Source organism: Rosa chinensis, chromosome 5, assembly GCF_002994745.2.
Source record: "Rosa chinensis cultivar Old Blush chromosome 5, RchiOBHm-V2, whole genome shotgun sequence".
Classification (NCBI taxonomy): Eukaryota; Viridiplantae; Streptophyta; class Magnoliopsida; order Rosales; family Rosaceae; genus Rosa; species Rosa chinensis.
The window spans coordinates 14,321,029-14,599,585 of record NC_037092.1 but is presented as its reverse complement, the minus strand read 5'-3'; the positions used below and the strand labels follow the sequence as shown (position 1 = coordinate 14,599,585).

Genomic DNA, 278,557 nt, shown 5'->3' with positions numbered 1-278,557 from the left:
CTGGTCATGAAGCTTAGCAGTTGGAAATTAAATTACTACGTGTAACTGTAATTCATTTGTATATTGGTTAGAGAATAAACATCAAATATATGAATTTTTGTCTTCGCTGTCATAAATGATTAAATTCCCCCCGTGTTGGTTAATATCTTGCTGCTTTACCAGAAATCTTAAACGCTTTAGTTGATATACACTTGATATAATAGGAATCAGGAATGCAACTGAATCCAATTTCACATAAGCCTCTTTCCTTGGACAGTCATATACGAACAAATAATGGTTTTGCCTAGAATGAATTGGCATGAATGGAAACTATTAGGAATTAATCATCAAATCGCATCTCATATATCATCAAAAATAAGAGAAAAATCCAAGACTGGCAGGAGGAAAGTTGATTGATTAATTAGAAGGGGAGAAGTTGGAATCCGAATTGTCGGAATTGCACCGGGTAGTTTTTAAACTAGTTCTGATATGGCCGTGGCCTTGGCATATTGATAATGTAGTAATCAGAGGAACCTTGTTTTAGTACTGCAACAATAGTACAGACTGTAATTAACCAGACTGTTATTGAATCCAACTTCAGATAAAGCAATAAATCCCATACAAGCAATCCATAAGTCATTGCAACAATTTGATAGGAATTAAAGTAACTAATACACAAAAATTCTATGATGCTCCGGAGCATCATATGACAACTAAACATAAAAATTTCAATTTATACCCGGCAGAAACATACCACCTAAACCTAATCAGACCAACGTACCGATCTAAAATCGATAAACTCATATTGATCAAAATCCAGTTAAAGCACCCTAAAAGCTAGTGATAAAGAGAGAAATTTGATTTGCACTTTGTAGCCGTAAAACTTCTCGGACTTACTACCAGTGGTATTGGCCATGGTGGATTGGGAACCATTAACATAAGCACCAGTGATCAGAGGAACCTTCAAGTTACATACGAACTCGGTCTCCACTTCCCAACAGCTCCCTTTTACATTCGGCCCCATCAGATAGTAGATATTCGTAAGATAGAGCTTGATAACTACGCCATCGTAATCGCCATTGTCACCTTCCTCACATGCCTTCAAGTCATCCTCCCCTTCTTCCCCTTTGAATGACAATGCTGTAAAAATAGTTGTCTTCCTTGTGCGTTGCCCAAAGGGGTACAACTCCGCCGTGCCAATTCGCTTCTGGTTGTTCTTGCAGTAAGCAACGAGTTTGGTCTTCTTGTTATAGGTTTTGAAGACCCAGTTAGGGTTCCGGAGGGTGATGTTTAGGGCAAGATTGTAGTGGTGGTGGGTGGTGGTGTTGTTGTTAGGAGGGGTGAGCGAGGCATCGGTTACATGAATGGAAGGTTTAGAGGGTATAATCAAGAAGTAACACACGAGTACGATCCCTACGATGACAATGATGAAGCCAGTAAGTGAAACACAGGTAATACAATTTTCTTTACAATCCCGAATCCGCCATGGTTGAGATCGAACAAACTTGTATGCTAAACAGTAACGGGTAATAGAGAGGTATCCCTCTTATTTTCAGAGACGACCTGGTGTGGGTAAATTTTTTGTAACCAACTGGTAACTGGTACTCTGGTAGGTGTCAAATTGGGGTGCTTGTTTTAGAGAAAGAGAATTCGAGAGAAGATAAAGATACTTTCAATAATAAAAGGGGACTATATTTATAGAGGACTACAATACAATATCTTCGAGCACAAGTAGGAATATGCTAATCCTATTACAAGTAGGAATATGCTAACCCTATTACAAGTGACACTAGGTAATCCTAAACTTATTTGGACATTGTGTACCTAATCTTGATATTGTATTTCTGATTTTGTGACCAAAAGATTAACAAAAATACTGATTGCATGACTATTAAAGAGAGATCATGAGATTGTTAACTCTCTCCTTTTGGTGTTGGAGGTGGTTTTTTAAAATTTGGACATGAGCAAAGTGAACACCAAAAGATTTACAAAGATATTGTAATTCCAATTTTGTTGATAAGAAGACTTGGGCGCGGTTTGAGAAAGACTAAAACAATAAGCAGCTTAAATTATGAAAAGTTGAAAACCGTCTAAAGTTGGAGTGGCTGGAGGCGCAGGAGTACTGGAAGAGGAACAATGGACGCGACCATGTGATCATGGCCTCTGATCCCAATGCTCTGTACAAAGTGCTTGATAGTGTGAAAAATGCAGTCTTGCTTGTTTGTGATTTTGGGCGACTCAAGGCGGACCAGGGGTCGCTGGTGAAGGATGTCATTGTGCCTTATTCTCACCGGATTAATACTTATAATGGTGATATCAGTGTCGAAAATCGCAACACCTTGCTGTTCTTCATGGGCAATCGATTTCGCAAGGAGGTACATTCTCTGTTCCTAACTATTTGTGTGTAAATGTTGCATTTGTGATAGGGAATGTTATGATCGTTGATCATTTTGAGGACCATGTGAATTGATATATGTATAAAAGACTGAGAATTCGCGAAGAGTTAATGAGAGTGTAAAATGTGTCATATGCCAAAGGAGTCTAGAAGTTTGATTATGAGGATCAATTATCTAGCCGAAATAATATCAGGGTTTTGGGGTCTGATTTTGTGTTTGTAGGGGGGAAAGATCCGAGATTTGCTTTTTCAGTTGCTTGAAAATGAAGAGGATGTCATAGTGAAACATGGAACCCAATCCAGGGAGAATCGACGGGCTGCTACACATGGGATGCATACGTCTAAGTTCTGTTTGAATCCTGCTGGTGATACTCCATCAGCTTGCCGGCTTTTTGACTCTATAGTTAGTTTGTGTGTCCCTGTGGTAATCAGTGATAGTATTGAGCTTCCATTTGAAGATGTTATAGACTACAGGTAGATAGCCATATTTGTTGAATCGAATACAGCTTTGAAGCCGGGATTCCTGGTCTCGATGCTAAGAGAAATTACCAGTGAGAGAATCCTTGAATATCAGAAAGAGATGAATGAGGTCAGTACAAATTGCTCTGTATTTTGGCTGTTTCATTTTTCGTTTCTTGATGTTGATTGTCAAATTTCTTTCCATATCTCTCTCTGCTGTTGCTTCTTTTATTGGTTTCCACATTTTGGCATGAAATGTTAGTTTCTCGTCAACCAGTGTGGATCTTAATGCCGAAATGAAGATTAAGAAAACAAAGTATTGTAAATTTTTTTGTTCTTTTGTTTGTATGGGGGTTGGAAGGAATAAGAAAAGATAAAATTAAGATCATATATAAGTGACTGAGATGCGGGTCCTGAACTTGGCCCTCATTCATCGTCTTTCTTAGTGTATGTATGTTAGATTAAATATGGACTTGACGCATATCATCATAAAGTAATTGAAGATTAGCTAAATGCACTACTAGAAAAACCCCCCATCACACACAGATTTGGTTCACACAGATATTCACACGGAGAAGATTTTATGTGTAAAACACTGCAAACACACAAATATTTGTGTGTAAAACTATCTTCACACAGTTTTCCGTGTGAAATGAAAAGTAAAAGTGGGACCGCAAAAATTCACACGGAAATCCGTATGAAATTCACACGGATATCCGTATGAATTATGGTCACACACAGACTTCCGTGTGAAGTCTTATTTATTTTTAAAAAATTATTTTATTTGTGTCAGACATTCACACAGACTTCCGTATGAATTAGAGTTGATACAGAAAAAATCCATGTGAATCTTATTTCAAAATAAAATAAAAACAACTTAACTAAAAATTTAATGTTGTAGAACTATAGTAAACGAATTTGAGAGAGAGAGAGTATAGACGTAGAGAATAGAATGTGTGTATTATTCATCTCACCATGAGGAGCCTTATATAGGACTACGTGGTGTACACAAAAAGGTAATGCTTAATTACAATCCAATCACTCATACAATTACAACCTATCAATCACCAATCTATAGGGATAGACACCTATTACTCAACATCTATTTACATGATTATCCACAAATATTTACAACACTCCCCCTTGGATATTCCATGTCAATAGTGTTGCATAGGTTGAGCGCTTCTAAGTTGCCTCGTCAAAAACTTTGCCAAGTAATAAAAACCATGTGGGAAAAAAACAACCTTGGTCGAAGGAGAAAAAGAGCACAACGCGCTTGAGTGTGGAGTAGCAGTATCACAGCTTCAGAGATAGGTGAAGTCTTCTTATCAACACCATAGGTAGGTAGTATGTCTACGAGAGGGATGTATTAGAGTTGCTAGACCAAACCTTGCCCGGTAAACCTAGTAGGAGAAACCCGTGGTCGAAGGGAAAAGATGAGCAAATGCATATATGTCAAATCAAAGCATCTTCAGGATGCAGTAAGTGGGGGTGGCCATGCTAAAGATGTGCCTCGTCAAAACCTTGCCAGGTAACAAAACCCAGTGGGACAAAATAACCCTGGACGAAGGACAAAAAGAGTACACGATGGTCAAGTGTGTATGCTTCGGGATACTCCCCCTGAAAATTACATGTTAGGTAATTCAGATAATTTACGTAGACCAATACCTTGTACATGCTTCTGGAATGTAGACTTTGGTAGTGACTTGGTAAAGAGGTCTGCACAATTGTCTTCAGATCGAATCTGTTTGACTTCAATCTTCTGATGCTCCTGTTGTTGCTGATTGAAGAAGAACTTTGGTGCAATATGTTTGGTGTTATCTCCTTTGATGAAACCCATCTTCATTTGCTTAATGCAAGCAGCATTATCCTCGTGGATAGTGGTTGGTTCATCAGTGGTAGAATACAGTCCACATGTGCTTCGAACATGCTTTGTGATGGCTCTTAGCCATGTACATTCTATACTGCTTCTTGAAGAGCTAGTATCTCAGCATGATTCGAAGAGGTAGCAACAAGTGTCTATTTCGTAGACCTCCAAGAAATTGCAGTATTCCCAATGTTAAAGACATAACCAGTTTGGGAACGTGCCTTGTGCGGGTCTGATAGATAACCTGCATCAGCATATCCAACAAGGCAAGCATCATTCTGAGGATCAAGGGGGTTTGATCCATTCCTTGATGCATAGGGATAGAATAAGATCATATCCGCCGTACCTCTAAGGTAGAGAAAAATGTCTTTTATGCCATTCCAGTGGCGGCGTGTTGGTGCAGAGCTATATCTAGCTAACAAGTTCACATCAAATGAGATGTTTTATCTAGGGCATTAAACCAAGTACAATAATGCGCCTATTGCACTTAGATATGGGACTTCTGGCACTAATATCTCTTCATTATCATCTACAGGAAGATACGGTTCTCTCTAGACTTCAGACGACCAGGGGTGTGCTTGCTTTTATCCTCATTAAAGCATCTTAACATCTTCTGGATGTAATTTGGTTGATGAAGCAGAATGCCATCAGCACGGTGCTCGAGCTCCAGGCCAAGGCAGTAATTCATTCTCCCAAGATCTTTCATCTCGAATTTAGACTTCAGGTGCTTTGCGGTTTCTTTGATCTCTTCAGGAGTACCAATCAGATTCATGTCATCGACAGAGACAGCCACAATTGCAAATCCAGAACTTGTTTTCTTAATAAACACGCATGGGCATAGTTCATTGTTTACATATCCCATCCCGATCAAATATTCACTTAAATGGTTATACCACCTCCATCTGGATTGTTTCAATCCATCAAGTGAACGCCTCAAACTAATGAAGAGCGTGTTCTGTGGTCTAGAACTATTTGCATCGGGTATATTAAGTCATTCAGGAACTTTCATGTATATCTCTGTATCGTGATCCCCATAGAGATAAGTTATGACCACATTCATAAGCTGCATATTCAATTTTTCGGAAACTACCAAACTGGAAAGGTAGTGGAACGTTATGACGTCCATTACGGGAGAATACGCCTCCTCGTAATCAATCACAGGGCGTTAAGAAAATTCTTGCGCCACTAGACGAGCCTTGTGTATCACAATCTCGTTTTTCTCATTATGCTTCCTTACAAATACCCATTTAAATTCTACGGGTTTAACATGGGGAGGTGTAGGAACAACAGGTCCAAACACCTAGCTTTCTCTTTGTCAAGGAATCTAATTTGACCTGGATTGCTTATTTCCTTTTTGGTCAGTCGTCTCTTTGTTGATATTGATCAAAAAAGCAAGGTTCAATTTCATTACTTGTTATAGTTTCGGTGGCCACCGCAAATACAAACACATCATCGATGATAATCTCATTCCAATTCCAAATCTCACTAAATTTACCGAGATTTCTCTATTCTCGAGAGTGGGTTCAAATGTTGGAGCGTCCCCTAACATGGTCTCTTCTAGGACATACCCATAATCCGGATTTATCTCGTGAGATGAATCGGTTTGAGATTGCGATGTCAAGAGGATTCGTTTGTGCCAAGTTTACCCTCTTCTGGGGATAAGAATCTTTCGAACCTAATGGTCTACCTCACTTCTAGGCAGGGACATATGACTGGTTAGCCGCCATGGTCGTACCTCGTCCATCTGGGACGACACATCCTACAGGGACGTCTATCCTTGCAGGCACATTTGCAGCAGATATATATGATCTCGTCACTTTTGCTAGATCAGAGAAAGTGTCTGATATATTGTATTTTATACTCTATAGATCTAGAATTGTCCGCACTTCACTATTTTATGCGGTTTGGGGATCAAGATGAGACATTGTGGGAACATTCCATGTTAATTCACGCCGTTCATCAGGAACGGTGATGTTCTTATCTCCCCCTAACGGCGGGAAGACTGTCTCATCAAAGTGACAATTAATCCGCAAATCTAGCGGTAAAGAGATCGCCTGTCAAGGGCTCTAAAGAGCACATAATGGATGAGATTCATAATCGACATACATGCCCATCCTTTGTTGAGGACCCAATTTTGTACGTTGTGACGGCACAATTGGCACGTGGACTGCATACTCAAATGCGTGTAAGTGCGAAACATCAGGTTCGTACCCAGTCACCAGCTGTAACGCGGAGTAAGGTTGGTAGCAGTGGGCCTCAACGGGACCAACATAGCTGCATGCAAGATTGCATAGCCCCACGCAAAAACTAGAAGCTTGGTGCGCATTACCAAGATTCTATTTGCGAGACCATCTTGGATGTGAACATAGGGAACTATATGTTCGGCATCCATCCCAATGGATATGCAATAATCATAAAAAGACTTCGATGTAAACTCTCCGGTATTATCAAGTCTTATAGACTTTATGAGATAATCCGAGTGGTGGTGAACCCTCAATTTCATGATCTAGGTGAGAGTTCAGCAAAAGCAGCGTTTTCTTGGGGACAATAGTGTAACATGTGATCACTTTGTCAATACATCAACCAAAACCATTAATATTTAAATGGTCCACATGGTGGTTGGATATGTCCACAAATTTCCCTTGCATTCTGTGCAGAAAAATGGTGGTGTATGTACTAGTCTTTGCATATGATGGTCTAGTATTAAATATTCTTAACAAGTATGGCATAGTGTGTCATTATATACAAGACCCTTATTCAGAAGGGGATGCACCTGCGATGAGTTGAGGATATGGTGCATTATACTTTGACCTGTGTGTCCCAAACGGTCATGGCATAGCAAGTAGTTGCTTGAATTAGTTAGCTTCTAGCTAATAGATTTCAATTTCTCCAATGTACGCTTCTGGCCGCACACTTGGAGGTTATGCAAAGATATTCCACTCATTTTCTCAGTGGTTTCAACGTGGTAACCATTGGTTCGAATATCCTTAATACTCAATAACGCTCTTCTGGAACGTGGAGAATATAAGGCCTCATTAATGGTAGGTTCAGTACCATTGGACAACATACAGTGGGTTTTACCATAACCCTCTATCAGGTTGGATTGGCATGATACGGTTGTCACAGAGGTATGAATAGACAATAAGTTTGAAAAATATCTCCGATCTGGGAGTATGGTGTGCGTAATAGCACTTTTAACCAGACAACAAACTTCCCCACAAGACATGCCTATTCATAAATTTAATTCAATGGATCACATGTATGAATAAGTTTATTGAATTAAATATATTCGAACATAACCACATTTCTATAATCCAAAATAATTGAAACATAAATCACCAAAATCCAAAAATATTTCATTCATTAAGATGAAATAGATATGGCATAAAGGGCCAATTATACCCATGTCTTCGAGTTCTAATCCTCGGTATATTCAGTAACTGCCAGAAAATCCATGATCTCTAGTGTGGAATAGATAAAAAATGACCCTTCAATAAAGTTGGTATTTCGAGTTCCGCGACCGGCATAATACTCATCTACTGCTTCGGCTATCGCACAACAGGTGTGGGACCAGCAGTTAATTCCTCCACATCGATAACAGAGATCATGCTGATTCTGGTGGCGACGGGCCTGACCAGTGTTCCTTTCAACTCGGGCTTGCTGAGTTATGGCATCATGGTTCCTATCACGTGGGCCTTGGCCACGTGGAGCCTAATTACGTGGCCTCTTGGGCTTTGGCCAAGTGGCAAACAGTCATTTTGTTCTGCCAATCATGTCTTACTTCAAGCAAGAAAATGGTCATCTGATGGTGAAAGTGCACTTCCAGAGCGACCCAAAGAGTCTGTGTATCCTTTTCATCGGATACTCAACTTGGAGTGTTTTCTCCATATGTTTCCTTTTTGAAAATTATGGCACTCATATTAAAAGCCTTAATGACGACATTGTTAGCATTGATTGTTGATCTCATCTTCTTTGCAGTCAGATGAATTTTCACATCTTGAGTTCACTTTAGATAGTTTCTTCTGGAGACCTCCAAAGCAACAAAGTCAAATATGTTGAGATTTGACATTTCTTACAGGAAATGAACAAATAATATTAGTGCTTTGGGTAATATCATGCATAAGCAAGTAATGAGAACTTCAGGTTCTATAACATGGTATGAAATATCGGATTAGAGATGTAAAATCTACTGGTTTTATCATGTGTGGTGAATTTATGAAGGAAACTTCAAGTTTCTTAAACGTCATTATCGAAACTACAAGTTCGATATATGTATGAACTACTGGTTCATTTAGAACTTCTAGTTCATTAGGTACCTGCATTTTCTACACATATATTCTAGTGAAAAAATTTAGACAAGTAACTCAATAATATTGAATAAAGCAAATTGAAATAATCTCACAAATTTGGATAAATAACAGTCACAAATCAATTGAGATATTAATTACATGCTACTAATTTAACATATTAACTATCACACAATTATGTGAATAAATGCTTCTGGCAATTAATTACACATATTAGATATGGTGAATGTATTTACAATATGCAATCATTTTTCCTTTTATTTTGATTCTGCTGGACCAAAGAAGAAGTGGGCTTGATAGTGAAGCCTATCGGACTTAGTCTGCGGGCTTGTGACCCGGGCTTTCATGTGTAAGTCAAATGGTGTGCGAGACCTGTTGGGCTGCTAGGTCCTGCTGGGCTCAGACTGGTCTGCCAAGGAATGAAAAGTTATTACTCAACCCTTTCGGTAACTCCAATTGAATACGACCAGGTAAGGAAAGATGAGGTTTAGGTGGAGCGAGGCTCACTTAAGTACACAGCCTCATCTGAACCTTGCCTAGACATCGCATCCAACTGGATGAGCCTAGTTTGAGAAGATTTATAACTTTTGTCATGGCAACATGTGGTGAGCTTCTGTTCTGGCCTTACAACTTGGGCCTGAGCTTCTGGCTCGAATTTGTTATTGTGACTTTGGGCTTGATTTGAGCTTCTGACTCAGCCTCTATTAATATTCACAATTATAACATAACAAAATTCAATATATGTTATTAAATCGTAACGTAAATAAATTAATGCAGCGATTATGTACCTAAGGAATTGGGTTCAAATCCCATTAATACTTCTGGCATTTCGTATAGGTAATAAATTTGGGCAAACACTTCTGGCATAATGTTAATGTAATAATCACGTAAAAATTTAGCCCATAATGCTTCTAGCATAAGGAATTATAATGGCATAATTTATATTGCGTAACATACAATATTAAAATGATTACATTGTGAAACTATTATGGTAATTATTTTTGGATGAATATCAATCAAAACCAAAACATGAATTGAATCAATTGATCAATCACCAATTAAATGGAGTTGAATCTGCTTCTGGCAGTATTAATATTAAATGGTGGTGATAATTATCAATTGGCCATAATGGCATAGTGGACAACATGTTGGGCTGGTACACACTGTGGCTGGGTTCGAATCCCAGAAATAGCAGACTTTATTTTTGCATGATTGATTGATGCTTTCTAGTTGTGAATTGGTGGTACTAGACCAAGTGCTAGAAATAGCTACAGCCAAAGTATCCTAATTTTTTCTTTTCCAATCAAACAATCCAAAACATGAACATGTATATATATTCCAAATAAAACAATCAGAATTTGGGGTTCATGCATCATGGAGGATTTTTCATGTTCAATCAATAGGCTCAATAAGCATGAATATAAAATTAGATTTTGGAAAACATTACTTGATGAAGAGCGGATGAATCTTCAGTTTATATGTGCAGAGCTGAGAAGGTTGTCTTCTAAGCCAATCCAAGAGCTATTCGCCTCTTCTGGTAGGAAATCCCGAATCTCAAAGCTATTTGATCCAAATCTTAGAGCTAGTCGTGAACACGGAGCATATTCTCTTCTGTACAGCTCCCACTTCGAATGGTGTACAGGTCTCAAAACGACTCCAATAGGGCTGAAATTTGGAGGTCAGATAGAAGAGGCAGAGATGAACAACTTTGATGAAGGAAAGATTTTGATCAGAGGTTTCGAGGCTTGCAAACAGGCTGATCTGCACAGGAACTAGCGTGCTGCTGTGCTGCAGGGGCAGCAGGCGTGCGACGATGCTGCAGGGGCAGTGGGGGCTGCAGGGAGGCTTCAGCAGGGGGGTTTTTTTTTTCTGGCTAGAGCTTGAGTTAGAGTATCGTGCTGATAACGTGTTGTAAAACTATAGTAAACGAATTTGAGAGAGAGAGAAAGTATAGACGTAGAGAATAGAATGTGTGTATTATTCATCTCACCATGAGGAGCCTTATATAGGATTACATGGTGTACACAAAAGGGTAATGCTTAATTACAATCCAATCACTCCTAAATTACAACCTATCAATCACCAATCTATAGGGATAGGCACCTATTACTCAACATCTATTTACATGATTATCCACAAATATTTACAACAATAAACATATTTATACACAGCACAATAATTCCGAAAATATTTTGTTTCACACTGATATCCGTGTGAAGTTTTTTCGATAACTCTCTTGGACATTCCAATATCCCAATTCATTACTTTCTTTCCGTAAGTTAGGTTATTCTTCTCCTCTACTCGATTCCAAGAGGTTTCCTCCCTCTTGACAGCCCTAAATCTCTCTCTCTCTCTCTCTCTCTCTCTCTCTCTCTCTCTCTCTCTCTCTCTCTCTCTCTCTCTCTCTCTCTCTCTCTCATCTCCTCCACCCACACCTGCTCACTGCTCTCGCCCAACACCTCCAAGCTTTGCACGTCTCTCTCTTCTCCGCCTCCCTCTCGCTCATCTCCTCCCTTTTGTTTTGGTTTAAAAGAGGAGTGGAGGACAGAGAAACTAGATCTGTGTTTCTCTCTCCTCCGACACCCACTTCCGGTCACCACCGTGACTCACCTCTACCACCACGAACCTTACTGACCTCCGACGAGTTCAATGTAGCCTCCTTGACATCCGGCAGAAACCCACGCGCCGACGCCTGGTAGGACAAGATCTGATTTGGGCACCCATAGAGCCTCATCGGCCCAAAGTGCTCGCCTCCAGCTTCAAGCACCGCCTCCTCCCAACCCACACCGCCTTCCCTCTTCTCTGTGCCGCCGAGCTCTTCTTCCGCCTCTGCTGCCGCCCTAGAAATTGGCCAGCGACAACATACTTTGCTTCTTTTCTTTTACTTTTTGTTTATCACATACTGTTTTGTTTTTTTTTTATTTTGCTTGTCAAGTTTGTGGTACTGACTCTGTTTTGCAGGATCTCTTTCCTTGTGCTTTGTGTTTTACTTGTCTTCATTTATATAACTGTTGTGGGTTTTCATTTTGATGACTGCAGGAGCTTTCAATCTGGCTAGCTCTTGCTTTGAAATCGGATTCCCCAGATGTCTCTCAAGTTTGCTGCTTTTTAGGTAAAATTTAAGGTAATTCAGTCTTGTTCTTATCTCAGCTTATGGAATGTAGTACTGCTCTTGTGAAACGTTGTACTGCTCTTGTATGATTTAGTTTGGCTGCGGGTGCAGTTGGTGTCCGTTTTGGTTTGCTTACTTATGTTTTGGTGGTGCAGTTGTTCATTTCATATTCAATTCAAGGCCTCATATCGCAACAGTTGGTGGCTTTGCTCATATATTTAGATGGTGAAGTCGAAGTCGAATTCAAATTTGAATCAAGGACAGAATCCCAAACCAGAGAACTGAGAAATGGAATAGAAAAAAAATAAATTAAAAGGACAATAATTTGAGGGACCAAAAAATAAATATGTGAATAATTTAATAAAATTTAATAGATATATTTGGTACACAGATTTTTTTGGTGATGGGACATAATTGCTGGAGTTGTAATTAAGGTGGGACCCATCAAATGCATTCACACGGACTGACTAATCCGTGTGAAAGTAATATTAGCACCGCCAGCAATACGTACAGATTATTAATCCGTCCTTGTACCGTGTGTATTCGTGTTTTCACACGGATTTCCGTATGGAATACTGTGATTTCACACGGATGAGAATCCGTGTGTGATGGGGGGTTTTTCAACAGAAGACTATATTCTAGTGATCGTTGTTGTGCAGTTGCAGAGATGGAATCCATGCCAGTAATTGCTGAAGGTAAGTCTTGATTCTTATGTGATTATTGTCAAGCTTGTATGCATATGATTGTGAGCATGTAATTATGGTTTTACAATTGGTATCAGAGCATAGGCTCAAAAATATGAATTTAGTTTTTGCTTGGCATGAAAATCATTTTAGGGTTTTGCAAAACAAACATAAAAAAAAAAAAAAGGTTTTTGCTTTACGGGTCAAGTAACTGATCAGGTAACTAACCAAGTAACTGGTCAGGTACCTGATCAAGGTAAGTTACTAAATAAAGGTTTTTTGCTGCATCTGGATATCGAATTCATGCTTCCGCTGTGATTTTTAGCAGCAAATTGGGGAAAAAGCAAAAACAGGTTTTTTCTGTGAGATTGATTTCGATTCATAGCATGATAATTGAGTTTTGATTGTGCTCAAGAACCCTAGTTGCATTACCGGTGTGCGTTAGGCTAGAGTAGATGGTGACCGGATGAAATTTACAATTTCTTGACTGTTCTGTGGTTTCTTGGAATCGAATCAATTTTGGTTATGCTTGAATATGCATGTTGAATTGATTGATGATATGGTATTGTATCTATGATTGTGTAAAATTGTATGAAGAACAAAAAATTCCCAGAAATTGTTTACACGTTGTTAAAGTTGACAGATACAAGAGCTTAATTTTCTTACAAGGATGAATCTGGATAGAATGTAAAGTAAAAGAGCTCATATGTTTTGTGGTTTTCTGTTGGCATAAGTGATTATGATGCACAAAGCATCCTTCATTGATGTTGGCAGAAAACACTGATCATGTACTGTAACTGACCAAGTAACTGTACGTGATCGAGTAACAAAACTAAAATTGTGTTTTGTGTTTTAAAACTATGCTTCAGTTTTATCTTCCAAAGAAGTGGTTAAGTGTGGTTTTAGAATGCAAGACAGCAGTATGCATGCTTAATGGAAATATATTTGGATATTTGGAAAATTTTCTTCTGTCTAAAGATGTGGATGAATTTCCTTGGATAACATGTTTTGATTAAGCATGGCATATTGATAAAGAACTACATGATATTAAGTTTCTACTCAAAAGTGATGCTTAATATTTTTTTTGTTATGGACTGACATGAATGCAAGTATGAATGTTTAGGTTTTCTGTATGTTCTTGTTTTGATTGCTTAAAGCTAAATAAAACACAGAAAACTTAAAGTTATTTTCTTTACAAATTGAGAACTCACATGAATTTTGTTTTGCTCATTCGGTAACTCTTACATGAACTTGAACAGTGTCTTGATGTTAATTGGAACCAACTATAGAGCTTGGCTAGATTCTGTAGAGAACTATATGGGAATGTATGAGAACATAGACTATTGCTTCACTGAGGACAAACCTGAAGAGTTAACTGAAAAGAGCACTAAGAAGGAAACTGATCTTTACAAGAAGTGGCATAGATCCAATAGAATGGCTAAGAACCTCATTCGAACCTCTATGTCTAAAACTGTCAGGGGAAGTATAGAGGAGCCTGAGCTAGCATCAGATTTTCTGGAACTCATAGGTGCTAAGGTTAAAGAAAGTGAAAAAGCAGAAGCAGCTAGGCTGACTAAGGAGTTTCATGATTTGAAGTACATGGGTTCAGGGGGTGTTTGAGCCCAAAAGTAATTTTGGCAAGATCCTTTAGTGGATGTAGCACAGCGGGCCGATACCTGCGGCCCAAAAATAAGCCTGCTTGGGTTTGGGTTACAGCTTCGCCCATTCCTTAATCCATAAGGAAAACGAAACCTTATTGGAGTCAAGTAGCAGAGATTCAATAGGAAACTTCAATCAATAATCCTTCTATAGAAAGGAATAGTCAAAGCCCTAGGTATAAATACTAGGGTTCAAGGACAGAAAAGCTCTCTCTCAAATCAATCAATCCCAGCGATTACAAAGCCTCCCCGGAGCAAACTTTCAACCTCGTTGAAAACCGGTGACCGCGCGCCAGTCCTAGTCTTTCCAAGAGCCTACTATCAGCATCACCAGATCAACCCGGCGACCGTGCTTCCAGTCCTAGTCTTCCCGCGAGCCGACTGCCAGTGCTATTGCCATTGATACAACCAGCGAAGCAAGGGTAACGCCCTCGCAACCCAGCAAAGCTAAAGTCACGCTTTAGCAAAACCTGTGCTTTCTCCAAACTTCCCAGTGATTGCTCTGCTCAGCCTTCAACGTTGAGTATCGATTCGGTGACGCGAAGAGATCACAACCAAAGTCCTTATCCGTAAGGCAAGAAGTCCTTTCTCGGAAGGCTAGAGAAGAACCTTGTGGCGAGGTTGGTGCTCTCCTCGTCCACAACGCTTGAAGAAGAAGTCAAGTCAAGGGACTCCCCCGACGATTGCACCCCATGGTGCTGGCACGCCCGCGCACACGCTCAAAAGAGACAGTTTGCACGCCAACTGGTTTTGGAGCCAAACATTTTGGCACGCCCAGTGGGACCTACTATAGTGTCTCTTCGTGAACGTAGCCAAAAGGTTTACGCTAACTGCTCAAGACATAAGACCTCCAGCTACAGGCCGCATCCTCGCACGGACTGTCGTGGTCTTTTTGAAGAACAAGTGACTCAGAGATTTTCTCACCATTCCCCACCATCTGGTATGTCAACTGAACGAGAAGAGAATCACCCTGCTGCTACTGAGGGCCAGAGTGTCACTACTAATCCGGCTAGCGAGCTAGTTATCACTACCGCTGTCCCCAGTACAGTGGAAAGTGGAGGAAGAGAGGCTTTCGTCGCGAAGCCTATTCCAGAAGGAGCAACCTCCGAGGTGAGGTTCGCAATCATCATGGAGAACATTGAAAATCATCACAAGAAGATAGCTGCTGATTTTGAAAAGGAAACCGCGAAGACAGACCGGCTCATACGCGAACTTGACCAGCGCATTACCCGGCATACTGAAGATACTAAGCAACAAATCGCACAATCAGAAAGTGCGGTAAGGGCTCATGCCACCGGTATCGCTAGTGAGCAAAATTAGTGCCAAAAAGAGATCATGGAGGCCATCACGAACCAAACCAAGCAGACTGCGTCAGATATGGCGAGTCTTCGCAAGGATGGCGCTAACCTCGCAATCGAGGTGGCCATGCAGAGAGCCGAGTTGAACCAAGCAAGAGAAGTGTTGAACAAGGCTTTAGGGGATCCTAATGCTATCGTCGGTTCAATTGGCCAGCCATCTGGCTCTGGCAAGTACGTGCCGCCTAATCAGCGAGAGAATGATAGCAGCAATACCGCTACACCGGCTGCAACTGTTGTCGCTACGCCACAGAAAGGCAAAGAGCAAGCTCTGGTTATCGGTGGCAGCAAAGAGAAGGCCACTTTGGCAAAGGGACAGACCACCAGGCAGAAGCATCAGGCATAGAAAGTTGGTGGAACCACGTCCGGCTCTGCCATATTCGTTCAATATGATAGCGACGGGGCAGAAAACATATACCAAGAACTGCCAGGAAGCTATTATGGTATTGACCAGGCTGGTAACCCAATTAAGATAACAGCCTTGACGAAGGAGATGCCCATACCAGCAGTAACCCTTCAGCAACCAGCTACAACCCACGTTGTGCATGCAGGAGAATGGACAGTGGCTCTGAACCAGGCGATACCCTTGCAGACTGCTCGCCATACTGTGGCAACACCCCCTCCTCCTCCTCCGGGCCCAGAGTATGTAAGATGTGAAGAGGTAGAGGAGATGATCAGGCTGACTAATCCTAGGACCCAGGTGGATGGGGTATATGAGGGACCTTTCCCGCCGCACGTGATGCTCGCACCCTTTCCCAGGGGTTATAAAAATATCATATTTTCTACTTTTTCAGGGGAAGACACCGAGAATACGGCTACCCATCTGGCCAGGTTCAGGGTACAATGCGGCTAATATCAGAATGATGATATCCTCAAATGCAGGATCTTTGACACTTCTCTCTCGGGAGTTGCCTTTAGGTGGTTTTCCAAACTTCGGCCAGGGACCGTGGCGGATTGGCCCGCAATGGAGAAGCTTTTCCGAGAAACCTTTGGAGCCATCGAGCCTGAAGTCGACTTGGCTTCTCTCACTCAGATGGCCCAGTAGCCTACAGAGTCCGCTGTGGCCTATCTTCAGCGCTTCCAAATTCAGAAAGCCAAGCTGAATGTCATCCTGCCCGAGAAAGAGTTAGTCAAACTGGCGGTCAAGGGTTTGGAACCTCGTCAGCGGAAGAAGCAACATGGCAGCATGATCCAGTCAATGGGAGAGCTCATCACAGAGGTAGGCAGCTTTGAACATCTCCTCAGAGAAACAGACGCAAGGAAGAATGCGTCCAAAGGGACATATGTGCCAGGAATGCATCGCACAGTAGCGGCCCTGAGCTACCATCCGGCTACCTATGACCCCTACTACCATCATCACATTGAAGAAGTGGTTCAAGATGACGATGAGGAAGAGGAGAATGATATCGCTACTTATGAACTAACCGGGAGGAAGAATCCAGCCCTAAAACAGCTGAAAATTTCCAAAGAGCCTGTCAAACTCAAATCGATGGCCTTCACCAAGCCTGAGTTCGCGACATATACTTACAATGCCAATAAGGCACATGAGATTTTGGATGAGATGATCGCCGCGAAGATGGTGAAGACCGACTTTGGACCTTTTCCTAGACCAGACCAGCTGAAAGGGAAGAAGTACTGCAAATTCCGCAACCTGTGGAACCACAATACCGCAGACTGTGTGAAGCTCAAAGACCAGATTCAGGTATGGCTTAATAATGGCAGTTTGCAAGTGGAAGCCCCAGTAACGGCGGCAGCTCTTGTAGACTTGAATCCTTTCCCCGATACCGGGATCAATATGGTCGATGTGACCTAGACCAAGCAGAACCAGAGGAAACCAACCTTGGATTTGAGTACAAAGGGTCAAGAAGGAAAGTTTGCCGAGAATGAAACCCCTGCAAAGCAGACAGCTAACCCAGTTGGAAAAGGCTCACCCGTGGTCCTATGCTCGTGATGCAAAGAAGAGTGTGGCATCCAAGCGTCACATGACGAGGTCGAGCAGACATTTCGTTTTGGCTCTCTCCCGCCCATTAAGTGGGCCTCGCCATCACGGATCTATCAGCCTTCTAGCCCAAGAGAAAAAGAGAAAATGGAGTCGCCACCATCCCCAAAGGACTCCAACTTATTCAGGAAATTGAAAGCAGCCGCGGGCGATAGGAAACAAGAAGAGAAGGCCACGAACGAGCGCAAGAATATTCTGACCAAGCCCTACATCCCACCTGCTCCAGCTACCACCATCAAGGAAGGAAAATGGTACACCAGGGAAAAGGGGAAGGTGATACGTCTAAAAGACGCACAACTTAAACCTTGCACTCAAATATCATCGTTGGCAATATAGTGATCAAGCAAGGGTCATTACCCGCTGAAGATTGTTCCTAAACTGCTAAACAAATGTCACAGACTACTCTAAAACATACTACTGAACAGTTAACGAAAATAAATTAATTAACTACCCTAGACTCGATGGAATTTTCTATAAATTTTACAGGACACTAAAAAAATATTTATTAACACGAATACAAAATTTCAGAACAATCAGAGTTGATTTGATATATGAAATCATTCACGTAAAACTGAACACAGTAAGATAACAAAGCAGAAACAGATTTTATAACTTTAAAACTATTGACAGATACAAAGCTAAGGAGTCATTCTCCACCACCAAACACACTCAATCATATCAAATCTCAGTTATGGAATCTTAATTCTCAATTGAATTTACCCGAAGTTAACTCACAAGCTCGAATTAACCCATTACCCTTTCTTAGTTCCTCGTTAAGTGAATACAAGCTCACCACTTAATCTATTTCCGATTATGCAACCTAAACACAAGCTCGCTAAGTTTAACATTTCAAAATCATTAAGCAATAAAAGGGTTTGGATAAATCTAGGGTCACAAGTACATTAGTAGTCTTGCTAAACCTAGGGTTTGAGTCACATGTAATTCAAGAAAACATTTTGCTACTCAATTGGAACCAACACACGACATATACGAATCTAGTGTTACTCCTAGCATTAGAACCCTAACCTATTCATTTAGTTGCGCACCTAAACAAACAAGCAAAGATTCATCTTGTAGACACAGTGAAACAAACACTCAATTGATAATATAGAAAACCAAAAACTGAATTGTTATCAATATGAATTGAACATGTTTGGGGCTTTGAAATCGCCCCTAGCTACAAAAGTATTTAGATAGACATAGTCATGAACAAAACAAAAACTAGAAGAACTATGGCGGCTGGATGATGGCAGAAAGGATGCCGTTCTTCTTTTCTCTTGTGCGGCCAAACGTCCCTACTCCCCTGAATGTCTCCCTTCTTTATTCCTTAAGAGACTTTCACTTCTTTTCCTTTTAGGATTCAAGTAGCTTCTCCTCTAAGATTCCTAATAATTTTCACCCATAAAAATATGTCATATATCTCTAATAAACAGAGATATTCAGTTAATACTCGTCGATGGGCTTCTAAAAGGAATTCGGGCCTCAAATCATGGATTTCCGTCAAAGTGTCAGATTCTCGGACTGCCCGACCTTGCTGTACTAAATCGGCCATAACTTCTTGTAGAAAAATGATATAAATGAACCGTTAAAATTTTTGGAAACTAGACATCCAAGGCTTTCCAAGCATATAAAGCTCACTATCTAGTTTATTCTGAACTGCTCTCAGTTTCATGTCGAAGTTGACTGATCTGCACAGGCAGATTTACTGATTTAGCTTCCTTTCCTCTACTTTGCTCCATAACACCTACAAAACATAAAAATAAAGTAAATGACTCAAATAGATGGAAAACTAGCTAAGAAAACATGAAGAAACCAACACAAAATCATATACATTTATGAGCTTATCAAATTCCCCCACACTTATCTTTTGCTAGTCCTCGAGCAAAACAGAAGAAACTAACTACCATAACAAAGGACACCGACCTAATGTCTTCCAAACATCTCAGAGAACTTATAATGCGCACAAGTATGGTCAACAAAATTCAAGCAGTCACATATCAGAATTCACAATTTCACTTAAGAGCTAATTTATTTTGATAACCATAGTGCTAAAGTTATAATACATGAACAATCAAACTAGTGCAACAAAGGAGAACCAACTTATTCATGGGTCAAACAAGCGTCAACTCAATTTCTCACAAAGATGCTCTCAATTTCTTTTCACTCGTGATTTTCTGACTTGATGTATAAGCATATATTTCGCTCAAGTTATATGTGAGAGGAATGATGTAATAAGACAAACAAATAGCTCACATATAATAATAAGAAAGAAAGGCTTTTTCTGAATTTTTTTTACATATGATCCCATGATTGGAACGCCAAGACTCGGACAAAAGGCCAGTGACACCATATGCTCACCCCTCCACACAAGTCTCCACAAATCGAATGCACAACTTCAAAGATCAACAAGGTCTTTATTCAGGGTTGTAATGGGGCCAAGGGTTAAGGTTAAAAGAAAGAAAAGGAAGGAAAATTCAAAGATCCTAAAGAACGTAGTGGAGTACTAGAAGAACATAAGAGATAACAAAATCTTGAAACTCCTCAAGATAATCAATCTTCAAACACATGTGTGAGCCCCGGAAATATGTATCGAGCTTAATGGAGAAATTTTCATAAAGTGAAAACCTCAATTTGAGGGTTGGAGGATAAAGTACACGACACGACGAGTTCGTGGAAATTTTCGGGGAATTTTTCGGATACCCGAAGTATTTATAATGAATTTCCGAAGTTTGGAAATTTTGGAAATCCATTTAAATAAAAAGAATTTCTGTGGTGCAATCCTAGCCCTTCATCTCACCACCGTTTCATCCCAGCCATCCACCGCCTCCACCTCTTGATCCTAGCCCTCCATTGTTGTTGAACAAATCTATATGGGTGTTTGATCAGATGAAGGATGAAGATCACCCCAGAAAACTCGAGAGAGAGAGAGAGAGGGAGCTCTCTGACCCGACACCTCAACCCGGTCGGCGCTACACCGTCAGGCGACCTCCTGCCGGTAAATGGACACCATCTTCTTCGTCTCTGTGTCGCCTACCTCCCTGAATCCTTAGATCATCCATGCAATGAACGGAGAAGGAGACTCGACGCCTGGAATCTCCGAGACTTCTCCGGCGAGTTCTGCAGTTCTCGGCGACTCCGGCCACCGTTTGGGCCGTCTGTGGTATGAAAATTCCTCTCCTCGTCATGCTCTACACCCCAGCATACTTAGTTTTTCAATTCGATCAAGTTTTGACAATTTCGTTTCTGGGTTCATCTTGGTTCCGGCGCTGTTCTTCGACGCCGGCGACTTCTCTGGCTTTTCTTGGTTCGTTCTGGCTTCTCTGCTCCTGTTGACAAAGGCTGACCACGATTTGGAACTAGGTTCGGGAACTCGCTAGGTTGTGGGCATCGAATCAGCCGTTTATCATCGACTTTGTCCCGGAGAACCGAGTTTGAACACCGAGGCAACAGTTTTTGAATCAAAGCTTTCAAAGGTATAATGCAGAACCTCGAATCAAAGTTCTGTTCTCTAAAAATTGTTGGAATTTGAGTGTATGTGAAATTGAAAGCTTCTCGATTTTGTGTTGATGAATCCGCTAGCTACTGGTATCGAAACTTTGGATTGGGATTGATTGCTATGTTGTTTGCTTGTGCAGAGTGGGTTAGTAATGACTTGATTTGAATTGATGTGTGGTTTGGTGATTTGAGATTATCTCTGGTTTTGCAAGTTTGTGTTGCCAAGGCAGGTTATTCGAATTGATTGTGGAAAATTTGAAAAAAAAAATGGTCAAGTTATGGTCTTGGGTGTCCTTAGTATTTTGGGCACATCTTAATTGGGAATGGAATAAGGTTGGTTGGGTGTCCATAGTAATTTCGATTACTATGTGACGAAATTGTTAAAGGATACTCGAATTTAATTGTTCATGAAGTTGGGAATTTATGATAACATTGGTTTGCATAAGCATTTTGTAAAAATGTTAGTGAGTAAAGAAAAGAAATGTGTATGTATTGGGTGGCCTTAGTAATCGGGTGCACTCAATATATGTTTGGTCGATAACGTAACTTCAAGTCAATGTTCGATAATTTAGGTAATTATCGAATCTATCTCGATTGGTCAAACATGGTCAAATGGTCAAATGTGGTCAACCCTTGGTCAACTCCTGGTCAAACCAGGAAAAGTTGGTTGGACGATTTATTAATCGTCGAGATTTCATATAATTGTTCAATGTGATATTAACGGTCGAAATGTCGAAATCTAGGACTCCAGTTACCCGAGGAACGGAAGGTTCGCGACTCTCGGAATAAGTGAGAGAAAGCATCGGAATCCAGGTAGGGGATTCAGGACTCTCCTCGGTTGGTGATTTTCTTTTATATTTTATTAATGTGATGCATGATAAGTGGTATGGATTGGTTATGTAAAATGCAATGCATACTAACCAATCTGTGAGAAAATGTGTGATGGCTTGAGAGCGAAGGGTGGCTCTGACTTCCTTGGGTTCGATCCCCTTAACCTCCGGAGGGTTAGTTACGCCGGTCGTCCGGGTATTCCGATCGTAATAACGGGCCCGGTACGTGTGTGTAGCTAGGTAGTGGACGCTCTCGCTACGCTTACCTGGTGATAAATTAATTTGAGGTAAGGTCGTGTAGTGGGTCTATGGGACCGGCCATCAGGTAATACTTGGATTTGGCGCCGTATTTATTTAAGCATCATGCATCGGTTTTCAAGTTGAAAATCATTAAAGTTTGTCGTTCTTTTAAATATTTGGTTTAAACATGTTTTCATACTGGGCAGCCCAAATATTTGTTTATTGGTTTTGAGTCTATTTGAGGTAGAGTTCTTGTTGAGCAGCGAGGACGAAAGCTCACCCCCTACAACAGTATGGATGCAGGTACTGTGCACTGATGACGGGACAATAGCGGATGGAGCTGGGTGTGCAGAACAAGTTCGGTAAATTACCGTGTGAGCCTTATTCTAAATTCTGTTTCTCGAACTTTGGCTCTGGAGCTTCTTGTTACCTAGTCTCGTGTCATCATTCAGTTGAATTCTCTTTCATTGAAATCTGTACCTCGTGTGAGCCTTTATCCAAGTTCTGGACGAAATGGAATAGATTTTAGCAATTCAAGTTTTCACCTCAAAAATATTTGTAGCTTCCGCTGTGTTTTAACAAAAAGTTTTTCAAACAAAATGCCTAGCGGTTCTCTAGGATGTAAATCGAGCGTTCGGTTTATGTTTTAGAGACTCGCGGCACTGTGACGTGCTTAAGCTAGTGAGGTGTAGCTTGGGGCGTTACAACATGAAGCAAGCAATTTTTCAAGGCTAGATGTCATCTTCTTGGGCCTTTGCTTCATTCTAAACCTTTCTTCTAACACTTGTGAAATAGGACAAAGGCCAAATTTTCTTGAAAAGGCCTTCAACTCAAAATAAACTCCTTATTCACAAAGGGGGGACTAAAATCCATACACACTTTTTTTCTTTCTCTTTTGCCGTATACTTATTTTTTCTTCATATTTTTTTTTCTGTTTCGGCATACATATACTGTTTTTTTTTTTTTATGGACAAGTCTTACCCCCACACTTGCTTACAAAAGTACCTCGAACATAAATATATCTCTAAAAATATTTGCTCCACTAATTCCTTAGAATAGGGTATGGATAAATCTATACTAAGCTTAGGGTTAAGGAATTTGTGGGTGATGAAAGAAAAAGGCTTAATGTAGGCTCAAGGGGGTTAACTAGGGGATTGCACATCTTGTGTACATAAAAGGGACACAGGTTAATTTGGCTATGATGGTAATCCTAATACCTTTATCCCTTCCCATCCATCATGCAATTCAACCATACGCTTCAAGAGGCTTTGGGGCAAGTTCTAGCATTTGTCCTTATAAAATATGCAAGTCGAATCCGAGTCTCAACCAAGATGAATAAAAGATGAGATCATGCAAAATCCTCGTCAAGAAAATAAGATGATTCTATACTAAGCACTCAGAAAAGAAATAGCACATATACAGGACCAAAAGCTCACAAGGGTTTAAATCAAGTTTAACCTGTCATAGCATGCATCCATCAATTCTCAAGTGTTACATTAATCCAACCATCAATGTATATAAATCAAGCACAATAATCATCAAAATCTATTAACAATTATTTGAAATCAAGAATCTAACACATGCCTGCAATCCTTTTGTGACCAAAATATAAATCCGTAAAAAGTTCATGCTCATCATAGAGTTTGGAAGAACCCTAAAGACTCAACAGAAAAAAAAAAAAAAAAAAAAAAAAAAAACCTAAGAACTAGACTCTTTTTTCTTCTTCTTTTTTTTCATTTTTTTTTATTGAAAAATAACAAAAAGTTCAAATTCCTTCCCCCACACTTAAACTAAACATTGTCCTCAATGTTTGATCTAGATATAATCATGCAATGATAAAGTTAAGTATAGAAGGAAAGAAAAAACACAACAAAAACAAAATAGTTAAGAAGAGTAGAGAATGCTCCCTCTTGTAGACCTCCCAATGCTAATGATCTTTGGATATCAACCTCAAGGCTATAAGTCTAGGGCAAGCTCTATGCCAAATGCGCCAAAGATACTCCAATAATGCTCAAAGTCATTAGGAAACATCACTTTTCACAAACTGATTTCAGCTAAAACCTTGCAGCATCCCTGTTTCCGAGGTTCATAGCTCATCCAGTAAGAACCGGAATCCAAAGGTTCCACTTGGAGATGAAAGTTCATATTCAGGGATTTCCATACATATATGGCACGCATTCCAACTCCAAGGGATGTAGAAAATAGAGACCTGCAAAGTTAGCAAAAAAATTACAGAAAACTGGCAAAATGCTGACAGAATGACCTTCGTCCATTCAAACCTGAATACAAGAAGCTACAGTGGTCACATTCAGAAACCCTTTGGTAGAAATGAAGTAGAAATCCGGGGTTTCAAACCCATATAATTTTGTTTCATTTGGACCCCCGGAAGTATCCCCTGTTTTGCACTTTATGTGGCTCTGATGCCCAGTTTTCTGCTTTTCTGTTCCGACCCACCTGTACTCAACTGGAAACTGCAGACGGTGTGTAACTTGAAATTTGGATCTGCCAAAGCCATTAGAAAATAGACATCTGGGGCTTTTGATCCATATATAGTACGTCTGTTGGTTCCAAAGGAGCTGTGAACGACAGCTGTTCAAAGTAGACTGAAATCTGGGCGTCAGAAAAACTGGTTTGATAAAAAGTGACTCCTCTAAATCTTTCTCAACTATGACACCTGCACACACACACAAAAACATAAAACCGAACAAAACAAGAAGCAAAGAAAGAGAAGAAAAGAATAAAGAAAACATCCCTTAGAAAAATACCGCAATTTTCCTCCTTCATTCATTGGGTTGCCTCCCAAGAAGCGCTTGGTTTAACGTCCTCAGCCTGACGGCCGGGCCAATTCTTCAAGAGTAATCAGGAGGTTTTGGTCTTGGTTCCATGAGATGCTTGACCTTTTGTACAGATGCTAGGTGATCCCTTGTAAGCAACTTGTGCTCCTTGGTAACAATGGAAAGATAGGATTTCAACTTTCTCGTTTTCTTTCTCTTCTTCCATTGTCTCGTTCTCTTCTTATGTCCCACAAGCACGGCCAAAAGAATCTTCTTATCAGAATTGGGATATTCACCTATCACCATCTCCACATGATCAACAAACTCAAGAGTTTCTTGTATGGAGGGACCAAATGTAAAGCTCGAATGTGGCAAGTAATGGTCAGGTGGTCGGCCATGTGATAGAATTAGAGGCCCGTCTATAGGAGATTTGCTGGACTCCTCTTCTAAGCAATCCTCCATGTCATCCTTGTATTCTTGATCTTTATGAGCTATGATGATTGCTTCCGGCACTTGGTACTCATTCGCATGAAGTTGAACCTTACTTTCTTTAATGTAAAATTCCTCGTTTGTCAAGGACTCTTCAATATCACTATCTTCATATGCTTCAAGCTCGGTTGTATGGTGTGACACATAATCCTCACACGTCCCAACCTCAAGTTTCTTTTCATAGGGCTCATCCAAATATGTATCCTCATCCTCATCCAAAATTGACTCATGGAATACATTATGAGGTTGAGGTAAGGCTGTGACTTTAAGGGACTGCCCTAAAGTTGTAGTAAGTGTAGGAGGGCACTCCATAAGTACCTTGGCCTCCAAAGACTCATTAGCTTCTGCCCAATCTTCTTCCTCACTCGTCAACACCTCATGATATGACTCTTGAACCCAACATTGTATTTCCCGCTCCTCTGTTTCTTGGTTCAAAGAATTAGTAATTTGCTGGATATGTCGCTCAATATTCTCCACGGCTTTGTCCATATTCCTTGATGATTCTTCCACACTTTTCGCAACTGCTTGTACAATTACCTCAAGGGAGGGCTTCATTGGATCAACCAAGAGGACTGGTACTTGATCTTCATATGACGGCCACATGAATGAATCAATATTGTGATGATAAGGATCATACATAGGGACTTGATAAGGTTGCCATGAGTTGAACGCTTCCAGATTCCAAGAAGAGTTAGCATTAGTCCAACCATTGTTGTAAATGCTTGAGTTGGGATCCTCCCACATTACAGTAGCTTGCTCGAAATAACCTTGGTATTGCAGTCCGCAAACAAAACAAAACAAAAACTAAGTTAGTATATTACAAAATTGAAAAACACAAAAAACAAAACAGATTAGCAATTAAGGAAAACAATCCCCGGCGACACGGCGCCAAAAATTGATACGTCTAAAAGATGCACAACTTAAACCTTGCACTCAAATATCATCGTTGGCAATATAGTGATCAAGCAAGGGTCATTACCCGCTGAAGATTGTTCCTAAACTGCTAAACAAATGTCACAGACTACTCTAAAACATGCTACTGAACAGTTAACGAAAATAAATTAATTAACTAACCTAGACTCGATGGAATTTTCTATAAATTTTACAGGACACTAAAAAAATATTTATTAACACGAATACAAAATTTCAGAACAATCAGAGTTGATTTGATATATGAAATCATTCACGTAAAACTGAACACAGTAAGATAACAAAGCAGAAACAGATTTTATAACTTTAAAACTATTGACAGATACAAAGCTAAGGAGTCATTCTCCACTACCAAACACACTCAATCATATCAAATCTCAGTTATGGAATCTTAATTCTCAATTGAATTTACCCGAAGTTAACTCACAAGCTCGAATTAACCCATTACCCTTTCTTAGTTCCTCGTTAAGTGAATACAAACTCACCACTTAATCTATTTCCGATTATGCAACCTAGACACAAGCTCGCTAAGTTTAACATATCAAAATCATTAAGCAATAAAAGGGTTTGGATAAATCTAGGGTCACAAGTACATTGGTAGTCTTGCTAAACCTAGGGTTTGAGTCACATGTAATTCAAGAAAACATTTTGCTACTCAATTGGAACCAACACACGACATATACGAATCTAGTGTTACTCCTAGCATTAGAACCCTACCCTATTCATTTAGTTGCGCACCTAAACAAACAAGCAAAGATTCATCTTGTAGACACAGTGAAACAAACACCCAATTGATAATATAGAAAACCAAAAACTGAATTGTTATCAATATGAATTGAACATGTTTGGGGCTTTGAAATCGCCCCTAGCTACAAAAGTATTTAGATAGACATAGTCATGAACAAAACAAAAACTAGAAGAAAGAAATAGGAGGAGATGGTGGCTGGATGATGGCAGAAAGGATGCCGTTCTTCTTTTCTCTTGTGCGGCCAAACGTCCCTACTCCCCTGAATGTCTCCCTTCTTTACTCCTTGAGAGACTTTCACTTCTTTTCCTTTTAGGATTCAAGTAGCTTCTCCTCTAAGATTCCTAATAATTTTCATCCATAAAAATATGTCATATATCTCTAATAAACAGAGATATTCAGTTAATACTCGTCGGTGGGCTTCTAAAAGGAATTCGGGCCTCAAATCATGGATTTCCGTCAAAGTGTCAGATTCTCGGACTGCCCGACCTTGCTGTACTAAATCGGCCATAACTTCTTGTAGAAAAATGATATAAATGAACCGTTAAAAGTTTTGGAAACTAGACATCCAAGGCTTTCCAAGCATATAAAGTTCACTATCTAGTTCATTCTGAACTGCTCTCAGTTTCATGTCGAAGTTGACTGATCTGCACAGGCAGATTTACTGATTTAGGTTCCTTTCCTCTACTTTGCTCCATAACACCTACAAAACATAAAAATAAAGTAAATGACTCAAATAGATGGAAAACTAGCTAAGAAAACATGAAGAAACCAACACAAAATCATATACATTTATGAGCTTATAAGAAGGCAGTGGAAATATGCTCTTCCAGGAAAAAGAAACTGCAGCGCAGGTTTGGGGAAGCCAAGCGCGCGCTAGAGGCTCTTGACCAGCGCCTGATCAAGCCTTCACAATTGGTCAAATCACCTGAGCAGTACCAGAAGGAGATGGAGGCGCTGGCCGCTAAGCCATTAGTGGCTCCCCGCGGCCTTCAGAAACAAGTAATCACTGAAGAGAGAACACCTCCGCCAGCTCGAAAGGAGCAATCGCCTACTCGGCGACCACATGTCAGGCGCAGGCTATTCCGCGAAGAACCAGAAGCTAAATCTTCAGTTTTTGAGAGACTGGGGGGCAAGGACAAGACTGCAGATACTTTACAATGGAGACCAAAAGGAGTCCAGAGCGTAATGGTCGCTCCCCTAAAGGTAAACGTGGCAACAGAGCCGAAGTCAGACTCACCCAAGCAGACACTTATGATACAAGAGCACGAGCAGTGTGGGGTAAAAGGCCTTACAGAAGAGTCGTTAGTAGATCATTTGGCTAAGCAATTCCACATTGACGTTCCTGTCAACGAACCCAAGCTTAATCTGGAAGACGACATAGAGGAGACGGATATGATTGACATGTCTTGCAACATGGTTTACGTACTCCCTGCGCGGTATGCACTGCCGGTCGCCACTCAAGACTGTGTTGAAGCTGAAGAAAGTAGTTTGCAGCCCTTGCAGATCACGTCGGCAGTCACGACACCTGTAGAAGAAGCTGTGTTTCTTGAAACGGAGGATGCTCACAGCAAAGAATTCTTCATGAGCTTCACCAAGCCAATTCCTGCTATGGTCCAACACATGAGACCTCTGTATATCACAGCAGAAGTGAGCGGCACCAAAGTTAGCAAGATCATGGTTGATACGGGAGCTGCCGTTAATGTCATCACTACCAGGACCATGCACTTGCTCGGAATCAAGAAGGAGAAGATCCAGTCTACATCCTTCACGCTCAAAAACTTCGCAGGGACTGTAACAAAAACCCTGGGATTACTTTTCTTGCGCATCAAGGTTGGCCCTGCTGAGGGAGTTTATGCTTTCTTTGTGACCGATTGCTATGCGGCCTACAGTGCCATTCTGGGCCGGGACTGGATCCATCGGAGTATATTGTGTTCCGTCAACTCTCCATTAGGAACTAGTTATGTGGAACAGGAAGACAGATAAAGCGGAGGTGATTAAAGCAGATCCTCGTACATTCCCCATTTCCGAGAATTATGTAGATGCCAGGTACTATTTGGAGCCTATCACTCCATTACAGGTCAGTGGCATTGATGACAAAGGCCGCCCCACGGGGGTGACGGCCTCTGAATTGGCACAGTGGGGGCTGACGCTCGCAAAAGAAGGCTTGGAAAGGCCTGGCCACGCTGTGCCCAAACCCTTAAACAATTAATGGATTACAACCTTCCAGAGGAAGGGATAGAGGCCTTCCACTCACTGTACGAAAGACTATCATCGTACTTAGTGGAAAAAGAGGCCTACGATCGGGTCGCGACCTTAGAGGTCGTCCATAAAGAGCTCTCTGATCAAGAACAGGAGGACGAAGTCGATATTCAGCTTGCCCCAGCAGCGCTGGATGATACACCTCCTAAGGTCAAAGACCCTACTGAGAAGATCAATCTTGGAACAGCTAATGGGCCTATGGAAGTGGCGGTCAGCGCTTATTTGGAGCCTAGCGAGAAACAGAGGCTCGTTGACTTATTGTTAGAGTTCAAAGACTGCTTCACGGAGAAGTATGAGGATATGCCTGGCCTGTCACCGGACTTGGTTTGCCATCAACTGCCAACACTCCCTGACAAGAGGCCTGTGAAACAAGAGCCGCGAAGAATGAACTCAGAAATCCAGGTCCTTGTCAAGGAGGAAGTCGAAAAAATGCATAAATCGGGTATTATCAGGGTGGCCAAGTACAATCAGTGGCTATCTAATATAGTGCCTGTTCGCAAAAAGAATGGCAAGATGAGGGTCTGCGTAGACTACAAAGACCTTAATGTCGCTACACCTAAAGACGTTTACCCCATGCTGGTCGCGGATATGTTAGTAGACGCCGTAGCAGGACATGAATTATTATCCTTCATGGACGGCACCGCAGGGTATCACCAGATTCCAGTCACAGAAGAAGACAGACAGTAAAACGGCGTTCTGTTGTCCTGGCTTCGCGGGTGTTTTTGAATATGTGGTTATGCCTTTTGGACTGAAAAATGCCGGAGCAACGTATCAGAGAGCCATGAACCTAATCTTCCACAACATACTAGGGAAGATTTTAGAGGTCTACATTGATGACGTCATTGTGAAGTCTCAGAGGAAAGGTGACCACATTACAGATCTCAGAAAGGTATTCGAGCGCATGCGGCAGCACAAGCTCAGGATGAATCCTGTTAAATGAGTTTTTGGAGTTCAAGCAGGAGATTTTCTGGGTTTCATTGTCCATCAGAGAGGGATTGAAGTCCTTGAAGACAAGCCGAGCGCAGTTATCAACGCAACCGCTCCACGAACGAAAAAGGAATTGCAGCTCTTGCTAGGTAAGATCAACTTTCTGAGACGTTTCATCTCCAATTCTGCAGGTAAAATCCAACCCTTCTCTCCATTGCTGAAACTGCAAGGTCAGGCTGAGTTTGTATGGGAGCCTAAACATCAAGAGGCTTTCGACAGAATTAAGGCCTTCCTTGCGAGTCCGCCAGTGCTTGTTCCCCCGAGAATTGGGTTTCCGTTGAAGTTATATATTTCAGCAGCTAAGGGTTCCATTGGCAGCCTGCTCGCCCAGGATGATGAGGAAGGCGTCGAGCACTCTATTTTCTACCTCAGTAGGACACTTACAGATTGCAAAACCAGGTACACTCCAATGGAAAAGCTGTGTCTTACATTGTACTTCTCGACATGCAAGTTGCGGCACTACATGTTATCTTTCACTACTTGCATCATCGCTCAGACCGACCTGGTCAAGTACATGCTGTCGCGACCTATTCTGAGAGGCCGCATTGGCAAATGGGTATTGGCCCTGTCCGAGTTCTCGCTAAAATACGTTCCCCAGAAAGCAGTGAAAGGACAGGCCATCGCAGACTTTCTGGCGCATCACCCTATCTTGGATGTCCCCACGGTGAGGGAGTTAGAGATAGCGGCCGTAACCACTACTCGACCAGATTTGGCACGCATTCCAGAGTATGCCATCTAGTATCAAGCCACAGTTTCCTTGCAGCCCTGGATATTGTTTTTTGATGGCTCAAGAACTGAAACATTAGCAGGGGCAGGCACTGTTCTGGAGAACCCAGCGGGCGACCGTTTCTCTTATTCTTCCAGTTCGAGTTTAAGTGTACAAACAACCAAGCAGAGTATGAGGCCCTTATTATCGGCCTAGAAGTCTTACTAGAAATGGGGGTGAGAGATGTTCAGGTACATGGCGACTCTTTGCTCGTGATCAATCAGCTTCAAGAGAAATACAGATGTGCAAGCTGCTTGCTTGTCCCCTATTTGAATTGCGCCATTGAGTTGCTAGATCAGTTTGATGACTTGGGCTTGGAGTACATCCCTCGCGAGAGCAACTTCGCGGCCAATGAACTCGCTCAGTTGGCTATAGGCATTACATTGAAGTATGGGGTTCGCGAACATATTCTGAAAGTCGAGCGCCGCACACTGCCTTCATGGCTCGCACGGCCTGACCATCCTGATGATCCTGTCGTCGCTGTCCTAGAGCCGATTGACGTCGATTGGCGCATTCCGTTGATCGATTACCTCAAACAACAAGACCGAACAGCTGACAGGAAGACTCGTTTTCTTGCCTTAAATTACTTCCTCAGGGGTGACAAGCTGCGACGGCGTGGGGAGGATGGCATAGACTTCCGATGTGTGTATGGCCACAAAGCAAAACGACTAATGCCCGAAGCACACACAGGAATATGCGGCGCCCATCAAGTGGGACCCAAGATGCGATGGCTCATCAGAAGACATGGGTATTATTGGCCTAGCATCTTGAAGGACTGTATCGTTTTCGCTAAAGGATGCCAAGACTGTCAGGCACACGGTCCGGTCCAGCACATTCCCAATATTCCCATGCAACCTATCATTAAACCTTGGCCTGCAAGAGGTTGGGCACTGGATTTGATTGGGATGATTCACCCCCATTGTTCTCTCCAACATAAGTTCATCATTGAGGCTACTGACTTCTTTACCAAGTGGGTTGAAGCTGAACCTTTGAAGGGGGCCTCTGGTGCCACCATCCGCCAGTTCATCTTTCGTAACATTATCTGCAGGTTTGGTATCCCCGAGGTGCTCGTTTCAGACCGGGCGGCAGCATTCATGGGAGGTCCTGTCGAGCAACTTGTCAACGATTTCGGCATCCAGTTCATCCACAGCACTCCATATTATGCTTAGTCCAACGGTCAAGCGGAAGCCAGCAACAAGATTATTATTACCCTGTTAAAGAAGATGCTGGTAGAAAACCCTCGACAGTGGCACGACACTTTGTATGAGACACTCTGGGCTTACCGCACCTGCAAGAGGAATCCCACTGCTACCACACCCTATGCACTAATGTTTGGTCATGATGCAGTTTTACCTTTGGAAATCAACGTTCATTCCTTACGTGTGCAAGATCAGCACCATTTGATAGGCAATGTGGCAAGAACACGAAGACTTAAGCGAGCAGCGCTTAGCGGCTTTGGATAATTTAGTGATGGAAAAACAGCGTATCGCCCGCGCCTACGATAAGCGGACGCGTTGTCGGAGTTACAAAGAGGGAGATCTGCTTTGGAAAGCTGTTTTGCCTTTTGGCGAGAAGTTGACCGGTCGCGACAAGTGGACTCCACGATGGGAAGGACCCTTTGTTGTTCACCACATTTTGGATCGCGGGGCTTTTCACCTCAAGGATTTGGATGGCGAAATCCATCGCAATCCCATCAACGGGAGATTCCTGAAGAAATATTACCCTAGTGTTTGGGAGTTCGAAGATCCACCGGATCAACCTTCTTCACAGACTGGGGGGCAATCATAGTTTTCCTCGGCTCGCATCATCTCTACATTCAGGCCTTATTTTGTGGCCTTAGTCTCATATGTTTGCTTCGCCTACGAACACTAGGGGGGCAACACTCTATACACTCTATACATGAGGCCTTCTTTTGAGGCCTTATTTTTGATTCTATACATGAGGCCTTCTTTTTGATTAATTTTGATTAATTCCTTTTTGATTAATTTCCAACTTTTGTTGTAATTTTTCCTTGACAATGCGTGTTAAGAAAATACATGGTGGCCTGTGCATGAGGCCTTATTTTATAACAATATCTCTTAAGCATTCATTCATAGAGTGGCTTTGCGGCCAAAAGCAGTACAAATTGAAACGTTGACATTTGCAATTACAAGGCCAAAAGTGGCTTGAAAATCATAAGATTTGCAGATCTTCTAAGAGTTTCTGGATCTTGTGGCGACAAAGGGGGCTGTGGGCAGTACCGCTGGTATTCTTCCTCTCTTCACCCACATCTTCCTTCGATCTGAGTAGCAGCTGCTCTCATTTGTACCGAAGGAAGAGGGAAGGAAATAATCCATCGCAACCTTTCAGGTGGATTGTCCTCCGGGACGGAGATGGTCTTTAGAGGGAGCGCTACCCACAACCACATCTACCTCCGGGGGAAAAACGGAAGCCTCGTAGTCGGACCCCGGAGGTAGGCCGAGGAAGAAGAACAGTTTCCCTCAAAGTGGCCTTCCGCCCTTCTCCCTCCTGCTCCACGCAAGCAGTCTGAGAAGAGAGACCCCTCAGAATCTGGTTCTGCCGCATTAGGAGCGCTACACGTTCTTCGGTCTAACTGAAACCGGTAGATTCCATCCGGATTTCCAGAGACCAAAGACATGCCACTGGACCTGAGATTAGGCCATAAGACCTACCCAGGTTGTGAGATTAAGCCATAAGGCCTAGGAACTTGGGGCTAAGGTTAAGATCGCGAGAAGAAGATTTCAGAAACTGGAGGAAGAGAAGTAAGGCTTGTGAAACTATCTCTAGGAAGGCCATATTTGCTTGAGTTTATCACCTCTCCAGAGTATAGGTATTTATAGGGCCAATCTCAGTGGCCTCAGCCGTGCGATGGGCAGTTGAAATATTTTCGACGCCATCAATAAGAGTATCAATGGAATTGAATGCAAGGATCTCGGAAATGAAGGCACTTGAAAACGCGTGGGAAGCGGGGCAGTCTTCAAGTAGATAACCGCTCCATTTTGAGATTATCTTTCAAACCAACTTCAATAGCAATAAAGGTCAACATTGAACTGCTTCAAAAGTTGAGCATATATTTGGGCCAAGCAAAGTGGGCTAAATATTTAAATTAGATGAGTAATAATAGTATTGTTCATACAAAATGGGCCTAATAATAGAGGCCTAAAGTTTTCGGCCCGCATGGGTCAGACGCAGTAGATGTTCATCCAAGCGAAAACTGGCATCTGCAGCAGCTCGCTCCGCTTATCGGACCACCTCGCGAGCTTGAGCCAAGTTTTGAGATAGGTTTTCAGAGGCCGCTAGGGGTTGCTCCAGCAAGGGTTCCTCATGTTCAAGGCGAGCCGTCACAGCGGTCAATTGAGCTTGAAGATCTTGGATTTGGGACCGAAGGTGATTTTGCGTGATTCGCAAGTCTCTAACAAGGGTCGCCCTATCCCCCAGGAAGTCGCGCGAGGAGTCCATCTGTTGAGCAAGACCCCGATGATGGGCCTGGGCTTGTCTGGCTTGCGCAGTCGCGGCCGCTCTGTCATTAATCCACCGGGGGAGATTCTGTAGCAGTTCGTCTATCTCAGTGAACTCATTCTCAGTAAGGGCTCGCTTGGGATAGTGAACCCTCAAGTATTCCAGAGCTTTGGCGGATGCGCCAGGCAGTAGGATGTCGGGGCTTAGAAGGCGTTGGAGCCCATCCCTGGCCTCATCTATAACTCCGGGAAGAGCCACTTCAAGCACTCGAGCTAGCCTTTCCAGTCTGGAGGGAGGCACAGGTAGTGGATTTGGAGCAGCAGCAGGAACCTCTTGGGGCTCCATAACGGGAATCGCTTCTAGCACCGGTTCGACGTTCACCTCTCCTTCTTCTTCAGGAGCAACAGGAGCAGGCTCTTGGTTGACCACATCCTCACCAACTGGGTCAGCGGGGATAACACCAAGTCCTTCCACAGCGACAGCTACTTCCCCAACAGGATCAAGATTCTGGTTTTAAGGAGAAATCATTGGAATGTCCAAAGAATAAGACAGGAATCAGGACATCATGCTTGGTAAGTAGAAACGTACCTCGGCGGCCGAAGGCTAGCGAAGGATCGCTAGTGGAGCGGGTTCTTGGGATGCCTCGCCAAAAATCGGGTCAGGCGCTGTCTGTGTCAGGGCAGGTGTGGCATCTGGTTCCTCACGCGGTGTATTTGAAGGAGGCATTCTCTCTTCCACTTCAGGTGAGCTGTCATCTATGACTTGTACCGGGATCAGGGCCGGCTGTGTATTGCTCACGGTGCTGACAGGAGGTGGTGGATTATTCGAACCAGTGGGCGCTTGGGCTTGTGAAGCAGATGTGTCTTCACCAATGGCTGAAGAGCCTTCCCCAGTTTGTCTTGAGGATCTACGACGAACCTATAAGCGAGGATTGTTATGTGGTCGCATGGCATAAAAACAAAATCCAACGTGCATTCTTAGTTTCTTACCAGTCGGTCAGCGATTGGTTCATCTTCTGCCCACGGATCGGTTCGAGGGTCAGAGCGATTGCGCTTGCGGGCCAAGATAGCAGCGATCTGCCAGATTCACAGGAAAGGATTAGGCTCGACTTGATAAAAAACACTGTTGTTTAATATAAAAAAAAAAAAGTTCTCACCGTTTGCGGGTCATCCTCGTCGGAAGAGGAACCTTCTACTTCAGGCTCCGTTATCACTGTCTTTTGCTTCCCAGACTGTCCAGTGGCTGGAGAAGCATTAAGCGCGTGACTGCTAGAAGGTGGCACATTTCCCTGGTACAGCAAGGTTTGAGTTAAAAGGAAGAGCGAAAAAAGGAATAAAATATGAACCAAGATACTTACGTCTTAAGGGGGCTCGCGAATTACGATACCAGCTCGGGCTTAGCGCGGGGCTAGTGCCGGTTGCTGAGCCGGCTCAGGAGGAGGTGGAGGTTGTGCAGCGTTTTCAGGGAAATGTCAGCAGCATAGGGACATCTCAGTTCCCCAAAGATGGTCGCAAAGAGTTCATCATCTCGCTAGCTCCAGCAGTTGACAGACACTTCTGCCCACCATTCCTCATACTCTTCCTCAGTCCCATCCACAGCGTCGATGTCTTTAGCCCAATCGGGAAGATCAACCAATGCGAGCATGCTTTGTGCCGGCGCCGGCCCAGAAGGGGGCCCAAGTCTATGGCAGGAGATGTTGTAGTTCCAGGAGTCATACAGCGGGAATGGCACTAATTGGGCGAGGCCGAATTGGCGAGCGAAATGGTTAGAGGTGTAAAGTTTGTAACTAAGTTCCTCGGCAGTGATTCTGATGTTTGAACAGGAAATCGGGCGGTGAAAAGCCAAGAGCGCGCGATCGCTGTAGTGAGGAGCGCCAGGGAGGAATCCGTTTTCAAGCGGGGCGGGGAATCTCCTGCCCAGTACTAAGTCGCAGTAGGGCATCTCATGTAGAAGGTACAGGTATGTAAAGCACTCGGAGTAAGGAGGAGATGAGTACTTTTCTTTGCGGCTGAGCCATTGACCCAAGAGTTGGTCAGCCGGTGGAAGTAGCGGGATGTCGTCGCGATGAAAATATGGGAAATAGGTTTGGATCTAGAAGTCAAGAATCCAAAAGGGCCAGAAATGCTAGTCTCGAAAGGATGCATAGTGGCCTGATAGAGAGTACGATAAAGGGCGCCCAACACAGGTTGCCTGAGCCCGATACTGCGGCCGTTATAGAGGGCCGTTGCCAATAGGGTCCAAGCACCAGTGGGTTTACAGGAGGAAGTACAAAAAATGAATTTACACAGCCAATATTCTAAGAAATCAATTTCGCCGATCGCATTGTGCTCCCGACTGTAATAAGACAGCCACCGCGGATAGGAGCCTCTGTGGGCGCTGCGACCATGTTGGACCATGGTCGAGGTAAAGGTGGTATAGTTGAATTGGCCATGCAGATAAGGTTCGCCATCAATGGGCAGGCCGGTGATGGTGAGAATATCTAGTAAAGTAATACCCATTTGGCCAAATCGAAAATCATAAGTGTTTGTGGCGGTGTTCCAAAAGCACAAAAAGGTGGCGAGCGGTGAACGATTGCCACCGCGCAGAAGGCGAAAACAGAGATCAATAGTATAAGTGATACCTGCTGCATTCCAGCGAGCTAGATCTCGTGTGCGTGTTTCGCGATACCAGGAAAGCTACGCCGCGCTGATAGAGGATGGCCAGTGCCCTATCTTTGCTCGATGGTTCTGGGCACCCCAACTGGTGAAATCTCCAAGAGTCCTTTGGAGGACCGGGATGGGTCGACGAACAGGCAGGCCATAGAAGGCGATTGCGTCTGACGGAATAGAGTCTCGTGGTGCGGGGCCCAGTCCGGCGTGATGATTTGGGAGCCGGAGGAGTAGGGGTCTTTGAATATTGGTGTGAAGGTGAATGCGGGCACCGATGTTGGTTCCCAGGCGCGGGCCGCCTGTTCATTCAGTTCCTCTTCTTGGTCGATGACTATCTTCTTTAGAGGAGCCATTTCTGGGTTTCGGGGAAGAAGGTTTTGGCAGTAAGAGGGTTTCTGGGTTTTAGGAAACTAAAAGAGTTTCTGATGTGACAGGTTTGAAGTGGATGCGGGTTTAAATAAGAAATTTTGTGAGGGAAACGATACGACAGAAAGGCGTTTTCGCAAGCGAAAGGACGCATCCTCATTAATGATATCGCTTTAATCAATTGGCGTGTCGTTTTAGTCTCCTTCAGGCAGTTACATCTTCGCGGGCCTGCTTTCGGGGCCTGGGAGGCAATGTTTGAGCCCAAAAGTAATTTTGGCAAGATCCTTTAGTGGATGTAGCACAGCAGGCCGATACCTGCAGCCCAAAAATAAGCCTGCTTGGGTTTGGGTTACAGCTTCGCCCATTCCGTAATCCATAAGGAAAACGAAACCTTATTGGAGTCAAGTAGCAGAGATTCAATAGGAAACTTCAATCAATAATCCTTCTATAGAAAGGAATAGTCAAAGCCCTAGGTATAAATACTAGGGTTCAAGGACAGAAAATCTCTCTCTCGAATCAATCAATCCCAGCGATTACAAAGCCTCCCTGGAGCAAACTTTCAACCTCGTTGAAACCCGGTGACCGCGCGCCAGTCCTAGTCTCTCCAAGAGCCGATTGTCAGCATCACCAGATCAACCCGGGGACCGTGCTTCCAGTCCTAGTCTCCCCGCGAGCCGACTGCCAGTACTACTGCCACCGATACAACCAGCGAAGCAAGGGTAACGCCCTCGCAACCCAGCGAAGCTAAAGTCACGCTTTAGCAAAACCCGTGCTTTCTCCAAACTTCCCAGTGATTGCTCTGCTCAGCCTTCAACTTTGAGCATCGATTTGGTGACGCGAAGAGATCACAACCAAAGTCCTTATCAGTAAGGCAAGAAGTCCTTTCTCAGAAGGCTAGAGAAGAATCTTGTGGCGAGGTTGGTGCTCTCCTCATCCACAACCCTTGAAGAAGAAGTCAGGTCAAGGGACTCCCCCGATGACTGCACCCCACGCTGTTGGCACGCCCGCGCACACACTCAAAAGAGACAGTTTGCACGCCAACTGGTTTTAGAGCCAAACAGGGGGAGTTAGAGAGCATATTATGAAGATGATCAATATAAATGGCAGACTCAGGGAACTCTTGATGGGGGTTAGGGATGAGCAGGTAGTGCATTATGCACTACATTCCTTGCCTAACAGTTTTAGTCATCTTAGGACCAGTTACAACTCTCAAAAGGGAAACTGGACTCTAGATGAACTTATATCCATCTGTGTGGATGAGGAATCTAGGATCAAGGAAGAAAAAGAACCTGCTACAGCCATTAACCTCATTGAGAAGCCTAAAAGGAAAAAGCCCCAGAATAAGCTCAAGCCTATCAAAGCCATAACTAAGAGTTCAACAGCTGCAGTGGCCAAGGAAAACAGGTCATTTAGGTTCAAGTGCTACTTTTGCAAAAGCGTAGGGCACATGAAAAAGGACTGCACTAGCTATAAAAATTGGTTAGCCAAAAAGGGTAAGATTTTTTCTAATACAGTTTTTTCTTTAGAAATTAATCTTATAAATGTTGAACCACAGTCTTGGTGGATAGATTCAGGCTCACCTATTCATATTACTAATTCTTTGCAGGGATTCATAAGGAGGAGAATCCCAAAAAGTGATGAAGTGAACCTGTGTGTAGGAAATGGCATGAGAGTGACAGTCAAGGCTATTGGAACCTTAAAGCTCGATTTAGGATTAGGAAAATTGTTAGTTCTGGACAATGTTTTTTATGTACCTTCCATGAGAAGGAATTCGGTTTCAGTTTCTCTTTTTGTAAAATCTGGTTGTAGACTTGTTATGGATAGTAATGGAATTCTTATTTCTAAAAATTCTGTTCAAATTGGTTATGGTGTTATCTTGAATGATTATTTACAGTTAAATTGTTTAATGGCTCAACAAGAAATTTTACTTGTTGAAAATAACACCAACAGAACTAGAACTTTAACAAGTGTTAAAAGAACCAAACTAAATGAAAGGTCTGCATTTTTATGGCATAGAAGACTCGGGCATGTTTCAAAAGAGAGACTGAAAATATTGGTGAAAAACAACATCCTAAATGAACTTGATTTTTTTGATCTAACAGACTGTGTGGAATGCTTTAAGGGAAAAATAACTAATACTAGAAAGAAGACTGCATATAAAAGCCAAAATTTATTAGAACTCATACACACTGATATATGTGGACCATTTAGGCATCAAACTATCTATGGGAATGTGTATTTTATCACATTCATTGATGACTTTTCTAGATACAGTTATATTTATCTACTTTCAGAAAAGGCACAAGTATTGAAAGCCTTTCAAATCTTTAAGTCTAAGGTAGAAAATCAACTAGAAAAGAAAATCAAAACAGTAAGATCAGATAGAGGTGGTGAGTTCTATGGAAAGTACACTGAATCCGGCCAACAAAAGGGTCCATTTACCTTGTTTTTACAAGACAATGGAATTAAAGCTCAATACACAACACCTTATAATCCACAACATAATGGTGTTGCAGAGAGAAAGAATAGGACTCTTTTGAACATGGTTAAATGTATGATGTGTACAACTGGTTTGCCTAAATTTCTGTGGGGTGAGGCTTTAAAAACTGCAAATTATATTTGCAACAGGACACCTAGCAAAGCTATAGAAAGACTGCTTTTGAGCTTTGGTGTGGCAGGAAACCTAGTCTTCATCACTGTCATGTTTGGGGATGTCATGCAGAAGGTAGGATTTATAATCCAAGCTTGAATAAACTTGACCCCAAAACTGTTAGTTGCTATTTTATAGGTTATCCAGACAAATCTAAAGGCTATAAATTATATTCTGCTCATCATTCACCTAGAATTTTTGAAACACATTAAGTAAAGTTTCTAAGTGAAAAAGTTCACAATACAAACCTTGAGGATTTAACCTCAGATTTTGAGGAAATTGTGTCAGATGAGAATATAAGTGTAGTATTGCCTTTAGAACAAGATGTAACTGATCAAGTCACTGGTCGAGTAACTGATCAAGTAGCTGTATCTGGTCAAGTAACCGATCAAGTAGCTGGTCAAGTAACTGATCAAGTACCTGTATCTGGTCAAGTAACTGACCAAGTAACTTTAACTGGTCAAGTAACTGATCAAGTACCTGTATCTGGTCAAGTAACTGACCAAGTAACTTTAACTGGTCAAGTAACTGATCAAGTACCTGTAGCTCAACCTAATCCTGAACATCCTCTGCCTAGAAGATCACAGAGAGCAAGAAAACCAACTTATGGGGGGAAGAGAGTGACTACATTGTTTATCTGCAAGAAGCAGAAATTGAAATGGACTGTGCAGAGGACAATGATCCAACTACATTTAATCAGGCCATTGAAAGTAGTGAATCTCATCAATGGCAGCTAGCAATGGAAGCAGAAATTGATTCCATGAGCCAAAATGCAGTTTGGGAATTAGTTGAACCTGACCCAAATCAGAAACCTATAGGTTGTAAATGGGTTTTCAAAACCAAAAGAGATGCAAATGGCAATGTAGAGAGACACAAGGCAAGGTTAGTTGCCAAAGGTTTTACACAGAAGGAGGGCATTGACTTTACTGAGACTTTTTCTCCAGTTTCTACAAAAGACTAGTTTAGAATAATCATGGCTTTAGTGGCCCATTTTGATATGGAGCTGCACCAAATGGATGTTAAAACAGCTTTCTTGAATGGTGAACTAGATGAAGTGATTTATATGAGGCAGCCAGAAGGGTTTGTACAAGCTGGAAGTGAAAACTTAGTGTGCAAGTTAAGAAAATCAATTTATGGCCTTAAACAAGCTTTTAGACAGTGGTACAAGAAATTTGATTCTGTGATTTCTACTTTTGGATTTACAGAAAATCTTGTTGATGAGTGTGTTTATTTGAAGACAGTTGGGAACAATTTTATTTTCCTAGTACTCTATGTCGATGATATACTTTTGGCTAGCAGTAACATTAAACTGCTTAAAGACACTAAGAATTTTCTGTCAAAGAATTTTGACATGAAAGACTTAGGAGAAGCATCTTATGTACTAGGTATTGAGATTAAAAGAGATAGGGCACAGAGACTACTTGGTTTGTCTCAACAGAATTATATTACCAAAGTTTTGAAGAGGTTTGGTATGGAGAAATGTGCAGCTGGAGAAGTTCCTATGTCCAAAGGAGATAAATTGACCAAGAAGCAAAATCCCAAAAATGATGTTGAGAAGGAGAATATGGAGTCAAAGCCTTATGCCAGACTTGTAGGAAGTCTCATGTATGCACAAGTCTGCACTAGGCCAGACTTGTCTTTTGCAGTAGGGATTTTGTCAAGATTCCAGTCTAATCCAGGCCATGAGCATTGGGTAGCTGGGAAGAAAGTGTTGAGATACCTGCAGAGAACTAAGAGTCACATGCTAGTGTATAGGCAAGTGGAGGATCTGAAACTCATTGGATTCTTAGACTCGAATTTTGCAGGGAATTATCCAGACTCCAAGAAGTCGACTTGTGGATATGTATTCATGCTTGCAGGAGGTGTTATTGCTTGGAAAACCATGAAGCAAACTCTTGTTTCAACTTCCACCATGCAAGCTGAATTTATTGCAGTATATGAAACTGTGTGTGAAGGAATTTGGATCAGGAATTTCTTGATGCAGACCAAAGTGTTAAGTCACTTTGTGGCAGACACACTTGTAATTTATTGTGATAATGAAGCAGCAGTTTTCTTTAGCAAGAACAGTAAAAGATCAAACAATTCTAAGCATATTGATTTAAAGTATTACAGTGTTAGAGAAAGGGTAAAACATGGTGAAATCAGTGTTCTAAAAATAGGTCTAGGCGGCACCTAGGCACTAGGCGTACCTTCGCCGCCCCTATTATGGGCTAGGCGATTGAGATAATCACTTGCAGCTTCAGCGGGCGCCTAGTCGGGCTCGGCGGACGCTAGGCGGTCTAGGCCGTTGGGATTGGGCGCTGGGCGCTGTTTTTTTTCCACGTCAAAATTGAACACCCACATCTAGAAAGCATGTTCTATCTGTTCCTCTCAAAACCCAGAATTCCAGAAGACTCCGATCTATCTTTTCTTTCTCTAAACCAAGAACCAAACTCGCTGACTCGTCATCTCTCTCTCAGTTTCTCCTCAATGAACTACAGCAGAGACACAGAACATTCTCTCTCTCCTTAAACCGATCTGACCCTTGCTCTCCTCGACTCTGATTCACACATGTTGATGGATATTGACGCTAATTCTTTGAATTTTCTGTTTTTTTTAGAGAGAGAGTAGAGCGATAAGAGAAGCAAAAGATGAGGGTGAATAGAGACGAGTGAGATGAGCAAGAAGAGAGATGCAAAACGTGAAGCCTTCTCTTGATTAATCCACGTGGATTATTAAGTGGTGCGGTAGTGTTTTTTGAGATAGTAGTGTGGTGGTTGACCGCTGACCATTGTGGGTCAATATCAATTCTTCTGGATAAGCTATGCATATTATTAGGTGATTGATAATTATCTAATACTATTTAATAGTTGTTTTAATGTTTTGAATGTAATTAAGCAATCATATTATCATGAGCATGTGAAATATTTCATCAATTTGTATTTTTTTTATAAAGAAATTAAAATTAAAATTAAAAAAAATAAAACCGCCTAGGCCCCGCCTAGACCTCTAGGCGCTAGGCCCTTGGTCACTGCCGACTAGCGCCTAGCGATTTTTAGAACCTTGGGTGAAATAGCTGTTTTGAGCATTGACACGAATTCACAGCTAGCAGACCCCTTCACCAAGGCCTTGTCAATAGCAACATTCCAGAAGCATACAGCAAGCATTGGAGTTTTAGCTAATTTAGATGCTTAGATTCAGTAGAGAGTTAGTCCAGTTAGAGCATTTAAATTCTAAGGCTTTTTTTGAGTTTTTGTATTTTCAGTTGTCATCTTTTGACTTTATTTATCACAACTTATTTGTAATGGCAGTTTATTATTATCAATAAAATTTTGAGGTATTTCCAAATATGTTTTTGCTGCAGCTTTATTGTTTTATTTTGGAAATTATCATCTTGTTTTTGAATATCATACGTGTTATCAGATGGCTTAAATCATGTAAAGCATGATGTTAAGGTTCAAGCAATAATTTTAAGCCATCAGTGTTCAGTAAATTTGCTTGAGTTTCTGGTTTTAGAAACATAAAGTAGGACCTAATATATGTTTACTTGTTGATACACATTAACATATATTGTATCACTTCTGGTTAGACATATGTGGATTGCAGAAGCTTGTGTTTGTGGTTTTGAAACTCTGCATTTTTGATAAAATGTATTCTGTTTCTTGCTCTGCATAAGTAACTGTGATCTGACCATGTTGGAATGGATTTTCGATTTGAGTTTGTCATCTGCCGCTCACTTCAGTAAGTTAAATAGGTTTTTGATGTTCTCTGGTGCAAATCATCGAGCATGATATGTGTGAGTCCAAGGGGGAGATTGTTACATCAAATATGGACTTAACACATATCATCATAAAGTAATTGATGATTAGCTAAATATCAAACCTAGTTTAACATGGATACAAACTGTATATCAATTCTAGTAACTTAATGAAGCAGTGTATCAATTCATTAAGGATAGTAATCCATTGCTTAGTCTGCAAGAAAGGCTACAAGATGTGATACATTAAGAATCTAACTAGGAAACCTAATCCGATAAGGAATGCTTTAATGGGAAGCTTTTTGTGAGGGTTAAGTCACCTATATAAATAAGATGAATTGGTCCCTGATTACTACCGAAGATTATTGCATATTGTTCTGTCCATTGAGAAGCAAGTTGGTAAGCAACAGAAGACTATATTCTAGTGATCGTTGTTGTGCAGTTGCAGAGATGGAATCCATGCCAGTAATTGCTGAAGGTAAGTCTTGATTCTTATGTGATTATTGTCAAGCTTGTATGCATATGATTGTGAACATGTAATTATGGTTTTACAATGTAAGCACCTTGATTTGTAATATGTCTGTTGAGATGACAATTTTCAATTTAAGTGCATAAAGAAACTTTTGATGAATGATCGTAGGGATCAAACGGTTAGGAATGAATAATAAACCTCTTGTTTGCAAAACAATTTCAAACAAGACAGTGAAAGACCCCATTGCCCCGTAGATAGAATTAAAAGTGGATCTTATTTCATTTTGCCCAAGTACACTATGTTTTGTATGATTACATGCTTGGACTTGTCCTTGTAATATAAGCTGGGCTAGTTGCATCAATTTGATAGCGGACTGGTAAGTTCTGTTCCATACATTAATCTGTATAAATCCTTGATTCAGGTGAAGCATTATTTTCAATATGGAGTACCAAATGGAACTGTGAATGAGATATGGCGCCATATTGCACAGAAGCTTCCCTTTATCAAGTTGTCGATCAACCGTGACAAACGCCTTGTAAAGAGGGATATGAATGTGCCAGACTGCTCTTGTGTCTGCTCAAACCAGACTGGGATTATAACCAGCCTATGATGCCATTTTTGCCATTGACATTCTTTCAAGAGATTAAGAGTGCTCCGTCAATTCTTAGGAGCGTCATATTTAGATCTGAAAGCCTTGGATCGAGTCTTAGCAATGGAGGACTCTGTTCTGCATCTGGGAAGCTACTCTGCTGTTTGTTGCAGAAACAGATCGATGCTGCTGAGAGATTATCAGTATTTCCACAGAAGGGGTTTTTAATCAAGGCCAGGGGTAATAGAATTTACAGACAGGGCTATATCGTAGATACTGTTGTTTTTTACTTACCTGGTCATGAAGCTTAGCAGTTGGAAATTAAATTACTACGTGTAACTGTAATTCATTTGTATATTGGTTAGAGAATAAACATCAAATATATGAATTTTTGTCTTCGCTGTCATAAATGATTAAATTCCCCCCGTGTTGGTTAATATCTTGCTGCTTTACCAGAAATCTTAAACGCTTTAGTTGATATACACTTGATATAATAGGAATCAGGAATGCAACTGAATCCAATTTCACATAATCCTCTTTCCTTGGACAGTCATATACGAACAAATAATGGTTTTGCCTAGAATGAATTGTGATACGCTAAAAATAAGCGCACAATTTAACCCTGAAAATGTCATCGTTAGTAAGCAGTAAATAGGGATCGTTCTATTCCGGGGATTAAGGGTACACATGTAATTGCAAAAACAAATTAATAAAAGTAAAAAGTATTATTTACAAAAATAAAACAAAGAAAGAAATATATACAAGTAAACGCAAAAGGGGGTCTTAGGATTATTAAATCAAAAATTAAATAAATAAAATAAAGAAAATGTAAAAACATATATACACGGGTGGAACGCAAGGAACAAAAATCAAAACCACAATCATATGAATGAAATCCAATCACAATTCCTATAGTTGATTATCTATGTCATGAGAAAGAAGTTGACTATGTGAAACGTTAGAAAGCAAATGATTTCCCATTTTTTACTTTCCTTGAATAATTAATCTAAGTGAAAGCACCTAAATCAATCCTATTGAACATGCAATCATAGTCTAGAAAGCTAGCTAATCAAAAACACATTCAACGCATGAAGAACAAAGAAAGGATGTCAACCAAAGTGCACAACCTAGTTATGAATAAGTTCACCTATTTGCAATCCTCCTTAATTGATTTCGACTTTTGTCCAAAGCCTTTACTACTTAAATTTAGCTCCAATTACATGCATATATCCTAAGTTGGCCACCAAAGAACACAAACATGCAAAAGTTTTCTGTAATCCAAAATCAATCAAGCAATCTCACATAAGCAACATATAAATCAACATAAAGAAATCACAACTTTATTTCAAAACATATAAACCGGCTTTAAACTTTGCCCTTAACGTTATGTCAACTAGAAATCAAGTTCATACGAAATCAAAACAAAGAAAACCAAAAAGGTTACAAGGAATAAGATAGAATTACACCATGAAAGATGAATGGTGGATAGCTTGAGACGTTGGTCTTGGATCTTGAAAGCAAGGCTCCAAAGCTTCACGACACAAGGTGGATGATGGCGGCTAGGAGGCTTCATGGCTTCTTATTCTCTTCTTCTCTTTGCTTGAAGATGCAGAGACTTGAAACTAGAGGATGGAGAGAAAGCTTGACGTTATGGAGAGAATTTTCTGAATGAAGAGGTGTGTTGTGTTGTGGTTGGTGTGGTGATGGTTTATATAGGGGAAGGCAAGGCTTCATGAATTTAATTTCTAAGGAATTTTCTGGTTCCACCACAAAGCTCCAACCAATGAATTAATGCCACGTCAGCTCTGCTATGTCACTCAACCAATCAAAAAGCTCCAAAATAAATCCATAATCTTTCAAATATATTATTGCTGATTTTCCCAATATTTAATCTAATTTTATTCACCATTTTCGGCCAAATATCTAGGCATGAACCTAGACAATGTATCCGGACTCATTTTGGACCTTTTCTCCCTTAAATCTCTCCATGGCTTTATCCTTAATGTCCTCCCCTTGATTTTCTCTTGATTTTCACATTAGAATTACAGATTTTATTCTCTAATTTCAGCCAACATATCTTGAGGGAATTGAGGAACGAATCTGGACTTGTTTTGAATAGTTTCTTCCTTAAAATTCTCCATTGTTATTCTCCACGTAATCTCCTTGATTTTCCATGCAAAAAAAAAATTTAATCTCCCAAAATATCTCCCATGTCATCATGTGGTCTCCTAATGCCTTCAGGTTTCCCAACCTCATCAGGATTCCTGCGTTGACTGGGATTCCTAGTCGGACCAGGAATACTCCATTTCTTCATTTCAGCTCCATTTATTCCAAGGTACCTAGAAAATAGAAACTTTTATTAAAATTACTAAAAATAGAAACTTTCTAAGGATGGAAACTTTCCTAAACAAGAAGGATTTATTTAAGGAAATAACTAAGTAAATATGAGGAAATAATTATTAAAACGTCGCATAAAAATGCTCCTATCAAATTGGCATGAATGGAAACTACTAGGAATTAATCATCAAATCGCATCTCATATATCATCAAAAATAAGAGAAAAATCCAAGACTGGCAGGAGGAAAACTGATTGATTAATTAGAAGGGGAGAAGTTGGAATCCGAATTGTCGGAATTGCACCGGGTAGTTTTTAAACTAGTTCTGATATGGCCGTGGCCTTGGCATATTGATAATGTAGTAATCAGAGGAACCTTGTTTTAGTACTGCAACAATAGTACAGACAGTAATTAACCAGACTGTTATTGAATCCAACTTCAGATAAAGCAATAAATCCCATACAAGCAATCCATAAGTCATTGCAACAATTTGATAAGAATTAAACACCACTGATAACATAACTAATACACAAAAATTCTATGATGCTCCGGAGCATCATATGACAACTAAACATAAAAATTTCAATTTATACCCGGCAGAAACATACCACCTAAACCCTAATCAGACCAACGTACCGATCTAAAATCGATAAACTCATATTGATCAAAATCCATAGTTAAAACACCCTAAAAGCTAGTGATAAAGAGAGAAATTTGATTTGCACTTTGTAGCCGTAAAACTTTTCGGACTACCACCAGTGGTATTGGCCATGGTGGATTGGGAACCATTAACATAAGCACCAGTGATCAGAGGAACCTTCAAGTTACATACGAACTCGGTCTCCACTTCCCAACAGCTCCCTTTTACATTCGGCCCTATCAGATAGTAGATATTCGTAAGATAGAGCTTGATAACTACGTCATCGTAATCGCCATTGTCACCTTCCTCACATGCCTTCAAGTCATCCTCCCCTTCTTCCCCTTTGAATGACAATGCTGTAAAAGTAGTTGTCTTCCTTGTGCGTTGCCCAAAGGGGTACAACTCCGCCGTGCCAATTCGCTTCTGGTTGTTCTTGCAGTAAGCAACGAGTTTGGTCTTCTTGTTATAGGTTTTGAAGGACATGTTAGGGTTCCGGAGGGTGATGTTTAGGGCAAGATTGTAGTGGTGGTGGGTGGTGGTGTTGTTGTTAGGAGGGGTGAGCGAGGCATCGGTTACATGAATGGAAGGTTTAGAGGGTGTAATCAATAAGTAACACAAGAGTACGATGACACTGATGATGAAGCCAGTAAGTGAAACACAATCCGCCATGGTTGAGATCGAACAAACTTGTATGCTAAACAGTAACGGGTAATAGAGAGGTATCCCTCTTATTTTCAGAGACGACCTGGTGTGGGTAAATTTTTTGTAACTAACTGGTAACTGGTAGGTGTCAAATTGGGGTGCTTGTATTAGAGAAAGAGAATTCGAGAGAAGATTAAGATACTTTCAATAATAAAAGGAGACTATATTTATAGAGGACTACAATACAATATCTTCGAGTACAAGTAGGAATATGCTAACCCTATTACAAGTAGGAATATGCTAACCCTATTACAAGTGACACTAGGTAATCCTAAACTTATTTGGACATTCTGTACCTAATCTTGATATTGTATTTCCAATTTTGTGACCAAAAGATTAACAAAATTATTATATTCCTGATTATGTGACTATTACGGGAGATCATGAGATTGTTAACTTTCTCTTTTTAGTGTTGGAGGTGGTTTTCTACTCGTTTAAAATTTGGAGATGAGCAAAGTGAACACCAAAAGATATTGTAATTCCAATTTTGTTGATAAAGGAAGACTTGGGCGCGGTTTGAGAAAGACTTAAACAATAAGCAGCTTTTGTCTAAAGTTGCTGTTAAATTGGCGCTGGTTTTCGAATAAATTGCTTTTGAAAAAAATTTTTTCGCCAAACACATTTTGCTGCTTAAATATATGTCAAGTAACTTTTTAAATAATTTAAGCTCTCTCAAATTGAATCTTAGAACCCTAACACCAGGGAAAGCACCAACAAATTTATAGACTTTTAACATCAGTACATGTGCAAATAATAAGGTGTGACACATCAGACCAAAAAAACAACAAAAGGTGTGACATTTATTTACTATATACTAATCCTCAACGCACTGTTCATCGGCTTATGAACAGTGCCGGCTCGAGCCGAGCCGGTTGTGGACGAAAAGATGATTTTGCCCCTGCGTGCTGTTTCTTGCTTCGACACCTGGGGTGCTGCTCAATCCTATCGTGTCTTTGCTACCTCACTCTACAAAGGAAGTGGTACTGTTTGTTGACATCTACGATTCGATCTGGATTTGGGCGAGGAGAGGGAAGGCGATTCTGGAGGAAACGGGAGAGGAATTCACAACGAAAACGAGTGATCGAATTTCCAAAGACTGAGGGCCGGGTACGAAAGAATCAGAGGAATTCAAGACGGTTTTAGTACCGCCCTTAACCAAAGACTCTTGAGTGTGAAGGTTGGTTTTTTGATATGATTTTATGTACAACAATTCAGAAAGTGAATTTCTTTCTTGATATGATTTTATGGGTTTCTCAACGCAAATGGTTTTGGGGTTTGGAATCAACGACATCATTAGTGCAATATAATCGTAGTATTGGGCATGTGCTTCAATTGAAATCTGATTTTCAGTACCCATTTTTTGTTACATATATAGGTAAATCAAGAATGCTCGACAAGACATTTTGGACGGGCTGCAACAGTTCCATAGAGAAACTTCCGCAGTTGAGTGAGTAGCATATTTTTTTGTTTGTCTTCTAGATATGGATTGGATTAGTTTTCTTTCTGTTGGGCATTATTAGTTGTTTCCTAATAGCATGAAATTTAATTGAAGTAGAGTTGAGTACATATGCTTATTTTGTTTGCTTTGGTTTTTGTGAATATTCTGGGTCTCTTAGTGTCTCTGTTTTGCATCATTTAGTTTTACTGTGATTCTGGGTGTCTTAGTGTTTCTGTTTTGCATCCTTTATTTTTACTATAAATCATGAGCAGTACTGATACCATGAATTGTTCTTACATTGAAGATAAAAGGGCATTTTAGTTTCTTATAGGATAATTCTCAACTCTGTATGAAAGCATACCTGCATGTTTGTATTTTTGTTTTCAAAGATGATGGGCAGTTATTGTTTTGGTTGCCTTTATTTTTCGGAACTTTAGAGTAATGTTAGTTACCTCTTTCTAAAGTTCAGAAATCTATTTGAATAAAACAGTAACCAGACTCATTTTTTGGTTGCCTTCATTTTCCGGAACTTTAGAGCAATTTGCACTGATGTTTAGCTCAATTTGCACACTATTTATGTCAAGAATTGTTTGGCAACTGCGTTCGTTTAATAATGTTGGTATATAGAGTTCGGTAGTCTCTGTGTATAGAAATTTCTCCTAAAAAATATGGATTTTCTTTTCTTTTTCTTAATTTCTTACCAATCTGAAAGAGATTATGGACTAGAGTATATAGATTAGTTGTAAAAGACGGTTGGCAGTATGTAATTTGTGTACAAATACCATGGCTGTCTACTGTTATTCTTGACGAAAAATGGTTGAACTCAAGAGAGAAAACCTTAAGATGCAGTAAATACCATTATTTTTTATGACTTATATCAAGAATAACAAATATGGTTAGTGACCATGAAGTATGAGGATCACGGATTTGTGTAGTGATTTGTTAGATGAATTTTATTAGTCCAATATGGTTACGCATATTTCGTTACTTGAAAGCAGATGTGTGAATTGGTATTGTACGTATCAATTCTTCAAGGCAGCTGCACTTTTTCATTGATATTGTTGTCAAGATTTGTAATTTCTTGCATAAAGTTACATACTCATGTATAGTTTTTGACTTTGGAATCAATTTGTATAGCATTTCCACTCTTTGAATATTATTATGACAGTGATTATTAACTGATAGCAAATAGTAATCATGGACTAATTACTTCTGTGCTAAAAACTCTTTTTTTGGCAACTGATTTATGTAGAAGAATTGACTTAGAGAAGAACCTGCAATACATAAGTTTGGTGATTATTCAATATTAGGAAGCCTAACATATTCATGTGTTATTACTGATTTAGAGATCAATGTCTATCTAATTTAGATATCAATTTTGCAGTCTTTGTATTTGGATGAAGTGAAGCTTGCAACTACTCAGCCTTAATGATGCTTTTGGTTTTTGCAGATCAATACTATAAGGATAAATTCTCTTTGGAAGTTGGAGGTTATTCAGTGATTAGAGTGAAGGTTCAGTTTAATAACAGTTAAGTTAGGATGAAAGAGGTTTGAATCATAAACTTTTTTTTCTTCTCTGTTTTGTTGATTTATAGGAAATGGACAGGGCTGGATTTGTGTGGCTGTAGGATTTCTTTTTTCATGATAGATATTTTTTGTGAATGCTGTATGATGTTTTCGATGATGCAGGGGTTTGCGATTATCATATTGTGTTTGTCATCAACAAGGAGAAGGAGGGTGAGTTTTGGAGTTTTATTGAGGAGAGCAGGACAGCTGCAGGTCAAATTCTATCTTCGATTAGCTTTCATCTATTTTGGTTTCTGAAATTGGTTGAATTTGCGTATGAGTTTGAAGTTACTTGAAGAAAATTGAAAAGCCATATATGTTTGCATGTTGCTGTTTGCTGTTTGTTTTCATTGACTAGCCTTCTATGTTGATGCAAGTATAATTAGCAGCTTTTGTTTAGTCACTGTTTTTAGCTTCGATTGAACATGCTTTGTTGCTATGCTTTCCCAGCTGAAATCAGTGGAGAAAATGAGATACTCTTGGATGTATCAGTTTTTGGCTATAACTCAGTTTTTGGCTGTAACTTTATCTGCATAGTATAAGTTAATCAATGGCTTCATATTGCAGTTGATTCGCTTATCCTACACAGACAAAGTGCAATCAAAACTCAATCAATTGTATATGCCAAACTTCATCTGTAAAGTGGCTTATTGTTGTAGTATGGATTTCTGTGGTTTGGTAATGGGGAACTATTTGAATGACGAAAGAGTAGCATTTCTACTGATATTGAGACAAACAAAATTAAAGAAATCGCAGGTTATTTGTGGTGACTAAACTTTTTTTGCCTTATAAATGGGGATAGTAAGATCAGGGGGAGCATAGGAGATTCTCAATCAATTATCACAGATTTCTAAAATTTTATTTCCGTAATCAAAACTCAATCAATTATATATGTCAGACTTCATCTTAAATTTGCTTATTGTTGGAGTATGGATTTATGTGGTTTGGTAATGGGAACGTATTTGAATGACGAAAGAGTAGCATTTCTACTGATATTGAGACACTTGAACAAAATTAAAGAAATCATAGGTTATTTGTGGTGACTAAACTTTTTTTGCCTTATAAATGGGGATAGTAAGATCAGGAGAGCATAGGAGATTAGCAATTACGGTCTGGACTATTACATATTCCATTTTGTTGTTTCTGTGCTATGTAGGAATATATAGTAATCAGTGAGGGACACTAGCTCTTTTTATCGAGGAGGTATTGTTTTCAAAACATTTAGAAGATTTTTCAAATCCTCTTATTAAACAGTTAGCTGTATTGAGTTGTGGATACACTGGTTCTTCATCGGGTTAATAGTTCTCTTCCATTAGAGCTGATAAATTTTTTTTTCTTCCACCTTTTCTGTCATGATTTTATTTCAATTGGACAAAACTTGATGTAGCCATTCTGCATTATGTATGATTTGAGTTGTTTTTCACCTAGGGATCATTTATACACAGATAGAGGGCATGTTCTTTTACTTCATGTTTCACCTGTTTTGTTACTAGCTAGACTAAGGTACCAATATTTAGTCTAACATTAAAAGATATCAAATTTGCATGAGTTTAGACTTTTTCTAACAAACAAAATGAGAAGACTTTAATTTGCTCCCTAATTTCAACACTGAATATTGTCCAGTACCATTAATTTGCTTCCTAATTTTGACAGGGTCCGCCCCGGATTCCACCCTGTAACCCGAAGTGGCCCAGCGGGACCCACCTTTAAAGAAGGTTTACCAAAAATTTCGGCATAACCTCCCTTAAAAATGGGTACCCAAAACCTGTAGCATTTCAATTTCACTTCAAAACAACCCTCCCAAAACTCCTGGAGCCACCCTGCTCCCAAAACCGCACGATTTCCACAATTTAGAGTAACAAATTATCCAATTAACTCAAATTACAACCAAGTCAAAGGTTACAATATTAATACAAAAATCTCAAGGTCATCAGAGCAGTCTAACACCAAAAGAACAATGATAAACAAAGTAGGTTAGCAAGTAACCTACGAGGGATAGATGACAGCGGTGGTGCTAAGCCTCAACTCCTAAAGCCGAACAGCTACACTGCGAACTGGGCATTTGAAACCGAAGGACCCAGGGGAAAGTACATAAAAACGTTAGCGTGAGTGGACAAAAATAAATAAATTTAAACCAAATGGATTTTATACTTTCCCACATTTATTTCTTTTAAAAAGGTTCCCGATGCATGCAAGGATTTACGAAAATAAAACGAGAGGAGTTCCACTCATAAAAACCGACTAGCCCCGCTAGTCACATATGATTTAAAAGAAAAAGTTGTAACTCTGATACTCAAGGAAAATAAGACCAGCCCTGCTGGTTAAACAAAAATCGAGCTAGCCCCGCTAGCTTAAGTAGTAAAGTGAGTAGGGGAAAGCGATAGCCATACGAGTGAGCCTCCCAGGCTAAAGTACTCTCATTACTCCCGTAATATACCCTTACGCCACTAAGTGTAGCGATAGGATACTGGGCTTCAGAATTACTGTCACAGAGACAGTAACCAGCGCCACAAAGGCGGAGGGTTTCGGTGATCCCATCACCTCGCCACAAAGGCGGAAGATCAATGCTAGCAATGATAAGTCACCCAAAGTATGGCAAAAGAAAATCCGAAAACCTCATAAATCCATAAAACTTCCCCAACTCGTAAAAGAATTTCCCATGACGTGTCCCACACGCCAAGATAATCTCATCAACAAAATTAAATAGGATATAAATAAGTATAAGGATTAACTTCCTCAAAATATCATTAAAATCACAATTCACCGATTATAAATAAAGTATAAATAGTATAAATCCGGAAATCCCATCGGAGATAAATAAATAAAGGAAAAATAGGCATAAACCAATGGCGTGACCCCGCATGCCATAAAACCTTCAAATAATCAAATAACCAAAACCCTTCCTGAAATTAACCATATACTCGGGAAATTTATACCATAAACAATTTATATGCTCGGAATCAATTAAATAAATGCATGCATCACTCTTTGAAAAATAAAAGTCCACTCACAGTGTACGGCTAATCCTGCCGTCGATCCGAACCCTCCTCAAGGGAATCCTCCTCACGTCCTGTACAATATAACGTTCGTAAATCAATAATTACAGGATGGAAATTAATTTTACGTATATTATAAATTGAAATTTAAAGCGTCCCCCGTCAACATCCACCTCCTTAATTCACATCGAATTCATCCGAACATTCACCATTAATAATCATTCGTCGGTATACATATTCTAGAGTGAATTCGAAGGGAATTCGGCGATCGAATTCACGTAAATCAATAATCAACAATTCATGCTCAATCGTAACTTCCTCCAATTTCCATCAAACTTCATGTATAAGCTTCTAATATCATTAAAGAATTTATGGAACTAAAACGGTAATTAAAACGTAGTTCTACGCGCCACCACGCGCTACCTACAGTGGCGGCGCGTGGTCCCCACGCGCCGGCAGCCACTTCCTCCGATGACAACCAAACTCCGGCACTAGCATCTACACAATAAGCCCAACCAACTTCCCAACTACAACATCATCCAATTTTACCTCGAAGTGGTTGAATCAAGCCGGTGAAGAAAAGCCGGAAACTTCAAGAACCCTAAAAATGGAAAATTGTCAATTCGATATCTACACTGCAAATTGGATTGAACTACCTTAGGGGAAATGATCACCATCAAAAACCGAACCTTCGATGCTAACCTGGTGGCCGGAATGGTCGGAAATCGGCGAAACCCCAAAACTGCAACCGGAGCAAACCTTGATTCGATCCGAGCTTTTCCGGCCAAATCGTCGAAAACTAAGGGCACCAGCGTGACCAGGGGGAGGAGGCGACCCTGTGGTGGCCGGCTTTCTGCCGGGTGATGGCCGGACGGCGGCCAATCGAAGGGAAGAAGGATTTCCCGAAGAAGAAAGAGGGGAAAATCGGGGGAGAGGAGAGAGAAAGGTGGGTTTCCGATTTTGGAAACCTACCACAGTAATTTTCCTTATATATATAATTTTCTTACCATGAACAGTAACTTTAATCTTTCGCTTATAACTTTCACATACGAACTCCGATTTTTACGCACCACATATGCACGCGCTCGGTTTAACGTCCCCTACAACTTTCATGAAGGAAATTTTCTCAAATTTTGACCCGAACAAAAAGTCGACTCTTAGGGCCACTAAACGTACTGAAACTATAGTAAAAGTGAAAATAAAAGTCGTTTACCGTCCAAATGACTAGTAAACGGGTAATTGAGATACGGGACGTTACAAATTTCATCTTGGGTTGAAATTTCAAATGATTTACTTATTCTCACTTCTAAAAGTGAATGAGTTTAGTTCCTTTCCAATTGCTTCCTCTCATCTCCAGCACCATTAATTTGCTCCCTAATTTCATCACTTCCTTTCTTCAATGCCCTAATCTCTTCTTCCACCGCAAGCTTTTCGCCTTCCAAAGCCCGAAACTTACCCCCAAGACCTTCATACTCACTCTTTCTTTGCACAATCTCCAACTATCAGTTGCAACACAATCCAACCTGGCACAAAAAACGAAAGGTACTGCACTATCAAATCCCTTGATGTTTTTTTATTTTTTATTTTTTTATTCTTTTTCATTTTTTATTTCTGCATTGATCTTAAGAAACCTTTGTTGTGATAGTCAGTCAACCAGATACATTACTCTTTGTCAGGGGTCAAGACTGCATTATACTTGGACATCATCTATGTAGTAGATATTTACAATTTATGATTAGCCAACTTGGATCCTTATTTTCTATGAAAGATCTAAGTGATCTCCATTGTTTATAAGCTTGGGAAGCTGTAGACACTCTGATGGTCACCATTTGTCATAAATCAATTACATTTCTGATTTAATAAATCAACATAATGTGCTTTTACTGGTGGATATAGGACTGGTTGGATATCTCTGAGAGGTAGACTTGGGTTCGTTTCGGAAGAGCTGTGTGCCAAGATTGTGATCAAGTTTATGAGACAGGCTTCGGGAGCAAAAGCAGTATGTATTTTGTTGCCTTTTCCAGTTCTGTTGAGTCAACGTTGGAAATTTATTTGACAAGGTAGTAATCAGATTAAATATATAGTTAAAGGGTGTGTGTGTTTGGTGGGGTGGTAAGGCTTTGGTCTCATATATAAGAGGTCAAGAGTTTGAGCCTCATCAAGGGTGGGAATGGGGTGGGGTTAAAAAAAATATATATATATAGTTAAAAGGTGAGATCAACAATCATTAATCCTTCAGTATGTGATTTAAGCAATCATAAAGTCCTTCAGTTTCTGATTCAAGCTATATACTTAACTACATAGATATAGATTATAACAACAACAAATCCCACGATCTTCTATGATTTAGATTGTCATTCACTTCTGATGCAGGTTTTTCTTGCATCTTTGGCATTGGTTGGGTTATATTTTGAAAAAAAGTGAGCATATTTGTCAGTTTTTGATTATATGTGGAGGAATTTTGGTTTGTGGTTTTGAATTGATTTGATTTGCAGAGGACCCAAACAATGAAGCTACACTGAAACTGCTAGCAAAACAAGCCAAGCAACTCTTTGGAGCAAGCTGCCAAGACCTGATAAGCCAAGCAACTCTTTGTAGTTTTTGTACAGATAGAACTGCAGCAAGCAATTTTTTGTATTGGACGAACACGTTTTCTGTATGTACACCTGGGGCAACTAAACCAACTATTTTTCAAAAAATGTTCCAACAGCAACTGTAACAAAGTAAACTTCAAACTCAGATAGCCTCTTTTTGAATACTACACCGATAACATCATCTCATTTTTAAACCTACGAAATAGGAAAAGAATAATTGTTACAATTAACATCATCTCCTTTTTAAACCTACGAAATAGGAAAAGAATAATCGTTACAGTTTGCATCCCGCAGCAAAGCGCGGGCACTCTTGCTAGTATCATCTACTACCTATCAACATGGGAAGAATGAAGAGCACTTGATCAGTTCAACTTCATCCTGTGGGGTTATACTGGGGCCATGTAACACTTTAAATTGAATCGTGCATCGTTATGCAAATCGTTTCAAAATGGGTGTGTTATTGGACAGGTAATAATACCAAAACGATACCATCCTTCTAATTAAGTTACATTACGTATTAAGAAACTGAGAAACAATACCCAAACTAAGAAAAGCTACCACAGCTATCTCTTCTTGTCTTCTGATTCCTCATGCAGTGAAGATTAAGATCACCCTTTACTGTCCGTCAGTTTTTGCATATTCAACCAGGTGGCCATTTCATCTGTCTCCCACCAAGGAGATGCAAGTGAAGATGATAAACAGATTGACCTGGATGAAGAGAGCACATTGGTGATTGATGTCAACAAAGCTAAGCATTGCACAAATGTGAAAGGAAGGCACAGACAAACATTATAAAACGATGACTTACATCCCTCTGGACCATTGTTGATAACCACACGAAACCCGTGAAGAATACCTTCTTTCTCAGCAACTTTTTTTGCAGCATACAGAAGTTGACCCAATATTTCCACATGCCTAGATTCAGCCTGCAATGACAGAATGCATAGATCAAAAGAAAGCCTTTTTTCTTCTGCAGACTGATATACATAACGTATATGGCAAGATAATTTCCTCAGCAAATCCTAATACAGAAATGGGATGTTTCGTTGAATTAAGGATTAATGTAAGAATAAGCAGGTTTGGTAGAAAAATGGCCAGAAGTTACCTTTCCCAGCTCTGTTAACCCATCCCTATTCTTTGGGATGATAACAACATGCACAGGAGCCTGTGGGTTGATATCCCGAAATGCGAGGACCTTATCATCCTCGTATACAATGGTTGATGGGATTTCCTTTGCTATGATCTTGTCAAATCTGAATATAAGGGAAGAAGGAATTCATAAGATGATGGTCAATTTGAATGATATTATCACTGTCATAAGATGTACTTCAGTTCCATTTAGCCCTTACCAATTTCAGGGTAATGTAAATGACATAAAGGTTTAAACAGAAAAAGAAAAAAGAAGAAGCAATGATCTTGACAAGGTACTTTATCTTTTCTATATGCATGACCCCATAAGTTATATACTGAAATCCATTGAATTAGATTTAATGAACCTCTTACTCATATCTCCTTTATCATCTTTGATCATTTGCAACAGGATTCTAATCTATCAAAAACTATTAGAACAAGCATTTGTATATTTATCATTTGCTTCTCTACGAAATTTGCTGCAAAATAGTTGTTTACTGTAATTATTAAGCTCATATTAACTCAATCTGTTGTACATGACAATGCGGTTTCGAACATGTGGTAGAAGATTATTTGTATTGCTATTCTAATCTTCTGCAAGTGGTCCTTCAAAAGTTAACTATAGAAAAGTTATTCTAATTTTTCTCTCTGGATACTTTCCTTAAATCGGAACCGGCACCGAGTTTCAATGTTTTAATTGATCAAAACTTAACAGTAAAATAGAATACTCTGAACGGAAAACTATGCCCTGAAATTGAAAGTGAGATCAAACCAGTTTTAATATGTGAAGGACGATACATTGTTGGAGCTCCACTGTCGGCATTTGCTGCAGCTACCTTGGCAGCAGCCTCTTCATTGTTTGTAGCGCTAACACGACACAGGGACCTAAGAACCATATGTAACTCATAATCACATGCCAGGAAGCTTAAAAACCATTAGAATTAGACCTCTACAGTAACTAAAGCAACTACCAGGCCATCCAACTAACATCATATGAAAAAGAAATATTTCTTCAATAAACAGATCACCTAATTGACGACTTGAATATCATACTTTCTACTCTGCACTAGAGCAGTGAAATAAACACCCTCTCATCTCTACAAACTAACTGTGACTTGGATCTTAAGCAGCCAACAATTCTTACTGAAAGGAAGCTGTATTTGCTACAGGAGACAATTCAAACATGCCAAACTCAATAAGAAGAACAAAGTCCATAACTCTTGTAAAGCCAAACAATTCCCCTAATGTCCAAGACTACTTCAACACTAACTACATTGACAGAAGGCTTCTGGCAAGGTCATTTTCCCTCATCCTAAATTTCAAGATGATTTAGCAGATACCCAGATGAAGATTATGGATCTATTAAAAAGCACAGTGGCAGACACAAATAAATTTCAGATATTTCAATTGTCTGTTTACCTGCGAGAGTGAAGAGGAAGAAGGAAAGTTCTGAAATTGGGGTTGGAGGCTTTCACAGTCACAAAAGCTCTTACAGTTGTTGCTGCACAGTTCCTGTTCCAAATTTCAAACCAAAACCAAAACATTCATATAAAACAAGACTAACAGAAACAGAGTCGATAAAATCAATGAGATAAACAGTGAGATAGAGAGGTACCTCAAGAGAGAAGAGGAGGTGACTGCAGCCATTGGGAACAAAAAAGGAACAGTCTTTCAGTATTGAAATCAGGTATTAATACCCACATGGAAAATGAGGGTCCAGAGGTTTTATAGTGTGGAGTAGCACACACTAGCTAATATGTAGGACTGTCAAAATAAATGGGTCATAGTGCAAAAAAGTCTTCACCTTTTATTTGCAGCCAATAATTTAGTTCCATCATAATTCCATTTATCTCATATAGACAGAGGGAGGCCTAGAATAATCAAAATGGCCAATTTTGTTCTGCAAGTTCCAAATAGCCTGAGGAGCTTCACCATTTCAGCTTCTGCTTCATCTAATGGTGAAACAAATTTGATGGGTCAGCATTATTTGTTAGTTTTTTGAGATAAAGATGTGATCTTTGATCAGAATTTTCTGTTTCAGGGTCTCCTCCCTTGAGTTCTAGTGGTAGTAGTGGTGGGGGTGGTGGTCCTGTGATATTGGAGCTTCCTGTTGATAAGATAAGGAGGCCTTTGATGAGAACCAGAGCTAATGATCCGGTCAAGGTTCAAGAACTTATGGATAGCATAAGTGAAATTGGCCTCCAAGTACCTGTAAGTATTGGTAACAAACCCAATTCGTAATTTGCTTTATTGGGTTATGTATTTTCAGTTTGAGCATCCTTCTCATATAGGACTGAACTGATTGAGCACTTTTGGGTTTTGTTGATTTCAGATAATCAATGCTTTACTTGAATTTTCATGAATAAGTTGGGTTATTACTCCTCTCAAGCTGGTTTTGAATCATAGTTCCATAGAGGGTGAACGTTGTTGTCTGAAACTGAAAGAATTTGGTCCATGCTAGTAAAATCTGGTGTGCACACTAGGATGCCAGACCAAAAACAAAATATAGGATCTCTCGCTAGTGGAGCTTTTAACTTTAATAGCATGCCAGGATCTGTTAAATGCATGCTTATTCCAAAATGCATGCTTATTCCAAAATCACTTTCCGAGCAGATGGTTTCCGAGCAGATGGTTTGAGCTAAATGCATGCTTATTCCAAAATCACTTTTTGTATGACTACTTATCTTATCAATGCAGATTGATGTGCTTGAGGTCGATGGAGTTTATTATGGTATGTGCTTATCTTTATTCGTTATATTGCTCCATTACAAACCATTGGAGTGCTCTATTTTTAAATTTTGAAGTGAGACACAAAGATTACAGAAAAGAAACTTTATTCAAGACCGAATTTGTCAGTATGAGAATATCGTAGCTGCCTGCAAGTATTTAGGATAGTGGCTCAGCATTCTATCATGTTTTGGTAGGTTTCTCTGGATGTCATCGCTATGAAGCTCACCAGCGTCTTGGGCTCCCAACAATACGTTGCAAAATTCGACGGGGGACAAAAGAAACTCTCCGGTACTTTTGCCTAGTCTTAATGATTCTTGTTTAGCTTTACCTGGTTTATCCTGGAAGACTTTATAACTTTCTTATTGATCTTGCAGGCATCACCTCCGCTGAGTTTGGATTATGTTTCAGAGTTAATTTGCAGCTTGAACAAGTTAATCAGCTACTTACCTCGATCTTTAATTGCATTGCAAGTAATTGTAGGGCATTTATTATCACATGCCCCTACAAGCCTGTACAGACTTGTCATAATTTAACGTCGACAAGGATCTATGTCACCGTGTGGAATATGTGGAATCTGCTGTTATTCTGTTATCAAAGGAAGTTTCTATATATAAATATAAGTTGTGTTGATTTGATAACATATATAAGTTATTTTGATTTAGACAATGGTTTCTTGGAATTAGAGGTAATGACAAACCAAAAACTAGATCAAATGATCCTAAATTTGTTTTTTCCAGTCATTGTTGGCCTAGTGACCCAATCCAATTAGGCTGTGATATTTCTGTGATTTCAACTGTATACATGGTGCATTAGTCCTCTCATAAGTCATAACATGACAAAAAAGCCTTAAAAACTACAATTACTGCTAATAATAAACAGCAAATCATTAAGGGAACTTTCACCGGGAAACCACAATAACAAGAGAGAACCAATTTGGCCTCCTGGGAAAAAAAACTGCTCTGTCAACAAAAGCTAGATGACATAAAAGCATAAACTCATGCGAAGAATACTTATGCAATAAGAAAATAAAATTGTATGAATTGGTCAAGATTATATATCTCGCCCAACTCTACCCAAAATTAATAAGGAATAAAAATCTCTTATCAAAACGAATCACTATTACTAAGGTTGAAATCTTGAAGATGCAGGCAAGCTTCATCTGGCGTTGTGCCTTGTCTGTGCTTGAAGCTCAACTGTTCTAGTTTGAGTGTGTGCTTCCAAATCAACTCTTCTAGTTTGAGAAAGTCGTTCTTCCAGCCTTTGACAGCAAGAGCCCACCAAACAGCACAGCAACATTAATACACAAACAGCTGAGATTATTCCCCCAACGCTAATACAAAAGCCATCGGAGTAGTCCGACATGTCTGTCATCGTAGGAGAGAGTGCCAGAGAAGAAAGTATAGCAATTGATTGTCTGTATATCTTACGAACTCGTCACCTTATTTCTAGAGGGTAGGGATTTTTTTTCTTGCTTTTATTTGGGAACCCATTCCTGTTTTTGCTTGGCAACTCTTTTCCTTGTGAACTTTGATTCTGGTCTGATTTTCTTCTGAAACTCTTGGGGATCAAGGAAGAGACATTCCTACTTCGAGAAGGTTATCTGCAAAAAGCAACATCAGAATACTGATGTTGATGTTAATGTCGATGATTGTATGTTATGGTCCTTTTTTATGCACACCAACTTTTCTTGTTAAAATGTCTCTCTGTGCTTCCTTTGTTTTAGCAGCAAGTACTTGATTGGAGTCAACATCAACGTGAACTTGAGGATCAAGCAATCGTCTCTTTCCCTACCATTCTTCTTTCAAGGTTATCTGGGGTGCTTCTGATTTCATGTTTCCATGGCTCAAAATGCTACTACGGACCCATCTGAAGCTTACCCTCTTTTGATTCTGGCTTAGTCCATGAAGTCATGAACTTACCACAAGCCTAAATGGCTTCCTAACAAATGTAATATTGCATGGTGTTCAGTGACGACTTGAGTGGGGAATAATGGGGTGGGCACAATCAGTGCCGCTGTGGAATATTAGTGGATCAGCCATCAATGGAACAGAACTTGAGAGTGGTCCGAATAACCCAGCCATCCAATTGCATGCACAGTTCCACAAACAGAATGACTGTACACAAAATCATACCAATGGCAAAGAATTTACATCATCAAGGCCACACTATAAGTGGGATAGCGTGTTGAGCGATTCTAGATATACATTTTGTCAAAATTTGTATGAACTAGCTCATCTGCCCTATAAAGCTTATGAATAACTGCGCTTTGAATAATCTCACAATAGTAGATAATTTACCATCCTCGTTAGACATGATTTGCATGGCGTTCTACTTGTACGATATTGGACCCGACCTTGAGACGGCAAATCTTGGTAGTGGACTGGGACCACTGTTCCCTGAAGTTGAGCCCTCCACAAACTTAACTTTACGGCTTGAGCCATAATCCAAAGGCCCAGAACGGCGAAAGTTCTGTTGCCTGTTTTCAGTGCTTCGTGAACTTCCACCATCATAAATGTGCTCTTGGCCATGGGATGATGATCCTTTGAAATAACCTGAATCATACTGAGGAGTGGAGTCACCACGGGGTTGTCGTGCCGCAGGAGATGCATGTGAGAGTGATACAGCAGGCGAATGGCGGGGTGAAATGCTTAGTAATGCAAGTGGTGTATTTGGTGAGTTTGTATAATACTGGCTGTATATTGAACGAAGAATGGCATATGGAACATGGGGTTCCAGAGAGCTTCTTGGAAGATAAGGTGAGATCTCGCAGAGTTGGTCCAGGAAAATTAGCTGTGCTACAAGATGAGATCTGTGAAGAGCAATTATTAAAATTGTTAGCAGATTGAAAATGGCTAAGTAGGTGAAGTTTAACATGAAAAGCTGTAGAAAAATCTTATGCATGGCCATTTCAATCTATTTATGCTGTGACACAGATATATATTAACTCACCTGTTAGTTTCACTCCAAGAATCCAGTATAATGCTTGCAGAGAATTTGACGAAAAGCTGCATTGTGGATTTTATGCTAGCTTCAGCTGACAAACGATTTTGTATTTCTGAGTCCACTGATTCACCAACGTGGCCATTTGAGAGAGATTGTCTTTGCTGATATTCACGTTCCACTCTAACAAACTCACTTCCTGCAATTACAGCACTGACGCACCTGCCAGCAAAGTTTATTGATAACGGATGTTAACAAATTTGGCAAAAAGACCATAGAAGGCATTTTATATGCAACATAATCAGATATATATTAAGTAAAGGTAGTTGACTGGGGATCAAGGAACTCCTTGTTGTATTCAGAAGTATCTGCGGTGAAAATAATTTGACTTCATGATAAAAGCATAAATCTACCTTGCTAAGCAATGGATATTGTTATTGAATCCCCCAGTGTCCACGTTGAAGGCTGTGGTAGTCCATATATTAGATGTCATGAAGGTGGCAAAGAAATAGGGTAACAGGCTCCAGGACCCATCATTTGCACCCCCAACCTCTTCTAAGATCAATCTCACCCACTGGGAATCATGATTATCGACTACACCAACGTTGTTTGCCACCCCTCTCAATCTCCTGACTTCTTTCTTTTCAGGTATTTCTTCAGGTATATGCTTAGATATTCCAGCTAATAATGAATGTATCAAGGGTGCACCTTCAAAGAGTACAGTGCCAGCAGCTTCAGCTAGAAGTCTGTCAAAAGCCAGGGCCAAGCCAGCTTGAACACAAAACCCAATCACCGTGTCTATATCGACTATCTGCTTTATTAAAGCCTCTCTTTCTATACGGTCTCCAGAATGCAGGCTACCAGCAACTGCCTCTAGCACATCACGATTTGATCTCAGTGATGTGTCAATACAATTTAAAAGTGCAGCAGTGTGTTCTTTCAGCATTCTGTCTAGCCTGTCAACTCCATAGCCACCAAAGATGCGAGCAAATGCCTTCAATTCTCTTGGATCAGTGACTGAATCAGCAAAATATCCGCCAACAGGCCTTGTGCTCTTGAAGCAATTGTGAATTGGAGCAAAAAGGATTCCAGCACCTGATATATCCTTGATTATATTCTCAATGTACCAGTTGCAGACAGCTTCAGTGGCCGATCCTGTATGTTGCTCTTCTGGTTTTTCAAACAAATGCAAAGAAGAAACTGGTCCTGAGAAGGCCTCTGAGAGCAAAACTTCTCGAATACCCTGAGTTAAGTCCATGCTAATATGCTGCTCTGCCAGATGGATAATGCTGATGTGTCTACGAATAAGCGACTCAAGAACTGTGGGCCGTTGGAGGTCATTGTCAGTTTTCAGTACCGCAAGCACTCTCCTCCTAAGGTTCCCAAGAATGCACTCTCTCATGTACTGTGAATAACAATTGGCAAATTTTAGTGAAATTGTAAGAAACTTATATACTCTGCTTTAGATCAGAAGCAAGTTTTGTGAGGGCTTGTGATAGAGTCATATTGCATGTTCCACGGTGGAGGATTGCACAAACTGATATCCAATTTTCTCCAACCTCATGATCATGTGAATTAAGGCAAGTTTAACAATTAGGTCGAAGAAAGCAATAATGAAGATAAAATTTTAATAAGCTTTAAGCCACAGCCATAGGAACTAAACCCATTGATTCCATTATATCAGTATGCCAAGAAAAAAAACCTCTAGCTCATCTTCTGTTTCCAAAATTAGAGAACAGTTTGATTGAAGTCTAGAGATGCAAGTTTGCACCTTGTCAAAACTCTAAGTTCGAGAAATGACGAGGGATACAAAAGAGCAAAAGCTATATAAATTTTTAAATACACTATTTGATACAATTAAGTGGCCATTTTTTTTTCTTTTTTGATGAATTAAGTAGTTTATTTATGTATTTAGTTGTGTGTACAATCGTTTGAGACTTTTGTTATTAGCTTCAATCGTAATTTAAGTTCAAGAAATTATGTAACAGCTTGCCTCACCTCCCTTAAGACAAAAACGTGGTTTAGAACACATATAGGCTCCATATCATTCAAAACTGAGCATAAGTTGGTCAATCTCTGCACCGCAGCTTCTAACCTGCGAGGCAATCATGTCAATTCTGGACTGATATACAGAATTCAAAAGATATTATGCATGAAGTTAAGATGAGTAATAACTTACATCTTGATAGAAGCATTATTTTCAGGACGACTCTCATGGCCAGGCAAAGGGAAACCAGGTGCTCCCTTTGGAGATTTAGTTGAAGTAATTGACATTCTTGATGCATAGTTCATATAAGAAGCTGCCTGCTCTGGAAGAAGCTGAGATTTCCCACAAAATCAGTTTTATAAAGCATAACCAAATTCAACTATTTTATTAACATCAGACAATAAGTTATTACCTGGGTCTCTAGTGCACCAAATCCTCCATCAGAATCTAGGATGTTAATTAATCCCTCCAGCCCTCCCATAATAGATTCAATGAGAGATTCAACATAAAGGACTGCATCTCTGCCTATCTTGGTTACCTGATTGCATTAACGAATAAGGATTCAAGCAAGTCATTAAATTCTGAATTCATGTACTCCAAGTTGAGGAATCTAATGATGGATATATGTCGTAGGCTACAAAAGTTTTCTATAAGGTATTAATAAGAGACAATACCATAATTTTGGTAATGACCAGTTAGTGACGATCAATCAATACTAGGTTTCAGTGAAAATGAATTTCCAATTGTCCTTGTTTTATCTAACATGAAAGGAATTCAGGGGAAATAGTTATTCCCATCTTCATCTTATCAGTAAATGATAAAAGCTCATCTTACCACCTTTCACCTTGAAGAGATAAAAGCTCATAAAAGAAAGGATCATCATCCCATTTCATAAGTATTTAATTAAATAAAATTTAAAACCTAACATCATAAGAGACTTGTTTTTGTCCCAACATGGATGTCTGCCACACTAATAGCATGTTGTGACAGATAAATAGAAAAATTCTAAATCTTAAACATGCAAGTATATGAAAATTTGGAAGGAAAAAGGAATTCAGATTATGGATCACCTCTTCCGGAACAATTGGCGAAGCACACTCTGGAAAACTACTTGCAACACCAAGCCATGCACAGCAATGTTGTGGGCGCCCTTCTGGGCCAAACATAGTGTTCCTGAATACCTAATTAAGAGAAGGAACAAAAACACATATTTAGTTTAGTCAAGTTACTGCCGACACTACAAGAAGCTTAGCAAACCAGTTAAAGCCAAAGAAAGCAAGAACTTACCGCTGTAAGGTGCTGATGGTAGAAATACAACTTCTTAAGACTCGCATGCTTTGATAATTGAGATTCCAGTTCATCGACACATCTAATTTGAAATAAATACGTATATGCAATTATTGTCCATTTGACACATTAATTTGTACACACAGCAATGCATTTAAATAACCATGAGTTGCTGAAGATGAAAGGCCTTTATTACTTCAGCAAATGTTAAAAAAAATATAAAAAATAATAATTCAAAGTATTGGCTGAGAAACTACATGATCTATAATGCCAACATATAACAATATTAGACTTTGCAAGGACACTAAAAATTAGGGCTGTTTAGAATTCTGTCTCATGAATTGGGACAATTCGCAAGGACCTCCAAGGCCAATTTATTTGTATTGGATTTTTACCAAAATCAAAGTACAGCATAACCAATTATAGGCAGAACCATTTTCCTAACAACGGTTAGTCACAAATCAAACCCTTCTGGACACCTGTGCATGCATTATGGATGCTGGTTCAAGCCTTAAAATAATCAAGTTAGCTTTTACCGGGTAGTTAACTATATTGCCTTTACTCAATATGTTAGGGAAGTTTGCACAAGTGTTGTTGAGTAGATAATCTTACATGCAATAACAATAAAGTTTAACTTCTGTTTTTTTTTTTTTTTAACAAATATCCTAAAGAGAAGACACATACCATAAGCCCTAATACTAGAAACAAGATAATAGGGAGTTACTTAGAAATAACTTCTAGTATTCACCAATAAACTTTCACTTTAAACTTTTCATTCTTGCTTCATAGAGTTTATAAGAATATTTATCCTGAGAATTATATTGAAAAGCTTCAATAAAGGACTGCAAAACCCATGAAAGCCAAAAAACGAGTCAGAAAGAGGGAGTTACTTAGAAATAACTTCTAGTATTCACCAATAAACTTTCACTTTAAACTTTTCATTCTTGCTTCATAGAGTTTATAAGAATATTTATCCTGAGAATTATATTGAAAAGCTTCAATAAAGGACTGCAAAACCCATGAAAGCCAAAAAAAGAGTCAGAAAGAGCACCTGGACCAATTGTAGGCAGCATTTCCCTCTGATAGTAAGCCTTCTTTCCCTGTAGAGACTGTAGCTTTCTCCAAATGTCTTATGTTTATAGATGATCGGGATGATGTGACTATCATCAATATTGATAACCAATCCTTTCGAAATTCCTGATTAGAAGTCACATATTGAGACCTTAATGATGACGAATTACAAAGAAATCTATTCATAACTGAAAACTAGGACAGTAAAGAGACAAGGGCAACAGTAAGAACATTTATTTAGAGCAGTACAACAGAGGATGAGCTATTAAGTATGCTATGTAACGAAAACAACTACAAGCACTTCATTGCAAACACTTTTGGTATTTTATTGCACAAACTAGATTATAAAGTAGATTAATAAAAAGAAAATCTGATGCATAGCACTGTGTGATAGATCGTAGGACATGTGAAACTAGACTAAGCCTTCTATTCTAGAGAGAGAGAAAGAGCATAGTCGGCTGATTCCTTACAGATAGATCACATGTAATGGCAGATACATTTTCACCCTGTGGTTTTGGTATGTTCTCAAGGTGCTGAACAATCTTCTGAAAAAGACTTTTCAAGCTTGCATCTAAGTCAAGAGCCACCATCCCAGGAGTATTCAACAAAAACCGGATTCTACCAGCAGAAGAGGAAAGGTACGATAACGCATAACCTCGAATTGCTGCATATAAAATTACAAAGTAAAAAAAACAAATTTTTAAAGAGAACTTTACTTATAAGAAATAGTTTACTCTAGTAATAAATAGTGCTGGACACATCCATGTGCTGGATACTAAAATAGTTTAAATAGTTTACTCTTAATATTGTGTAATGCACATATGAATGTCAGAGAAGTTATTTATTAAAGCAGAGCAAATACTGCTGTAGAATTGCCGATAAGCACATGGATGACATGCAACACAATAAATTTAATTTGATTTGATTTGTCCAACAAAAAATAAACAAATTTAATTTGAAGTTCAGGCCTTTGTACAAGCTGCAGTTTAAGTGTTAAGGTGGGAGTATAAACTTTGAACTCAAACAAGGCAAGGGAATATTTATATATATGTCTATTATCTATGTATGTATGTATGTATGTATGGATACACATATAGCCATATAGGAATTTCTTCACATGGAAATTAGCTACCATATTTTTTGAACTAAATGACATATATCAGGTTCAATCTAACCTGCAATATACTTGCGTACCAAACAGCAAAGATGGTCCATTCCATCTAACAAAAACCCAATAGTTGGATCACTTGGATCCTGCAAACAAAATCACAATAGTGGCAGTCAAGCACTTTATTCTCAGTTGGAACTAGGAAAAGAAAACTAATGATGACAGATTTAGACAGATACATGAAACTTGGCTTACTATTTCAACTGACACCATTCGAACAGCTTTAGATTTTGATGATGCAATTCCAACATGTTGGAAATACCAGAGGACTTCACATTGAGCAAAAGCCAGGGCAGAGAATACCATCTGAGGACGCATCAAATCATCATATTATTATCAACAAGCAATATAAGGTATTTGTTGTTGCAAAACGTCCAGTGGAGAATCAACCTTGTAGTCATTGATAGAATGGTAAAAAAACAATTGAGAAAATCATCACTACAACTAATTGGCTGAAGAGTGACAAATAACTCAAACTAGAACACTAGTTAAAGTAATTAAATAATCACAAAACTACTTGTAAATAACAATTTTATCATCTTTTGTAAGACTTCATATGCTTAGTAAATTAGCAACTGTAATGATATCTTAAACATGCATTTATAGAGTAAATGCCAACCCTAGTTGCACATATAACTTGACATATTTGTAGGAGATTACTAGGGTTCTCCAAATGCTACATAATGTCTCCTTGAAAATTCCAAGAATTCCCACCCTCTTCCAGAACCCATTACAAATGTCATTGCTATGAACTAGCTTCTATACAAAAGAGATCACCACCAGTAGCATCTAATCTAGTGAGTTGGACACAGTATTTGAAGCAAAAAACATGTAACTGAGCTATATCTTTTGCAATTAGCACATTTGAAGAAGCTTACAATGTACCTGTATGTTTGGAGCCAACAAACTAGGCTGATCAGTGAAAAAAAGTACCATTCTTCCAATCTCTTGCTTCAGTAATATCCTCCGCTCACGGTGGATGGCATCACATGATAGTAATGCTTGCTCATGCACTTCACTGCATCCAATTACCAATTTAGTTTATTTAATGCACATGGTGCCACATATATCACCAAACAGAAGGAAAGTTCATTTGTGAAGAATAACGCTTACTCATGATAATGGAAACACTTACACATGCAAAAGACTCTTTTTTATAGAAAAATGATATTATAAAAAACGAGATCTTGACAAGTACTAGGGTGTTATTCGTTGTGCTTGGTTGTTATACCCTTCCCTGCCATCCTAATTAAATCCTCTATCACCTCACACACACAATCTAAACAGTGTCAACATGACAACACCTTGCATATGTAAAACAACATCAAAGATTCAATGCTTTTCTTGCATCATATTCAAATTGGGAGACTGCCTACTTCTATAATTTTCATTTTTTTTTTTGAAGAAGAAACAGCTTTTTATTGAAAAAGCAAAAATTGAGTTACAAGGAGTCCGCTTTAAAGATCTAAAGAGGGTAGATAGGGCTATAGGCTTAGCATCTCGTCTAATAATACTAATCAAAGCTTAAGGGCTTATACTACAGCTGCTTGCCAATTAAGAATAATGGAAGAAAGATTATAATCCTTGAATTCCTTAGAAGTAGAAACCCATAAGGATGCCCAGAACTTGACTCTCTCCCACAGGTCTTCCCTCTCCGCCCCTCCATAGTTTTCAAATAATCTTTTATTTCTTTCCATCCAGACCACCCAAACTACAGCTAGCACCCCACAACCCCAAAGGGTTCTGGCCTTTTTCCCTTTACCAAAAGCTATAGGGTTTTCTCTTAGCAAGTCACTTCTCTCTAATGGAGTTGTCCAGTCCACTCTTGCCTCCCTAAAAAACTTTTTCAATAAGAAATTAGCCACTTCACAATGCATGAAGACATGATCAGCACTCTCCCCTTGAGCTTTGCATAAAATTCACCAGTGAGGAGAAAAACAACTTCCTGCTCTTCTCCTTTGAAGAACATCACATGTATTCGTCTTCCCCAGTACCACAAGCCATCCCAAAATCTTCACCTTAGTAGGGACCTTGACGTTCCAAATAAACTTTGCAGGAGCAAGAATTGGACCCTAAACCCTAAAAATTACTTCTATAGTTTTCAATTCTGTCTACAGAATTATTAAATGCATTCATTTCTCTAATTACCCAGTTACTCCAAGTTTCATGTTCAGCTTGTTATATGCAGACTTCAATTTGTATGCATACCTTATCATTTTCTCAACTTGCTTTGCGACACTATACTCCAAATCTGCTTCTTTTTGCTTTGTACGTCCAGATTTTGCCATCTTCTTTGACTCTAAAATTCGAGGCAGGACAAATAGCTGATAATCTTCATGCAAAAGTATGTACTGCATGTTTAAGTGACAACAGTTAACAACTGAAAATTATCAAAGCTGTTTCAAGGACAGAACACAACAGCAGAACTCACCTCATCCCTGAACAATGTAAGAACTAAATTTTCTTTCAAGACGACCTGAAAACCACAAAATGTAAACAAAAGAGGAAACATCATGCATGATAATTACAAAGCATCAACATTATCAAACCTCAATATATTAACATGATTAAATAGAAATTCTGTACAATGTAGTGTTTACCAGAGCAATATCAATGCTAGTGACGCGAAGAAGCTCATCTGGACAAACAAGGTACCCAAATAATACCCATTCCCGATATGAGGTGACATTTGCTAAATCCTGAGCTCTCTGCAGGTAGAAAATAAAATGGACTATATAGTGTAGTTTGTAATAACACCACTTTAAACAAAACATTCAAAATAGCCAATACAGATAGGAGAAACGACTTGGCAGATGTTGATCAATCCCAAAATCAGTCCAGATAAAAATGTTTACCATTGGGTGTGCAGAATTTGTAAGTATGTCTGGATATCGAGGATGATATGGACTTAAGAATCCCTCATTTCGGAGCTTTCTTGTATCTGTTGATAGAAAAATAATAGGACCCACAGCCTCTAGCACCTGAAAATAAAAAATAAAAAATGAACTCCAATGGTATTAGATCTTCAAGTTCAAGCCTTACCAACAGAACTCTTAATTAGTGACATTCAAACTAATACTTCAATTATTGAACAAAAAGAGAGTCAATCATTCATAGAGTTTCTTTTCTCCTACCTTATGAGGTATAATTATACACTTGATCGTATGACGTAGGAACCTACATTTAAGGTATTTATAATGATTTAAACAAACGTCAGCCGCAAGTGACTGCCATTTTATTTTTGAAACACAAATGACTATTAAGTTAAACTTATTTTAAATTAACTAAAAACCAACACAAATTCTAACAAAGTACTTTTTGCCATAACATTCCAGGCCATGACATCTATTATGTAGTGGCCTTTGAACCAAGGACACCAGGAACATGGGATCAGTGTAATACTTTATAAAGTTATTTTTCTTTCCCTCAATAACATCCACCAATGCTTCATCCGTTTACCATGTGCTTACTCAGAGAATCATTTTAACGGAACCTTCTTTGTATGAAGGGATTGACAAGGTTGTTGATAGTCATCCTCTATTGATTCTTTTTTCTTTTTTTTTATAATTAGAAATTTAGAACTCTTAGTAAAATTGCTAAAAACTAGTGTCATTTGAACAATAACCCACATAAGAAAAATGATTTTGAGGTTATAATAAACTCCAGATATTACATGAGATGCCTACGAATGCTTTAATCATGAAGGTTCATACAAAATAGTCTCTTTTGAATTACAAGAACAATAATGACAGTTAAGGGAGGAGGGATTTGAACTGGGGACCTCTTCTTTTTACGAGGGTCTACCACATTGATCAATTAAAGCACATACTAACCTCTCCAATTCGGGGGCTCACAAAATTTAGGTCTTCTTTCAATCCTTTCAAGGGTGGATCATAACTGTCTATAAATTGAACCAACCTATAATCAACAGAAGAAGAGACATAAGGCCTGATGTTTTAATTAGGAATAATTAGAATACAGATTCCATAAACAATAAAAGACGACATTGTATTCATGCATGGATATAACAATGCAATGATCTTAGTCTGAATAATGTTTGGAAAGGCACTATACCCACCACCTAGGCATTCTATGGATTTCAATAATTATATTAAACTTTCTCTTCTCCTCTACCATAAATGCCTTTAGAAATTAATGAATGAAATACTCTGCGCTTATTTAGAAGAATGGGGGGAAATAGGTTTAATCATTTAAAGAGGAATGCATAAGGTGATTCAGAAAAAAAACTCATTAACTTATAGACAGAACCTACCGATGATAGAAATCACAATCTCGGTCATTTCTTGATATCGCATGCAAAAGGTTATACATTTGTAGCATCATTTTCCTCGGTATCTGTCATAAGCATAGTGTTAGTAGAATTGCAGCACAGGTATGTATACACATGAACATAAGTTACATAACTATGCGCATAGAGTTGAAACAAAACAACTAAAATTTTTCAACAAACGGACAATGACAAGAATTAGATACTTCAAAAAGGAAGAATAGCAAGTTAACATACCTTCTCGGAAAATAGGTTAACACGGATAAATGAACAGAAGAGATCCATAAATGCATGTAGTATAAGCGAGTTCTGGTGAGGCTGCAAAGTACTGCGCCAAGTTATTAGAGATGTCATGTAGAAACATAACTTTATGATTTTGTCAACAAACATCATCTAGAAGCTTAAACTGTAACAATGCAAAACAACCATTTAATTCTGCCAAAACTCCTTCTGAAATATGACATAAATCTACAGGTTTAACTCTTAATCAGTCCAAAAGTGTATCCATTGGAAAGTTTTAACCAATCATCCTTACTTCAGTACCTTAATCGTTCATAGGACTTTTAATGTATGTTTACTGTAGTGAAAGAAAAACAGTGCAAAATACACAGCAAGATCATTCTTCCATCCAAAAACTGAATCAAGAACATTTGAATATTTACATGCTGGATATTATGTATGTCTATGTACATAAGACTGATTCTAACAAGCACTAAACATCTGGTTTCCACAAAAGTTGAGAAGCTTAACTAATTAGATAAACCCACTTTTACTAGTTAACATTGGTTTACAAACAAGTTCTTTCAGTTTTTCAGTATTTGCTTATCCATATATCAGTGAGTGTATGAGACAGAGATATTGGACAAGCATAATTATGTTACATCAATCTTATCCGTCTGGAGATCAAAGTGTTTGGCATCTTATATAGAGCAAGCAAAAATATAATTATTGTCCTTGTCCCATCCATCACCTATGGAACACATTGATGACAAAGAAGTGATCATGATACTCACCAACAAGGTAATAACAGTACTGCTTAGATCCAATATAAGCCGTAGAGCTTGTTCTCGAAATGCCATCAAGTCAAGAAGCAGCTGATCGAGACAAAAGAAAGATATTAATTGACAGTATCTAAATATGATCATTTCAAATATATATAATAAAAAAGCTCTTGAGATTTATCAGTTACCTGAATCCATGGTTCCAGGCTTTGTAAATGAAGCTCTGCATTACCATGCAAGGCGTCCAAGGCAACCTTATCAACCTGCATTAGTGTTCTACCAGATTAATAAATTCAGATAGTCCAGTACGGCTGACTTACAAAAGAAGGCCTGATATATAAGGAAAAGTGAATGAATTCTTACACGTTCAAGCTGTAACTTGCTATAATGCTCTGGGAACTTCTTTGAAAGTAGCAAGCAAAGTCTTGGATGGTTGGGGAACACACCGGCTTTCCAAAATGCTTCTGAAAATGTATGGCCAACTGGATCCGGGTAATCCAAAGTTTGGTTTAACCTATACATTTTAGCCATAAGACCTTCTGCTACTTCAGTTAGTTGAACTACCCACTGCATGTTTAAACCTTTGTGGGACCCGCCTGAACTTTGGATCTGTCCGTCGGGACCTGCATTCCTGGAGCTCCTAGATGTCATGGGCGAAGTTGGTTCTGGACCCAAGTACTCAGTCCATCTCGATGGACCCTCCCACTCTCTTGATCTCACAGAAGTGGGTGACAACGACGAATCTTGGCTAGAGAAATGTTGTCTCGATTTCGCCATAGCTAAGTTAATCAACACAAACTTGTCTGCATTTAAATTTGCGGCTTAAAGTCAGATTACTACTAAATGGCACATCCTAATTCCTAAATATTTATCTTGTTCCATATTTCGGTTCATGCAATTGACAGAACAAAACCAGACATTGTTTAGGTAACCAACAAGGTCTAAAAGAAAAATTCATTTATTTTCTTCTTTGGCTCATAGGTTCAGAGCAACCAAACGGGCAGAAGGCTTATATTTTCAAACATTTCGGGTTTCCAACTCCTTACGCTACTCCATTATTTAAGCTTCATTGTTCTTTATTGCAGTGTTTCCAGGTAAAATCAATGACGAACAAGACCTAGACTTTCATTTCGGCTACTCCAACCACTCAAGATTAAAGGTCACAACTATGGTTTACACTAGGGCATTTCATAACCGCAAACCGATACAAATTACTAGCACCACAGAGAAGCAAAAAGATCCAAAACAAGCAACTCAAAACCAAACAGACACAATAGCAAAGCACACAAATCACAATTCAAAATAAAAACCATCCATTTGGGTGCAGAGAAAATGTGGGTTTCTACAATTTGGCTCAAGAAACACAAAAGCTTCAATCTTTACTGTAATCCCCAATTTTTCTTGACCACATTTTCTGGGCAAACCAAACAGGGAAAGAGAGTAGTAGCTTACATGTTAAAGATTGGAAATTGGGTTGAGGTGGGTGGAGACCATGGAGGTCTCAGATCTGTGGTGGGCTTGCCTTCGGTTGTGAAGCAGAGAATGGAAGAGGGAGAGAGAATGAGAGTGGTTGAAGTGGGATAGCTGAGAATCAAGAGAGAGAGAGAGAGAGAGTTCCTATATATATTTAAGAGGGAGAGAGACAGAGATGGGTGTGGCGGCATAGGTGTGGCCCTTGGACGCTTTCTTAGTTTCTTTTCTCTTTCTTTCTCTCACTGGGAATAAGCCAAAGAGTCAAAACCAACAGACTGGGATTTGAAGGCTAAGAAATTCATGTCCCGTCATATTTGGTTTTGTGTCTTAATCTGACCTATTTTTATTACATTAGTGTTTTTTTTTTTGGGGTTGATTTAGGTTTAATGATGGGTTTTTGTTCAATTACATCATTTTTAGAGATTTTTTTCCAACTTACCTCGTTAAGTTTTTTTAATTCCCTCTTATCCAAAACACTCTAAGGAGGTCTTCCTTAATATCCTATTAAGATTTTTTTTTTTAAAATTTTTTTATACCATTTTACCCCCTTTGTTACTTAGAGAGAGAAAAAAAAAACCATGGGAGACTTCGCCGGAGTCCGGTCACCGGTAGCCGGAATTCGGCGAAAGTTGGCCGGATTCCGGTCACCGGCCGCCGCCCACCGGACTTTTTTGAAAATCTCACCGGAAAGGTTTATTGCCCCCCAATAGATGTCTACTGGCCCCCAATAGATATTTCAGTTGTCGAAATGGGAACTAGTCTCTTTAAATTTAGACAAATAAAACTTTGATTAAAGAAAAAAAATCTATATCAATTAAAAAAGTCTATTGCCTCCCAATAGACATATATTGCCCCCCCCCAATAGACGTCTATTTGGGCAATCAAATTGTAAGTTTACTAAAAACTTTAGAATGATTTCATGTAGTAGAGGAGAGGCAATACATTTATTTATCATAAAATAAAAGCTTACAAAATAAGAAAATATCAATAAAATAATAACTTGTGGATCCTTGATGGTTAAGGTGAGATGCTTCTGAAATGGTAAAGCTTTTAAAACCAAATCCGGCAGTAGTTGGCTTTACCGCAGCTCAAAGAAACGACGTCGCACAGAGGCATGGACTCCTCGTCCTCCATTTCTATTAAACCACCACTAAAACCAGATCTCAGTCTTACAGTCTCTCTGATCATTCTTCTTCTCACTCACTCCAAAATGGCGAATCGACTCGTTCTCGTGTTCACACTCGGCCCTTTGCTCCTCCTCTCCTCCCGCCCAGCTCTCTACAAGGACGTCACCGTCGACGACAACGAGGATCTCAGCTTCCTTGAAGAGCCGACCGAGCAGGGCCACGACACGACGCCTCACTATCCAGATCCAGACAAATTCGACGGCGAGACCTACAACGACTTCTCCGATTCCGATACAGGCGATCATGAGGCGTACAAGGAGCCGGAGGTCGACGAGAAGGGCGTCGTAGTTTTGAAGGGGCCGTACTTCAGCGAGACGATAAGGAATAACAGCCGGAGAGAGAGAGAGAGAGAGAGAGAGAGAGAGAGAGAGAGAGAGAGAGAGAGAGAGAGAGAGAGAGAGAGAGAGAGAGAGAGAGAGAGAGAGAGAGAGAGAGAGCAGTGGCATGTGTAATTTTAAGTTAAGGGCAAAACTGTAATTTTACTTCAAACAGGGTAAGCGGGAATAAAAATTTGTTGCTGGGGTAAGTGAGATTATTTTGGCCAAATTTGGTGTTTTGGGTCAAGAACCCTTTAATGATTTCAAAGAGGGAATTTTCGTTTAATTGACAAAAAAAGATAGGACCTTTTGATTTTTTATTAATAGAATGGAGGTTTTTGCGGTTGGACGAAACTTATTTTTTAAAACAGTGTACGAAGTAGTGGTGTTCACCTAGTCAATAACTGAGTATCAAAATTATGCTCAATCATTATTGGATGTAAATTTAACGATAAAAAATAAAACAACTCAACTTAAAAAATAATTATTTTCACTGTTATATCTACATTTAAGAATGATTGAGCATAATTTTTTTTGTCAAACTAAGTGAACATTGTTGGGGCGTGTTTGTTATGAGGGATTGGACGGGACTGGGTACCATAACACGAGGTAGCCCATGTTTGGCAACAACTGGGACTCATACTCTGCAATCTCCAAAACACAGCCTACATCGTTTAGGAGAGCGACCCCAAAACTCATGGGATTGTGGAAGCTGGTGTTGTAGACACTGAAATCCATTATGTTGGATCTGCTCTTCGCCTCAACCTCATCATTCTCTCTCTCTCTCTCTCTCTCTCTCTCTCTCATGCCATTCTTTTGCTCCAGCCTCCTTCAACAGCTCTTCTTTGGGTTCAATTTCATGTTCTCTCTCTTTGCACTTATTCTTTTTCACTCTCCCCTTCAACCCTCTACCTTCTTCTTTCTCTATATCTTGTATTATAGATGATTTGTTTAGGGGTTGTAGTTATTTTAAGGATTTGATGTCTAGGTAGCATGATCTGTTGAGAATTTTGATCAATTTGGTGTCTGGATAGCTTGACTTGGTAAGATTTGTGATCAATTTCACGTTTGTGCTATTCTGTTCTTCTAGTTTTTTTTTTTTTTCTTTCTAGGTTTAAGGACTGGTTTTTGTTTAAGGTTGAGATTTGTCTATGTTTTTTGCATAGTTCCTCAAGGCTTGATTAATCATTAAATGAGTTGGTTCTCCTCTATTAGTTTTCCAACTCCACCAATTAAGGCTTATTATGGTGTTCTTCTTTCTTCTTTGGTTGTTCTTTCTTATTATCAGTTGGAGCACTAAACATGGGTCAGGACTAGGGCTGCCACTTGGTTTGGTAATTACCAAACCGACCGAATACCAACCGATGTTTTAGGTTTGGTAAACTGACTTTTTGGTAATCGAGACCGATAAAACCGAAATCAAAAATTACCGAAAATGTTGGTTTGGTTTTAGTAAATACTGAATCTACCAATTATCTAAATATTAGATTTATATACTACAGTTTTCAATACACATACATGTATATTAAGAAATAAACATAAAAACTTTTATAATAATATGAACATTACTACATATACTACATTAATAGTACATGTATTTTAAGTAACCTAGTCAAAGATGGTTAAATAATCTAGTTTTATTGAAAATTGCTAAAACTTGATGTCATATATACAAAAGAAAGCTATAATTAGTAGATGAATACAAAGTTTATCACTATAAAATTTAAAAACATAGTTTTGTTCATTCTAATTTATATTATAAAGAATTAGTTGTTCTAAAGTTGGTAATACCGAAAACCGAAATACCGAATTTGGTAGATATAATTAAAAACCGAAAATTTTGGTTAATAATTGGTAACTCAGTTTTAAAACCGAAAGCTTTGGTTTTGAAGTTGGTAATACCTATAACCAATTCGAACTGACCTAGTGACAGCCCTAATCAGGACTGTTACAAAAATAAGCTAGGTTATAAGAGCCGGGGATTGTTATAAAAATTAAGGTGAAGGGTATAGAAAAGTTGGGATTGCCAATAGTGGTTTATGTGATCTCACAATAAAAGCGTAGCACTAGATTTACTTCACTCAAGTTCAATTATTTATTTCATTAGGTATGACTGGTTGGTATATGACCAGTTGCAATGGGTGAATTTTTTAATTACTAAGAAGAGGTGGAGTTAGTAGCAACACATCAGGAAAATAACATGACCTAAACCATCCAAGATTATAATTTCTAGTTGAGAATTTTATTATTTATTGAAAACATTTTTCAATTTTTTTTTTTTAAGATAAGAACATAAAGACATTTCATATTATTTTGCACTGAAGGTTGATTTCACAAACAATCTCTTCTCGTTGTTTTCAAAATAAATCCCTCAAAAACAGGGGACTGTTGTGAGATACCACCATATAAGGGCAATGAAGGGTGTTATGCTGTTATGCATCATACTTTAATTGAAGGATTATCAGCGCATGCTAGTGAGGCCCTTGCTGTTTTGTTTGGTTTAAGATTTTGTTTGGGAAAGAACTTGGCTGACCAGCCCTGGTCAGGAGGGGCTGACCACAGCCACTAAAAATCTGACAACTGTCTTCTTTTTTTTTTTTTTTTTTTTTTTTTTCTCCTTCTTCAGTTCTTCCTCTTCCTCTTGTTCTTCTTCCTCTTCCTCTTCCTCACTGTCCTTCGAAAACCCACTAACAACCGAAGGTGGCGCCACGGTGCTCACCGCCACGGTGACAGTCGTAACCACCGCCTCCGACGCGGTGGTCGTAGCCTCTCATTCCTCCTCGGTCACCGACCGAGACGAAGCCGGCACAAAAGGGTCCCAGAAATCCCACGTGGACGACGACGGCGGCATGGCGGTGGAGGTCCACGTGGTCTCGGAGCTTGGGCTCCGCGGAGGAGGCGGAGGCGGTTGAAGCGGAGTCTGTGGGGTTTGAGGTGGCGGCTGCGAGTGGTGGGTGTGGTTGTTGAGGTGGTGGGACTGGTGTTGGGTTGGGTGGGTGGGGTGGTGCTGGTGGTTTAGGGAAGAGGAAGCGGAAGAAGAACAAGAGGAAGAGGAAGAGGAAGAAGAACAAGAGGAAGAGGAAGAACTGAAGAAGGAGAACCGAAAGGGAAGGGGCAAAAAAAAAAAAAAAAAAAAAAAAGAAGACAGCTGTCAGATTTTTAGTGGCTGTGGTCAGCCCCTCCTGACCAGGGCTGGTCAGCCAAGTTCCTTCCTTTTGTTTGATGGAAGGTTTTTCGAAAGTTGAAGTTGAATCAGATGCAATGTTGTTAATGCTATTGATTGCAATGAAAGAGATCTAAGTATGGAAGGTATTGTTTTTTGATTAAGTGAAAAACCACAAATTGCTCTTTGAAGTAGTTAAATGGAAGCAGATACCAAGATGTAATAACATGGCAGCTGATTCCCTTACTAAGAAGGCATCACACAGTGAAGAAATTTGGTTTTGGAAATAAGTAGGGCCTCCTTGGCTTAATGATGCAGCACTAGATGACTTGTTTAGTTGATATTAGGGGCGTGGCACTCTTTTTTACTTGCCTAGATTAGGCAGAGTTTTTAATGAGACTATTTTAGCCCTTGAATCCATTGTCCACAAGTTATTAATAAAATTTAATTTTTGATAAAAAAAATTAATAAATCCCTCAAAAGAAGGAAGAATAATACTTTCTATGCATTGTTATATAGGGTTGTCAATAGGTCTGTCGGGTTAGGTTCGTGTCGGATCAAAGTATTTGTCGTGTCATAAGAGACAAACTCAAATCCAACCCATTTAATAATCGTGTTGAAAATTTAAACCCAAACTATTTATTAAACGGGTTACCCGTTTCCAACCCGCTTAACCCATTTAATAAATAGGTCATGTCATGTTGATAAATAACATGTGACCCAAATTGATTAAATTCACTAAAAAAATCCACAAGACGAAGAATATAAATAATTATATATAATTCATAAATAATTAAATCAAATAATAATGAAGTAAAATATTTAAAATTGCCCAATTGTAGGATCAGGTTATATGGGTTCATGACTTCGTGTTGATAGGTAGACTCGCGGCCATGCCCATTTATTAAATGGGTCAGGGTCATGGCGGGTTGACCTGCCGCTGACCCTCTTTCTAATCGTGCGGGTTCAACCTGCTTTATTTCGTGCGGGTTTCGAGTCGTGTTATCAGGTCATGTCGGAATTGACAGCCCTAATCGTTAACGTGTATATGGCCATCCTCTCATATAACATCATATGTTCAATTTATAAAAAATAGGAAAATAAACAAACAATTTGAACATACAAATCTGGTACTTTGAAGATAGAAATTTTGAATCCAAAATTTTTATTGACATGTGTTTTATTTGAATAAGAGATGATATCAAGTACACTAAATAATTATTAGGTCCGCAAATGAAACAGAGCATAAAATGATAAAACTATCATAAGTAGTCGCACATTTTTTATATTATAAAAGAGGCGGGATATAGATCATTATTTGTATTCCTGCAAATCTGGTAATACACAAATATATCACAACTAGCCATTGTAGATCTTGATTTTTTTTTTTTTAAGAAATTGCCAAATTATTTCTACACTACTTGACGCTTTCACTCAATGACTAGTGAAAAAAAAAAATTACTATCTTAGCAATCTCACTCGATGGGAATGAAATCCCAACAGCATATAAAACCCTCGCATATATTGCATTGCATAACTGAAGTAATTAGATTTATGATTTAGTATTGCACCTTAGTTATGCAATGCTAACCTCATCTCATTCCCTAAAAGTTAGATCATTAGCTTACCTGTGTAATCCCAAAATGTGGTGTCCTATAATCATCATATATATTTACGGCCAGAAAGGCAACCATTGTTATTATATAAATCTTTGTGGTAGATTTTTGGATCCTATAAAACCCTCACACACTCACACACAAACAGTAAACATATAATCATAGTTGCTTAATGTCCAAGCCAAGTTTGTCTTCCACCAGATAATGGAGTGCGGCCGGGAGGCCAATTCTTCTATTATACGCACACCGTACCGGCCACAACTCGAAAGATGAAGCACCCCACTAACTTATATGATCAAGTCAATCGGTTTATCTGATACGTATAATATTTCAAATCTAGCAGCAGCTAGGTGATAAGAGAGTCTATAATGTCATGAATGTCACTAAGATAAGTTGTTCATCCTAGGTTTAATCATTTACATATGGTGTCTACTCAAACTCAAGTGATTGAGATTTAAAATGTACCTCTAAAGCAAAGTGCATGATTGTATTTTTTGTTTTGTTTTTTGTTGATAAGAAAGTGCATGATTGGTATTTCTAATGTTTTGTTAAGTAATAGAAGCAGTAAATAAGTAAGATGGTGAGCCACACGATTACTAAATAAGACATCTCGCAAATCTATTTAAGAGAGTCAAATTTCAACAATTATTGGAAGAAATTGATAAGCATTTGGTTGCAAGTGATAACCGGCTAGCATTCCATTTTATTTGCTTGATAAAATTTATAAAATCTTGTTCTGATTAATAAGAAAAGAGAAAAAAAAAAAATATCTTGGTAAGATTCCTGTCTTGATTTTTGGCCATCCAAATAATATCCATGTGACTCTTCAGCAGTTCAACTCACACAAGGTGCATGGTCACTGTCACTTTTGGTGTTCAAACTTCAAAGAGATCAGTCAATTCTCATTTTCTGATCAGTCAATGTCAGATGGTCCAAATATCTGTGAACAAGGCAATAATTGACCAAACCCAAACCAGGGCTAAGCTACTCGGCAAAGGAGGAGAGAAAGGGGTGGTTGTAAAACTGTAGGGTTTCCTCTCTACTATATAGTTCAGGATAGTGAGCTTTTCAGAAACACTGGAAAACCCTGCTAGCATTACTCGTTCTTTCTGTCCTCCTCCAGATCACTAGGATATTCAGAACCACGGATGGAGAACACATCCACTTTGGTGGAACACATGCATTCCGTTGAAAGCTCACAAAAGAGGTGGATGCTCTATTTCAAGTTCTTTGGTTCTTAGGCTTGCATTATTGTGCGAGAAATGCTCGCAACTTTATCCACCAACTTTCCCCTGTAATCTTTTTTAAAAGTGCTCAAATTGATAAGTAAATTTTATGACCCGTACTTTTTTTTTTTTCATTAAATTGTCGTTTAGAGATCATCTATCAACTATATTGGAGGTTGTTTGGTCAATCAATTGTATCAAATAAATGAGCAATTCAACAAAAAGTGAACTTGTTACGATACCAGTGTTTTGTTTGATATAATTCAATGACCAAATGACTTCGGTTGATTTTTGCTGAGATCATCTCTAAATGATATAATATAGAGAATGAACGGTTCGGGCCACAAATTTAGTTATGATTTGAGCTAAATTTTGGAGAAAGTTAGAGGGGAAAGTTGGTGGAAAAAGTTGCGAGCAATCCTCATTATTGTATAAACGCATGAGAATAATAAGATACATACATGTTTAGAGATAGGGCGAAAATTATGTATTATGCGGAGTTGAGCATTAATCATCATAAAATCTATAAACTTCATCCACTCTTCACATTGAAATTTTCAACGCTGTCAAGTTCGATTAGTTGGCATGCATGGTTTTCTTATTTTCTTTAATTTCTCTTTTAAAATTTGGTGATTAGATTGAAGTTGACAGTAACTCAGTAAGCTAGTGTGACACTATCTGTTAGTATATCACAGCTGATTCATCAGCACCAACTTAGGTATCCTATTAACCTGTCTACAATTAGTACTATGTGGGGATCAAATAGATATTTTTAATTTGCATATTTCAATGGATTACAAAAAACCATTCTTTTCTTCCTAAATGGCCACTCTCTCCATTTAAATACAGACAGGGCGTACTCTTGTATCACTTCTATTCTCTTGGAAGTCTTGATTAATTTCTACTTTTCAGTTTTATCTCTAATTTAAACTTTTAATCAGGGTTTAATTAATCAGCAAATAATTTAAAGGTGTTTTCAACATTTTGCAGATCATATATCAATTCTGTGAAGAAAACACCTACTTCATCAACATCAAAAGGGTCATCAGCTTGTGCCTCAAGGGTTGCTTCCTTGTTGCTTGTTCTGTTCAGGGCAATGCAGTACTTAATCCAACCCATTATGAGACTTCTTCATCCAATCACCCATGCTTTCTCCAAAAGCCGATCATCAGCTGATGAGCTCATGATCATGCAAATTGAAGAATACCATGGCATGAGCACTCATAATAAAGTGTTCGAAGCTTCAGAGCTTTACTTGCACAACAAGATGAGCCCTTCCACTAGACTCCTCAAAATTGTACAAACTCAGAAAGAGACTAAGTTTGCCATCCATTTCTCAAACAACCAAGAGTTTGAAGACATTTATGAAGGAGTCCAGCTGAAATGGAAATACAATTCCATATCCAAGAAGTCCAAATATTATCCTAGCAAAGCAGGGAAAAAGCAGCAATTCTTTGAGCTCAGATTTGATGTCAAACACAAGGAAAAGGTCATGGATGCTTACTTGCCTTATGTTGTAGAGACATTCAAGGCTATGAAAGATGCAGGAAAGATTGTCAAGCTGCATACACTTGTAAGGTCAGAGGATTACAAAGTAAGATGGAGTGCAATCAATCTCGAACACCCTGCAACATTCGAGACCATAGCCATGGATTCTGAGCAGAAGAGATCGGTTTTGGAGGATTTGGACAGGTTTGTTAAGAGGAAAGAGTTCTATCAAAGAGTAGGAAGGGCTTGGAAAAGGGGTTATCTACTTTATGGTCCTCCAGGGACTGGTAAATCATCCCTTATAGGTGCTATTGCTAATTATCTGAAGTTTGATATTTATGACTTGCAACTCACGCATTTGATGTCGGATATGGAATTAAGAAGAGTGTTGCTGGCAACAACAAATAAATCCATACTTGTGATTGAGGATATAGATTGTAGTCAATTGAAGCTGCAAGATAGAAAGAACAGCAATAAGAAAAATGACTCAGAAAGCAATCAGGTTATCGATCATTCTTCTCCAATATTAAAAAGTGTGCACATAATTTCTCAAGTCATTTGGAATTTGAGGTAATAACATGGCTAGTTTTTAAGCTTGTTTCGATGTATTAAGCTGTTAACTTCATTCTTTTTTCTTGCCTGCAGCTTTCGCTATTGGGACGACTACTGAACTTCACAGATGGCCTGTGGTATAGTTGTGGAGAAGAGAGAATCATTATATTCACTACCAGTCACAAGAGCAAACTAGACCCTGCATTGCTGCGTTCAGGACGAATGGACATGCACGTCCACATGTCGTATTGCTCATATGAGGGCTTCAAAACATTGGCCTCAAATTACCTAGGGATCAAGGAACACCAACCTTTGTTTGATGAGATTGAAAGCCTACTGCAGAAGACAGAGGTTTCTCCTGCACAAGTGACCGAGGAGCTGATGAAGAGTGAGATTGCTGATGTTGCACTCCAAGCTTTGATCACAGGGATAAAGGAAATGAATAAAAGGGAGGAAGATGAAAAAAAGGCCAAAGATGAAGAGAGAGTTAAGAACGATAAAGAGAAGGTTGATCATAAACAGTTGACATATTTTATTTGATAAGAGATGAACAACCGCACATAGCAGGGGAACAATCATCAGGGATAAAAATCTAGCATATTACGTTGAATTAATCTGGCTTTAATAAAATTTCTTTTCATTTCAATGACCATACAGTTTTCATGCCAAACAGTTCCGGCCACATCTTCACGACTGTAAACTGTGGCTGATCAGAGAATGCTAGTATGATATGTTAGTAATAAGGAAATTTTGCTCTTGACATAGATGTGGAATACCACTTGTACCAATAACTTGCTGAAAACGTAGGCTGAACTATTTGACACATCCATGTAAAGTGCAGAATTTCATTGATCCAGGTACTTTCGAATGACGATACATTCGTTGACAAAGGTATGTCCTTGTTTGTTTTATTTATTCAGGAGACTTACCGATGAATAATTTGTCGCACAAAAGTGTGTCGTTTCACTTCTTTCAGATAGAGACCTTTGAGGACGAGTAATCCGTCAAGGTTTGTCATTTCCTATATATAAAAAGATAAAGATTTTGAGGTTCATTGAGTTAGGACTTGGGACTAAGCGGATTAGGCAACTCAGCCATCAAAAATGTTGATTTTTCTCACACAACAAAAAAAAGCTATTTTCTCAAAAAAAAAAAAAAATAAAAAGAAGTTGAAAACAGAAGTATACAGGATAACTCATTAATTATGGACTAATCATACATTGATATTTGGATTAAATACTAGTTACTCCATGTACTTGGAGGCTATAGAGAGTAACTAGTATTTAGTTCTTGATATTTTGATTGAAGGAGAATAAACTAAATAAAGGCATAAAGCTAATCTTGAAACTGTCCTTTAAGGAAACTTTAGGTGTCAAAATATCTCTAATAACAGCAAGGAATAAATCACCTCAATTTTGAAAGATCAAAATGATCGAAAAAGAATATATTCTGGAACAGCAATTAACGATTACCAAACGTGCCCCCATATTGATTTTCTTACCCTATTCAAAAATTTCCACATTCAATTATCTCAATAATTCAATTCTCCTTTACAGCTTCCTGCAAACGCTCTTGATTTTTCAATTTGGTAAAAGCAGGGTTTTAATTTCTACTCGGTTATTCTACTCGATTATTCTACACGGTTTTTCAAATTTCACCACATAAATCCCCATTGCTAAAGCTTCGAAGGCTTGCATTTCCTCCTCTGTTTCTCCCCTGCTTTTTCTAAAGCCATAAACCACCATAGACAGCCAGACCAAGCCAAAGCTAATTAGAAAAATCAAATTCAGAGGGTTCTCTGAGCTCTTTATCAGTTTTATTTTGTTTGACAACGCTCTTTTCAACCATAATTTTTTTCTTGATCTTGACGCAGACGGATTGATAACTAGGTTTACCAGCAATAAACCTAAAATAAAGATTCTGGAGTCCACCAGAGATAAAAGAGAAAATTCTCAATTTTGATTGATACTATGATAAAAAATAGTTCTGCAGCCGTTTAAGGTTGCTTATATATGGGAAAGAAACCCTAGGGCGACTAACAATTAAACCTTAAAGCCCACGGATTAAAACAAAACAAATCCAAAATAAACTAGAAAACCTAAAATAAAAAGAATGTAAAACTAGCCTAAAAATATGAAATCACGAATCGGATAATTAAGACGATACATTTTGGCCTAAATCTGATAGGGTTCACTAAAGTGAGTCTTGAAGATCTCGTCGTTCCCATTCTGGAAAGCTATCATGCGTCTTAAACGGACATTCTGGCCAAAAGTTAGTCAAATCTGATTCAAAATCAAAACCTGACTTTTTGTACGAGTAACTCGAAAGGTTCAAAACCAAATCTTCTTGAATATTCCAGCGGCTAATAATCTCATTACGCGTGAGTTACCTATTTTCCAATCACTCTTCTTGATTCTACGCCGCTTCTTTGCTTTTATGGTTTTCTGGCTAAACTGGGCACATTCTCGTCCTACATCAGATCTGAAGTACATTTCCAAATCTCCTTGCTTTATTTCCTCTGAGATTGACTAAGAGTTTGTGCTTAGTTGTTTGGCATTTTTTTTTTCAAAGATTAATGCTTGTGTGGTTTTGATTTGCGTTACCCTCGTGAGTTCTAAGATAATTTCTCAAGTTTATTTGCTTATCTGGTTTGACAGTGTTGAGATTTATACTTACCAACATTTCATTGTCCACTTATGTTGTTGTTAGTTTCCCATCGCCCAAAGGAAGTTACTTCACCCAAATCAAGAAAGATCAAAGACTGTTTTCCTATTGTTGTTAGGAACTCTCTGTCTTGCTCTACCAAGTACGAAGGATGAAGTATGTACTTCCCTAGTTTATGATTTTCTAGTTCCAATAAGAATAGTGTCCTATAAAAAGGGCTGCTCTAGGCCAATTCAGTATATCACTCAATCAGAAAACCTACATAATGAAAACCCTTCAGGTGATGAGATCACTAATATTGTTAATACATGTTGTGGTCTGCTTACTCCTTATTGGAGGGGGTGACAGCAGAAAAGTATTCAAGCTCTCCGAGGAGAAATCCGAATCTGAATCCACCTTCGAGTACAATGCCATCAGCTGCAGAGCCCACAGCGCTTCGCTCACTGATTTCGGAGGAGTAGGAGACGGCAAGACATCAAACACAAAGGCCTTTCAAGCCGCATTCAACCACCTGAGTCAGTACTCAACCCAAGGAGGCGCTCAGCTTTACGTTCCGGCCGGGAAGTACTTGACCGGTAGCTTCAACCTCATCAGCCACTTCACTCTTTACCTCCACAAAGAGGCTGTTCTCCTCGCTTCTCAAGACCCCCAAGAATGGCCGGTGCTCAAACCACTCCCGTCTTACGGCAGAGGAAGGGACGCACCAGGTGGACGCTACGCGAGCCTCATATTCGGCACCAACCTCACCGACGTCGTCATCACCGGAGACAACGGCACAATCGACGGTCAAGGTGAATTCTGGTGGAACAAATTCCACAGTAAAAAGTTACAGTACACCCGCCCGTACCTGATTGAGATAATGTTCTCCACCAACGTGCAAATATCTCATCTCACTCTTTTGAACTCTCCATCATGGAATGTACATCCCATTTACAGCAGCAATATACTAGTGCAAGGATTGACCATCATAGCTCCGGTGAGGTCTCCGAACACAGATGGAATTAATCCGGATTCATGCACAAACGTCAAGATTGAGGACTGTTACATTGTCTCCGGCGACGACTGCGTGGCCGTCAAGAGCGGTTGGGACCAGTACGGCGTGTCGTTGGGTATGCCAACCAAGCAACTAGTGATCAGACGACTTACTTGTGTTTCGCCTTACAGCGCCGCCATTGCATTGGGCAGCGAGATGTCCGGCGGGATTGAAGACGTCAGAGCAGAAGACATCGTGGCCATTGATACGGAATCCGGGGTGAGGATCAAGACAGCTGTAGGGCGAGGAGGGTACGTGAGGGACGTGTACTTAAGGAGAATGGAAATGCACACCATGAAGTGGGCGTTTACGATGAGTGGCGATTATGGGTCACACGCTGACGATGGCTATCACAAGAAGGCGTTTCCTGAGATCAAAGGGATTCACTACAGGGATGTGGTGGCTGATAATGTGACGATGGCGGCGAAACTGGAGGGGATTGCTGGCCATCCGTTTACGGGGATTTGCATGTCGAATGTGACAGTTGGATTGGCTGCCAAGGCAAAGAAGCAGCCGTGGAGCTGTGCTGATATTGAGGGGGTTGCAAGTGGCGTGACGCCGACACCGTGTGATTTGCTACAGTGCTACACGGTGATGATCCGAGTCAGGGTGATGTTGCTAGTGGTGGCTGTGATTTTCCTGTGGATGTTGTACCAATAATTGACATGGTGGAGATGAAAAGATGTAGGTATGATAGTAGGATGAAGTCGCCTCTTTCATCTCCTAGTCGTTCTAGAAGTCCAAGTTCGTCTGATCAGGACCCTGCGGACAAGGATCCAGCTCCGAGTCCATCATCATTAGGAGGGCACGAGCTTGAGCACTACTATTCGACACCGCCAAAACCAGCTGATGATGATGATAACGTGACGTCAGAGTCACCATCAACAAGTTTCGCTGGGCCTGATGCACCTTATGACATTCATGGTGGACGATCATCATCAAAAGGAAAGCCCAAAAAATGGAAGCCGAAGCGGTCACCACCACCTCCTCCTTCTCCTGCTGCGCCTGCGCCATTGCCTCCTAAGAATAATGCAAGCGCCGCTGCTGAGATGGGTACTGTTGGGACTCGGTTTGGTTTCGCTTTTGGTTGCGTTCTTCTGGCCATCATGAACAATCATATGTATTAAATTATATTTGCTTTTGTTCTTTGAAGTATTCTTTTTTTTTTATAGAAAAGTTCTTTGAAGTATTCAAATCACGATTAATAAGTATGTGTTGTATGCTAGCAATATGCTCCTGAAGTGGTTCAACAGGAATTGTCATGGTCGATGAATGTTCGATTTCTTTTCCTCTGCCTCATGAACCCAGATGCAAGGAGATTTATTATAGCATTGCTTTTCATTTCAGCATACACAATCTGTTTTTGTTTTTTCTTAAAGCTTATTGTAATATAAGTTTTAGGCATTAATTAATGGGTTAACTACAAAGCACTACCAGACAACATATTTTTTGACAACTAAGTCCACAACCTTTTCCACTATACAATTAAGGACAAACACTATTCTCCTTTTACCTTCTTTGCTTTTTACATAGTATCAGCTACAGTACACAGTATCAGCCTATTTCTTTTCCAAACTAACACAGTATCAGCCTAAGGACTAGCCTTCAACATGCCACAATTTCACCTAACGACTTCCTGTCTAAGCGGCTACTACCAGGGCGGAATCACTGCTGCCTTAGTATGATAGGGGTCAGTTTTTATAGAAAGACTGCTACTGCTTACTGACTGCTACTGCTACCAAAACATAGATGCAAAAACAGTAAAATATTTTTGTGACAGAGTACTGGGCACAAACTGAATTTATTTATTTAAACATAAATACAGATACAGAACCCAGAGCCTCACTCTTGGGCAAACAGCTAGAAGCTGTTTTAGCTACTCATAACTGATTTACAAACACTTACTTGTAATAGAAAGCACACTGTGTCCACAGACGGACTGCTACTGCTACTGAGATATGCTGATCTTAGAGATTTTCGAATATAGAACTAATGCCTTTTTCTTCGAATGCCTTCTAAGAGAAACTAAAGCTCCTTATATAGGGAGCGGAACTCAAATTACAATTCAAAACAACAAAATGTACAGAACGACTCCGTGATTTCCTGCTTTCCTTAGTGCTCCTGCTGGTGGAGGTCGGCCGGGGAAAAGCAGATTCCTTTTAGGTGAAATGTTTTTCACCTGCTTTTTGAAAAGCAAAAGTCACTTTTAGGAAAAATCCAAAAGGACTTTCGGTGTTTTCTACACCTGCTGCTTCACATGTTCTCGTCGGTTTCTGAATTGTGACCAAGGACAAACGAGTCGTTATCTGCCTGGGCCATCCTTACTGTTGTTGCATTGTCTTCGACATCTGTATCAACATACATCTTGTAGTGGTTGTCAGTTTCAAGTTTTTCCACCCATCGTAAGCATGCCAGCGTCGAATCTATCTCTTTTCTGGTAAGAGATAGGAACAAGTCACTGCTGACTACGTCAGGATGATCGTAAGCAGTGATGATAATTTTCTCTCCTGCTGCCAGGAAGGTATTGTAGGTATCCTCAGAGATGATCTTTTTGATATATTCTAGAGTCATGGCTTTCATCCAAGGGATACTTGAGTTTGGTTGGCCATTGTACCCTACACAGGCTGGTTGAAGATATTTCCTTTGAATAATTCTTACATAATGATAAGGAGGAATATATTCAACTTCACCGTTTGCCTTCTGGATCCATTCTGGAGGAGTGGATCTGAACTTCAGTCTAAGCATACAGTCATTTTTTCTTACATTTTTGACTGTATTGACAATGATAGGCGGCAAACCTTTTAGATCATTATTTGTTTTAGTCCACAGATTATGGACAAAACCATTTTCAACAAGCCAGAGCTTGTGTTCTTGAGGATGTTCACTCTGAACATTAACCAGGTATCTTCCAACATAAGGACCTGAAACAATAAAGAGAGTTGGAGGAACTAGGTCTTCTGGATTATGTCTTCCTATCAGACTATGGAATTCATGCCAGTCTGATTCATTAAGTGCCATGACAGGAACTCTAGCACTTTCTGGACTTTCAAGGAAGAGAATTTTTTCTTTTCTTACAGCACTCTGCTGTATATGACTTTCTTCAAATTGTGGTCTGGCGTTCTCATATAGTTCTTCAGCTAGTGCAAAGAGTGCCGGGAACATTAGACCACTGCTTCTTTCTTGAAAAGCAAATAAGAGATTATCCAGGATTGCCTTCTGGTGATAAGCTAGTCTCCTGCCAGTTCTGAACACAGGAGTGTCAAAAGTTCTTAATTCATAGTTAAAAACATTTATGACTCCAGTTGGAGTTGGTCTGCTTTTTGGCAAAGCAGCAGCCGTCAACGGTCTTGATGAGCCTTTACCGTCTGCCGTTTGAGACGGGCTAGCCAATCCTTTACCCTGGGATTGATCAGTTGAGGCTAGTCCTTTAGGACTTAGCAGAAACCTTTTAAGAACTTTTTCTTTGGTTTCCATAGGATCTTCTTAATGCTCATGTTCTTTCCCAGTCCTTCTGCTTCTGGGATTACGACCTTCGTCGTCTTCTCTTTGGCTAAACATTGCCATTTCCCTGGTCAATGCGTCTGGAAGATAATTCTTGTTTCCTGCAATTAATTCAACATTATAATCATATTGGTTAAGAAATAATTGCCAGTTTGCTAATCTTCCTCTATCAGCAGCTTTATCAAGTTTAAAATTTTTGAAATTCTTTACTCTGGCACAATCGGTGCGGACAGTAAAGGTTTTTCTAAGAAAAGCTGGTGAATTTAAAATCGTTTTTTTGACAGCCAAAATTTCTTTTTCCCCTGTGGGATAATTCAGTTCTGCAGGGCTGAACTTGCCACTACAAAATTTGCAGATTTTTTCAATGTTAGTTCCAGGCGCTCTTGCCAGAACAACACCGGACCAGTAATTATCGCTCGCATCTGTCTGGAGGATAATTTCATCATTCTCTTCTGGTTGTTGGAGAGGAGGGAGGTTTTTGCAGAGATTTTTTATCTGCTTCACAATCTTTTCATCATCTTCTGTGAAGTTCCATTTTCTTTTGGAACTTGTCTTAGGAGATAACATTGCTGTTAACCCTGAGATTTTAGGGATGAAGTCTCTCCCATAATTTATGACACCAAGGAATCTCTCTAGACTCTTAGCATCAGGAATTCTATCTGGGAACTTCCAGATTTTCTCAAGGATATGAGGTTGGAGTTTTATGACCCCATTTTTTATGTTTATTCCTAGGAAATCAACTTCATCGAGGATAAAGAAGATTTTCTTTTCTCCTAAGATAATTCCATGCTGAACTATCAGCTTTACTACCTCATGGAGGTGTCTCATGTGTTCTTCTTTGTTTTTGGAGAAGACCAGAATGTCATCTATGTAGACGACACAGAACTCCGCCACATGCTTAAAGATGTTGTCCATCTTTCTTTGGAAGATTGAGGGAGCTTGCTTGAGACCAAAAGGCATCACCAACCACTCGTAATGACCTTGTGGTGTTCCAAATGCAGTGAGAGGTACACTCTCGGGATGCATCTTGACTTGCCAGAAACCCGACTTTGCATCGAATTTCGAAAAGACTTTGGCTCCTCTGAGCTGGTTGATCAGTACTCTTACTTGAGCAATTTGATAACCATCTTTGACAGTCTTCTTGTTGACATCTCTGTAGTCAATCACCATTCTAGCTTTTCCTCTTAGAGTTTCTGCATGATTTCTCACGTAGAATGCTGGAGCATGATGAGGGCTAGTGGAAGGTTGAATCAATCTCTTGTTCAGGAGATCTTCAATATCTTTTCTGAATTCTTTCTTATCTTCCTCTTTGTAATGAGGAATGGCTTTGACATGGCAGATAGCATTCATGTCATGCAATTTCAATTCACAGACCACTGGGTCTTTTTCCCAAAACTTTTGAGGATTTGTATCCACATTCTGCTCGAGTAGTTTCTTGATTTTTTCAAGAGTGGGAATTTGCTGAGATTCAAGCTTATTCTGAAAGTGCTTGAGGTTGTGTTCATGGATGAAACTAGCTTCTTCATCTTCACTAGCTTCTTCTTCTTCTTCTTCTGAAGATTCTTCAACAAGCAATTCTTCTTGTTGTTTGATTTGGAGTATGGGCTCGAATTTGGGTTTGTAGGGGGTAAGATCACCACTATTCTGTTGCGATCTCTGATAGTGAGTAGTAAAACCGGGACCTACCACACTGAATGCATGTGTGAGTCGGTCTGCCCAGAACACCCGTCCTCCTTTCCTGAAGCCTATCGCTTCTTCATCCTGAATAAATCTTTGTTGGAGAATAAAATCATTTCCTAACAGGAAATCAGATCCTTGGCCTTCTGACTGCCAAACATTCTGGATGATAAATGTTCCTCCACCAATGGTGATATGAACATTTTTTGCTACTTTCTTCATGGTGAGATGGCTTCCATCAAATGTAACACCAGTAGCAGACTTTTTCTTATCTTCTTTCCAGAGTTCATCTGGAATTGCAAATCTCTTTGCAACAGTAAAACCTGATCCATTATCTACAAAGGCATGTAGATGATATTTCCTGTGATCAGGGAACTTGAGCCCGATCTCTATGTAGTTGCTGTATCTACTTGTAGAGACGGCTTTCGATTGGTGAGGCTCATTTTCTTGAGCTTGCTCTTTTGGAATGAATGGTTTACATTCTTCTGAAACATTTTCCTGCATGGGTGATTTATCTTCACTATCATCCCAGTTTGTAGGAATTATCTCTTTGATGTCTGGATCACTGAACCAGGACGGAGGATCATATCTGACTTTATAATCATACTTGCCAGAAGGTTGGCCAAGTAGATCCCATGTGTCAGTAGCCTCTTGTCTTTCTAAGAGATGAATAGTTTCTGGTTGTTTCACCAGTTCTACATTTTCTGGTATTTCAACCAGTTCAATATCTTCATCGACTTTTTCTTTATCGACGATTTCTTCCTTTTTCGAGGAAGATGGTTCCATGGTTTCCTGGAAAAGAGTTTCAATTTCTTTTGCCTTTTGCTCGGCAAAATACTCTTCATATTCTTGCTTAACCAATTGGCTGACAAGACCATTCTTGGTTTTTCTTCTCGCTTCAGCTATGAAGCATTCTTTGTGATAAGTCTTCTTAGACTCTTCACAAAACATTGGGAGACCATTCTTTTCGTGACAAAAGCAGTAGTCACAAACGAATGTACCAGGGTTCACCTGATAAGAAGACATGAAGGATTCTGTCTTGCTTTCTTCCCAGTTTTTTATTCTCAAAACATTCAGTTGTCTAGATTCGAAGTACTCTACTTCAGAATCAATCTCAGACTCTTCTGATGAACTTTCTTCTTCTCCAGACCAGGCAGAGTAGACTGACCTGTCGTCATCTTCATCATCAGAATAGGCTATTTCGTAGCCTTTCATGTTTGCTACCTCTACTATTTGCTCATATTCTTCAAAGAGAGCCTTAGTAGATCTATTACCCTTTTCCGGGCATTCATTTGCATAGTGTCCTTCAGCTTTACACAACCAACATCTGCAAGCTGTCTTGCTAGGCTGTTTATGCTGATGAGTATTCTTCTTTTTGAAGAATTTCTTTTTAGGATCTTCATCCTGTTGCTTTTTGTAATTGGAACTTCTCTTGAATTTCCAATTCTTCTTCTGATTACTCTTTTTAAATTTTTTAGAGTAATATTTTTCTTTTTTCTTCTTTCTGTGGAATTTGGAGTCATGGCATCCCCAGTTTGTGGGCATATCTAATATTCCATAACAGAAATTTTCAACTCCTTTGAGTTGTTTCTTGGCCATCTTAGCTCTAAGATTGGCTTTGCATTGCTCTTTCAGTAATTGCCGGATTCTGTCGGCAATCCCTCCAACTGAAAATCTTTCAATTGGTTTTTCAGCTATGCTTTCTCTCACAGCTGTTCTCCATGGTTCAGGGAGTTTTCTGTGCAACAGATTAACTAGATCAGTATTTTCTAGTTCACCAATTGTACAGTAGTACTCTTGAAACTCATTCAAGTATTCTTCGAAATATCTCATGTCACAGATTTTAAGAGCATAGATATTCGATTTTGCCGTTTCTTTGGCCTTTTCACTCAGATTTGAAAGATCTCCACAGAACTGATCGTACAGTGGTACTGCAAAATCATACGGAGATTTTGAATTTTTGATTTCTTCCAGCCAGTCTTTTCCTCTGGCAGTTTCTTTGAAAGATAGGTAGTACTTTTTTGCTACTCCAGTGAGAGTAGTTTCATAGTACACCTGCAGATCTGGTGCTTCAAATTTGCCAAGGGTGAGTGCAGAAGCCATCATCAGGCTGTCTACCCATTGGTCAATGGTTTTTCTTTTGTCTAGACTCTTGTCTAGATTTAACCATATGCCATAGTTCGTGATCGGAACTCTAGGCAGATTGTCCTCTGGGACAAATCTTTGAGAATTTCTTTCTCCTTTTTTACCCGTGGGGGCTTTCTGAAATGAGAGTTTTATTTCTTTTTTTCTCTGCTAATGAAAGTTCTGGAGCTTTCTCCTTCTTCCATTTCAATATCTTGATAAGGAAAGACTTTTCTTGTCTTTCTGAATTTGTATTCTTTCATTTCTTCGATTAGTTTTTCTAATCGTTCAGGATTTTCGCAATTCCCAGCTTCTTCATAAAGATCATAGAGCTTCTTAGTTCTGAACATATGGACTGGTCTGTTCAGATCAGCTTCCAATTCTTCTTCAGAAATTGGCTCTTCAATAGTGGGTTTTATACCACTGACACTAGCTTCTCTAGTGCTGTAGCTTCTTCTTAGAAGATTGTTCTTGTTTATCCTGAGATTCTCAGGACAGACATCACTTCTTCTGTGATTGTCAAAATTAAGACTAATTTCTCCAGTCTTTCTACTCTCGTAGATCTTTGCTTTTGCTCTTTCCGGCTGCTTTTTTGGACCGGATAATTTCCATTCAAGAGGAAAAGTTACTTCATTCCAAGTAACTTTGTGGATTTGTTGTGAATGGTTCTTCTGATTGGTGAGGAATCCAGTAGTAAGACCTGGGATATTTGTTATCCTTGTCTTAGGGGCTACTGTAGTACTCATCAATTTATAGTATATTCTATATACTATAGCAAGTTCTTGCATATCTTCTTTCATGGATATACCATCTGTCTTGACTCTCAGTCTGAGACAATGAGCTGCATCTTTCAAGCTGGTGGTGAAGTTGGGGAAGCAGTTGAAATATGCTACTTGGTCGCATAAGGATGCTTCGAGTGTTCCCAACAGACTAGCTTGGAAGTCTGTTAACCTGTTGTCCTGTAGGACACATAGGACCGAACAGTTTATGCCTTCACGTGCAAGCAGATTTATGCCTACTTGGACTGCTCCAATATGCATAAATTGATATTTTTTTGCTTGAGCTCTAGCAACTTCTGAAGGAGTGATTAATAGAAGATCAGTCTCTCCTCCTGCTGTAGCTGGAGTTGTAATTTCCAGAAGTTTAAAATAATGGCTATCCATTAAATCAAACTTTCCCCTTTTGTAGATTTGTTTAAAATCTAACTTTGGGATTGAGGAATTTTTACCTCTTGTTCGATTTCGTTGAATTCGAATTCTTCAGCATTTAGGAGCTGTACTCCCTTCTTTTTCCCAAAGATGCTTAACATCTTCATTTCTCTTTTTTCCGGATTTTCATACCGGATACTAGTCTGACTAGTAGATGGTTCCAGAAAAATCATATTTGGAATACGATTTGTGTCTGGTTTTTCTAACGGTTTGAATCCATTAGTTTTCTTTTTTACTGTAGGCACTTTCTTGTCCTTCAGTATATTTTTCATGATATCCAGCGTTTTTTGCTGTTCATTGACTTTTCTACTGACAACTGTCAGCTTTTCTTCTTCCACTTTTGGAAGTTCTTTGATATAATCCAGTTTGTTTTCCAATCTTTCTAATTGGTGGATTATAGCAGGTAATTTTTCTAGATGAGTTTGACATCTAGATATTTCTAGTAACATCTTCATATTTCTCATCAGAAGTTTTTAGTAGAGAATTGATTTTCTCTAATAACAATTCTGACATTGTCCCCATTAAGGAGGGGTTCTCCTTTGAGCTATTTTACAAGCTCTGATACCAGTGATTTGCGGATCTAACCAATGCTCAAATAATCTAGAGGTTTTTGTTCTATTTCTAGAACATATAAGAGATTATCAATATCTTCCTCTAGCTTATATATTCTAGTTTGGAGTCTATAAATAATATCCCAGTAGTTGGGTGTATTTCTGTTGAGATTTTCTCTAAAGAGTTTCAGTTTTCTCAACTTTTCTTTCTCTGTATTTAATTCTTTGCTAGTATTCTTACAAATAGCAAGTAACTCTAGTCTGTCAACGATAGAAATTATGAATAGTAAAAATAACTGTTTACCTTCGAGTATGGAGGATAGATTTGTACCTGTAATATGGTTAAACAAACAAATTCAAAAGCATGGGCCCACTACGCTCCGTCAATTTTCTTTTTACTGAAAGGAAAGATAAAAACTTGAAGAGAAAGTGAAACTTGCTAAAGACAAAATGTCCTTAAGTGTCTAAAAACAAATGTAGTGGAGTTTTTTGTGTTTTAGAGTTTGGTCAAGGAGGTGGGTGTAGTTTCTCCTTAATTATATCCTACCCTTGTATTCTATGATTTGTTTAATAGTTAAGGCTTAACGACAGATAGCCGTTTAGGCGCGGCCCTACCTCAATTTTTTTTATCAATCACGCATAAATAAGACAACAGAGAGGACAAGGAGAGGTCCACTCCATTCAACAAGGAGATGTCTGAACATGGAAAAAGATTAACAAGGTACCTTTCCAATCACATCTTAAATTAAATACACACGTCACTAAATCTACGGACATTAGTTGTTTGTTGCATTCATAGTCTTTCTCGCTTTCAACTATGTTGTGCATATCTGACCTGTATAAAGTTACGTACAGAGACCTAATTGGTCAACTAGTCCGACAATATTGAAAAAACTCAAGTCTCCAAGGTTGGTGAGACTTCTGTTCGAAGCCTCCATATAAGCCTAGGTGACTACATCAGTAAATTCAGTTCTTGATCGAGCTGTGCAGACTGCAGAAGACTGAAGCTTGGATCAAATGTCCTGAGGTTAGGATTAACTTTCCACCTTACTTTCCTTATGATCATATATGTTCTTAATTTGTATCTGTAGTTATTGTGATAGCTCTATGTAGTTTATACTTTATAGCTAGTTTCAGCTAAACATCAAATTCTTGCAGATTGGTCTTGCTTGGCCTTGTTTTATATCATGGATTCTCTGAAAAGTATACCTGCTTTGATATCAAAATGGTTATCAGCTTGCGTCTCTATGGTTGTTTCCTTGTTGCTTCTGGCCTTCCCTGGCTTCCTTAAACGTTGGTTATCTGATCCCATGATATTACAAATTGAAGAATACCATGGAATGAGTAGTCGTAATCAACTTTTCGGTGCCTTGGAGCTTTACTTGCAGAACAAGATCAGCCCCTCCACTCGACTTCTCAAAATTGCACAAACTCGGAAAGATGGTATTTTCAGCACCCACTTTTCAGATAGGCAAGAGTTTGAGGATGTGTATGAAGATATTCAGCTCAAGTGGAAGTTCAATATCATATCCAAGGAGTCCAATCATCCTTCTTTATCATCCAAGAGAAAGCAATACTTTGAGCTTATATTTGACTTAGAACACCAGGAAAAGGTCATGAATTCTTACTTGCCTCATGTTTTGGAGAGATTTAAGGCCATGAAGGAGGAAAGAAAGCTTGTCAAGCTGCATACCCTTGCAAGGTTAGATCCTTTTAAAATCAAATGGGATGCAATCAATCTCGAACACCCTGCAACGTTCGAAACTTTAGCCATGGATTTGGAGCTGAAGACAGCTGTTTTGGAGGATTTGGAAAAGTTTGTTAAGAGGAAAGAGTTCTATCAAAAAGTGGGAAGGGCTTGGAAGCGAGGGTATCTTTTATATGGTCCTCCAGGCACTGGTAAATCGTCGCTTGTAGCTGCCATAGCTAATTACCTCAAGTTTGATATCTATGATTTGCAGCTCACACATTTGAAATCAGATATGGAATTGAGAAAAGCATTGATTGCAACAACAAATAAATCGATACTTGTGATTGAAGATATTGATTGTAGTCAGGCGGAGCTACAAGATCGAAACTATGGTAAGGGCAGTAAGAAAAATGAGTCAGAAGGCCAGCAGGTTAGCATGTCTACACGTACAAAAACTGTTAGTGATTTGGCATTTGAGGTGTTTATAAAATGGCTAGTAACTGATGTTAGACAAGATTTAGGCAATTTCTAATATACTAAGGTTGGCTTTAACACAATATAACATGATTATTTGTTTGGTTACAGATTACGCTATCTGGACTACTAAACTTCACAGATGGCCTGTGGTCTAGTTGTGGAGAAGAAAGAATCTTCATATTCACTACCAATCACAAGAGCAAACTAGACCCTGCATTGCTGCGATCAGGACGAATGGACATGCACATCCACATGTCGTATTGCTCGTATGAGGGCTTTAAAACATTGGCCTCAAATTACCTGGGAATTTGTGGACACCACCCCTTGTTTGAGAAGATTGAAAGCCTGCTAAAAAATACAAAGGTCACTCCCGCACAAGTCGCTGAGGCGCTAATGAAGAGTGAGGATGCTGAAGTAGCACTCCAGGGTCTGATCACTCTGCTAAAGGAAAAGAGATACAAGGGGGATGAGTACCGAGATGAAGGTGCAGAGGAGCATCTAACATATTTTATTTAGTTAGATTTTTGAAGGAACAATATAAAGTTGAAAATTTTAGAACAATATCCAGGCAATAAGCTGCCATGAACCCATATGCAAGGAAGTGATTACATTGAAATTATGGAGACTTATTTTCTTTGAAATAGCATTTCCCTTCATTTCAGTGTACACAATCTTCATATATAGGTAAAATACCTCTTTACTTGCAAATTATAATGGTTTAATTGTGAACTCAAGTACTCAACTAAGTAGTTACCACAATGACAAAACATGAAGAACAGAACTACAGAGTATCACTATACGAAAAGGTATAAGCGAAGGGGTTTAGACCAGTAATCATTAAATTATTAAGTGAATGAAGTAAGATCAGTAGGTATGATGAAATTTAATTTTTCCATGAACTTATATGCATTTTAATCTGCAATGACTTCTAGATAAGCCTAAAGTTTAATAAATGTCCCTTCCTTGTGATGCATAAAAATAATAAATGATTTATCTTTAGCTAGAAATGCCAATATAGTTTTTTATATTGTGTGTGAGGAGATGCCAATATTGTTTTAGATATGGAAGTAGGGATTGTGTGTGAGGAGAAATTCTTCAGTGTCAGACAAGAAAAGAGTGATAGAGAGAAACTGAAAAAGAGAGCTCTGACTGTCATGATTTCCTGTCTCTTGTGGCAGAGAAAGAAACAGACTTCACAGCTAGTTTGCCTAAACTAGATAAAACATTCTCTCTCTTACTTGCATCTCTCCAGCTTCACTTTTCTCACATGGACTTTGGATTCAAAAAGAGCACAAATAATATTCCAAAAAAAAAAGGAAAAAAGAGCACAAATAATAATTGGAGTCCTAATTTGTAAAGCCAAAATAGCAAACAGAAAAAAGAAAATGGTTTTTGAAGAAATGAATATACTAGTATACAACTTACCCTGTCCCAATGCTCCTTGGCCTCAAAAGGGAAATCTAAATTGACTTGACAAACACCATAAATGCAAAAATTTACCACATCAACAAATTTTTTGAGATACAAGCCCTAAACTCCAGGTTAAATAATCAGCTTCATATTTGAGTTGACAAAAATGGCTTCCATATTTGTGTGCTAGCAATGTTCATTGAAGCATTTTCTCGGGCATAAATCTGGAAAACAAGAGTGCAGGCATGTCTTATGCCCCACATTGTTATCTCTGTTCAGTTACAAAATATGACCCAAAAATGATTTTCAAAAGGTCAAAAAATGAAAGAAAAAAGAAGAGAAAAAAAAAATTGGGTCTGGTTTGATCAATATGGGTAGAAGAAGTACATGTCCTGCTGTGAAAATGAAAGTTATAGGCTGAACAGCTCACATACAGAGATAGTACAGATGGTTAAAGCTTAAGAGATAGGCAAGAGTCATTAAATCATATCTTAGGAATTCAAACCTTGACTTAAATCACTGCACACTGAGCTTCAGTACTTGAATTAGTACCTGCAGCTGCAACAATCCAGTTGCCTGCAGTAGTAATTTTACCACAGTAATGTCAGTACCTTTGTGTAAATACAAAGTTCAAAACTTACATATTTTGTATTTAACAACTCTTTTCTCTTTGCAAAATTAAATTGCAAAGTCCTATACTTTTATGCTACAATAATAGTACCCATCTACCACAGAAGGTGAAAGATCATTTACTTCTACTGATTACTAATACTACTAATTTGAACTCCTCCACAAGAGTGCAAGAAGTAATCTGGGGAGTGAGAATAAGACTTGCCTTCTATATATAACAGCCTTGTTGCTCTTCTCTCCCTTCCACTATTACTGTCCCCAATTTGCAGATCAACCTTGCTCTCTTCTCGTTGTTATCATGCATCTTCCTCTGAAAAAAGTCCCCATTTACACACCAAAATGGCTAGCAGCTTGTGCATCAATGTTTGCTTCCTTGATGCTTATTCAGTCCATGACTAACAATTTTTATACCTTGATCCCCCAACCCCTCCAGAGGTTTGTCATTTCCATTGTCATCGGCTTCTTCAAACGAAGCGTACCCCTTTTCATCCAAAGGCTTCTCCTTTCAGCCTACCATGAGTTCTCCAAACGATTCTTTCATGACCCCGTCATGACCTTACTAGTTGAGGAATACCATGGCTTTTGTGACAACGAAATTTACCATGCTGTGGAGCACTACTTGCATAGCAAAATCAGCCCAAATACTCGACTCCTTAAAATAGCGCAAACCTGGCGAGACACTAGTTCCTCCTACCAATTTGTTGACAGGCAAGAGTTTGAAGACGTGTATGAGGGCATTGAGCTGAAATGGAAGTTCAGTTCCACTTCCAATCAGCAAAGCTTCCAGCTTATGTTTGACGTAAGGCACAAGGAAGCAGTGGGGTGTTCTTACATTCCTTATGTTTTGAAGAGGTTTAAGGCCATGAAAGAGGAAACAAAGATTGTCAGGCTGTGCACACTAGCGAGGAAAAATGGGCATAACATCAAGTGGCAATCAATAACATTCGGAAACTACTCTGCCACATTTGCTACTCTAGCCTTGGATCCCAAGCTGAAGGCATCGATTTTAGAGGATTTGGACCGGTTTGTGAAGGGCAAACAGTTCTACCAAGGTGTAGGAAGGGCTTGGAAGAGAGGCTATCTTCTATATGGTCCCCCCGGCACTGGTAAATCCTCCCTGATAGCTGCAATTGCTAATCATCTCAAGTTCAACATCTATGACTTGCAGCTCTCACATTTGAAATCCGATGTGGAACTGAGAAGTGTACTAGTTGCAACCACAAACCAATCCATACTTGTGATTGAGGATATAGATTGCGGTCTGAAGCTACAAGATAGAACCCTTGTTAAGACAACCAGCAGTTCGAAAGAGAAAGACCACGCAGATGAGCCGGCGGTAACTATTTTCACTTCATCTGCAAGATCAATGACCTAGCATGAGTACTAGTACTTTTGATGCATTATATACCAACTGCAGTTTGTTTTCTTTGCACGCAGATTACACTTTCTGGCCTACTGAACTTCATAGATGGCCTATGGTCTGGTTCAGCAGAGCAAAGGATAATCATATTCACTACCAATCACAAGGACAAGCTTGACCCTGCATTGCTGCGTCCCGGACGAATGGATATGCATATCCACATGTCATATTGCACCTTTGGTGGGTTCGAAACCTTGGCGCGCAATTACTTGGGGATCAAAGAACACCAGCCTTTGTTTGATGAGATTGAAAGCCTGCTGCAAAATGCAGAGGTCACTCCTGCACAAGTGGCGCAAGAGCTGATGAAGAGTGAGGATGCTGAAGTTGCACTCCAAGGTCTGATCACAATGCTGAGGGAGAAGATCGAACATCAAAGGGTTGGAGATCAAATCAAAATGAGAGAAGATGAAGACAGTGACTAGTTCTTAATTGTAGTGTAGTAACTACTAATAGCTAATAAGTAGTAGTAGTGGTGAAGTGGGTGTTGAGACTAGCTAGTTGGTGGTATAGTGGTGATGTTGAGGAATTCATAGAAGCAATTGATAGAACACCTTACTAATATCAATTGGATGTCCCTCTTTCAGTGTTAATCAAGCAATATTCTCAGTTCTTGACAAAATCAGTAGAAGCAATTCATCCCCCTCCAATCTTTTTGTTTTAGTTAGAGAATTATGATTGGTTTTGGGTCAGGGAAAATCGTGTTGCTCACGAGTATCTGATTTTGTTATGGTTGAGCTCAATTAAGACTGCACAATCACATTCTACAACTTTTCAGACAAAAATTGGTGTTTTTTTTTTTAAATTTTTTTTTTGAGACAATTGCCCAGAACAATCTGTCCGCACAAGTGTTTTTAATTTTTGGGACCTTTATAAATATTATTGGCAAAAGTGTTTTCATTTTTTTGGTACAAGAACAGTGGCATATACCGACTTAACGGGTATTTACCATCCCGTTAAAATATTTCAGCTCACCAAATAAGAAACTTTCCTAGAAATCGTATGAAAAGTGAATTTCAATAGACCAGATTTGCTGTGATAAACTCATATCAACAACTGTTTCTTGCTTACCATTTAAACTCGATAAGAAAAGAATCAAAATCCTTGGTTAAGAACTAGGTATACAGTTAGCTACTAATTGGTCTGCGCCACAGTCGATAACTCTTCACTGCATTGAAAATTTCATGCTTTCATAACTGAAGGATCCAAACAGAACCTGTTTTGCTCTCTTCCACAGCTTCTTCTGTTTCATCTTCAAATGAAGTCCAGATCAAGTTGTACTTGAACTCCCATGCTTACTTGCAAAGCATGGGATACAAGATTTCCAGGTAGCCAAAATTTCTCAGCTTTCAACTAGTTCTCTTGCCTTCATTCACTAAGGACTTATTCCCGGAACAGAAGGAATAGCTGGCTTTTTCGTCTTTGTTTTCTCCACCAATACGGCTTGAGTTGTAAGAACCACCCCAGCAATGGAGACTGCAATTTGAAGGGCACATCTTGAAACCCGACAAGGATCTAGAACTCCTGCATCTGGAAGATCTTCATACTTGCCAGTCATGGCATTGTACCCGATTCTCCAATCACAATTTTTTGTCTTCTCCACAACAACTTCTCCCTCATCCCCAGCATTAGTTGCAATTGATTTTGCAGGAGCAAGGAGAGCCTGCAATTCATTGACAGATCTTGAATAAATTGTACAGCCTTCAACAAGGCATAAATAAATCTGTACGTTTTTTCCTTGAAAAAAGTAGAGAAATAACAAATTTTAGATCAACTTCTTGCATTCTTCGACTTTAGTTCAACAAACATTAAAAAATTTAGACTTTTCAAATTCAACGACACGAGCCAATTTTCTGTGAACTAGCTTAGAAACTGCTTTTCTGAGTGATAACTAGTAAAAGACATCGACTTGTGAGGTTATGGACTCCAACGAATTATCCCACAACCACATAAACTGATTCTTTCCAAGGAAAATTGACTAGCGGTTAAATGGTGCAAAAACAATAGAGTGAAAATGAACAGAAATTGACACTGCTGACATCTTTCTCGCTCTAAAGAAGTCATTGTTTCACTCTGGGTGTGTCCATGTGTGCATGACATGTATAGTTTGCCTACTTGCAAGTATGAGTTAAGGAAATATAAGGAGAGCCCACCTTCGCTATAATGTCGGCACCAATCTGCTCATCAGAATCTTCCATAGAATTCTTTATGACAGGAATCAATTCTGACAGATGGACATAAGTGGCACCACCACCAGGCACTACCCCTTCCTCCATAGCAGCAAATGTGGCATTCTTTGCATCCTCAATTCTGAGTTTGCGATCTTCAAGTTCCACCTCAGTATGTGCTCCTACCTAAGTCACATGTACATTGCTTTTAGATTAATGAAATATAGAGAAAACAAAGTTGAGAAAAAGAACATTAAAAAGAAAAAATCAATTCTGTTATGGTTCAAAATGAAAGGCCAATGAAACAGTGAGCCTTTTCCAGTTTGTAGCAAAAACGCACAATCACCATTACGAAACACACCAAATAAAAAGTTTTCTAATTACTTCACATCAAGTGTTGTAGGTCTATCATATTGCAGACCTTAATTACGGCAACTCCACCACAGAGTTTAGCAATTCTTTCGGAGAGCTTTCTCGACAGGTTTGCATTTTCAGTTTCTGCTAGATCCTTCTTGATCTGCAATATTCTTGCCTGAATCTCTGCTTTGGTAGAAGGGTCAGCAACTATGGTTGTTGAATTACTTGTTATTGTCACCTTTCTTGCAATTCCAAGTTGATCTGATGTTGCACTGTCAAGGGTAAAACCAAAATCTCCAGAGAGAAAATCAGCACCTGAAAGTCACAATTATTCTTATTATTTCATGAGAAACTAGAGCAAATACTGTAGCATCAGGCAGATATAGAGGCCTATAGTTTTTCACAAGAAAGGATGAAAATAGCATTGTTTTGAGGAAGTTAAAGTGAGTTTCTTGGTGAAGGATATTCCATTAGTAATGAAAAAAGGGGTTGAAGATTTCTGTTTTCTGAAAGATGGACTTAGCTCACTAGTGTTTAACTTCTTTAAGACCCAGGTCACACACCCCATATAAAAGTACCAAAGAAAAGGTTCGAGGACTAGGGGTGTTTTAACTGTTAGATTATTACTTGAATAATTGAGATATTGGTCATGATGACACTGTGTCAGTTCATACACACATAAATTATAACTACACAGCAAAATATATTCAAGTATGTATGACAAGTAGATGAAGGTCAGCATAAATGAAATATGTTCACCTGTCATAAGTGCAATATCTTGCAAAAGAGCTTTCTTCCGCTCTCCAAATCCAGGGCACTTAACAACAGCAACATTAAGTAAACCCTGCATTTTATTCACCACTAGTGTCTCCAGTACTGGCCTTGAGATATCCTCTGCAATGATTAGCAGCGGGATACTCAATTGGGTTATCTTTTCCAGCAAAGGAACAATTTCTTTAACAGTTGAAATCTTTTGATCAGTTACCAGGACCTTAGCCTTGTCAAACTCCACAATAGATCTTTCTTGATTAGTAATGAAGTGGGAGGACATGTAACCCTTTTCAAACTGCACAGGATGAGAAAAAAAATAGATAAAATACAGGGTCTTTAGGCATAAGAATGGGTACTAGCAGTTACATGATACATGTAGATTCTCCAGATGACAAAATTCAATTCAGTCGAAATAAAATTTGGGGAACAACAAGATAACTATTATGCATTCTTTTGAATATGAACCAGACAAGAGATTTAACCAAGGAGCCCAACTTTCGTCTGAGATTTCCTCTATCACATTTAACATTTATAATCTATGATTTTGCAAGAATATGTAGATATATATGATGCAATCAAATTATAAAACTTTATCCATTTCTTGAGTAATTCCCATAACCAAAAAGATCAAATTTTATTTCTTAATCCTATAAACTATCATATTTTTCAAACAAGAAAGTCATTCTCATTACCTTTAGTCCTTCTTCAACTAAAACAGATGTTTCAAATGATGAGGACGACTCAATTGAGATTACTCCATCAGGACCAATCTTTTCTATAGCTTCCGCAATCAAGTTTCCTATGAATTCATCATTTCCGGCAGAAATTGAAGCCACAGCTGCAAAAAGGAAGAGAACACTCTTAAAATTGTTTTATAAGAGAAAAGAAAAAAAGAGGAAAGGAAAACTAGAAATTTGATTTTATGTAACTGAATGATCACCTTTAATATCATTCCTTCCTTTTACGGGAAGACTTTTCTCCTTTAACACCTTGACCAATTCACTAACAGTCTTCTCCATTCCTTTCTTCAAAGAAATTGGGTTAGCCCCAAAAGCCACTGCCAATAATCCACCTTTGATCATTTCTCGTGTCAAAATGATCGCAGTGGTAGTACCATCACCGGCCAAATTATTCATTTTACTTGCAACCTGCAAGCATGACAGTAGAGCTATAATATTTGCTTTAAATGCACCAACGCAAGCTTTGGTAAGAGAATTATGTAGCAACCATGAATGACCTCTTGGATTAGCATTGCTCCCGCGTTCTCAATTGTATCTGCTAGCTCTATGGACTGAACAATTGTTACACCATCATTAATCACTCTCACTTTTTCAGACTCAGAAAGAACAACATTACGTCCTGCATGTTTTTCACTTAACATCAATCAACAATGCTCACGCAAACAGCATCACCATTTAGTTATCTGTAAACCTCTAAGCCGACAAATTTATTTGTTATTTCTAATGACGTTATAAGCCTCAATTTCCAACAAGATTCATGTCAGCCTCAATTTCATTACCGCTCTAAAATACTACTTAAAACTCCAAGATCATGGCCATGTAAGTCGATTATGAATTACCCAACTGAAGATATATTAACTACATGATTCAACTTCATTTACTTCTACTGCATAAGAAAACATATCACAACATAAAGCAATATGCTTGACAAAGAACAAATAAAAAAGAAGAAAACCCAGGTACCTCTAGGTCCTAATGTAAGAGAAACAGCATCAGCAAGCTTATCTATCCCAATTTGCAATCCCTCTCTGCATTCTTTACCAAAAGATATCTTCTTTGGGCCTGCTCTCACCACAAGACTCCTCAAAGCCTGTGGCTTTTTCCAAAACCCACATACTCTTCGCTTCTGGGAGGAGCTCTGCAGCTGCAATACAAACCCATTAGCCCAAATTCACAACACATAGAGAATTAGGGACACAAAGAGAAAGAGAGAGACTTACAGAGAAGAGAGGTGTGTAAAGGAAGAGCTGAGAGGAAGACAGAGAGAGAGACATTTGTATTGCTAAGTGTTTGCTGAACAAGGTTTTTGGGGTTTAAGGACCAAACTAGCTAGTTGCTTCACTTCTTCAAACGATTTTCTTTCTGGGAAATTTTTGGTAGAATACAATTTTGGTCAATTTTCCCCAAAGAAGGAAGCGATATGGGCCCAATCAAAGAGAGTGTGTAGGCTTGGGCCTGCCCGACCCAGCCCAATAACAACTCTCTCATTTCTGCTTTTTGCAGAGACTCTCCAGCGTGGTTTAGGGTTTATTGCGACTTCTCTTATAAAGGTGCGATTGCGATTCTTATAAGGGAGTTCCTATTCATACCTCTAAAATTATTATTTAGACCTCTATCTTTTTTCAAATTATGATTGACTTTCAACTTAGAGTTTTTCTATTGGAACCTCCAAATTTACTCACTTGACCTCTATGCTTTTTACACCTCCTATCAAATTTTTAAATACTAAATTTACTCATTAAACCTCACTAAAGTTTCTCAAATAACCTCACACATATAATTTACAAACAAACTAAAATCTTTATAATAAAAAACTTAGTCATTTCAATGATTTAATTACTCTATAAATCTTAATTACATCTCCATTCCTTAATCAGACAACATAAATCTCTTATCCAATAAAAAAAAATCAAACACAAGGTATTGAGTTTTAAAAATTAATAAAAATAAAATAACATGAACTATTATGTGATTTTTTTATTTACTTTTTCTTTTTAGCTGTGCAAAAAAAAAAACAGATTAATCATTTTTACTTAATGTTTTCTCTATTTTCTGTACCTCATGATTAATTATTTAAATATTTATTTATTTATTTTTATTTGCTAGCTCTATTTTTTTTTCCTTCTTTTTGCAAATATAATGGATAGATTTAGATTTAGGTCATAATACAATTTATTTTGTTCTCCCTGACCAATATGCGTTCAATATGCATATCATACATTTTTATCTTAATCATAGTTTTATTTCTTATTAAATATATATGAATGCTTTAATGAGTATGTAGTGAAATTGGAAAATGAAAATAGATACGGAAAATAATAAAGAATGCAATATAATATTATTGAATTGGAAAGTCTAGAGAAAATAAATATAACAATTTTTTTGGTATAATTATTGTCCTTAATAGTCATTTTATAGTAGGTTATATATGTCATTTAATAATTCATAATAGAATAAGGTCAAGTGAGCAGATTTGGAGGTCCCAATAGAAACTCTCTTCAACTTATGTCAAATTACCAATAAAAACATAAGGAAAAAAAAAAACCTTGACCCAATTCCCAAATTTTAGATCCACAAAGTTATAAGCCAAAAATTGAAGTCATCATAGCTTACGCAATCAAAGAAATTTAGACGGTTTTAATTGGTAGTGGAGTCTCTCTCTGTCACTCTGTGCTCTCTGTGAAGGTTTGTGTTGTGTGCCTGGGAGTAGTTGGAGTTAAGTCTTGCAATGGGATCCATGAATTAAAAATCAGCACTTGTTTTAGTTTTCTAATGGAAGCAGGACTTCTTTCCCTCTATAACTCTATTATTGCTTTTCTCCAAGTGATGTAGCTTTTCACACGGTAGACCTCCCATGCTTTCTCCAAGGAAACGAATAATCTGATTAATGATGGCTTCCTTGAACCACCGTAATTAATCATAACAGAACTCTATCGAGAGCAAGGTTCTAAAAAATGCTAGGCGCTAGTCAGGAGGTGACCCAGGGACAAGCGCCTAGGGGCCTAGGCGGTTTTTATTTTTTTTATTTTTAAACTATTTTTATGACCTATAATAATAATAATAATAAAATTAAAAGTCTAAAAATTAATTATAAATATAAAAATAGTCAAAAAATAGAATAAATTAGGGTTTAGGGCCTCCTAGTCCCCTCCTAGCACCGCCTAGCCCGCCTAGGCGGACGCCTAGCGCCTAAGGGCAACGCCTAAGCCAAAATCTGATAAGTTCATAGCCACCTAGCGCCTAGGCAGCCGCCTAGGCCGTTTTTTATAACATTGATCAAGAGAGAGACTACCAATTGCTGATTGCATGTGAAATCTTCAAAAATTAAAGAATGTCAAAATTGTTTAAGGAAAACCAAAATTAGGAGAGAATTGAGTCATGCTTTGATTGATAATAGGGGCCTCTTTATACAGAGGATACAAGACATAGAATCAGAGTTGTACAAGGAAAGATATCGTACAATTAATCGGATATCTATGAATATCTCTGAGAATATTTTCTAATTCTAAACCCTATTACAACTAGGTCAAGTAACCTAGAGTTTGGGCCAGACACATATTCTGGATTTACATGAACACTCCCTCTTGTGTCGCCCAAACGTGATGCTCCTCTCGTTGCCTCATTAAAAACCTTGCCGAGTAACAAAAAGCCTGTGGGACAAAAATAATCTCGGTCGAAGGGGAAAAAGTGCACAACACACCCTTCACGTTTCGAGACCATATATGTAGACATCTCCCCCTGATGTCTGCATCTCCTATTTATACCAAAATTTTCAAAAATGAAAATAACTTCTGTAGACCATAACTTCTTCATATGATCTCCGATTTACCCGTGCCACATGTCCACGAACTCATATCGACGAGCTCACAACTTTTGTGAAGAAAATTTTCAGAGAAATCTAACGAATAAAAAGTCAACCCTTGACCCCTCGAAATAAAATGTTTTCGAGTAATCATTCGTCTGAAACACTTTTGCTTCACCACAAAACTGACGATCGCACTAATTAACCACTTATTAATTTCTGGAAATTATCTGGAATTAATCATGAAAATTTGGGGTATTACACATGCATTCTTTCATTGTTTTCATACATATATTCATACTTTAATTCTTTATTTGTTACGTAATTACTTGTGTATACTCAATCCTCGACTTAAACGATCCCTACTTATTCTATACTAACAACTACATTTTTACATGTTTAAATTACGCGCTTGTTTTTGGCGTATCAACAATCCTGTTTAACTTTCCAATCCCCCAAATTCTCATATTTTTACAAATCAAGCATAAATAACAGCCAAATTCATGCTCTGAGCTTTCTATGTGGTCGGAAACTTGATCAAAGATCATTAAAATCACCGCTCAAATTGTAAACCGTAACAATTTTAAAACCCAAAACTCCAATTTTTTCAACTTAACCAAACCTGAGAATTAAGGACACAATCATGTACAGCTCGATAAGAGGATCAAGTCTGATGCCATTTTCATCGTCGACATCGGCTGGAGCTACCGGAAAAGGAGAACTTGCCTGAATCCCAAAAATTACCAAATCTTGAAACATGAACATAAATTGAAAACCAAATGCACCAACATGTAGAGCTCACTGAGTAGATGAATTTCAATACTTTAATCGCGGCCTTTCATGGCCGAAGCCGCGGGAAAATACGTTGAAACTGCCAAAGGAACCGAAGCTTCCGGGCTTTGATTCTCCTTTCTCTCTTAGCTTTTCGAGAAACTACCAGAGGGAGATTGCTGAATCCGAGAAGAAGCTGCCGACACTGGTGAGACGCCGTAACGTGGCCGAAATCGGATAACCCGTCGCCGGTCGTTTGGAGTAGGGACGACTGGGCTTCGCTTCCTGCTACCGAGACAAGTCGAAGGGCGTCAGTGCGACGCCTTGAAGTTGCTGAAAAGTGGAATAGATGTTGAATCGTGTGATCGTGTCACTAGAAGGAAACGGGTCGGCGCCTTGAGTTTGTCTGAGTTTTGATCTGATGCATCTCGGGCTAATCCAACATATAAATACTTGAACCTGACGGTTCAGATCAAAAAGTGATTAAAATGAACGGTCCAGATCAAGCCGCCTCATAATTTATATTTTTAAATAATTCTTGGATATTACCAATTTTTAAAAATCATCAAAAATAGCCTAGGTGCCCGAAAAATCCTCTGAAAATTTTTACGAACCCGTAACGACCTCTACTGTAATCCTACTAGCTTGAAAGATAAAATTTGACAAACCAAAAATTTAAATAATTTTCAAAAGTTATAAAGAGTTTAAAAATAATCGAAATTCAAATGAAAATAGCTCGAAATTCAAATGTATGTTTCACAGTTCATAGGCTCACTTTAAAATGAGTGGTGCTAGCATACCACATCCTAAACTTGCCCTAGAGATGCCAAAGGAAAGTATGTATCTGTGTCATTCTGGCTTGCGTTGAATGAAATTGATACTTTGAATCAGTGTTCTAAAACTCGGCCGCCTAGGCGCTGGGCGTTGGCTCTCCGACTCGAGTAGTGTCAAATCGGAGCTTTTGGACCGGCTGGGGTTAGGAGGCCTAGGCAGGCGATTAGGCGCCCGAACGATTGGGGTAGGCGGGCTTTGGGCGTTTTTTCATGGTTATTCATAATTAAAGCTGGATGACCCTCTCAGGGTCCCTCTGGTCTGTGAGACAAACTGATGAAGGTGAAGAAGACGAACTGGGTGAAAAAGATGAAAGTAAAGAAGACGAACCAGGTCAAAACGACAATGATTCAAAGCGTTTAATTAAAAATAAGCTAGACACATAGGTGTCCTTTGCCGGTCAATGAAAATATATGAATAAAAAATAAGTGGGCTAATTGACAGGCTTGATAGCATGCACTACACCAAAAAATAAAGCCGGTCAATGAAAATATATGAATAAAAAATGAGTGGGCTAACTGACAGGCTTGATAGCTTGCACTACACCCAAAAATAAATATTTATTTACATCAAACAATTAAACCAATAATTTGCTACTCTTTTATTTTTATCTATTCAATTGATCAATGAAAAAGAAAAAAGTTAACTTTACACTATTCTACCTTCATTATGCTGCTTAGTTGTTAAGTTATTAATAAATAAAAAATTACTAGTTCCTACTCTAATATAAAACTATGGACTATTTTGAGTATTTTCAATAAATCTTTTTACTAGATAAGTCTTTATATATTTTTTTATATAATTATATGCTTAAAAAAATAAAAACCGCCTAGGCGGGTGGGCGCTAGTTCTCTGGCCACCACCTAGCGATTTTTCGAAGCTTGCTTTGAATTAAAAAAAAAATTACAAATTTTCTAACAACTTTCCTTGTGTTACTAAAAACATCGAAAATGAAAGTTAAATTTCTCATTGATCCCATTGACAAGACAAAAGAATTATTTTCCTTTCCACGGACTAAATGAGGCCTAGAAGTAGTAGTAGTTCCACACCCACTTTAATTGACAAAGTTATTTTTTTTAAAAAAAATTATAACTAACCCCTTAACATGTGCTCTGCACATGTCAATTGGCTTTTATTTTAATTTTTTTTTAAATTAAAAAAGTTATAGCAATTTTTGTCCCTGAATTTGGGGAAAGCTTCTCCTATTTTCATGGGAGGTATTGCAATTTTTTCAAATACGATATAGTCTATTGACTATCCTATCCTCATATAAAAATAATTTATTTATTAATATTTATATTATGTGAGGGCATATATGATACTTCAAAAATTTAACCATTTCCTCAAGAATTGGCTTAATTATATATATATATATATATATATATAAATATAATATAAGATATAAGATATAAGATATAAGATATAAGATATAGATATTTAAAGAAAATATTAAGAAAAATTGTCGCCGGTTACGCATGATACAAAAGATTCTTAATCATGACCAATGGGTCTATATTAATATTACATCCCTTATACATTAAAAAACATTTGAGAATGACCACAGGTGCAGTAGTTCGGCAGGCCACTTTAATTGACAGATTTAGATTTCTTAATTATAATATATAGATATGTTAAGAAAAGACTTGTGGCTACAAATAATACAAAAGATCAACTTGTCAGTCTTCCTTCTTTAATTCTTAATCACGATCAATGAGTCTATAAAACTGAATGAATATTTCAGCTTTGGTATCAGAAAGGAAGAGTCGCTGCGTAAAGCTTATCCGAGTTCAAACTGCGTTGCTTTGTATGCATCAATCCATTGGCCTGTCTATCGTTAGATATAAAGCCTGGTACTCAACTTACTTTCTTCTCCTGCATATTCCTCCAAATCACGTGTTAACTATCTATTCATTGTGTGCGTTGATTTCACTTCTCGCATTTCTTTGTTACTCTGCATGCTTTATGTCATCAGTTTCAAATATATATTAATTAGCCTAGCTAGCTAGAGAATAGATCAAGGTTCGTGAGCTAAATGTGAACTAGAAAATAATGAGATCTTTTATTATAATCTGAATATACGTACTCCAAAATTTTCACCATTAAATTCAGGTTTCTTGCCTGATTCAAAATTGCAAGTAGAGTCCATATATAGATCCTCTTTCACACCTATGGATTTCAGGATTAATTTGAACAGGGCCTTTTCTTTTCATATTTTTTAGTTTAACTTTGCTAATTTCAGTTGTCTTTTGGTTGCATTTGTTTGTAATGTATGAGAATTATCACTATTATGCATGCCCATTTTCAGTTTTTTTTTTTTTTTAATAAATTATTATTATTATTTTTTTTAGTAGGAAGCTGTTTTTTTTTAATTTATGAAGAAAACAACTTACTATTAAAGGTGTCGGTGAGCCTTGACATGTTGGTTAGCTAGCCTAATTAACACCATGGAGATGGGGTGGATTCAAATCTTACTGACATCAGGAGTCGGGTGGGTTCGGGAAAAAAAAACAATCGTCCAAAAAAAAAAAAAAACTTATCGTTAAATGCATATATACTTACATAAATTCTAAGTTATGCTAAAAAAACTTACTGTTAAACGGCTCAGTACCATTCGGTCTAGTAGCATAAGTCTCCGCCTTATAAGTGGGAGGTCGTGAGTTCGACTCACAATAGATTAGTTGTATTGTACATAAGTTGTTTATTTAATCAAAAAAAAAATATTGTTAAATGCATATATACGTACATAAATCCAATGACAACTGCTTAGTTGATTTCTTTTATTCAGGAGTTTCCAGAAGAACTTCCTTGGCTCATAAATAGTTCATGCCTCCATCAAACACTGAAGTTATGAGTAACCCTGACAGATGCTTTGGCATAAGGTTAGTTTTAATTAATACATGCGTTACATGTATATTAATTGACTTCTTTTTCAAATAAAACCAAAGAAGACAGAAAATTTGACAAAATAGTAGCGTTTTGATGGATAAGGGGAAGTGGGGAACTGCTTGGCCCTTTTAACCCTTTTTATATAATTTTTGTTTTAGGTTTATATTATATGATGTGTCAATAGTCGGAGACCGGACAAGTATTGCTAATCTCATTTCATAGCTTAGTTGCATGATATATTCATAGCTTCAAACCTGGTTATTAGTAATTACTATAAGGTGCGCCGATAAAAAATATTACTTCATAAATTGATATATATATATATATATATATATATATATGTAATATGTAACTTGAATTTGTTGTCATTTTCCCTTTCTGATGGCCATACCTTTCTCTTTTGTCAGCATTAATTCATCAAATCGTCAAGTGCGTCAAAGAAACACATCCTCAACTTCATCCCCAAGTCCAACGAGAGAATCCGACGAGGAAAGTCTTAAACCAAAGTCAGAGGAGTCGACCATGCTTCGATCGTGGAAGATTACTGTTGTAGTTTCATGTGTGATTGCAGTCTTAGCGGATCCTTTGTTTCTTTACATTCCACTTATCAATGACAAAAGCAAATGCCTTGGAATGGACAAAAAGCTAAGGATTGTCGCTCTCCTTCTGCGATCACTTACGGACATCGTTTTCATAATCGATATTATACGTCAAGTCCGTGAAAGAAATACAATGATGGCAAAAGTAACATCACTGTCAAGTTCTTGCACTTCCACTCCGAAAAATATAGAAGAACTAGCAAAAGAAGAGACCAGGAAGAAGCGGCAGTTTTATGTATCAATAATAATTCATTTGCTCGCCGTGCTTCCCATCCCACAGGTAAGAGTAAACTTTTGGTTTAATTTTCGTTTTCAACATATAAAAAAATTTCATTAACTAACGTGTCACAGTCACATCAGGTGGTATAAAATAGATGGTTTATTTAGCATTATTTCTATTAAAATAAAAAAATAACAAGATTAAATTTATGTTATTAAAACAAGAAAGTTATACTTTGCCAACCGACTTCTTTATTTTATTTTATTTTTAACAAAACCGACTTTTAATTTTATATTAACTTTTTTAGAGGAAACGATAAAATCAAATTTTATCAAGAGAAAAGACTCAAATTAAGAAAATTTTCAGTTGTCTTAACAACGATTTAAATTATTCAAAAAAAAAAGATTTAAAAGAATGAAACAAACGAAAAAGGAATAACGGAATCATTTCTTAAAAAAAAAAAAAAGGGTATAAAGGAATCCAAAAGGGCATCCAAAAAGACAAAAAGGTGAAAAAAAAATGTTGATGCTGTAGTTTCCTGAACGTGGTGGTTATTCAGAGGGGTAGAATTAAGGTTTCCTTCTTTTTATTTATCGTCACTACATTTGATTGCTTTCGTTTGACCTCATATTCAGGAAGGGTATCGATCTGGTGAGTTTTCAAAGATGTAAGACAGAATCTTAATGGCTTAATATATTTACACGGATGACTCTAACTCTAGCCTAATGTAATTTATCCAGGTATCAGTACTGGTTGTCTTTTTCAGAATGAGAGACTCTGGGTATCTGCCAAAAATAAAGGTTTTGAATGTCATTCTTCTTTTACAATATGTGCCGAACATTCTCCGACTCCGCCAATCGTACAAGAGATTACAACTGACCGAAAAATTGGTTAGAGGTGTATTCAATTTCTTCTTATACGTCGTGGCTAGTCACGTAAGTTTTATCTTCTTTTCATAAATAATTTATTTGTTCCTTTTTAATTTATGTTTGGAAAATTAATCTCCTACCACGTAAGTACTAGCAGTAGAGATGCAAAATTCAAAAAGAGAAATAAGCAAACCAAGAAGAACACATGCATGACTTAACGAGATGATGCCAAAATATTTGCTTACGTTTTTGAAAAGTTTTCATCTTCACTTATGTGAGAATTACACAAATATAAGATTACACCGCTCAAGTTTATGTCTAATCCAAGTCTTTATATGCAAAAGGATACCTCTTATACACCCTCTCTTAACCTAGAAAATTACTCACCCCGAACTCCCGAAGAGCTATATTTAAATACCCTTATTTGGCAAGTATACAGCTTGGAGTTTGGGGAAGATTAGAACACAGAAAAATGTGGTTTTTGTTCGATAGCCTTAACTATTTTGCTAATATTTTCAGGTAGTTGGAGCTTTTTGGTATTTTTTTTCTATTGAACGAGAGACCTCATGTTGGCTTCAAGCATGTAAAAATATTGTTGGATGTATAGTCACTCATTGCGGTGATAGTACTCCAACAAATGACGCATTCCTTGATAGATCATGTCCGATAAATCCCTCAAATGCTACCCTGTTCGACTTTGGAATGTTTCTTGACACTATTCAGTCTGGCTATACAAGACAGATGAGTTTTCCAAAGAAGTTCTTTTATTCTTTCTGGTGGGGTCTCAAGAATCTAAGGTTTATGTCTTAACCTTATATACATATAAAAGATCTTTCCACTAAAGGATCTATTTTTTTAGCCATTTTAAGAGATCTCTTTTGGAACTTATTTTTCAATTACATATCGGCATCTTGACCGTTTAGTTTTAGATCTTTATGAGTATATCTCTTTTGCAAATTTTCAACCAAATTGATAATCATTAAGGTGTTCGTAATCGTGATTTACCATTATGAACATAAACGGTTCGGGTTGGATAGGTTCAGTTCGTTCATTGATTTGACCTAGTTTGGTACCTTAAGGATTATCAATTTGGATGAAAATTTGCATAAGTGATCTACTCATGGAGACCAAAAAACTGAACGGTCAAGATGTTGATAGATGACTGAAAAGTTAGTCTTATGAGCAGTCCCTTTAAAATGACCAAAAAAATGGGATCCCTCATTAAAAGGACCCTGTATAGATATACATTTACACATACATACATACATACATACATACATATACATGTACATGTATATACATATACATATACATATACATATACATATATAGTTAATTTCTGCCACTAATTGATTATTTTTGCAGCAATTTTGGGACTAATCTTGAAACAAGTAGCTACGTGTGGGAAAATTGCTTTGCAATTCTTATTTCAATTACTGGCTTGTTGCTCTTTTTATATCTCATTGGGAATGTGCAGGTACTTATTTCCAAACCAATTTGGACCTGTGTGTCCAAATTTTCTCTCTTATTTGCCTACATTCGACATTCCAAATCCATGATTTAACCGCTCAAAAATTGAATCAACATTTAAAGATCATTTCTCCTTATACAGAGTCATTAGGAGTCTAGTTCAGTTGCTAATAAAAGCATCTCCAACAGAAGCCCTAAACATTGTTTTTACCAAAAAAAAAAAAATTCTTTCAAATATCAACTCTAAAAATTTCCCCATCTCATTCCCTATTTTTGAAAATTCTTAAATTTCATGTTTTCTTCACCTATAAGAGAATCTCATGTTTTCTTCACCTATAAGAGAATCTCTAGCAGACTATATTGTAGCTCTTTAGCTATTTTGGAGTGTATGTTTAGATTTTTATCAATTTTAGCAACCACACCAGACTTAGGCGCTCTCCATTTTAACTTTTAGCTATATCGCCCCTAAATACAGAGAGCGAGATGAGGTTCTCTACTATTTTTGTTAATTTAAAACATTCTTTATAGGTTATTATATGTAATTTTTAAATGTATTTAAACTCTTTTTTCTTCATTCAATAATTAATATAAATTCAAAACTTTAGAGATCACTAAAATTGCTAAAAAAAAACTAAAATAGAGAGTTTGCTAAAAGTACTCTAAAGTCTAAATTCTTATTTATTTTCAAAATTACTACAATGTCTATGATTTATTCAACTTTCTAAGGTAAAATGACATTTTTAACAATCTTAAATGAGCAAAAAATGCTTATTTCTTCTTAAAATAGAAAAAAAAAATTATATATATATATATATATATAAAATGGTTAGAGATACTCTAATCCAAGAGAATAGTAGGTAGATAGATACAGTACAATCCTTTTGACCACAAGAAGAAGAAGAAGAAGATACTGTTATTTAGGGCCAACCATAATGGTTGTTAAAGAAGCATAATAGTACTATAGTGAACCGAACAAGAATAAAACAGTAATATAAAACAAATTGGATTATGATATAATGGTTAAATAGTTTTGTAATCATTGGACTATAGTAACTATGATTCACGGGGAACAACATTATGGTTACATATTACTGGTCCCCAAATCCGACTTTATTTTCAGATCATCTGACAGCTGCTGTTCTATATAGAAGAATTAATCTAGAAAGAGTATTCTCAGATTTTGGGACCTAAAAAAGTAGGTGTACGGGTATGTAAATGATAGCAGACAAACTCGCATAAGTTGCCTTCGTAGAGTGAGAAAGTCTACCTTCTCACTAGAAAACCTACCGAGCTAAGTCCCCCCCCGCCTCATCTCGATCGATTTTGATCTTGATCTTGATCATGGGCTTGAGAGGCGGGGGAGACACCGATCTACACCCTACCCTTCGTGGTAGTTCCCACTTCCCTCACCCCTTCCATCATATCCAATCTTCTTTCTTTTTCACCATTATTCCAACCTTCCCTCTGTTTCTCCCCAATTTCCAATCCCTCTATTCTTCCTTCAGAAGCTTGTACCTCTTCCCAGTCATCAACGCCATCTTAAGCGATTTCTCGCTATCTCAACAGAGTCAGGCCTTCGCTTGCGATGCTGGCTCTTTCGCTCCTTACTTTCTTTTTTCTTTTTCTTTGGTTCCCTTGTTGTCAGGCAACTTGGCTGTGCTAGTGGCGCTCTTCTTTGGCTATAGAGTTTGGTTCGCGGGGATCTCCTGTGTCTGTGGATGGGATCTGTTCTGGTGTTCTTTCCAGGTGATTGCAGATTCGGCGGCCCCCGTTCGCGGTGGTCTGCATTGTGTCGATCTCGATACAATTGCGTCGGCCTCTCCCCTCCCCCCTGGATTGGTTTTCTTTGGGCTTTGTTGTGTCCTTCTTTACTTCTCTTGTTGTAATAGCTGTGGTCCATCTATGGGTCTGTAATTGCTGTTGTTGTTAATAAAGTTTGTCTTTTACCGCAAAAAAAAAAAAAAAAAAAAACGATAGTAGACAGATTTTTTTTCAATTTTAAAGGATCGAACAACTTGAATCTTATTTTTACCTTGTTGGACTTGATTTGAAGTTATGTTCAAATTCTTAAAAACAGGCATATATGCAATTTTCAAAATCAAAAGAGATGGACGAGGAGGAGTTAACAAGAAGGATGAAGGAGAAAGAGGATGCTATACGCCTGTATTTGACACCAAGAAATGGTCTTCCTGAAGATATCACGAAACAAATCATGGCAAACATAAAACATGACATATTGAAAAAGAAACTTGATACAGTTGTAGATATGGACCTTTTGCTCTCACTTGTTCCCTGGAATATTGAAATCTCCATCAAGCAGCACGTGGGCATGAATGCGGTCAAAAATGTATGTTTTTGAACTCTCTCTCCTAATTTTCTTTTTATACTATTCTTCTGCTTATTCAACTATTAATTAAGGAAACTTATTTTTTCAATTAAAGTAGGTGTGAAATGAGAATGAAGTAAGTATTTTTAGACCACAGATTAATGTAAAATAAATTTTAATATATGAAGGTTACTATAAAAAATATTAAAATAATAAATAGAAAAAAATTAAAAAAAGAAGAAGAAGAAAATTGTTAAAAATAACTTTTCAGAGTATCTTGAACAATACTAGTTATTTTTTAGTCAATTCAACTACTTACTAATTTGTACTATTAGCTCAAGTAACTTAAAAGCTACTTAAACTAAACTCACAAGACGATCAGATCAAAAAGAAAAGGAAAAAAAAACTCACAATACGAACTTTTCAATTTGTGAGTTTAAGTAGCAAAGCATCAGAGATATTCTAGTGGCCCTGGCCAAGTACTGTTTTGATTGATATGTAACGCTTACTGATCTTTGCTAATTGTTATGAATATGGATAATGAATCTCTCTATTACTGATTGATATGTAACGCTTATTGATTGACACGTAAGTGATACTTAAATAGGTACGAGTGCTTCAAGGTATGGATGTAAGGGTGTTGGAAAAGATCTGCGAGTATCTGAAGCCAGTGACCTACCCAGATGGCCACAAATTCCAAACAAAAGATGCAATTGATTCGATGCTTTTCATCACAGAAGGCGAAATTATATCTACGATTTTACCGTGTCAAGAGAAGCTTGATTGTTTCGGTGAACAACTTTTGTGGTGGGTATCACCGAGTATCTCCTGTACTAACCTTGATCATCCTAAGCCGACCCAAAATGTCCAGTGCCATGGAAAAGTAGAAGCATTTGCTCTCCTGGCCAAGGATTTGAAAAGTGTAGTCACTGAATTCAGACGTCAATGGAATTGGGGTTTATACAGATGTGACACTGGTTCTCCTGATTTGCCACGTCCCCGCGACATGACTAATGAGGTACTAAAAGAATTTACTACTTGACAACTTATGTGGTAATTAATTAGGAAAAATAATTCTTAAGGTAACTAAGAGCAACTCCAACAGCTTTTTTAGATTTTTCTCTACTTTAGGGAAAAATAAGCCTCTTTTGCTCCAACAGATTCTCTATAATTATCTCTATTTTAGAGAAAGTGAGGAAAGAGAAAACCAAATTCCCTATATTTACAGCAATCTCTAAAATTTAAGGAAGAATATGGAGATTTTAGAGATTGATGTAGAGTAGAGAATCTGTTGGAGTTGGAGAAGAAAAAGATGCTAAAGCTTTGACTTTTGCTTCCCTATTATACATAAATTATAGGGAAGCTGTTGGAGTTACTCTAACATTAGAGTAATTATTATTGAAAGACCTTACTACCCCACGTCACCCAAAAGAGGTAGAAATTTGGTCCGACAGTCAACCTCCTTGCTAAAAAATGAAATAAAAGATGTGATTCATGTACAGAATAAATATTCGAGTTTTCAATAGGGTAACGCAAAAATTAATCAAAAGGTGAATGAAATTCACAGCTACTAATTTGATTTCATAAACTGTACACCGTTAGTCACAGATTGAAATATCAATTAATTTGAAATAGAAAAGAAATAAATTCTGGTTTTATTAAGAATCTTTTAATGAATTTCTTTTTATTGGAAATTAATGTAATATAAAAAGGTACTTTTGGAAAATAAAAATGAGTTAAATAAGTAAATTCTAATATTGTTAGGTGTAATGAGCAAGTAGGATGAGCCGAGCAAATGATAGGTGATAATCACTCATGAGTTATTGTTCAAGCAATTGGTCTTGAAAGTGGAAACCGGATGGATTTGTTCATATGTTATTGAATTCTGCTTAAAAAACATTGTTTTACCACTTCATCAAACGCTACATTTTTAATTTTATTTTCAACTTAATTACTTATTTTGTCATTTCCTGATCTTTCCTAGATTTTCACCTTACTTGTTTTGTCGCTGTTGAAAATGTTTTTTCATTGTTTTATATTAAATTAGTTTCTTTGTTTTGTTTTTGTATATTTGGTTTACTTCAAATCAAATTGTTTATAGATGTCAAGTCATTAAATAATTACCTTTTTTTTCTTTTTGAGAAAGATAGTTAATCATTCATGATTAATGAATATGACTACTTAATTTCCTATGATCTGTTTCTGATTATCATAGATGATGATCGATACGGTTCTTGTCTCATATGTACGTTTACTCTTTTTAACTACGCACAGGTTAAACATACAAATAAACTATAAGACTCTGATGCAGTGATGCTCAATCTTTGATGCATTTATTAATTAACTGACATACTGAGCTTCTCCTACATCTTTTGTGAAACAGACATATATTCGGTTGTGGCAGCAAAAATTAATCGAGGCACGGAAGAATAAAATCAGCGAAGAGATACTTAAATGGCTGGAAAGTACTTGTCTCGGTGACGAGGTTGTGAATCGAAAAGTAAGGAAACACATAAGAGAAACTAACGTAGAGAAAAAAGAGATGGATGCTGTTGTGGATCTGCGTTTCATATTCTCTATTCTTCCCCAGGATATCAAAAGTACTATCGGCATGAAGGCGCTGAGGAATGTATGCTGCAACTTCTATATATATGCATTACTTACTAGGAAAACATTGCAGTTTGGATGTCAATTAATGCCTCACTAACATTCAATTTGAGCAAGTGTATATATATATATATATATATATATATAATGTTTTGTTCTTATTGGTCACTTAGTATAATTCCTAATATATATTTGTGTTACTCTTTATAGGTAGACTTGTTTAAAAAAATGCCAGATTCCATGCTGGAAAATGTCTCAATGTATCTCCATCCAGTGATCTACGACGAGAATAGCTACGTTGTTAAAGCAGGAACTAAGCTTGATTTGATGCTCTTCGTTATAAAAGGATTAATTATATGCACCAACACTTCTACGGATGTTGCAACGACAGGGTCCTATATGATCCCCAAGCTATTTCTTGAGAAAGGTACTATTTATGGAGAAACACTTTTGAGTTGGGCATCATCCTCGAGTAGCAGCGTTCCCGACCTTCCCATCTCTACTCAAGAGTTCAAGTGTCAAAAAGAGTTGAAGCTTTTTCTCTCAAGGCCTCGCAACTGCAAGATGTAGTCTCCAGATTCGGAAACAAGTGGAGTGAATATTTCACTGCCCCTAATCATGAAAACAAGACTTATCTACAGAAGCTAAAAGAGGTTTGATCCAAACTGAGTTTTTCGTTATTACTCTCTCTTTCTCTCTCTCTCTGGGCAAAAATTACAGCACTTCATATTTTTGGAAATTTCCATTTCAGTTGTTGATTGAAATATCGACAACCATGCACTGGTATACAAAAGTTATTTTCAAAGATATATCAGATTTCACTCAAGTATCAGTACTATAAAATTACAAAAAATCAATAATTTCAAAGAAAATTAAACCTTTCTTCTCAGAAAAAAATAAAAATTAAATCTTTACTTTTATCTCCAGGAAATAACTGTTAAGTATCTATATATGTAGAGGCAATTTATCAAATATTTTATTATATCCAAATATTTATTACACATGGCATATATCAAACAAATATGTCATTTGCTTCTATCTTTCATCATTTATCTTTATAGATTAATTGAAACCATTTACTTCTCTCCCTTCTGATGTGCGTTCATGGTTTGACTTTTAATGTTCTTTTTGTTTTCATCTTTAACAACACATTTAAATAAAATTTCCCCAACCAATCATGGCTATTCAGATGAAGAGTACTGAACTGAGGTTGAAAAAAAATACACAAGGCATCTAATTCTTTACCCAAAATTCAGAGCACCCAGTTCTTTAGCCAAAAACAGAAGGTAAGGTGTGATAATTTACTAATCCAACATCAGCTTGCACTATCAACCTGCCCAACTATACATATAGCCTGATTTTACAAGCTGCAAAACACTTAGAAATCCCAACCTAATTTGATTCACCATCACCAAACAGAGTTCCCTGAGGAACCCATTTTCTCTTCTCCTCGCAATTTAAAGGCTTATAATCACCCAAATAGCTTCCTCTCTGCATAATCACTATTACCATGGATTTGAATTCAGAAAAATAAAAATAAATTAAGAACTCCCTTTGTGCGTAAATGTCTTTTTCTTCCTAGCTACCAAACTCGATACGATATGATAGCGAATTTTGTATTGTTATCTATACTATTATTATTGTTATTTTTAAAGGAAATCTACACTCATAGCTACTATTAAGATATGAGGGTTTTTTTATTTTCATTTTTTTTTATTAAGAGAGACTTCATTAATAATAAATCGATTACAAAGAGTTATGGAAACAACCACCAACCAAGTGATTGACCACACTACACTTCAGACTGGAAGTCCATACTGACACGCTGATGAAGCCAAGGAGGCCCCGACTCTAAGCAAATTAAAGGCTGACTCAAATTTAAAGCCTCCTTTGCAAGGCTATGTGCAAAATTATGTTTGTTAGCTAAAATTAAAAATTTTGACAAAAATGACTCTAGAACATTGAAAAACTTTGAGAATTAATTAAATCAAAAGTACAATTATGACATTTACAAAATCTATTTTTATTAAAAAAATAAAACTAAAAACCCACAACCCACTTTTCTCTCCCACTATTTTCACTCTGCAATAACATTTTCTTTTTTATTTTTTGAAAAAAAAAAAACTTGCACATGCAGACATGTGTGGAAAAAGGCTAGTTTATTTGAATAAAAGTAAACTAGAAATGCCCACCACTACCTTATAGGTGTGGAAGTTGGCAGTTGGTTCTTTGTCTTAAATAATAAATTATCATTACAACGTTTAGTTTTTTTTTTTTTTGGAATAAGCCCACGGGGCGAGATAATATATTCATAACAAGCCAGAATAGGCCGTTACATACCCTTCTGCTGTCATTTAAGGGCATAGACAGACAAGAAGATAGTGTTAGTACCCACAGTGGTACATAGAAATAGACCTATTCATTACACATTAAATACGTAGATAGCGGGAATCCTCCTTCCGTACTACTCCAGAGGCGCTAGAGGTACATAGGTACATACAGTTGCTTAACTTCCTTATACAATGAATTATTGTAATTTAAACAAACTACAAAATATAGAATTGGGCCTAGAGAAAAAAACCCTAGCCCAATTGAAGCCCAACAGCTCAAAGAGAAAGCTCAAACTCCAGGTCCAGCAAGATTGCTGGAGCAAGCCCAAAAACCATCTCCATTGCGCGCTGTGGTCGTGTAGCACCTCCGCTGCATCCAGCCACGCCGACCCACGTCCTTGCTGGCTGGAACCCAAAGTCCAACACCTGCCTACGTCGCCGCGCAACTCTACAGTCACCAAGTCGACACCGGATCAGCTAGAAACCTACCACATAGCCCCAAGAACCTTACCGCTGCTTAGTTCATTCGACCCACGCTGCCGCCGCTTAGGCCATCCTTGCACAACCCAGCCACCACGCATAGAGCCTTCGTCTGATGCTCACCTTCCAGCCACCCATCTGTCCCTTGAGCTGAAACCAGTCTCTAGTGCTCGGCTTGGTATATAGCATTCAATAACTCCCAATCCAATTAGGAGAAGGTTGGGCAGAGAATCAACAATAAAAGAACATTAGGAGAAGGTTGGGCAAAGTGTGGAAAACATTGCATCTTCGCTTAAAATATAGGATAAATAAACAAAAGATGAGTGCTTCCTATTATCATGTCCAGTGACATTTGATCTATTAGCGTTGCAAAAGACCAAGTGGGAGGTCGTGAATCTTAAATATTGTGTATTTTTATGTAATCATCTTATGATTCTCTCTCTAATGATGAAGACACAAAAATATGAAGATGTAGATTGCAATAATCTCGTCACCGGTCCGTTGATTTCTAAACCCCCAATCCAATTGCTTTGATAAAGATCCAAAGACAAACCATATTAACCATAACAAAGTAATCTAGCTAGGAGCATGAAATCAAAAATCAAGTAGCAAAGTAGGAACTGATTTTCATATTCCGCTTTTGTGAAACAGGTCCATAAGCAGTTGGCTACTACAACATGGGCGGAGATCGACGATGAGGAGTTTAAACAGCAGATGAAGATCATGACCAGGGAGAAAGATATACTAGACTGGCTTTTAAGAATTGATTTCCCTGAAGATGTGACAACAAAAGTCATGGAAAATATCAAAGAGAAGAAAGTAGTGGAGAAAGACGTAGATCGTCCCGCAGATTGCCCCGTAGATGTGGAGTATCTACTCTCTGTTGATCTCCCTTGGACTATCGAAAAGCGTTTAAGGGACCATCTCTGCATGCATACGCTGGAGAAAGTATGTTGTTCATAACCTTTTTGTTTTTTTAAAGGACCTCTTTATATTGTTTTTTGCTTATCACATCCAACTCATAATTATAACAATTAGACTAACGACATTTTATTTGCAAATGAGAGACTGATGCTGGGTGACCTCTATATATCTTAATTTTACTCTAAAAGAACTTTTCTTTTAGAGTAAAATTAAGATATATAGAGGTTTACCTGTTTAGGTCACGTTATAGTCATATTATAGATTTAGGTCACGTTAAAATTAAAAACTTTCATAGGTCACGTTATAAAAACTTTCTAGGTCACGTTATAATTAAAAATAGTAAGTCACTGGTGTGCTATACCTACAAGTAAAATAATTAAAAACTTTCATAGGTCATTAAAGTGCTAATTATTACTGTCTTCTTTGAGTACATATGGTGAATATGACTATAACATGAATCTTAGATTCGGCCCCAAAAAACCATATGTGACTGATCAACCCTTTTACTGTTTAACCCAAGCCACACTATGTATGTATATAGGTACCTCTGCTTCAAGATATGCCAAAAGCCATTTTGGAGTCTATCTGCAGTAATCTCAAGCCGGTGGTCTACAGAAACAACAATCACTACGTTGTTAAAAAAGGAGAAGAACTTGATCTGATGCTCATTATTGTAGAAGGAGAAATAATATTGACTGATAATGACCCGGTTAGTAGCGAAGCTGAAACGACGAATTCTTCAATCATCCCACAAAGTCTTGGGAAAGGCCATTTTTTTGGGGATGAACTTTTGAATTGGTTCTCACCCGCAAATAAATTTGCCGGCTCTGCTCCAATCTCCCCCCACAATGTCCTCTGTCAAACGAAAGTAGAAGCCTTCACTCTGACGAGAAGTATGTTGAGAAGTGTAGTGTCCGACCACAACAGTGATTGGATGTCAAAATTCAAAAATGTTGACGATGCGCAGCAGTTGAAGGATTTGAAAATTCTTGACGAAAGGATTGATGAGGTACCAAAAGAATGGATTTTAAAGAATTTTTTTGAAAATTGTGATTCAGTTTTAAAAGGATTTTTCCCCATTAGGACGGATTAAAATTTTCCTCGTATAGATCTTTAGTTGCAGTTTTTATGTCTAATGCAAAAAACCAAAAGAAAGAAAAAAAAATTTTAAAAAAAGAAAGAATAATTCCAGTTTGGATTGAGTCATTTTCAGATTTGGGATTACAAGATGCCCTTGTGGTCTTATGAGATGAATTATTACGTAAATAAACTAACAAACTATGTTGGTATGATTGATCATAAGTTGGATCATATATATGATGAACTGACAATATCTTCAATTCGATCTGACATTTGCAGCAGTTAGGAAAAACAAATTTGGACGAGATTGTGGATGAAGAGTCAGAACAGCAGGTGAAAATCAAGAACAAGGAGAAAGAAATAGATAACTGGGTATCAAGAAATGGTTTTGATGAGGAATTGAAGACAAAAATCAGGTTTCACATGAAAATAAATAATGCAGTTGAAGAAAATATAGATGCTGAAGTAGATGTGGAGTATTTATTCTCTCTTAAATTTCCATGGATTGATATTGCCAAACCTGTAACGGAGCATCTCTGTATGGGCACCCTTAAAAAGGTATGCTTCCTCGGACACTTATTTCTTGAATGTTATGAATAACGCAGGCAAGCAGAACGTTTGCACCTTTTGTTTGCGTTTTAATTCACTGAGAAATTTTGGCTCCATGTTCTTCTCTTTTGTCTCATTATCAATTTTTTCGATGTCTCCCTATTTATTAATGGATGAAATTAATTATCATGAACATATGATTAATGTTGTTCTTATTATCAACTAATGCACGGGATATACAGGTACCCATGCTTCAGAAAATGCCTGAAGACGTCTGGAAAAAGATGTGCTTCCATTTGGAGGCAGTGGTCTACAACGAGAAAGAGTTTGTGGTTCGAGAAGGACAATCATTCGATTTTGTGCTCATCATTGTGGAAGGTGAAATTGAATGGACAATAGCGACTAGTGATGGTGGACCAGCGGATTCCACATTAATCACCAAGGGGAGAGGTGATTTTTTCGGAGAAAGACTTCTGAACTGGGCATCACCCAAAATCATGTTTTTTGGCTCTGCTCCTATCTCAAAAAGTGATGTCAAATGTAAAACAAAAGTAGAAGCCTTTCGTCTAACAACCAAACACTTGAGAAGTGTAGTCTCTGAATACGACCTTGAGTGGAATTCAAAGTTCATCGATTGCAATGACCCGCAACAGGTATTGAACGAGGTTTAGGTTAAAAATAAATGACCATCAAAACCATCCTCTTTCCAGTGTCATGCACTAATGTTTTCTTCATCTTTCAGTTTACTTATTTATCTTGATATGTTCTTGTATTACTAGTCTTCCTTCTCATGCATCGGGCGTAAACATAAGACCATATTCATGTGTGCGAAATAGGTACTTGCGTAGCATTTCTCATTTAAAGTGTCTCCAACATATTTTCTATAACGTATTTTTTTTTTCTACTTTGGGGGATAATATGTATTTAACAAATTCTCTATATTTGTCCCTATTCCGAAGAAGGTGAAGAGAGAAAACAAAAATTACTATATTTACAACAAGAGTAATGCTAGGTGAACCATTTTTTTTAGTACCACTTGCATTCCACCTTCTGCGGCAGTTGATGTGAATGAATTTCTTGTTATATACATCTTCGTTATATAGGATTTAAAGAACTGAATTTCTTGTTCTTTTGCAAAAAGATGTATATGCAGTGGCAAAAGGGAACCATAAAACTGAATGAAATTGAGGATGAAGAGTTAAGAAAGGCAGTGAAGATCAAGATCAAGGAGAACGACATATTTGAGTGGATGTCAAGCAACGGCCTCAGTGAAGAATTGAAGGAAAAAATCAAGTTAGAGATACAAAAGAGAAATGCAGTCGAAAGGAATATAAATACTGACTTGTATTTGAAATTTATATTATCACTTGGAGGTATATGGGATGACATAACTAAAGGTATAACAGAGCATTTCTGTATCGACACGCTAAAGAGAGTATGTTCTTTAACTATCTTTCAATTTATTATTATTTACTAAGAAAAGAAGACAAGTAGCATGTTAACAAACAGATAAAAACTGTATCTAATAAAACTTTTCAGTTAATTGATCAAACTAAAAATTTATTAATTTATTTTGACCAACTAATGCAAGTGATATACAGGTACCCATGCTTCAACTTTTGCATGAAGATGTCTTTAAAAAGATGTCCTTCCATGTCGAGGCAGTTTTCTTCAATGAAAATGACTTCATCGTTCAAAAAGGGCAATCATTGGATTTTGTGCTCATTATTGTGGAAGGCTTAATTGAATGGACCAACATGACTAGTGATGTTGAAACAACAGATCCCACGATAATCACCAAGGAGAAAGGTGATATTTTTGGAGAAAAACTTCTAAATTGGGCATCTCCCAGCATCATGTTTTCTGGCTCTGCTCCAACCTCCACTGAAGATGTCTTATGTCGAAAGAAAATACAAGCCTTTAGCCTGACCGCTGAAAACTTGAGAAGTGTGGTCTATGATTACAAGCGCGAGTGGAATTTGAATTTCAAAAATTGCAATGGTCAGCAACAATCGGAGGTGGCTACAATTGTCAACAACAAAATTGATGAGGTATTGAATGAGGCTTATGATAAAATCATTAATGATTCTCAAACTATATTTCTTTAAGGGTTATTATCACAAATGGTACCTGAACTTATCCTCTATTTTATCGATGGTACCTAAACTTCAATTTTGATCACAACCAGTACCCGAACTTTTCAACTTCATTTTAAATGGTACCTAAGACCACCTTCGGTCACTATTCAGGCCAAAAAAGCCAAATCTAAAAAAAAAAATAAAAAAAATCAAGTTCAAGGCAAGTCTATTACCAAAAAATCATCACTATATATGATCGCAACCCTTGAAATCATCACTATGATCACCTCACATGTCGTTTTTAGTCGGAATATTGACCTGAGGTGGCTCTAGGTACCATTTAAAATGAAATTGAAAAGTTCGGGTACTGGTTGTAATCAAAATTGAAGTTCAGGTACCATCAATAAGATTGAGGTATAGTTCAGGTACTATTTGTGATAATAACCCTTTCTTTAATCGTGATTGGAATTCTTTTTCCCATTCATTGATCAGTATTTTCATTATTCAACATTTTGCGAAAATACATATTTAAGTAGTTCTATGATCTTTTGTGAAAAGACATATAAGCAGTTGCAGTTGGGAACCATAATACTGAATGATATTGAGGATGAAGAGTTAAGAAAGGCAATGAAGATCAAGATCAAGGAGAATGACATATTTGAGTGGATGTCAAGCAACGGCCTCAGTGAAGAATTGACAGAAAAAATCAAGTTAGAGATACAAAAGAGAAATGCAATCGAAAGGAATATAGATACTGACTTGTATTTGAAATTTATATTATCACTCGGAGGTATATGGGATGACATAACTAAAGGTATAACAGAGCATTTCTGTATCAGCACGCTAAAGAGAGTATGTTCTCTGACTATCTTTCAATTTATTATTATTTACTAAGGATGAAGACAAGTAGCATGTTAATGCGAGTGATATACAGGTACCCATGCTTCAACTTTTGCATGAAGATGTCTTTAAGAAGATGTCATTCCATGTCGAGGCAGTCGTCTTCAACGAAAATGACTTCATCGTTCAAAAAGGGCAATCATTGAATTTTGTGCTCATTATTGTGGAAGGTGTAATTGAATGGACCGACATGACTAGTGATGTTGAAACAGCAGATCCCACAATAATCACCAAAAAGAAAGGTGATATTTTTGGAGAAAAACTTCTGAATTGGGCATCACCTGAGATCATGTTTTTAGGCTCTGCTCCTACCTCGATGAGAGATGTCAAGTGTAGAAAGAAAGTACAAGCCTTTAGCCTGACTGCTAAAAATCTAAGAAGTGTGGTCTATGAATACAAACACGAGTGGAATTCAAATTTCAAAAGTTGCAACGATCAGCAGCAGTTGGAAGGTGTTATAGTTCTCCGCAACAACATTGATAAGGTATTGAACGAGGCTTTGGATAAAATTCATAAAAGAGTCTCAAATGCATTTTTTTTTCTCCCATTAACTGACATAAATTAGTATTTTGATTTTCAAAGTTTTTATGAAAATATATATTTAAGTAGTTGGTTATCTTTTGTGAAAAGACATATAAGCAGTTGCAGTTGGGAACAATAAGACTGAATGAAATTGAGGATGAAGAGTTAAGAAAGGCAATGAAGATCAAGAACAAGGAGAATGACATATTTGAGTGGATGTCAAGCAACTGCCTCAGTGAACCATTGAAGGAAAAAATCAAGTTAGAGATACAAAAGACAAATGCAATCGAAATGAACATGGATACTGACTTGTATTTGAAATTTATATTATCACTTGGAGGTATATGGGATCAAATAACTAGAGGTATAACAGAGCATTTCTGTATCGGCACGCTAAAAAGAGTATGTTTCTCCAACTATCTTTCAGTTTATTATTATTTACTAAGGAAGATGACAAGTAGCATGCTATAGATGGCAAACTAAGAAAAAAAAAACTACGAAGAATTTTTCAGTTAATTGACTAATGTAAGTGATATACAGGTACCCGTGCTTCAACTTTTGCATGAAGATGTCTTTAAAAAGATGTCCTTCCATGTCGAGGCAGTTTTCTTCAATGAAAATGACTTCATCGTTCAAAAAGGGCAATCATTGGATTTTGTACTCATTATTGTGGAAGGTGTGATTGAATGGACCGACATGACTAGTGATGTTAAAACAACAGATCCCACAATAATCACCAAGAAGAAAGGTGATATTTTTGGAGAAAAACTTCTAAATTGGGCATCTCCCAACATCATGTTTTCTGGCTCTGCTCCAACCTCCACTGAAGATGTCTTATGTCGAAAGAAAATACAAGCCTTTAGCCTGACCGCCGAAAACTTGAGAAGTGTGGTCTATAATTACAAGCTCGAGTGGGATTCAAATTTCAACAATTGCTGATTCGCAGTGTGCAGAGTGAAAAAGACTATTGAACAAAACATTGAAGAGAAAATTATGAATAAATCATCTCCCACTATGATGGTTTTTATGAATACATGTATTTAATTTGATTATCGACCATTAGGTCTCCCTATCCCATAATTAAATAAAGGGTCCTTGACCCAAAGCATCAAAATTGGACAAAGTTATCTCACTTAACCCAGCAAGAGATTTTTATTTCCAGTTATCCTATTTGAAGTAAAATGACATTTTTGCCCTCAGCCTAATTGGAAAAAAGACATCGATGCCATGCTCCTCTATCTCTCCTCTCTCTCCGGCACGAGCCATTGAGCTTGAATGAAAATTTAACATTGAGATAGTACTGCAAAAGTACACAAAGCGATACTTTGAACTTTGTATTTGTTGTGAGGCACAAGGAAAAGGTCGGTGAAAGAGTTTTACCTGCCTTATATGTTAGAGAGATTTGAGGCCATCAAAAATGAGACAAATGTTGTCAAGCTGTAAGATTATACATATTAAACAACACCAATATTTAGCACAACCATGTCATTACCCAACTAAAGATATAAATTAACTACGTACACTAATTCAATTTGGAAACAATTCTGACTCTTTGTAAATTATGCGTATACAACAGTGAATCAACTTAATTCATATGCTCCTACTGTCCTACAACATAAGAGATTATATCACGTATAGCATAAACCAATATGCTTGACAAAGAACAAATACAAAAGAACTATAAAGGTGAAAAGTGTAAACCTAGCTAACTTTAGGTCCTAAGGCCATCTCCAACAAGGAGGACTACATGTGACCTTAAACCCTTTTTGCTAAAAAATGGACTCCAACAAGGGAAGTTCTAAAGGGCTAAAGGTGGAGAGGACTTAATTTAGCCCTATGGCTGGCCCTTTAGCTCTCGGTGGGACCCATGAAAAATCAGCCCAATCAAGGTCCTTGTGATGCAATGCATGAATCCAATGGCTCATAATCAATTGTTTGTGATGAAATTCATGAATCCAGTGGCTCATAATTAAGGATTATAATTATACACATGCATGAGCAATTAGCCGTTGGCTTCATATATATATATATATATTTTTTGGTTAATATATGTATGCATTCCTTAAACAAAAAACACCTCATCCAAATATACACCTTAAAAATTATTTTTTTCCACATAAATTAATTTTAGTCTAAATAAAAATATTATTAAAATAGAATAAAATCATAAAAATTACAAAACATAATGTAAAATCATAAAATATTTGAAAGGGCTAAAATTTAACCCTGTCTTACTGGAGATGGTTCACTTGTTCATGAATAAAGAATAATATTTCTGGGGACTAAATTATAGTCATGGCCCCAATATAGCTCCCTCTTATTGGAGATGGCCTAATGTAAGAGAAACAGCATCAGGAAAGGTTATTGAAACTAATAGAAGAAAATTAAATAAAATGGTGCTAGCTAGTTATGGCTTTATTGGACTATGAATTATATTGTTGACCTTTAGAGTTCAAAAAAAATTCCGGAAATTAGACTTTCCAAAAAAAATAATAATAATAATTAGACGTGGCAAATTTATTAGAAGTGGACCAATTAATAACTCTTTTTTTTTTGTATATTTGATTTCCATAAAAAAAAAAAAAACATTCCATTGAAAGGGATCAATAAGAAAAAGATGAAAAGAATTGTAATAGTCCAGTACCATTTGGTTTAGTGGCACCTTCATAAGTGGGAGGTTGTGAGATTGACTCACGAACTTGTAATATTTGAGTTGAAAATCTTAATACATTTACACTAGGCATTAATAGTTTTAATATCAGCATTAATAGCATTCAAACTAGACTTGAGGCGGCGAATTTCTACACGATTTCCTTCTCGTCCGGCGGTGCTCGTCGGTGGTGATTCATCATGCCGTATGGGCTGCTGCCGGGCGGGTCTTGAAAGCAATTGTCGGGTAGTTTCCTGAATGGGGGTGACTTGAGGTTTAGCGGAGGGATCCGGGCTGATTGGTTTTGTGCAGGTTTTGTGGGTGTCGTCGGAAGCTTCCACAATCGATGGCGGCGGGGCTTCATCAGGAGCTTTCAAAAACATGTGGTGCTGGCGTGGCTATTGCGGTTTTTCTGGGTGGATCGGGGTGGGGCACGACTTGGGTGGTCTGGGAGGATCGCTAAGGTGGCGGGGCCATGGTGGATCTGGAACTATCGTGGTGGCGACGTGGTTTGGCGATTCTGCGGGGTCTCGTGGGGGTCATGGGGGTCGTGGCGGCTGTGGGTCTGGCGGTGATCGGCGGCGCTGCAGGGGGCAGTTTGGTGGCAAGCACGGTCAACCTCTTTGTTGGGCCTTGGATTGGACCCATTCTTTGGGTCTGTCCTCTTGGCGCTTAATTTGGGCTGGGGTGTTTTGCCCTACACCCAATTCTATGTTTTTTACTTTTGTCTAAATTACAATAATTCCTTGTATTAGGAAGCTAAGCAATTTTGTAGGTTGGATGTTAGCTTGCGCACTAAACTCTGCTATGTTTTTGCACTAAATATTTGAACCTCCTAGCGCACCACAATTGCATGCAGGCTCAAATCAAAAGTAATTTTTGTAAGACTAGTTTCATGTTTAGTGTTGGCAAGCTCTTGGATAACTTGAGCAAGATTTGTAACAGTGAATGGTACCGGGTGTCCTTATGAACCATTTGTACGTGCCGTTCTGGCCATTCTATCAATGGAATTTATTTGAACTAAAAAAAAAAAAAAGTTTTAATATCAGCCCGAAGCTAGAGAAAGCAGGGCTGCTTCTTTTCCTAATTATTTTGCCTTTCACGGAGTTTATATAGGAGAGAATTCCTAATCCTATCGTTTTAGGGGTTTGTACGCGATTAGGGTTTATTTAGAGTACAAAAAGAAGCCGCGGCCTCCTAATTCCTCAAAAAACCGTCGATGAAATCCAAAGCCAATCTTAATTTAGAACCAATTTGAGAGTTCTTTAACAGTTCTGTACGTCATATATACTTTACGGTTTAGCGGCTTTAGCCAAAGCGTTATGGGGAAGAATGGAACTAAAAGACAAAAAAAAAATCTTCACGGTTGGGGTTCGTTTCCAAGTGAGCTTCTTGATTCGATACTCGAAAGATTGACATCCATCTTCGACTACATCCAATTCAGTTTCGTTTGCAAGCATTGGCGAAGGGTTGCCTTAAATCAGAAGGAGCAGCGCCTCAAATCTTGTCACAAACAGCTAATTCCTTTGTTGCTGTTGATTCCAACCAAGAACAGCAACCAAAGACGTGTCTTGTACAGTGTCACACAAGGTAAGGTTGTTCGTAGCTTTAATGTCCCTAATCATCATGACGACGATAAGTGGTTGTGTGGTTCTTCCCATGGTTGGTTGGCTTATGCCGACGGCAATTTCCTAGTAACCCTAGTAAACCCTTTCACCAGAGGCACCATTAGGCTTCCACAAGTCATGGAAGTCGGGAAGTCCAGACCTAAATGCTACTCGTTTGAGATTAGTAAAGTTGTATTGTCTGCTAACCCTTGTTTGTTTCCTAATGATTATGAAGTTATTGTTATCTTTGAGGATGATGATGGGGTTACCAAGGAACTAGCCCATTTTAAGTCCGGGGACGATGCCTGGACTCGCTCCGATAATCAAATGATCCATGGACTTGATATCCTTGATGTAATTTATTACAAAGGCCGATTTGTAGCTTTAACTAGTTTGGATTCTGATCCCGGCCATAATGCTAGTAAGTTTCATCCAAGCATAGGGTTCCTATCACCCCCACCAGAAGCTTGTAATAAGTCAACATATCTTGTCAAATCGACCTGGGAGGATCTTTTGCTCGTAAATATAACTAATTCTTCCAGCATCAAGATTTTCAAGCTGGGTAGTTCGTGTGGCGAATGGGTAAAGATAGAGAGCATTGGAACTGATGCTTTGTTTCTGGGTAACATGCAATCCATGTGTGTTTCTGCTTCATACTCGGGGTGTCATCCAAATTCGATTTACTTCATGGAATGCGTTGTCAACTTAAATACCAGAAAAGAGACCAGGCATGACGAGTTACCAGAGCGGACACGACCAATAACATGGATTGCACCCACTGTGGCATTTTCCATATGATTGAACAATAGTTTTAAGCTCTACTCTCGTGCGTAACGGTCCTTTTAAAAGCATTTTGCATATAACATATTTGGAAGATGATAAATATATATATGCATGTCAGATGAATCTCTATCATCGTTTATCAATCGACTGCAATAGCGTTAGTGTTGCTCACACTCAAAATTGTTGTCATTCATCCGCTAAATTACATAAGAAATTGTTTTATAACAAGACAAAAGTATCAAATTGAGTTGTTCCAATTTCATATTTGAAAACATATATATATCTGACTTTTGGATACGTTATCTAGCATTGTATGCCAAAAGTTTGTATAAATTTGGTGCTTTTGAATTTTGCAGGTGTTATCGTGGTACTCATGGCATTGCCAAATTAATTTGCACCCTATTTTTTTTTTTTTTTTTTGGTACTGAAATTCTCTTATGTCATAATCTTACTATTGATCAAACATGACTTTTACGAGTTGGTCCAAGTGACAAACCACAAAAATCTCGACCTAATTTTTTTTAATCATTTTTTATTTTCCAACTTTGAAAAATCATAAAAACCAATCAGGTAGAGATATTTTGAGTTCTAAAATTAGTTTAAAATCATGATTAAGAGGTTGAAAGATTTTAGTGAGAATAAAAGAACTTGCGATATCAGCCAAAAACTGTGTGCTATAGTCTCATAACTTAGGGTGGAAAATCATGGTTTTAAACCCTTTTTTTTTTTTTTTTGAGAAATTTCAGGAGTAGTTGGTTCTCACTGGGTCTTTAGTGCGCTTAGCCTCACTTGTACGAACACCGTTAACTTCACTTGCATCCTGAACCTCACTAGCTAGACATAGACATCACTAGCTATGATTTATATTTGAATATTTCAGTGACTTCCAAAGCAAGCAAAAAGGATCAAATCCTAATCCGGATAGAAGTTTTTGGAATGCTAATTCATATGAGATTTATTGAGACGCGGGACCCGGCCCAATAATCCTTAAAGACTAGGGTTTAGACCATGATCATGCTTTCAGCGGATTTCTATATATTGATGAATGCTTCATCTTATAACTGCAAGAGAGAGCTACAAGAAACTAAGAAAGAGCATTACGTACAGAAGAGATGATTACCAAAAAACCAAAAACAAGGACAGTGGAAGAGGCAATATCAACCTTGGAAGGTTCAGGTTGGGCATGGCTTCCAAGGGACATTCTGGATTTGATTCTTGAAAGGTTGATACAGATCAAAGACTATATCCGGTTTGGTGTGGTTTGCAAGCATTGGCGATCAATTGCTCTACACCAAAATATGCAGTCGCGACTCGAATCATGTCACAAACTGCCTCCTCTAATGATTTTTATAAACCAATATGACAACGGTACAAGTGTGGCCTTGCATAGTGGCACACAAGACAAGACTAGCAGGTTTAAGTTGAAATTGAATGGTTTCCCTATTTACGATTTGACCAAGGATTGTGGTTCTTCCCATGGTTGGTTGGCTTATGCGGATGCCACTTTGGAGGTAACCCTCTTAAACCCTTTCACCGGATGCACAATTACCCTTCCACCAGTACGCACAACACATGGCCATTACATCAAGAAGGTTGTATTGTCTGCAGACCCTTCTTTGTGCCCTGATGACTTTGAAGCTCTGGTAATGTATATGCATTACTCTTGCACCAAACTGATCAAACTAGCCCATTTTAAGTCAGGGCAAGATGCTTGGACTCGCATAGATCATCGTAGAATGGAACTTTCTTATGCAATGTATTACAGAGGCAAGTTTCTAATTTGGAATGACCATTGTGAAATTTGTTCAGTTGATGATAGTAGCAAAGGAACGAAGGTACTCCTTGATTATAGATGGGTACTCCTTGCTTATAGATCTTTATATGTTCAGGATAGTAGAATATACCTTGTGGAATCGTCCAAGGGAGATCTATTGCTGATTATGAAGGGACCATCGTCTGAAGATCTGCACATCAACGTTTTCAAGTTGTTGAGTGATTTAAATAATGAATTCAAATGCTTAAAGATTGAGAGTATCGGATATGATGCTTTGTTTTTGGATCGTAACCAGTCTATCTGTGTCTCTGCTTTAGAATTTCCAGAGTGTCATCCCAATTCAATATACTTCGTCAATGGTACATTCAACTTGGAAAACCAAAAAATGCATTGGCGTTACCTCTCAATACCAACATTATCAGCAATATGGAGTTCACCAACTATATGCTTTGAAAATCGCCTTTACCAACAACAAATGAGGGTGCTATGAATTGCTACTGGGAAGGGATGCAGAATAGGAAGAGGCAGTATCACAGAAGCAGATGAAGAAGATAAGTATCTATTGCAAACGCTTTAAATTCTAGCTACATGGAGGTTGAGTAGCTATAGTGAAATTTGATAGAATTTTTTTTATGTAAGGGACATGCAAAAATCCTCCATGAAATAATGGAGACAAGTTAAGATCATCTCATTATTATTGCAATAATTGAAAGACAGAAGTATATTTCCGAAAACTATATCTGCAAGTAATTAAAAAGTTTGTTAATCAGTATGTAGTTATTTGCTTTTATCGGAAAGTACTGCTTGGAAAGTAAAAAGCTAGAAGACGAGCAAGTGAACCTTGAAGGAAAATCATTAGCCATTTTAATTTCTTCTTAAGTATACACTGTAAAAAGCCATGTCTTTTTAATCTCTTAGAGGAAGCTCTAATATGATTTACTCTATAAATTCATCTGTTTGGCTTAGTGATTCTAAACTATGGTGATAGGTGACAGTCTCAACAGGGTGTCTTCATCATTGTCAGATGGTATTCACACAACTTCGTTGGATGCCAGCGGGAATGCCTTACATGAAATCTCACCTCGCGAGTTTAATTTTACAATTTCTTAATTGGAATTCTGTACTATTCAAAATTTCAAATTTTATGAAATATGTATCTTACCATAAACTAGCAAGTTTTCAATTCTCCAGATGTACTAGTATTCCAGAGTGAAGATTTCAATCATGTTCTCAAGGTTTCACCATAGGGATTTAGAGAGAAGTTTGTGAATGAGAACGATAATTAAAATTTGTTTGTTTTTCTAGCTAACGTCTCCAAACTATATATGAATACATCATGATTGTAATGCCAATTGTAAGGTCACTATTATCAGTCAAAACCCGAGCAAATGAACAATACCTCCCCTCCGAAGTGTTGTTTGCAAAAGTGGTTCCCTAAGAAACGTTTTGCTTTTCCCTTTTACATATCCAGCAACTAGTAGATGGAGACTGGACAAGTGGCCTATGATCATTTTGAGGGTTTGTGGCTTGTCGGTGCATCAATATACCGGTGCATATAATAGACTAATTTAATTTAGAATTAATTATAATTTACCCTCCGAAGTATAGAGGTGATTGTAGAATGGTGTAGTTTCTTGGTGAAATGGTGGAGAAATGTGTAGTTAGACGAAGGAGAAGAAGAGGAAGGTGGTGAGGCAATTCCCTCAAAACATTATATAAGGAATCATAACTTAGGTACCTTTGCAACGCATCGGGTTAGTTTAAAACATACCTTTTGCAAATATCATTGTAGAGAACCAAAGACGTGAGAAACTCAGTTTCTGTTCCAATTGCCATTTGGCATCAAATGGAAGACTAAATAAAATGCATGTGTTTGCACCACAAAACAGGCAGCATTAACCGTAAAAACTATAAAGCCAGCACTCTTTAGAAATAAAAACCATGATGGCTAAATTAAACTTCTCCAGTTAACATGAAATTGTCATTATGTTCCATTATATCATTTAGGCCACCGATTTAGCACTGAAATTACCAACAGGAAACAAATCCGAATATCCTTATGGGCAATTAATGACCTCCAAATAACAAGTACAGTGACAAGAACAGATTCAAATCAGAATGATTCACAGGACTCATAGGCGACTGATGACCTCCTCCACCTCAGAAGGGGTATATAGATGATATGTGGGCGAAACCTTTGCAATATCAACATTATTGGGAGTCACCTGCAAACAGTAACCAGGGATCAATAAATAATCAAATGGAAAATAGAACACCGACCTGCAACCCAAACCTATATCAAGTTAGAAAGCTTCACCTTTTCCTCCATGACTTGCTTAAGAATGGAAAGAGCAATTGTCTCAGCTTCTTTAAGAGTCAAGTCCTGAAAACCAAAATCAAATGAAATTAGTGATCTATATGGTTTAGAAGGCATGAAGGTGGAAATATGACCTCAATCACGTGTACAATGAAATATTTCATAAAACATATGAGCAACCACTTTAGCATTCTATAGAGTTGGGTTGGTTGACTGAGTAGCATACAGAGATATAAATAAGAAAATGTTTAGAAAGTGGATACCTTGCTGTATTGCTCTTGCAGAGAGCTGTCTGCACCTTCTGAACCCGAACCTATAGCTTTTGCATTGCATTGCCAAAATGTGCCAGATGGATCAGTATAGTATCTGCACATCAAAAGTTTCCATTCTTAGGTCAAAGAGCTGGCAAAATAGATGACTGATTTTTTTATAAAGCAGCTCATAAGTCATAACCTATCAATGTTTATAATCCACTACCGCACAAACCATATACATGTCACAAAGAAGATTTTTATTTTTCATTACACCCCAAGAAACAAAGACCTACAACTAGACTTCCCGTTCAAGATAAAAGAGTATAGGCATCTCTGTTGAGAGCCAAACAAAAGAAAATAACCACTGTTTGCACTGTGTGGACATAAATGGTATAAATATAAGCAAAAACAAAATCTAAAGAGAATAATATATTAATAGAAATTCGGCTTGACTCTGTTGGGTGGAGTCCAAGAAAAGTTGCCTCTACTCTTAAACAAAGAAGCACGAGCCTTGGCTTCTATGTTTCAGGGACAAAAACAAATTTCAAATTGATACTCATACTAAGTCCCCTTTCTTAAGCTGTTAAATTTTTCACAAAATGAATTTAGCAAAATGACCAGCTCTGCTTCTTCATTTTTGGTAAATACCAGCTGAGCTTCATTTTTGATATTCCTTTTATTTGCTATATGTATATGTGTGTTTCACACACACACACACACACACACATATATATTGGAGCCGTTCGAGAGCGGACGTCCGCAACCCAGAAAAAGTGCGGACATCGCTCCTCCGCCTCGATCGAGCGGCGACGGCCCGGCCCGGCTTGCCGGAGGGACCCTGGGGGTCGTGCGGAGGGGTCTGCGGTCCGGTGGAGTCACCGGCGACGGTTCTACAGTGCTGCACAGAACCTGCAACTGCAGGTGAGGTGGCTGCCCAGAAACCGGCAAGCCCGACCTCCTCCAACCTCGAACGCCGCCCAGAAGAGGTCTGGGACGCCTCCGGGCTCCCTCCGGCCAGCCCCGCGCCGCTGCCGCCGCCTGCTGCATCGACGTCCGCACTTTAGCGAAAGTGCAGACGTCCGCTCCTGATCGGGCCTCTATATATATATATATGAAATGGCTTGTCATTTACACTAGAAAATAATACCTGCTTTTACCGTTTCAGTTTTGTAAAACATTGTTTTACCTATTCCTGGTTACATGGGTGCAAAATCCTCAGAACCATGTGAAAATGTACACATAGACAAAAACACACATCTCACAGCAATTCACCCCCCTCTCTCTCTCTCTCTCTCTCTCTCAAAGTTCATTTATTTTTAAATTTGTGAAACAAAATGACATATGCTTAATGGCTTGAGTTACTCCTCAGACAGAGCGAATTGCCTAGCTTATCAATAACATTGCAACTAATATTTATCACATGAAATGATGAAATAAACCAATCTGCAAAGCTTTGTCCAATGTGAACTGTCACGATTGTTATATTAGCAAAGTCATAACTCAAGCAGTTGTAGTGCTTATTTATAACAATTCATTTTTAAAAGCACTCCATACATACCAACACACGATATATATCTCACAACAACAAACCAAGTATGCAAAACAAAGAAGCACTTACAAGCTGGGCCCATGCTCATCATGACCTGCAATGAGAAGAGATACCCCAAATGGCCGAGACTGCAGGAGTAGAAACAAAACAAACACAAATTACATATCACCCATCACTCATCCCATCTATATATCAGATGCCATAAGTTAATTCACTAATATTACATAACAAAAGAACAACAGCATGTCTCTCTTTCTCTAGAAAATAAATAGGTATCTTACTCAACTCTGGCATTTTGTCCTAAACTACTCAACTATTGGCTATAATTCCCACGACAGTTCAATGACACATGGTGAAAAGGGGAACTATATTGAATGTTGCCAATCTACCTCTAAATATTTATTGCTACAAACTTGCAGCCTGACAGTTCAAAAGGATTCCAGAAAAGAATTTTTTGTTCACAGTAAAAGTTAAAAGATCACCTACATCTTGCAAGGTAAGTGTATGTCAATGCAAACCACTTTTTACTTGATAATTACGACTCCATGACCTTTTTCTTCTACATAACTATAAAGTAATAAGCAATTTGCTAATGATAAGTAATACGACTCAGATAGGTTTAGAAGGGTCTGATTTCTAAGCGCCATCGATTGAGTGGCACTTTAAAGCAGACTCAGTTTAGTTGTGCACTTTTACTTCACGGATCCCAACCAAAGTATGCAACTTTAACATTTGACTAGAGATAAAAGTCAGAAATAATATCATTGAAAAGAGCAAATGAAATGGTGTTTACCATGGACTCTTCATCACCTTCACCAAATCGTAGTGCCAGATCACAAAGTGCTTGCGTTGTAGACTCCACGGTCATTGGCTCACCATAGGAGAACCTGTGGTTCTGCAAAAATTGGAAAGAAGATGAGTAAAGAGGCTAGAACATCAGGGAAAAAGTTAAAAATCTATGCATAAACCAATGAGAACAATACCTGAGTTTCCACTCGTGCATGTTCAACAAGTGTACGAGCATCAGCAATCAATCCACTCATGGCACATCCAATATGGTCATCAATTTCCATAATTTTCTCCACACTGCTGGGTTCCTGAAAATTTATCATACACAGTATCATCCACCTACGAAGTTGGACATGTCTAATGCAAATGAGAAAATGTATCGATAGAGGCATGACTTAATTGTGGAAGAAAAAAAAAATCGAAAACAGGTTGATTGACCTTGGGTCTGAATTGTTCGTCACACATACATTCATGCAATATGAAATCTACCGGAGGGTTTCATTGCTCTAATAAAAGTATGAATTACATGATACCCATGGTTCATTGAGAACATAATTAGTGCCATGGTCTCCAGCACATCAACTACTAAACAATCTAGATATGCTAACATATACGTTGGTAACGACCTCAATATATTACTTTGGTTGCAATTACACTTATCAACACTGTTCAACCATCAATAACACAATGCAAGGAAACTAAAGAGAAAGTTTACAGACCAGCAAAGGCGAAGTGATACGCTTCTCCACAGCAAGCACAACACCTTCTTTTGTCTTCAACCCAATAGCAGTCGAACCGAGCTGTAAACCAATCAAAAACCAAACTCAATGTAAAGAAAGAGAACTGCTAAATCACTCTAAATCCAAAATCAGACATGGAAAACAAAACCGTCAAACTAAACTGCTCGAGATCTTCATAATATCCGAAACAACTAAAGTTAGGAACTTGGGTTACCTTAATGGCCTCAATGGCATATTCAACCTGAAAAAGTCTACCTTCCGGGGAGAAAGTGTTTACTCCTCTGTCATACTCAGTTCTACACAAACCCACAAAACCCCCCCCTCAAAGTTAAAAATCAAAATTAACTACAATGATTCTGAGACTAATAAATCAGTAAAAATCAAAAGCGATTCACCTTGTGAGAAACATCTTGGTGGATACGAAACCCTGGAGATTGATCTGAATCCAAAGAGCAGTAAACAAGAAAGGGGTTTTAGAATATGGGCAGATCTATCCCTAGCTCGAAACCACAGAGAGAGAGAGAGAGAGTTACCTGAGGAGAAATTTGATTTTGGGTCGGGAGCGATGAGGTCTCTACTGATTTTATGAGATGGTTTTCGTGTTGGAGAAGAAGGGTTTTTACTTTGCCTTAGTCCTCCTTCTGAGTAATATAAACGGGTCGGGTCGGGTTGATTCGGGTCAAGTTAGTTTTGATCCACATTAGCATCTGGAAAAGGAAGGTCATCCCGTGGGCCAAATATTAGTGGCTTTGTTTGTTTTTTTTTTTTTTCATCCATGTTTTCTCCTGTTAATTTTCATTTTTGCGTTACAGATTTGATTTTTTTTTTTTATAAAAAAGATATGTTACGGCTTGCAGGTTTTATTTGACAACATTCAACAAAAATTATCGTTTCGCTGAGTAACAGAGACCTTGAGCACTTCAACAACGAAAGAACGGATCTTGACATCGAAAGAATTGATCGATGCGAGATTTCAATGTTGAGATCTGGTGCAAGTCAACCTCCGTTATCGTCCTTAGAATGCCTTACAGAATCTTCCTCCAGATATGTATACATTGTGTATATACATACATACTGGAACTTCCCAATGATAAAAGGAGAAGTGAAAAAGAATTTGTATATAAATAACAGTAAAAAATTCTAACAACTGGTGTCATATTAGAAGAGAAATAAGAACCTAGTCAACCTACTATGGGGGCATGATGATGCAGCATGCACTTTAGTTTCTGATCAATTATTAACATCATTTAACTTATAAACTGTACAGAAACAAATATCTTTCTTACCATGATCAACGACGAAGATCTAAATCGTTTCAGCAACCTATATGGCTCTGCAATCCATGAAGAGAAGTGTGTACCGTATACGGCTTTGAATTACAGGACTGTACTTGAGCATATATAGAAAATAATCAAAACATATATCGGAAGTAGTTTACCATGAAAATACTGAAATCAAGTCCGTCGCTGTTCCTAGTAATCAGAAGTCGAGAAGAAGGAAACCTCCTCGTTATGATTCGTCTTTTCCCAATTAAATTTTAGGTTGACGGTAATACCCTCCATCAAACTTTTTGTCCTTCAACGATTTAACCTTTTTTTTTTTTTATTCTGCTGTTTCTCTCTAAAAAAAAAAAATCAAATTTGCATAAATTTTTTTTTTGGGAAAAATTCATCAACAGTGTCTGGACACTTTGGTGACTTTCAGAATGATACCTGAACTCTGAATGTTATCAATGTGATACCTAGACTTTACTTTTCGTATTATCGTCGTACCTCTGGCGAACTTCCGTCACGTCTCCGTCAACTGTGAGCACGTGTGACTCACGTGAGCCTAAAAATGAGGGCAAAAAAGACTTTTTGCCCTCAGTTTGTTTTAGGGAAAAATTCACCAACGGTGTTTGGACACTTAAGGGACTTTCAGAATGATACCTGAACTTACAAAACTATCAATGTGATACCTGGACTCATTTTTTCGTATCAACGTCGTACCTACGACCAATTTCCGTCACGGAGCCGTTAAATTTTGCACTTGAGTAACTTCATGAAGACAAAAAGACCGATTTACCCTCAAAAGTTTTGTTTTTCTTTTTCTTTTCTTTCTTTATTCTTCTTTCTTTCTTGCTTGCTTTCTTCTTCTTCTTTTTTGGTTTCTTCTTCCCCTGATTTGAATCATCAAGATTCAAATCATCTTGCTCGTCCGATTCCCACCGCCGATTGCCGATCAAACACCGCCGCTGTGTCTCAATCCACCTTCATGCACCGCAGATGTTTATGGTTCCCCCCACTTCAAATCCTACAGCATATTGAAATTGTGCACTGAGGTTTCGCTGCTCACTCTGAGTTCATCCCCGCCACCGCCGCCGACGACGTAGCCACCACCACTCTCGTTCTCTCCTCCGACCCCTTTTATACACCATTGATCAGAAACTCAGACCCCGCCAGCCCTCCACTCTCAAATCACAGCTTCAATCCCACCCCGCCATCCTCTCCATCGTTCCTGACATGCAACACCACCTCCGCACCATCCTCACCTGCAACTTCATCGGTCTAGCCGACAACTTTGGCCTCTAGCCAAACTTCGATCAGAGGCAATTGTAGGCAACCAAAGATTAACAACTTCGGCCTCCACACCATCCTCACCTGCAGAAAATTCGAGCTATTCTGATTCACCAGCTCCGCCACTCCGCTGCTACCCACCATTGTGCCTCACCGATTAGCAGACAAAGAACTCGGAGCCTCCACAATCGAGAAATGGAGGCTCACGTTCTGCGTGTCCTGCACGGCGGATATCGACACCGTCGGAGAAGATGTTGTCTGAATAGAAATTGAGTTCGGGTTCCACGGCGGCAGCTCGTGGAGCTCTTTGATTGCGGCCTTGGCTTTCTTGATGACCCAATCGACGACCTTGCTGGGCCAGTCGTATTCGAGTCGGTCTTGCGCATCGTAGAATTGAATGGCGGTGTGGGCGGCGAGCCAGACATGGTGGTCCCTGGGGCCTTTGGCGGTGTAGACCTTGCTGTGGCGGTCCTTCCGGCCGGTGGCCCTTAGAATGTGGCCTCGAGCCTCCACGATTTCGCTGGCGGTGGAGGAAGAAGCAGTCCTTATACCCAAACCCAATCGAGAAGCAGCGGAGGACGACGTCATTGCGCGGTGGTGGAGGTTGTTGTGGCTCTCCCCCATTTTTCTTCCTGCATATTCGATGGTGGGTTCTCCAAAAGCGGTGGTGTTGGCAAGGAGAGAAGGATAGAATAAAGAAACCGAAAAAGAAGAAGAAGAAGAATAAAGAAAGAAAGAAAGAAAAGAAAAGAAAAGGAAAAAAAAAACTTTTGAGGGTAAATCGGTCTTTTTGTCTTTATTAAGTGACTCACGTGCATCACACTTGTAAAATTTAACTGCTTTGTGACGGAAATTGGTCGTAGGTACGAGGTTGATATGAAAAAATGAGTCCAGGTATCACATTGATAACTTTGTAAGTTCAGGTATCATTCTGAATGTCCCCTAAGTGTCCAGACACCGTTGGTGAATTTTTCTCGAGGGTAAATCGGTCTTTTTGTCTTCATTAAGTGACTCACGTGCCATGCACGTGCAAAATTTAACGGCTCCGTGACGGAAATTGGTCGTAGGTACGATGTTGATATGAAAAAATGAGTCCAGGTATCACATTGATAATTTTGTAAGTTCAGGTATCATTCTGAAAGTCCCCTAAGTGTCCAGACACCGTTGGTGAATTTTTCCCTTTTTTTTTTAATACGATTGATCTTATTAATAATCAAACCATAATAGACAAGATAAAATCTAACAGAATTTACATAAGAAATTCCAAGACAAACCGGATAAAACCTAGCTAAGTCACAATTAAACTCATTATAATCTAAATGGACGTTTGCTGAACAGCAAGCCTAACCTAAGTAAGAATAATCTCGTCATCTAAGGAAAAATATTCATCTAGTCTAATCTTCTAAGCACGCAATTGTGGTACAAATATCAACTAGAAATGTCTTAGAAAAACTTATAGAAATTACCCCTACTGTAAAGGCTTGCGTCCAGAATGTCTTGTTATGTTGAAACTAGGGCTGGAATTTTAGAATCGAAAACTGGTAGAACCGCGCCAGACCGAATCAGAATCAGCAGTTCGATTCAGTTTCTTGTGTGAAAAACGTCCATTTTGTTAAGACCTGAACCGTTTTACATGGAACGGTTCGATTACGGTTCTAAGATTCTCTACCACTTAATTAAGAACCGAAGGAATCGATCCCAGGCCTTAATACACCCATGGACCCATTATACCATATATTGAAGCCCATATATAATTGCAGCCAAGTAATAGGTCTGGACCCAAAAACAAACAAAAAACTGACCTCCCCCAAAAAGTTTTCTCATTTTCGATTGTACTACACAATTTAAAGTTTCAACCGCAACCCTAGCCTAGCACCTCAATTCAGTTCTTCCCCAATTTCTTAAACACAGCCAGCAACCCCAAGCCCTATCCCCCACCCTGGTAACTGTTCTTCCTTCTTCCTTTTATTCTAAAAGTTGCAAAACCCAGAAAACCTAGTTCATCTTTAGCTCTATGCTTCGAAATCCCATTCTCGATCTCTACCATTCCTATGCCTAGCTTCTCAGTTCAGATCTTCCCCAATTTCTCAAATGTAGCTGGCAGCCCTAAGCCCTAAGCCCTATCCCCTACCCTTGTAACTGTTCTTCCTTCTTCCTTCTATTTGAAAAGTTGCAAAACCCAGAAAACCCAGTTCATTTGTGGGTCTGTGCTTCGAATCCCATTCTCGATCTCCACCATTACTTCATCTGTGGTTCTGTGTATAGGAACCGAAAACAGTATAGAACCGACTCGAAAAAAAACAATTCGGTTCCAATACGGTTTTGTGTATGCAAAAGTGTAATAACCGAACCGGAAACTGCTACCGGTTTCGATCCCAGTTCCTTAAAAAAAAAACACAAGAACAAAACCGATCTCAGGCCTAGTTGAAACCCTAAGCATGTACTTTATCCTTCCCCTTGGTGTTGGAGTTAGTACATGCCTCAGGTTCTTTAGCATCCAACAACCTCGACATCAGGTTGGTCCTCTTACTTTCCAACTCTCCATCCTGAGACTTAGGCTTATTATGACGACCCCTAGGTCGACCCTTCTTCTTATGAGTCTTCCCAATAGTAACTAGGACCTCTACAATTGCATCAAGATGAAATTCACGAGGTATTACCGCCAAGCTAGGCTTTAGCCGCTTCTCCAAGCTCCACTTACCCTAGCACCATTTGCATTTGCCAAAACTGTGCTTCTTGCAGCATCAGGCCCATATGCAATAGTATATGCAAGCCCATCACCAGTCCCAATCAGCCTAGCAACCTCATCTGCCACCTCAGCCCAAGAGGCCCAAGTTCTGGGCCCAACATCAATTCCATCCCAGCCCCAGGCCTGGTAGAGAACCCTGATTTCAAATTACGGTTCTCACTGAGAAAACTTGAGCAGTTGCGTCCTCCTGCCCCAATGCTGACTCGTGCACAAGCGCTGACCCGATTACCATAGTCCCTTCTATATAAGGCTCCGAACTCCAACCTACCGCCGGTAGCACCTCAGAACTGTCGGGCGGCACATCTTCGACTGTGTCAGCCACCAGCAATGAGGCCTCCAAAGCCCAACTCGACGCCATTATCGTCGTCAGTGCTCCATCACAGCTACCCAACGCTCCAGCAAATGCCATGACACTTCTCGTATCTCAGCTCCAATTCCACCGCCACCTCCGCCGAAAATGAGTACGTACGACGTGCCAATATACGATGGCGTACGTCGTGCACAACACGGATCCTTTGCACATGATCCTTCCTTTGCAACGCCGCCTGATCATATCGCACAAAGATCCCCTAAGCGTTCCCAAGTAGGGTTAGGGAGCGGCCATTGCGCATGGCCATGCACAAAACCTTCACCACCATCCAAACCTCTGCAAGATCATGGATTCCGTCATAATCAGAAGCATGGAATTGTTAAAGAACCAAGGTCTGCCATTGAGGAAGTGATCCTTCGTCTCCTGCTCCTTGAATTGAAAAACATAGATCCCCTTTCCTCCTCAAGGATCTAAACCTGCTCTTTCAAACTCCAAATGCCAGAAATCGCTGTCAAAAACGACGGAAGCAACACCCGTTTATGAGAAAGCAACCGGCCACATACATAAAAAAAAGAATCTTGGATTGCATCCTCACCCCCAACTAGATGCACGATAGCCTCCTCCGCTGCCATCATAATTCGAAACTCAATCAATTTCCCCTCTAGAGAACTCTAGCAGAGAGAAGCAGTCGACAATATTTAACTTTAACGAACATGAATATTGCATAAATCTTTTCATTGGAGAAAGGAGAAATTTTAAAATAGGAGTTAGACTACCACCTGATCCTAATGGATCAATGAAGCTGAGGGAACCTCTTTAGAAATGGATTGCATGCAAATATAATTTCAATATAAAAAAATATTTAAAAAAAAAGTAAGATCTAGGTGGGCTAGATAGTTGGGTCAACCGATTCAAAGCCCAGTCTAGTTTTTGGGTCAACCGATTCAAAGCCCATTCCCCCAACCAAACCAAAACCTTCTTCTCCAACAAGAAAAGCTCAGTTTCAGAGTCCCCTTTTATGCTCTTTCGCCCAAAACCACACTCAAATCTCTCTCCCTTCCTCAAAACAAAGAAAAAGCTTCAATCTTTACCTCAACCCAAACCCAAAGTTTCAGTCTCTCTCTCTCTAGTGCACCATGGGCGACAGTCAGTACTCGTTTTCGCTCACCACTTTCAGGTAAACCCTCCGCCGATTACAGGTTTAGAAATTTGGATGGGTTTTTGTAAATTTTGGTTAATTTAGGGTTTATGTTGGGCAGTCCTTCAGGGAAGCTTGTGCAGATCGAGCACGCTTTGACAGCAGTCGGGTCGGGTCAGACCTCTTTGGGGATCAAAGGTAATGTGCTCTGGGTTTTCTCTGCTTTTGGTTTATGCTTTTGTTTGAACTAGTATTTGTAGTCTTTGTGATACGTTGAATGAACTAGAATTTGGGTCTGTAATGGTTTGAACTCCAAAGCTGGATTTTTTTATCTGAGCTAATAAGAATTTGAGCTGAAATTGAAATGTATGATCTGATGTTTAGGTGAGATTTGGATAGAACATACTCTGGAATCGATATGTAGTTTGAGTCTAAATCTGCAGAAAGAATAGTGGAGTGAGACAATTGTACAATTTGGCTAGCTAGGTCTTTTTATGTGACATGTGCTTTTAATTGGCCAAATTGGGTATTAAAAACAAATTCCGTGATAAATATGGGACTTTCTGTGGTGTTCCGAATGTGTCTGGATGTATGTTTCTGAGGAAATACTCGGAAAGTTTGTGGCCTGCTGATGTGATATGAAGGGATGAATTTAAGTGTTGTCTTTAGTAGATGTGGATGTCTGTTTAATTGAGTATACTTCGTGACTGCAGCTTCCAATGGGGTTGTTATTGCCACCGAGAAGAAGCTACCTTCAATCTTGGTTGATGAAGCATCTGTAAGTCACACTCGATGTTTCCTGTATTACATTTTTGTATCTGCTTAAGTTTGTTGTTTGTATTGGCTCGGTTGCTGAATGAGATGCATTTTCATTGATCAGGTTCAAAAGATACAGTGTTTGACACCAAATATTGGAGTTGTTTACAGGTTGGCTTTTTCTGCACTTCCTGTAATTAGGACCGTTAATCTCTTAGTGTAGCGCAGAGGTGATCCTTCATATCGTGGACACTTCGTAGTCGCCTGTCCATACGAGAATTTTAAACAATTCAGCAAGTTTTAATCTTTGAAATGGGCTTTTTAAATTCTTCTCACCATTACTTTTTATACTGCAGTGGTATGGGTCCTGATTTTCGAGTTTTGGTTCGGAAAAGCAGGAAGCAGGCAGTGCAGTATCATCAGTTATATAAGGTATTCAGTTTTCCTCTCTGCATATTTGATTTTATGTCTTCAAGATGTGATGTGGCAAAGATTCATCCTTCCTTTTTAAAAAAAAATATGACTAAAAAATAAGTTGCTTTCTTATGGTCAAGGTTCTAATTTGTGTAAAACTTTTACTTGTAGGAACCAATCCCTGTTACTCAACTTGTGAGGGAAACTGCTGCTGTGATGCAAGAGTTTACTCAATCTGGGTAATTACCAAACTCTTCATATGGATAGTGACTATTTTATTTTCTTTCTCTTAGCAAGATAAAAAGAGATTTGGGAAGTAGGATATATAAGTACAAAACTTAAAGTATTACAACACCTTCTACTTGTGAGATTTCTTATTTCAAGACGTGCAGCTGATTTTGAACTTGAATGAATGAGTGTTACCAGAGAAACAAAAACTCGAACGACTGTATAAAATTTAGTGATGTATTTTCTTTTCTTTTCTTTGCAGTGGTGTAAGGCCTTTTGGAGTATCTCTTCTGGTTGCTGGTTTTGATGACAGTGGTCCCCAACTATTCCAGGTACTTCAGCTCTGCAATATTGATTATCGGTTAGTTTGGTTATTTACTGTTTTTAGTTGTTCGATTCTGCAACTAAACATAAATTTCTCTGTAGGTTGATCCTTCAGGTTCATATTTTTCATGGAAAGCCTCTGCAATGGGAAAGAATGTCTCAAATGCAAAAACTTTTCTTGAGAAGAGGTACTCTGTGATTTTAGACATTTCAGCAAAAACTGCTTGTTCAAATTGACACACACACACACACACACACACAATCAGCTCCACGTTTTTGCTTAATACCACACACACACATTTAATTATATATGTATGTATATGATATGTGTGTACGTGTATGTACGTGTTTAGCTGGGGTTTGACATTCTAGCATTTTCTAATATTCTCAACATTATTTATTTTTTCTTTTCTATTTAGGTACACTGATGAAATTGAGCTTGAAGATGCTGTGCACACGGCTATTTTGACTCTGAAGGAGGGGTACTGATTTCTACACTGTTTATTTTTTTAAGAAATGCATAGTGCTTAGGATGAAGAAAAAAAGGAAGAACCTCAAAAAATGAAAAAGTTTGTTTTATTCTGCTTTATCATGAAGTATTGATATTCACGACAATATAAAATGAAAATATTTGATACTGCTTGGAGCTTAAGCAAATACAAGTACTGGCTTGAGTTGCCGTCATTCAATCATTGTCTTAGTTTAAAGTATTTGGTACCATATTTACAAGGTGGTTATGCTAGTTCATTGCTCTTCCTTTCTTGCATGTCAGCATTAAGCCTGCAATCTATTCTGTTTCAGTTTTAAGTTTTGTATTTGTGTCATTGGTTTAATCAGTTGCTTCCTATTGGTTGCAGATTTGAAGGACAGATCTCAGGGAAGAACATTGAGATTGGAATAATTGGCGAAGACAAAATATTCAGGCAAGCTCCATACTTACTTCCTAACTAACTAAATTTGCTGATGTCAAAGTTTTTGTCAGATTTTGTGTGTGATATAATGATAGATGTTATCAGTTGGGATATTGTATGGGAAATTTATTCTTTGAAGTCTGAACAAGCTGTAAATAGCAGAAATGCTTTTAATTCTAATTTTTAGGCATCTTTGCTATTAACTCTAATTAACTGCAAGATATTTGCTTCTACAAATACTTCAGTGAGATATAGGATGCATTTAAACAGATCAGCAAGATAACAGCAGCTTAAATGACATAATAATGGCAAATGTATTGGTAATGAAAACCCTTCACCTCCTTTCATCAAGTAGCTAATGCTAGAGGTTGGCTTTGATTAAATTGGCTTCTTTGTTTTTTTTACAGACTTACCTGTCTCTTTATATAAAATGAACTTTACAAAGTTATATTTCTAGCCTCTACTGCTGTAGTAGAAGTCCCAACTGCATCTGGCCTTAAAAACCCTAGTTGTCAGCAGTACCTGTATAGACCTAGCAGAGGTCCATGTATTCATGTGTGCCAAACCTTTTGACATTGCCCCACATCTTTGAATCATAGAGTCATCAAAATATTTCTTTTATTAATATCAGTTGCCCCTGACAATAATTTTGCCCATTCTTTTATCAAAAGCTAGTTTGTTATCATTCTTGCTTGGTGATTTTCTCATTGAGTAATTGATTTGTGGCTGAATTGCCTTTGCATTCTTATTTTGTTGCAGGGTGCTATCCCCAGCAGAGATTGAAGATTATTTGGCTGAAGTCGAGTAGTGTTCCTGTTACCAGACACAATCTGCAATGGTTATAGGTTGCAAGATGGTTGATAGTGCGAAAGTGATTTAATGTGTTACAATTATGTCGATCTTTTGGAACCAAATCACAAACCTTTTGGGCTGAAGCAGCATTTTGCCATCATTAATAGCCCTGGATTTTTAAGCCTTCAAACTCTTAAAGACTCATTCCGAACAATTTGTACCATGTTTATTAACTCAGCTGGATGAATTTAAGGTGGAAATTCGTGTGTTGGATTCGCATTTGATGAATGCAGACTTCATCATCATTTCCAATGGCTCATGGTTTCATGAAAATGACATTCAGTTTAAACTGATTACTGTTGAAAGATTATTTGCATAGCATGGTTAACTAGCTCCAAGGGCATAGTTTCGTAAGGTTATTATGCCGTTGGTTTTCCAAAGTACCCAAGTCACCAACTAAATTGGTTAAAACTCGATGGATAAGTTTCAATATTGCCATCAATTTCTAATCGTCCTAAAAGCACCAAATAATTCTGAAATGGTAAAATTAGAAGAAAAATAAAACAAAGGTTTGTCTATACGCGCCAGATATCTGTAGTTTTTGTCCTTCACCCATTGCATGTTATCAAGACTATCTTCTTTCTTGCACACTCAAAACCCGCAAAATACCAAACGTCCAAACTGTAAGCTCTTCCTCCATTTCCTCCTCCAAGTATTCATGTAAGTCTCAGTCCTCGTTCTGGGCTATTGTCTATTGAGTTCGATATTCTTATCTCGTTCTTCATTGTTCATTTCCATGGCATTTAATTTAATGGATTATTGGAACTGGCTGTAGAAGAAAGTAACCATCAGTAGCATAAAACTGTCTGAGTGACAGTTGCAAAAATGAAACTATCAGTCTTGCATTGTATTATGTTTCTTAGGACCCTGTTCTGTCTTGATAGGAATGCTGGATTATAATGAGTTTATGACTTGTTGTATAAAAACCGAAGGCATTATCTTTGTTATCCGGTATTACTTCCTCAGATGCCTTCTTTGTTGTCTGTTTCTTTCTATTCATATCTGTTCCCAAATATGAGTGGTCTTTTCGTAACTTTTGGTACTTTCATGGTCCATTTAGCACAAAACTTTGAAAGGATTTGTGATGTTTAAGCAAGAGTTTTCTTCTGGATGATCAACTAATTTACTTCCTCTGTAGAAATGGTAATTTCATTTGATATACTCATATACTTATGTAGGTTGACTGTTGAGCGCGCCATTAGCTACATTTTCATTGGATCAAGAAGCTGCAAGACTAATTGCAGATGGAAAGCCAAGAGTTCCAATGGTGGAGCTGCTGGAAAGAGCAAGCCTAAGCTTGACACCATCTATATTGACAAACGCGGGAAATTCAGAAGCTTCAACCACAAGAAAGTGTCTAGGAAACGATGTAATCAGAACATTGCACTCATTTTGTTGTCTTAGCAGTAGCTGTTATTGCATACACCATGTTCAAAATTGCGGGCTGGTCTTCTTTGTATAGGTGGTTCTCTAAGGAGCCGAGGATGGAAGTATGGATCCGGGTTTGTTGATGGAATTTTCCCAGTGATGAGCCCCACTGCTGAGCAGATTCTGGACATTGTACAGAACGAAGCGGACAGAATTAAAATATGGGAAGTTCTTGACACTCTTCCGGCCTCTCATATCATATGGGATGACATCATTAATGTAGCTGTTCAACTTCGTCTCAATAAAATGTGGGATTCCATAATCTTGGTGAGAAACTTGTACAACCTACTGCTTATTGAATTTCATTACTATATACGATTTGGCTGAGTGTAATGTTGTAATGCTGGCTAGATGTGTGAGTGGATATTGCACAAGAGCTCCTACAAGCCAGATGTAATCTGCTACAATTTACTGCTAGACGCTTATGGGCAGAAATCACTGCATAAAGAGGCAGAATCCACTTATTTGGAACTTCTTGAAGCTCGATGCATTCCCACCGAGGACACTTATGCCCTTCTTATAAAGGCCTACTGCAAGTCTGGATTGCTAGATAGGGCTGAAGCCATTTTTGGTGAAATGCGCAAGTATGGTCTTCCTCCAAGTATGTGTCTTTTTCAATTACTAGCTGCTTATACATATAAGTAAACATGTAGTTAGTTGGAGGAGCTAAGTTGACAACTTACATAATGAAATGTGGAAAAGTATCAGTATAACCTGTATGCTACTGTTCTTTCTTATTTCAGTTATATCTTAGAGATTTGGTTTCAGATGTGCCTTACTTTTCCTAAACATCTCTTGTTAGTTTATCAGATACGATTGATTACATTTCCTTTACACTAAGAACAATGTGAATTCATGCAGAAAGATCCTAATTTTACTCAGGTGCAATTGTGTTTGATGCTTATATTAATGGGTTGATAAAAGGAGGAAACCCTCAAAAAGCAGAAGAGATCTTTCAGAGGATGAAAAGAGATCAATGCGAACCATCTGCCGACACTTATACTATGTTAATCAATATATATGGGAAGGTGAGCAGAATTGACAACATAGTATTTTGTGTAATATATCTTCAAGTTGTATGTTCTTTGAATGACTAACAAGAAAATGTCATGTACTCACATGTTGTATTGCTTGCCTGCTTAAACAATGCAATACAATACAAGTATACAACGTCTCATCAAAGTTCAAATATTTTGCAGGCAAGAAAATCCTATATGGCCCTAAAACTGTTCCGCGAAATGAGAAGTCAGAAATGTAAACCGAACATATGCACATATACTGCTTTGATAAATTCATTTGCTAGGGAAGGAAATTGTGAGAAAGCAGAAGAGATATTTGAGCAGCTACAAGAGGCAGGGCTAGAGCCTGATGTGTATGCTTACAATGCCCTTATGGAAGCTTACAGGTTAATATCTGATGAGCTTTGTTCTTTAAGGTTCCATGATTGTGAAATCATTTCATGGTACAATACTGAACTTGTTCTGAATTACATCATATAATATATTATAGGAAACAGGAAAGCTTTGAAAATATATAAAGTGCATAACATGTTTTAAGAGTAAATATATGTCCAAGTTGGTTCAATATGACCCAAATTTCTTTGACATTTCTCTCTTAACAGTCGAGCAGGATACCCTTATGGAGCTGCAGAAATTTTCTCTTTGATGCAGCACATGGGATGTGAACCAGATAGAGCTTCATATAATATCATGGTAGATGCATATGGTAGAGGGGGTCTGCATGAAGGTAATTTAACATTTAGCCTTTGAAGAGATGAAGGTTAAATTAACATTTTTCACTCACTTCACCTGAATTAATTTCATAATCTTTACTCATCAGACGCGCAAGCTGCGTTTGAAGAGATGAAGCGATTAGGAATAACCCCAACAATCAAATCCCATATGCTACTTTTATCTGCCTACTCCAAAGCTGGGAATGTAGCTAGATGTGAAGACATTGTGAACCAGATGCGAGAATCCGGGCTGGAGCTAGACACATTTGTGATTAACAGTATGCTAAACCTGTATGGCCGGCTAGGTCAGCTAGAAAAAATGGAGGAAGTTTTGACTGCACTGGAAAAAGGACCATATGCAGCTGATATCAGTACATATAACATCTTGATTAACATATATGGAAGGGCAGGATTTTTCGACAAGATGGAAGAGCTCTTCCAATCACTTCCAGCAAAGAAATTAAAACCTGATGTTGTGACATGGACTTCTCGTCTTGGAGCATACTCTAGGAAGAAACTATACACAAGATGCGTGGAAATTTTTGAAGAAATGATTGATGCGGGTTGCTATCCAGATGGCGGAACTGCCAAAGTACTTCTTGCTTCCTGCTCAAGCGAAGATCAAACCAAGCAGGTCAGTGTTGTTATTAGAACAATGCACAAGGATGTCAGGACTGTCTTACCTATCTGATGGAGGCATTGTGTCAATAATATTGATCACAAACATGTTCTGCCCCTCCAAACATTCATGACTGACATTAGCTCATCCTCGTATGGCTCATTTCAGTTTTACTGTTTCTGTAATCATGTTGATTTCCAAGAAACTGAAGAAGGCATTCACACTAGTGCAAAGAAGGATCCAAGTTCTTATAATACTTTAATTTTACACTAACATGATCCAGATTTGCAATGTAGAAAAGGGTATTAGAAAAACCAAAATACCACATGTGGGTCAAAATGAAAAATGCAAAATGTCGGTCCACTCACTAGTGCTAAAGAGACCCATGATGTTATGGAAATTCCATGCAACCTTTGAACCACCACGGTGCCGTCACTATTAGAATCCAACACTGTCTACCTCACTCTGCCCCTCACCAACTTCAGCTTTTCCGTGCTTATTGGGTTTGTTGACAAAAGTTGACACACCACCTCGTATAAATTTCCCAATTTTTTTATTTTTTGGAAATTTTCTCCAAATATTCGTTCTGTTAAATAAAAAAAAATTTACGTCCTTTATACAAATGATCAAAATTAGGGAAGGGCCAAAATAAAAAGCTACACCAACCAAAGCACCAACCGCACTATATATAAAACAGAGAGACTGCGATTTATATATTAAAAACGAGAAGAGGCAGAGTGGTAGTGTTTGGTCGGATTCATTCACAAATGGCTTCAAGGTTGGCTTCAAGGGCTGCTTCATACCTCAGAATCCAAGTGACCCACAGAGGGTTTGCTTCTGGTAAGCTCTCAAAGATCAGAGCTTTTCTATTTTTGTAGTTGAATTCTAGGATGATGTTTGTAAAGATGAATGCTTTTGAATATGGATCTCTTTTTGGAGTTTGGTTTTTTGTTGTGCTTGATCTGTGATTGTGGCAACCAAAGATCTGATTTTTATTGATGGGTTGTGTGTTTTTTTGGCCAAATGGTTTGATGTGGATGTGGGTTTTGGATTTAGTGTTGCGGAGATTAGTGGGTTCTTCGGGTCCCTTTGCATATTTGGATGTTAGTGAGATATAGGGATCTGCCATTTATGATGCCACGGTTGGTTTCAGCTGTGAATTACTGTGGTTAGTTTTGACAGAGTGGTATGGATTTTGAATGAGCAAATGTTGACCAAGGAGGAAAAGGATCTTCTTTTTTTTATCTGTGGTTGGTTGCGACTTTTTCCATTAGAAGCAATTGAAACAAATGGAAAGTGGGTGTCATGAACATGAAGATTTGGTTTGGTCTTATAATTTCTTGTTTTAACCAGTTGACACGTTATAATAATGGGAAAAGGAAAATAAATCTTTTGTTATTATCCCAATGATGTTATCTGATTACATATTCAATTCGTCAGTAGCGGAGATAGGGGCCTAATACTAAAGTTGATGTATGATGTTGTTCTGTGTGCAGACTCAGAAAGAGATTCTTATTATTGAACTAGATAGAATTGTAGTTGGCTTTTCGACTGGTTCTATTTTGTTATATTTATAGCTTCATGGTGATGCAGCTTTTACATTTCCATTTATATGCAGTTGTGAAGGATCTCAACTATGCTAATTCTCACGAATGGGTGAAGGTTGATGGAAAGTCTGCAACTGTCGGCATTACTGATCATGCTCAAGATCATTTAGGTGATGTTGTGTATGTTGAGTTGCCAGAGGTTGGGGTTGCTGTGAAGCAGGGTGATGCGTTTGGAGCAGTTGAAAGTGTCAAGGCAACCAGTGATGTTTACTCTCCCGTGTCGGGAAAAGTGGTTGAAGTCAATGAAGAGCTCAGCAGCTCCCCTGGTTTGGTAGGTTCCCTCATCCTATGTTAGATTTAGATTGACCGATATGATAATTGCATGAAGAAGTGGTCACATGAATTTGAGCTTTTGTGCTTATTGACTACTCTTGTGGTTATAAAATCATATCAGAGTGGGTTTGATTTTGAAATAATTTTTCAACCAGGTAGAAGACGGTCCAAGTTAGTATTGCATCTGTAAATCACATAGGGCCTTATATCCTCTTCATTATGTATACTGAAACCCAAGGTTGTACAAGTTATGTGTTATCTAGAGTCATATGCGTCACTGAGAGTTAGTGTTCCTTCAGCCTATGGACCTCTGCACAGTTTTGTTATACAATGTGTATGTTACGAACATCACTTTGTTATAGACATGTCAGCAAAAGATTTTCCTCCCTTGAGTGTTTTCTTGTTGTAATATGGTCTGTTTTTTCTGTGCCAGGTTAACTCAAGCCCGTATGAGAAGGGATGGATAATTAAAGTCGAGATAAATGATAGTGGTGAACTGAAGAACTTGATGGATTCAGACAAGTACACCAATTTTTGTGAAGAAGAAGATGCACATTGATTGATGCCGGCCGTTGCAACAGGCACTACTGAGAATCTGTTTGTTATGCATAGAATGCAATACAGGAGGAAGTCAAAGTGCAAATTCCCTTTCTGCTCCAATGCTGTATTTTTCTCTGCTTTCCTTGACTAGGAATGATCTTATTTGTTACATCCTTTGCTGCTGCCGTGTTTTTTTTTTTTTTCAATCAAAAATGTAGTACCACAAACTGAAGTAGCAATAATTTCTAGCAAGCATTTTTGGAAGTCACTTGCAATGAGCATGCATTTTTGGGGTCAAGCTAGATAATATGATGATAGATTCAGAGTTTACTCAAAATTTTAACAACTACTTGTTCTTGGTGTATGAAGTATCATACTTGGTGCTTCTGATCAAGTTCTGACTATGGGATTAATGGCCGGTACTAATATTGAATTAATGGCAGTACTTGTTTTAAAACAAGTGTTTTGAGTACAAATTGCATCCAAGATCTGAAGGTTTTAGTTAAAACTTGCAGGATATTCGAGCAGACATTTGGATCAAGTAATAACAAGAGAACATTGACGAAGCGTAAATTAAACGATTGGTCCAACCACCTAACAAAACTTAGATCAGTCTTAAAAACATTTCACATGGCATATCGACATCTATAGTTGGGAGATCAGCAGTAACTAGCTAGCTAACACCTGAACTAATCACTCATCAGAATCGGTGGAATCCGTATCCGAATCCAACCGAGACATACACTTGATCTTGAGTCCCTCTACCTCTTCTTCCCATTCTGTGAGCTCCAAAGATCCTTTTAGCCCTTTGATTTGCAGAATCACTTCTTCGTCTTCTTCATCATCATCGTCATCAACATTCACTATATATTTGAACGCATAGTTCCCCTTTCTGTCGACATGAAAAGGCCCAAATAACGCCCCACTGCCATCATCATCGTCGTAGTCATCATCATCCTGTACCGGGAAAATGTCCATAAGGGAAAGACATATTGGTGAACAGGACTCTATAAAGTATTAACACTACAAATTGTACAAAATCAATGCTAGAGTTACTAAGTGACTAAGAACTAAGAGAACAAATTACTAATCATCAGATATGTACCTTTCTACACATCCACCCAAAATAGAACAATTTGATATCCTTGTGCACCCGAAAGTTGCCTACAACCTGCACCTCCATCACCGGCATCGCCTCTCCTTCATCCACCATGGGTTTCCCTCCTCTTCTCAGAATCCTCAAACCACCGTGGCCTTTGCATACAGGGCACTGAAATACATGTAAAAAGCTTTACTAATACCCCAAAATATATCACAAATATGAGACAGTGTGTATGTACTCTATTACTTTTAAGTAAAGAAACTAGCTAGTGTAGTATGTACTTACAGTTAGAGGTCTATGATATCCAATACCATCTAGTCCCCTTGACCAAGAAGCAGCAGACAAATACAAAGGAACCATATTCCCATTATACAAGTCGAAGAGCTCTATTTTGCAGACCGTACAACTGACTCTGATGTGGTACTTGAGTGACTTGTTCTTCCAGCCTCCTTCGGGCTCAATGCGACTCACTCCGTCGAGACTCTCCACAGAAATGTTCAGAATCATCCGCTTACCCATCATCTTGAACAACTAGTGTCCTTCAAGAAAACAATGGATGGAGTTACTAGGTTGGATCTCAAACTTGTTGGCTTTGATGTATGCGTATGAGTCATGACTACCGTTGGGCATATATATATCCTCGTATGAAAACGAAACATGTTTGGTAGGTTTGATTCTCTCTCTTGATTCATGACAAAGAGAAAGCTGCCAACCAAACCGCAATCAATGATTGCTTGTTGTGCAAGATACATATGTTGCCGGTTGCGCATGAATTTTTTTTTTTTCTCATTTGGTAATACTGTAGCTTCATAGATGTCTTAGTTTCATTTCCTGAATGGGGATTGTCCAAGGTTTTGGTTATGGTTTTGCATGTGATTGCTTTATTTTCATCTGAAATTTGCAGAAGCTTTCTCTATCAAAAGCCTTCGTTCCTAATCTTAGAAATCCCCCCAAAAATCTAACTGATGCTACTTATACTGCTCCAAAATTATAAATTTATATGTCATGGACCTTATACAAAAGCTCGATCAATATCTTGTTACTAAACTAGCTACCACATGCATGCTAAGTGATAAAGCTTCAGTATTAGAGAGTAATATTACTTGCTACGTAATTTACTTAAGGCACATGTTATTAAGCTTGGTAAACTGTAACTTGATGATGTAGCTAGAGAGATGAACATTAAAGCCAGAACATCAAAACCGGTTTAAGAATACTTGGGAAAAATTAATAAGGAAAGTTGATCTGGAGTTGCGTAAAAACCAAGTATGAGGAGAAAATTGAATTACCTGAATGATGTTTCATTGATTTACTTGTCAAAGACAGATGAGGAAGCTGCTGCAAGTAAAACTAATGAAGTGCTTGTTCTGTTTTTATTTAGTTATTAATGATTGATTTCCATTTCCACTTGCCTTCATGCTTGTATCTGATTAATGTCGACCTACTTGAAAGATGTATGAGGCTTTTTGCATGATCTACCTCTTGGATCTAGATTTTTCATGCGTACGAACAAGCCGATAGTGTAGCTAGATTTGACGTCATTTGACACAAGAACATAATAGGAATCGAGGGAAGGAACGTTGTTTTGACACAAACACAAAGTATGAAATATGACACGGCCCTCTATACAAGTAATAAACGGGTTAGGTTAGCATCAAGCATGTCTATATAGTTGGAGGTCAATCATTCGAATTATGAAAGGCCCTGAACTGATAGGATGAAAAGAAAACAAAAACAAAAACAAAAATTGTGGTGTCTTTATTTCCTCTTATTCTTCAAATTTTCAAGTAATCAAGTATTGATATCAACTCTTGTGCTCAATGAATGTAATGGTAAATAACTAGATATGGGCAACAATTTTTTGTTAGCTTTGTTCAACCAAAGCCACAGTGAATAGGTTCTGGCAAATTATGCCGTCTTATTAATATATAAAACCATTTCTATATAAAACAGATTGATTATTAGCCTGTGATAAACATCTAAGTGTTTCATTTCATAAATAAATCAACTAATTTTCCATAAATTGGGAGTAGTGCAGAACACACAATACATGCTATCTTACATCTCTATGTATGCAAGTTCAAATTTGTATACATCATTGTATCCCTAATACACAGATGAATCACTGTGGTCATCTAAGCTCTCTGTGACCCACAAAAACGACTACACTAGCTTTATCTTTTATTCAAGATAAACAAATTGTTGGGTTTTTTCATCAATCTGAACTTTTCTAGGTGTTTAATTAAACCAATTCCTACCCCTCCTTTTTGCTACATTATCACATAACACTCATTGAAACCAAAATCAAGACCTGGGGGTGTATAACTGGCGCCTTCTATGTACATGTGGCATGGTGCACGATGTAGACTTGCACCTCTTTGCTTCTTTTGTGAAGATGACGAGGCAACATCAGCCACTCGACGAAGAACTAAAGCTACCTCCAACCATATAAAGTACAGAATGCCGAATGTTGCTCTACCACAACTCCACAAGAATATTCGATCATCAGGCTCAGTCAAATCTCATGCTAGGGTTGCTCTCTTGCCTTTTGCATCTCTTGACTGAACAAATTATTTTAGTCGTAAATGAGAACTCTATTTGAATATGTACATATGCAACTAACAAATGAACGATCCTGGTGCAAGCACATATGAAACTTAGGGAGAGATACAGACCTGTGCGGCAACGGATCTTTTTGAATCCAAGAACTGGCTGTAAATGTCGTAAAATTTTTGCTTCTCAGCCTCAGAAACAGATGGTCTCGTCCTGGAAGCAGTAGACTTCAAGAGAGCATCAGAAATAACTGGCTTTCTCCCTGGATCATTGGTATATGTACCATCCAGAATTTCATGCACTGCTGCAAGCTGAGCATCTGAGAGAAGTGCTTGAAGGTCAGCCCCACTATATCCCTCAGTCATATCAGCTATGGCAGATAAATCCACATCACCATCCAGTGGTAGCTGAAACAGGTCAAAATAAAGATAAATTATATTCTAAAATGAATTGAACAGAGAAAAATATTATACAATGAAAAAAGCCTCATCATTTCCGAGTGGCTAATTATAGGCTCAACTGAGGTGTCATGAGAAAAAGAGTGAAGAAAGCTAAGCAAGAGATCCTACAACAGTGCTTTAACCATATACATGAGACTCCTTTAAGTAATTTTGCTAGTGTAGACACTGGTTCTGACCAAGGACCCACAGAAATATGAACAATACTGGAATGAAATAATCATGCTGCAACACCAGATTCTCATTTAAGAACATATAGGATAACTTTCTTTAAGTAGTTTTGCTAGTGTAGACACTGGTTCTGACCAAGGACCCACAGAAATATGAACGATACTGGAATGAAATAATCATGCTGCAACACCAGATTCTCATTTAAGAACATATAGGATAACTTACAATAGATAGTAATCACAGGATATCATATATGGGCCACGAAAAGAAAAAGAGTAACGGAGACAAGTTTGCTATATAACAAAATGGCTGTTAAAATATATGCATGTTATTACTAACCTTTTTCGAAAGGACTGTTAGAATATCCAACCTTTCACGCGGAGATGGAAAATCACAAAACAGAAGGCGATCCAGCCTACCAGGTCTCAGAAGTGCAGCATCAAGCAAATCTGGTCTACTGTTTCAACATGAAAAATGCAGTCGTAGACAATGGACTCAGTAAAGCCGAAGCAAAGATGATATAAACAATCCAGTAACAGGGCGAGTTCCTTAGTGTTATATAGGATTCATGCAGTAATCATTATGAAACAATTATACAATACAATTGCTAACTTGAACTTCTATGGAATGTTTAATTGATAAATCATGGGCAAGTATACAGGCAAAAATATTCTTGTCCAAAGACTGACATCAAGAATAAAAATTAGAAATAAAACAACTTCTCCGACGATAAAACTAACCTTGTTGCAGCAAACACAAAAACACCAGTCAAAACTTCAACACCATCCAATTCAGTCAGAAACTGCGAGAAAGAATAATAGGACGATAAGAAAATCAACTATGCAGAGAAGAAAAAAAGAAATGGGGCAATAAAACAGACATACCTGATTGACAACACGATCAGTTACTCCAGTATTGTCATGTCCCCTTTTTGGGGCAATAGAATCAAATTCGTCAAAAAAGAGAAGGCATGGTGCTGCAGCAGCTGCTTTGGAGAATATATCCCGAACCTAGACAGCAGCATACAATTACACCTCTGAGAAGAAAATACCCTTTGATTTTCTAGATGTTATTTACATCTCACATGATTTAAGCAGCACAATCACAAAGGGGTTCACTTATTGAAAGATATCATTCACACTTACAGCTTGCTCAGAAGCACCAATGTATTTATTCAACAGCTCAGGTCCTTTGACTGATATAAATCGTAGTGAACAGGCAGCAGCAGCAGAACCAACTATATGCGTTTTTCCACAGCCAGGTGGCCCATACAATAATACATTTGACCGCAACCTTAAAGGAGCTTTTGCAAAGATATTTGGGAATTTTGAAGGCAATTCAATCATCTGATTGAGAGAGAGAGAGAGAGAGCATATCAACATATCAAAAAGAGGATGCGTAATATCTGATGGCAATACAAAATTACAAAAAATATAAAAGCTCTTTTACTACACATCATCAGGCTCTGTAATAATAATAAAATTATACATATAAATATTAACTCAGTTGATAAATATCTTGCCTCTTTAATTGCATTGCGAATGTCAACAAGACCACCAACGTCATCCCACCCAGAACGACCCCCTTCAGAAGCAGACTTAGTGATGTCACGCATGGCAACCGGAAGGAACTCATGCATTGCCCGAGAGAAATCATCCGCAAGTAAAGTGGGTTTTTCACGCTCATCAGAAGCAAACTGATAAGGCAGAAAACGACCTATGGCGGCATGGACAGTTCTATCAACCAAGATTTCCTGAAACAGTGAGACTGTTAATATTTATGATTGCTCCATGGATGCTGATGCTAGCAACTAGTTGAGGTTTTTTATTTACAGAGAGCATGAAGAATTCTAACAACCAAGGCTCCTCTACTTACGTAAAAGAACATTTATTGGTAACAACTTGTCAACTTGTGACACATTGAAATCAAGACTCCACAAGTACAACAAAAAAAACATAATTGACCAACTAAATACAGAAATGATTACTTACAAATAAAATCAAATTACAACAGGAGACACTAGAGTTACAGCAATAATAGAAGAAAAATAATGACGGCATGACAATTACAACGATGATAATGATATTATTTTCTTTGGACAGAATGTGTAATACTATTTACATAATTTCTAGTAACACCAGAAGTAATTTAAGTAAAAGGTAGAATACCAGATCATATGCATCATAGCCATCACATTTGGAAGCTACATCTTGTAAGATTTCATCAGAACATTGCAAGCAACGCCTCCGAATTTCATGTTTCAAAATGGCTGCACGTTCTGAGGCAGCAGGAGCAGGCATTTGGACATGAAAGTCAAACCTACCTGATGATAATAGAAGTTAAAAATACAGCATTCAGAATATTAACTCTAAATAAGCAAATCTTTGCTTTGACTATATCTTATAGATTTACCAAGTACAATGCAGTATGCATTCCACATTCGAAAAGAACAAACCTGAAGAGCTCAATGACTGTGGTATACTCTCTAATGACTTTGAGGAAGCTATGAAAGCAAGGGGGCCAATTCCACAGGAGATCTTCCTTTTTTCCTGTTCAGACAACCAATAGATTTCTTAGCTGACTTGAGGACAACAGCATATCTGTGAAAATGCAACCATAGTCCTCGATATATTACCCCATATTCATCCATAATGTCTATGAGAAATTCTGCTAGTGCAACAACAGAAGTTGAAGGTTGAGATCCTTCTGATTCTGAAGAGGATGAAACAATGCTATCAAGATCGTCAAGAATTACAAGAGATGGTGCGTGATCTAAAGCCTCAGATATGTAGCTAGAGAGTGCTTGGCGAACGGTCAAGGCCTTTTCCATGGCAAGTTGAGAACAGCATACATAAACTCTGCACGGAAAAGAAAACAAGGACATTATATAAAAGTATATTTCACCCCTCAAAACCGCCCCTGTCATGATTCACTAAGTTAGCAGGTTTAATGATAAGTTGATAACTCATATTATTTCTGGTAACATTTCAATAATACAATGACCGATAAGAAAACAAATTAAAATATTTGATTCATCAACATCACGACCTACATGTGTGCTAGAAGACCTCCATGTTCCTCAAGACATTTTCCAACAGTTCTCGCTAATAATGTCTTTCCAGAACCCTAATAGGAGAAAATAAAAGGACAAATCAACATCAGATCAAGGGACTAAAAGAGTTTAGTTTAACAGTCTCGCAAGATAAAGTGCAGTATCATATGAAGATTTAATTCCTAAAATCAGTGTGATAAAATGGATAAATAAAAAGTTATATTTTATATAAAACTTGAGAGAGTTTACTAGATAAGCTAGCATCAAAGAAACCAAAATATGAGCACTTCATAAGCTCCATAACCCAACAAAAACTGAATTTCAAGAGATGATGAACTCACCGGAGGTCCATGTATCAGAACATGTCCAGGGAGAGGAAGATTATGTGAACTAAACCATACCCCATAAACAGGAGTTAGCAACACCAACATTCCTACAATTGGAAACATCAGGTATTAGGTGACTCCAAGGCTTCCTTAAAGGGATGAGGAGGACTATAATTAACTTACAAAACTAGTAATACCAGTAAATCCACCTTGAGACACTGACAAGTACTAAAAGAAAACATAGCAACTTTCTAAAGTCCTACACAAAGTTTTTAATGTCATTGACCATCAAACGTTTATGTAAGCAAGAGATACTGAAAGTCTAAAAAGTTGAGGAGAGAAAACAGGTTCACAAAAAATTACAAATACCTACTATTTAAAACTTCAGAAGCAGTTGTCCCCATCCAGCTCAAGGAAGATATATCAGAAGTAATATCCTTGTCAGACATTCTTTCTCTTACTGAATAAAAGGACACAGGTTCACCCATATGCTTTTCAAGTGAGTCAAGATTATTGTTGTTGCCTTTGTTTCTTTCATCAAATACAAGCTCATACACATTTCCGCCACATTGAGATTCCTTGGAAATTGTCAATACATACAAGACTTCAACTGGAACTTCAGGATTCATATTATTGTTTGCCAGGAAATCATTTGATGATTCCTCAATCCCAGACTGGTTCCCTTTCACTTCAAAATGAAGCAAAGTTTCATTTCCCAAAATCAATGAATTAACTTCTACTCCTGCTTTGGAAGTAATAGCATCTAACTGTGCAAGGATCCAAGCTTTAAGTAGACTTTCTACTCCATTTCCCTTGTCAGACTGATGGGCAGGTTCTTCATCCTCTTTGCAAGAAAAATCGGCAACAACTTTGTCATGGGTTGACCAATCAACAACATCTATATAGGTGCTTGAGCCAGGTGTTAGAAGCATGTCATTCTTCTTACGAGTTATATGTCTGTCAAGAACTTGTAAACCATTTCTTTCAACAGCTTTCTCTTTAGGAGATATCTTGAAGTGGCAGGGTGAAAGTGAACACAATGGCATGTTATTCTTCAAAATAGCACCGCATCCCTTTAAATAAACCACTGCAGGCATGAAAGCAATCTCGTTCAAGCGACTAGAATCTGGCCCATGAAATGACATAATGATTTTATTGTGAAAATGAAAAACCTAACAGAACCAAACAAAAACACACACATACACAAGCACTAACAGTGAGAAGACAAACAAAATGTTCGCTGTAACAGTGTCAAAAAAAGGATCATGGATGTATAATTAGAAGATTAAATCTGCAGAATGAGCCCAGAGATACCTTGCACCTAAACCAGCAATAACAATCAAAACTCTTGAGTCTTCCAATAGCATTTTCAAATTAACTAGAGTAACGTCGTTCGAGTATACATGCACTAGACCAAAGAATGACAACCATATTCAACACTGTGTAGGATTTACTCACATGAATGCAAACCAGCCCTAAGGTAGAGGCGAAGAGACTGGGCAATCATTAGATGCCCTTTAGCAACTGAGTCGGAAATCAACAGCCGAACTACTGCTTGACGATTGTCCTTTTTGTCATTTGGAACTCTAACACTAGATTCCTTTGTTGTTGAACTTCTTATTCTCAACCCATCACTTTCAGAATTTTTCATGCTTTCTTTTGGTACCAATCTCGGCACAACAGCTACTAACTCAAGAGACTGTAATGAGAACATTTTTGCTGTTTCTGGGTGAATAATAGCAACAGAAGTGAGAACAACTCCAAGCTCAACACCTTTCACATTACTTTGGTGAACTAATCTCCTGTCTGCATCTTGAACACGGAGTAGTGCTTTTGAAATATTAGACGAGAGCATTCCATCCCCATTCGAGTTGACATTCTTGCGTCTCTTTGGAGCAACTGCTACTTCAGTCCCTGGCACCAGTTGCACTGGCAATGTCTCACAAGTCAGTAGTTAATTCCAGCAGACTAAGATACTATTGTAGCCTACAAGTATTTAGCCCCAGCATAAAGGAAAGTGATTGATAACGACATGAACAAGTGCTCATTCGTTTCTATTACTAACAATTCACAGTGGATACAGCAAGCAATTTACTGATTTTAGGACGAGAATATAGCATCTTACCCACCGATTTCTTGGGAAAGGTTGAAACAACAAGAAATGTAATGGTGGTGCGGCCATGCAACCACAAAGGAAACTTCATTCCTTCATGAACAATCCTCACCTGCATAATCGAAAGGTACGACACTATAACCAAAACCAGACTATAAAAAACCACCAGAAGCACCAAAAGAGCTTGAATTGACTACATGGAGTACCTGATTCAATATAGCAGCCTCAGCAAGCTCGGAGTTAAGCTCCATGACCTCCCAATCATCCTCAGTAGACGGCTCAATCGACACCAAAGTAGCTTTCGCGACATTCGAAAGAGCTCGCACCTGAACCCTCGAACGATTCGGCAGCGAAATACACTCTCCGAATTGCTGAGCTACCTATAATCGGAATCGTAAATTCTCAGTCCCCACTAATTTCTGTTTCTTGTTTTGGTTGAGAAGAGAAATGAAATAGAGAGCTGACCTCGATTGCGGGAGAAGAGGAGGTGGCGCCGGACCAAGCGACGGTCCAGCGGTCGTCGTTTGAGGAGGAGCGGAGGTCGAGGGCGAGGACGGGAGGGAGCGATGGGGAGGAGGAGTGGAGGGTTTGGATTAGGGGGAGAGGGAGGGAGACGTAGCAGTCCTCTATGGCACCGACTAATTTCACCTCGAACTCCATTACTGCCGAATTTGAGGTTAGAGCTAGAAGAAGAAGATGATGATGATTAAAAAGGATAGCGCGGCTGCGTCTGTCTGCGCAGCGCCGCAACTGTAAAGCGTCGTCAGTCGTCACTCCCAATCCCAATAATGGTTTCTTTTTTCGAAGTTTATTAGTTTTGTATTATTTTTAATGCTTTTTATTTTTTTTTATTTTTTACAATAATAGGGAGGTTGGTTTAAAAATTGGTGAGGCTATTTCCACCCTGTCAAATGCTTTGTTCACCCTACAATTAAATTTTTATCATAAAATTTTCAATTTCACCCTCAAATAATTTTAAAAAGAAAAAAAAGATATTAACGTTGAAAATGTGAAATTGGAAAAGAAAAAAAGAAAAGAAAATTAGCACACCATCAACCCCATGCCTTCTAGAGCTTTTTACCAATAACTACAAAAAATCACATATATTTACCAAGAGCAGGCTCTATACTCCGGAAGTCCATGCGGCCAAACATATTAACGGGCTGTTAGCCCATCTAAACCTGATGAGAGCAATAGCACTCGAAGTTTAAACAAATTACGCACCGTGCCATTAACACCTATATTAGCCATTTCTCCCAAAATCAAAACAGTCCCAAAATCAAAATCCTTTCTAGATCTATAGATCTAGGGCTCCAATGAAGCTAGGTAGTGAAGCGACCGGAGCAGCGACACGGCGAAGCTAGCAGGAGAAGCGAGGCGGCGAAGCGATCGGAGAAGCGAGGCGGCGAAGCGATCAGAGAAGCGAGGCGGCGAAGCGATCAGAGAAGCGAGATGGTGAAGCTAGGCAGCGAAGCGATCGGAGAAGCGACTCAGTGAAGCTAGGCAGAGAAGCGAGGAGGCGAAGCGAGATGGTGAAGTTAGGCAGCGAAGAGATAGGAGAAGCAACACGGTGAAGCTAGGCAGAGAAGCGAGGCGGCGAAGTGATCGGAGAACCGAGGTGACGAAGCTAGACTAAGAAGCTATTTTTTGGTCTTGGCCTGCAAATCTTCCGGCAAGGAACTCGGCGAAGCTAAGGTTTGTTCTCAGCCTGCAAATCCACTAAAGAGTGAGGTCAGTATCAATTAAGATGAGTTGTTAAGCAAAGAAACTTGATTTTATGTGACTGATGATGAATTTTTTGAGCTTATTGAGAGCTAGTCAATACCATTAAAATGCTTGCAACATGTGCAATTTATGATTATTGAGAGTCAGTAGCATTAAAATGCTGCAATATGTGCAATCTATGATTATATGGACCCTCTAAGGATCATTAACTTTAGTTTCTGAGGCTCAGTAGCTTTTGTTTATGAGATTTGCTTGTTTTGATGGAAGATGATGAGTTTTGTGACTCAATAGTACAAAATGAATTTGATGACCTTTAGTTTCTGAGGGTCAGTAGTCTTAGCTTCATGATTTCACTAACACTGTGTTTATTGTCCTCAAACTTGTGTTAGAAGAATAGATATTGGTTCTGGTTTTCGTAATTGAGTGTTTTGAATTGGCATGATGATGTTGCTGTTCAGTAAACTTTTGAGGGTCAGTACACTACTGAGGGTCAGTAAACTACTGAGGATCAGCACTGATATATTTGCTGGAGCTTTGTAGAATAGGGAGGCTAATTCATTCTATTTTTTTGTGATCTTCATAATTGACATGCTCTGTTGGAGAATGTTGTTATGAATCATTATGGTGTTACTTAGATAGGTCTTAAAATGTTTGGATAAATAATGGTGTCGAATCGTATCTAGTTTATGTTCCATAATGATTACTTTATTAACATCTCAATCATTATTAACATGTCAAGATCATTCTTTGAGTGACATCTTTAAGTTTCTGATATATATGCAATAATGACATAGGTGCCTTTCTGTATGTGATGGTTGATTTAAGAGGTTTGAGATTGTGAATGGTGTAATGAAGTTAGAGAACCATGTGTATTGCTATTGAGCTATTAGGTCAGTAACCCTATGTGTATTGCAACCTCATTTGATGTTTATTTATGAGGATCAATAGCTTTAGCTTCATGAGTGCATTCGCTTGATTGCATGAGGTATTCAACTCAATTCTATTATCGGTTCAATTGAGCTTGCATTTTTAGACAGGTTTCTTAGCTTTACTTTATGAGAAGATCATTGCAATTATGTCTACCTATAGGCTCTGTGGATTTTTGACCTTATTATTGCTGGTAGTATTGCTCTGTGGATATTTTCTTAATCAAATATTTGAGGGTTAGTACACTATTGAGGGTCAGTACACTATTGAGGGTCAGTACTCATATATTTGCATTTCTCATAATACACAGATTAATCGCAATGGCAAAAGAGGATGGTTGCTGCAATAGACCAAAAGGATGTATCGATTGGAACAAAGAAGATAAGAGCACAGAGACCGGATTACATACAGTTCTTTGTTTATTAGATTGGGATATTATTATATAAATGAGTAGTTTATTAGAAAAGTCAAGATGCAATGTAATAGTTCTCTGTTTCTTTGTATATTTCACAACCTCAAAAAATAACTATTTTGTATAGCAAAGACATGAGCATAAATAGAAAAAAGTATGGGTTGATTGCTCATGAAGATAGAACTGATTTCAATTCAAAAATGAAGAGAATCAGAGCTCGTTTCGAATGAAGAGGAAACTAGATCTACCAAACTGAACTAAATGAAAAACATATCTAGGTCTAAGCGAAGGGTATTTTAGTAAAATACTATTTCACAGAAAATTTAAAAGAAAACAGAAGTTAGCCCGCATGGGCTTGGCCTTTGCGTATGGGTAAGCTACAGTACCGCATGGATTTCCTCAAAACACGGCCTGCGCATGGAAAAAGTTAGGCTGAGTTTGTAGTTTTTGGTAATTTGCTTTTCTTTTTACTCTTTTTTTTTTTCTCTTCTCTATTTTCTCCCTTCATCAACTACTATGACATAGAATCAAACACAAGTCACATGAAGTAAAACAAAATAATACTAACCAACAATTTTTTTCACTTGTTGCTATAGCTTGAAAATTTCGTCTACTTATTTATTTGTCGGCTAGCGATGAAGAAGCTATGACAATTATTATTTTTTTGGTATAGAAAGCTGTTATGATAATTCATATTAGGATGTCTGTTGGGTAAAGTTTTAATTGAAACAAAATTGATTTCTCATTTTCTTTTTTTTTTTCTTTCTCATTTTCTTTTTTTTATGTTAATAATTGTTGTTAAGGACAATTTTGGGATTTTAAATAAAAAATTTAGTTATAGGGTGAACAAAGTATTTAGTAGAGTGTAAATAGACGCACCGTTTAAAAATTCATAGCGTTCACTCTTGAGTAAGCCGGTTAGATTTTCAGATGAGTCACTAAATTTAGTTAACTAATAAAAATCATTCTTAAAAAAAAAAATTTCACTAATAAGAATCAATTTTTAAAAAATTTAATGAGACGTGATACACTTATAATTACTTTATATAAGAATTTAAAAGATATGTACATGTATATTTTCCTTCGTTAGTCATTTGAGAAGTTTTAAATACACACCCCTAATTACTTAATACACACTCCTTACTCAATACACCTACCATTTAATTTCTCATTTTAATATTTTACTAAATACACAACCCAAATTACCTAAAATATCCTTAACCTAACAAATCATGAAATACACTATTATTTAACAACATTAAGGCTACTATTTAATTTGATTAGTATAACTTACCATATTAATTACTTGTCCTAGTTATTGAGAAATCCATATGGATTCATTATTGTTCCTTTCAAATAGACGCTTAGAAATAGGTTTTGTATTATTTGAGTTCTCATCCACCAAACACCATATTGATCAAGTATAAAATTTTGAGTCGAACATTCAACCAAAATTGTATCAGTAGTTTTTCCACAATGACGGAACTACGAAATTGTCATCATTGGATGGTCTAACAAATTAACAATTACAAAGTTTTATACCTGTGATATTTTATATTAGATAATAAATTGACTAATCATAACTTTTAGAAAAAAAAAACTGAAAGTGGGAGTAAAGCGATTTGTTTTAAAAACATTTAATGCAATTGATTTTGAAATTCTAAATTATATGGTTTCTCACCCCATTTAATTACAATTTATTTAAAGAAAATTTAAATTATATGTTTTTTAACTTTATTCTTGTTTTAACTTTATTCTTATTTTAAATGAGGATGCATGTATAGAAATTTATTGTGTTTATAATTATAGAATATATGATTATTATTATTTTTCTTTTAATATATAGATGTCTATTTTGGTCATTTAATCTATCTATAAAAACTGATTTGAAATATAAAATAATAGGGATGTGTATTAAGTAGTTTGAGGTGTGTATTTAAAATTTCCCTAGTCGTTTTGTAAAAAGACTTTAAAATTTGCATGTTCATCAACCGTAACTGACACATTAGTTTGTGCTTTGTTCAGCAACTACATTAAATTCAAGAGCAAATAAACAACAGTCTCTCTCATTTGAAATGAAAAGTGGTTTTACGCATTGAGTAAGAAACTCTGTCAAACATTTCATGTGGCGAGCTCTCTCAAATGCTTTGGCAACTACAACAATAGACATCGAAGACACCTGGCTTTGTCTCCAATCTGCACTCTATGTGAGTCTCACCCTGAATCTATTGAACATGTCCTGTTCCTATGCCCTTGGGCAATGAAGACATGGTTTTGTCACCCTCTTTCATATAGGATTGATCCCCAATCCATCAGATCCCTTGATCGGTGGATCTTTTCTATGTTCAATCTGGATAGGATTTCTTCCCCTGCTGACACGGCGTTCCAAACCCATGCTCTGTTCTTACTTTGGTTCATTTGGAAACACAGATGCCATTGTATCTTTAATCGTGAAGCTCCGACCTCTATCTCTGTTGCCTCAAGAGCCTTTTCTGCTTCAACGGAATTTCTCATGATCCCTCAAATGATTCTCTCCCCCAACTTCTTGAGGTCAACTCTTGATCTTGCACAACCTGCAACTTGGAAAGCTCCCGCCCCAGGCACACTGAAAATAAATACCGATGCTGCTTGGGATCCCATCTCTCTGGCTTGTGGGCTGGGAACCTTGCTACGGGATTCCAATGGAAACATTCTCGGAGGATCTTCCAAGTCAACTCATGCCTCCTCAGCTATTGTAGCTGAAGCCATGGCGATCAGATTGGGATTTTCTCTTGCATCTTCTTTATCCCTTTCTTCTTTTCAGCTGGAATCTGACTCCTTGGTCTTGATTTCAACTTTTTTAAACCCTCTTTCGTCGATTGATTGGACTGCCACGCATGTTGTTGCGGATATACGAGCATCGGCTAGTCGATTCGATCAAGTTAACTGGCTTTGGACCAGTAGACATGCCAACGCTGCTGCAGATTTTGTGGCAAGGATGGCATCGCGCAGGGTGTGCCCGGCGGACTGGGTAACCAATCCCCCTCCCTCCTTCCCTAATGCGCATCTTACTCTTCGATGCAAGTGGACCACCCCCTTGAGTCTTCTCGGAGCTTTGTTTTATTTCTGTTTCTTTGCTTTCAGTTTTTTCTTTCAGTTTTTTCTGGGTTTTCTTCCCCTTGTATGTTTCTGTTATAACCAAAAAAAAAAAAAAAAAAGGAAACTCTGTTGTATTGTCTAACCTTTGTCGCAAATGTAATTTAGTCAATAACTACAATATTCAAGCTAGTAGGTACTTTTATTCTAAATTTCTAATACCTTCATCTTCAGTTTCAATTGCTCGCTGTGAGTTTTCTTTTTGGGTAGTAAAGTAAACTAACAAAAAGTGGTACACCTATAACTCGCTTAATCAGAGCCAGTGGTGCACTCTTTGCTAGTTGGTGCATGTTAGAATACATGTTTTATGTAGAGATTCTTGATATTATCTCGGGAAATACTCTAGATATTTATTGTAATCAGAAGTTTAGGATCAATGTCTCCCCTTTTTGTACTCGGCAGTTTTATTAATCAGGCTTGAGGGCAACAATACTAGCCTTTTATTCAAAAAAAAAAAAAACTGGCTTTATCGTCGTTTGTGAGTTTTATTTTTGTATGACAGTCATTTAATAAAAAGGCTTCAAAATTTTGCATTATCGTCACTTGCAATTAACACATTATATTGTGCGTTAAGTTCAACAACTATATTAAATCTCGTAGCAAATAATGACAATGGTCTCTCTTTAATTTGAAAACAAAAGGTCATTCAGCACATTGAGTAACAAACTTTGTTGTATATATCACTCTAGTGTAGGGGTGGTCAACCATTTTGGACCCTGACTCGGCCATAAATGATGTAATCATTTCGACTATGAAAGCGGCAAAGATTATAGCTATAAGTACGACAATCACTGCAGCTATAAATGCGAACATGGTTATAGCAATGAGTGCACAATGATTACAGTCATAAGTGCGGTAATGATGACATTTATAAATGTGGTGCTGATTGTTTGGCTCCAGTTTTGTTGCAGCTGGTCAACAGTCTCTTTTCTGCGCGGGCGTGCCAGCACCGTTCGGGTGCGGTCGTCGGGGGTGTCCCTTGACCTGACTTCTTTCAAGCAATTGTAGACGAGGAGAACACCAATCTCGTCGCGGGATTCTTTGTGCCTCGTGGTGAGGACTTTTGCTGAGCTTCTTCTTGTTCACACAATCGATACTCAATATTGCAGATTGAGCAGAGCGAAATCACCGGGAAGTATTGAGATCTTGCTAAAGCGTGACTTTAGCTTGGCTGGGTTGCTAGGGCGTTACCCTTGCTTGGCTGGTTCCGTAAGTGTTGTGGTCGCGGCACTACCGTCGGCTCCCGAGGAGACTAGGACCGAAGTACGTTGACAGAGGGTTTGGTGGCACTGAAAGTCGGCTTCTGAGAAGACTAGGACTAGGAGTGTGATCACCGCTAAGAGAAAGAAAAGGAGAGGAGTTGCTCTTAGAGAAATTTGCTCTAGAGAGAACTTAGATCATCTTAGAGATGTTGTTGTGTTGTGAATGTGTGTCTTAGAATGAGAGGAGAAAGTATTTATATAGGGAAAAAAAAAAGAGTGAAATGATGAGTGGAAGAAAAATAATGAAAGTAGATCTAAGTTCACTTGTAAAATATGGAAAAGATAGAGAAAAGATGAAATGAAAGCAAAGCATGAAGGTGCAGCAACATGGAAGTGGTGATGATCTATTAAAGAGATTGTAGAAGAAAAATATATCCAAGGAAAAAGAGAAAAACATCTAGCTTTCTTCATGTGGGTAGGAAACATGAACATGTGAATATTGAGCTGGTTTTAGGTCAGTTTCTGCCCCTTTATTCCTTTAATTATTTCTCCAACAAGACTTCATTATATGCCTTCGACTTCTTCATATGAAATGTTCCACTATGAGTGTAGATCATCCTGACAAATTTTCAGATTTTTATTCCATGCGGTTGGGCCGAAAATGCTGCTGGACGTCTTACATGTCCAGTTTTCCAGTTTTGCTTCTGTAGAAAATTGGGCTGATTGTTTGAAGGCCTTCCACTCAAAAAAAGCTCTTGAACTCTTCATAAGAAATGATCCTTGGGCTGTCTAGAATGGATCTGAAAAGTTTCAGCTCATTTCGATTTCATTTGGTTAGTCTGTCACCCCTCCTTCCTTGTCTAGCTCGGTTTCTCCTAGCCGAAGTAGAAAAATATGCTAAAGTTGACTTTTCATACTTCCATAGTAGGCTTTATTTAGCCTCTAAATATATATTTCGAGTTTGTCGACAATATATAGCTTGAGCCACTGATATTGGCTCAATTTCTCCAAGACGTGCCTTGTCAGGCCAAAATGTTCATTTTGGGTCCAAACACTGATAACGACCTGCCGCCCAAGTAAGCATTCACCCATAAATAGGGGATCAACAGCCATGTAACACATCCCAACTCTAATTAGTTGACTACACCAAGTTCACGATCAAAGAAAGCTTCTCTATTGTTCTTTGTCAGCTCCCGCTCGAGTTCGTATTTATTGGTGAGTCAATGTCCAATCAAAATTTTTCATCACCAACACCTGAGTGACCTGACCTCCATCACGAATGTTGTTTAGTCAATAGCTACAAAGTTCAAGCTAGTAGACACTTTGTCATAATACCTTCGTCTTCACTTTCTATCGCTCGTTGCAAGAATTCTTTTAATCTTCTGAAGTCAAATGACAAAACAAATGAGAATAAAAGATAAAACATTTATGTAACAAAATACTAATTTTTGGATTCTAAATTTTATGAGACTATTAAGGGCATTTAAGTCTAAATACCTTCTAGTGTCATGATGAAACTGATGCTACCATTATTGTAAAGCAAATAGAGTAGTTAATCTGACACTCTTTGTTACTTGGTGCATGTTCGAATATACGGTAATAGTAGAGACTCCTGTTATTATTCGGGAGGTCTTCTTGAGCTATATTGTAATATGGGGTTCAGGCTTATCTCCCCCCCCCCTTTTGTATTCATCAGTTTCATCATTCAAGACCTAAAGGCTAAAGGCGGCCGCACCAGCCCTTATTTTAAAAAAAAAATAAGAAAAAAAAAACGTTTTCTGACCACTGAGTATTAAAAAACATAGTAATTCCGTGCTGATATCACGATGTGCCCGCGCTCTCTGTTTCCAATCCCACTCCCCTACGGACCACGCATTTCGATTTTCGAAGAAACAAAATCACGTAGCAACACAAAGCCCAAACTACACATCCCAGCGGTGAACCACACGCGCTCAGCCAAAGAGTGATCATGTGTGCTGTAGTGGCTGACGGTTGCTGACTTGCTGCAAGAAAAACCCACCGAGGTGCCACGTCCCGAAGGGAGTCCCTATATAAAGGATCTTCCGTGGCTCCACCTCCGAAAAGGCCAATTGCGATTCATCTTCTTCTTCGCTCATCTCTCTCTCTCTCTCGCGAAGCCACGTCTCTTCGCCTCCTTCGTTCTCTTCCTCATTCTTCTGGTAATGCCTCTCTCTCTCTCTCTCTCTCTGTTTTAGGACTGCGTTACTTTGTTTGTTGCGAATAATATCATTTTTCTTTCCGATTCAGTTCGTTATTTTAAGATTGTTTAGCATTTTCGATCTCTCTCGCATCACTTTGTTTTCTGGATTCGTATTTGATTTAGGTTTTCTTTGCTGTGATTGAAAGTTTATTGAGAAGTTGCATGCTTATGTGTTCGTGTTCTGAGTTATGTGTATATATGCTATTTTATTGTTGATTTGTGAAAATCCGTTGAGAATTTCAACTGCTATACTCTATTGTATTGGAGAAGTATGACGTTGTTCATTTACTGAAATTTCGCAGTTGATTATGTTGGCAGAACTGTACATTTACTGTGGACTAGGTTTAGTGATAGAGGAGGAGAAAGAGAGGAAGGTGTTTGTGCAATTTTGGTTGGATTGGAAATAGTGTAGAAATCAGAAACCGATTGAAGAAGTTTCGGGGTATAAAATATGTGCCTACTTGTGGATGTGTGTGTTTGCTTTGGTTTCTAGTATTGAAATTCTTTAGAATCTATTCTCTTGTCTATAGAGTAACATGTAATGTGAATCTGTGATGCATTTTTTTTAAAAATAGCTTTATTAGCTTTGGTATTATAAATGACTTTTGGAATATTTTGCGGACCTTTTGTGCTGTAATTTTGATCAGTATATAGTTTCAGGGCAAATTTATTTTATCAACCATGTTTCAATTTCTATTCACGCTGTTTTGGATTTTTTAGTGACCTGGGAATTTTGAGGATTTACATTGTGTAGCGTAGTTATGGTTGTCATGATTAGTGAATTTGACAGCCTTTTGCTGAGTACACCAATGGAGTCAGATGAGGAGCACAAGACTGTTCAAGGAATGTCTCCCGAATATGGTGCAATTTTCATGTCAAGCAGTTTTACAAAAGATGAATGTTTTAGACGAAGACTGTTTGGCCTTCCATCTGGACAAGGCCCATTTGTAAAGCAGATCAAAAGTGGAATGATTTTATTTCTCTTTGAATTTGAGAAGAGAGAACTCCATGGTGTATTCCAGGCATCCTCTGATGGTAGAATGAATATTGTTCCTAATGCATGGAGTAGATCAGGAAAGAAGTTTCCTGCTCAGGTACAAGTAATTTATGGTTATGGTTATATTTAGGCCCAATTTCTTAGCTGAAAGAATTCTATGCATTCTCTAACTTTCAGTGAAAGAATTCATTACATCTTTAATGTTTTAGTTTACTACATCTTTTAATTTTTCTTCACATCTTCTTTATCTAGGTGAGAGTCAACCCAATTTGGCATTGTCATCCACTTCCAGAATCTGAGTTTGGTGACGCAATCAAAGAAAACTATTTTTCAAAATGGAAATTCAATTTTGGTCTTTCCAAAGCTCAGGTCTTCTACTTTCCTTTTGTGTCTGACCTATACAGGATTAAGAATTGTCATTTTATATGCTTGTGTCATGCATATATGTAGGTTTGGAGGCTTCTAATGTTGTTTAATTTGCGAAAATTGAAAAGTCCACATCCTCAGAGAGCACTAGCTAGAAATACTGCTGCACAACCGGTGGACATTTATCGAGAACTGGATGATGGCAGATTATCAAGTGATAAAGTGGGTAATCTACATAAAGTGGACAATATGCTTCGGTCGATCATCGAGAGCAGGTATCTTGAACACCTGCCAGGCAAAGTTGAAAGGGATGATGCTAAGTTTGGGAATGGAGTTAATGTGGATTTTGAACACAGGGCATTGCCATCAACTGAGCATACTAGGTCAGGCCAAAATGGAAGATGTGATGGCAGCCTGGCAATGTGTGGAAGGGAAGGAAGTGTCAGTCACTTGGATGGTCCTTTTTATTCTGGAATGCCTCTTCAAGAAACATATTCTTTGGTTCAAGATAAAGAAACTTCTAGCCATCAGATGGAGCTGCCAATCACTGGCCACTCTTATGCAGCATCTCGTGGAGATGCAATTATTACGAGCATTCTTCCCTATGATCCTGATGATCCTAGATTGAACCTTGCACATTCTCTATTAGTTGGAAATTATGATTCTGTTCAAGACTGTGATGGCCAGAATGGCATTCCCGCGGTGAGGAATGAAGTAAATCCCTCATACACAGAGACAAATTCACTAAATCAAAGCCTAGAAGACGTTTCTAAGGTTGATGTTCGCAGATCACTTTCAGCCATCAATATTACTCCTTTTCCAGGGGCAACTTCTTCAGCAGAAATGGCTATTTACTATTCAAAGTCCTCTTTAGCTCCTGAATCTTTATCAGAATTTGGAAGTAATGGGAGGGACGGGCCTTCCTCTTATCCCCTTAGCCCCAGTGATTATCCTTCCTTTCTGGTTGACCGCAGGCATCCTGTAGCAATACAAAATAAACCAGTGCATGAAATAGGACCATTTACTGCAAATGTAACTTCATTAGAGGAGATACAGTGCCAGTCACCATGCCGCACTCATTCTGCTGACCTTGACAGTGTGGACTACCACGACTGTAAATGTTCTGATCATAAAATTTCTGATAGAATGCTGTGTTCAGATCTTCTGGAAAACAGAAGTAGTGTGTTCTCTCGCCTGAGATTCAATAACCCTGGATGGTGTCTGGAAAACCTTGGACATCTTGGCCACGAGGAAGATGTTAAAGACACGTCATCAGTGGATGAAGTCATGGAAATGTTGAGCGAGAGTCACCATGCCTGGATGGAGAGTGAAAAATCTAAACTGCATAAGAGACGACAAGGTAATGTAGAGAAGTCTAGGAATTTGAAGCAGACAGCTGTGAAGTCTGAGTTGGAAATGATTCCAGAGAAGGCAAACACAGCTTCTGCTTCACCAACTGGAGATAAAGATGATCAAAGCAGTAAAAAGACACTGTTTGTGGACTTCAAGCGGCGGAGTGATTTGCGAAAAGTCAATAGCGATACTAATGGGGAAAGTGCTGGAAGCGAGGGATTGTTAGGTGGGCAGTGCAAGAGAAGGAAGTTAATCAGGCCTAACTTCAGTGAGAATGAGCCATGTGATAACAAAAGCTATAATAGAAGTCATTTTATGAATTCACCAGGATCAGCCCAAGAATGCCGTAGTTGTGAAGATGCTGGTGGCAAGAAAAGGAAGCTGGCTAAGCCAAATTTCAGAGAGAACGAGTCATCTCAGGAATCATCTGCGCAATGTTCTATTGGTGAAGATGCTGGTGGCAAGAGAAGGAAGCTGGCTAGGCCAAATTTTAGAGAAAATGAGTCGTCTTTAATATCCTCGCCACAATGTTCTGTTGGTGAAGATGCTGGTGGAAGTTGCGGGTCTTTTGTTGGAAGCCAAGGTAAGTCGTTATTACAAGGTGCAGAATCTTCACACGACAATGAGAAGATCGATACTGAATGTGTTTCTAAATATGAAACAGAAATTATAGTAGAAAGTTCTGGGGGTTCTCCCAAAATTGGAGATGATAGTGGAAAGGGGTGTTTGCATGCCTATCCTGGAAATTCTTGTCTGAACTTACAAGCATCTGTCGATGAATCTTCTTTTTGTGAAGATGCTAATTGTAAGGAGCTAGTTGGGCCTGATTTCAGAGAGAATGAGCTATTCCGAGTGTCGCCACATATATGTTCTATTGGTGAATATGCTGGTGAAAAGTATGAGGCATTGGTTGGAAGCCAAGGTAACACTGATGCTCAAATATTTCCAACATTTAAAATGGAAATTAAACAATTAAGCTCTGGGGAGTCTCTCAAAATTGGAGATGAAAGTGGAAAGAGTCCTGTGCATGATGTTGGCTGCCAAATTGTCATCGGCCCTTCCAAAGATGATATTCTTAATGCACAGGAAGACTTGGATCACAACGACCCTATGGTGTTGTCTCGAGATGGTCATCAGCCCAGTCAATCCACCGTGCTAAACTCGGCTTCGCAACCCAAGACAAATGGATTTTCCGAATTTGAAAGTGACAGAGGCAGTGAACTGGAGATGCTTCCAAGGGTTGAATTTTCTCCAAACATAGTTGGCAATGGTGGCTCAAGGAAGCAGAACCCTGACTCACCAAGAGTAGCTGAAAACATCACTAATCGCGTGGATGCGGGTATGATAAATTATCAACACGGATCCAGTACTGAGCAGGGTCAGGCATCTTGCAACTCCAACCAGCATGATTCACTTAAACAGGAAGGGTTCGGGAATGACGTGCTGGAGGCTGTGGAGTTTGGTGATAATGTTGCAAGTGATAACACTTCAAGAGAAAGAGAAATAGACATTAAACTAGAAAGCTTTGTGGATTCTGTCAAAAGTGGAGATGAAAATGGAATGGAGAGCGTGCAGGTTGGTATTCTTGGTGCACTGGAAGACCCTATACTTACCAGGTTGTCTGAAGACTTTCCCGGGACCGATCAGATAACTGTGCTAGAGTCAGCTACGCAACCTAAGACGAATTCTGGAACAAGTAATGGATTTTCTGAAATCGAAGGTGACAGAGGCAGTGAACTGCAGGTGCTTCCACTAGTTGAACGTTTTCCAAATATAAACGCCTCTGATAGTGCAGATGCAAGTATGGGAAATAACCAACAAGGAGTCAATTCTGAGCAGTTGCAGACGTCTTGCAACTCCAACAATCACAGATCACTTCAAGAGCATGGATCCAAACATAACGTGCAAGAGAGCATGGAGTTCGGCGATAATGAGGCAATTGATGACACTGTAAGAGAAAATAAGAGGCTATGGAGTATTTTAACAGCTAGATTGCAGCTTGTTAAGAGGGCACAACAACAGTGACTAGTACCTGACTTTTTGTGAATCGAGTCATTGCAGCTGATCAAGTTCTGAAGATAGCTGGTGGAAGCTAGAATGGTGCTGTCTTCTTGGTATGATCACAGCTTTTTTGTTGAAGTTTTGGCTCTGACCTTGTGAAATTCTTCTGCGCTTCTGCGTGGATTTGGAGGAGCATGAAGCATGAATATGCTGTCTTTTGCGTAATTGATCACCATTTTCTTGTCAAGCTTTGAGCTTCGGAAGCTTTTTTTTGGAGCTTCTGCGGATAGATATGGAGTCTTTTGCTACTGATAGAGGCACTGGTCATCAGCTTCAGCAAAAGCAATTAACACCAATATCTGATTTTGCCATCCGGTGAAGGATGAAATTCCTTGTGTTGGGTGTACTGGGTTCTGGAGACTTGGGGTTGGTTTTGAGTCCGTTGACTTGTATGTCATCTATGGTCAAGGTCTTTTTACCTAGTGGTCGCTGTAGATGAAAGTTCATTTCTTTGTTTAATTTGTTTGAATATACATGACGTTTGCAACTGGTTCAGTTTTGTTTTGTTTTTTTTTTTTTTTAATGTTTCTTTTAGTTCTGTAACTTTCTGGGGCAAATTCATGGCTCTAATTACAATGCCCTTTTAAACTACATTATAGGTTCTATTATAGGTTCTATAAATATGTGTGTGTGTGTGTATGAAGTATTTATAATTCCTTTCATTTTCATAATACAGTCATGTAAGAGTTAGTCCCTCTCTCGCTTTATTTAAAAAAAAAATAAAAATAATAATAATAATACAATCATGTAAAAATATTATTATGACAAAATAAGATAATATGAATATTATGAAACTTTAACGTTCATTCTCCTTTCACCAATAACGTATGCATCACATGAGCTTGAGATTTTATTATTAATGAAGGAGGAAAAGTCACACTTGTGACAATAAAATTTGATTATGAATCAGTTGGTTGAGTGATGAAAATTTTGTGGCCTTTGTCGATCATAGTTTGATATACGCCAAGTCGAGTAGACATTATAAGTTGATTTATTCATTTGCTTACAAGTTACGCATTTTATTTTACCACAAGGCTCATATGAATATTAAAATTTCAAATTTTTAGTTAATTAGCGTCTCAAGATGCACAAGTATTGTAGAAATTTTTTGATATCTAAGCTGTGTTCGATATAGATACAACTCGAATACACTGTGGATTGTTGTTAGTACTTGTTACTTGTTAGACATATGATTCATGGGGGAGATAAAAAGATACATCAAATCTGTGCTCCTATGATACATATTAGTGCTTCTAAAACTGAATTAAAAAAAATTATTTATAACTTAGATATAACAAGGGAAAAAATGATAACAAATGTCATATATACATGTTGTAAGTAAATATTTTGAGTTCTTCTAAAAAAAAAAAAGTAAATATTTTGAGAATTTTTAAAAGTTCAAACTTAAAATCTCGTTACAAAACATTGAATTGAGATTGTTACTTGTTAATAACTAGTTACATTTCAAGGAAAAAAAAAGGAAATACTGTATTTGACTGTAGAAAAAAGTTATCTTTTTTTGTGAGGGAGACAAATGCTTGCCAAAAAAGCAAGGGAGACTACTCATCAGTTTATTTCACAAGATCGAAACTGCATTCCATCTGAAAATCAGAATCTCATCTCCATCAGGAATCGACTGTAATTTCATCTGAGCAGTTATTCACTTCCCATTCTAATAATAAGGGAAAAATGATAACTGCTGTCATACATACTAGTGCCTCTAAAATTGAATTTAAAAATTTATTTATAAATTAGATATAATAAGGGGAAAATGATAACTAAAGTCATATATATATATATCTATACTATTATTAAGGGAAGAGGATTTGTTAGTTAAATTTAAAAATTTTGACAGAAATGACCTTAAGAAATTAAAATACTTTGAGAATTAATTAAATCACAAGGGTTATTAGGACAATTACAAATTTTATTTTTATTAATAAAAATAAACAAAATAAATCTCACAACCCACTTTTCTCTTCCACTAACTTCTCTCTGCAATAACAATTTTCTTCCATTATCTTTTCTTTTTTATTTTCTGAAAAAAAAAATTACTTGCACATGCAGAGCATGTGTGGAGGAAGGCTAGTATATATTAATATATGTGTGTGTGTGTATTTTGAGTAAATATTTTGAGAATTTTAAAGACCGAACTTAAAATTGAACCGACGTCGTTTATAGCTATTCTACAAAAAAAAAAAGAAAAAAAAAGAGGTTTTGCGAGGGGGACAAATGCTTGCCAAAAAAGCGAGGGAGACTAGTCATTAGTCCATCACACAATATCAAAATCTGGACTGGATTCCGGTCACAGCCACCTGAAAATCAGAATCTCAGCTCCGTCCGGAATCGACTGTAATTTCATCTGTGCAGTTATTCACTTCCCATTCCAATAAATCCAGAATCTGCTTTCTTCCTCAGTCCCCTGAATCTCTCACTCTCTTCTCTCTCTGCTCACTTCCGATGAAATCCGATTCCCGCAACCCAAAATGCTGAGAAGCATCCGTTCCCGGCGGCCCCACCGCCCCCGTTACGGCGTGTACATCTGTGCCGTGATCTCCGCCCTCCTCCTCCTCCTCTCCGTCTCTCTCCTCTACACCCGCCTCTCCCACTCCCAATCCCACCACTTCAACTACCGCCACCCTTCCCCCATCTCCCAAAACGACGACGTTTCCCTCTCCAACCCCCTCATCTCCGACGACGCCACCGCCGCCGTCACCACCATCCCCTCCGACGACAAGATCGACGAGCTCGACGAGGTCGTCGTCGACGACGCCCCCAGAGACGACGAATTGGACGACGACGACGATCCCCAGTCGGAAAAATCTCAGGGATCCTCTGGATTCTTCTTCGATCATGTCGGCGGGGTTATCAGAAGAGGCTTGAATAAGCGAAAGATTGAAGACTGGGACGAAGATTACAGTGGGTTTAGTGTAGGGTTGGGCGCGGTGGATAAAAGCATCGTGGCGTTTGGATCGGACGACGTGCCGGTGGATATGGAGGTGAGGAGGAGGATGACTGAGGTGGCGGGTGTGGAGGACGCGCTGATGGTGAAGGTGGGGAAGAGGGTTTCGCCGCTGAGGGAGGGGTGGGGGGAGTGGTTTGATAAGAAGAGTGATTTTCTGAGGAGGGATAAGATGTTCAAGTCCAATTTGGAGCTGTTGAACCCTCTGCATAACCCAATGCTGCAAGACCCCGATGCCGTCGGGGTTTCCGGGTTAACTAAGGGAGACAAGGCTGTGCAGAGATGGTGGCTGAGTCACTTTAAGAAGGTGCCGTTTCGGAGGAGGAAGGAGAGTGGTGGTGGTGAGAGTGGGAAGAAGGAGAGTGGCGGCGGAGACGGTGGTGTGAATGTGAGTGGGAGAGGTGTGGGAGTGGAGTTGAGTGAGGTTGAGAGAGCTGAGAGGAAGACTTTGGATGAGAATGGAGGTAAAGTTTTGATTCCCGGTGGGAGTGGGAATGCTAGTGGTGATAGGAATTCATCGAATGTTGGTAATGTTAGTGAGGTAGCAGTTGGGAGAACTGTTGAACAGATTAGTGAATCGGTTCAGGTTGGTGGAATTAAGAATGAGTTTTCGGGTCTTATTTATGCAGATGGCAAGAGATGGGGTTTCTATCCCGATTTGGATCCCTATTTGTCATTTACGGATTTTATGGATGCGTTTTTTAGCAAGGGGTGTGATTTGAGGGTGTTTATGGTGTGGAATTCTCCAGCTTGGATGTTTAGTGTCCGGCACCAGCGGGGGCTTGAGAGTTTACTCTCCCATCATCGACATGCCTGTGTTGTGGTGTTTTCTGAGACAATTGAGCTTGATTTCTTTAAAAATAGCTTTGTAAAAGACGGGTACTTTCTGAAACTTTGCTTATTTTCCTTCATTTATTCGATAGTGTGCTAATCCACATTGTGTACTGAGGCGATCTTTTTCTGTAGTTACAAAGTTGCTGTTGCTATGCCAAATCTTGACGAGTTACTAAAGGGTACACCTACTCATATATTTGCTTCTGCCTGGTTCGAATGGAGAAAGACAAAGCATTATGCTATTCATTACAGTGAGCTTATCCGCCTGGCTGCTCTTTACAAGTAAGCTTTGATCAGTTGCATAGAGATCTTTATAAGGGGTAGGGGTAGTGAGTTATTTGACTTGACTTCGAACTATACTGAACTTTTATTGGTAAACATGCACAAAAATACCTAGCTGTAGATGTAGAACTTATAATACTTCTTTCTTGATTTACTTTATGGGTGTTAAATTTTGACATGACCCATGCAAACATGTCAAATATGAAATGCCAAGGCTCTACATTTGTAGTTCTTATCATAAGGGTAAAATAGGTTCCATGTGATAAAGGCTGCAGTAGGATCTGTAATACTTAATTTTAACTGCATATCACATTCAACTTTTGGAAGAAGGTTTCAAAAGTTCAGATAGGGATCTTAACCTTAGGGCTAAAGGTTACTATGTACCAACTAAGCATGGATCTCTGTGGCAAATCTTTTGTAAAAATAGGATTAGGATATTACAACTTGGCATTTTAAGTTATTACAGTTGTATCAGATTATAACTTTGTCTCTTATCAAATTGTTCCGAGTCTTAAATTTTCTTGTACTCATTCTGTTGCTGTTCTTTCGAATACAACCTGGTTGCTTTTCTGAGTCTTAAAGAAGACTATCTAGCCATTAATTGGTTGATACACAAACTACAGCCTTTATGCAACTTTGGAGTAGATGAAAATAACTATGGATAGGTTGTTGATCCTTTATTATAACCTTATGAAATCCATTCAGCTGAATAGCTACAGGTCAGAAATTAAAATTCAATTTGAAGAAGAGTGGATATTCCCTGATGAACATCTCCTTGGAATCTTTGCTCGTCTGTTGAATTCTTAGTTTCAGAAGTTTCATTCGATCTACCATACTTAACCTTATTTTTCCACTTAATTAAGTATAGCCCCTAACATAATTTCTGATAGAATCACTTGGTATGTAATTTGTATTGGATTCCAGATGCTGATGCATGTCTTGAATAGGATAGTGCACCAACTGTAATTTTAACACACTTTATTTATTCATTTATCTAAATGTCTATCTAACTTAGTTTTGTGTTGCCTTTCCAGATACGGCGGAATATATCTTGATTCTGATATCATAGTTCTGAAATCACTATCTTCACTCAGCAATTGTGTTGGTAAAGAGGATAGACTAGCAGGAGGTTCTTTGAATGGTGCTGTAATGGCATTTAAAAGGAAAAGGTAATAATCTGAATTCATCTCTAATAGCGGGAAATCATTTGAATTAGACTTTTTATGACAGGGTCCTTTTTTCTCTTTTGTGATTTTTAAATCAGCTTTTCTATGGATTGCAGAATTCTTATTCCCGCCTCTTTAACCTCATCTCTCCTAGTGCTTTAGGATTTCATAAACAGAAATCATTATTACTCTGTAATTTCTCCATTGACATTGCACTGCCCCAACAGTGTTTTCCATCAATACTAGGGAGGAAGACGTAACAGGTTTAGGGAATCAGCAGTATGGTTTAAAAGAATTACTTCTAGGTTCTAGATATCTTTGTGTGTGTGTGTGTGTTTGTGTATTAATGGATTTACTTCTAGGTACTACATATTTATACACACACACACACACACACACACACGCACATATGTGTGTGTGTGTGTGTATGTATATATATGTGTATATATCTGTTCTATTGACAAATTGAGTAGCACGATGCAGAAACAATCAATATGAAACCTTTTGGATATAAGAACTTTTTTATTCTCTCTATTGCAGCCTCTTTATTATGGAGTGCTTGAAAGAGTTTTATATGACATATGATGATACTCGTTTAAGATGGAATGGAGCTGATCTTTTGACAAGAGTTGCACGGAGGTTTTTGACTATTCGTAATAAATCCGTTAGACAGATGGAGCTGAACATGCTACCTTCTTTCACGTTTTTCCCAATTGCTCCTCAAAATATCTCAAGGTACTCTTCTGATTTCTTGCTTTCTATATGTTTTAGGCTTGATGTGGTGGGCGTATTTTATTGAGATGTTATCTAGGGCATGAGTGTCATCTTTTGTTTTTCTTCTTATGTCTTTTTGTTTGTATCTCGTCTTTAAAGAAGAAAACAGTAAGATTCTATGCTACTATTCTGAAACATGCATCGCTACATAAGTAGATTTTGCAAGGATGATAGTAGTTGAGTTGATGAGGGTTCTTAGAGAAGATCAACAAAAGTAAAACGTATAATATTACTATTCTGAAACTATTGTCAGAATGCATGTTTTCCGGTTTCCACCCCAGTCTTTCAGTTTAACAGCACTTCCCTAGCTTGATCCCCCCCATTTAGCTGACAGGTGAATAAGCAGGGTTGCAAATGGTCTGTGCTCAAGCTCAATCATATTTCATATAGGAAGTTAGGTAGCATATGTTGTGATTATGCTACAATATGCCTTGACCAAAACATGGCGCAAGTTGAATTTGTCTTTTTACTCACTGATGGCATGCAAGTTCGCGAGCTTGCACATGCATCTAGCATGTCTATCTGTATGCAATTACCCAGGCTAGTGAGACTAGAAACTTGTTTTATTTAGACTTTTTTGTATCATTACATGCAAATTAGGCAACGGTTATGTGATCTAACTGGTTATGTAATCTGGGAAAATCATATATTGAACTTTTTGTTCTTCTATATAGTCATCAATTTTGTTTCACTTTCTCTCATGCACTTTCCTATCACTAACCTGATTGAAATGCAAACAGATATTTCACTGCACCTACAACTGAGACCGAAAAAGCTCAACAAGATGTTCTGTTCAGAAAAATTCTGAATGAGTCCTTCACATTCCATTTTTGGAATGGCTTTACATCTTCTCTGATTCCAGAGCCAGAGAGCCTTGCTACCAGGCTTATTGATCACCGCTGTATCCGATGTTCTGACGTGTTGTGAATCTGTACAATTCCTCTGTTGGGTCAATACTGAAGGGTCCAGAAAAAATACAAGCTTATCAAGTATTCCCTTATCCCTGAGCTCATGACCTTTTGTCTTTCTGAAAGAAGGTCATGTGTCCTCTTTGTATGCTCATGCTGATACAAAAATCAGTTTTAAGAAAATGCGGGTGACCTGTTGTAACTTTGGAAGTTAGTAGCTTAGGTATTTGTTTTTGAGCCGATGCCTTTCTTCCTAGAATAGAGTCTGGCTAAAAATTTTGATTGCAATATTTGCTTATCATATCGGTGTCGCAAATGTTACACCGGTATTGAAGAGACTATTTTGTGCAACTTACTAGTCAATATGAAATATAGAAAGATGTCTTATTCTTTTGTAATTTTCTCATGATGACACTCTCAACAGATAGAAATGTTATCTTTAGTGTTGAATCATAGCTAATGTACAAAAACTTGTTTATTTATGGTGCTGCTGTAATTGCAAAATAGTGCCTTTACATGGTACTGTATTCTACAACCATATGCATACAAAGAGAAAATAAGTACAAACTAAAGATTGACAAGCAAAATAGATAGTGCCTGAGTTGACAAGCAAAATAGATAGTGCCTGAGTCTCCATGATAGAAATTAATTTCCCGACATATCAAGCAGGCCATGCCCTCAATACATGCCTTCCCCTCCAGACCGACCCTATGTGCTTTTCTTTTTGAGACATGGAAGGAGCTCATTTACAATCATGCATAACCAGCACTAAGCTGTCACCCACAGTAAAACTTAACCCTAATCCATAGCATTGGGACCAAAGCATCTTCTTTTCACAGGGTTCCACACCCATTGCACCATGAACTTTCTACCTTTCACCCCATTCACATTATACCCATTTCCCCATCTGTCCTTAGACACTACCCCAACATATCCACCACCCCCACCACTCCCATAAACCCCCATACACAAATCTGCTATTTCAGTTGGTGCAGTTGGGTCATCACCTGCATACCAAGCATTCACAAGTGGGTTGCTTGACACTTCTGCTAGCTCATGAGCTAGCACACTGATCATCCCATCAACACCCGGATCACCATTCGGCGCTTTCATTATGTTGTTACCTCCATTTGTGCTAGGTGGTGGCCTGCCTGAGTACTTGGGCCATGCAAATGGGTATGCGCAGATGCCAGGACACTGCTTCCCACTGTAACCAACCCAAGCATAAGGCATAGTGACACCAACAATGGTTGGAAATGTGAAGTAGTGAAAACCACACACTGCTCTACAGAAATCTTGAACTTTAACATCAGAAGATGTTAGAATTAAGTAGAGACCATTGTTTGGATTGAGAGGTAATGCTTTCGGATATGATGAAGTGACAGCATGCTTGATGATGGATTGCATTGACAATCGGCTAAGAGAACCCCCATGGGAGTACTTAGAGTCATAGAACTCACCGGAAAGAGAAATAGTCCCAGTGATGTTTGAGCCAGTTTGATCAGTGTAGAGCCTCACAGTCTTCCACCAATCAGAAACAGAAGGGTAAGGGGCTGGTGAAGAGAGTGAGTAGATGAAATCTCTAATGGTGGATTGGTGAGTTGGGTTCCAATGCCCATACCAAATAATGTAAACGTTGATTGGAGAAGAAGCAAGGACAGGACCCATGTGGTACTGAAGGTCCACAAAATCAGAAGAGCCCTCATAGTTTTTGGCTTGGTTGAACTCTCTGCTTTGGCTCCATGGAAGAGCCAAAGTAGTAGAGAAAAAAATGCAGGAAAGCAAGAAGAAGAAATTGCAATGCAGATTTTGCATCATCCTGTTTTTTCAGTGCTCCTTGGTGGAAGTGGAACTTATTGGTTTTATAGAGAGAAAATCCTGTGAAGGTAAAGGAGGAGTGGGTTGAGATTCTTCTTTATAATTTGCTTTCTGGTGGGCACTGGTTTGCATGTTTCAATAATTCCAAGTCCTTGTCTACTTTTTAATGATAACTATGTTGCTCCCCCAACTTCTTTTAACTCTTTAATATTCTTGTTCTCATATAAGAATAAAGGTATTATGCTAACTAACCTTTAAATGTATGATTGTTCCATCCTCCAATTAGGAGTAGGAACTTGGTATCATACAGTTGCTTGTTATTTCTTTACCCCAAAATCAGTTATAGCAGGACAGATTTTCATATCTGATTCTCAGTCTCCTAGATTTTTCTTTTCTTCTGCCACCTATGACCTATGTTTCAATTGCTCAAGTTTAAAATGCCTAGATACCCAGAAAATGATATAGTACATTGTGATGTGAACAGCTTGGTTATTTTCAAAGCTTCTAAACCTATTTTAATGGACACCTTAATACTATGTTTTTCTAGAGCTTTATCATTATTCAAATTTACAGATTGCCAATTATCTGATAGAAGAGTCCCACACGGTTTGTTCTTATTAGGGTTGAGATAATTATTGACTCCTTTAATTAAAAGATAAAGCACTCACCAAACTGTGATTAGATAAAGGTGATTGAATAGAAGAAAGAAGAAGAAGGAGAAAAATGATGAGGGTCAAAACCTTAGTGTTAAAATGAATCACGGGGTAAAAGCAAGCATGTGATGCCTTTCCACAGTTTTCCCCCTTTTACACTACCGTCTCTTTAATCTCTTTTTAAGATCATTGACTATCTGGCTTTGTTTAAGTTTTCAACTAATGTGTCAAATATATGGGGAAGATTTCTGATAAAAATTGCCATGGAAAAGGGGTCAAAGACAACATGTGAAACCAGTAAAATATATAGGTAACTTGAGCTAAGGGTAACCTATGGCATTGTGTAGTCTAAGATTCACAAAGATGTGGGCCAAAATCAGGTTTCTTTCCTTTCATTAATATAGATCATAGTTGACATGATCTCTCTGAAAATATCAAAGGTTGATCTCACTGTTGGCCATTGTAGTTTTCCTTTCTGGTGAAATATCTTGCAATTATGTAAAGGTGGCAGCTCCATGTGATGAGGGATTGGAGCATATTCAACTCTTGGCCCTTAAAAACAGGGATGGATTGGATTCCTCATGGCAAAGATTAAAAGAGGGGACTGTGTGCTCCTGGCTTGCTGCCACCTAATCATCATAAAGATCCTTCAATTGAGAGTGAAATGCCGGTGCTTTTCAGGTACTCCATTGTGAGGTAGTACTCAAACTGTTTGTGTTGGTTCTCTCTTACAATTATTCATTGCCGTAGAAGTAATGTTCTCTTATCAAATATCTAGGATGCTATTTTGCTATACATAGTTTGGCTTATGCTACAAAACCGCCGACTTCAAAAATTTAAGCTGTCACGGAATAAATCAACAATATATATCAAATTAACACTCTTTCTCACGTGAAAAGAAAGATGAAATATAGTTATATTTTAAAAAATTCGTGATACTATATATTAAACAATCACGGATCCCAAAAACTTAGAAAATAAGCTAATAATATATATATCAAGCTAAATACCATAGATTCAAACTATGAATAGAGAGCACGGTGCAATGTCCCTTAATTCTTTCTTCCTGTGCCAAATTCTAATCCCATCTGCAGAACAACACACAAACAACCTGTGTACATAGAAAATTAATGGAGCAGAAACAACAACAACAACATATATAAAACAAAGATCTAAGCCTTGCATCTGAGGCTGTCCAGTTTACCCAATTTTAGAATCATTCCAGTGAACATTTTGTCTCTTTCAGTATATCTGGAAATGGTGGTTAGAATGATCTTGGAAGATCTATTAATTTTTCCTAGTTCATGCCGATAGTTACCAATTAGGTGATTCAACCATGTGTCATTTATTAGAAACTATTGATAGATGCAATGTACATAGAAATTTAGAATTTCACATGCACATTGATGTGAATCAATTATGACTCAAGTGGGTTTAGGTAAACTAGCTAGCTAAGCTACTAACTGATTGTTTGGTCATAAATTTGTATGACCTCAGGTTTTGAAATCCTGTCAATTTCCATAAGACTTCAAATTTATACCTGTCGGATATATGTGGCAACAATAGCATTGGACATATGTTTTGATCTTATCAGTGTCTCTTCTTGTCTGTGACACGGACGACGACGACATTATAAGATTTCTTCTTGATGCGTGTATTTTATGAGTTGATTGAATTGATATTTGAGTATATATATATTATGTCTATCTCTTGCATAAAAGAAAAGAGAGTATCAGATTCAGTATGTAATGGTCATTTAATCAGAGTAACTGAGCAAGAATATTACACTCAATCACTTTTAGATTTTAATCAAATTGTGAAAATAATAATTTTTAAGATTGCGTTGATCTATTTTCCGGCGTTATTTAGATTTAACAATAATTAAGCATAATTTCTTTCGTCAGTTACTGAATGACTATATGAACACCACTTATATCAAAGTAACCAGTGCCGGATTGTTCAGAATCATTTTCTTATGGATAACCAGCGTTTTGATCATTCTTCATGATGTAAAGAAACTCTTATCTTATGACTGCATGCTTGGTGAGAGCATGAGATTGAGCCATCCTTCTGCTTCAAAACCATCATTACTAAAATATTGTTGGGCCAAAAGCCGAAATATATTGTTGTTGGGCCACGATACAAATAAAGTCCATAATTCAATCCGGCCCATTTCTACTCCAAACTGAACCAGAACCACTATTTGTACTCGCCTATTCGAACTGAGAAAAACCCCCCCTAAAACCCTGATGGTTGCTTCTGTTCGAATTCTCAGAAACCATGGACTCCAACACAAGCTATTATCGCCTACATCCACCCACATTTCTCAACTCAAGAGAACCCTCTCGTCCTTCACTGACTCCGATGAACCATGCTCCTCCGCCGCCGCCGCCGCCGCCGCCGCCACCCCCACCACCTCCGATTCCCAATCAGAATCACACTCTCTGGTCACCACAATCTGTTCAATGGTATACAAATCCTACTCCCCACAAACCCATTTCAAATCTTCACCTCCAAACCTCAATCTTGATCTAAATCCCGATTCTTTGACCCACGAACACGCCATTTCCGTCGTGGCTTCACTTTCCGACGAGGCCGGGTCCATGGTGGCCCTCAGCTTCTTCTACTGGGCTATTGGGTTTGCGAAATTTCGATACTTTATGCGGCTTTACATCTTCTGCGCCATGTCGATTTTCGGCAATGGCAATTTGGAGAGGACCCATGAAGTGGTTCACTGTATGGTGAGGAGTTTCGCTGAGATTGGGAGGTTTAAAGAGGCTGCCGATATGGTTTTCGAGATGCAGAACCAGGGCCTTGTGTTGAGTACTCGGACTTTGAACTGTGTCATCGGCATTGCTTGCGAAATGGGTTTAATGGAATATGCAGAGAACGTGTTCGACGAAATGTCTGTGAGAGGAGTGTGTCCTGATGCTTTGAGCTTTAAGTGTATGGTTGTTGGGTATTGTCAAAACGGTGTGGTTTTGGAGGCGGATAGGTGGTTGAGTAAGATGATTGAGAGGGGCTTTGTTTTGGACAATGCTAGTTTTACTTTGATTATAAGTGTGTTTTGTGAGAAGGGTTTTGTGAGTAGAGCGTCTTGGTGTTTCGATAAGATGAGTAAGATGGGGGTGAAGCCGAATTTGGTTAACTTTACGTCTTTGATACATGGGTTGTGCAAGAGGGGGAGTGTTAAGCAGGCGTTTGAGATGTTGGAGGAGATGGTTAGGAGAGGTTGGAAGCCGAATGTGTATACACATACCGCGTTGATTGATGGGTTGTGCAAGAAAGGTTGGACTGAGAGGGCGTTTAGGCTGTTTCTGAAGCTTGTCCGGAGTGATAGTTATAAGCCAAATGTGCATACTTATACTGCGATGATCAGTGGATATTGCAAGGAGGATAAAATGAGCCGTGCGGAGATGTTGTTGAGCAGAATGAAGGAACAAGAATTAGTTCCTAACACCAATACGTATACTACTCTCGTTTATGGGCATTGCAAAGCTGGGAATTTTGAAAGAGCTTATGAATTGATGGATGTAATGAGTGAAGAAGGATTTGCTCCAAATATATGTACATTCAATGCAGTAATGGACAGTCTCTGTAAAAAGGGGAGGGTCCAAGAAGCTTATAAACTGATTAAGAAGGGCCTTCGCCGAGGATTGCAGGCTGATAGAGTCACGTATACCATTTTCATATCCGAGCACTGCAAACGGGGTGATATTAACGGTGCCCTAGCTTTTTTCAATAAGATGGTCAAGGCTGGATTGGAGCCTGATATACATTCATATACCACTTTGATTGCTGCCTTCTGCAGGCAAAAGAAAATGAAAGAAAGCGAGAAACTTTTCAAGGTAGCTGTAAGGCTTGGCTTGATTCCGGCCAAGGAGACCTATACATCCATGATATGTGGGTACTGTAGGGATGGAAATATTGCTTTGGCTGTAAAGTTCTTCCACAGGATGAGTGATCATGGTTGTTCCCCGGATAGTTTTACTTATGGTGCTCTAATAAGTGGGCTCTGCAAGGAGGAAAAACTTGACGAGGCTCGTAAGTTATATGATACCATGATGGACAAGGGGCTGTCACCCTGTGAAGTTACTAGGTTGACATTAGCTCACGAGTATTGCCAAAAAGATAACTATGCCACTGCTATGGTCATCTTAGATAGGCTAGACAAGAAGTTCTGGATCCGCACGGTTAACACATTGGTCAGGAAGCTTTGTTGTGAGAAGAAAGTGGGAATAGCAGCATTGTTCTTTCACAAATTAGTTGATAAGGATCAGAATGTGGATCGTGTGACATTGCAAGCATTTATGACTGCATGTTATGAGAGCAACAAGTATGCTCTTCTTTCGGATTTGACTGAGAGAATCTCTAAAGGAATTGGCTAGCAGCTCAAATACAATGAAAAAATGGCTGAATGCTGTGGCTCTTAAACTTGGAAGGCATTCAAAAGTGGAACAATTGCAGCAGGTGGCATGATTGTATTCAGAAGAGTTCAGTCTTTACGTCCACTCCTCCGGTGATGGAGATTCGCAATGTGATCTCCATTTGTGTCTGAAAAGCTTGGAGGAGCAACCAGCAGGCTAAGCCAGTAATTGTTCTTGTGATTTGAGAAGCTTTGTTGCTGTATATATACTACTGTAACTCAAAACTGAAATCTAAAGAATTGTGCCTTCCTGGTGAACTACACATTATTGTAACACTTCCGAAATCCCAGTTTCAAAGCCCCACGTGCCGTGCACGTGTGGTTCCAGGGGTCAACGTGTTCTAGAAAGTAGAAACCATATACAACCACAAAATGGATAGATGCATCTGACCAAAACAAAATTGTTTTCCTCATGAGTGGCGAAAGCGAAATATGATGCATGAATGCCTAATATAATCATAAACAAATAAAAAGTATTGAATTTTAGGAGCTAGGAAGTGCTGTAGTGCTGTACTGACGAAACATAATGATGATCTGTGTTCTGTCTTAAACACTTTGCACCAAGAACTTCACCCTTACTCTTCCTCAAGCTCAAGCTCAGGCGGCCCAGATTTTCCTTCAGGTAAATTAAACATTTTTGTTCACCTGTTACTGATTTTCGTTTCTGGGTTGCGAAAAAAGTTGTCTGCTTTTGCTATATTTTCATTTTTCTTCCATAAATTGCAACAAAAAGAGGAGAGTAGAATCCTTTTTCAATAGCTATCCTATGATCTGAATTGTAATTGCTTGTTTGATGATTGATTACAGTATCTGGGTGTTGAGCTTTTATTGAATTGATTTATTTGGTGATCATGAATTGTTGAATATCTGTAGAGTGGAATTTCTAACTATTGAAAAGAATGAATAGACTCGGTTGGAGAATTTTCAGCAAAAATAATCTACTGGGTAAGAAATTAAGAACTGTTTAATAGATTTCACAGTTAGATTGAAAAAGAAAATAGAACAAAAGAATGGCTTCAGTTGCATCCAACTGTCCTCTAGCAAGATTTCGAATTGTGAAGTTTTCCTTTTAGTTATGCTGTTATAGTTAAGGTTTGATTCCACTGGTAGATTTAGCTGATACATTATATATGCATAAATAGTCCATATCTCAGTGAAACATCAAGATTGGCTGTATCAGATTTGTAGCCTTTATTAAGTAACTAGATTACAGGAAGTAAAACTAGTTTGGGCATGTATTGGTTCTTCAGCACACTATCACATGGCTCGGTCTGCACTGGATGAGGTCTCACAATCTGGTGCATTTGTGAGAAGTGCTTCTGAATTCCGTAACTTCATTTCACGAGACCCGAACTCGCAATTTCCAGCAGAAGCTGGGAGATATCATCTGTATATATCATATGCTTGCCCTTGGGCGTCAAGGTGCCTTGGATACTTGAATATTAAAGGACTTCAGAAAGCTATCAGCTTTACGGTAATGGATTGGTTATTAAGTTGATACTTGTTAGATTCACTCCATTAGAATTTATTTTTCTTTTGCTGATTGTTTGTTGCTCTGTGTAGTCAGTCAAACCTATATGGGAAAGAACAAAAGAAAGTGATGAGCATATGGGATGGGTTTTTCCTGCTTCAGATAAGGAGCTAGCAGGAGCTGAACCTGACCCTTTGAATGGAGCAAAAAGTATACGAGAACTTTATGAGATTGCTAGTACAAAATACACTGGAAAGTACACTGTTCCGGTATGATTGCTCATATTAAGTGCTAGTTTCAGTAAGTTAGATTGTTCTCTTTTTCTTTTTGACTATCTAGAGCCAAATGACTAACACTTCATTATTTGATAGGTTCTATGGGATAAAAAGCTAGGAACAATTGTCAGTAATGAGAGTTCGGAGATTATTCGCATGTTTAATACTGAATTCAACAGCATAGCAGAGAACCCGGCTTTGGACTTGTATCCCGATCACTTGCAATCCCAAGTCAATCAGACTAATGAATGGATATACGACAAGATAAATAACGGTGTCTATAAATGTGGGTTTGCCAAGAAGCAGGAGCCTTATGATGAGGTAATATTTCTGACTGCTGTAACTAGTTTTGATTCTTGAAGTTATGTTGTTTACATTGTTTGATCTTTCTTGCCTCAGGCTGTGAAACAGTTGTATGAAGCTTTGGACAGATGTGAGGAGATACTTAGCAAGCAACGATACCTCTGTGGAAACACATTATCTGAAGCAGATATTCGCTTATTTGTGACTCTCATAAGATTTGATGAGGTACTGCTATTCGTTTCCCAATCTAGTGATTGTCTGTGTTTAAGACGAACATATATCTAGTGATTCGGTTGTTCTAACCAATTCAAGTTTTTGCCACAAAATGCCAGGTTTATGCAGTCCACTTCAAGTGCAACAAGAAACTCCTGCGAGAGTACCCAAATCTGTTTAACTACACCAAGGACATTTTCCAAGTTCCTGGAATGAGCAGCACGGTCCAGATGGATCACATCAAACGACACTACTATGGAAGCCATCCTTCTATCAATCCCTTCGGGATAGTTCCTTCCGGCCCAAACATCGACTACTCTTCTCCTCATGGCAGAAACAAGTTTTCTGCATCGCTTCTGTAATCTGCAGACCAAATTACATACTTGTATCTTCCATGTCCGTTCAGGTCGTGTGTTTCTGTTCGTAATGCTCTTCTTCCCCGAAGACTTCGTTTGCTGACATGTTACGTTGTTAAATTGTTCGTCAAGATATTTTGATTCGATTTGCACGCAATTAGTCATGTTAAAACATGAGAATGATAAAGTAGCAACAAAAACAAACAAGTATTTCCCACATTGATACATGTTACTTAGAACAAAATTACCAAAAAAAAAAAGAATTGCATTATTGTTTAGTCTTTGGTTTGATGAGAGGAGAGGCAGAGAGAGAGGGAGAGCTGAGCCTGTTGGCACTGAGTCCGCTTCAGACCGGTGCCGCTGCTACCGCAGAGGCTCCGAACGGCTTCGGCCTCGTCCGGGCACGCCACCGACACCAAGCACTCGGCAAGTCCGCGGTTCAGGTGCCGGCAACCCGATTCCCGCGCCCGACCCGCCGGGATCCGACGGTGACAATCCACCAGCGCGCGGTGCAGCCGATCGCACTCCACGAATCCCGTCGTCGCTCCCTTCGCAGCTTCCGACGACATCGTTTTGGTTCGTCTTCTGCTACCTTTTCTTCTCTCTTTCTTGTTTCAGCTGGTTCCGCCGGAGTTTCGACTCGGACTGGAATATGATGCGCGCAGAGGTTGTGCCACGTCACCGCTTTGAAAATGTAAGTGGTATATATACACACACACTCTGAGTAATGGGCTGGTGAATTTGGGCTCACTCCCATCGTCTGTGGGCCCGTTGGCCCGACAATGACCGAATATTATAAGATTGAAAAGTTAAGTCTTAGTGTGTTGGTCAGAGAGAGAAATATCGTACCACTAAATTGCATATTTCAATTCTAAACTCATTGCTTGAGGACGTAGACCAACAATTGACTCAATTCGGTGCTAAGGTCCCTTTAGAGACATTCGATAGATTTGGGTGTCTCAGTTTTAGATTTCCAAACCTAATCTGTCATTTCTCACAAATCAGAAATGGTATCCCAATTCTAGGAGATAATGAATAATGGCATGAAAGGGCCCAAGGCCAAGGGAGGATTGCAGAAATACAGTTGGGAGAGCATCTCCTCACATCTCTCATGGGGATATGCTTCCATCCACTCAATCACTTCAGCACAGTCTCAATGTCTCATAGAGCAAATATACAGCTGCACCATTCTCTTTGAAATGCTCTAGAGGCCACCAGCCCTGTATTTCAGCCCTGTATTTTTCATTGTCCCTTTTGTTTTTGTTGATACTGAAGGCTAGGCTTTTCCTAGGGCTGTCACTTTTTGAAGCAGTAGGACTGGGGACCTATTATTATGAAAAATAAGCCAGGAGACAAAAAAAATTGTGGGAAAAGATAATTGTAAGAGTTAAGGATGGAAGGACACTTGGGTACAATTAAGAGAGAGAGAGGGAAAAAAAAAAAAGGAACACTGAAGTGAGTGCTCCTACAAAATCACAATTCCTTTTAGAAAAAGAAATAGGGTCATTGTGCTGGAACCCACATAGGATGTGGGCAGTGATCCAATAATTGCATTGTGGAAATTTTCATAGGGGGGATGACTCTAGTAATTGGAGTCTTTTGATTCCTCTCTCTACTTTCTCTCTCACAATGCTTGAGATAAGCAATTTATCATTGTCAAGTTGGACTACAAATATGTACATGACAAAAGAGCTTACCTATCCAATGCTACAATCTTCCAACTAAAAGGGACAAAAAACAATAGTCTAAAAGTGACTGCTAGCTTAGCCTCTTCATCTATATCTCAAATACAGAATCAATACAAACCAGATTGTATCACCAAGATAATTTTGACAATCTTAGAAGTAATCATAATTTCTAGTAGACTAATTTAATGTAGGTAGAGTGTTTGTTATCATTATATTATAATTGAAAGATGAATGGAGAAGATAATGTGCGTGATAAAAGTTGAAGATAATGCAAGGGGTATGTGATTGATGGAGAGAGAGAGAGAGACAGAGAGAGAGAGAGTTGGATTCTAGAAAGACAATTCTCTTTAGCAAGGTCTACTAGCTTTGTGAAGAAAAATAATGGATGGAGCACATAATATATGACATATGAGAGAGAGAAGATAGAGGGAGGTTGGGGAAGGCTTTGAAACTTTTTAAGTAATTGAAATAAAACCCATTAAAGCAAATAAATTATAATTAAATTAGAGGTACATGAGGGTTTGTCTCCAACTCTCTTCCTGCTGTCCCCACATCTAATCATTCCCATACATGTGTTTTATAATTAACTATATAACTTAACCACAAATATGTGCACAAATGTAGTAGGAAAACACCCCCAATGAATTAAGCAAGGAGCTGGTTACTCCATTATGGGTTAGAGAAATTTAGAATTACCAAGAGAATGAAAGAAAAACACCTACAATTTGGAAGGCAATGGAGATAATTTTCACTATAGCTACATGGGAGGTGAATTATTAGGATGAGGAGTGTGCTACTTTTGGGGAGCAAATATGGATGGGGCCCTATTCCCTACCAGCAAAATAGAATATCACTTGGATCCAAGAAAATAAAATTTCCTCTCTGCCCATCTCATCTCTCCTCCATTAAAATCCTCCACCAAGAAATGTGATGAGATGCAAAAAGGAAAGGGAAGGAGAAAAAGAGAAAAAATAGAGAAAAAGGAGAAAAGGGTGGTGTAAACAAATACTCCTCTCTATGGTTCTTTGTATTATTATAAATCAAATACCAGATACCAGATATTATTATGTGGTCTCTCTCTCCAAAGTCCAAAGTGTAGAAAGTATAGCTTCTAATTCTTTAAAGTTCTTTCTAAGTATATATTGTAGAACAAACAAGAAAAGTGATTGCTAAATATAGCGCTCCTTTCCTTCTCACTCTCTCTCTCTCTCTCACCTTTTCTCTTTTCACACATACAATACTCAAATCTTTTCCTGCTGGATGATATGTAGATTCTGTGATGGAGTAGTGATTGTGTGCTACAATCTCGATGTTCTTGATGATGGGTGTGGGAGAAACTCTTTACTAGGGCATGAAAATCTTCAAAGGGCATTGCTTTGAGCCCTCCATCACAGCTCCACCATTGCTGTTCTGTAGTGAGTTCTCTCTCCCACTATGCTCAACTTATTTCTTATTTTCTGGCATATATCTTATCTGGGTTTTGCATAAAGTTGTGAATTTGAGGCTTTTTGCTTTCTGGGTTCTATCTCTCCCTTCACTATGAACAATCTTTTTTAAATTGGGAGAGAGATGCGATGATACTTCGTTAAATGTAGGTGTGTTCAGATTTTTAGTTGTCTCGATGCATTCTGCAATATGGTAGTGGATTAGTGGCAAGACTTGAATTTATTTCATTCTATGTGCTGCACAGAATTGAATGTATCAAGTTTGATAATTTAACAAATGACAGCTGAAATACTACTTACTGTGAGATGAGAGTTGAGAGAGAGAGCTTTAATAATCTCTCCGTTTACTCAGTTCCAGAGCTGTACCATTGTCCCCACCTTGTTAGAATTCAAAATTCAACCCTTTTTCTTCTATTGATTTTTGTTCCATATGTTTCTGCAACATCTTAGATTCCAACTCGGCTAAGATTGATTTCATATATGAACTTAGATACTTCACAGTAGTGCTATTTATTTTTTAAAGCTATTATAATCATACATCTCTTCTTTCTCTCCCCTTCTTTTTTAGTTTTTTGTTTTTTAGTTTTTTGTTTTTTTGTCTTTTTTCTTTTTGTGTGAAAGGTTCACAATTACTATGTAACGACGAATGTAATGACGCACTTTATATTTTAAGGTGTAAACCTCTCAAGTATAAAGACTGAAGCAAGAAGAACTTATGTAGGTTATATAGTTAGGTTTGGTGCTTCTTAACTGTAGACATGGATATTCTCAGAAGTGTTGAATTTATATCATGTAGGAGAGCTACAATATGGACAGATCCAGATTAGATTTAAGATGTTATCATTCTGCTGGATCAATACAGTCTGAGGAGTCTGCTCTAGACTTGGAAAGGAACTACTGCTGTCATCCTAATCTCCCTTCTTCAAGTCCATCTCCTCTCCAGCCATTTGCATCTAGTGGTCAGCACTCTGAGAGCAATGCTGCCTACTTCTCATGGCCTACTTTGACCCGGATTAATGATGCAGCAGAAGATAGGGCAAACTATTTTGGAAACCTTCAGAAGGGTGTTCTTCCTGAAATTTTGGGGCGGTTGCCATCAGGACAGCAGGCTACAACCTTGCTTGAGCTGATGACCATCAGGGCATTCCATAGCAAGATATTGCGTCGCTTTAGTCTTGGCACTGCCATTGGGTTTCGGATTCAAAATGGTGTCTTGACAGATATTCCAGCTATTCTTGTCTTTGTTGCCCGTAAAGCTCACAGGCATTGGCTCAGCCATTCACAGTGTCTACCTGCTGCTCTTGAGGTGGAAATTTTGTGTCTTATTGCTGGACTTGTGATACTTTGTTTTCCTTTTATCTCTTCTTTGGTTAGTTATATATTATTTAATCATTAAAAATAAATTTCTTTTCTTTTTCCAAATCAATCTTGATTCCAGTCAGAATGATGAAATTTGTGTAATATTCTCTTGTTAGAAAAATCCAATTTTGTGTGTGGGTTGGGAATCCTAAAAATAACAACTTATTACAAACTTTGTTGATGTCAAAGATATAACAGGTGTCTGTATATCAAAATTTTTGTCATGCTATTTGTTTATTTTGATCTTTGACCAGGTTCTTGTTTAATTTGGTAACTGCTTTCGAAAAATGGTCCAGGGGCCAGGAGGTGTATGGTGTGATGTGGATGTTGTGGAATTTTCCTATTTTGGTTCTCCAGCTCCAACTCCTAAGGAACAGCTTTACACAGAGCTTGCAGATGGCTTGAGGGGAAATGATCCATATGTCGGTTCTGGTTCCCAGGTATTTTTAGAGAAATTGCTGCCATCTACTTGTTTTCTGTGGTGGTGGTAATCTTGTTTCTGAAATGCAAGTTTAGACAGTGATAAGTACTTACATTTCTTTTTTTTTTAAGGGAGTGATGACAATAGGTCCCCTACTGTAAAATTTTGAGGCTGCTGTTTTGTATTAGATGATGATTCATAAAAGTTAATTCATGCTATAAATCAAGAGTATATAGGTAATTTGCCCAGTAGGTTTGCTCAGTACAACTTAAAAAGAATGCGTGAATTGCCTTATTTGCCCTTATATTGTATTTTTTCTTTTTCTATTTCTTTTTCTTTGCAATACCACCTCTTTCAGTAAATTGAGCTTAGACTTATTTCTTATATTCCTCGTCTGTTTTATACCTTGTTATTATATAAAGCAATAGTTGTCCACATTCTATCTAGTTAACTTTTAGGAACACTGATAAACTGACAAACCGTATCAGGGTATCAACTATCAAAGTGGGATGAAAAGTATCCTGTGATTGGAACCTCTCAATTTATGTTGAGTTTTACGTGTTGGACTCTTTATTGCTTGGGAGAAGCTCAACATGAGGGGAAGTGCTAGGATATAGAAACAATAATTACCCTGCATCTCAACAGTTTAAGCTTTTAAGCATAGTGGTAAAACAAGAAATCTTATGGTTCCCTTAACCTCCAATTTATTGATGGAATCGGTCTATACTCTTGGTGGTGTCCAATTAGTTCCTAAAGTTGCCTAATTGCTAATTCCTTTTTGCTTGTTTAGGTTGCAAGCCAGGAGACATATGGAACTATGGGTGCTATTGTTAAAAGTCGAACAGGAAATAGACAAGTTGGTTTCCTCACAAATAGGCATGTGGCAGTTGATTTGGACTATCCAAGCCAGAAAATGTTCCATCCTATGCCACCAAGCCTTGGACCTGGAGTGTATCTTGGTGCTGTAGAGAGGGCAACATCTTTTATCACAGATGACCTTTGGTATGGAATATTTGCCGGAACAAACCCAGGTATTGAAATTGCAAGCTATGGTTATCGATATTACATATGTGCATCTATGGCGGCAAATAGTCAGCAGTTATTTATTGAGGTTGATAGTGTTTCTAGAATATAGGGGAGAAAAGCGATCAACTTGGCCTAGGACAACTGTCTTTTAGAAATCAGCATTACTTTGCATGAATTTATGTACCATCTTTGTTGGAAAATTTTGTGTGGGTATATGACTTAAAACAAGACTAAAAATGTTGATTTTCATAATATTGGGTTTCATAAGATGACGCATTGAAGAACAGATAAATATTGGAAGCTTATGACCTAGTCGTCATTAGTCCTTGAATGTTATTACTGAGTATTGTAGTTTCAGCTAAAAGTGGCACCTGGAAGATTTTTGTTTTGGGTGCCATATGAAGGAGGGCTTTTGTTGTAGCTTCTATGCACTTGAGACTATTATTTTCCTTGGTGTTTTCACCTTGTTCAGGTTTGAGGTGTTAATCTTCTTTCTAGTGAAGAAATATCCTTGATTCCTTTGGTTCGTTTCTTCAACATTGAACTGGACCTGTTACTTTTTTGTTTGAGTAGCACTGTGGAGTAACATAATCTATAGTTTCTCATTTGTCTTTAAGGTCACACTTTTGCTGATTGGTTTATCATTGTGTTCTGACCCCTACACATGCCCATTACAATGTGGTGCCCTGCAGAAACATTTGTGCGAGCTGACGGTGCCTTCATTCCTTTTGCTGACGATTTCAACATGAAGAATGTAATTACAACTGTACCAGGTGTGGGTGAGATTGGTGATGTTAACATCATAGACTTGCAGTCTCCAATCAACAGTCTCATTGGTAGGCAAGTGATAAAAGTTGGGAGAAGTTCAGGCTTGACTACTGGGACCATCATGGCATATGCCCTCGAGTACAATGATGAAAAAGGGATTTGTTTCTTCACTGATTTTTTTGTTGTTGGAGAGAATCAGCAGACTTTTGATCTTGAAGGTGATAGTGGAAGCCTCATTCTATTAACTGGTCAGAATGGGGAGAAGCCACGACCCGTTGGAATCATTTGGGGTGGGACAGCTAACCGTGGTCGCTTAAAACTGAAAAAAGGCCAACCACCTGAAAATTGGACTAGTGGAGTTGATCTTGGGCGCCTTCTTGACCTCCTGGAACTGGATCTGATAACAACCGAAGAAGGGCTTCAAGGTTTGTGCTTCTGAACTATCCAACTATTTTTTCTCATCTAATTGTTCCTGCTCTCTATGCCTACACTCAATATTGTTTCTACTGCTTTCTATGGTGCATCTATCTTCATTTCTTTATTGTTTAGCTGTCATATTGTAAGGTGGCTCATGGGGTCATTTCTTTCTCTCTCTTCGAACCTGTTTTTATTTCTTAGTTTAAGAATGTTCTTGTACTCATTTTAGAATGAAATTCTGTAGATATTGATTTGTAGGTTGTACTTGAGTTATTTAACATGTCACTTGGGGGGAGAAGGGGTTGGTGGTATAAGGTCTGTTCTCCTTTAAAAGAAATGAATGAGATCTTGTATTGTTGCCAACTCCACATGGCTTGCCCGGCATGTTTTTGAAGCTCTTCTGAATAAGAAGCTTTGTCCACACTATAAAAAGGAATTGATGGATTATTATTTTTTTTGTTAAAGCATGGTTTTGTTTGGCACATTTCCTGACTCCTGTTAATTGTTAAAATAGCTGCAATTGAAGAGCAACGAAATGCTTCAGCAGCTGGGATTGGTTCCACAGTTGCAGAGTCATCCCCTGCTGTCTGTGCTCCATATAAACATAAGCTACAAGATAACTGTGGACCTCTTGGTTTAAACTTCCGTCAAGTACCATTTGAAGGCGAATCCTGTCTGGGACCAAGTCGACGATTGATGCATGGTGATTTTCACATTGAAAATGGTGTTGAAACAGCTCCCAGTATTGAGCACCAGTTCATTCCAAGTTTCACCAGTAGATCTCCGGTAATTCATAGCAATCAAGAGGAAAATCCAGTATCAAAAAATGTTTTAGCATTGCGGAGTGGTTCAGATGAAGAGATTTCTGTTTCCTTACAGTTAGGAGAGCCTGAACCAAAGAGAAGAAAAAACTACAACTCTTTCTTTAGCACTAAAGGACCCAACTGAAGCAGGAACAAGTAATTCTTGACTCTTTTGGTCTTGAAGTACCTGTCATACGAGGGGATGCTTCATTTTGGACTCAAAGCCCAGACTACACGTTCTCAGTCACACTTCATTTCAAAGTGTGAAATCACAATGAACATGGGTTCAGGTCACATCTCCTCTTGCACGAGTTGCTATATTCTTTCTTGGATAGATTGGTAAGGGTAGAAATATATATACGTTATATATATGGGGAGCATATTAGGTTTTTATAGAGATGTTTAGGTGGGGGTGCGTTACCCTGTCTTCGTTAATCTTTTAATGCGTCACTTTGGTGAAAGTCCTTATAGCATAAGCACTCTTGAAATGAGAGTATAAGCAGCTGTTGGAATCCAACAGAATGTACAATGTTAGTTTTGTGGCTGCCAGTTAGGTTTTGTTGGAGCCTAGCCTAGTAGAAGGTCCCTCTCTCTTTTTTTATGGTAGAAAAAGGAATGAGCAAGATGGGGGGAGTACACCATTTGTATCTTCTCGAGTCGAATATGTGAACTCACTTTGTAGCTATATTTGTAAATGCGGCTTCAATAGACTTTTTCTACCATACATCTCTTGTTTGTTGAGCATATTTCTGTGCCTTGTGGCTCTTGTGCTTGATCTCTCCTTTTTTTTTTTTTTTTTTTTTTTGAACAAAAAAAATCCAAAAAAATTGTAAATTTAAAAATTATGTGAGGCTTCAATGTTCCGTCAATTGAACAAATTTTAGAAATCATGCTGTGCGAATGGAGCTTTTGGCGCAGAAGAACTTCAAGAAACATATGATGTTTAACAATTAAAGTTTAATTTATTTCGACATGCTATTCCAATCTACAGGTGCGTTGGAACAATTATTAATTACATGTCGATTTTACATGACTCGACACAACTAATAGTAAATCCGCCTAACATCTTAAGCAGGAAGACTATCACTACTGAACAAAAACTAGAGCTCCAAAGGGCTTTCCGCCGACCACCTCTAGTGGACACCCTCATCTCTCGACCATATAGAAAGATGAGGAGTAGACCCACCTTGGAAACGACTTGGGGACAAGGATCGCCGCCGCCTAGTCAAAAACCAGTATACCAATCTAGAACTCCACGTTGCCTCCGTCAAATGAGATGAGAAGAAAATTATCAATGTCTTCGCAAGAGCTTGCATGACTTTAGGAAGAGCAGTCAGTAGCTAGTTCTACCTGCCTCTGCAACGCTACACGCCTATGCCAGACACCGCACCAAATACGAGAAAGAAGACGTACAAGATCGTTACCCCTCCTCTGCAAAAACAAACCACAAGAACGAAGCCCCTAAGAGGAATTAAACCCCGTCCTCGTTCTCCAAAATGCAATGCCTGGACTGTGCTTCTACCCCCCACCTCCGCTCTCAAACTCAAGGGGTTTTTGACTCTCTTTTTTTTTCAATTTTTTTTTAATTTTTTATACAACATCCTTGTACATTAAGACTAGGAATCCTAATAAGTAGTTTTTAGGCTTAATAGTCAACTTGCTACCATAAATTTTATTATAATACCAATTTGCTATCCTAGGTTTTATTTCCGTCAATTTACTACCCTAAGTGGCAGGAATTTGCTACCCTATATTTTTAAAAGTAGCCAATTTACTACGCTTTCATCCTACTAAGATCCAAACGTTGAATAATTGTAAAAATCTAGAGTAGCAAATGGTTAATTTTAGAAATTTATATGAGCTAATTGGTTAATTTTGAAAATCTAGATCGAGTAGTAAATATGACGGAATGATAGCAAATTGACTAAAATAAAACATAGCTAGCGTATCAATTAGTTAATTTTGAAAACTTAAAATAGCAAATTGACTTAAACAAAATATGGAATAACAACTTGATCGACACTGAGATGAAACCCGATGTAACAAATTGATTATGATAAAAATTTATGCCTAATTTTTATCATCTTAATTTGTAGCCACAATATTATAATATAGAAGTTTAATTTATTATAGATATATCAGGATAGCATGCATGCGACATGTGGTAGTTCAAAACATGATTTGATTTGTCCTTTGATAAGCTCCTAAAACCAAAGTAGATAGATGCTGATTGAATGTATACTAATGATGTGATCATGTGAGCTTTAATTTATAAAATAAAATGAAAATCTCAATCCAAAAGTAAATGGGTCAAGCATATATACTTATAATTACTAATTACTATATAATCAAATAATGAACGAAAGTTAAACACCTAACTCGTAGAATATTACTCCAAAGCAAGGTCAATGATTGATAGCATTACACTTGAGCAGTTTGATTGGGGCATGTCAAAACTAGCTTTAGTTGTTAAGGAAAAGATAAGACTTGGAAGTTCGACTCGAGCTAATTTTTTTTTTATTAGTAGTACATTCATATTTGTTAGTTATCTGATGATCGGTGAAATTAAACTCGATTCTTGACCCTAGCTATAAACAACCAGCGATAATAATTAGCATGCAGCACCATATATAATCACACATCAACCAGTTAAGGCATGCAACCCTTTTCTCAGAGACGATCCAGCTGGTTAATTAGTAATATGTTTTCTGGGTTTGCCGTGTACGACAGTCTGTAGGCTGCACTTTGCAGCTAGCTAGCTGCTATAAAGCAATTTCTCAGAGAACGTGTTTTCTGAGAATCTGAGTGACCACGTTCATTGATCTTGTTACTATCTTCTCAATAAACTAGTAAGAGTACCAGACCAGTGCACTGTGTTAGAGCTTCAATTATATAAGGGATGGGAACCCTGCACCAAACCAAATTAGAAGAAATGGAGAAATTGATCTTGAGTGCACTAGTCAATATGGTGAAATGAAAGTAGAGTGCTTACATATATTTGTCCATCTTTCCGATCACAGATCACTAACAAATCACTTTCTGTTAGATAATTAATTATCAATATACAAGGGCGTATATGGAATTACTGCATTAAGCTAGAGTTGATTAAGCCAAACATGCGTTAGATGAAATTAGACGCAATACTTTTTGAAACACAAAAGAACTGGAGAGGGGGCAAGGATTGGACAAAGGCTTTGATTAGGAACAACTAATTATTAACTTCGGTTCCCTAAGCGAACACAACCTGATCGAACCACAATACATGATATGTTTTGTCATCATTAGGCCTCTGCTGATCTATATATTACAGATTGGACATATAAATGTATTCAGGAAAATGTCATAAGGCTTTTCATATACACAAACCTAGCTAACTAGCTAAGAATCTTGCTTGCACTACGGAAAGGAATTGTGGATGAGATTAGAACCTCGACTTCAGTTTCTATTTCCATTGGTCAAATGGTTTGATTGATTAATTAAATAATTAATTAGATATTGCACATAATTAAATATTCAACAACGACTAAAAGAGTATAGCCAGCTAGCTATCTGAATAAATACATGTAAAGTAATAGCATGGCCGGATTAGAAATTAGGACTGTCCATCTAACAGCTAGTTTGATATGTTACTTACAGTAGTATTTACATGCATGTTATCAGAAAATCTTGGATTTTTCACACCGTTATATGATTTCTTTTTTAATTTATAAATCAAATAAGAACTGAAGCAGGTACGTGAAACTTAATAAAGAAAAACTGCAGGCCAAATTAATGGACCAGACTAATACTGAATTACTGATCACAGATTCACAGAGCCATGAATTGTCTCATTCTAAGCTCTTTCCTTGCATCTGTACGTCTTAGAAATTTGTTTTACATGCTCTTGTTCCATTACAATCATGCAGTTATAATCAAAACATACAGCCAGAAAGAGAGAGAGAGCAATATATTGCTAATATATTAATTTTGATTCATCTAGCTTTGAATTTGAGTAGAAAATAAGGTGTACGTATGGTTCGTCATGTGCGAAAAAGAAAATACAATACCTGCAGAAACCAAGCCTATCTCCTTGGGACGAGCAGACAATCACCATAAGACCTCCATATCAATTGAGAGCTAGATCGAGTTTTATACTGTTGGTGAGTGAGTGTTTGAAGCTGCAAGATGACCTGGTATAGCTAGAGTAACCTTATATAATTATGTAGTGATTAACTGAATCAATTGACTCCAAACCGGCCCGTTTCTCCAGAACTCCCAGAACATGAAATAAACCAAGATCTATCAAAAACTATAATACCCCCATCAAAATTTTGGTCCAATTTACATGAAAAGCTGGATCTTCTGCAAATCTATTCGGCGTTCTAGCTTATATCTAAACCTGAAACCATCCGACTTAAGCACAAAATCAACACCGACCAGATCCTATTCTAATAACTGGGTGGTGCGAGAATAATAACTATTTCTATATAAAGCTGATCTTTTGCCGATCTATTTGGTGCAGTTCTTATATCGAAACCTCAAAAGGGACATATATGATATAAGCACAAAATTAACCCTGAATATAGAATTTATAAAGCTAGCTAGCTAGGTTTAGTCTCTAGTGGTACCAGATCATGCTGGCAGCTTCAAGCTCTCAAACCGAACATACCAGAAAGGAGAGGAAAGATGAACCAAGCCACGGAGGCACTGAATAAGGTTTGGCCTTTGTTGGAAAAGACCTCAATATAAGAAGGAACAACCAGAAGCTTGAGATTGATTGAGAAGGAGAGAAGAAGAGGCACGAGGCATGCATGTTTTAGGTAAACAGAAGACTCGTGACTCAATATCCTCCACCCCGATCTAGGCATAAATGCTAAGCTTTTATGCACCTCTAGCTTCTTCTTCTTCCTGTACTGTACTGTAGCAGAAAATGGAGAGTATTTAATTTTGGTTTTTGTTTTTGTCCTTGTTACAGCTATATGAACCTGACCTGTTGCCATCTTTCTCAAACTAATTTAACTTAGTTAGGGATTATTATAAATGCAAGAAACAGGGACCACCATGTTCTATATTCTCATAAAAGAAATATTTCATTATCATGTCTGTATGATTATTATAAAAGAAAAAAAAAACACAATTGGCCATGATATTAATTTATAATATTGTCGTCGTTTTCAAACAAAATTGAAACCTAATTTGATATATATTATTGGTTTGTTTGTGGGTAGTTGTTGCTTAATGGAGCTTTACGAGCTACTAGCTAGGGCTGGGTTTAATTTATACATTCAAACTCTAATTTGATATATATTGTTAGACTTAATTACTTTCTAATAACTTGATCATTTTGTGTATATATAGTTGTTATTTAATAAGGTATTAGAGTCAATGAGCATGCTTTACTTTGCTAACGTCAAATATTAGTGGATGCGTTGTTAAGGTCAAATTGATTAGGCCAAAAGAGAACTTTGAGAAAAGTAGAGGTTTTGAATAAGCTTGGTTTTCCTTGTTTGGCGTGTCATGTGTGGTTCTAACTAATAGGAATTAGGATCGTGTATATAAGGAGGTGACATATTGACCTACTGGTTGTGGATTATATATATATATATATATATATATATATATATATATAGAAGCAACTGCTTAAGTTTCCTCAAATTGATGATGATTATAGATTGATGACTCTTGTGACCTACCCTAACTAGCGAGCTATTTCAATCAAAACAATATGTTGTGTGGAACTTAAATAGAAGCCAACAGTATTGTAAAAATAATAAACAATATATATCAAGCTAATAGTTTCACCGACGAAATTGTCTATAAACCCTACTCATGAGATATAACAATACAAGGCTAAAGAACTAACAACCAAAAACACGTCCAATTAATTCGAGTCTACATTTTCCTCGAAAGTTAGTATCGGCAAAATAATTAAGACTTTAATGAGGGTTAACCTATTCTTTGTTTTAGCAGCTAGCTAGCTAGTAAGAGGCTGTGTCTATGCATGTGCTTAGCAACCGTCCAGTCCCTACAGCAAAACAATTCCAATAAATAGTACTGTTTCATTGTTTATCTGAATTTAGGGCAAGAAATTGATCAAATGGCTACAGGTTGGTGGAATCAGTTGAGGGTGCCTTCTGTTTGTCTCTAGCTTTGGGTGGTTCTTCTGTCTTTGGGTGACACTTGACAATTACAATGACATGCAGACAAGTCCTAATGGAAAGCAAGGACCACTGGCTTTTTAAATAGGGTTTATTATTCATTGAGTCACATGGTTTTCTTTATAATTTAGCTCTACCTCTCCAACAGTTGGTTCAGCTTCATTTCATTAAGCTACGGTTGATCAGGCCCCCAAGGAAAATCATTAAGGTAGGTGTAGTACTGGTGGTTGTGAATAAAGCAATAATCCAAAATTAGGGTTTGATTTTGAAAATCTGTTGCCAATTGTCAGTTGCATCTTCCCCTCCTAATCTATGTTTCAATTTTGTCCCATATCTTCCTCTCAAGATGGAGTAGATCTTTGCATGGAGGTGGACTGTTTTGTTTGTTCCATTGATAATACTATTATGATCAGTTTTTGATCTCCTATTTAGGAGTGGTGTAGAATCATTTTCTAGATAATCACATTTTTGTGATCATAACTGACCAATTTGTTGAGAAAAAAATGTTGATGGTGCAAATTATTCAATATTCAATACAGTCTAATCTTGTATATAAGATCATCCATGCATGTTTTTAAGGTGAATCTTGCCTTCACTAGAATTAGGGTTTATATATTAGTTTCTTATCACTTATTTTTCACCTCCAAACTTGATACCCATTTGATTATAAAATCTATTTTATAACAAGAGAAAAGTACTTAACAGCCTAGCTAGCTAGCATATCGTTGTCATGAGCATGACCTCCGTCAGGCCATATGCAATGAGAGCAAATTCACCCATAGTCAAGAAATGTCAAGGTCGAAAAGTTAAGGCGTCGACCAGTCAAGAAACTGTTCACTGTCACTGGACATGGGTTTCCACCCGTTCCATTTCTTGACCAATCAGTTTTACTGTTCATTGATTTTTTCTTACATAAATAAAAAACTAGGAATAAGTACAATACAACATTATTTAGTTGTTGTAAGAGAAATTTGGTTTCTAATCGATTTTTATTTTCGAAACAAACGTTATTTAGGGGGTCGTGAAAATTGACTTTTTATACGTTCGGAATTTGGGAAAACTTCCTTCATGAAAGTTGTAGAGCTCGTCGATACAATCTCGTGCATATATGGAACACAATATTTGGAGTTCATATGAATTTATTATGAATTTTTGAAATCTGAAAATTTTCTATAAATAGCAAAAAAAAAAATTCTATTTTGTTTCAAAGGACGAAATTTTTTCTTTTTTTCATTTCCCCCCTCCGGTTCTCTCTCTCTCGGGCGCCCCCAGACCTGGCGGGTTTCGTCCGACCCGACCCGCCTTTTTCTCCCTCTTCCAGCGTCCTCCGTCCACGGACCCGGCTCCCCCGAGGTCGCCTCACCTAGTCCGGCTGCTCCGTGGCGTCAGCCCGCCCAGATGCTGCCCCCAAGCCGAGATCGAAGCAACCCCAGGCGGAGCAAATCGTCCTCCGGCGACAAACGCCTCCTCTCTTCCGCGTCTCTCTCTGCACGCACCAAGGTTTTAAGTTTCTCCGAAACTGCTGAAATTTCCGTAAATTTGAAATACCGAAACGAAATTCTTATGCTATATCATTTCCGTTAGGAGTTTCCCGAAATTTTCAGAAATTTTTCGTACATTTCCGTGAAATTCTTAATTTATGAAATATTTACACACAAAAAATATATTTAAAAATTCACATTGAAATTTTGTCCGAAATTTCTCTAAAATTTATGTAAAATTCGCTTGTCACTAACAAAATATGAAATTTTGATTATTTTTTTTTCCAATCAAGTTGAAATTTAATACAACAAAACCCTCTTTGCTTTTATCGGCTACCAATCATGAGGTAAATTATGGAAATGACAGGGGGACTGGCAAATCATGGCACTGCAATCAATATAGTAGTGATGATCATACTACTTATCTTGGTGCAAATCGTGAAGACAATTTTAGAGCTAGGGATACACAAGGAAGACGCGATGGCCATTTGTCTCTAAATGAGTTTGAATCACTTTCTTCGTGTCTTGGCTCAATGGACATAGGAACTCAATATAACGATAACTCTAACCCATTCCATGCTCATTATCCTCATCATGAAATGAGTTCTACCTCAGAAAGTACTTATGGAATTGGATCAAGCTCACAAGGTGGAAGCACATATCACCTTTTTGATCATTCGTCGTCCCAAATGCCATATGCTTCATACAATGAAACACCATATTGAGTAATTCCACAATATCCAATATATGGATTGCATGTGAGGAGATTAACACACATACATTACCCATATGATGAAATACAAAAATCATTTCCAAAATTCATGTACTTGGGAGCAGTATTGTATGATACTAAATGGGAGCAATTCAACCACATGAATCGAACCACATCGTAGTAGCTCTTATTACTAATACTGTATATTGCTTTTGTTGTACTTGTTCATTTTCATTAACGGGATTTTGGTATTACGTCCTCCCCGTTGTATTTTTCTAATTATTAGTGAAAAAGGCGTGATGGCCAAGCTTCCCTCCGGGTTCCAGTCATTAAAAAAAAAAAAAAAATTCACATTCACATTATCGATATACAGAACATTTATAAATTGCATATAGATAGAAACACTAGTTTAGCAACTTACTAAAGTTTTAGTTAATTACTCGTCCATATTAAAATATTAAATATCACAATTCTATTATGGGTGTGGCTATTGTCACCCTACCATTTTCTTTGTTCACCCTACTTGCTCATTACACCCTATGTTTTAATTTCAATTATTAAATTTACTTATCTAACCCATTTATCTTTCCAAAAATATTCTTATATAACATATCCAATTAAAAAAAAAAACTAAAATCTCTCATTTAATTTATGCCAATAAAAAAACTAAAATATGCTAAAGTTTTCTAATAAAATCATAATCTAATTTACTTTCATTTAAAAAAAAAATTTCAAGTATCATTGTTCATCTATTTCCATCTATATTAAAAGATTAGTAATTTAATAACTATAAGCAAAAAAGAAGAGATTTTTTTTTTTTTTTTTTTTTGTGTTTTAAATTTTTACTTTCGGTGTTCACAAAGAGTATTGCAAAGATTTTGATGAAATTAACATTAATAGTTTTGTGACTTGAATAACAAACTCGATGAGGAGGCAAGTAGGCAACAAAGAGACAAGAAAAAGTAATTAATAAATTCAAATTTGGATGAAGAAGATGAAGATTAATGTTATCCAATGAGAAATTAAGTAGTCTTTGTATTTAATTAATTGGTTATGTATATAGTTTTTCTTATAGATTTGGATTTTAGAAAATTAGTGTACTTATTAGCCATTTTGCACTTGGGTAATATAGTATTTTAATAATTCAAATGTTTATAGGGTGAACTAAGAAAATGGAAGGGTGGCAATAGCCGCACCCATTTATGTATAATTTTAGAGAGGTTACATTGTAAATAGGTTTATTATAGGTTAGTTTAGTCTGTGTAAAAGTTTTATTCAAAAATATCATTTTATAAATGCAATTAATGTGATTTCTTTATTTTTAACCAAAATTTCCACATAAATCGAAACTTTCCCCGAAATTTCCTTAAATTTGAAGTACCGAAATCGAAACTGAAACCGAAATTTGAAACCTTGGCACGCACGCATGGATGAGTTGCGGCGCCACGCGTCAGACGCTTGTCCTCCACTTCCGTCGATCAGCGCGTCTCCTTCTCCACTCATCCAGTGATGTCACCCACGTTTCCGGGCTGGGCCGAGTTGGCAGACGCCTTGGCTGGGTATGGAATTAGTGAGGGCCTTGACTAAATTATTGGCTTCGGTCAAGAAAGGCTGACTTTTGGCTGGGCAGAATATATACCTCCGGTGGAAACCTGATTTTCCCCTCCATGGTCACCACATTAGCTTTTCCTAGCTGGTGACCAATCAAGAAGCAACTGGTGGAGTTGCTCTGAAAGTGGTGAGATTGCGTGGCACTTGCGGAGAGCCACTATAAGAGTTTAAATTTCTTCAAAAGTATCAAAATTTTTATAATTTAATCTTATCAATATTTGAGCGATATCTAAAATATATTCAGAATTAATTTTTGGGTAGTAAAATTGACATAAAGATATATATCGAAATTTTCATCGACATGACGAGTCCCGAAATTTTCAAAAATCCAAATTATCAAAATTTCTGTCAAAACGAAGATTTCAAACCATAATACCATAAGATCACCGTATAGCACTTTAAAATAAGTAATGCTTAATATTTTATTATATATACAATGCATGTTATATAGCACAACACTAAAGATACTCTTTATACTTTTTATTTTCATGTTATCACGTCATCACACGACCAACAACCAAAATAGTTTTAAATATTTTCAAAACCCGCACCTTAAATAGTTGTGCTAGCTACTTCGATTTCGCGATCCACAAGAACAAAACATATAACTGATATATTCTACATGCAATTTCACGTTTTTTGAGGCCCTATATGCAGGAATTTCCAGGAAACCAATATCAAGTCCACTTGGGAACAATAGGGATGACAAAACATGATTAAGCCTTAACTTGGTAACAACTAAAAGAAGATAGATTTGTATGAGAGGGAGGTCTTTCAATACAGAAGTGACCAAGTACTCGAGCAGTTTTGCTTAGTGAAAGGGAAATCTGAACATGGCCAAAGTCTTAAGAACTTGGTTATAAGTTTACAACTACTAACCTCTAAAGTCTAAACTCTGAGTCATCAAAAAAGAAGAAGTCTAAACTCCAAAATATTTAAGTTATATTTTCTTTCGTTTCCTTGGAACTTGGCAGTTACTTTCAACTTGTTTGAGTTGGTTTAACTACTACATCAATGATTACCACACACCACGCATTGTTTTCATCTAAACTAGCTAGTCTATGATAGTTGCAATCTTTTCAACCCTAACTATATATCTCACGAGTCCATTAGTAGAAAAGAAAGTCAAGGTTGACACTTTGTGGACCATATGTTTTGAAGATGATGGTGTGCCTACATTACCTTGATATCAAATATTTGTTAAAGTAATAATATACACCTGATTATGCTCAATCACACTTTAATTTAGATCAAATGATAGAAAGAATTGTGTTTAAATTTAAATGATGTTTTGAGAAATTATATCATTTAATTTTCTTATCTTTAAAACTCATATTTCAAATTTACAAACGAACTTTATTATCAATTGTCAATAACTTTAAAGAAAAAACATTCAATCAAAATTATCCGTATCACCAGTAGATGGGTGGTGGCAGAAGTGAAGTGGGGATGGAGGTAATACATGTGGACGGTGGAGTGGAGGGGGAAGTGGGTGGAGTTGAAGAAGTGGTAGGATCTTTTTCCTTATCGCTCCATCCTTTCGTTTTCATTTATCAATTTCTCTATATTCTCTATTTTTTTCCTTACAAATTAGTGCGTGAGCTCTCAGAGTTTGGAGAATGAAACAGCCTTTTCAATACTAACAACTAATGTAGGGTACGATTATTGTGATTATGTTTCCATGTTTGCTATGCTAAACACTATGATTATTAGGATAATGATGTTTTAACTTTTAAGAATTGTAGAATACAACACCATGGCAAACATGATTAGTTCAAACCAATGCATCAGTTGATTATCAAGTGCATTAATCAAAGTGGCATGATTTGAGATAATGTCTTTGCACTAGTCATCTAGGTGACTCGTGAAGGCAAAACTTCAACTTGGTATGGATGTCTCATTCGTACTAATTAGCCAAAAATTTCAATACGAACCATCTTTTCCTATCTTTGGGTTTCTCCTTTGCGTAATTAGTAGTCTCCGCCTTTTGCTAATGAGAAATCCAATTTCTGCAAAGGTTAGTTAATTTCAAGCTGTACTGTTTTGGATTTGGCACTTGAATTCGACCTGGATGATTTCTTGCAAGATGATCGAAGTGAATATATTAGACCATAAAACTAGACTGCAGTATGAGGAGATGACCGGCAGTCCTCTCCTCTGCTAGTGGTTACACCATCCACCCAAAACAAAACAAACGACTTCCACAGTAAACCCCTACCCCAATGTGAGATACTGTTAATAAAGCTCCAAACTTAATTTTCTTTTGGTTATGTACATGTGTTAATTAGGAGAGATTGAATTCCCTTGTTATAAAAAAAAAAAAAAAAGTAAGATTAAATTCTTAAATTAATTGTTATACATCATCCGACACCACCTGAGCTAACCCTAAAAACTTATTACATTGTGACTTAAATTAACTGATCAACATGATGCCAATCTAGCATGTTTGGGTTTTCGCACTATGGAGTATATATGATCATAGTATTTCCTGATGACATAAACATCATTGTTGCATCATATCCTTTAGTTCCACAATCTTGTATATTGGGTCTCAAAAGAAGGATGAAGACACCATATGTACTTCATATATTGACGGCTAATTAAGGTTGCCTCCTTCCACTTCAGTGAAAGAGGTTGCAAGTTGCAACAGAAACGGAAATGGAACAAGTTAAAGAAATCAACAAGCTAGAATACTAACAAAGAAAAGGTGAACATTATTGAGTGCAGAGCAATAGATTGTTAAAGTAGTTTTGAACTTGATTTCCAACAAGATGCTTGTAGTTGCAAAAGAAAACTCTTCCTGGCTGGCTCTGGCTCATCCAAGAAAAAAAAACTCTGGAAAAATGATCCAATTACAAAGCAGGGATTGCAACAGATGATCTTCTGCTTTAACCATTAACAAGAAGGATCAGAGGGTGAACCATAATCCTTTATCAAATATGATTTCGAAATAGAATCAAAGTAGGTCTAATTAAGTTGTATCAATCCACTAAATAGTATTCGGAAAAGTAAATACGGTATATAAGTCTATAACTATCCACAATCTCTCATCCGCATAGTTGTAGATCATCACTTGTTATGGGGACGATAACACGCACAGTATCGAACCCAATAAACTTGAGCTTAGCATAAACTTTGAGTAATGTGAGTAATTTGCTAACTAATTAATTAATTGTTTTCATCCCCAACTTTCCACATCAGGCCATTCCTTTGCGGCCCAATGTTTGTTTTGGCTCCATGGTTCTATTGAGGACATAAACGAATGGCCGATGTTCATTTTATGGCCCAATCTTCATGTTGAGGTATATGCATCTCTCAGGCTTTTCTCACTCAGTCGACCATTTTCTATTCTTCTTCTGCAGAAGAAACTGCCAACAACGTACGAAGATCTATCTGCTCAGCCACATCCCCTTCTTCTTCAAGTGCTTCTTTAAGCAATGGCTCTCTCTTTCTCCAACTCCAAGTTCTGTGACTCCCACACTCTTCGGAACCCTAACTCCAACCTTTCCGCCTTGATATGGAGAAAAGATAGTTATGCAAGTGACTCTACCTTTGTTGTTGACCCATCTGGGTCTCATCCCCCAAAACCTCTCGGTTTCGGTTTCTTACCAAACCCAGACGTCACGGACATGTTGCAGTCCTGCAATGGCTTGATCTTGTGTAATCATTTCGATGGCACAAGTTATTTTTACCTTGTCAATCCCACTACCAGTAGCTACTTGCTACTCCTTCCATTTGAACTAGACGTACGACGGTTGGTGTGTCACTTTGGCTTTTGACCCTTCCAAATCTGCTCATTACAAGGTGATCTTCTTCACTGGCGATCGTGCTTGTGATCAAATGGGGATATATTCGTCTCAGACTCGCAGTTGGAGGCTTTGTGCTTCTTGAATCAGTGATCAAAATGCGCTTTTACTACGACGTTGATGAGGAACGTTTAATTAGGAATGGTGGCTTGCTCTGAGTTAGCCTGGACTTGTGTATATTTTGGGGAAATCTAGTGGCCATCTATATTGTTTAAGAGGTCTTGGAACTTGACTTAAAGTTATGGAGATGGGAAGGGCCTACTCAGCAAGCTGGTTTTTCAAGTGCTTTGTTGAAATGAACCCCATTGCAGCTGCCTTTCCTCAGACATGGAGGCGGGGATTTCTTCCCCAGCGATTCGTTTTCTTTCTTGCAGGTGAAGAAAATGGAGGATATTAATTCATCATCAATTCATCATCATGATTCATCTGCTGTTTGAATGCACATTTCTGAGGAGCGCATCTCTTATAATCTTGGGGATAACACCTTTAAGAAACCGCTTGATTTTCGTTCCAGAGAAATGTGTGAGAATCTGGTGTACACTTTGAAGGCTGCCTCTCAACATATGGAGACTTTGGCTTGTATGAAGGTATTTTCTATCTCATTATCTATTCCTAGTATAATGCAGCACATGTATTAATCGAGTGAACTGGAATATCAGTCTCTTCCTAGGATTTCAGAAGATGTACTGATAAGATTGAAAGCAATGCTTATGCCATATAAATTCCATGGGAAGTTATTCACAGATCCTACAAAGGTGTTGATTGGTGTTGATTCTTAACAATTAATGCACAAGATCATTAGATGTAAGCTTACAACTCGAGCAAAATGAATACCAGAGACCAGATGCCATGAACTAAGCTCAGACACTGGTTTTCAAGGTTTGAAGGAGTTTTCTCCAACACAATACCCAATTTCGATTCAATGACAAGAATCATGAATTTGCATATCCAAAACAATATTATGATGACTTTAAATAGTACCGACTACTGAGTGGCATTAAGTCAGAAACAGAAGAAAATCTTCTTTAGATGTGCTTTTCAGATTTCATCGGTGTTCATTATAAAAAAAAAAAAAAAAAAAAATCATCAATGCATTTAAGAGCCTTCAAGGACTGATGTTTACAAAAAGGGAGCTAAGAGCAGCTGTAAATCATAACCAACTTCCAATTTCATACAATGGGGAACACTAGGAGCTTAAAGCAATGCATATAAACAGATCAAACTACCACCACGCATAGACCCTCACCCAACAGTAAAATAATTTAAGCAGCAGCAAACCTGGTATAACAGCTTTCTTGTTTTCAAATTTATTAGTTCAACCAACAGTTTTACTTTTCCAGGAAGTCTGACTTTTCTATCTAGTTTCATATAATTGATATCCAGGGGACTACAGGACCATAAAAGGAGAAGCTTGATTCAGTCTCGAAAGTTAAAGACTCAGTTTTCAGTGATATGTGTAAAGATTTTCTACAAATTTAAATACAGATCATGCCAATATATTAATGCACTACTAATAATATGCAATAAACAAAGAACCGTGTTACCAAGAGGCGAGAATTTGAGTCAGCAATCTCATATGGTTAAAAACTCCTCATTCATTACTTAGATTATTTCTCCAGTCTTGATCAGCCTGTAACTTGACAAACTCAGCTAAAAGCTTAATGTCCTCGTCCTGCAATCGAGCTCCAAATGTGCATTGGCCCCTCGGTGTGCAGTTCTGACCAAAACCCTGTAAATATTTATAATATTCTTATATACAGTATCTTCAATTAGGCATACATGAGAATCATGATGCAATTTTTCATAGTAAATTCTAGCCAAACTTACTGGCATTCTTCCCTTGCCAAAGTAAGTAACACGATATATCTCCTCCTCTGTGTCAACTCCATTTCTACAGAAGAAAATGCTTGAATTATTCATAAAGTAATTACAAACTCACAAGCCAATGCAAATCATGGCATGTAAAACTATTTTAACCGAGACCAAGTAGTTAAACAATCCAGAAAACAGGTTCTTATTTAGTAAACTGAAAACCTGAAACAAATTTTTTTTCCCTGTCTGCAGCCTAGATTCAATTTATAAAACGTGAACTGAAAAATACCTCATCAGACAATATTCTCCATGCCATCTATTCTATCCCATTACAGAGAATATAAAATCAGTACTTGCAAACAGTCGTTTAAACTTTAAACCAGTATGGTTTGCTAATCTTCGTTGTCAGATCCTAATTCTCATAAAACTGCATGTTTCTGACAGAACAATACTTAGATTGTGCACAATTACCTTTGTAGATCTTTAGTAAAGAGTGTTGCACCCTAGAAAGAAGAGAAAACAAGGAATAAGAAATAACAATGATTTTGAGCTATAATATAACAGATCTTCAGATATATGGACTCACTGGTTGTATTATGTTTCCACCTGCATCATGACATCCAATGCAAGTAGTACGAAACAACGCAGCTCCTCTCTGAACATCAATGGTTTGGGCATGTGAGACTGCACAATAAAGACAAGCTACGTAAAGCAATATGCCAAAAAATTAGTAACTCAAATACAGTAGAACTTGCTGCTGAGCTGTGTTGCAAATTTGCAATTGAACTTCACAAGTATTCTTTGGACAATGAATTCAAGCGTAAGACAAAGCCGTATGCTCAAACATTAGTAAGGAGATTTTATTGTGATTCCAGATGGACATGCACAAATCTTGTGTCAATTTACCATCATAAGAGAATAGAATGGAAGTGAGGTATAGCAAGCTGAGAGTTGCATCAATTAAGGAATGTCTACGTGGGTGGCATAATCTCTTACTTATCAGTTAAGATGAAAATCACCCAGCACAGAAGTGGCTTTAAAATATCCAACTCTTTCCATTCATTTGCAGTACTCGAAAATTGGAAGCAACTCCTAACATCTGATAGTAATAGTAATAGGGGGAGGGATTTTCACCAATTTGATTATGAAGCAAAAAATGTACACCCCCACAGTACAGAAACTTTGGCATCTGCTGAAAATCTAATCCAAAAAGGGTTCTGATGCTGAAATACAAATTAACCCACTAAAGCAACATTCATCAAACTTGAACCGAAACAAGTACTACCTACATAGTGATTAGGGAATGAAGTTAAATCAGGCAAGATTGTGATTACCAGGAGTAACGCAGATTGGAGATAAGGCCAGAGCTGCAGCCATTAGAGGTGGAGCCAAGCTCCTTAAAAGCTTACATTGTTCTTGCTTCTGAGGAATTGGGTTGATGTGTTGTTGCTTCACTGCACACTTTGAACAAACTCAAATCTGTTAGAAAAGTTTGAGCTCACAATTAAAACAGAAGAGAGTTAAAAGAAAAGGGATTACCTTTGGGAAGAAATAAGCACCATTATTGGTGTTTGATGTCAAAGACGTAAGCTGCATCATCCCTTTCTTTAATGGAAGACTAAAGTGATAATGTTGGTGTAATTGCAGGAACAGAATGGAAAATACCAAGATACATGTATTTTTTAAATGAAAATTGAATTCCCGAAGCTACGCTTACATTATTAGCTTCGATAAATTACACGTTACGCAAAGCCTACAATTCTGGCTCAGAAATTTTCTGTTAAATTTGCTCGTGTTTTTATTTATCTGTTATTTTCTTTTGGTGGGAAAGATGTTATTGGCGCCCTCGTGATTTACCATTATAACCCTCGTGATTTACTTTGTTTAGTGTCTTCTCTTCGGTAGCAAAAGCAATTTCATTTGAAGCATGGCGAGGTTTTTTTTTTTTTTTTCAAGGCCTAGTGAGGTTTAAATTTTATAAGAATTATTTTGGAGCTGAACTTCTAACTATATACGCTGCAATCATCCTGATTTAAATCATCTTCATTAATAACATGATTGAAAGTCATAAATTGCACATATTCCACCAACATTTTTGAGGAGGAATAAAAGTGCATGTTATGTAATAACCAAAAAAAACAATAACCTCTTATGTTATGTAACGACTCGGTGTGTATTTGCTGTAAGAGTAAATTGAATCGTGCCAAGTATTGTACCAAAATCTATGAAAATTTATTAAAACTTCAGTTTTTAAAGTCTAACATGCAAGTAACAAATGACTTATTTTAACATGCTATTCAATATGAGTGTTGAACGCACTTCTAACCGTTTAATTTAGTTTCAGTTTTTCGCTAACTCCTAACTCCTTCAAAACCCATTTTCAACATGCTAAACAGCTCTACAACTCCTCTTTTTCAATTTTCTCCCTCTAAAATTTACTGATTTTATAAATTTACAAAGTCAGGTAAAATAGTTTTTTTTTTTTTCCCTACTAGTTTAGATAAGGGGTAGAGTTGTCAATGCCCCTATTTTTGGTCTTATAAGCTGTCCAATAAAAAAAATAAAAAAAGTCCAGCCAGAATTGTCTTATTTCCGAGTCGTCGTCATCATCTTCTTCCTTCCAAATAAACCAGTCCTTGATTGCTTCCTAGCTCTGTTTCTCCTTCCCCTTTCGCTTCACGACTTCTCTCCAATTCCATCAAAACCCGATCATCTTCAACTCCCACAATCCGAGCCCAGTCAACTTCGCAACCCCTAGCCTAGGGTTCCATTTTGGGCGAAAATGGCGGTGCTTCTGGACGAGATTGTGCAATCGCTGGAGCTCTGGTTGAAGCTGATCAGGAAGCCCCAGCCTTACGTCGACCCGAATCTCGACCCGGTTCTGCTGGTGCCCGGCATCGCCGGCTCCGTCTTGAACGCCGTTGACGAAGAGACTGGTAAAGAGGAGAGGGTTTGGGTAAGGATTCTCGGTGCCGACTACGCGTTTCGGACCAAGCTTTGGTCGCGTTTCGATCCTTCTACAGGTATAAAGTTAATAGAAAGTTTTGAAATTTCGAAAAATCGATGAGTATGTTTAGGACTGAATTGCATGCGTTTTCCTTTCATTGAAGTTTAATTTAGTTTTTTTTTTGAAGCTGAAATTTGACTCTGGAAGTTTAATCTGTGATGTAAATTTTCGGTTGTCTCTGTTTGGTAATCTGAAACTTCGATTTTAATACACAAGAAGAAGCAGAAGAGTGAATTGTGAAAGACATATAGCAAAATCTGTTGGTTTAATTTTTAAGGCAATGCCATTTGCAGGCAATTCGTGTGTGCGGCAGTAATGATGTAGCTCTTAACTTGCATATAGGAAACTTGTTTTCGATTAGATTGTGCTTCTATGAACAAAAGAAGATGATTTTGATTTTTATCTCTCTTTTTTTCTTTTTCTTGGTGAAACAGGTAAAACCGAGTCGTTAGATCCAAAAACAAAGATAGTGGTCCCTGAAGACAGATCTGGACTTTATGCAATTGATGCTTTGGACCCTGACTTGGTACGTCTTCCGCTTTAACTTTACATTACATTTTTAAGGAGAATAATTACTTGAAGGGGCTATTTTTGGTTTTCTTTTTCATGTAGGGGCCTGATTATGGGGTTTGATGTTGGTTTCCTTTAATGTTCTCCCATATTCTTTCATTACTTTTCACGAAGCAATGTTGAGAGATTTCATTCTGGCACCTTTTGCTTGCTTTCTTTATTGCACCAAATGAAGCTCTTTTACGTCCCAATTGAAATCTTGAAATCTTCAGTATTCTCGTTGGCTGTTACCCTCAGATGACCCATGATAGTATGATACCATCCATAAATTTTGAAATTTTTTTGCTGTCTGAAAATTTTGGCTTTCAAAGTTTGTTTAAGAAATGGTTCATTATGTCAAACTTTTGTGGTGCAGTACTGTGTCGACAACTTACACATTAGAGAAACTTATTGGCAGTTTGTACGGACTTGCCATATAGTGAAAAAAATACTTTTAAATATGCTTCATAACTTAATTATACTCTATATAGGAAAGCTTCTTTCATGGTTCTTGGATTACTTTATGGGAGTAAAAAGGATGAACAGGTGAAAATTTTTTGTTAACCTCTTGTTCCATGCAGGTGTTTGGACAGGAAGCGGTATATTATTTCCATGACATGATTGTTGAACTCATCAAGTGGGGTTATCAAGAGGGGAAAACACTTTTTGGGTTTGGATATGATTTTCGACAAAGCAACAGGTATCTGCTTTGTTTTGACTTTTTTCTGTATGAAGTTCCGCTTCTGCCAAAAACAAAGATTTATGCACAGTGGTTGAAGTTGTTCACGTGGCCATGCTTTGTATTTGTTTAGGTTGAAGGAGACATTGGATCGCTTAGCTGCAAGGTTGGAGGCAGTATACACTGCTTCAGGAGGGAAAAAGATAAACATCATAAGTCATTCTATGGGGGGTCTTCTTGTAAAATGTTTCATGTGCTTGCATAGTGATGTAAGGCTCCTCCAGATAGGTCTCGAGTATTAAGTACTGTGATGTCTTTTCTATTATTGCTGGCCTCTTCCTTTCCAATGTCTTATGTCTTTGTATATGAACCTTTTCATTGGCTATAATCTATGGTTTCATAGGTTTTTGAGAAGTACGTGAAGAATTGGATTGCAATTGCTGCACCATTCCAGGGTAAGTGATTGAAGGACACCAACTGTTGTACTGCAACCAATGATAAGCTGATACAATCTGTGGATTTGAAGAGTTACATATTGATGAAATAATCTTTGCTATAATTTTTAATACAATTTTCCATTTAGAATAGTGGGACATTCATGTCTAGATATGTTTATGTTAGTGCAATGGTTGTTGCAAAGAGTATGAGGGGGAAGGACTAGGACTAGGACTAGGACTAGGACGTGTCATCTTCTTAGTTAAATTTTGAGGCAGCTCTCGCATTTCTTGGCAACTTATATATTTCAAGCACTCGCAGCTAATTTGCCAGGATCATCTTTGATTGTTTTCAATATCTTTATCTTCTTTTTCTTTTCTTTTTCCTTTGAATTGTCAACAAATTAGAATACGAATATTTATAAGCTTTTGTTGGTCATAGTCCATCTATACAGCTTCAATGCAAATGGTTAATATGTGGCTTTACTTTATCTTACAGGTGCACCCGGATATGTAACATCTACCTTTCTTAATGGAATGTCATTTGTTGATGGGTGGGAATCAAATTTTTTCATTTCAAAATGGAGCTTTCATCAGCTGGTATGAATCCATTTGTTTTTGCAGTAGACCGTGTTGGTGCATAGACACTGAGATACATACATGTGGATTATTTTATATTATGTGATCATAAGCACTTTTTTCTTCTTTGCATCCATTATTTTCTTAATGAGGTTTGTTGCAATATTCCAGCTTATTGAATGCCCATCAATATATGAGTTGATGGCTTGTCTTGATTTTCAATGGGAACATAAACCACTTCTGGAAATGTGGAGAGAAAGGCTTCATGGTGATGGGAACTCTCAAATAATCCTCGAGTCTTATCCCCTAGCAGATAGTGTGGATATTTTTAAGGAAGCTCTTTCAAGTAACACAGTAAGCACCACATGTTTATTATGTGTCCTCTTAAAATGTAATTTGAGGTTGAAACTTGCCATGCAACTGTTGCCAGAATTGATTGCCTTGAATAAAAAAAAATTATTGCCTTCTTTCCTTTTAGACGGATTTTTTATTCTTTTCTTAACAAAGTCAACAAATATAGTCTTTCCAGTATGGCTCTGAATTGATTTTCTTTTTAATATGAACTTGTATGGCTTACTTGAAACTTACCGTGCTTGATTTGTAATTGCAGTTCAATTATAACGGTGAGGATATTCCCCTACCATATAATACAGAAATCTTGAAATGGGCGAATGAAACACGTGATATCATGTCTCGTGCTAAAGTTCCTCCTCAAGTTAAATTCTACAATATATATGGGGTCAATCTCGAGACACCGCATACTGTTTGGTAATACCTCCCTTATATCCTTGAATAAATTTCTGCTTTTCTGCCACTTATAAGTTATAACTGCTGTTTTTAGAGAAATATAAAGGCAGAAATATCCTTGAATATACTCTTAATAATATGTTGCTTCATGTGGCTTGTTTTGATAATCCAACTCAAATTTACTTCCGTGCAGCTATGGAGATGAGCAAACACCTGTCACAGATCTACAACAACTACGATATTTTCAGGTTATCATCTTCTACTGGGGTTGTTAATGTACTTGTGTGATTTTACATGGAGATTAATATTTTCAAACCCTAACATATTTTTGCGTTATCAGCCTACATATGTATGTGTTGATGGTGATGGGACAGTTCCAGCAGAATCAGCCAAGGTTCGTTTACTCTCTTGAACATAATGTTAACTAGTCTTTCACTTCACATTTCTTTCAATAATTGGCAGAAGTTTGCAATAGTACTGGCAATCTTTATAAGCTGTCTCTTTTTCGTCAAATTCCAGGCTGATGGGCTCCGTGCAGAAGCCAGGGTTGGAGTTCCTGGTGAGCATCGGGGAATCCTTTGTGAGCATCATGTATTCCGGATACTGAAGCACTGGTTGAAAGCAGACCATGACCCTTACTACAACCCTATAAACGATTATGTGGTTCTACCCACTGCGTTTGAAATGGAGAAGCACAAAGAGAAAGGACTCGAAGTAACATCTCTTAAAGAGGAGTGGGAAATCATTGCAGACGATCAAGGCGATAATCACAAGAATATAACTGCTGATGGAAACCCTATGGTGAGCTCCATATCTGTTTCTCAAGAGGGAGCCGAGGCGCGTGCAACTGTCACTGTTTACCCTGAGAATGAGGGCAAGCAACATGTGGAGCTCAATGCTCTAAGTGTGTCGGTTGATGCCTGAAAAAAGTCACGGCATCATCTTGAAAACTCGTCTGTGTATAGTCATTCATGATCATCTTGAACACCCCACTGTATATAGTCATTCATGTGGTTTACTAGCTTTGTACATGGAATCTTGTTTTGAACTTCCGTATTCCTACTCCAACTTCAAGATTGGAAATGCAAGTGCCTTTGTATGTATATATGACGAGATAAGGTCAATGGTAAATTGGTAATCGTATATGGAGATGGATCGTTTCAGTAATGTTTTGCACTTGCCCCTTATCTCGGGATGGATGGATTGTTTCAGACTTTCAGTAGTGCACCGAAATGGAGTTCAATGGTGATCTTCACCTGTTTCACTATTGAGCATGGAGATCTTTATAACGATTGCACTAAACAAATCAAACAAATTGAAAATGAAGCTCGAAAAGAGAATTAAACATAAATGCTATCAATGATCCTCAAAATTTTTAGTAATGCATTGAACACAAAATGCTGTGATATAACAAACAAAAAGAAAACCCAATTCGAGGAAATTGAAAACAGAAAGACCCAAAATGCTCAAAACCTAAGCTTGGTAAAGAACCACCGATTCTTGCCACTCTTGAACCGATCCTCCAATCTGGCCTTGATCTCCTTGGCGGCCGTGACCTTCTTGTCGCGTGAGTGCAACGCGTCGACGGTGGCCACCTCCTTGAGGTCGACGTCGAGGCTGTAGCGCGTGGGCATCACGTGCTGGTAGTTGACGAGCTTGATGAAGGCCTTGACCCTCGACTTCTTGGCCGTCTTCTTGGCCGAGTCCTTCCGGATCACCTTGCTCGGGTACTTGGCTATTCCGGCCACCAAGCAGTGCCCGTACGGCCGGTCACGCGTCCCCTCGTCGAAGGCCTTCACGATTACGGCCTTCCTTCCGGCGAACCGTCCCTGAAGTAGGAGCACTGCTTTGTTTGGCTTCAGAAATTTCACCATTTTCGTGGAAACCCTAACTCTCTGGCCGCGCAAATGACTGGCCTTGATGAAGGTTTATGGTTTATATATAGAAGTGGTCTCATGTTTCTTTTGGGTCTGAGGTAGAGGCCCATACAAAAAAGGCCCAATAGTCACCAGGGTTTGGCTATTCAAGTTTGTATGATTGGGTCCGACTCAAACACAACACGATAATATGTAGTTGTTTGATTCTCAGATTAGAGGATCAAAATCTCATGTTTGGGTTAAAAAATAAATAGAGTAATGTATTGATGAACTCGAGATTTTAGTTGAAGGTCGGGCGTGGCTATTCGACATGAGTCTATGGTCTTAAGCCTCGAGTTATGGAAATTAGTGTCGACAAAAGGAAAATTGAGTTAGCCCGAGTAGTGAGTTGAGCAAGTTCACACGACATACATGAACATATAAATATATAATCAGGACCCTTTTAGTGATGAATCCTTTTTTTTTTTTGGCCATTTTAAGGATTGATTATTTGACAAACTTTTCGATCACTTACCAACATCTCCACTCGTTCAGTTGTTAGACTTATATGAGTAGATCAATTCTGTAAATTTTCAGCCAATTTGATAATCGTTAAGGCATTGAAAACTTTGATTTACAATTATAAACATGAACGGTTAGATTTGACAGATTTGGTTCATCTATTTATTTAATGTAATTCAATATCTTTATGGTCACCAATTTAACTGAAGATTTGTAGAAGTAATCTAGTTATATAAACCCTAAAACTGAACGGTGGAAATATTGATATATGATCAAAATATTGGTTTAATAATTGATCCCTCAAATTAGTTAAAAAAAAAAAATCCCTTAGTGAAAGGCCCCCAATATATAATTATACCTCAACTTAAATTTAAATTTTTTTCATGTCAAGAGTCTTCTATGGACAAAATATCAACCCTAGAACGCGCCGCACGCGCCTAGCTAGGACTTCCCCAACTTTCTCTTATGCTCGTCCGGCGGCACGTCCTAGCGGCGTTGTCGTCGGACGGGTTGTTTTCTTTCTCGCCGTTCGTTAGTGACGTGTGAGTGGGTCGTTTCGATGCTTGATGGCTGCTAGTGGTGGTTGGATGTGGTTTGGATGGTGGCTGCCATTGGTTGATCTGGTTTGGGTCGCGGGTGATCTAGTCGGAGTGATGATGGAGGGCGGTCCTATCTGGGCAATTTGGCTGGTGCTTGGTGGTGGTGATGTGGCTAAAGGGTTGGGTTCTCCTTCGTTCGATGGGTGGTGGTTGAGGTCGACATCAAGGCCTGCTCGTGAGAGCAGCCCGGATCCGGGCTGTACGGGATCTTTTCCAGCTTTCTCTGCCAAGACTCCTTGGTGGAGACCTTGGTGCGTGGGGCGACGATGGTAGAGCGCCGGCGGTGGACTGACTAGGGTGGTGGTGGTCTGGAGGCAGTGCGACGGAACTGGTGATGCCACGATGGTGGGTCTAGTGCAAGGTTTGTTGGCCTCGCTAATGGGCTGCAGTGATTATACAGTTGGGCCGGGTTTAATGTTTGTTGGGCCCTTGTTGGTGGGCAGTTATCACTAATTTTTAGGGTTTGGTTTCTTTTGTTTTATTTTAAGTTTTAGTTGTTGGGTCGGGTGCACTGCAATTTTTGGCATAGACAATCTTCTATTTGGCGGTCTTGAGGTCGTTCCTGTTCTGGAGTTAGGTCAACAGCGGTGGCGAAAATGTCTGGCGGTGGCATACTGGCATAGACAATCATCCTTGGCCTTCTAGTGGGAATGTTCCTGTTTGATCTCGGGTCGAAAGTGATGGCGATTTGGAGCATTTGTGGATTGACGGTGTTGACATTAAGGTGGCAATGGTCTTGGGTTTAATTTAGTCTCAGGTCTGCTGGTCCGGCATTTCATTTTGGTCGGGTTCGAAGTCACAACGAGTGTAGACTTGGTCGATCAAAGGCAGGTTAGGAGGACTCTGGGTGGCGAGTTAGTGCTGACAAAGTTGTGTGTCAAGGATTCACTGCTCCTGCGCATATTGTCTTTGCCTTTTAATTGTAGTGCAAGTTTAAGTCTGTAGTTGAGTCATGGCCTTTTTGGCTCCGTCAATCAGTCATTTTGGAGTTCTAGTGTGAAGTCCAGTGGCCATCTCTGTGTATGAGATGATGCCAAAACTCAATGTATCCAGTTCATTATTAATGAAGTTTCTTCTTGATTAAAAAAAAAAAAAGTTCTGTCATTATCCACAATTGAGGGGGTGTATTCAATTAAGAGTCTACAAGATTTTTTGTATTTTAGAAGTCTATGGGTATTCAACTGAGATTTTAAACAGTCCTTTAAAATCTTGATGTATTCAATTAAGATTTAAAATTATCCATTCAAATCTGCTGATATTCAAAAGTATATGGATTTTTAAAGATTTCATTAAATGCTGGATTTTAGAGGATTTTATAGTGCTTTTTATATATATCAAAACTCAAAAACAATCCAACCACTTCCCAAAAGATTTTGAAGGATTCTTTCTTACTCAAAAAATGAAGAATCTCTTCACCCAAAAAAATAAATAAATAAAAAGCAGGTCTCAATAGTTGACACTTATTCATTTTGTCTTAGACCTATTTTCCCACTATATATCTTCCTCTGCTCTCATCTAATAATTTTTTATTTTATTTTTATCCCTATAGCTCTAGAATCCTTAATCCTTCTAGTTAATGAAGCTCACTTTCAATGATATTATTAAGATGATACATACACACATGATTCTTTTGTAAATTAGATATGAAATAAATTATGTCATTAGTTTACTACTTTATTTTTTGTGTAACATTTGGCTGGTTAGTTTTCTCTTATTGTTCATATATCATTATACACAACATAAAGAATGGTAGATTGCCATACTTTCTTGTCATTGATATAGCATTATAGTTGGATCCATACATCCATTGCTTAATTAAAGAAGAAGAAGAAAAAAATTAACCTATCAAAAACATCATAAGGATTTGTAAAATCTAAACAAATACTAGTAAATCAATCCATTAGAATCAATTAGAGTCCATATAGAATTTAAACAATCCGTGAATTAAGTAAATTTATGGATTATAAAAACTCAAACAAAGTATTTTAAAATCTGAATCGAATACACCCCCCTGAATTTACAATTTAACAAACAAGCAAATACTCCAACACATCAAACACAAAGGTCTTCAAAACCTAAACTCAAACAAATTCGGGCATCTTTGATATCGATCAAAGAAGATCCTCAGTTCTTTTCTTTGGTCGTGGATCAAGCACGTAGTTTGTAAGCCATTTCCGTAGTAGCGACGGATCGCAGAGGAAGCAGAAGACCATGACATCACGACTGCAACACAAAAATCAGTACCTAACTAATAGCAAATATTGATTCTATATATATGTTTAATTTCTTGAAGCATATATAAGTTGATCAACAAATAGAATAATCGAGAAAAACTAGTTAAGGTAGTACGAAAATGCTTACCATCCGGTCCAGAATCCCCCTTCATGCCGGTGATGAAGGAAGGGATCAGCTAATTGTTGGCGACCTTCAGGACCTTGATTGTATCTTTGAACTGCTGGTGGTGCATGTACTCCTGGAATTTAATTAATTGGTACACCAAAATCAATGATATATATACTGGATCATGAAGAAATTAAAAGAAGAAAAGAAGCGAGGTCTGGAACAATATGGCAATCACTTTTTTGAGGCAGACTAGTTTCACTGCTAAATTTTATAGTTGGAACTTGGAAGTGAAAAAAACCTATTTATGTACTGTGTTTTGAGTTTATAGAGTGATTTTATCAACCTTTAAATTATGCAGTAATGAGAAATTTCGTGACAGTATTACTTTAACTCACATATCAAGTGGATCGCATTAACTAACTAACTAAATCATATAAACAGACTGAATCATCATTAGGGCTAGTAATATTTACCTGGAGCCTGGAGGTTATGGGTTGAGTGACTCATGGTATCACCAATCGAAGATCGATATGACAGAAGAAATGGATTGAATTGATGAGTGATAACTAAGTTTAGAGAGATAATCAGAGTATTTGTATCTGCTTAATTTAAAGAGCTTGGAAAAATATATCATACATGTATAATGAATTGAAACGCGTAGATACAGAACAAATATCAGGGAGATTAGTCCGCTGAGTTGACGTTGTATGAGTAAAAGAAGAAAGTTCTTGCTTCATTTCAAGCTTATTATGGGAGCTGATGAGGAAGGTACGGAGAAACACTGAAACAGTACTCTGCAGTTTGCGACTTTTCTCTTCTAGAGGGGTGCAAGTAAGAGGCTTTAATGAGGACTTTGAAAATGAAGACTTTTTAATCGACAGTTGTGAGACTCACTTTTTTATTAAACTTTGGCAAATCAACCTTTATATGTTTATATACGCATGAGTAGATCATTTTTGAAAATTTTATTTCAAATGGCTAATCGTTAAGGTATTAAATTAAATCAAATCAATAAACGAACTAAATCTGTCAAATGCCGAACTTTTCATGTTTATAAATGAAAAATTACGATTATGAATGCCTTAATAATTTTCAATTTGACTGAAAATTTGCAGAAATAATCTATTGATAAATATTTAAACATCTAATAGTTAATTTGTCAAAATGTGATCGAAAAGTGGGTCTCACAACTGTTGATTAGAAAATCCTCATGAAGTTCTCATTTTAATAGTCTTCATTACAGCCTCACATAACATGATTTTTAGAATATGTTCTTATTGATGGAATACCGAATCTTTAATGAATTCTTTCTTTTTAAAGTCAACAAGCAAATTCATAAAAAAAAAAAAAATCATTTGATATTCAGTGTTCTACAAGTTTAGACACATTGTAACAATCATGCTCTATAAATTCTTAAGACCATGACATAGCTGAATTTCAAATATGATGTTATTTTCTGTTATGTTATTTACTAACTATATGGAAATCAGAATTTATTATAGATATTTGCATGCAAACTATGAGGAACAGAGCTTTTCGTCTCTCCTTAAACCCTAGATGTTAGAGCAAGTTCACTCGTTGGGTCACCTACTATTCACTGTTTTTTGTGTATATTTTCATTCTCTGGATCAAGAAATACACTGTGCCCGTGACCCAGGGCACGAAATACACTGTGCAGGTCACCATGGTGACCCAAAACACTGTACAGGGTGACCCAGGGCACGAAATACACTGTGCTCGTGACTCAAAGGGTGAAATTAACACTAAAAAACAGTGAATAGTGGGTGACCTGGTGACCCAACGGGTGAACTTGCTCTTACAAGTTAGTTTTTCCATGACGACATTGGTCGTTAACAATTTCCTGGTCGCTGGGAGCAATTTGTTGCCTCTTGCTTGCCGGATTCAATGACATGGTGGAAAAGAAAGCTCTGATCGCGTGGGCCTCGATTTGTTGGGTTGTCGTTCTACTTTGATCGATCAGAGTTTGCTCGGATTGTCGGCCATGGTTGGATAGTAACATGGGCTACAGGAAGAGAAAGTCGCGGCTGCTAGACATGTTGTTGGTGGTCGGTATTGGTCTTTTTCCAACTCAGGCCATTAGGAATTGTTCCCGTCATGGTTGGGACAATTGATGGATTAGGCTCCCCAAAACCCAAAGCTTGGGAAGTTGGGCTTTGGATATGGCCTATATTGGGTCGGGTTTTGTGCTTACACTGCTCCAAAATTGCATGCCCCTCACTCATTACTTGGCCTATATGGTTTAGGGGGTAGTGGTCAGTTTGTTGGGGTTACTCCTATGCCTCTTTGCCTACAGCTATCATTTGTTTTCTTTGCAATTTATCAAAAAGTATCGGATATACCACTGTTGAGTGCATTGAATATTGAATATACTATTCAAGGAAAACCTAATTTGTGTTTAGCCCAAACTCTAGGTTACTTGACCTAGTGGTAATAGGATTTAATTAGAAGGATCTAGAATCCTAATCAATGTAGAATTACTTTCCTTGTATGATTGAGATTCTATGCATTGTAATCCTCTATATAAAGAGGCCCCTATTATCAATGAGAATACACAGCAAATTTCTCTCCAATTCAGTTTCTCTACAACACGTTATCAGCACGAGCCCTAACCCTGAAACCCTAAATTCGTAGCCTTCAAATCCCAGAAACCTCAGCGGCCAAACTCGAAGATCTCAACCCCAGGAGTCCGAAACCGGCGGCCCCATCCCCAGAACCGGCCGGAAAACCACCGAACCGGCCACCGGAAATATCGAAAGTCCCTCTGCCCGATTCGACGCTTTCCTCCCAGCCAACTGCTACCAAACTACACCAGCAGCTGTAGCCGGACCCCAGATCACCGGAGACGAAAATTCATCACCGGAATCGGCCTAAATTCGTCTGAACCGGCCACCTGAGACCACCACACCTGAACCGGCAGAGAAAGAAAGAAAGAAAAAAAAAGGGGGGGACCTGTGCAGCCCAAGCCCGCTTGCAGCCCAAGCCCGCCTGCAGCCCAAGCCCGCCAGCAGGCCCATCGAAGCCCACGTGCAAGCCAAGCCGCATAGCCGCCAAGCCGCAAGCCGCCAAGCCAAGGAACCTGCCACGTCAGCAAGCCACGTAGGCATCCAGTCAGCAGCCACGTCAGCCACCTGTGCCACGTCAGCAGTCCGGTCAACCACAGTCAACGCCGGTCAACCCTCCGGTCAACCACCGCCGGCGACTTTTCCGGCCGACTTCCGGCCAAATCCGGCGACTTTCCGGCCAACTTCCGGAGACTTTTCCGGCGACTTTCCGGGCAACTACAGTAACTCCGGCAGCTACAGTATTTTCCGGCCGCTACAGTAATTTCCCGGCGACCACTTTTCCGACCATTTTTCAAGGTAATTTTTCTAAAAGTTCCCGTTTTTGAAGTTTTTTTTCAATTTCTTCTTCTTTTCTCGGGGACTTCCAACATCCCTTCTTCTACCCCCCTTTCTTCTTCATAGGGGAGACCAATAGCCGAACTGTGGGGGGTTCGTGCTCACTCCAAGCTTGGAGCTTGTAGAGTCCTCCGAACTTAGAGTTTGTTGAGAAGAAAACGATCGACCACATACATCGTCGTTTCGATCTAATCCAAAACCCCTCTTGGAACCGGATTTTCTTGGAAGCGACTACGCTCAGAAAAATCCCTAATTTCTTGGAAGCGACTACGCTCAGAAATTATATAGTTTTTCGTGGTAGCCTTTTTTCGCTCCGAAACTAACCCTATTTTCTTGTTGTTTTTCAGGATGAGTAACCTGAACAAGTTGAGCTTCACTCCACTTGAGACAACAGGCGCAGGATACCATAAGTGGGTCCGTGATGTGCGCCAGCATCTTAAGGCTGATGGGATCCTGAGTACGATCCAAGGGCCAAGTCAGGACGTGCTTACTCCTCAACAAGCTGCTGCTTTTGAAGCAAATAGAGCTACGAGAGAGGCTAATGAAGCAAAAGCCATCATTCTCATGACAAGGCACATGAATGACGCGCTCCAAAATGAGTACCTTAATGAGGAAGACCCAAGAAAACTATGGGTGGAACTCGAGCAGCGTTTTGGCAACGTCCGTGATTCCCTGCTTCCAGACTTAGAAGTGAAATGGCATAGCCTTCGCTTCTGTGATTTCAAGTCTGTACTTGACTACAATTCGGAAGCACTTCATATCAAGTCTATGATGGAATTTTGTGGACAAGACATCACTGATACGATGTTGATCGAGAAGACTCTCTCCACCTTCCCCGTCTCTGCGTTGATGATAGCCAAAAACTATCGGATTGATGTCAATGCTAGACGCATCACAAGATTTCATGAGCTAATTGGTGCCATGAATGTAGCTGAAAAGCACGACAACATACTTGTGAAGAACTATAACTCTAGACCCGTGGGAACCAAGTCAATTCCGGAGTCTAATTATAGTCGCGCCCCCAAGGGAGGCCGCAAGGAGCGAAACCCTAAGAGTAGGGATAATTCTGGACGTTCTGGTCCATATTCTCGCCCTAAGGAGGAAGGAAATCGCCAAGATAGGCGTTCACGGAACCGTGGAGGTAAACGTGTGAAGAGAGAGAGAGGCCAAGCCTCCGGTTATGGTGGTAACGCCACCAAAGATAATAACCGTCTACCAAACGCCCCCAGAGCGTCTCGATCAAGGGAATCTGACCATAATGATGCTTGTCTCAGATGTGGATTAAATGGACATTGGGCAAAGAAGTGTACTGCATCCCAGAATGTTGCAAACGCATACAAGATGTATCGTGAAGCAAGGGAGGCACATTACATGGAACAAGAAGATCAAGATGGAGATCTCGATCTAAGGGTGGAAGACTACAAGGATCAAGAACCAGAAACTGGCGATTTTGATTAAGTCTTTTTATTTTCCAAGAGATGTAGGCAATTGCCATATTACTTTTGAGTTTATTGGATTAGGTTTACTTTGGTTATGAGAAACGATGATGTAATTCCGTTTGGCTTATTAATAAAAGTTGAGTTCTTTTCTTTATGACTCCTTTTTAATTACGAGCTTTTTCTTTTAGGAATGGATGAACTTCAATGTCTTGCGGATAGTGCGACTACGCACACCATTCTACGACATAGGCAACTATTCTTAGAGATGTTGCCTACATATTCATCTGTGACTACGATGGCTGGGCCATCAAGTTTAGTTCAAGGACATGGAATGGCCCAATTCCTTTTGCCTAATGGCACCTTGATTAACGTCACTGAAGCTCTCTACGCTCCTAAGGCAAATAGGACCTTATTGAGTTTTAAAGATATTAGAGCCAACGGATTCCATGCGGAAACGCATAGTGAGAACGGAATAGAATTCCTTTGCATTACCTCTAATGATTGCGGAAGAAAGCGCATCTTAGAGAAGCTTATGTATCAATCTAGTGGACTTTACGTCACTACAATTCGACCTATTGAATCCAATAATATCATAAGAGAAGATCTCTTGGATTCAGACACATATTGGCTTTGGCATGACCGACTAGGACATCCTGGTCGTGATATGATGCTCCGTATACTAAAGACTTCACACGGACATCCATTCTTCAGAGTGAGAAGAAGCAAGAATCGAAAATTGATTCCAGGACTTAGCAAGACCGCAACCATTGCAGCATCTGGCACTGCAGCTGTCTTGGGGCGCCACAAGTCCGCCCATGTCCCATGTGATGACGCCATGGTTGTTCCTCCTAGTAGCCATGACGCTACACACACCACTTTCCATGGCTCTAACGCCATGATGGGAGATGTAGTCACACACTTTGCTTCTAATAGCGCTACGGACGCTCAGGCCCAACCAAAATCCTCATTGGTTGCTTCTAAGGCCCCTCGCTCTTTCTGCAAAGCCTGTTCCTTCGGAAAATTAGGACCGAGACCGTCCTACGCAAAGGATCCCAAAATACTTATTCCGTTCTTACAAAGAATCCAAGGGGATATCTGTGGACCAATTCAACCATCATGCGGACCTTTTAAATACTTTATGGTATTGGTTGATGCGTCGACACGCTGGTCACATGTCGCATTACTGTCCACTCGGAATGCTGCTTATGCAAAACTCCTCGCCCAGATTATCCGTCTACGGGCTCACTACCCGGACCACCCTATTAAGTCGATTCGACTTGATAATGCTGGGGAATTTACATCGAAAACATTCGATGACTATTGCATGTCACTGGGGATTGATGTAGAGCATCCAGTTCCCCATGTTCATACCCAAAATGGTCTCGCCGAAGCCGCTATCAAACGACTACAGATGATAGCACGGACATTGGTTATGCGCACCAATCTCCCTGTTTCTGCTTGGGGATATGCAATATTGCATGCAGCGACGCTCATTCGTCTACGACCCACTGCCACTCAATCTTACTCTGCGTTACAGCTAGTGACTGGGTACGAGCCTGATATCTCGCACTTACGCATTTTTGGGTGTGCTATTTATGTGCCTATTACGCCGCCACAGCGTACTAAGATGGGTCCACAACGATGAATGGGCATTTATGTTGGATATGAATCTCCAATGATCGTCCGCTACCTTGAACCCTTGACATGCGATCTCTTTACCGCTAGATTTGCGGATTGTCACTTTGATGAGACAGTCTTCCCGTCGTTAGGGGGAGATAAGAACACAGATGTTCAACAGGAACGACAGGAATTGTCGTGGTCTGTCCCCACTATGTCTCATCTCGATCCCCGTACCGCACAGTCCGAACTTGAAGTGCGAAGAATAATCGAGCTCCAGAACGTAGCAGACACTCTGCCTGATGCGTTTTCTGATGTTGCCAAAGTGACGAGATCGCACATACCTGCTGCAAACGTGCCTGCAAGGATCGATGTCTCAAATACTGGACATCACGCCACTCCTGTCACACCAGGAGATGGCGCCATTGCCCAACATGGCAATGATGTGGCATCTATGGCCGCAGGTCCCGCAAGAAAGCGCGGTAGACCAATTGGTTCGAAGGATACTCGCCCTAGAAAGAAGGCGAATGAGGCACAAACAAATCCTCTGATCATCGATACTCAAAATCCGTCTCATGAGAATGTTCCAGATTATGGTTATGTCCATGAGACATCATTGGGGGACGCCTCAATATCAGAACCTATCCCTGAGAACGTAGAGATCTCTGTTAATTACACTAGTGTACATGGGACGTGGGAAAGAAACTCCATCATCATTAATGATGTATTCGCGTATTCAGTGGCACGTGAGATTATTGAGACCGATGATATCGAACCACGCTCCGTTGATGAATGCCAACGTAGAGCCGATTGGTCAAAATGGAAAGATGCGATCCAGGCAGAACTTGATTCTCTAGCGAAAAGAAAGGTATTCGGACCAATTGTGCCAATACCGCCCAACACCAAACCTGTTGGCCATAAATGGGTATTCGTTAGAAAGCGTAATGAGAAAAACGAGATTGTAAGGTACAAAGCTCGCCTTGTGGCGCAAGGTTTCTCACAACGCCCTGGAATCGACTACGAGGAGACCTATTCTCCCGTAATGGACGTCATTACGTTCCGCTACCTTGTCAGTTTGGTAGTTTCCGAAAAACTGAATATGCAGCTTATGGATGTGGTTACTACGTATCTATATGGGGATCTAGATACAGAGATATACATGAAGATTCCAGACGGAATTCAATTACCCAAATCAAGTGACTCTAAACCACGGAGCGCGTTTGCGATTAGATTAAAACGCTCACTATATGGATTGAAACAATCCGGACGGATGTGGTATAACCGTCTAAGTGACTACTTGATTGGAAAGGGATATGTCAACAATGAACTATGCCCATGTGTGTTCATAAAAAGGACAAGTTCCGGATTTGCAATAGTAGCGGTTTATGTTGATGACATGAACATAATTGGCACCCTTAAAGAGTTAAGGGAAACCGCTGAACACTTGAAATCCGAGTTTGAGATGAAAGATCTTGGGAAAACACGGTTTTGCCTCGGTTTGGAACTTGAGCACCGTAGAGATGGTATACTGATTCATCAATCAGCTTATACCCAAAAGATGCTTAGGCGTTTCAACACTGATAAGATTAAGCCTTCAAGCACCCCAATGGTCGTCCGTAGTCTTGATCCAAAGAAGGATCACTTTCGTCCAAAAGATGAGGATGAAGATGTGCTAGAGGCGGAAGTGCCCTACCTAAGTGCAATAGGCGCATTATTGTACTTGGCACAATGCACAAGACCGGATATCTCATTCGCAGTGAACTTGCTAGCTAGATATAGCTCTGCGCCAACACGACGCCATTGGACTGGTGTTAAAGATATCTTTCGATACCTAAGTGGTACGATCGATATGGGCTTGTTCTATCCCTATAGAGAGATGATGGATTCGGACCCATCAAGTGCCAGGAACGCCACACATGGTGGACCGCGTTCCCTATCCCCAACCCAAAATGATATAAGTGTTTTGGAAGGTTTTGCTGATGCTGGGTACCTCTCTGACCCACACAAAGGTCGCTCCCAAACTGGTTATGTTTTCACCATGGGAAAGACCGCGATATCTTGGAGGTCTACAAAACAGACCTTAGTCGCTACTTCTTCGAATCATGTAGAGATTATTGCTCTTCACGAAGCAGTTCGTGAATGTATATGGCTTCGATCCATAGTTACGCATGTTCGAAGCAATTGTGGTTTGAAGTCTACCACAAATGAGCCAACGAGCATTTATGAGGATAATGCTGCTTGCATTGAACAAATGAAGCAAGGCTACATTAAAGGCGACAATACCAAGCATATATCGCCTAAATTCTTCTACAATCAGCAACAACAGAAGCTCCTCAAGATCAAAGTGAACCAAGTTCGATCTGAGGACAATGTGGCAGACTTGTTTACTAAGTCATTGCCCAAATCCACATTCGAGAAACATGTGGCAAGAATTGGCTTGCGGAAGTTATCTGAACTCCCATGATCGTAGTCATCAGGGGGAAATGTCTACATGTTCGTCTCGAATTGTGAAGGGTGTGTTGTGCTCTTTTTCCCCTTCGACTGAGGTTATTTTTGTCCCACTGGGTTTTTGTTACTCGGCAAGGTTTTTAATGAGGCAACGAGAGAAGCACCGCATTTGGGCAACACAAGGGGGAGTGTTCAAGGAAAACCTAATTTGTGTTTAGCCCAAACTCTAGGTTACTTGACCTAGTGGTAATAGGATTTAATTAGAAGGATCTAGAATCCTAATCAATGTAGAATTACTTTCCTTGTATGATTGAGATTCTATGCATTGTAATCCTCTATATAAAGAGGCCCCTATTATCAATGAGAATACACAGCAAATTTCTCTCCAATTCAGTTTCTCTACAACATATACATCTTTTTTTTTTTTTTGGTCGAAAGCTAGCATAATTAACAAGGCTCAAAGCCAAACAACAGTACAAGGGACACAGCCCAATACAGACGAAGTCTGCAAAGCATGATCCACATGGTCATCTGCCAGAACAAGCAAGACCATAGAAATCAACATACAAGAAAGAAAACAGCCGAAAACAAAAAGGCCAAAGCAGCCCAAAAAAACCCAAATCTTAATCAAAGCTTCTTCTTCATCTCCAACTTGCAGCCACCATAGCAGATCCGACTCCGGAGCTCCGACGGAAGTCATGAGCAAGGGATGGTAATCAAGGGTGGTCGGCAGAGGTAAGGAGGACAGAGCCGCCGTACAATCTCCAATTGACCGATTACGAGAAGATCTCGCATAAAAGAATAACAACAACCAAACCAAGATAGATCTTACCAAAGAAAGCTGAGATCTAAAGAGGTGGTTGCAGAGGAGGTGGAACTCTTCTATGGCAAAGTATCATGGGCCGAATTTATACGCAGCGGAATTAGGCCGTGAGGCGCCAAGGTTCCTCTGAACCAAGGCCAGCCTATCTTCCTTACTTTTTTGATACTCCATTTTTCTTTTTCTTTCTGTGTGCTTCTCTTGTCAACTTGACCCCCCTTCGACATCATCCTCTTACTTGTTGAGGTTTACCAACGAAAGCTACTCCCGCATGAGTCTCACATCTTGTGACTAACCGATTGCTTCCTTGTGTCATGATCGTCTTACAGGACACTCGCCCAACCGATAGGCTTTCATGTCATCCCGGCTTGCGTCAACCCATTACTGACCCGCGTGCATCCCGCACGTCGATAGCAAGTAGCATGACCGTGTACCGAGACTAAGTTGGCATTCACACTTCTTCCTTGAGTCATTCATTAGTAGCTTGCACACCTTCCTCACTTCGTGGGCATCTCTCGCACCACCCACTCAGCTCCAAGACAACACATGTCTTGCATATTTCACTTCATGGGCATCACTTATGCGACCCACTCAATCTTCAGCTCAAGGGCAATCCATGCCCGCGTACTTTAACCTTGTGCGCATCACTTACGCACCTTACTTGACAGCACGTGTCCACTTACTTCGTCTTGTGGCATCACTGGCACAACCCTATGAATTCATAGGCAACACTTGTTTTCATCCTGCACCTCATGAGCACCACTTGTGCAACTCACTCTTCTCGTGGACACCACCTGTCGTCGTATCTTGCCTCTTGAGTATCTCTTGTGCAACCCACTTGGCTCTTGGGCAACACATGCCCTCATACTTCACCTCATGGGCGTCACTTAAACAGCCCACTCGACTCATGGGTAACACTTGCCTGTCTACTCAAGCCTTGAGTACCAGCCTGACAAGCCATCGAGGCCTTGTGGCCTTTCCCATCTAACAAGGCTACCATGTTCTCTTCTTGATGACTGTCATGGCTCCAAGGCATGTTCTAGCCCATAGGCCAATCCTCAAGATGACATACCATCTTGCTTGTTGGCACGCCGCTTGAGTGAGCAACTCATCATTGATGCCCCTCTAAAGCTTCCTTCAGTCTAGCACGGGGTCACCCCTCCCGTGCTTGCTGGCATCACTTTGCTTTGGGCAAGGTCGAACCCTAACACATGCCCACATCGCTTGCTCCGTGGCCAATGAGCACCACGAGGTCCCGACATATCTTCCGTAAGCCCACATGTTTGTCTAATGCTGATGGCATAAGGATCGCCCTCATCCGAACCTCGTCCTGACGTCAACCCGCAATATCGGCCTTTCGGCCAATACCGTCCACGAGACATCCTGACTTGTGGAAACATATGCCGCCCCTTTCTGACGACACATGCCCGATCCCCTAGGCCCCCACAGGTGCCCTGGAGAAGCTCACTTAGTGCCCTATGAAGGCCAGCACTGGGGGTGGTGGAGAGCTTGACACCATGTCTCCCCCTATAGAGCATATCTTGCTTACATGAACGTGGCAGGAGGAAACATCAAAATAGCCGAGGAGACTAATTGTCCATAACTAATTCACAGAAAATCCAAATGACATGCCGTCAAGTGCGTTGAACTTGTTTCGACGTCTCGGACATTTCTTGTGTTTTGAGTTTTCCCAAATTCCAAGCCGAAGTACCTCGAACCCGAACTTCTACTTAATTACGACAACGCCACTCATCCTCACTTTATCTGCAAGCTCGCCCTTGGTCTTCCAAGGCTCGCCCCTCTCGGCATCTCCTTGCCTCAAGGTTCGCCCCTCTCAGCATCTCCTCACCTCAAGGTTCGCCCCTCTCGGCATCTCCCTTACAAAGTGTCATGATAGCACTACTCTTAAGTGCGGCTTGTGACACAGAGCAAGGTAGACAAGAAGAAGAAGATCTGTTCCCGGTTTGGACGTCTTGAGGAGCAAAGGCAGAACAAAAACTGAGAATGACCATGAGAACAAAACTGAGAATAAATCTTAGAGATTCAAATCTAAGATCTAAAAGCAGATTTACAGTGAGGACAAAATCAGATGCAAAAGAAGAGGAAAACAAGGAAATCAAAACACCACTTGGGTGAGGAATCACCACAGAGGATGAGGAATCACCACATGGGTGAGGAAAATTTGGGGAAGAAAAGGTTGCTGCAGAGAAGGGAGAGCCTGGGTAAGAGAGAAGCAGGAGCTTCTCTCACTAAAATAAACAGTTAGTTTTAACTTTTAAGTGTGGCAAGACTAGGTTTTAGTTAGTAAGGTTATTAAACGAGTTTCATTGTACTTGTGAATGATAATAGTTTTCGTTTTAACTATTTGGCCACTTATTTAGGTCGCATCCTCGCAGGTTTATAAATAGCTAATGTATATATGGTGCGGTTCTAGTCATGGATTAATGGAATCTTCCTTCTTGTAAAAAAACAAAAAATTACTAGAATACATATGATTTCCATTGGTAGCGTTTACCAATTCTCATGGATTTATTTTCGATCTGTTTTGCCTTATTATCATGATTGCGATAGTAAACAAACATGCACTTTTTTAATTTGGCTTTGCTTGCAAAGCAAGGCTGGTGTCTTCTAACTCAGCCAGATTCTATTATTGCCAAGCTGCTTAAAGCCAAGTATTTCCCACATTGTTCTTTTTTAGAGGCAAAGCTGAAAGGTGGTGAATCCTACTCCTGGCGTAGCATTATTTCAGGCCGTGACGTCTTTAAGTTGGGGTTGCGATACCAAGTTGGTAGCGGCTGTAATATATCTGTGTGGAACGACCCTTGCGTACCTACTCCACATTCTTTCCGGCCTTACTCACCTATCATGGAGGGAATGGAGGATCTAGTGGTGTCTGATTTGATTGATTTTGATTCAAAGACTTGGGCTACAGATTTTATGAAAGAATTATTTATAGAGGGTGAAGTGGAGAGGATGGCTTCTATCCCTCTCAGCATTCGTGGAGGTGGTGATCAGTTGATTTGGCATTACGACAAGAAAGGCATGTATCAGGTGCGCAAAGGGTATCATGTGTACAATGCTGCAATGAGTCACAAGAACCGAGCATCTACTTCTTCTGACGAGGCTGGAGCAGTGAGTCACAAATATTGGCATAAAGTCTAGGGTGCCAGAATTCCTCCCAAGGTGAGATTATTTGTTTGGTGGTTGTTGAAGAACATTGTACCTACTAAAGAGGTTTTATGGCAACGTAGAGTTAATTTGGTGGATCACCATTGCATGTTTTGCATGGAGGAATTAGAAACTGGTATGCATTTATTCAAGTCATGTTATGCTTTGCATGGGTTTTGGTTCCTTGGTCCTCTTAGAGTGCATGCAAAGGCCCACCCGGCTAATTGTTTACGTGATTGGGTGTTGGATATGATGGATAGTCTAACTGTTGATCAATGTGACTTTTTCTTCATGAGCTTATGGGCAATTTGGACGGAGCGTAATAATTTAATCTGGAAGGGTGCAAGTTTTCAACCTATGAACATGATTCAATGGACTAGTAAACTGTTAGAAGATTTCCAGAAATACCATCCGAAGACGGTGAGGAAGCAGAGGAGACCTCAGACCAAATGGAAAAATCCTCCTAGTGGTCGTCTGAAAATTAATGTGGATGGGGCTTTTCGAGCTGAAGATGGGAGTGGAGGTATTGGAGTAGTAGTTAGGAATGAAACTGGTATGGGTATTGCTGCGTTGGCTAAGCCTTTTTTACATGCACACTCGATCCTTAATATGGAAACGGAGGCGTGTAGAGCTGGTTTACTTCTTGGTATTCACCAAGGCTAGACTGACATTGATATTGAAAGTGACTCTGCCATTCTGATTGCTGCTCTCAACAGTGAAGAGAAAAATTTCTCTGAGGTGAGTCGAGTTTTAGATGATTGTAAAGAGTATTTGTGTACTTTTCAATCAGTTAGAGTTCGACATATTTACCGTGAAGCAAATGGTGTAGCGGATAGGCTTGCTCACCTTGCTAGTGGGTGTGATATTGATGATTTGTGGTTAGATGAGATGCCTGTAATCATTCAGGACATTCTTTACGAGGATCAATGTAACTGTTTCTATGTAGCTCGGGGTTCAGGTTTTATGTCCCCCCCAATGCACAACCCTAATATTAATATAATAAATGGAACCGGGCGTGGGGCTGAGCCTCCCAGCTAGGCTGGGTTCCAAACCCCTTTAAAAAAAAAAAAAAAAAAAAAAAAAAAAAAAAAAAAAAAAACCAATCAGCTTTTGCCTTGTACATGTCTAGCGTCATTCTTGTGATGATCGGAGTGTAACCCAGATAAAGTATTACCGTGATTGGCAAAGTATATTATATATGCAACATATTATCTTTTAGTTATGACAGGATTTTACACACAAGATAAGATCTCACTGTATGAAAAGGGATCAACATAAATATGAGGGAACGTTATTGAGACAGCGGCATGAATCCGATACAAATGAATTTACAACCCTGCGAACAATTAAAAGATTGAGCAAGGCAAGCAGCACAAATCGCAGAGGCAGCAGCAAAACATGGCAGAACAACTGCAACACAAAAATCATAATTTGTAAGTATATAAGCAAATATTATTTCTATGTATCTTGTTGAAGCATCAATGGACAATGATTGATTCAAGTGTCGAAAATGCTTACCATCCGGTCCAAAATCCGCCGCCTTTGCCCTTGTGCCTATAGGGAGCTGATTGTTGAGGACCTTGGGGGTATCCCTCAGCTGGTCCATTATTTTTCATGGGGTATGAAACTGGTGGTGGAACAACATAAGGACCTTGATTGTATCCTTGAACTGGTGGCGGAGGATAAGCGTGCCCTGGAGGAGGATATGCCCCAGCTGGGGGTGGAGGGTATGAGGTTGGTGGTGGTGGATATACTCCTGAAATTCGATTAGTACACCAAAATTAATGTTGAACAAATTAATTATTTATGAAACAATCAACTTGTAAGTACTTTTTTGATGCATACTAGTTTTATGGCTAATCTTTAATTCTTTATCATTAATTAGAAGTGAAAAAAATCCATGATGTTCTATCTTTTGAGACTAGAAAGTACTTACTGTTTGAGTTAAAACAGAGTAATTGCTCCAAACTAAACACCAATTAGCGTTATCATCCCAATCAATTTACTTTAACATACAACTTAAGTAATATGGATCAAACTAACCAACTAAATTAGATAAACAGACATTAAATCAAGGCAGTAATTTACCTGCAGCCTGGTGATGCTGGTTGTAGTGACTCATGGTATGACTAGCTTAAGATTAATCTGGCAAGAAAATGGATTGAAGTGAAATGATAGGCTTAAGATTGCGAGTGTTTTATAACTTTGCTTGATAGTAAGGTTTCTAACGTAGGAAGAAGATACAGAGGGCTGAGAAAATAGATGGTTATACGCAGTCTTATAGATATTTCAGACATGGCGGCCGTAATTAAAACGCGTGGATATACAAAGAATATTAGGATGATGAAAGATTCATTTATGGCTTTACATGTGGGTTTGAAACAATGTCTCTTCTAGTAGTTTTCTATGAGAGTGTAACCTATCATGCCGCGACACGAGGCGTACTGGGTTTCTGTTTGTTTGGTAGTTGATGCTTTCAAAGTCAAGAAGAAGGTTCTGTGTTTGATTTCAAACTGGAGGCGAGCCTGAGCTAGGAAAGCGTTATGTAATTGCTACTTTACTTGTAGATAGTGTGCAAGAATATTTTGTTTATTATCTTACAAGTCGTCAAGAGAAGACAAAATACTTGCATTCCGTCAATCCGTCTTCTAGATGATCAGTAGGAATGATGTCACATCAAAGACCTAATGCTCTGTAGTTCTCCTTGGAATTGTTTTGTGAAGCTGAAATTTATTTGAAGTCCATAGAACTATCATATTCTGTATATGCACATGCCTGGGCCTCTATTTTTATGTTGTGTTAAATCAGGTCACATGGTTTTTGCATGCCCATTTTGAACAAAAGAAGAGGTAAAAGGGGGGAAAAATGTATTTCATGCACCTCTAAGATTACCTAGTCTTGTGAAATTTGAATGAACAATGTTTGTTAAAGACTTGAGGTATATAGTTATGCTTGATTTTTTATTATAACTATTACTTATAGCCTCTTGGCATACGCTCTGCGTTTGCCAATTTGCTTTCATAAAAAATAATAATAATAAAATAAATAAATAAATAAATAAAACTTTTTATTTGCACAAAAAGTTTTATTTGCATAAAAAAAAAAAACTTTTTATTTGCATAAAAAAAAAACTTTTTATATGTTTTTATTTTTTATTTATTTATTTTTTTATGGAAAGTAGGTCAGCCCATTCATTAATATTTAGCAAGCAGTACAAAAACGAAACATCTTTATGAGGTCGACAGAAAGAATCGTTCCTTAGAACCTCCTGAAATCCTATTCTAGCAGAATAAAACCCCAACAAATCCTGAGTATATCCACCTTTTAGAAAATTCACGCACCTTTATTCTAACAAAAACCTAGAAACCTCGAAGCTTACATAAAATGATTCCAACTAAGGCTCTGGTTTTTGCGACCCAAACAAAAATTAAACAATAACAGGAGTGAAAGGTGACGAATCACCATCCACTCCCTAAACCCTTAACAAAGGCAGCTTAAATCCTAAACCAGAATGCGCAGCCCACCCAAATCCAGCCTTGCATAGAACCCACAAAACAGAGTGAACCACAGAGGGCCCAAGCAGAAATTGCTAAGGGCACCCCACAGGATCCACCCCACCGGACCGGCACACCGTCACCGCCAACCAACATGCCACCACCACCACCACCTACGTGGTAAAGCCCATCGTTGCACCAAGCAACAACACCGTCAAAGGTAATCTTCTCCGAAAAGCAGAGCCATCCCATCGTCCCTGCCACTAGAGTACCCGGGTCGGGGGTAAGCAGATCTGCCCTCTTCTCCGGCAACGTCGGTGCGATTCGTCCACCAACATCGGCCTAGCAAGCAACACCACCACTTCTCTCAAAGTCGCCATCAAAGAGAATGCCAGTTTGTGGATCTGATTCAACACCATCAAAACTCCCATCACCGATGCCAACCGATCGACAGCGATCCAAGATCCATACTCGCTGATCCGCCGTAAACCAATATAGTTCCACTCCCTTGGAGCTCGGCCTCATATCAACCATGACCCAACCAGCACCCCTAGGCAGCCCCGTCCAAGGCAGAACCCCAAGTGCCAGATTGAAAGCAGCAAAAAGGAATAGAGAGTTAGCCACAAGGCTAGCATTGGCCATGACCATTGAGATGTGAAAGGTTTGAGAATTTTGTCAAAGGAGGAGGCCAACGATAAACCCTAGCAGAGCGCTAGGTAGTTTGTAGTTATACTTTACATCAAGCTTACACATTGTTATATGTTGGATACAACCCCAAAATTTGTATTTGTATTTTGTACCTGTAAATTCCTATTTTGCCCCGATGATGATACACCTCTATGTTCAACCCAAATTGGGATTCCCATTGTGAATTAATCACTAAAAGATCAACACAAGATCTGGTATAGATCACAGCTTTAGGAGAAAGGGAGTAGAGTTCAACCATACTTGATAGAACCTCGAAAAAAAAAAAAAATACAGATCAATTCTTTCTTAGCAAACCGTCATCCGCTCATTGCTTAGTTAGTTGCATAGAAAATGAAGAAAAACAAATTAAGGAAGAGTTGCAACCATTTGGAAGATAAACCTTTGTGAAGGTTTAGAGAAAATTGGCCAGATGAAAAATAAGGGTGGAGGAGAAGTTAAAGCTTTGATTCTCATACTACCCTATACTCCGGACCCCACCTGTTCACAACCTCCCTCCACCTATATATATATATATATATTTTTTCCTGGTTTTGTTTCTCAGTTTCTTAGGGCATTTTAGGGATTTAATTTTTGCAAAAAAATGGTGAGAGATTTTTTTTTTTTGATCAAAAGAGGTCAGCCCATTATATTGATTCCACAAGTAGTACAAAAACAAAACACCCCAACGGGGTCGACAGAAACAATCGTTCCTCCGAGTACTCTGAGACTCATATTCTAAAACAAGAACAAGAACCTAAAACACCCCAAGTACACCCACCTTTTAGGAAGTCCACGTATCATTATTTCAAACAAAAACCTAGAAACTCCGAAACAGTAAAGTAAAATGACCCTCTGAGCTACTGGTCTTTGCGACCAAGATCAAAAATCAAGCAACATTTGGAGTAGAGGATGATGTGTCACCATCTACTCCATCTTCATTCATTAGAGCCGCCCAAAGTAATAAGCCTCAAACAATCTCAGTCTAGCAAGAGACACAAGCAGTTCCATGTCCAGCCCATAAAAAGCCCAACATCCAAAGTCGAACCCAAAATGCCTGACTATAAGAAAAAGTCCAATCCAGAGACCCAATAACAGTCCTCAAGGCCCAAACTTCATTGAGCCCAGGCCCACCAAGAGCCACCAGAGCAAACCCTAGAAGCCCAGTGACCATCTTCCACGCCACGTCCTCTGATTGCCACCGCCCTTACTGTCGTTGTTGCCACCAGCACACCAGCACATACCACCGCCCCCCAAGCCACCGTTGCCACACCGGAGGCAAAGAAACGCTCCAGCAAGCCCTGCATCAAGCACTGAGCTTTGCTGACATCACAGGCAGAAACAATTGCCCAACCTCTGTCGACGATAACCAGAGAGTCATGCCATCACCGTTGACCACGAGATCCTCGCCAATAGACGACGATTGATGCGAGAAGACTCGCACTCGAATCGTCGGCATCACCGCCCTAAATTTTGGCTCTCCAGTCATCACAACTTGGAAATCAACCAATCCCAGATCGGGGCTACCACAGCCAGCACAAACACAAGTCATCCGATCGTGAGCAGATCCACCATCACTGCCAATTGGAACTCCTCCAAGCCAGATCTGATCGACCAACACTCCATCTCTACCAACATCAGCAAAAATGCCTCCTCCACCTGAAGAGAGAGACAGATGAATAGGTTTATCGTCGCTGCAATATGAAAAGAGAAGCAAGCGAAAGGTTTTGTCGCCGCCGCTCACCAAAGAGAGGAGCAGACGATAGTCCTCCCAAGAGAGAGTCAGAGCCATAAAAAGAAATAAAAATGGTGAGAGATTGGTATGTGTATGTAGAAAAAAGGAATTTGTAAATATGATTATTAATTTTTTTTTAAATAAGAAAAAATGAAATTTTATGTGACAGAAAAAGGTAAATTTTAACAAAATAAAAAAGAAAAAAATTGAAGGCAGCATAACGGTTTCAAACGCGGTTGTTTTTTCCTTATCTTTTGCCTATCATTTCTTGTGAAAATAACTGATTTGATTTATTTACTATTTTAGCCTTCTAATATAATTTTTATTTTCTAAACAATTCAATTAATAAAAAACATAATAGGAGTTTCAAAAATTTAACCATGGAAAGTAAGAATTTGCTTAATATAATAGATACTAGTATTTCTCCACACATGCAAGTATTTTTTTTTTTTAAGAAAATAAAAAAGAAAACGATTTATTGCAGATAAAAGATAATGGGAGAGAAAAGAAACTTTTTTATTAATTTTTTTAATAAAAAATATATTTTGTAAATGTTATAATTATTCTTGTGATTGAATTAATTCTCAATTTTTTTAAATATTTTAAGGTCATTTCTGTCAAATAATATAGATAATCTTATTTATCGTGTCAACTATAAATTAGTAGTCATGTTTTCAAATTTTACAAACATCCTAACGTACCCAACCGATAGATTATATATTCGAATTTTCACTTCGTTCCCAAATGCGCCGCTACTTGAAGAGTCATCAAAAACAAAAAATATAAAAAAGAAAAGAAAAAATTACAGCAAGTAAAAATATTAAAAGGTAAAAGTTAAAAATGGGAAAGATGCAAGTACTGTCCAAAGTTTGTGGAACACAAAAAGATGCTTCCCCCCATCATCATCTGATACCATAACAAAATTCGTGGCAGGATCCACTGCCATAGTGCTAAGAGTCTAAGACCTCATAATCAAACAGAACTAGTAAGAAGTACCAACACCTTAATCTCCCTTCCTTCATTTCAAAATGGGCAGGTCCCTGGTCTTCTCTACGAACTTCGCTCTGAGATTTTCTCAAAAACCCAGATCAATTTTACCCCCTAGTTTACCAAGCCACTCTATTTCCCTCAACTCAAGGCAGCAATTGCAACATGGGTCTCAAAGATTTGGACTTTCATTTTCCAAACCAACAAGAACTCTCTGCACCAAAGCTGTGCTATCTGAAATTCCAAATCAGAAGCAGTATGTGAAAGTGGGTGCCCAATCAGTTGGGCCCATCCCAGCTAGTCAGCTCATTGAAGTGGTTGAGAAGGCTGCTAAGACTGGTGCTGAGGTTTGCTCTCTCTGTCTTTGTTTTGTGCTAGTCTCAATGTGCCTGCATTACTTGAATTCTGTAAATTTAGAAGAACCCAAATCACATTTGCATCCATTCTTGTCCAATCTATGCCATTCAAATATTTGAACTTGAGGGTACCCAATTGAAAAAGAAAAAATTGATCTTGTGTATGTGACTTTCTGTACAGATTACTGGTCTACAGTGCCTTTTTCTTTTTACTGTGATAATTTGTTGTGTACCATGTATGGCAATGAAAGTCTCCAAATGTTAATTTCTAAGTCATGAACTTTTTGAACTCGTATGTGTAGCTTATGTTGTCTGTTTATGTTTTAGGTTGTGATGGATGCTGTTAATCAGCCTCGGAAAATTACCTATAAGGGACTTACTGACCTGGTTACTGAGTAAGAGTTTCATCAACATGCTTTATTTCACAAATGGGGTGTATGTTTTGATGCTGTTAATAATACTTTTTTTGCATGTAAAGGTGGAATATTTATTTTGAAGTAAGATTCGGTTGTCATAGTCAAGAAGTATAACACCCAAGACAGAGTTTTGATGTTGTATACGAATTATTTGCAGCACAGATAAAAAGAGCGAAGCAGCAATTTTAGAAGTTGTGAAAAAGAACTTTGGAGATCACCTTATTCTTGGAGAGGAGGGTGGAATTATTGGAGATACATCTTCTGACTATCTGTGGTGCATTGATCCATTAGGTTCGTATCATTTAAGATGTGACTATCGGAGTTTCTGTTTATTATGATTAGACTCTTATGGGGATTGATATAGTATGTTTTGACATTTATACATATACATCTGTTTACATGTTGGCTTTTGGTGTACGAGTTTACTGGCATAATTGGTTTTTACAAGCTTGTATTCCTTGTGGCGGTTCTAAAGCCCAGTTGAATGACTAAAGTGGATAATTGTCCATTTGTTCTGATATTCATGACCATGAACTATTCTCAGGGTATATATTTTATCCTGTGAAAACAGGGAGACATGTCCTGTAGCTTGTAGAAGTATTCTAATCCTTATTGTGTCAGGTTGTCTGGTATAGGAATGCTTCTTTAAGACTGCATAAGCTTAGCTTTCTTATGTGTTGGAGCATGGTCTGCACTAAATCACTTGCCAAATTGTTCAAGACTTTGAAATTCTTACCTCAGAAATTTTTATATTTGTAAATGGAAGTTCAGAGATGGACTTTCTAGTGACTCCAAGTATGGAAAGATCTCTTGGGTGGTCAGTGATAACTTTGACCCTCTGCAATCCAAATAGGTTTTATAGTAGGAACCTGAAATTTCCGTATCTTAGTTTTGTGTTATCTAACGTTTGATATCTTTGTAGATGGAACAACAAATTTTGCACATGGTTACCCTAGCTTTGCAGTTTCTGTGGGAGTTCTATTTCGAGGAAAACCTGCTGCTGCTGCTGTGGTACTGATCTATACCAAATTGTATTCTGGCTTGTAATTTGCAGATTGCATATATTCACATACTGTAATGGGAAAATAATACTCCGGTCTTTTAAGTTATGTTCAGGTAGAGTTTGTCGGAGGCCCAATGTGTTGGAATACTCGCATCTTTTCTGCTGGTGCTGGTATGAAAAATTGGTCTAAGATGTACTATCCCTGCTTTATTTGATTTTAAAAGCGGAATTTTTACCTAAACTAAGAGTGATAATCTGTGTTATGATAGGTGGGGGAGCATTTTGTAATGGCCAAAAGATTCACGTGAGTCAAACGGATAAGGTAAGTAATTGTTTCATAAATATAAGAGTTGGAATTGTTAGTTAAAACAAATCATATATGTTGTGGTCAATGGATGTATCTAAATTCTGATAATATCTGTCCTCCTAGAATATTTGCAGTATTAAATTGATGAGAATGTGTTGTTGGATAATTTGAAAGAGAAGAAAATATAGGTGTGTCTTAGTAAAGAAGTGTCCCAACTGGAAGTAGCCACTGCCCTCTGGTATGAGAATAAGTATCGATCTTCAAAGTGTCGGAGTAATTAATCTTTGGACGTATGCAATTATGTAGCAGGACTTGCTGAATATGTAGGCATACTTTCATTACTTTGTAAAGGTGAAACCTTTCTATTTTCAGGCTCACCCTCTTCCATATTTCAGGTGGAACGATCTCTTCTTGTTACTGGGTTTGGTTATGAACATGATGATCCATGGGCCACGAACATGGAACTATTCAAAGAGTTCACTGACGTCAGCAGGGTATTGACATTTATATCACTCCTAAGCTATTTACTTGAAGCCTTAGGAGCAACTCTCTTTCCTCGTTGCCTTTCTGTCCCCCTCTCCCCATTCTTCACGTTTATGAAGTTACCTATTTATTTACTTATTTAATATTTTTTTCCTTTTTTCCTTTTCTCCTGATTATTCCCATTGTTCTAATTTTTAGGGTGTCAGAAGGCTCGGTGCTGCTGCAGTAGACATGTGCCATGTAGCTCTTGGGATCGTAGAAGCATACTGGGAATATCGACTAAAGCCATGGGATATGGCTGCTGGTGTTTTGGTAATGTTTGTTTTCTCAAAATGCATTTGTTGGGGTGGCATAGTTTTAATCCACATTAGGTGAGGCATGCCTTGAGAAGTTTCTCTTTTGCATCCTATGATCATAACCATTGATTTGCGCCAAACATACCCTTCCAATACCTGGATTTTTTTTTATTTTTTAAGACTATGTGATCTTACAACTTTGCAGTGTCTCTATGTTGTTCCGTTATTAATTTATTGCAATTCTGAGCAGATAGTTGAGGAAGCTGGAGGAGTGGTTACCTGCATGGATGGTGGAATATTTTGTGTATTTGATAGATCTGTTTTGGTATCCAACGGAGTGCTGCATGCCAAGGTTAGCCTATCTGCAGTTATATCCACAATCTATATTCAGAATCCAGGAGAAAAGGATTCTGGTGTGTGGCTTGTGGAAATGCAAGTCTGTCATAGAGTTCTCGAGTGGTGCTTTAGTTTTAATTTTCAAGTAATAAGAAAATTTATATTGAATTTAGTAGCAGTGTTAGGAAATGATTGTATGTACTCAATTTTCGTGAAATGCAGCTTTTGGAGAGGATTGCACCAGCAACTGAGAAGTTGAAGAGCAAAGAAATTAATTTCTCATTGTGGTATAAGCCTGAAAATTACAGGACAGAACTTTGATGCTCTTGAGAATTACCTACTTTTTTTGGCCAAGACTGCTGGAAGCATAAGAAAGGTGATCTCTCTTGTTCAGTAATTCTTTGTGTAATCATTTAAAGAATGAATCCCCCTTCCCATCCAATTGTATGTCTTGGAGTTTAATTAGATTCAGATGTACGCTGCATAAATTGCACATAATACAGCACAACATGTTACGCTACATATTCTTCTACATATTCCTATGACTAGTGGCAGTGAATAGTGTAATGTTCACCTCTGACCCTTTTGTGTATATTTTTGTGAGTAGAAAACTGACTTGTTCTAGCTCTGAGCTAAACTTCATTAATCATTCTAGTAATGACTTTCATGGTTCATTTGCCATAAAAACCTTTTTTTAACTTGAGAAATTGCAATTTCTGAGATTTTATTGAAACACATTATATATCCATACCACTAAGAAGTTTTGCAGCTTTTGCTGATAAACTCAGAACATCTTCTCTCTCCGTTCATAAGCGTAGTGTTGCAGACTCTCTTAGCTTTTAGGCCGAACGGCAACGCCCTTGATCAAAAGTCCGCTCTTCCATATCCCGCCATCATCATATTGATACATTGAAATTTCAATGTTCCCAAGTAATCCTGGTGATGCTCTAAACTCGCCTACTGGTATCTCTGTCCATTGTTCTCTTGGGATTTTATTCAGATCAGCTTTACGCTCTTGCTTGTTACCATCTGGGAGAGTGAGGCTGACATTGACAGGAACTTTCCATCCATAAGCTGCAGCTTTCAACATCACTATAAATACTACTTCATATAGGGTTCCTGGTGACAGCTTTGTGGAATCAATTTTTCCATGAACTTCAAGCCAGCATACCCTTAACAGTTCAGCGACATCGATGAAGACATTACTGCAAGGAAACTGAGAGTTAGGAATTGATATGAAGAAAACTTATACTAAAAATCCTTACATTAGTTAGTCACCAACACATCACATTTGTTTTTCCTTTTGTAACTTTTCTTGATATTTACTGATGTTTAATTGTACCTTGTTTCTTCCAGGGAAGGCCAGTGCCAGTAACGTTTGTCGTCAGCCCAAGTGATTGTGAGATCCCTTGGATACACCATGAAGCAGTTGTTGGACTTCTTGTCAACCCAGTACTTCTGTAATAATAACAGTAATAGTGCTAATACTCGAAAAAAGAATAATAATTGATAGTGATGTTGTTCATGTTTTTGTTGGTTGATTTCAAATTTCTTTTCTGAGGTGCGCTTGTTTAACAGTCGCACACAATCGATTAGGAGCTGAAATTCAGTAAGAACGAGACAATTTCAGTGTAAAAGCATAAATATGAAAATTTTCAAAGTTATGAAGGGCTTGCCTTGTTACATGGTTCTCCAGGACTCAGCTGCTGCGACTGTGAGGCTTCATCTTGTGACCACCCTGTCCCCATCTCTTCCAAGTTACGTACACTTCTTTTCTGTTCCCATGCTGCTAGTACTTAATATATTCTGGTTAGATCACCAGAATCGCAACTGAACAAACAACAAAGATAAGATGCCTTGTAAACCTCTTCTGTTCTTTGTTTTCGGTTTATTCTCATGGTGATGTTGAGCTGAAGCATGCCGTGGGATGAGGACGTTGGAATTTCAACCACGTAGGAAAAGCATTAGAATGAGAACAGAAAGCACTTCCTGCTATCAGAGAAGCCTTTATTCGATTCTGCTTAAAGGCTTTCACTCTCGAGATAAGGAGGCATCGATCATATGCGATATTTCCTTGTTCCCTTCTATTTGAAAAGCAATTATGTTCAGGTAGAGTTTGTCGGAGGCCCAGTGTGTTGGAATACTCGCATCTTTTCTGCGAGTGCTGGTATGAAAAATTGGTCTAAGATGTACTATCCCTGCTTTATTTGATTTTAAAAGCGGAATTTTCACCTAAACCAAGCGTGATAATCTGAGTTTTGATAGGTGGGGAGCATTAAAAAGATTCACGTGGACCTTTCTGGTTTCAGGCTCACCCTCTTCCATATTTCAGGTGGAACGATCTCTTCTTGATTCTGGGTTTGATTATGAGCATGATGATCCAGGGGCCACGAACATAGAACCATTCAAGGAGTTCACTGACGTCAGCAGGGTATTGACATTTATATCACTCCTAAGCTATTTTAGGACTTTAGGAGTAACCTTTTTTCCTCGTTGCCTCTCTGTCCCCCATTCTTCACGTTTAAGAAGTTACCTAGTTATTTATTTATTTAATATTTTTTCCTTTTCTCCTGATTATTCCCATTGCTCTAATTTTTAGGGTGTCAGAATGCTCGGTGCTGCTGCAGTAGACATGTGCCATGTAGCTCTTGGGATCGTGGAAGCATACTGGGAATATCGACTCAAGCCATGGGAATGGCTTCTGGTGTTTTGATAATGTTTTGTTTTCTCAAAATGCATTTGTTATGGCATGTGGCATAATTTTAATTTTTAATCCATATTAGGTGAGGTGAGTATGTCTTGAGAAGTTTCTATTTGCATCCTATGATCGAAACAATTGATTTGTACACAAACATACCCTCCCGATACCTGGATTAATTTTTATTTTATTTTATTATTATTATTATTTTTTAGACTGTGATCTTAAAACTTGGCAGTGTCTCTATTTTGCTCAATTATTAATACAATTTGTTATTGCAAGTCTGAGCAGATAGTTGAGGAAGCTGGAGGAGTGGTTACCTGCATGGATGGTGCAAAGTTTTGTGTATTTGATAGATCTGTTTTGGTATCCAATGGAGTGCTGCATGCCAAGGTTAACCTATCTGCTGCAGTTATATCCATAATCCAAGAGAAAAAGATTGTGGAAATGCAAGTCTGTCATAGAGTTCTCGAGCTTGTGGTGCTTTAGTTTCAACTTTCAAGTAAAAAGAACATTTATACTGAATTTAGCAGTAGTGTTGGGAATTGACTGTACGTACTCAATTTTTGTGAAATGCAGCTTTTGGAGAGGATTGCTCCAGCAACTGAGAATTTGAAGAGCAAACAAATCAATTTATCATTGTGGTATAAGCCTGAAAACTGCAGGACAGAACTTTGATGCTCCTGAGAATTACTTACTTTTTTTGGGCAAGACTGCTGGAAGCATAAGAAATCAAGGTGATCTCTCTTGTCCAGTAATTCTTTGTGTAATCATTTAAGCATGAATCTCCCTTCCCATCCAATGATCCAATTGTGTGACTTGGAGCTTGATTAGATTCAGACGTACGTTGCATATATTGCAGTATTGCACATAATACAGCACATGTTCCACTACATATTGCTATGACTAGACGACTAGTGGCAGTGAATATATAGTTTAATGTAATGTTCGCCTCTGACCCTTTCAAGTATATTTATGTGAATAGAAAATTTTGAATTGTTATAGCTCTGAGCTAAGCTTCATTAATGATCCTAATTAATAATGACTTTCATGGTTCATTGGCCATAAAAACCTTTTTTTTTTTTACTTCAAAAATTGCAAGTTCTGAGATTTTATTGATATGCAAACCACTAAGAAAGTTTTGCTGATAAACTCAGAACATTCTCTCTCTCCGGTCATAAGCAAAGTTTTAAGTATCCTCTCAGTTTTTAGGCCGAACGGCAACGCCCTTGATCAGAAGTCCACTCTTCCATTTCCCATCTTCATATTCATACAACGAAAATTCAATGTTCCCAAGTAATCCTGTTGATGCTCTAAACTCGCCTACTGGTATCTCTGTCCATTGTTCTCTAGGGATTTTATTCAGATCAGCTTTACGTTCTTGCTTGTTACCATCTGGGAGACTGAGTCTGACATTGACAGGAACTTTCCATCCATAAGCTGCAGCTTTCAACATCACTATAAATACTACTTCATATAGAGTTCCTGGTGACAGCTTTGTGGAATCAATTTTTCCATGAACTTCAAGCCAGCATACATTTAACAGTTCAGCTGCATCGATGAAGACATTACTGCAAGGACCAAGGAAACAGAGAGTTAGGAATTGATATGAAGAAAACTTATACTGAAAGTCCTAACATTAGTTAGTCACCAACACATCACATTTGTTTTTCCTTTTGTGACTTTTCTTGATATTTTTACTTGAGTTTAATTGTACCTTGTTTCTTCCAGGGAAGGCCAGTGCCAGTAACGATTGTCTTCAGCCCAAGTGATTGTGAGATCCCTTGGATACACCATGAAGCAGTTGTTGGACTTCTTGTCAACCCAATACTTCTGTAATAATAACAGTGAATGTTAATACTAGGGAAAATAATAATAATAATAATGATATTGATGATGTTCATGTTCTTCTTGCTTGATTTCAAATTTTTTTTTTCGAGGTGCACTTATTTAACAGTGTCACAAATATCGATTAGGAGCTGAAATTCAGTAATTTCACAGTATAAAAGCATAAATATGAAAAATTTCAGAGTTATGAAGGGCTTGCCTTCCTCTTTTGGTTTAAGAGTATTCCAGCATAGAGATGTACAAACAGATGTTCCGGTGACTTGTTGATTGGAGTGTCGGCATCTTTCACAATAGCTTCGTAATTATGTGGGAGCTGCTGCAGCGTTTGCTGCTGCTGCTTCACTTGTGTAACTGTCGGTTTCTCTGTTCCCTTGACTTCTTTCACTACTTTGGCCTCCTGGTTGTGATCGGCTGAAGATTTGGCCTGAAAACTAGCTGATTTCTCCACTTTTGCCATGGGTTTAGAGCCACTAGGCGCTGCTTCTGTTACTTTCTCCACTACTGCCTTGTTACTTGCTTCTGCAGGACTCAGCTGCTGTGACTGTGAGGCCTCATCTTGTGACCACCCTGTCCCCATCTCTTCAACTTACGTACACGCTTCTTTTCTGTTCCCATGCTGCTCGTACACATATATATAGCAAGCCGGGGCTACATTAGTCATTTTCCTGGCGTGCACATCATGCATGATGAACTTCATATCCAGCACCAGGTGTGTAAAGCAATTCTGGTTTGGACGAGGATGAGGGTTGAAATTTGCAACCGAACAGAGATAAGATGCCCAGTAAACCTCTTCCGTTCTTTGTTTTCGGTTTATTCTCATGGTGATGTCGAGCTGAAGTATGCAGGACATTGGAATTTCAACCACGTAGGAAAAGCATCAGAATGAGAAAAGAAAGTACTTCCTACTATCAGAGAAGCCTTTATTCCATTCTGCCGAAAAGCTTTCACTCTAAGATAAGGAGGCATCGATCATCTGTGATATTCCTTATTCCCTTCTAATTGAAAAGCAATTATTTGCAACCGGTCATGATAATGTTGAATAACTTTACAGAATAAATGAAAAGTTTTGAAGGCCGAAAACAACCATGCATCGATGAAGCTTTTACTGTATTCCAAATTCTCAAAAAAGCTTCCTTACCTGTTTCACACAACTCTTGAAGACCTTTCATTCTTTTTGTTAGACGTACATTCTATCCTGTAGATTTGAACGTGAAGATGATTGGAGTTTCTAATTAGAGAGAAAGCCTGATGGGCTTAAACCCAACTGTACGTTAAATACTATATGGTAATCCCATGTCTGAAATTTAAATTTGACATTCATAAATTGCCAAACCATCAGTAGTGGCATTGAAGTTCAACGTTTTTCAGCTGTGCAAGACCTATATGAAGGGAAAAGAGTGTTGAGAATGTGAAAAAATATAACTCCCACATTGGAAAAATGTTACATTCTCTATGAGCTTATAAGGATTTAGGTCACGTCATTCATTATTAATTGATTTTGGATGTAAACCCTATATTACTTTATCAAATAGATGTCTTTTAACTTTGCTTTTTGTCATCACTCATCTTGCCAACCACACAATGGGTAGCATTTATCTTGTTCAACAGATACTTAATGTGCGATCTTGATGCATGGATTATGAAGCATTGAAACCACACAATGGGTAGCATTTATCTTGTTCAACAGATACTCAATGTGCGATCTTGATGCATGGATTATGAAGCATTGATAAAGTTTTACCTCCATGCATAATGTTGGGCTTTAGGTTGATTTATATTTTTTTCTTCCTCGTATTTCACAAGTTTTGGTAATGTGATGATTATCATACAGTCATTTTACATCTATCTGAACAAAAATTACAATTTATATGATCCAAATTACAATATTGATAGCAAACTTACCACATTTGTTTCATACTATTTACATATAATTAAACCACGTACATATATAACATTGACAATGAATTTGTTCAAAAACTTGTAACAAAGTTGTAGGTGGTATAATTAACATTAGTAGAACTAGGATTACACAAAATATGACTCACTTTACCACAAAGACAATAAATTTGTTGTCACATTTGTCAATATGTATATGACATCCGGGTATGTACTATAGAACTTTTCATTTTGCAATATGAAGCAAACTTGGATTTGTTTCTTTCTATGAAAGCAAAGTATATGAAAGCGGCATGAATAGGTGATCAATTGGCTCATTATACATGAGGAACATTTTATTTAATCAGAAATCACCTTATAGAATCTCACTCTGATTATTAAGTAGACATACACCAAGGTACAGATATTCTCTCCTGGTCATCTAGTGACTAAAAACTTAGAAGTTTATATTCACCAGGTGAATTTACCAGAAGATCATGGCTCCTTATATAAAACCCCAAATTATAATACATCAATGGGCACACATTCATGTGATAGAAAAGACTGCAGATTGAGGACAAGTTCAAGGATTAATCGCAGTTACTTTCGCATTATAGATCTTCAAGCCTCCTTTCCATTTCCCACTCCACACTTCATACAGACCGAACTGAAGGGTGTTGTCAGTATTCCCAGGTGGAACTTCAATGCGGAGCTCATCTTCTTCCTTAGGAATAAAGAAGTTTCCTGTCCCAGCCTGCTGCTGTACTTGAACCCTTTTCCACGTGTATCTTCCCTTTTTCCCTACCTTGGCCATCAAGAAAGCTTGTATATCTTTCCAGCCAAATGCCTCTGATAGCAGTTGTACCTCAAAGTTCAGTTTATAAGTCTTCCCAGGTGTTAAAACAACTGAGCCTGTTACTTCCAGCCATGAAACCTGCACCAGCTCTGCAGCAACATCGACACCTGCAGGCCTGCATATACATGTGGTAATGTAGTATCATAGCAAAATATGATTATATATAATGTACGTCCCCACTCCTTAACGAAAGACTCAAAGAAGATTGAGGGGGCCTGGGGGCACAAATCAAAATTTAGTGAGAACTACCATGAGGAGATCACAATGTTTCATTTAACTAATCATAATAGAGGTGTTAAGAAATCGAGGTGACTCAACATGCAGGAACATGTAGTACAAATAATTGTGCTCGTTACCCTTTGGCTGGTATTTTCCAGTAGCGTTCATCATTGCCCCATACAATGTTAAGTCCTCGTGGTTTGATATTGTAGCCATCTCCCTGAAACAAGAACAAAATTTATTTTGTTGTAGCATATATACAATAATGTTCTCTAGATCTCGTGATAAAGTCTTGCCACATCAGAATGTTTATCTCGCCAAACTATAAATCCAAACCATTCATGTTGGTTATTAGTGACTAAGCGTATGATCCGGATTCATAAGTAGCAACATAAATAACTGAAAGCTTATATTACCAAACTTTCTGGCAAGAAAACATTAATCTAGCTACATAATCTTTTACAATAACTCGATCCAATGCCGTGATTTATAAAAGAAAGAAAAGTTATTTGGTAAAAATGGATCAAGCTACTATTTCTGATCTTGCATTCGAGCTATATATATAAACCAAAAAAGCCATTAAAGAAGAGCTATAAAAACAAAACATGCTCACAATCTTTTGGACTGCATCTTCATCTTTCTCTGCTTGGAAATGAGGTTTAGTCATAGACATATCCAAACCAAAGTCAGTTATCTTCTTCCTCTGTCTGTTAAATTATATCCTTCTTTTGCACGATTTTGAATATAAAGCTCATGCCCTACCGAGTCTTGTTATATAGCCAGGATAACAAAAAGACAAGGAATCAGAAATGTCTAGGGTATCAAGTTATTGCTCTGGACTTGATATGAAAGGTTCCTTGGCTTTTTAAAAGAGGAATAACTTCAGACTACTTGCAAATTAACGGTCTTGTAATTCTTTCAACATGAGACATGTTCACACCACACAAAATATTTCCTTCGGAAAAAATATCCTCTATTGATCTTGACTTGCAAACATGATACGGTGTCGTTCGATTTAGTTTTCATACTCTAAAACACCAAGTTCTAGTTTGACTTTTAGTTTAGCTTATGAAAACTTTTTTTTTTTTAATTAATTTCTATAAGCAACAACTTAATAGTGTAATTTTTCAACAGATACTTATAAATTTTTTATCAAACATCTGTTGTTGCTTAACTTATTTATTAAGTAATTTTTTAAATAATTTAAGTTAAACTGAATTGGACCTAAGATACATACCTAACACTTGATATTAGGGGGAATTATTGTATTTGGCTTGTTATGATGTTTTAAAGTTTCAATTGAAATTTAGAAATCTAGGAGTATTCAATAGGATTGTTAAAAAATCTATAAAGTCTAGGTGTAGTCGATTTGGATGTGTTTTTCAACTTGTTATTATATTATGATGATATGTTCCCTTCATTTCTTAATTAAAGGTACAACTATTGCCTTTACATATTCTTCTGCTGGACCCCTACAAAATATGCCCTAACTAATGTATGTAATGTATGTATCTATTATGTTCTCATGTTTCACCAAAACATGGATCACCGAGAATAGCCATCAATCTAAATAAAAATTATTCATGATTAAATCATAAATAATTATTTTTGAAAAATTTAAACATATATAAAAAAATAAAAAAGTAAAGAAGTGGGTGATGAAAGGCATTTCATACATACGTGCATTGCATTGGTACGAGGCATTAATGCAATTATTTTCTTTAAAAAAAAAAAAACAGAAATTACTCTAAAAAATTCCCTCTCACATTTGTATCGAACTCTCTTCCGGTGGCGGCCCGACGCTAGCTCAGATCGACAGGGACGGAGCCAGAGATCACAAATGAGGGGGGCCAATGTAAGATGGATAAAAAAAATATTAAAAAAATATTTAAAAAATATTAAAATGATTAGATTAAACAAGGCGTGCTCTAGGGAGGCGTTCTCCAAATACCAAGGTGCAACAGGCGTGCTCCAACTAACTTCTAGCCATGCTTCTGCTTCTAAATTAAATTATTTTATTATTATTTACTATTATTCCAAACTAACCAATCAAAAAATAGGTGAGACCAATTACTTTTTCATGTGAAGCCAATCACGTGGAGAACTGGGGGGTGCCAATATTAATAATTGTATGTGTAGAAACTCAAGTCAACTAGATTACAAGCAACAATTACATATGAAGTCAAAAAGTTAAGGGGTGCCATGGCCCCTGCAGGCCCTTGAGTAGCTCCGTCCCTGCAGATCGACCTTGGTCATGCTGACGTCATGGTGTCGCTGCCAAACGAGTGATGGATTTAGGACTTGCTTCTTGGTTTTGAGATAGTTCTGGCTTAGAGGATGGACGTGGATGGTGTCGCCGAATGCGGTTTTGCTGATGGATGCGGTCGTGGGCGGTGATTTGTTTCAGGTGGCGGCGGCGGCGGCTCAATGGCCTCGTCCGGACGGTTTTCTGGTCGTGTCAAGGTGTTGGCAGTTCTAGTGGTGGCGTTGAGGGGGTGGCCGTTGTTCTGTGGCGCCGGAGAGGGTGGCGGTTGCGGCGTGCATTAGAGAGGCAGCTGTTAGGCTGGGTTTAGTCTAGACTTTGGGCTGAAATGTTTATTTGGACGATTGGGCTGCTATCTTTTTAATTAGCTCAGGCCATCTCTAATAGAATATTTATTTCAAAATAAATTTAATATTTAGCTAATTTTAGATTAAAATTATACTCCAGCAGAATACCTAAACAAAAGTTAAATTTAGCTTTTGCTAAATTTTCTAGCTATATTTAGCTAGAATGAGAGAAAATTTAACTAAAACCTAAATTTAACTTGGAATTTAGATATTCTGCTGGAGCATAACTCAATAGCTAACTAGTTATATTTCACTTTTAGCTATTTTTAGCTATGAATATAAGTATTACTGTTGGAGATGCTCTTAGTTTTTCTCTGCTTTCCAATTCCCTATTTTTCAGTATGTTAGTAGTTTAGCCTACTTTCAATAATTCTCAAAGTTTTTTAGGAAGTTAAGCACTTTTTTGTGCTTCTGGTGAATCTTCTGGAGTAGTAACAAAGAAGAATTCAAGCTATTATTTTTCTGTAAGTATTGTTCAATGAGTGACATATTTCTATGCACCACTATGAGTATTAATACATCTTGTTCATAAGCATATGTAACAGCCATTCTGGCGTGAGATGAATGAAATCAGAGACTTTTTGTCTCTTAATTAAAAAAAAAAAAAGCAGATTTTGTTTTTTGGTCGGACTACACTTACAAATATATATATATATATATATATATATATATATATATATATATATACAGATCCTATCCAGAGCGAGACATCGCTTTGAAATTTCAGAGCGAGGTTAGGGTTTAGGGTCACTTTTCGGTCGCATATCCACATCTCAACCGTTCAGTTTCTAGGTACTAATGTATAGATAATCTCTGCAAAATTTCGACGAAATTGATGGTGTTTAAGGTATCTAACTCGCTTAAACCAATGGACGAATTGAATCTGTCCAACCTGAACTGTACTAGGTACTAATGTATAGATAATCTCTGCAAAATTTCGACGAAATTGATGGTGTTTAAGGTATCTAACTCGCTTAAACCAATGGACGAATTGAATCTGTCCAACCTGAACTGTACTAGCTTTAAGGCAGTTATCAATGCCTTAACGACCATCAATTTGGCTGAAATTTTGCAGAGATGATCTATACATTGGTACCTAGAAACTGAACGGTTGAGATGTGGATATGCGACCGAAAAGTGACCCTAAACCCTAACCTCGCTCTGAAATTTCAAAGCGATGCCTCGCTCTGAAATTTCAAAGCGATGCCTCGCTCTGGATAGGATCTGTATATATATATATATATATATATATATATATATTTTCTCTCGTAGTCTTTCGGTCAAAAAAGTTTGAAATATACGTTAAGAATGACATAAATATCACTTTCTAGGGCAGCAGGCTCGCAGCAAGCCAGATGCTAGAGCAACAACTATATGAGCTATTGAATTAGACTTATGTCGGTAATAATAAAACTCATGTTCTCCATTTGATCCGCCAAGATTTGATTGCCAAAGTCTCTATAACTATATCACCCTCCAGACTCCCATTAATTGTAATCCACCACTAACTTGGCCATCAGTTTCAAAAATCACGCTCCTCCAGCCCACTCTGTGATGCCCCAGAAATTCGTATTTATTTTCCGAGGATTTTCCGGAATTTAAATTATGGGTATCAGACGGTTTCGTGGCTCGTGGACGGAGCGGAAGTGTTTCGGACGAATTATTTATTCGTAAAGTGTGGAATTAGGGGGGTTTCAAGGTTGACTTTTGATACGTTGAGATTCTCCGAAAACTTCCTTCACGAAAGTTGTAGAGCGCGTCGATACGAGTTTGTGGACATGCAGAACGCGTAAATCGGAGTTCGTATGAGGAAGTTATGGCTATGGAAAGAAGTTTCCATTTTAGTATATATAGGAAAAATCAGAAAAATATTTCATTTTCCACTTTCCTTTTCCGGAAACCACACTCTCTCTCTCTTCTCTCTCGTCCGCGCCTTCAGAAACGAAAATCTTCGACTGACCCGACCCGAACCCGGCATTCCGACCCGGTCGGAACTCATAGCTCCGGCGATCTCTTCCGGTGAAACCAACCCAGAACGATTCGCCTCCTTGCTCCGGTCGTCTCTGTGGTGGTCTCTTACGACGATTCTCCGTCTCGGTGGCAGTTAAAGGCGGCACAGATTGAAGAAATCGGACCCGGCCGGAAATCCTTACTCCGACGTCGGCAAGGCTCCGAGTTTTCTTGGTTGAGCTCAGAACAGCCTCGCTGATCTATCCCTGGTGGTTGTTTGGATCGATTCACGTGAAACTTCGATCAACTCAGTTGGGATTACTGTTCACGGCTTGTGAGGTAGTTTTCGATCCCTTAGGCTTGTTTTCTGACTTCGATCCAGTTATGAAAGTTCACAAGCATGCTTAGATGAAGCTTTTTGATGTTGGGAGTTTTGTGAGATTTTGAGTTTTGGCCGGCGGCGGTGCGCCACCGCCTGTGGTGGCGTTCCGGCGGTGTTCCGGCCATGTATGGGACTGTTTCTGGTATTATATGTCTTCTACTCGTCGATACGAGCGTTTCGATATATAATATGCAAATTTTGGAGTTCGAATGGATTTGTTATGATTTTTGCCGTTTCATATCGGTGAATTTATTCGATCCGTGAGGATTCGAGCGTTCGATCGACTTGTGGTTTGGTCACATCGATCGTGGGCGTATTCCAGAGACTTTGGGAGGTCTCGGATGTGGTTTCGCCTCGATTGGCACCACTTTGGAGGATTTTAGTTCAAAACAGGGGTTTCGAACTTAAATCAAATATAAATCGTTACTAAGTTGGAACCGTATGTGATTAGGTACTTGACGAAGTATTTGAACGAGTTGTTGGTGATAGTTTGGTTCGGTTCTGTATTGAAGACGCAGCAGGAGTTCGAGGTGAGTAATCTCACGAAGTTCATATCACGAACGGGTTCACCATACTGTTTTGAAAGTTATTTAGTTAACTGCAAACTATAGATAGTATTAGTGACATTTATGAGTAGGTGACTATGTGTGTACATATATATATTATGGGATGTATATATATACATACGTATTCATGTATTAGTTGTGGATTTGTGAAACAATATGCATGAACGATGCTTTTTATTGTTTTGGGTTGTGGCTTTTGGAAAACAATTGGTGGGAAATGGTATTTCTATTGTTTTGAAAAGTGTTTGAGGATTTGAGAGTCACAGGTTGCGATTTCTCCTTTTGAATTGATTTAACGTTTTGATCTGACGACCGGTGGTCTGAGGATTTGAGAGTCACAGGTTGTGATTTCTCCTTTTGGGTTGATTTAACGTTTTGTTCTGAGGGTCAGGTTGACCTAAGGATCCGGGGTTGCAGGTTGCATCCTCAGGCAGCATATATCGTAAGGTTGAACCTTGGCCGAGGTGACAGGTTACGATATATTCAGTTAGAGCTCTAGTCTGTCTGCCATCGTACTTTAGGGATTTAAGTAGGTTACTTAAGACTCCTGGGTACATGTTTTGTCCAGGTTGGACCGATTTGATGTTTTGTCCAGGTTGGACCGATTTGTTGTTTTGTCCAGGTTGGACCGATTTGTTGTTTTATCCAGGTTGGACCGATTTATCATATTTGAATTGTTAGGTTAACGATTTATATGATTTTGTCACGGTGTGACTTTCGTTGTTTCTTTTGGGAAAAGAGTATTGTTTTTGGAAGCATGGTATGTTTTCCTTATTCGCGAGTTGAAAGGTTTTCCTCGTTTTTGGCGTGAGTTGTGCATGTGTGATTTGAGTTACTCATACGGGCTTGCAAAAGCTTACCGGGTTTGTTGTGTGGCAACCCGGTGCACCATTCCAACGGTGTAGGGGTTAATCCTGCAGGTTAGGATAATCGCGCTGAAGCTGAGGTAGCGCCTTTGCAGCTTTACGGTAGGAAGCCAATTTTGTGACTTTACCGTTATAAGGACTTCCGTTGTATAGTTACTCTGAGTAGCCTTTACGTTTTATTTTGTTGTTGACAATTTAATTCGTAAGCTTGTGTAATATATAACTCTTTGGAGCGAGTGTATATTAACTTTGGGGGTTCAGGGCATCAATATGTGTGTAAGTTAAGGGAAAAAGATTTCAGGTATTTCGTATTGATGACTGGACGTTCACGCATATATAATTATGGGGTTATATATATCGATTTTCATGTGTGTAAAATCAGGGGCGTGACAGTTTGGTATCAGAGCGTAAGGTGCATATTTGGTGACAATCAATACTCCTCGAGTGATGGCCCGTCTGCAGCGGATCCCCATCTGATGCTCTTCGGTATTGATATAGTCATTGGGTATGCAATGAGCGGTGGATTGTGAGTTTTCAGGGTAGTGTTGGCTCGGTGAACGAAGTGTAGGAGCTTAAGGTAGCTTCTAGGAGTTATAGTCTTTTGAGGAATGAGGACCTTTAGATTTAACTCGAGATTTAAGTAGGGGATAGAATTGTATCTTCCGACGTTGTGTGTGGTTGATTTAGTCATAACGTTGACTTTTACTTGTAGTTGGAAGTTGTACAAGTATTAATCACAGGTTGTTATGCTTCTTACGGTGATGGATTCACAGGAAGGCCAAGCTAGGGGTCGAGGTAGACCCAGAGGCAGGGGTAGAGCCCGAGGTAGGGGCAGGATTCCTCCTCCTGTTGAGGAGATATTCGAGGATGAGGTCGATGCATCGAATGTTGAGCTGCCTGTTCCACCTGTTGTGGAGGTTGCGAATGTTGTGGATCCCACTCGTTTGTCGAAGTTGGCAAAGGAGATTTCGAGGTTGGGAGGAGTTCCATTCCAGGGAGGTACGGATCACATGTTGGCGGATCAATGGATCGAGAACATAAAGACCTACTTCGAGATGGTCGTCTGCGACGACATTGAGAAGAGGAAGATTGCGGCGTTTATGCTCCAAGGTGATGCACGAGTTTGGTGGAGCGGCACACAGAGAGTCATGGATGTGTCCACCTTGACTTGGAATGAATTTGTGGAACTGTTCAGGAAGAAGTACTTTCCGCCTTCTGTGAGGGAGCGATTGGAAAGGGAATTTGTCTCGTTAGTCCAAGGGACTAAGAGTGTGAGGGAGTATGAGGCTGAGTTCTCAAGGTTGTATCGCTTTGTGAGGCAGATGGATGCTGAGAGTTTAGCTATGAAGTTTCAGTGGGGACTGAATGCTTCGATCCGGCGCGATGTCGCTGTTCTGGAATTGAAGACGGTGGAGCTCATTTTCGTTAAGGCTATGACCATTGAGCAGGAGAACCTGATCTTCCAGGAGCAGGAGTCGGCTGAGAAGGACTTCCGAAGGAAGGGAAAGGCAATTGCTGAGTGCGATGGAGGGACTGATAATCAGGGAGGGTCCTGGAAAAGGCGGAGGACTCATTTCCAAGCGCCGGCTAGGGAGGCAGCTGCACCTGTAGGGGCTGCACCTGCAGGGCAGGTGGCACCCGTGAGGTGTTTCAATTGTAATGAGATGGGCCATACTTCTAGGTTTTGCACGAAACCGAAGAACATTGTATGCTTTAGATGTGGCCAGGCAGGGCATTACTCCAGGGATTGCACCCAAGCACAAGGTAGGGGACAAGGGAATCAACAGAGGCAACTACCTCAGGGAAATGCGAGGGTGTTTGCTGTTGGTCAGCAGGGTGCTAGGGAAGGAGGTACCTTATCTATTTCTACTTGGGTTGTTAGATTGATGTGTGATAATTGTGTACTTCTTTCTGTGTGTTGTGTTGGGTTTTGCCTGTTGTCTATAGTTAGACTTTTGAGTATGGCATGTAGCATGGTGTGATGCATCCTTCATTGTTGTGGTAGTAGGGGATCTATACCACTTTGGTTGTGATTACAATGACAGGTGATGATATATGTGGGGGTCAGGCGGTGCCGGACCTTAGCTTGATTTTGTGTTCCCAGGTTGGGTAGACACTTATTAGGTTGTGAAACAAAGGCACGATTTGAGTTGAAATGAAGGTTTCATTTTCAATTCTTGTAATGTAAGGTTTACATTAACGATAAGGTGATACAGATACTGCCGTGATGACAGGATTCTGGACTCTTGTGTGGTCTGTAATGTGGTGCTACAGCCACAGAGGCTTTGTTAGATAGTGTACAAGGATGAGATCCATGAAATGTTTGGGTTACCACCAAGTGGTGTGGTAAAGATTCCTAATGTCGTGATACTAGGTAGGGTACCTGTATCCATTAATGAGCTAGGTATGTTGTAATGTGAGACAAGAACAGGTTGTTGCGAAATGAGATTTGGATTTGAGCTTGGTTTATGCGTACTTGTGGGTGTGGTACGTGTAAATTTCGGGACGAAATTTCTTTAAGGGGGGTAGAATGTGATGCCCCAGAAATTCGTATTTATTTTCCGAGGATTTTCCGGAATTTAAATTATGGGTATCGGACGGTTTCGTGGCTCGTGGACGGAGCGGAAGTGTTTCGGACGAATTATTTATTCGTAAAGTGTGGAATTAGGGGGGTTTCAAGGTTGACTTTTGATACGTTGAGATTCTCCGAAAACTTCCTTCACGAAAGTTATAGAGCGCGTCGATACGAGTTTGTGGACATGCGGAACGCGTAAATCGGAGTTCGTATGAGGAAGTTATGGCTATGGAAAGAAGTTTCCATTTTAGTATATATAGGAAAAATCAGAAAAATATTTCATTTTCCACTTTCCTTTTCCGGAAACCACACTCTCTCTCTCTTCTCTCTCGTCCGCGCCTTCAGAAACGAAAATCTTCGACTGACCCGACCCGAACCCGGCATTCCGACCCGGTCGGAACTCATAGCTCCGGCGATCTCTTCCGGTGAAACCAACCCAGAACGATTCGCCTCCTTGCTCCGGTCGTCTCTGTGGTGGTCTCTTACGACGATTCTCCGTCTCGGTGGCAGTTAAAGGCGGCACAGATTGAAGAAATCGGACCCGGCCGGAAATCCTTACTCCGACGTCGGCAAGGCTCTGAGTTTTCTTGGTTGAGCTCAGAACAGCCTCGCTGATCTATCCCTGGTGGTTGTTTGGATCGATTCACGTGAAACTTCGATCAACTCAGTTGGGATTACTGTTCACGGCTTGTGAGGTAGTTTTCGATCCCTTAGGCTTGTTTTCTGACTTCGATCCAGTTATGAAAGTTCACAAGCATGCTTAGATGAAGCTTTTTGATGTTGGGAGTTTTGTGAGATTTTGAGTTTTGGCCGGCGGCGGTGCGCCACCGCCTGTGGTGGCGTTCCGGCGGTGTTCCGGCCATGTATGGGACTGTTTCTGGTATTATATGTCTTCTACTCGTCGATACGAGCGTTTCGATATATAATATGCAAATTTTGGAGTTCGAATGGATTTGTTATGATTTTTGCCGTTTCATA

At 38.6% G+C, this 278,557-nt stretch overlaps 38 protein-coding genes and 3 long non-coding RNA genes across 53 annotated transcripts in view; 24 read left to right on the top strand and 17 right to left on the bottom strand.

Annotated features, from left to right (window-relative positions):
* LOC112165024 (probable arabinosyltransferase ARAD1) overlaps positions 1-145 on the top strand; it is a 2,894-nt gene extending 2,749 nt beyond the window's left edge. Inside the window, exon 3 of the mRNA XM_024301401.2 lies at positions 1-145. This exon is cut by the window's left edge and continues 462 nt beyond it. The gene's annotated coding sequence lies outside the window, so the exon portion shown is untranslated.
* Positions 146-1,339: 1,194 nt separating this feature from the next.
* LOC112165025 (probable arabinosyltransferase ARAD1) lies at positions 1,340-45,691 on the top strand. The gene is given in 4 exon segments (XM_024301402.2): positions 1,340-1,415; positions 2,059-2,354; positions 2,598-2,963; positions 45,085-45,691. Coding segments are annotated over 4 exon segments (927 nt in total). The 3' UTR covers positions 45,274-45,691.
* Positions 45,692-48,282: 2,591 nt separating this feature from the next.
* Positions 48,283-48,897, bottom strand: LOC112203224 (NDR1/HIN1-like protein 3). Its single transcript, XM_024344219.1, has one exon. It carries the CDS (start codon positions 48,895-48,897, stop codon positions 48,283-48,285), a length of 615 nt encoding a protein of 204 aa, XP_024199987.1.
* A 1,171-nt stretch (positions 48,898-50,068) lies between these two features.
* LOC112168395 lies at positions 50,069-52,880 on the top strand. The gene is made up of 5 exons (XR_002924228.2): positions 50,069-50,107; positions 50,306-50,377; positions 51,819-51,916; positions 52,058-52,147; positions 52,737-52,880. It is a non-coding gene; the product is annotated as an uncharacterized LOC112168395 (long non-coding RNA).
* Positions 52,881-57,707: 4,827 nt separating this feature from the next.
* LOC112201956 (14 kDa zinc-binding protein) lies at positions 57,708-60,379 on the bottom strand. The gene is made up of 6 exons (XM_024342884.2): positions 60,271-60,379; positions 60,075-60,167; positions 59,454-59,540; positions 58,630-58,777; positions 58,333-58,450; positions 57,708-58,232 (listed from the first exon to the last, which is right to left on the bottom strand). The coding sequence occupies exons 1-6, from the start codon at positions 60,300-60,302 to the stop codon at positions 58,165-58,167; spliced, it is 546 nt and encodes a 181-aa protein (XP_024198652.1). The 5' UTR covers positions 60,303-60,379; the 3' UTR covers positions 57,708-58,164.
* A 73-nt stretch (positions 60,380-60,452) lies between these two features.
* Positions 60,453-61,981, top strand: LOC112201957 (sulfiredoxin, chloroplastic/mitochondrial). Its single transcript, XM_024342885.2, has 5 exons — positions 60,453-60,613; positions 60,697-60,866; positions 61,353-61,386; positions 61,580-61,673; positions 61,760-61,981. Exons 1-5 carry the CDS (start codon positions 60,541-60,543, stop codon positions 61,773-61,775), a joined length of 387 nt encoding a protein of 128 aa, XP_024198653.1. The 5' UTR covers positions 60,453-60,540; the 3' UTR covers positions 61,776-61,981.
* A 1,464-nt stretch (positions 61,982-63,445) lies between these two features.
* Positions 63,446-76,829, bottom strand: LOC112201955 (protein NAP1). Its single transcript, XM_024342883.2, has 24 exons — positions 76,580-76,829; positions 75,491-75,930; positions 75,316-75,390; positions 75,140-75,220; positions 74,364-74,444; positions 74,112-74,194; positions 73,672-73,756; positions 72,694-72,819; positions 72,439-72,546; positions 72,270-72,314; positions 72,047-72,189; positions 70,724-70,856; positions 70,034-70,144; positions 69,846-69,924; positions 69,141-69,334; positions 68,651-68,796; positions 67,600-67,681; positions 67,383-67,493; positions 66,725-66,850; positions 66,505-66,644; positions 66,324-66,420; positions 64,739-65,730; positions 64,335-64,547; positions 63,446-64,194 (listed from the first exon to the last, which is right to left on the bottom strand). The coding sequence occupies exons 2-24, from the start codon at positions 75,902-75,904 to the stop codon at positions 63,714-63,716; spliced, it is 4,146 nt and encodes a 1,381-aa protein (XP_024198651.1). The 5' UTR covers positions 75,905-75,930; positions 76,580-76,829; the 3' UTR covers positions 63,446-63,713.
* Positions 76,830-77,810: 981 nt separating this feature from the next.
* Positions 77,811-86,689, top strand: LOC112203223 (AAA-ATPase At3g50940). Its single transcript, XM_040505736.1, has 3 exons — positions 77,811-78,088; positions 85,100-86,132; positions 86,243-86,689. The coding sequence occupies exons 1-3, from the start codon at positions 77,811-77,813 to the stop codon at positions 86,687-86,689; spliced, it is 1,758 nt and encodes a 585-aa protein (XP_040361670.1).
* Positions 86,690-89,096: 2,407 nt separating this feature from the next.
* Positions 89,097-90,506, top strand: LOC112201845 (probable polygalacturonase). The gene has a single exon (XM_024342769.1). The coding sequence runs from the start codon at positions 89,097-89,099 to the stop codon at positions 90,504-90,506; it is 1,410 nt and encodes a 469-aa protein (XP_024198537.1).
* Positions 90,507-90,511: 5 nt separating this feature from the next.
* Positions 90,512-90,973, top strand: LOC112203222 (vegetative cell wall protein gp1-like). The gene has a single exon (XM_024344217.1). It carries the CDS (start codon positions 90,512-90,514, stop codon positions 90,971-90,973), a length of 462 nt encoding a protein of 153 aa, XP_024199985.1.
* Positions 90,974-99,774: 8,801 nt separating this feature from the next.
* On the top strand, positions 99,775-101,735 carry LOC112167510 (AAA-ATPase At5g17760). Of its 2 annotated transcripts, none has more exons than XM_040506609.1 (3): positions 99,775-99,914; positions 100,064-101,027; positions 101,183-101,735. In XM_040506609.1, the coding sequence occupies exons 2-3, from the start codon at positions 100,095-100,097 to the stop codon at positions 101,588-101,590; spliced, it is 1,341 nt and encodes a 446-aa protein (XP_040362543.1). In that variant the 5' UTR covers positions 99,775-99,914; positions 100,064-100,094; the 3' UTR covers positions 101,591-101,735. The 2 variants fall into 2 exon arrangements, with proteins under 2 accessions (XP_040362543.1, XP_024160298.1); XM_024304530.2 differs by having other exon boundaries at positions 99,776-99,934; positions 100,066-101,027.
* Positions 101,736-103,199: 1,464 nt separating this feature from the next.
* On the top strand, positions 103,200-105,154 carry LOC112203221 (AAA-ATPase At3g50940). Its single transcript, XM_024344216.2, has 2 exons — positions 103,200-104,450; positions 104,552-105,154. The coding sequence occupies exons 1-2, from the start codon at positions 103,413-103,415 to the stop codon at positions 104,954-104,956; spliced, it is 1,443 nt and encodes a 480-aa protein (XP_024199984.2). The 5' UTR covers positions 103,200-103,412; the 3' UTR covers positions 104,957-105,154.
* A 387-nt stretch (positions 105,155-105,541) lies between these two features.
* Positions 105,542-109,924, bottom strand: LOC112202367 (chaperonin 60 subunit alpha 2, chloroplastic). 2 transcript variants are annotated; one of them, XM_024343352.2, is made up of 9 exons: positions 109,788-109,924; positions 109,531-109,711; positions 109,065-109,186; positions 108,768-108,975; positions 108,520-108,665; positions 107,816-108,122; positions 107,121-107,371; positions 106,685-106,885; positions 105,542-106,194 (listed from the first exon to the last, which is right to left on the bottom strand). In XM_024343352.2, exons 1-9 carry the CDS (start codon positions 109,839-109,841, stop codon positions 105,907-105,909), a joined length of 1,758 nt encoding a protein of 585 aa, XP_024199120.1. In that variant the 5' UTR covers positions 109,842-109,924; the 3' UTR covers positions 105,542-105,906. The 2 variants fall into 2 exon arrangements, with proteins under 2 accessions (XP_024199120.1, XP_024199121.1); XM_024343353.2 differs by lacking the exons at positions 109,531-109,711; positions 109,788-109,924 and having other exon boundaries at positions 109,055-109,186.
* A 2,878-nt stretch (positions 109,925-112,802) lies between these two features.
* LOC121053057 lies at positions 112,803-113,538 on the bottom strand. Its single transcript, XR_005810595.1, has 2 exons — positions 113,193-113,538; positions 112,803-113,095 (listed from the first exon to the last, which is right to left on the bottom strand). It is a non-coding gene; the product is annotated as an uncharacterized LOC121053057 (long non-coding RNA).
* A 2,155-nt stretch (positions 113,539-115,693) lies between these two features.
* LOC112165768 (cyclic nucleotide-gated ion channel 1) lies at positions 115,694-122,227 on the top strand. Its single transcript, XM_024302412.2, has 6 exons — positions 115,694-115,821; positions 116,757-116,850; positions 117,265-117,736; positions 118,417-118,611; positions 119,065-119,342; positions 122,093-122,227. The coding sequence occupies exons 2-6, from the start codon at positions 116,795-116,797 to the stop codon at positions 122,139-122,141; spliced, it is 1,050 nt and encodes a 349-aa protein (XP_024158180.1). The 5' UTR covers positions 115,694-115,821; positions 116,757-116,794; the 3' UTR covers positions 122,142-122,227.
* Positions 122,150-134,991, top strand: LOC112203220. Its single transcript, XM_024344215.2, has 15 exons — positions 122,150-122,362; positions 122,949-123,359; positions 124,725-124,970; positions 125,159-125,375; positions 125,459-125,601; positions 128,410-128,706; positions 129,224-129,691; positions 130,042-130,320; positions 130,554-130,964; positions 131,453-131,746; positions 131,913-132,362; positions 132,948-133,241; positions 133,324-133,773; positions 133,920-134,213; positions 134,352-134,991. The coding sequence occupies exons 1-15, from the start codon at positions 122,150-122,152 to the stop codon at positions 134,748-134,750; spliced, it is 4,866 nt and encodes a 1,621-aa protein (XP_024199983.1). The 3' UTR covers positions 134,751-134,991.
* A 2,792-nt stretch (positions 134,992-137,783) lies between these two features.
* On the top strand, positions 137,784-138,866 carry LOC112203219 (F-box protein At2g26160). Its single transcript, XM_024344214.1, has one exon. It carries the CDS (start codon positions 137,784-137,786, stop codon positions 138,864-138,866), a length of 1,083 nt encoding a protein of 360 aa, XP_024199982.1.
* Positions 138,867-142,520: 3,654 nt separating this feature from the next.
* Positions 142,521-146,922, bottom strand: LOC112201356 (proteasome subunit alpha type-5). The gene is made up of 10 exons (XM_024342243.2): positions 146,808-146,922; positions 146,670-146,713; positions 146,489-146,570; positions 146,254-146,334; positions 145,729-145,842; positions 145,539-145,640; positions 144,815-144,873; positions 143,206-143,308; positions 142,943-143,008; positions 142,521-142,850 (listed from the first exon to the last, which is right to left on the bottom strand). Exons 2-10 carry the CDS (start codon positions 146,681-146,683, stop codon positions 142,758-142,760), a joined length of 714 nt encoding a protein of 237 aa, XP_024198011.1. The 5' UTR covers positions 146,684-146,713; positions 146,808-146,922; the 3' UTR covers positions 142,521-142,757.
* Positions 146,923-152,883: 5,961 nt separating this feature from the next.
* On the top strand, positions 152,884-156,750 carry LOC112166316 (proteasome subunit alpha type-2-A). The gene is made up of 11 exons (XM_024303131.2): positions 152,884-153,065; positions 153,148-153,224; positions 153,740-153,804; positions 153,907-153,953; positions 154,139-154,214; positions 154,368-154,435; positions 154,687-154,756; positions 154,851-154,936; positions 155,168-155,230; positions 155,606-155,671; positions 156,419-156,750. The coding sequence occupies exons 1-11, from the start codon at positions 153,025-153,027 to the stop codon at positions 156,465-156,467; spliced, it is 708 nt and encodes a 235-aa protein (XP_024158899.1). The 5' UTR covers positions 152,884-153,024; the 3' UTR covers positions 156,468-156,750.
* Positions 156,751-156,994: 244 nt separating this feature from the next.
* Positions 156,995-160,559, top strand: LOC112166315 (pentatricopeptide repeat-containing protein At2g35130). Its single transcript, XM_024303129.2, has 8 exons — positions 156,995-157,171; positions 157,690-157,880; positions 157,974-158,206; positions 158,291-158,540; positions 158,822-158,967; positions 159,139-159,344; positions 159,561-159,685; positions 159,779-160,559. The coding sequence occupies exons 1-8, from the start codon at positions 157,071-157,073 to the stop codon at positions 160,360-160,362; spliced, it is 1,836 nt and encodes a 611-aa protein (XP_024158897.1). The 5' UTR covers positions 156,995-157,070; the 3' UTR covers positions 160,363-160,559.
* A 377-nt stretch (positions 160,560-160,936) lies between these two features.
* On the top strand, positions 160,937-162,978 carry LOC112166318 (glycine cleavage system H protein 2, mitochondrial). The gene is made up of 3 exons (XM_024303134.2): positions 160,937-161,130; positions 161,909-162,168; positions 162,604-162,978. Exons 1-3 carry the CDS (start codon positions 161,058-161,060, stop codon positions 162,727-162,729), a joined length of 459 nt encoding a protein of 152 aa, XP_024158902.1. The 5' UTR covers positions 160,937-161,057; the 3' UTR covers positions 162,730-162,978.
* A 286-nt stretch (positions 162,979-163,264) lies between these two features.
* On the bottom strand, positions 163,265-165,122 carry LOC112166317. The gene is made up of 4 exons (XM_024303133.2): positions 165,102-165,122; positions 164,098-164,351; positions 163,816-163,980; positions 163,265-163,667 (listed from the first exon to the last, which is right to left on the bottom strand). Exons 2-4 carry the CDS (start codon positions 164,332-164,334, stop codon positions 163,404-163,406), a joined length of 666 nt encoding a protein of 221 aa, XP_024158901.1. The 5' UTR covers positions 164,335-164,351; positions 165,102-165,122; the 3' UTR covers positions 163,265-163,403.
* A 681-nt stretch (positions 165,123-165,803) lies between these two features.
* On the bottom strand, positions 165,804-173,289 carry LOC112166314 (peroxisome biogenesis protein 1). 3 transcript variants are annotated; one of them, XM_024303126.2, is made up of 17 exons: positions 172,951-173,288; positions 172,692-172,865; positions 172,498-172,597; positions 171,831-172,301; positions 170,746-171,459; positions 170,388-170,479; positions 170,047-170,120; positions 169,630-169,852; positions 169,450-169,543; positions 169,163-169,317; positions 168,517-168,747; positions 168,140-168,340; positions 167,879-168,004; positions 167,735-167,796; positions 167,334-167,451; positions 166,488-166,772; positions 165,804-166,373 (listed from the first exon to the last, which is right to left on the bottom strand). In XM_024303126.2, the coding sequence occupies exons 1-17, from the start codon at positions 173,143-173,145 to the stop codon at positions 166,335-166,337; spliced, it is 3,354 nt and encodes a 1,117-aa protein (XP_024158894.1). In that variant the 5' UTR covers positions 173,146-173,288; the 3' UTR covers positions 165,804-166,334. The 3 variants fall into 3 exon arrangements, 2 of the variants coding, with proteins under 2 accessions (XP_024158894.1, XP_024158895.1); XM_024303127.2 differs by lacking the exon at positions 172,951-173,288 and having other exon boundaries at positions 172,502-172,597; positions 172,692-172,737; XR_005799701.1 differs by lacking the exons at positions 165,804-166,373; positions 166,488-166,772 and having other exon boundaries at positions 167,372-167,451; positions 167,879-168,030; positions 172,951-173,289.
* An 8,674-nt stretch (positions 173,290-181,963) lies between these two features.
* On the top strand, positions 181,964-187,384 carry LOC112202713. Of its 3 annotated transcripts, none has more exons than XM_024343719.2 (4): positions 181,964-182,066; positions 182,886-183,201; positions 183,357-183,473; positions 183,555-187,384. In XM_024343719.2, exons 2-4 carry the CDS (start codon positions 182,917-182,919, stop codon positions 186,846-186,848), a joined length of 3,696 nt encoding a protein of 1,231 aa, XP_024199487.1. In that variant the 5' UTR covers positions 181,964-182,066; positions 182,886-182,916; the 3' UTR covers positions 186,849-187,384. The 3 variants fall into 3 exon arrangements, with proteins under 3 accessions (XP_024199487.1, XP_024199488.1, XP_024199486.1); XM_024343720.2 differs by having other exon boundaries at positions 182,010-182,066; positions 182,898-183,201; XM_024343718.2 differs by having other exon boundaries at positions 182,024-182,066; positions 182,862-183,201.
* A 1,710-nt stretch (positions 187,385-189,094) lies between these two features.
* Positions 189,095-194,204, top strand: LOC112164477 (uncharacterized protein At4g19900). The gene is made up of 5 exons (XM_024300681.2): positions 189,095-190,725; positions 190,813-190,962; positions 191,997-192,131; positions 192,669-192,863; positions 193,643-194,204. The coding sequence occupies exons 1-5, from the start codon at positions 189,371-189,373 to the stop codon at positions 193,827-193,829; spliced, it is 2,022 nt and encodes a 673-aa protein (XP_024156449.1). The 5' UTR covers positions 189,095-189,370; the 3' UTR covers positions 193,830-194,204.
* Positions 194,205-194,263: 59 nt separating this feature from the next.
* Positions 194,264-195,738, bottom strand: LOC112164478 (protein EXORDIUM-like 7). The gene has a single exon (XM_024300683.2). The coding sequence runs from the start codon at positions 195,626-195,628 to the stop codon at positions 194,609-194,611; it is 1,020 nt and encodes a 339-aa protein (XP_024156451.1). The 5' UTR covers positions 195,629-195,738; the 3' UTR covers positions 194,264-194,608.
* A 2,789-nt stretch (positions 195,739-198,527) lies between these two features.
* LOC112203218 (pentatricopeptide repeat-containing protein At4g19890) lies at positions 198,528-200,959 on the top strand. The gene has a single exon (XM_024344213.2). The coding sequence runs from the start codon at positions 198,531-198,533 to the stop codon at positions 200,667-200,669; it is 2,139 nt and encodes a 712-aa protein (XP_024199981.1). The 5' UTR covers positions 198,528-198,530; the 3' UTR covers positions 200,670-200,959.
* Positions 200,960-201,134: 175 nt separating this feature from the next.
* On the top strand, positions 201,135-203,482 carry LOC112166120 (glutathionyl-hydroquinone reductase YqjG). 3 transcript variants are annotated; one of them, XM_024302887.2, is made up of 7 exons: positions 201,135-201,329; positions 201,581-201,652; positions 201,958-202,181; positions 202,271-202,447; positions 202,550-202,774; positions 202,853-202,981; positions 203,089-203,482. In XM_024302887.2, exons 2-7 carry the CDS (start codon positions 201,607-201,609, stop codon positions 203,329-203,331), a joined length of 1,044 nt encoding a protein of 347 aa, XP_024158655.1. In that variant the 5' UTR covers positions 201,135-201,329; positions 201,581-201,606; the 3' UTR covers positions 203,332-203,482. The 3 variants fall into 3 exon arrangements, with proteins under 3 accessions (XP_024158655.1, XP_024158656.1, XP_024158657.1); XM_024302888.2 differs by lacking the exon at positions 201,581-201,652 and having other exon boundaries at positions 201,179-201,329; XM_024302889.2 differs by lacking the exon at positions 201,581-201,652 and having other exon boundaries at positions 201,179-201,329; positions 201,921-202,181.
* A 38-nt stretch (positions 203,483-203,520) lies between these two features.
* LOC112166123 lies at positions 203,521-203,987 on the bottom strand. The gene has a single exon (XM_024302890.2). It carries the CDS (start codon positions 203,892-203,894, stop codon positions 203,601-203,603), a length of 294 nt encoding a protein of 97 aa, XP_024158658.1. The 5' UTR covers positions 203,895-203,987; the 3' UTR covers positions 203,521-203,600.
* Positions 203,988-205,955: 1,968 nt separating this feature from the next.
* Positions 205,956-211,987, top strand: LOC112168322 (protein NARROW LEAF 1). The gene is made up of 7 exons (XM_024305445.2): positions 205,956-206,115; positions 206,285-206,428; positions 207,255-207,764; positions 208,114-208,257; positions 209,029-209,269; positions 209,957-210,457; positions 210,964-211,987. Exons 3-7 carry the CDS (start codon positions 207,267-207,269, stop codon positions 211,395-211,397), a joined length of 1,818 nt encoding a protein of 605 aa, XP_024161213.1. The 5' UTR covers positions 205,956-206,115; positions 206,285-206,428; positions 207,255-207,266; the 3' UTR covers positions 211,398-211,987.
* A 612-nt stretch (positions 211,988-212,599) lies between these two features.
* Positions 212,600-216,223, bottom strand: LOC112168323. The gene is made up of 2 exons (XR_002924185.2): positions 215,299-216,223; positions 212,600-214,160 (listed from the first exon to the last, which is right to left on the bottom strand). It is a non-coding gene; the product is annotated as an uncharacterized LOC112168323 (long non-coding RNA).
* Positions 216,224-226,421: 10,198 nt separating this feature from the next.
* Positions 226,422-228,570, bottom strand: LOC112166383 (cytochrome c6, chloroplastic). 2 transcript variants are annotated; one of them, XM_024303226.2, is made up of 6 exons: positions 228,351-228,570; positions 228,146-228,272; positions 227,398-227,495; positions 227,283-227,314; positions 226,827-226,890; positions 226,422-226,728 (listed from the first exon to the last, which is right to left on the bottom strand). In XM_024303226.2, the coding sequence occupies exons 1-6, from the start codon at positions 228,408-228,410 to the stop codon at positions 226,591-226,593; spliced, it is 519 nt and encodes a 172-aa protein (XP_024158994.1). In that variant the 5' UTR covers positions 228,411-228,570; the 3' UTR covers positions 226,422-226,590. The 2 variants fall into 2 exon arrangements, with proteins under 2 accessions (XP_024158994.1, XP_040361415.1); XM_040505481.1 differs by having other exon boundaries at positions 228,146-228,265.
* An 806-nt stretch (positions 228,571-229,376) lies between these two features.
* On the top strand, positions 229,377-233,973 carry LOC112165245 (lecithin-cholesterol acyltransferase-like 4). The gene is made up of 11 exons (XM_024301711.2): positions 229,377-229,834; positions 230,253-230,344; positions 230,949-231,067; positions 231,180-231,315; positions 231,450-231,501; positions 231,980-232,080; positions 232,231-232,413; positions 232,670-232,827; positions 233,000-233,054; positions 233,147-233,200; positions 233,326-233,973. Exons 1-11 carry the CDS (start codon positions 229,594-229,596, stop codon positions 233,728-233,730), a joined length of 1,596 nt encoding a protein of 531 aa, XP_024157479.1. The 5' UTR covers positions 229,377-229,593; the 3' UTR covers positions 233,731-233,973.
* A 170-nt stretch (positions 233,974-234,143) lies between these two features.
* Positions 234,144-234,734, bottom strand: LOC112165246 (60S ribosomal protein L27-3). Its single transcript, XM_024301712.2, has one exon. The coding sequence runs from the start codon at positions 234,678-234,680 to the stop codon at positions 234,273-234,275; it is 408 nt and encodes a 135-aa protein (XP_024157480.1). The 5' UTR covers positions 234,681-234,734; the 3' UTR covers positions 234,144-234,272.
* A 15,715-nt stretch (positions 234,735-250,449) lies between these two features.
* LOC112203217 lies at positions 250,450-251,700 on the top strand. The gene is made up of 2 exons (XM_024344212.1): positions 250,450-251,001; positions 251,083-251,700. Exons 1-2 carry the CDS (start codon positions 250,450-250,452, stop codon positions 251,698-251,700), a joined length of 1,170 nt encoding a protein of 389 aa, XP_024199980.1.
* Positions 251,701-252,229: 529 nt separating this feature from the next.
* Positions 252,230-253,295, bottom strand: LOC112166247 (cysteine-rich and transmembrane domain-containing protein WIH2). Its single transcript, XM_024303041.2, has 3 exons — positions 253,126-253,295; positions 252,556-252,793; positions 252,230-252,447 (listed from the first exon to the last, which is right to left on the bottom strand). The coding sequence occupies exons 1-3, from the start codon at positions 253,157-253,159 to the stop codon at positions 252,384-252,386; spliced, it is 336 nt and encodes a 111-aa protein (XP_024158809.1). The 5' UTR covers positions 253,160-253,295; the 3' UTR covers positions 252,230-252,383.
* Positions 253,296-257,841: 4,546 nt separating this feature from the next.
* LOC112165096 (phosphatase IMPL1, chloroplastic) lies at positions 257,842-265,697 on the top strand. Of its 3 annotated transcripts, XM_040506327.1 has the most exons (14): positions 257,842-258,284; positions 258,621-258,688; positions 258,867-259,000; positions 259,632-259,720; positions 259,826-259,883; positions 259,982-260,034; positions 260,415-260,513; positions 260,701-260,814; positions 261,049-261,150; positions 261,357-261,510; positions 262,491-263,565; positions 263,734-264,312; positions 264,412-264,569; positions 265,564-265,697. In XM_040506327.1, exons 1-10 carry the CDS (start codon positions 257,979-257,981, stop codon positions 261,453-261,455), a joined length of 1,122 nt encoding a protein of 373 aa, XP_040362261.1. In that variant the 5' UTR covers positions 257,842-257,978; the 3' UTR covers positions 261,456-261,510; positions 262,491-263,565; positions 263,734-264,312; positions 264,412-264,569; positions 265,564-265,697. The 3 variants fall into 3 exon arrangements, with proteins under 3 accessions (XP_040362261.1, XP_024157274.1, XP_024157273.1); XM_024301506.2 differs by having other exon boundaries at positions 262,496-263,565; positions 263,734-264,569; XM_024301505.2 differs by having other exon boundaries at positions 263,734-264,569.
* On the bottom strand, positions 261,840-262,944 carry LOC112165099 (protein PHLOEM PROTEIN 2-LIKE A1-like). 2 transcript variants are annotated; one of them, XM_024301508.2, is made up of 3 exons: positions 262,811-262,944; positions 262,477-262,733; positions 261,840-262,339 (listed from the first exon to the last, which is right to left on the bottom strand). In XM_024301508.2, the coding sequence occupies exons 1-3, from the start codon at positions 262,880-262,882 to the stop codon at positions 261,967-261,969; spliced, it is 702 nt and encodes a 233-aa protein (XP_024157276.1). In that variant the 5' UTR covers positions 262,883-262,944; the 3' UTR covers positions 261,840-261,966. The 2 variants fall into 2 exon arrangements, with proteins under 2 accessions (XP_024157276.1, XP_024157277.1); XM_024301509.2 differs by having other exon boundaries at positions 262,477-262,592.
* Positions 263,196-264,510, top strand: LOC112203216 (phosphatase IMPL1, chloroplastic). Its single transcript, XM_024344211.1, has 5 exons — positions 263,196-263,301; positions 263,444-263,565; positions 263,734-263,838; positions 264,115-264,285; positions 264,412-264,510. The coding sequence occupies exons 1-5, from the start codon at positions 263,196-263,198 to the stop codon at positions 264,508-264,510; spliced, it is 603 nt and encodes a 200-aa protein (XP_024199979.1).
* On the bottom strand, positions 264,918-266,505 carry LOC112165097 (lectin). Its single transcript, XM_024301507.2, has 3 exons — positions 265,880-266,505; positions 265,550-265,665; positions 264,918-265,403 (listed from the first exon to the last, which is right to left on the bottom strand). The coding sequence occupies exons 1-3, from the start codon at positions 266,255-266,257 to the stop codon at positions 265,034-265,036; spliced, it is 864 nt and encodes a 287-aa protein (XP_024157275.1). The 5' UTR covers positions 266,258-266,505; the 3' UTR covers positions 264,918-265,033.
* A 1,369-nt stretch (positions 266,506-267,874) lies between these two features.
* Positions 267,875-269,399, bottom strand: LOC112165667 (protein PHLOEM PROTEIN 2-LIKE A9). The gene is made up of 3 exons (XM_024302270.2): positions 269,244-269,399; positions 268,768-268,850; positions 267,875-268,526 (listed from the first exon to the last, which is right to left on the bottom strand). Exons 1-3 carry the CDS (start codon positions 269,301-269,303, stop codon positions 268,139-268,141), a joined length of 531 nt encoding a protein of 176 aa, XP_024158038.1. The 5' UTR covers positions 269,304-269,399; the 3' UTR covers positions 267,875-268,138.
* Positions 269,400-278,557: the final 9,158 nt, after the last annotated feature.

Coding starts and splice junctions, on each gene's coding strand:
- LOC112203224 (XM_024344219.1), bottom strand. CDS start 48,897: ATGGCGGATTGTGTTTCACTTACTGGCTTCATCATCAGTGTCATCGTA.
- LOC112201956 (XM_024342884.2), bottom strand. CDS start 60,302: ATGGCTGCAGTCACCTCCTCTTCTCTCTTGAG. Junction 59,541..60,074: donor CTTCCTCTTCACTCTCGCAG/GTAAACAGACAA, acceptor TATGGTTCTTAG/GTCCCTGTGTCGTGTTAGCG. Junction 58,451..58,629: donor GGTTAACAGAGCTGGGAAAG/GTAACTTCTGGC, acceptor CTGTCATTGCAG/GCTGAATCTAGGCATGTGGA.
- LOC112201957 (XM_024342885.2), top strand. CDS start 60,541: ATGGCCAATTTTGTTCTGCAAGTTCCAAATAGCCTGAGGAGCTTCACC. Junction 60,614..60,696: donor AGCTTCTGCTTCATCTAATG/GTGAAACAAATT, acceptor TTTCTGTTTCAG/GGTCTCCTCCCTTGAGTTCT. Junction 60,867..61,352: donor AAATTGGCCTCCAAGTACCT/GTAAGTATTGGT, acceptor TTATCAATGCAG/ATTGATGTGCTTGAGGTCGA.
- LOC112201955 (XM_024342883.2), bottom strand. CDS start 75,904: ATGGCGAAATCGAGACAACATTTCTCTAGCCAAGATTCGTCGTTGTCA. Junction 68,797..69,140: donor CCATTACATGTGATCTATCT/GTAAGGAATCAG, acceptor ACTTCTAATCAG/GAATTTCGAAAGGATTGGTT. Junction 65,731..66,323: donor ACGTTTTTGTCTTAAGGGAG/GTGAGGCAAGCT, acceptor TGTTATTCACAG/TACATGAGAGAGTGCATTCT.
- LOC112203223 (XM_040505736.1), top strand. CDS start 77,811: ATGGCGAATCGACTCGTTCTCGTGTTCACACTCGGCCCTTTGCTCCTC. Junction 78,089..85,099: donor GTCGTAGTTTTGAAGGGGCC/GTACTTCAGCGA, acceptor AACATTTTGCAG/ATCATATATCAATTCTGTGA. Junction 86,133..86,242: donor CTTCTCCAATATTAAAAAGT/GTGCACATAATT, acceptor TCTTGCCTGCAG/CTTTCGCTATTGGGACGACT.
- LOC112201845 (XM_024342769.1), top strand. CDS start 89,097: ATGAGATCACTAATATTGTTAATACATGTTGTGGTCTGCTTACTCCTT.
- LOC112203222 (XM_024344217.1), top strand. CDS start 90,512: ATGGTGGAGATGAAAAGATGTAGGTATGATAGTAGGATGAAGTCGCCT.
- LOC112167510 (XM_040506609.1), top strand. CDS start 100,095: ATGGATTCTCTGAAAAGTATACCTGCTTTGATATCAAAATGGTTATCA. Junction 101,028..101,182: donor ATGAGTCAGAAGGCCAGCAG/GTTAGCATGTCT, acceptor GTTTGGTTACAG/ATTACGCTATCTGGACTACT.
- LOC112203221 (XM_024344216.2), top strand. CDS start 103,413: ATGCATCTTCCTCTGAAAAAAGTCCCCATTTACACACCAAAATGGCTA. Junction 104,451..104,551: donor ACCACGCAGATGAGCCGGCG/GTAACTATTTTC, acceptor CTTTGCACGCAG/ATTACACTTTCTGGCCTACT.
- LOC112202367 (XM_024343352.2), bottom strand. CDS start 109,841: ATGTCTCTCTCTCTGTCTTCCTCTCAGCTCTTCCTTTACACACCTCTC. Junction 108,976..109,064: donor GAGCAATGCTAATCCAAGAG/GTCATTCATGGT, acceptor TCATGCTTGCAG/GTTGCAAGTAAAATGAATAA. Junction 106,195..106,684: donor GTGCCGACATTATAGCGAAG/GTGGGCTCTCCT, acceptor AATGAATTGCAG/GCTCTCCTTGCTCCTGCAAA.
- LOC112165768 (XM_024302412.2), top strand. CDS start 116,795: ATGCCTCCATCAAACACTGAAGTTATGAGTAACCCTGACAGATGCTTT. Junction 116,851..117,264: donor GACAGATGCTTTGGCATAAG/GTTAGTTTTAAT, acceptor CTCTTTTGTCAG/CATTAATTCATCAAATCGTC. Junction 119,343..122,092: donor TGGGGTCTCAAGAATCTAAG/GTTTATGTCTTA, acceptor TCTTAAAAACAG/GCATATATGCAATTTTCAAA.
- LOC112203220 (XM_024344215.2), top strand. CDS start 122,150: ATGAAGGAGAAAGAGGATGCTATACGCCTGTATTTGACACCAAGAAAT. Junction 125,602..128,409: donor ATCTACAGAAGCTAAAAGAG/GTTTGATCCAAA, acceptor TTTGTGAAACAG/GTCCATAAGCAGTTGGCTAC. Junction 129,692..130,041: donor TTGACGAAAGGATTGATGAG/GTACCAAAAGAA, acceptor TGACATTTGCAG/CAGTTAGGAAAAACAAATTT.
- LOC112203219 (XM_024344214.1), top strand. CDS start 137,784: ATGGGGAAGAATGGAACTAAAAGACAAAAAAAAAATCTTCACGGTTGG.
- LOC112201356 (XM_024342243.2), bottom strand. Junction 146,335..146,488: donor ATGCCATTGAGGCCATTAAG/GTAACCCAAGTT, acceptor ATTGGTTTACAG/CTCGGTTCGACTGCTATTGG. Junction 142,851..142,942: donor AGCAAGTCATGGAGGAAAAG/GTGAAGCTTTCT, acceptor TACTGTTTGCAG/GTGACTCCCAATAATGTTGA.
- LOC112166316 (XM_024303131.2), top strand. CDS start 153,025: ATGGGCGACAGTCAGTACTCGTTTTCGCTCACCACTTTCAG. Junction 153,225..153,739: donor GACCTCTTTGGGGATCAAAG/GTAATGTGCTCT, acceptor TCGTGACTGCAG/CTTCCAATGGGGTTGTTATT. Junction 155,672..156,418: donor GGCGAAGACAAAATATTCAG/GCAAGCTCCATA, acceptor ATTTTGTTGCAG/GGTGCTATCCCCAGCAGAGA.
- LOC112166315 (XM_024303129.2), top strand. CDS start 157,071: ATGTTATCAAGACTATCTTCTTTCTTGCACACTCAAAACCCGCAAAAT. Junction 157,881..157,973: donor GAAAGTGTCTAGGAAACGAT/GTAATCAGAACA, acceptor TTCTTTGTATAG/GTGGTTCTCTAAGGAGCCGA. Junction 158,541..158,821: donor CAAGTATGGTCTTCCTCCAA/GTATGTGTCTTT, acceptor AATTTTACTCAG/GTGCAATTGTGTTTGATGCT.
- LOC112166318 (XM_024303134.2), top strand. CDS start 161,058: ATGGCTTCAAGGTTGGCTTCAAGGGCTGCTTCATACCTCAGAATCCAA. Junction 161,131..161,908: donor CCACAGAGGGTTTGCTTCTG/GTAAGCTCTCAA, acceptor ATTTATATGCAG/TTGTGAAGGATCTCAACTAT. Junction 162,169..162,603: donor TCAGCAGCTCCCCTGGTTTG/GTAGGTTCCCTC, acceptor TTTCTGTGCCAG/GTTAACTCAAGCCCGTATGA.
- LOC112166317 (XM_024303133.2), bottom strand. CDS start 164,334: ATGATGGGTAAGCGGATGATTCTGAACATTTCTGTGGAGAGTCTCGAC. Junction 163,981..164,097: donor GATATCATAGACCTCTAACT/GTAAGTACATAC, acceptor CATGTATTTCAG/TGCCCTGTATGCAAAGGCCA. Junction 163,668..163,815: donor TTGGGTGGATGTGTAGAAAG/GTACATATCTGA, acceptor TTCCCGGTACAG/GATGATGATGACTACGACGA.
- LOC112166314 (XM_024303126.2), bottom strand. CDS start 173,145: ATGGAGTTCGAGGTGAAATTAGTCGGTGCCATAGAGGACTGCTACGTC. Junction 169,853..170,046: donor GGAGGTCTTCTAGCACACAT/GTAGGTCGTGAT, acceptor TTTTCCGTGCAG/AGTTTATGTATGCTGTTCTC. Junction 167,452..167,734: donor TTTGTGTTTGCTGCAACAAG/GTTAGTTTTATC, acceptor ATGTTGAAACAG/TAGACCAGATTTGCTTGATG.
- LOC112202713 (XM_024343718.2), top strand. CDS start 182,869: ATGGTTGTCATGATTAGTGAATTTGACAGCCTTTTGCTGAGTACACCA. Junction 183,202..183,356: donor GAAAGAAGTTTCCTGCTCAG/GTACAAGTAATT, acceptor TTCTTTATCTAG/GTGAGAGTCAACCCAATTTG. Junction 183,474..183,554: donor TTGGTCTTTCCAAAGCTCAG/GTCTTCTACTTT, acceptor GCATATATGTAG/GTTTGGAGGCTTCTAATGTT.
- LOC112164477 (XM_024300681.2), top strand. CDS start 189,371: ATGCTGAGAAGCATCCGTTCCCGGCGGCCCCACCGCCCCCGTTACGGC. Junction 190,726..190,812: donor AATAGCTTTGTAAAAGACGG/GTACTTTCTGAA, acceptor CTTTTTCTGTAG/TTACAAAGTTGCTGTTGCTA. Junction 190,963..191,996: donor CGCCTGGCTGCTCTTTACAA/GTAAGCTTTGAT, acceptor TTGCCTTTCCAG/ATACGGCGGAATATATCTTG.
- LOC112164478 (XM_024300683.2), bottom strand. CDS start 195,628: ATGATGCAAAATCTGCATTGCAATTTCTTCTTCTTGCTTTCCTGCATT.
- LOC112203218 (XM_024344213.2), top strand. CDS start 198,531: ATGGTTGCTTCTGTTCGAATTCTCAGAAACCATGGACTCCAACACAAG.
- LOC112166120 (XM_024302887.2), top strand. CDS start 201,607: ATGAATAGACTCGGTTGGAGAATTTTCAGCAAAAATAATCTACTGG. Junction 202,448..202,549: donor CTGGAAAGTACACTGTTCCG/GTATGATTGCTC, acceptor ATTATTTGATAG/GTTCTATGGGATAAAAAGCT. Junction 202,982..203,088: donor CTCTCATAAGATTTGATGAG/GTACTGCTATTC, acceptor ACAAAATGCCAG/GTTTATGCAGTCCACTTCAA.
- LOC112166123 (XM_024302890.2), bottom strand. CDS start 203,894: ATGTCGTCGGAAGCTGCGAAGGGAGCGACGACGGGATTCGTGGAGTGC.
- LOC112168322 (XM_024305445.2), top strand. CDS start 207,267: ATGGACAGATCCAGATTAGATTTAAGATGTTATCATTCTGCTGGATCA. Junction 207,765..208,113: donor GTCTACCTGCTGCTCTTGAG/GTGGAAATTTTG, acceptor AAAATGGTCCAG/GGGCCAGGAGGTGTATGGTG. Junction 210,458..210,963: donor AACCGAAGAAGGGCTTCAAG/GTTTGTGCTTCT, acceptor TTGTTAAAATAG/CTGCAATTGAAGAGCAACGA.
- LOC112166383 (XM_024303226.2), bottom strand. CDS start 228,410: ATGATGCAGCTTACGTCTTTGACATCAAACACCAATAATGGTGCTTAT. Junction 227,315..227,397: donor GTGGAAACATAATACAACCA/GTGAGTCCATAT, acceptor TCTTCTTTCTAG/GGTGCAACACTCTTTACTAA. Junction 226,729..226,826: donor TTGGCAAGGGAAGAATGCCA/GTAAGTTTGGCT, acceptor AAATATTTACAG/GGTTTTGGTCAGAACTGCAC.
- LOC112165245 (XM_024301711.2), top strand. CDS start 229,594: ATGGCGGTGCTTCTGGACGAGATTGTGCAATCGCTGGAGCTCTGGTTG. Junction 231,502..231,979: donor AATTGCTGCACCATTCCAGG/GTAAGTGATTGA, acceptor TTTATCTTACAG/GTGCACCCGGATATGTAACA. Junction 233,201..233,325: donor TTCCAGCAGAATCAGCCAAG/GTTCGTTTACTC, acceptor GTCAAATTCCAG/GCTGATGGGCTCCGTGCAGA.
- LOC112165246 (XM_024301712.2), bottom strand. CDS start 234,680: ATGGTGAAATTTCTGAAGCCAAACAAAGCAGTGCTCCTACTTCAGGGA.
- LOC112203217 (XM_024344212.1), top strand. CDS start 250,450: ATGCACTTTTTTAATTTGGCTTTGCTTGCAAAGCAAGGCTGGTGTCTT. Junction 251,002..251,082: donor CTTCTGACGAGGCTGGAGCA/GTGAGTCACAAA, acceptor TGGTTGTTGAAG/AACATTGTACCTACTAAAGA.
- LOC112166247 (XM_024303041.2), bottom strand. CDS start 253,159: ATGAGTCACTACAACCAGCATCACCAGGCTGCAG. Junction 252,794..253,125: donor CCAGCATCACCAGGCTGCAG/GTAAATTACTGC, acceptor ATCGAATTTCAG/GAGTATATCCACCACCACCA. Junction 252,448..252,555: donor GGCGGATTTTGGACCGGATG/GTAAGCATTTTC, acceptor TTTGTGTTGCAG/TTGTTCTGCCATGTTTTGCT.
- LOC112165096 (XM_024301506.2), top strand. CDS start 257,979: ATGGGCAGGTCCCTGGTCTTCTCTACGAACTTCGCTCTGAGATTTTCT. Junction 259,721..259,825: donor AACCTGCTGCTGCTGCTGTG/GTACTGATCTAT, acceptor AGTTATGTTCAG/GTAGAGTTTGTCGGAGGCCC. Junction 261,151..261,356: donor ACGGAGTGCTGCATGCCAAG/GTTAGCCTATCT, acceptor CGTGAAATGCAG/CTTTTGGAGAGGATTGCACC.
- LOC112165099 (XM_024301508.2), bottom strand. CDS start 262,882: ATGGGGACAGGGTGGTCACAAGATGAAGCCTCACAGTCGCAGCAGCTG. Junction 262,734..262,810: donor CTGGAGAACCATGTAACAAG/GCAAGCCCTTCA, acceptor ACTGAATTTCAG/CTCCTAATCGATTGTGTGCG. Junction 262,340..262,476: donor CCTTCCCTGGAAGAAACAAG/GTACAATTAAAC, acceptor GTTTCCTTGCAG/TAATGTCTTCATCGATGTCG.
- LOC112203216 (XM_024344211.1), top strand. CDS start 263,196: ATGCGATATTTCCTTGTTCCCTTCTATTTGAAAAGCAATTATGTTCAG. Junction 263,566..263,733: donor AGTTCACTGACGTCAGCAGG/GTATTGACATTT, acceptor TCTAATTTTTAG/GGTGTCAGAATGCTCGGTGC. Junction 264,286..264,411: donor AAAAGATTGTGGAAATGCAA/GTCTGTCATAGA, acceptor TGTGAAATGCAG/CTTTTGGAGAGGATTGCTCC.
- LOC112165097 (XM_024301507.2), bottom strand. CDS start 266,257: ATGGGGACAGGGTGGTCACAAGATGAGGCCTCACAGTCACAGCAGCTG. Junction 265,666..265,879: donor TCTTAAACCAAAAGAGGAAG/GCAAGCCCTTCA, acceptor TTATTATTACAG/AAGTATTGGGTTGACAAGAA. Junction 265,404..265,549: donor CCTTCCCTGGAAGAAACAAG/GTACAATTAAAC, acceptor TGGTCCTTGCAG/TAATGTCTTCATCGATGCAG.
- LOC112165667 (XM_024302270.2), bottom strand. CDS start 269,303: ATGTCTATGACTAAACCTCATTTCCAAGCAGAGAAAGATGAAGATGCA. Junction 268,851..269,243: donor AAGATGCAGTCCAAAAGATT/GTGAGCATGTTT, acceptor TTCTTGTTTCAG/GGAGATGGCTACAATATCAA. Junction 268,527..268,767: donor TGGAAAATACCAGCCAAAGG/GTAACGAGCACA, acceptor ATGTATATGCAG/GCCTGCAGGTGTCGATGTTG.